This window comes from Haliotis rufescens, unplaced genomic scaffold (assembly GCF_023055435.1).
Source record: "Haliotis rufescens isolate VD_foot unplaced genomic scaffold, xgHalRufe1.0.p SCAF_5, whole genome shotgun sequence".
Classification (NCBI taxonomy): Eukaryota; Metazoa; Mollusca; class Gastropoda; order Lepetellida; family Haliotidae; genus Haliotis; species Haliotis rufescens.
The window spans coordinates 39,065,148-39,302,085 of NW_025964223.1; the positions used below are offsets into that span (position 1 = coordinate 39,065,148).

General features: G+C 41.4%; 1 protein-coding gene across 6 annotated transcripts; it reads left to right on the forward strand.

Moving 5' to 3' along the window:
- Positions 1-27,908: 27,908 nt before the first annotated feature.
- On the forward strand, positions 27,909-154,016 carry LOC124123760. Of its 6 annotated transcripts, none has more exons than XM_048383962.1 (62): positions 27,909-28,395; positions 57,145-57,313; positions 65,720-65,949; positions 66,488-66,689; positions 67,417-67,541; positions 68,311-68,509; positions 68,978-69,115; positions 70,523-70,779; positions 73,292-73,484; positions 73,877-73,992; positions 74,464-74,689; positions 75,482-75,646; positions 76,541-76,806; positions 77,572-77,785; positions 78,520-78,638; positions 79,489-79,699; positions 80,295-80,459; positions 81,411-81,649; positions 82,913-83,189; positions 83,350-83,477; positions 86,373-86,586; positions 89,038-89,184; positions 90,244-90,464; positions 92,612-92,816; positions 93,123-93,247; positions 94,886-95,090; positions 96,309-96,452; positions 98,259-98,534; positions 98,816-98,937; positions 102,300-102,358; positions 102,752-102,897; positions 104,562-104,822; positions 106,126-106,341; positions 107,789-107,923; positions 108,756-108,857; positions 109,852-109,946; positions 111,395-111,574; positions 111,786-111,854; positions 112,323-112,443; positions 113,728-113,862; positions 115,734-115,751; positions 117,960-118,041; positions 118,538-118,670; positions 118,826-118,872; positions 120,011-120,134; positions 121,068-121,171; positions 121,863-121,965; positions 122,849-122,999; positions 124,528-124,597; positions 125,955-126,021; positions 126,761-126,846; positions 127,494-127,620; positions 128,430-128,471; positions 128,741-128,833; positions 129,886-129,943; positions 130,254-130,516; positions 142,318-142,419; positions 143,448-143,543; positions 149,159-149,302; positions 149,644-149,721; positions 150,381-150,515; positions 151,103-154,016. In XM_048383962.1, the coding sequence occupies exons 2-62, from the start codon at positions 57,253-57,255 to the stop codon at positions 151,358-151,360; spliced, it is 9,090 nt and encodes a 3,029-aa protein (XP_048239919.1). In that variant the 5' UTR covers positions 27,909-28,395; positions 57,145-57,252; the 3' UTR covers positions 151,361-154,016. The 6 variants fall into 6 exon arrangements, with proteins under 6 accessions (XP_048239919.1, XP_048239921.1, XP_048239922.1 ...); XM_048383964.1 differs by having other exon boundaries at positions 130,254-130,462; XM_048383965.1 differs by lacking the exon at positions 142,318-142,419 and having other exon boundaries at positions 130,254-130,462.
- Positions 154,017-236,938: the final 82,922 nt, after the last annotated feature.

A 236,938-nucleotide genomic window follows, 5' to 3' on the forward strand; every position in this document is an offset into this window, starting at 1 on the left:
AGGCGCACCACTCCATACCCATTATTCGTTGAGCCGTTAAACGATTTCGTAGGAAGGGGTTCGTCCGGGTTAACCCGGTTACATTGTACATTGACAGATGTATACATAGTAGGGTGAGTGTGTGTGTGTGTGTGGGGGGGGGGGGGGGGGGGGGGGGGGAGGGGGGGGGGGAGGGGGGGGGGAGGGGGGGGTGTAAATTATGGAACAACGGCAGTCGGTATGGATGGATGGGGAACAATAGAGGACATGATATTAAAATAAATACAAACAACTCCAATTTAAGATACTGCATCAATTATTCCGTGTAATGTACACATACAACATACATGTAAAGGATGTCATTTGTTTGAATTTTGTGGAAGTGTATCATAAGTCATTTTCTATTTTATTGTCAAAATGTTTTGCTATTTTGGTTGGATTTCTTTAGGTGGTCTAGAGTTAATATCCAGAACAAACCATATGATGATTATGGGAATATTGTTTTGTATGGTGTCAGTGAAAAAACAATGATTCAATTATTTGTTGTTGTTGACTATGTTTATCATATACAGGGATAAAGTACAGTAAACTACGGTTATAACAAACTCAAAGAGACCACTTATTTTAATTCGTTATAACCGTAGTTCGTTATATGCATATTTACAACATACATACATCAAATGGACGAGGCCAAGAAATAGTTCGTTATATCCGTGAGTTCGTTGTAGGCGTGTTCGTCATAAATGTAGTTTACAGTAACTGGAAATGACTGCCATTTTAATACATTCCGAAAAGATTTGTTATAACGCTACAAATTAAATGAAAAATATCAAATAACCCATTGCATACAAAATACAAGCTGTTCTTGATGTCAATTAATAAATATTATTATTTCACTTACTTTTAACATGGAAATATCCCCTGACAAGCCTGTTCACGTGGTATTGTACACGTTAGAAAAAAACGTGGAATCATTATATATGTAATAAAGAAGAAGCAAAAACCCCGAAACAAATGGTATTAAAAGATGATAAACATTTTTTTAATTATTTTTTTTAAAACTTAATGTATATTTCACATGTACGTATATATTCCCATCCTTCAATCTATATAAGAGACCGGAACGAAAACATCATTGTCGAGTGTTGGTGAGATAGGAGGGTAGTACAGTGAACAGACCGGTGCTTTGTTCTGGTGATCACACTGTCTGCTGACGCGACGTCTCGTTCCCATGGCGGAATTCACGGAAAGTAACAACGCTGATGAATCACGCCGATTTACATAACTGTAGCCGGGTTGGTGTTTTGACGGAACGCGATGGGCATTCTCGATGCCTATGTTATGTGTAGTCTACGATAATCTTATATACACTTTCGGGTCGGTACCGTGTGACTGCAACCTCAAGTTGAGTTATTGAAACTGATCCTTAAAAGAGTTTCCATGATGGGTGGGTGAGTTGGGTTTAACGCCGCTTTTAACAGTATTCCAGTTATATCACGGCGTGTCAGCCTCTCTCTCTCTCTCTCTCTCTCTCTCTCGCTCTCTCTCTCTAAAAATAGATCTATACATGTATCTGTTTGTGCAAGCTAGGGTCACAAGCAGAATATTAATTTCCATCACCATGGCGGGTTGAATGCTGCCAAGGATGTTGACATGGAAATACTGAGATCTTGAAAACAAGCACTTTCCATGTTAGTGATTGGCTCGTGACTTATCGTCATTAATTGGGCTCTTTCCTTCTTTCTTCTGGGTTCGAATCACAAATTTCTTCCGCTATTGGACTCTCATACATCAGCTCCATACTCATAGTCAGAGGTTTCGCCACAGTGGTAAACGTCTGCGATCAGCGTCACTGTGGGCTTCCCTCATACATGAAACTGACACAACCATCTCGATAGGGCTGGAATACTGTTAAAAGGGGGGCGGTGGGGTAGCCTACTGTTAAAGCGTTCGCTCGTCACGCCGAAGACTGGGGTTCGATTCCTCACTCGGGTACAATGTGTGAAGCCCATTTCTGGTGTTCCCCGCCATGGTATAGCTGGAATATTGCTAAAAGCGGCGTAAAACCAAACTCACTGTTAAAAAGGGAGTTAAGCGTACAACCAACTCATTAACTTTAAATGGAGCCGATAAATAGTGCACATGTATGGTTAATATGAAATTTCAATACATTTCGACTCTGTTCAGCAATAGGGCTAGGCCTTTGCAAATTTGCAGCCCAAGAAGTTACTTTCAACTCATAACAGTGCATTTTTCGTTAACTATTGAAGGACCTTCATTGATACCAAACATCTGGAGAAACTTGGGTGACACGTGATCTGACTACGTCACAGAGGTATTCTCCCTCTTCACACGGGACCATTGTTATTTGTTGTTTATAAACACCGCAGACAATGACGTATGGGCAGATAATTCTAAAAATGCCTTTCAGAATTAAGCAGCGATTGAAGTGAGCGTTCTGTGGCTACCTTTAAAATGTTAAATTTTTGGTGGAGTAAAATTTGTTAGAACTGCGAACCAGTCCGAGCTTAGTACCCGAGAATGCCAATTGTTCCGGTCTTATCATATTTACAGTTACCAAGTTACCGAGAGAGAAGAAGCAGCCATGGCCAACCCGGCTCCAACATCACCTTCATCCCACGAAACAAAGAAATCAACATGGCGCTCCCACTTTATGCTCTGGTGCCCTTCTTTAGGTTTATGATGATAGGGACCACTGGCTGTGTTCTGTGGGGACCAGCGTTATCTAGTCCAGCAGATTACAGTGTTCCAAGAATCACACGGGCTACAAGCATGGATTCTAAGACCAGGGCAGGATCTCATTGATCTGCATCAAAGATCCAGGTTCTGGCCTGGGGTGAGAGGACTGGTCAATTTCAGTTATACATCTTCCCGAGACTATACAAAGTTTCCGCCCTTGCCGAACTAGGTTGGAATTCCGGAATTACATTTTGGCTGGACTAACGAATCTATGCATAGCCAATCAAAATCGCGTGACGAACTGGACTTCCGGTTCGTAAGCGACATAGATTTCACCTTGCAGTATACAGTCGACTGCAAAGCATGTGTACCGCGTAACTGGGCGTCGACAGATATTTTGCAAATCTGTTCATGTTTTTTCACACTTTACGAGGTAAGACCCGTTTTAGTACAATAGAGATCACGATTATAGATCAGATCGTCTTGACTGAGCGCCGCCATTTTTTTTTAGCAAATGCAAGTGATGCGAGAGGTGGGAATGGGAGTGGGGGGTGGGGGGGTTGGGTTGGGGTGTATTAGGATAACTTACCTTTGTCCAGGAGCTATAAGTATATCTCCTCAGTGTAGCACATTTGTATGTTATATTTTGGTTCATCTGGGCATTTAGACTAAATAAAATATAATATTCATGTTATGAATAAACTTAAACGTTGCAAACTATTGTTCTGTTGTGTTAATTTACATGACAGATCTGTGGTTGCTATGGTTAATACTTGTTCTTTTCTAAGATCTAATGTACTCATGGGAATTGACACCCGGTTATTTTCTCGAACTGCCCAGGTTGATTGTCGTCCGACGTGTCACACGTTTCAGTTACACGGTCAGCCCCCATACGAGAGGCGAAGGGGTGAGTGAGTATGGTTTTACGCCGCTTTTAGCCATATTCCACGCCGGAACCAGTATCACGCCGGGGGACACCGGAAAATGGGCTTCACGCATTGTACCCATATGGGGAATCGAACACAGTTCTTCCACGTCACGCGCGAACGCTTTAACCACTAGGCTACCCCGACCTCTCCGAGAGGAGAGTCATACAAGTGGCAGACCTTTGCTACTGTTGAAACTCACTAGCATGGCTTTGACAAACCCAAGATCTGTGGATCCTGGCACCGTTAAGGGAAGCAACCCTGCGCAACGCCATGTTACCATCTGTCAGGAGACAATGACCAAACACAGAAGACACGCAAAACCATTTATTGTAATTTAAAACATATTAACAAGACAATATCGGTACTTAATTTGGTGTGACTTTTGATTGTCTACTTAAATGTATTTACATAAGTAACGGCTGTTTCAGGGGATAGAGTTTCGTGAAAAGACATTTATTTTTCAACGTATTGCATTTTGTCTTGCATTCGCCACAGCTGAATGTAAGTCGCTCAGTTTCAAAAGAACACACCCGACCGACCCTAATGAATCATTAAGAAACAAACACATACTATCTACGGTCAGGTCAGTTAGAATGATAAACCGATTCCGGTGTGGACAAACATGTTCCACTAACGCCTGCAACTGAGATTTTACGAACGATTGATGAGATCAGTAATCCTAAACCGGTTTACTCAAAACAGACCCGAGGCAAAGGGTATCGGTAGGCGTGTTTGTATACACGTCGCCGCGCAGATTAACTACAGACTACACTCGAGTTGAAGTGCGAACTGCTTTAATGCCACCAGCTTTTGAAAGGTTTTATGTTGCATTTATTTATACATGTTTTCACTTTATAATGGTGGACCAGAGGCTGGGTTCTGGTTTGTGACATCAGATTGTTTACTTGATTTAGTAACTCTTTAACCGTTCAAAAAATGCGTGAGTTATAAAACCATGACAAGTGCCACGCATGTGAATGAAGAAGTATTACTGTTGAACTCTGTAGACACCGTCACTTGTCAACTTGGAGGAGAACCTAGTTTTTCAGCATTCTCCAATGTTTACAAAAAGAGAATCTATTTCTCTCGTATTCAAACGTGTGGTTTTGTGAACGATAGCTTTATCTCAGACGTTTTATGGCATTTAGGTTTTAAGATATAAACCAAAAATGCCATGAAAGCGACTGAGAACCGCAGCCGGGAATGTCAGCAATTGAATTCTGAAAGAATGACTTCTTCCTGTGATATTAGAGCCATACTGCAAGGGACCATGATGTACTATGATACATATACGAAGTGAGCCGACTTAGGGCTGTACAGTCTATGTAAAACAGAACCTGTTCCGCCTGCATGTCTCCATCACCGCGATGTGACTGTAGTAAAGCTAGGGTAAAGGTAGCCTCCCAGCGATCGCTCCAGTTACGGTATACGTCTAAAACGAGGCATACATATACACATGAGCACTAACTAAGCACCGCCCACTTTTTCGAATATGTACTACAGTGAAAAAATGACTGGAATGATTCATAGTTGGAAACACGACAGCAGGAAATATATCACAATCACACCGTCTGGAACGTGAAGCCGATGTCCGTGACCCCCGCCGTGATATTGCTGGAATATTGCTGAAGTGACGTAAAACCATGATCACTCACTCACTCAATCTTGTGAGCCCAACGACGTGAAGAATAATTTAAATGACTCTCAGCGCGGCGTGGAGAAGTATTTCCCTGCATAGGATACAGGGGACCTATAGTCTATACCCAGTATTCACGGGGTTCGTATTTGTAGGTTGTCTGTGTAACCGTCATGCACACCCTTTAACCACTGATGGTGATACGATGGTTACACCATGGCTCCTTTGTGTTTGTTAAGACTTTATCTGAGGGCACGGACGGCCCGGTCGTCGAAGGCGCTCCACAGAGTTGCGTCCCATGGGCACGCCAGAAACCTATGATTGAACTATAACATATATACACTACAACGCAAAAGTTTGTTATCGTATTCTGCAGTAACATTGCGATCCGCGGATAAGTTGCGAATAGTTCGCGAATAATTTTCGGATTTCTGAGAAAATTATTTCATTGTTTTATGGCACTAATTAGGAGTTTTATTGGACTTTTTCGCCGTCAACGCGTGGCGGGCCATTGCAATAGTCTCCATACATGTACAATGTATACTATGATGCTACACTGTGAATGGATTGCAGGTACATGTAATGTTTGATAAGTACATGTAAACACCAGTTTGTAAAATATTCCTGCTATAATAATGTTGTCATTAAATATTATTTTGATTTATGATAAACTTGCATTGTGTCTCTTGTCTTGTACAAATATGCATGTATACATGCATGTTCTGGCATATACACATATAGTGGTTTCATAAATACCACTTTGATACAGATTTTAGTACAGTTGATATGTCTACATGTAAATTTAGTTTGTTAAGAACACATACTATGTACAAGTATGGAGGGACGTCCTGATTATTGTGGCCACACAGTTTACGTTGATAACAATACGAAATGCATTGCATGTACTCCTACAAAACTGATTATTATAAACGCAATTGCCGCAGACACATATGCTTCAATTTCCTTGTTATTTAAATTAAAACCAATTATTCGCTATGGAACTTTGTCACACTACAACGTTTATAGTAACTTGCGCCTAGCGTGTAAAAGACAGTTAGTACGCTGTCATACGTCGAGCTTTCATCGAAAAAACATAATTTGGGCGTATCCATAGCGTATGCATAACGAGTCCACCGTATATGTAACGCATGTCTAACGTATTAGTAGCGTAACTCTGAGTTATACAAAACGTATGACAGCGTATAAAAGCGTAGTGCCAGCGTTTGTCTTGCGTGTTCAACGTATGGCCAGCGTATGCCCAGCGTATGTGTAACGTAGGACTAGTGCGCTCAGCGTAGGGAAAGGTACCTAAAACGGGCCCCGCGGTAGTATAACTCGTAGTGTACACCCATTCATCAAATTACTTCATTCAAGCAGTTGTCTTCGCTCTGTTAACATCATCAAGATGCCTCCCAAGGAGAAACCTGCCATGGGCCGAGCAAGAGCCAAGAATACCATACCTGCACCTGCTGTAGAGGCTTCTGTGGAGGAAGCTGTAGAAGTTCTTGTGGAGGAAGCTGTAGAAGTTCCTGTGGAGGAAGCTGTAGAAGTTCCTGTGGCGGGAGCTGTAGACGTTCCTGTGGAGGAATCTGTAGAAGTTCCCGTGGAGGGAGCTGTAGACGTTCCCGTGGAGGAAGCTGCAGAAGTCCCCGTGGAGGAAGCTGTAGAAGTTCCTGTGGAGGAAGCTGTAGAAGTTCCTGTGTAGGGAGCTGTAGACGTTCCTGTCGAGGGAGCTGTAGACGTTCCTGTGGAGGGAGCTGTAGAAGTTCCTGTGGAGGGAGCTGTAGAAGTTCCTGTGGAGGAAGCTGTAGAAGTTCCTGTGTAGGGAGCTGTAGACGTTCCTGTGGAGGGAGCTGTAGAAGTTCCTGTGGAGGGAGCTGTAGAAGTTCCTGTGGAGGGAGCTGTAGAAGGTCCTGTGGAGGGAGCTGTAGAAGGTCCTGCGGAGGGAGCCGTCCGCTCGCCCTCACGCCCTCACAGCTCTGCCAAGACAAAGAAGAAGAGAGACAAAAAGACTGTGTATTGCTTGACTATGCCAGAGGAAGAGACCATGTTGGAATGTCAAGATGAATGATTACAGGAGAGTCGACAATAAAGCCAAGCTTTGAATAGGACCAGACCATTCAGATCTGTCCAGATGATTTTGTAATCAGCATCTACAAGCTCCATCAGAATAATGGAGTACAATCCTTTGTAGTTGAAGTAAATGGACCCACTCTGTCGAGGACACCGGCAGGCAATGTGCTTTCCATCAAGTGCTCCAAGTGCATAGGGAAAGTTCCACTTTTCCAAGAACTTGTCAAGCAATTGCACGCCATCCTTCAGGAGTGGTTGGACAATTTATCACCTCGTCCATCTATTCGTCGATGATTGCCTGACAGACCTCTCTGACGACGAACTTCATCGAGGCGCACTTGCTTCCAGAGGCAAGGTGACGCAAAGTCAAGGCAATTTTCAAGCCAGGCTCGAGCGGTTTCTGGAAGCTGGTATGTTGTTTGGTTATCCTGGAACCCACTCTGGCTAGCAGCTCATCGAACATCTCGGGGGCATCCGCATGAAGGTCTCGAAAGATGCCTGGTCCTCGTCACGGAGTTCCACCAGAAGCTGGTCATACAGGCCAAACTGCCGTCGCCTCCCGATCCATGGTCTGACCCAGACCCTCCTCCGTTCACCTCTTCTCAACCTCCTCCAATTTTTTTACGGATCTGGTAAAGTGTCAATTGGAGGATGTCATGCTGATGTTGGAGAATGACTATTTCTTCTTGGTGCAGCCTCTCAGGATCCTTCACCTCCATCTTCTATGATGTCTCCATCAGGAGTGATGAGGAGGTACTGACCGGGACCCAATATAGACAGAAACCCCCCCAAACGCTGGTACTACGGTGCAAATACGCTAGCTGTACGTTAGAAAAACGTTTAATAAGTTATTTAGTCGTCAGACATACGTCTAATACGTCATATACTTTGAATGTATACGTTAGACATACGTTAGAAGTAAGTTATGCATACGTTATCAATACGTCAGGTGTACAGTACATTTTCAGCCAACTTATGTCGACATACATCAGCGTATGGGTAACGTTTATTTGGCGTATGTAAACGTATGTAGAGCTTACCTCCAACGTATGCCTAACGTATAATTCATACGTTTCCATACGCCGAAAATTTTGTGCATGCACAAAAATACTTTTAAGCCTCGGCGTACAACAACGTACACCAGCGTGATTTTAACGTATACAACTTACACCTAACGGATCCACAGCGTGTTTCAGCGTTGCCGGCGTTTTGGCAAAAATTCTCATATGTCACCATACGTTACTGCTATACGTTGTAGTGTGACAGGGCCATCACTCGGACTGCTACAGCTACCATACAATCCTCCCTGTCACAAATGTCGTTTAAGTGTCTTTTTCAACTAGACAAAGAACTGTTTTCTAGAGTGTTCACCTCAGATGATGTTTACTAAGGAAATGTTTGCGGTAGACATCGGACTCGGGGCAAAAGGGAATGTAAGGGGCCATTTGACGAATAGAAAATAGCATTTGTTTTAAATGTAAATTTCAAACGGTTCCATCAGTGTCAGGACACAAATCAAAGCGTCCAAAAACGTAATGAGTGTAACAGATGGAATTTGAAACGGAAAGTTGTTCAATTACCTAATCCACTGTTAACAATAAACATGTATACATGTATCTTGATACAATTATATCTGTTTATATCGGGCATGTGGCATATGTAGGTACATTTACAAGTGGGTATATGTATAGGTGTATGAGTGTGCATGTATCTGTTTGGCAATGCATTTAACAGTTAACAATTTATCAGTCAAATTGATGTTTGTGCTGTATGTATCAGTGTGTGTATATGGTATATAAGTGAACATGTACAAATGTATGTTTCATTGTATCTACGTGGTGTGTGTATCCTGTTTGGTGTCTGTCTGTATATGATACTATATTTCTTTATTTATCTTGGTCTTAGGTATGTATGTATTTACCTTGTTCTTTTGTATGCATTAGTTTAATAATACTCTTACCGTATAGTGACCGCCTCCGTGGTCTCGTGGTAGAGCGTCCGCCCGAAGAACGGAAGGTTCGGTGTTCGATCCCTGGCCGCGTCATACCAAAAATACGTTAAAAGATGGTACTTGTTGTAAACTGCCTGGCGCTCGGCATAAAGAGTCTTAAACAAAGACGGTCCGGCTCGGGGTTAATATATTGTGTCTGAGTGGGGTATTCAAGCAGCCACACACACACGCGCGCGCGTGTGCATATATAAGTGCAATTATCTTGTGCACGACGTTAAACCCATTTCACATCACCTAAACTTGATTACTAAAACTGGTAGTCTCCTAGTAATATGATTGGCAGTTTATTGACAGCTTTGGTTTACATGTAGTCACTGTCTCAATTTAGCTGCTTGTTCGAATTTTCAATTGTCATGTAATAGCACTGTTACTAAAATCTGGCAGTTTTTACATCTGGTATGAATGGTTGATTCGTCTAGTCATACATCATTACCCTATCGAATACTTGGCACCATATACATAAGCAGAGAGTTTATGTATTGTTAATTGTAGTAGATACATAGATCACTTTATCATATAATGGGTAGGTTTCTCGGCAGGATAAAGAAAACGGATAAAAACGATATCCGTTGGGGTCATATGCGGATAGAGATGCAAATATCAAAGGTCAAGTAGGGACTACTTTCACTGTTTATAAACAAACATGGCGTCGCCCTCGTCATTCGGCGATCGAGTCAGAATTAAACATCGGGAATCTGGATAAACTACAGGGATAATTGCTATCATTATCAAAAGAACAGTCATTTATACTGAAAATCAGTGTCTAACTGTGACGCAGCTAAGGCATTTTTTAAGTTTTGGCAGCTTTGGAGATATACATTTCGAAACAATTTTGCGAGGGCACGAGGCCTAGCCAAGCGGGATCAGTAGCCATATCTGTGCTTGTTGACCTCTGTGGCTTGAAACCTTCTCCACAATTAAAATAGTTGGATTTGGCCGAAATATGTTTGAATTGTTACCTTGTTTAGTTTTGTCGCTGTGTGTACATCTGACTACACTTCTTAACGTTATGACAGGACAGACCGACTGTCAACAACGTCTGACCGTGGCCGTGACGTCTCATAGACTAGGGTTAGAGTAGCTTCCCTTTGACAAAGAGCAGTTACTCTAGCGGACAGACCGATGGATTGCCGCGAAAGGCAATTAAAAACATATTGTTGTTTTGCGTATATGTTGCTTCGCCACTGTATAAGAAACAGATTTCAGTAGGAACTATATTGGCTACTGTCGCTGTCCGAGTGACACATCACTTACCCTGTGACGTAATAAATATTAATGCGCGCATTCCAGGAAAACTCGCAATGTTTCGGTAATGTTTGTGAGAGAGGGAAAGCGATTTTCAAGCACAGAATTAAAGAATGACATTAAATGATAAAGAGGTTATCACGCTTGTGTGTTTGGGGATGGTAAATACCCTGTATTAGCCAGGCTCGCTAATTACAATGTTTATTCCTAATGCAGGATATTTACCATCCCCAAACACACTCGCGTGATAACCTCTATGTGTCTCAGAATGCAGAACTGACAACATCCAAACATAGAGAATTGCTACACGGCATTTCCTGTACATTCATGCTTGAACGAAGAGCCTACATGTATGCTGTAGTCGGTACAATGTGTATCCACATGTACAGTCTCAGCTGGCTAACGTCACATTTCCCATCAAGTCAGCTTCACTTCTGAAGTATAATTTAATTTCCAAAGACATTTAGAATGAAAGAAATTAAAAGGAAATTCGTTTTATAATCATATTTAACAAACCTACATGTATTTTACCAAATTAAAAAACTTATACACCCGTTCTACATTTCGGTCCAATGGACCTGGATCGCTCGTGAAGGTCGAAGGTCGTATTCGATCATCTTCCCGAGGCAAGTGAGTTAACTGACTATACAAGTCCAGTTTCCACCCTTGCAGAACTAGACTGGTATTATGTAGTTAATTTTGGCTGGCCTAACGAGTCTATGCATAGTTCAACCAAAATCGCGCATCGAAATCCGGTTCGTAAACTGTCATGCAGATTTCGGTCGACTGCAGGATTTGCAAAGCATGTGCTCCGCTAACTCTTTGTCAAGAGATATGTTTTAAATCTTTTCATGTTGTTAATCGAGGTGCTAACGTGATTTGACGCACTTGGCCATGTAAGAGCCGTTATATTACAATAGAGACCTTGATTATCGATCGGATCGTCTTGACTTGGGCGCAGCCGTTTTGTTTGAAGCAAATCCATGTGATAAGAGAGGTGGAATCTGATTGGTCCACAGGAGAGGCATAACTCATAATAGCCACTGGTGGCGCTATGATCGAGCCCAGGAATTCCAGTCTAGTTCGGCAAGGGTGGAAACTGGACTTTTAAAGTGAGTTAACTCTCTTGCCTCGGGAAGATCTATAAAGTGCATGGGCGGATACAGAGAGGGGGGAGGGGTTTTCGAAAAAAATCTTTATTTCTGTATAAATTACCACCAAAGACAATATATAGATCTTAATTGTGCACCCCCCCCCCCCCCCCCCCCCTTTCAAAAAAGCTGTTTCCGCCCATGAAGTGAATACATTTACAGTGTACAGGTATATGGATAACTTTTAACTGCATAAGATATATTCATGATAATCAATTATTCTCGTTCCTAATTCGAATGAACACAATCTGAGTCTAAATCTGCAAGATGACAGACACAATCTTTTTTTGTGCAATGCACATCATACAAATGTAGCGGCTGATAAAAAAAGACAATAATTGAATAATAATAATTCTGTAGTTCATTATTTGGTCTCGTTCAAACTATTGTACTTAACATTAGAAGTCATTGTAATGTTTTAATGAGTACTTTAATGGTGTGGTATTATGAATGAAATTAGAATATGTATAGGGAAAAACAGTCACCATATGGGATGTGCATGTAGAGCTTGTCTTCCAGCACCACGCTTGTGCCGACGCCCGGGGGTCATAAAACTAATTGGTCCCATAAAAGGGGCAGTTAGTTTCGCAGATACTCCGCAGTACATTATACAAACATTTTGCGTAGTCCAGGCAGAAGTTTTGAGAAATAAAGTAACAGACGTTTGCGTTGTAATGTAACATGCATTCATGAAATGATTTACAAATATATGTAACATATATAATTATATATGACGGCAGGGAGCAATCATGTTTAATAAAACTTTACCCTGTATCACCTGTATTTCCTGATTGATCTTTAGAACTACTAACTGGACAGAACGGCATTCTTATTGAGTGAGTGAGTGAGTGAGTGAGGTAAGCATAACGCCGCTTGATCATTATTTCTGTGATATCGCGTGTCAGTTTGATGAGAGGAAAGCCCGCAGTGTTGCAGGTCTCAGACGTTTACCATTTTGGTGAAACTCATGAGCACGGGTATGGTGCTGACAAACCTAGAGACATTAGGGAGAATCTGATCGCAATTTCAGGCACGCCTAATTAAGGGACGTGCCTCTGCACAACGAAATGCGGTGCCTTTAAAGACTGGCCAACCGTGCCCCTGTGTGTGTGTGAGTGCGTGCGTGCGTGCGTGCGTGCGTGCTTGCGTGCGTGCGTGCGTGCGTGTGTGAATGTGTACCTACATATAGTTCCCTTAACTATTAAATTTGCATATATCTCGTGTGTAATCGACACGTCCAGATATAGGTCTTTCAACAACGTTCACGACTCTCCGATTCACTTTCAGGGCAGTGGGTATCACATCCACCTGGGCACGTTGTACGTCACGCCAGGGGGACTAGTTGTGTGTCCATTAAGCCTGGAATGCTAGGCTGGCAAGTAGGAGAATGAAATAGACACCTGTTATCAACAACCAAGGAGATATATACATGATATTGACAAGATACCGACACGACAGGCACCCGTCAAGTAAACACGAACTGGATTGGATAAAATATGACACCGAATCGTATCTAAGAGTAAATGAAGTTACAGGCCATGAGTTATGAGCACACGAAAGTATACTTCAAGGTTGAAATAACACTTCGGATAGCACTGGAGAATTTGATTTTGAGTTAGCTGACGGTCATTTTGCTCGCCCAAAACGCCACAAGCAAATCTTTCATGGCGAAGTGTCTAGAATAAAACCTCATCATCGGGGTGTTCTCGTGATGTCTTTGTTCATTGTGTGTTGTTTATGTTTCTGTTACTATTTATTTATTTAAATATCCTCGTTATTTGTTTGTTTCTGTGGGTTTAGATGTTGGTTATTTCTATTGTTTATTTCTGTTTGGTTTGTTGTTATTATTGGTTCTGTACTAGTTGTTTGTAGAAGGAGCATTTTTACACCTTCTTCTCATGTTCCTAAATAACTGTAGTGTAAGAACAGTCGAATGACACAATCAATTTGGGCAGTCGTTTGTAACTGAACATAATTATTTCACTATATAAAAATATGTCCTCCTTATATCGTCAGGTGATCGCAGCCCTAGTGCGATATGAATGAAAGCGAGGCCTTTATCTGATATTGATCGGAACGCGATAGGGCTCCGACAACATCGCGAAGGACCCTCATCGCTAGGTGATCGCTCGTCACAATTTACTTGATTAAGGACCGCGATCGAGGGAACGTTACACATGTATTTGAAGTATTTGAACATGCTTCTGCTCCCCAACCATAACTGCCATTTTTTATTTAAAAGTTAATGTAGACACAAACAGATATTCTAAGACATTTACCAATTTGTGAAACCCACGAGCACGGTGGTGGAAATCATCAGGGCTAACCTGGGAATCGGGCCGGCGATGATAGGATCATTATTCGCCCACGGGATTTAACTCTGGGCCATCCGTATCTGAACATATGGTGAACATAAAAAACATCCCATCACATATGTGTAAAAAAATATACCACCCTTGATGTATGAGGATGAGAACAATGGCAACGGTTTCTGGATTATGGCGTCCATGGTCAGCAGACTTTGGCTTAGTTTGGCACACGAATGTTAAGTTTATTGAAACGATGAAATAGTATGCTCTTTTTCTTATAATAAACGCTATCTGTACTTGTATATATTCATGAAAAAGAAACACACAGATGGTATTGTGACACGTATATGAAAGACATTCGTAAACGAACTGCGGAGCATGAACATGATCTCAGTTTGTGGGACATTGACAATACCATTGTTGGAGTCAACAAAACGCAGCAAGGACCGATGCATCACCCAAACGTAACACCACAGGGGTGTTTCACCACGTAAGACAAGGGTGTGCACTTAGGTTCTGACCGTCAAACATACTGCATAGGCCTATATGAAAGTAGGGGCGGTTCAGTTAGCAAAACGTTGTCTGTTGATCTCCCAAGTCATGATTTTACTAACTGAAGCACAACGGGACAATGTCGTCGGACGATTGGGAGCAGGCATATCGCAGTCAGCTGTAACCAGGGCATTTGGCTGTCCCAGAGTACCATCTCTAGGCTATCGGTACCAGTCAATCAGATTTGTTAGACATAAGTTTACACATACATGTAAAGCAATATGCATCTTCCCACGTGGTAACTGGACTATCGTAGCTATCATTAGCATGTAACGTAATTACTGATAACAATTTGTACAGGTGTCGTAGTACTGTCACGTATTGTTATTGAACAGAATTGACATTTTATAGAATTTCAGGTTGGCGTCAAAATATGTTATCAGGTACATGTTTCTTTAATTTCTTTGTTCACCAACAGTATGTGTACGCCAAGTGACCAGCCCAAGAGTACAACGGTTGCCCATTGCCGCTTCATTCGGCTGTGTCATGTGCGGCAAAGGTTTACAATAACTTCCTCTGCAACGGCAGGGATTCAAGGATTGTGAAGGATATCTGACCAGACAATGCGGGACTGCCGTCGTGAGTCAGGCCTCTCAGAGATGTTGTACTGACGCAACATCATCGACATCTTGAAACACAGGGCTACGACTTGTAACTAAACTGTCGTGCAAAAGAAAGTAAACACCCATGATATTGCAGGAGCATTGCTAAAAGCGGCGTAAAATACAACCTTACACTCTTATAATGAGTGAAACAAAAACTGGTTATTCGATTGTGATGTACTTGATACGGGTATCATTGGGTTTTGTTTACCTTAAGTTTCAAATGTTTCGGCGACTGTTTATAATTGTTTGAGCATTTCAATTTTATTTCATTTCGTCCATTGACAGGTGTCTGGCAGAATATAATATCACTACTGGTGGACTCGCGAGATCTTGTGATCTGATAACGTCGTGATGTGACTGGAATACTGTTAAATGCGGCGTTAAACCCAACTCACTCACTCACTCACTTATGATCATTGGTCATTTTCCGTGTAATGTCTTCACAATGGTCCACTGTTGTCCTGTTTGCAATTTGTCACCACTTATCAAGTGTTAACAACTGCAGTATATGCGTGTCATTGCATTTACACAAAATGCCGTTATGCTTTTTTGGAATATGTTTAGAAAAAATGAATAAAAGGCATACAATTTCATTGTTTAATCAGAAATTCAGATTCCTGTGGTCTCGCCTTCAATAACTCAAAATTTATATTTGTTAAGTCTTCCGAATTATCACATGTACTGCTATATCATACATTGCCTGTAATGATATCTATGAACAAAAATTTGTCAAAACATACTTTGCCTGCAAATTAGATTAATACCCTACAATGTTTATTTTGCTAGGATTTTTAATAAAACAAACTAGTTGTCCCCGACACAGCCTATCTGCTTGACAACATGTAAATTTCACTCCTAAATCAAACATTGTTCATATATTAGACTAGGTTGAGTAATCATTGTCGTGATAATATCAGTGGCTGTCCGTTTGTTGACGGGCATGAACTAGAAGTGTTCTTTTAATTGAACAAAAAAAATTAAGAAAACATAAAAGCATGACTTTTGACACATGTGTCCATAAACCACTGCTTGGAACTCGTCACGTGATATAGCTCTGTCAGCGGGCTATATGTCAATCCTGACGGCTGATAAACTCTCCCACGTGCTGCACAATTAGAAGCCACACAACTTGTTCATTTCACATGAAATGGATCACCGACATGTGCATGTCACGGAAACGGGCGTCGTTTTGTCTTTGATACCGTGCCGACTTTCTTGAACAAATTAGCACTTTATGAAGAAAATAGTTTTAGTTACACGTTAAGACCAAAGGGAATTTTTTAATTATTCGTATTTACTTTCATTATATTGAAAAAAATGAATGTAATATAATGTGAACAGTAGTTATGATGAATGGGGATACTTTTATTGGCTCTTTGGTGATAAGAATAAAAATGTGTACACTTCCCAAATGTCAGTTAAATCCGACTTATATGTCATCTCGGTTTCCAAACAAAGCGCTAAATGTCAAAATAAATAGAACTGGAGCCATGTCAGTAAATCGAGTATAATTGCCACTGAAGTAAGAACAGGTCGCGTGGGGCAATACCCGTGAAGATCTGGGTTAGAACTGGTCTTCAGCAACCCATGCTTGTTGTAAGAGGCGACTAACGGGATCGGGTGATCAGGCTCGGTAACTTGGTTGATGCATGGCATCGTAATCCAATTGGATAGATCGATTCTCACTGGATTATCTGGTCCAGCCTCGATTAAATACAGACTACCGTCATAAAGCTGGTATATTGCTGATTGCGGCGTAAAACAACAAACAAAACATAGAGCAGGTGATGAAATGGACAGCCAGGAAAAAGGTTTTACCCATTTTTATATTTTCGGTGGATTTCCGAGGGAGGGAGGTTCCTTCCGGGTTGTTTTACGAGGGAGGGATGGGTGGGCGTCCGTCGCTCTGGAATCAAAGGAATCAGCTTCACGTCTACTCTGACACATGATTTGTCATTTGGTTATATTTGCACACACTGATCACATCAACTAGGGCCCCTTGGGTAGCCTAGTGGTTAAAGCGTTCGCTTGTCACGCCAAAGACACGGATTCGATTCCCCACATGGGTACAATGTCCATTCCTGGCGCACCCCGCCGTGATATTGCTGGAATATTGCTAATAGCGGCGTAAAACTGTACTTACTCACGCACTCACATGAACGAGGCGGCTTTCCGATGGGTTCCCACATGAAACCATTATAGGTAACCTAGGCGACAGAATACCGTTATATCATGTTTACTCCCCACTCCCGAATGTCACCAATAAGAGAGAGGCTGATACGAATCATGTAACGGGACAAAAACACCAAAGTCTTGACTCCATGATGGATGGTGCAGGTGCTCGTCATCCTGACATATTGGAACAACCCGCCACTTCCCGATCAAATAACTCAATTCCGATGTGCATCGTGGCAGAAAGGTGTTATCAACAACGATGTAAATTCCTGCAATTGCCTCGCCCCTCCTCGCCCCTCAATGCATGTGATATGGAGCTGGCGACGATAGGCATGTTGTTATCTCGACCGGTAACGACTCTGTGTTGTGGGTGACCGTCAGGTCCCGGCCAGACCCCCCACCCCTACCCCCGTCCCTACACAGACCTAGTAAATTTAGTTTTATCACATGATGTGACAGATCGGATTCGAGAAACGGTTCTTTAGAAGAAACAACGCTGATAAGTTCATTAACTGTGTGGGGCAAGTGATTCCATGCGACAGATTGTTTCCCCCACGCTACATGCAAGACAACACGTAATCGTTGGATAGATGGAAGGCAATCTAAGTACACACGTCACTGGATAGTGAAAATGACATTTAATGTTTTTCTTGTTATCTATATATCTTCAAATATATCACCATAAACGATTTTTAAAACACCCAGTGACATCTATACCATAAGATTTGGTAGTATTCATTTTCACAAATAATGGGTTATCTTATACTGATAGCATCGATCGTTATCACACGGGTTGTAGACTTAATAAGAAACATACAAATACAGATATTTCACACAGGCGGATCTAAATATATTTGACATTGTATATGGTGCCATTATGTTTGGTGATTGTTTTTCTACAAAGTCACGTTCTTTCTCTACATTCTCCTGATTAATGCTGATGTGTTTGTTCGCGTTAACACGACTGTTGTCCTACTCAGCTAATACTGAGAGTTATGGGGTGTTAATGAAAACAACAATTGTTTGTGTTGTGGACTTAATAAGTATTTTATGGGTTGATATATGTGTGTGTGTGTGTGTGTGTGTGTGTGTTTGTGTGTGTGTGTGTGTGTGTGTTTGTGTGTTTGTGTGTGTATGTGTTCACGCGAGTGTGTGTTTGTGTGTCTGTGTTTGTGCGTGTGCATGTGTGTTTGTCTGTGTGTGTGTATGCGTGAATGTGTTTATGTCTGTTTTGTGTGCTCGCGCGCGCGCGCGCGCGTGTGTGTAGGGTATGAATAGTGACAACATTTGTTATTGGCTGCTGCTAAATAGACAGCTGATAACGTCCCTGCCTGTCTCGATACTCGATATCTGGTTACAATCCGCAACAAAACCTGCTTTGTTGGTTGTGACAGTGGAAGATCCTTGCTCATACAAGCTGGACATAGTGGCGATACCAGGCCTGATGTCTATCTCGTTTGTGCCGCCCTTACTCTGGGGAGACAGCATTCCCGTCGTACTGACGTCATATTGAACGTTGCTTGTTACAATGAAGTAGAGTGGGATATAAGAAACGTGTGTATGTTTAATTATGTATACATTTTTATATTTGACAGTCAAATACAAATACTCTCTACTATCCCGTGGCCATTAACACATAAAAAACATTGCACTTTCTTTCACTCCCTCTTTCTGGTTAAAGCGCCGAAGACCAAGGTTCGATTTCATACATGGGTACAATGTGTGAAGCATATTTTTCGTGCCCCCGACGTGATATTGCAGGATTATTGCTACAAGTGGAGTAAAACCACACCCGCTCTCTCACTCACCATCTTTTTTCTCTTTCTCATCTCATCCCCTCTCGATCTCCCTCTTTCTCTCACTCTCTCTTTCTCTCACTCACTCCCCCGGTTGTCACACTATTCTGCCTCTCAATGTCTGTTCCTTCGTCTTTTTTTGCTCCCGTTGTCCGACTCGTTTCCACAATTCCGCGCGCCATTGATATATGATTTTTTGCGAGCCTGCTCTGATAGTATACATGTGCATATCATACCTGCATGAACAGAACAAACACTACCCAGGTGGTATATCATTCATGTTTTGTAAGTAAAATGATAAATAACCTACGTCGATTCATCCACATCCACATCTCCCACTGTCGCTATAGCAACAGATATTATCTATGTGACGAAGAGATGATCTCGATCGTGATACGGAATATACCCATCTTCCCGTGACGCTCTTTGTATCAGTAATTCTACCAACCGACGTCCCTTTTTTCTTTCACGTTTTCAACAACAATGTTATCAGAATGATGAGACATCATGTTTGACATTGACGGTCAGAGTCTTTCAATCTTTTAACAAAACAGGGCAAACAAACCCCGATAGTAGCCCACATGTTTACAGCGGTGTACAACAGGGAGACGGTTTATGACCAATGTTTTTCTTTGGAATTAACGTCTTTGTTGGACTAGAGACCGGGGGTCTAGAGTTACTTTGATTCAATGTAGCTACATACGGAGACATAGAAATTTGTATATTCGAATAATACGTTTCTTAGCCTGATTGACATGAAAGCAATTTTTGTTAGAAATGTTAACATTTAGCCTGTGAATCAAAATATGAATAGTGTTTAACTCTGCATGATTAATGGTGCAGTTGGTAGTTGGTTAGATTGTAAGGTGCAGATATGACGTATGACTTATATAACCAATGTTATTACTTGTAAACTAGTTTACCTTCGGAGCCGACCCGTGAAAATCCGGGGTAGAACAGGTCTTCAGCAACCAATGCATGCCATAAGGTGACTATGCTTGTCGTAAGAGGCGACTAACGGGATCGGGTGGTCAGGCTCACTGACTTGGTCGATGCATGTCATCGTATCCCAATTGCGTGTATCGATGCTCATGATGTCAATCACTGACTTGTCTGGTCCAGACTCGATTATTTGCAGACCCCGTCATATAGCTGGAATATTGCTGAGTGCGGCGTTAAACAACAAACAAACCTTCGGAGCCAATTTAAGGAATAAAATCTTTGTGTCCCACACGTCAGGGCCACATTTTATTCCCCACACGTTTAAAACCCATTCATGGTGCCCCCCTGCCTGTGACGACACTCTATTCTCTCAATGATCTATTATTGTTCTCCAATGAACAATTGGTTGCCAGTTATTCGTGCCTACATTATCTTGAACCCACATATTAATTTAATGTACACTAGGAATTGACACAACGATTCTATGTTCACACTCAAGTGAATAATTCAGAGCTTGTGAGAAAAACTACTTGTCGCCAACGAGGATCGAACCTGGATCATATCATGTGGACGTGTGACAGTCAACCCCAGCTTCGGTGACGCATGAAATTGCGGTGTGAAATTGATAATTAAGTATTTTTTAAAATATTTGTATACTCCTATAAAGTTTGGGAAATATTGTGTACAATGTTGTGTTACACAGGTTACCTATAACGGTGTTCATGTTAAGGTAGTTTGAAATAAAAAATACAAAAGCGTCAGCTTCAGTTATATGCTACTCAAAAGAAGTTAAGGATCACCTGATTCTTTCATATTACAATAGTTAATCTCTCATGCCATGACAGATTAACATTGCCAATATGAAAGAATCGGGTGATCCTTAACTTCTTTTGAGTAGTATATATCCTTGTTCAGAGCTCTGGATTTCGTCTATTTCCCGCCAGGATAGTTTTAAAACGTGCAAGCGATTGGTAACATACCCGTTTTGGGCCCCACGAAATTGAAAAGAGCCTTGTATCATGCATTGTAAAGATCAACAAGGACGCTTGATGCACGTGCAGCAGGTGCAGAGAATACATTCCATGTGCATCATGCAAAGACGATCCAGTTAGTATATAAACAGACAACACATAGTTCTGGTTATTTTTCAAATATTTTCAACAGAAGAATGTTTTGTCAAAGTGTCAATGCAGGGATGTCTTTTAAGTTTGAGAAAGAAGCAATGTGTTTTTAGTTAGAGCACATTCTCGTGGATATGCAACCCCTCACCACTGCACCAACAGTTACTCGTCCTTAAAGGAACAGCGAAACATGTGGCGCAAAAACTGTTACGCCCCACTGTAGAGCTTCTTCCAGTTCTTCGAATTGTGGGTGAGTGAGTGAGTGAATATTGCTTAACGCCGCATCAGCAATTTTGCAGCTATTCGCGGCGATCGAATTGTGGGTGACCAGTGAGCATGACCTCCACATACGACGGGTATTACCATGTTCACCCAATCCGCGCACAGACCGTGGTCTAGTGGTAGAGTGTCTGCCCTTAGAGCAGAAGGTCGATGGTTTGATCTCTAGAAGCGTCACACCAAAAGACGTTACTTGTTGTTACCCTGCCTTGCGCTCGGCATTAAGGCGCCAAACAAGTACTGGTCGGCTCGGAGTCAGTGTACTGTGTCTGAGTGGGGTATTCATGTTAAACAGCTGCATGGTATCTCTGCGGGCTAGCACTAAGACGGCATTATAGCGCGCACGCACACACACACGTTTTCGCATGCACGTTAAACCCCATTTCACCTCCTCTGGTGGCGTATGCTCGTCATGGTTCGTACACCATATGTTTTTGTTTTCGCTTCTCAAAAACTTTATTATTACTTTTAAATGCTTTAATAATTTTATTTTTTTAATTATTATTATTGTTAGTAGTAGTAGTAGTAGTAGTAGTAGTAGTAGTAGTAACGTATATTTCGTTCAGTGTATGTGAGTGATTGAATGCTGTTTAACGCCGAAGTCAACAACATTTCAGCCACATCACGGCGGTCTGCAAATAATCGAGTCCGAACCAGACAAACAAATGGCGACATTAAGAATAGCATCATACCCTGTTGGGCCACGATGTCCTCTACCAAGTCACCGAGTCTGACCAGCCGATCCATATCATTGCCTCTTCCGACGAGCAATAGATTCAGGTCCCCATGTCGTCACCTATATGTGAACCGATGCAACGATGCACCCAAAGCACGATACACCATCATTCTACAGCAATCAATCTTTATTCCTGGTACTGATGAGGCCAAAGGCCTGTAGTACATTGTCTGGAGCGTGTTACAAATTCATACATTTTCTTAGTTTCATAGCATGATATATGAACATTGATAAATTTCTCATAGCTTCTGTAAAATATCATGTCATTAATTCACAAATTATGTTACCATTTGGGATGTGGTAGAAATAGTTATTTAGATATTTTGCTCTTAAATCATTATACACTGGACATACACACGAAAAGTGATATTCATCTTCAATACAATCAGTTTTACAAATCTTACAAAGTCTCTTGCAACAGCTACATATCTGCCTGTTTCAATAAATAGATCCTGAGCCACAACAAAATCGAGAAAGCTGTTCTAAACGTATTTAAATTTACACTTAATAGATAAGGTCCAGTAATTTGCTTTTCTAGAACTGAACACGAAACCATGCCATTTTATATGTAAATATCCTTTAAGGTTTGTGTCAAACGGGTGAAGAAATGCTGTGACATGATAATTGAAGTAAATATTTTACTGAATGTTCTGAGGAGAGGTATGCCTCTATAATTATTATCGACATGCATCGTTCCACAAGCTGCTTTTGAGACCCGTGAAGATCCGGTGTAGAATAGGTCTTCGGCAACCCATGCTTGCCGTAAAAGGTGAGTATGCTTGTCGTAAGAGGCGACGAGAGGTATTGGGTGGTCAGGCTCGCTGACTTGGTTGATAAATGTCATCGATCCCAATTGCGTGGATCGATGCTCATGATATTAATCACTGGACTGTCTGGTCCAGACTCGATTATTTACAGACCGCCGTCATATAGCTGGACTATTGCTGAGTGCGACGTTAAACCAACCAACAACAAACAGCTTTTGACGTTGAAGGACACATATGATGTGACATATTCCAGTCAGTCTGCGCTTTTGGTATATTTAGCATACTGTGGCAATGGTACAGCAATAACGGTATACGTTTTGGATCAAGGTGTGACATTGTGGTCATTTAACTATTGCAGCAGTATCGCGATAGTTTAAAACATTAGTATCGCGATAGTTTAAAACACTATGCTGATTCTACTGCAATGATCCTCCGATATTATTCTTAACATAATTATAAAATTTTAAAAAATCTATTGCCTATTTTGTCATTTCAGATGATATCAAACCTAACACGTATGCCATTTCCAAAGTTCAATAGATTGCTGGGAACGTTATTAAAGGTAGCTCTCATGAGAATCTGGTGTAAATTGGTGACTGTTCAGTTCAGACTAAAAGGGAATGGTGATGGTAAGTATTAACAGGGCTGGTGATTATAAGGTGTGGTTTAAATATTTTACATCTATCGATATTCACGCATGTTATCGATGTCCACTATCAATATTTCAACTTCAATTGATGTATTGCGATTGACCCACACTGACATTTCGATCAATCAGTATCCCCAAAACCCGTGAAGATCCGTGGTAGAATTGGCCTTCAGCAACCCATGCTTGCCGTAAAAGGCCGCTAACGGGATCGGATGGTCTGGGTGGAATGATGCTGAGTGCGGCGTTAAACAACAAACACACAAATCTCCCCCAATGAAATAATCTCCAAATGGTGAATTTAAAAACAGTTTGGAGACCACAAATAAATGAGGTAACGTTGCGTCCAAGATTATTGCACTTATATAGCGACGTGCACGTACGTGTGTTTGCTTCCACAAGTTCGGACTGATGCCGTTTTATAGTGCTAGCTCACTGAGATACCATGCCACAGTGAAATATGAATACCCCACTCAGACACGGTATACTGACTCCGATCCGACCAGTCCTTGTTTTAGCCCCTTAATGCCGAGCGCCAGACAAGGTAACAATAAGTACCATCTTTTAACGTCTTTAGGTATGACGCGGCCGAGGATCGAACCTCGGACCTTCCGCTCTCCGGGCGGACGCTCTACCACTAGAACATGGAGGCGGTCCACAAAAAATGACACTCCTATACAATATGGATACTGAGATTTGATAATTTAACAGCATTTATATCCTTTATTAAGGCTAATTCAATCATGAATCATGCGTTACTACTTATAAAGTAACCATAGCGACGATACTGTATTGGTAAGGGGGGAGGGGGGGGGGGGGGGGGGGGGGGGGGGTAGCATGGCGGAACACATTTGTTGTTAAGGAAGAGCGTTGTATCAGCCTCAAATAGAATATAATCAGAAAGACATATTGATAAATAATTATATCTTTCCCACACGACTACAAATAAGGAAACGTTTCATTTCAAATCATGGGTGTTCCTTACATAAAAGTGTGAGAAAAAAAACATGTCTATTAAAAGATATTCATTTCAAATAATCAGGCATTTGATATTTGTCCCTGCGCTAGTTTGATAATAAAATCAAGGCGCAGATTCAAAACGCACATTTAAACCTAATATGTTGTTTGATTTAATTGAAAACATTGAAGCAGAACGGTGTTGATTAGATACGTCGAGGATCTAGTGACAAATTAAGGTCATAACTGGAGCTGTAAACTTTACCTCAGCCACAACATTTGCTTTACGTGGATATTAAACACAATGTTACGAGAAGTGGTGCTCTTTTAGATAATGTCATCGATATGGTCATACGCCATTTAGGTCGCGTTTCATTTAAAGAAATTATCTGAGCAGCTTTTAAGACAATTATTGTTGTAATCTAAATTGATATTAACAACAAATTCAATCCGTTTAGGAAATTAATATTTCGGCATCTCAGTTGGCGGAAACATTTATGTAATCGTGAAGAACCCGCCTGTTTACTTTCAACACTTTCTCATGGAGACTATTTTTGTTATTCACACTTTTAATGGCAGTTATTTTATTTTATTTTAATAAAAATGGGAGCGAATATTCATACATTCAAATTTTAAAGATCTGGTTAATGTATTTTGATTATCTGTGTACATGTATATTTCTTTTATAGCTATAACCATGCAACGTTTCAATATATAACAGAATGTATTTGTCTGAGACGTTGTATTGTAGACGTTCTATGGTCTGCAGTAAGGGTGTTCGCTGGCCTCTATGACAGATGTTCTCTTTCTTGTAACAAAGGTGTTCGCTGGTCTGTAATACAGACGTTCTATGGTCTGCAGTAAGGGTGTTCGCTGGCCTCTATGACAGATGTTCTCTTTCTTGTAACAAAGGTGTTCGCTGGTCTGTAATACAGACGTTCTATGGTCTGCAGTAAGGGTGTTCGCTGGCCTCTATGACAGATGTTCTCTTTCTTGTAACAAAGGTGTTCGCTGGTCTGTAATACAGACGTTCTATGGTCTGCAGTAAGGGTGTTCGCTGGCCTCTATGACAGATGTTCTCTTTCTTGTAACAAAGGTGTTCGCTGGTCTGTAATACAGACGTTCTATGGTCTGCAGTAAGGGTGTTCGCTGGCCTCTATGACAGATGTTCTCTTTCTTGTAACAAAGGTGTTCGCTGGTCTGTAATACAGACGTTCTATGGTCTGCAGTAAGGGTGTTCGCTGGCCTCTATGACAGATGTTCTCTTTCTTGTAACAAAGGTGTTCGCTGGTCTGTAATACAGACGTTCTATGGTCTGCAGTAAGGGTGTTCGCTGGCCTCTATGACAGATGTTCTCTTTCTTGTAACAAAGGTGTTCGCTGGTCTGTAATACAGACGTTCTATGGTCTGCAGTAAGGGTGTTCGCTGGCCTCTATGACAGATGTTCTCTTTCTTGTAACAAAGGTGTTCGCTGGTCTGTAATACGGACGTTCTATGGTCTGCAGTAAGGGTGTTCGCTGGCCTCTATGACAGATGTTCTCTTTCTTGTAACAAAGGTGTTCGCTGGTCTGTAATACAGACGTTCTATGGCCTGCAGTAAGGGTGTTCGCTGGCCTGTATGACAGATGTTCTCTTTCTTGTAACAAGTTTGTTAGCTGGTCTGTAATACAGATGTTCTATGGCCTGCAGTAAGGGTGTTCACTGGCCAGTATGACAGATGTTCTCTTTCTTGTAGTGAGAGTGTTCGTTGGTCTGTAATACAGATGTTCTATGGCCTGAAGTAAGGGTGTTCGCTGGCCAGTATGACAGATGTTCTCTTTCTTGTAGTGAGAGTGTTCGTTGGTCTGTAATACAGATGTTCTATGGCCTGAAGTAAGGGTGTTCACTGGCCTGTATGACATATGTTCTCTTTCTTGTAGTGAGAGTGTTCGTTGGTCTGTTATACAGATGTTCTATGGCCTGAAGTAAGGGTGTTCGCTGGTTTGTATGACAGATTATTCTCCGGTCTGAAGTAAGATGTTCTCTGGCCTGTATTACAAATGTTCTCTGGCCTGCAGTAAGGGTGTTCGCTGGTTTGTATGACGGATGATTTGTAATCGAATGTCTACCGGATATGTATTTTGTGTATTATATGTAGGTATGGATTATGTGTTTCGGTTTGTCAGCACAATACCCGTACTCGAGAGTTTACACAAAGATGCTGACGCCCAATACCTGCATCACTTAGAGCCTTCCTCCCACATACCCGTGAAGACCCGGGTTAAAATTGGTCTTCAGCAACCCATGCTTGTCGTAAGGGGCGACTAACGGGATCGGGTGGTCAGGCTCGCTGAATTGGGTGTTGTATAGCTTCGTAACCCAGCTGCGTGGATCGCGATCGATGCTCATATCAATCACTGGATTGTCTTGTCCACTCGACTCGATTATTAACAGGTCATAGCTGGAATATTGCTGTGCGGCGTTACACAACAAACACATAAACAAGCGAGAAGCTGACATTCCGTAATATAAACTGATACATCTAGTTGAAAGGCGCAATAAAACGAACTCACTCACTCTGTAATGTATTCCTGTTATTCAAGTTTTGTTCGGGGTTCGAATCCCGGCCTCGTCATACTCGTCGTACTTGTTGTTACTCTGCCTGGCGCTCGGCATTAAGGGGCTTAAACAAAAACTGGACGGCTCAGAAACGGTAAACTGTTTTTGAGTGGGATATTCCGGATAAACTGCTGCATCATCATCATCATTTATCCCAGTGGTATCCCAGTGTGCTACCACTATAAAATAGGCATCAGTCCGGACTTGTACAAGCAGCCACACACACACACACTTTTACTATAAAACATTGTTTAACTTATCAAATTGCCTGGTGGGTAACCGGATCGGTGACTCTGATACCGCAGAGTTCAGGGGTCGAATCCCGGGGTACAATCAGTATGTGAAGCCCATTCTTGGTGTCACCGTGATATGAATGTACTTGTTGCGAAAACTGCTCTTCTCAAAGAGTGTTGTCTCCCAATTGACGTTCTTACATAATTAGACTGCCCCGCTCAAGACGAAGTTCCTTTTAAGAAGACATCAACCGATCACGCTGACCTGTACTTTACCTTTCAATTCTTTTAAACACAATCCCCAGCATACCAGAAACCCTGTCTTACCCAACGCATTGTCAATCCAGCCTCAATGTCTAACATGCGTAACCTGCAGATACAGTCGTTCCAACCGAACGCACCACCCACATAACGATTTATCACAGCGAGATGCGTCATCTCGGCGCGCTTCAGCGCTACCTCACTGCCCCCGGACGGTTAAGCACAACTAGATTGGGTAGTATTTCGTCTTGAAAGATTCGGTTGTGCGCTGGTCGGACAACGAGCTTCTGAGCGCTTGTCTGTGATAGCCGTAAGTCCTCCTTCATTCAACCCACGGGCTTGGCAGAACAGGTCTGGGTGGGTCTTCTGAGTTTTGGCAAGTTTTCATCCTATATGGAATGTTGAAATACTCTCTCGTGTGGAACACCTTATAACTTCGTGTGTGTCACGGTGGATGGTTTTGTATACACTATCAGTGAAGTGGGGAGGGAAAACCTTGTGTGTAACTTGTTGAGATCACCAGAGATCACCTGTAGTGACTTACCTGTTGAGTTGTCATTCAGTGACGCTGAACTGGCGTTTGTGAACTGAGCTGGTCCGATTGGTGTACAACTTGGTACAGTGGAGGAAACATTTATCGGATAATACTTTACAGTTTTGATTTGGATATTACAAGAGTTCCTTTCCTTAACCGGTGAGTTGTGATATTTCATATTTTGGTTTCGATTATTATTTCATGTCGTATACACGCATAACTCGTGTTTCATATTGTATACATGGATAACTCTTGTTTCATATTGTATACATGCATAAGTCTTGTTTCATATCGTATACATGCACAACTCGTGTTTCATATTGTATACATGCATAAGTCTTGTTTCTTAGTGTAAACATGCATAACTCATGTTCATTAGCAGCCTACGGGGACATTTCGCCGTGAAATAAATCTCATCTATCTTTTTTCAATAAATCAAATGTAATTCAACGAATATTTGAAAGTAGACAGACTTGAGTGTATGTTTATTTCACGACGTACTGTTAAAACAACTGACCTATGCCACTTTAAGTCTTGGGTGTAAGTACTTTGCACTGCCAGTGGGAAGAACAAAATAATTATTTTAGGTCAATTTATAATCATGATTGTCCGTGGTTTATACTTATCTATTATTTTTTCATTCACATACCCTGTCGTTTTCACCGTAGCTGAAAATTTGTTTATTTACATATCATGCATATTGTACATACGTATTGTCAATAAATCAATCAGCAATGACTGACAGACAATCGCCCCCGGCACGATGAACGAAACAACAATCATTTTATTACACCACTCTATGACAAAGACACATTAGCTTCCTAAATATAACCACCGGGCATTTCTTGACCCCTGATATTTTCTCGGTTACGAAAACGGGATTTATTGGCCAAAATACCACTCTGGACATTGGGTCAAGCTGTTATTTTTGACCACGTGGATGGTATGAATACATGAAGACGATTAATAGTGAGTTGCAAATGACATGTTTCGTTTGAAATGTACATGCCCCAGGCGGTACACTTACAATGGCATAGGGAGGCAAACACGACCGGAATTGTTATGTACACGGTAGCTGTTGAAACAGATTTCCACCCTGACATACATAACATCGCCAGTGAAGTCTGAACATTGTTGAAAGGGAATTACGTCTTAGAAATATACAGAGGAATGTGACAGGAGACTGTATTAGGGACGGTAGTTGTCAATGGCTTGGATTAAAACTGCGGTCCTATAATAACTATTCTACTGGTAGGAAATTTCTAGGTCAATAATTATAAGGTTTAAGCTCTCTTTGGGGGACATATCTGGCTTAACTGCTTATAAACATACAGCAATATATATTTTAATGAAGGAAAGATTACAATCTCCGTCTTACACAGCGAGGGAAATGAATCTGGCATGTCTGTATCACAGCAGTAAACTACAACAGTACAGTCTCGGGTAGGTTAGTGGTACGTTCCACCCCGGGTATATTCATCACATGACACAGGATACCACGATGTGGTGCTGTTTTATTATGTTAATTGATCCCCGCCTTGCTGGAGGCGGTGATATTCGATATTCTCCCTCACAGTTATTTGAAATGCTGTTCGTCGTGTGAGTATTCAAATAGAATTACCAGTTAACAATTGGTTTTTTTCACCCATTGATATCAAAGTTATGTTTTTGAATGTTAACTTTCCTGCCCATCAATGATAAGGTTGTCACGTGATGGTATACTCGCAGTTCCATGAATAACATGCACCTCTCTTTGTACCAGCATATCATAAGCACAGCTGATGTGTTTCTGGTAGCTCTTTCTGTCGGAGTTAGCAGGCCCGCCTCGATTTCATTACTGTAAAACATAGTAAACTCCGACGAAGTCAGGTAGTTATAACCGAAGTCCGTTATAAACGTGTAATGTAAGTTTGATGACAGTGGCTGGACGATACATTCGTTATATCCGACTGGTTCTCATATTCGACTTGTGATATCAGGACAGTTTAACACGATATTGCCATATTAACGCTATATTAAGTTGTATTAATAACAACTTAAAGACGAAGACTAGCACTAGACCCCGCTCTAGTTGTGTTGGATATTTAAGTAAATCATTGTCAAATGACTGGGTGGTCTAGTAGTTATGTCATAAATTCAGGTTTGTTTCCCTACAAGGTTTTGGCCCGGTCTTGTATCCGTCCCCTTGACATGGCTGACGTATAGTGGTGACGGTGGAACACAACTCATCTCTCTCAAGTATCTGCCATCATTTAATACGTTACAGGAGAAGCGTTGCACACAACTCAAAGTATAGACTAACCCTAAGTCTATGAAAACCTTTTTTTTTATAATTGTAATTTATTTTTTCTACGCAACCTTTCCTCCTCTGCTTTTTTCACACGTGGAATCAAGGAAACTAGACTTGGTTTAGTTTTATCTAGACTTGCCTAGGCTTTTAGTGTATATATAATTATATACTCCACAGTCACCGCGCAGGACTACTCATAGCAGTGAAAGTGTGGTAGGAAGTGGGTGAGTGAGTGAGTTTTGTTTAACTCCATTTTGTGTCAGCTCGATGTGGGAGGAGAGTACGACGTAACGCAGGCCTTAGACGTTTACCACCTCGATGAAACCCACGAGCACGGGTATGGTTTTCAAAATAAGTCCGGTTAGGTATTGTTACCAAGTATGGAGAAACTTCTCGAGGATATGCATTTAGAAAAGAAGCAGAAAATAATTCATAGTTTAGTGAAAAGACACATCTAAAAACTTACGCTTTTGAAAGTCTCACATTTATTTTCTCAGCGTCATTGAGGGGACACGCAGATAATAAGATATGAAAGTATTCAAAGACTTCCAAGAGTGCACTTCACTTGCATCTGGACTGAATCATTTTACCCCCACACTGACTGTGACTTTACATGTATTGCACGTGCATGGGCTAAACCCATTGTTGCGTTCAGGGGTTTTTTTTGGGTAGCTTTTACGATCACCTTCAGTCTTTGCACTTTTCGTTGTTTTTAATAGTCGTCCATGTTTACAGTTTTATTAAAGTAAGTGAGTGAGTTGGGTTTAACGCCGCTTTTTAACAGTTTTCCAGTTATATCACGGCGTGTCAGCTTAACGTGGGAAGAAAGACCGAACTGATGCAGGTCTCAGACGTTTACCACTTCGGTGAAACCCACGAGCATGGGTATGGTGCTGACAAATCTAGAAACATAATCGCAGTAAACCAGCATTCGAACCCACAATCATAGGTTTCTGACGTGCCCACGGGACGCAACTCTGCATAGAGAATCGCGGCGCCATAGACGACTGGGCCACCCGTGCCCCCGTTTCATGAAAGCATCTGGGTACCCGAGTTATTCGTCCCAGTCCTAATTTTGTCGCTTTTATTTAATAATTTCAACTGTTCAATATATGACATATACCGTGTACATTTTGCCCTGAGTGTGATGGTATCCTAACTTCATCCTACATGAAGTTTCCTCTGCAACACTGTAGTGCTGATATATACGGGATGTGCCAGTGTACGACAACGCCAGTCGCCCGGGGGGATTCCCCTGGATGCTTGTCTTTTTACCGAAGGACATTATACGACGTATGATGTACATGAATACGCATGCCTCAGTGGCAGTACAGTGCGGTATGATTGATGTTACTCCGAAACACGGCATACATTGTGCCAGTTAATACACTCTTGATGACTTGAATTGATAAGGATTCTCAAACATTTGGTTTACATTTTACGAAATCAACATAAATCTTCGTAAGGCATAAAACTATGTAAATCACCGGCGTCATGACATGTTTATACCTTACGAATTCCATTAAGCACAGATACTTTTTTGTCGCAAATGCATTTTTTAAAGTTCACATTTTGTCTTAGAATTGTTTTCAATTAGATAATTTCTTTTAATTTTGAGTCTATATGTCATGATTCATATACAGTAACTACTTATCTTAAAGGGTTATTCTTCGTGTTCACGTGGGGACTGATTGTGAGTGAATGATTGAAATTGTTGTCATACTAGTAGTATTTAATATAATTGCAATCGAACTGACTCATTCTTAGCTTCATGTCTTGGTTTGCTAAAAAATACAAGCTTGGCATCATTCCCTTTCCGAAATGAGTAGTTTGAAAAAATGAGATATTATATGTCCTAGTAACTTCATTAAAATGTGCCGTAACGACTGTTTGTTTATAATGCTACGTTAAAGCCATAATCAAACTAAAACAGGCGCACAACCCCAAACCGTTTAAATATAAAAAGTGACACCATTTAGTTTGAGGTCTGTTAATTCTGAACGCTGTGAGCCAGTCGCAGACAGAGTTGAAATCTGGGTCAATGACGCATTACGGGAATAGAAATATTTGCTTAATCACATTTCAGATCTGTCTACTGACTACAAATATATAGTAACAAATTATCAAAGATTCAATGTGCCTTTGTTATTAGCAATAATGGCACATTGTCTTTAATCTATGGAAGGTTCTGTCGAGAATAGCTAAATCTGAAGATCACATCAAATAGATAGTAATAATACATTAATTTTTCAATTACTGGTGTTCGGTCGGACAACGCTCTTTGGTAAGGCCTGAATATTGCCCGTTTAGATAGCATGAAGTCTGCGCTTGCTTATAGGCCTGACGTGACCCTCGCAGGAAAGGAAAGCGTTGCGAGATCTCTAAATATATCTCTAAATATATAGTAACACTGTTTGTCTTGACATCGTGTGAAATGAATGATTGTTTTGGGGCGCTCTATATGGCCATATGGCAGATAAACTATTTATAGAAGCAATCGTGGGGAGTTTTATGACATATTTCTGTCAGTTTGATGGATGGATGGGTAGTGATGAGTAATTTTAGATTCATCGTCAGACAAGTTAAATACGAATACAAATACACGCCTCATTTCATTGTTATCCAGTATATCATGCTCTATCAAATATGCCGTTTGAGACCTTTCATTGGCAGTAGGATTACACTAATGACAGTAAAAACAAATAATTAAATACATTTATTTTCTCGAAGTGAATATGCAGTGAAAGTAAGGTTTAGTGGTACTTTTCGAACGCCAACCTTGTGTGGGCCATGTTTATGAATTGTTAAGTCTTGGTTCGAGGGTCAATGTTTGTGAACGTCATCAGCCTGGGTCTCTTTGGGCTTTCCCTTCACGCCATGATATAAACTGCTGGGCAAAACAAAGTATACAAGTTGACCACAAAATTACAAACTTTTTCAAAACGTTATTGGGCTGAAAACAGTCGCCGAAACACTGCAAACCCAAGGTCCAAAACGCAACTATGACACCGGTATCAAATACATCACCATCGAATAATCATTTCTTGCTTGTTTCATTTCAGCCGCCATCAAACATGGGTGTATACTTTCTTATACCCGGCAGTTTATTTGAAAAAGCCGTCAATCCACTCACTCACCCACCCATAACCCAGTCTTGAATGACGTCGTATATATCTGACGATGTCAAGCATGTAGTCTTTGATATGATGTCGAAAACATCTATTACAGCACGTGCATACGAAACTCTAAACAGATAAAAGTTAATCACAATCAAAATATATTTCACAAAATTATTTGACCCTTTACCCTATACTGAGGGGGTTATCCATAACCCGCAGAAGTCTGGACTAGCAGGAGTCTGGACTAGCAGGAGTCTGGACTACCTTTATGTAGGTCTCTATTAGACACAAGTTCTATTCAAAATTAAATAGGTCACGAGAAATAGCCCTTTGACGATGTCAAGCACATTAATACTGTACTGACTGACCCGAGTAAACCCGAGTAAACCAGTGAGGCACGGGTCATATCCTATGACCAAGACAGGTATCCCGGCGTTTTATTCCCTGTCTGTGATACTGGTATTAGCTGAATGAGTTTCGATTGTTTGAAATGACTTGCGGTACAATAGCCTGTAGCACGAAAGCCGAACCGACATTCAATGGCTAGTATATATATGCCGAGTGAAATGGTGTGCGAATTATAATGTTCTTGTGATTATATAATTAGAAACTAATAGATGTAAGTTTTGAAAGGGTCAGTGTGTCAGAAAATGGTGTCAGTGGTGGTGGTTGGAATGGAGAAGACCAAAGTAATAATTGTAGTCGTGGTGGTCGTATTGGTGGTGATGGTATTGGCAGTGATTGTGTTGGTCGTGGTCGTGGTCGTGGTCGTGTTGGTTGTGGTTGTGTTGGTCGTGTTGGTCGTGGTCGTGTTGGTCGTGTTTGTGTTGATCGTGGTTGTGTTGATCATGATTGTGTCGGTAGTGATTGTAATGGTCGTGGTTGTGTTGGTAGTCATTTTGTTAGTAGTCATTGTGTTGGTTGTGGTTGTGTTGGTCGTGTTGGTCGTGATTGTGTTAGTCGTGGTTGTGTTAGTCGTAGTTGTGTTGGTCGTGATTGTGATGGTCTACGTTGTGTTGGTCGTGATTGTGTTGGTCTAGGTTGTGTTGGTCGTGATTGTGTTGGTGGTGGTTGTATTGGTCGTGGTTGTGTTTGTCGTGGCTGTGTTGGTCGTGGTTGTGTTGGTCGTGATTGTGATGGTCTACGTTGTGTTGGTCGTGATTGTGTTGGTCTAGGTTGTGTTGGTCGTGATTGTGTTGGTGGTGGTTGTATTGGTCGTGGTTGTGTTTGTCGTGGCTGTGTTGGTCGTGGTTGTGTTGGTCGTGGTTGTGTTGGTCGTGATTGTGTTTGTCGTGGTTGTGTTAGTCGTAGTTGTGTTGGTCTAGGTTGTGTTGGTCGTGGTTGTGTTGGTCGTGATTGTGTTGGTCGTGATTGTATTGATCGTGGTTGTGTTGGTCGTGATTGTGTTCGTCGTGGTTGTGTTAGTCGTAGTTGTGTTGGTCGTGATTGTGATGGTCTACGTTGTGTTGGTCGTGATTGTGTTGGTCTAGGTTGTGTTGGTCGTGATTGTGTTGGTGGTGGTTGTATTGGTCGTGGTTGTGTTTGTCGTGATTGTGTTGGTCTAGGTTGTGTTGGTCGTGGTTGTGTTGGTCGTGGTTGTGTTGGTCGTGATTGTGTTGGTCGTGACTGTATTGGTCGTGGTTGTGTTGGTCGTAGTTGTGTTGGTCGTGATTGTTTTGGTCATGGTTGTATTGGTCGTGACTGTGTTGGTAGTGGTTGTGTTTGTCGTGATTGTGTTGGTAGTGATCGTGTTGGTCGTGGTTGTGTGGGTCGTGGTTGTATAGGTTGGTTGGCTGGTTTGTTGTTTAACGCCACACTCAGCAATATTCCAGCTATATGACGGCGGTCTGTAAATAATCGACTCTGGACCAGACAATCCAGTGATTGATATCATGAGTATCGATGTGTTGGTAGTGATTGTGTTTGTAGTGGTTGTGTTGGTCGTGATTGTGTTAGTCGTGGTTGTGTTGGTCGTAATTGTGTTGTCGTGATTGAGTTGGAAGTGGTTGTGTTGTTAGTGGTGGTGTTGGGAATGGTGGTTTTGGAGATGATGATAGTGTCGATGTTCATCAAACGTCCCGATAGAAAGGAGCTGACTATAAAAGTCCAGTTTCCACCCTTGCCGAACTAGGCTGGAATTTCTGGGCTCGATCGTGGCGCCACCAGTGGCTATTGCAAGTTTATGCCTCTCCTATTGACCAATCAGATTGTACCTCTCAAAACACTTGCATTTGATTCAAACAAAATGGCGGCGCCCAGTTAAAACGATCTCACTAGGATCGTTGACTTAGTTGATTGCGTAGATCGATGATCACTGGATTGTCTGATCCAGACTCGATTATTTACAGGCCTCCGTCATATAGCTGACATATTTCTGAGTGCTGCGTTAAACAACAAACAAACCATCACTACCACCAGCAGTCGCATCTTCCTCACCACGGTCACGCGCCGATGTGTCTTTTATCATATAGACGTCATGTATTCAACATCTTGGTGTACGGGCGTGGCAACTACCACGCTGCCTCGTGGTCGCAGCGCTCTGATTCACGCCATCAATGGTTAATCACAATTGAGAAATATCTGTAAGTTATCAATGACAATCCGAGGGACGATCTGTTTGAAAGAGATAATCTGGCGAGAGGAATCGTTTTTTGGGATAACGCATACCGTCTAATAAATATCCAATGTCCAATATCCAATATCACCCGTTTGTCCTCGGGGCTCGTCAACGTATGTGTAGAATATTGACGATTATAGAATTGTGGGTTAAAGTCCACAAATTGAACACATATGGTGTTTATCCGATATTCTCCTCGAAGTGAAGATGAAAAGGGGATGCTGATGTTTCTTTAAGCTGCATTAGTTTGTGTAAATATATTATCTCTTGATCGATGCTCATGATATCAATCACTGTATTGCTGGTCCAGATTCAATAGTTTATAGACAGCCACCATACAGCTGGAATATTGCTGAGTGCGGCGTTAAACAACAAACAGATAGATAAACAAACAATATTATATTTTGACACGTGTTAATATTTCATAAACTGATGGAATACTGTGATTAGCTATAACCGATGCTGGAGTCAATTTCGTGCCATGAGCCTCTCACTGGCTTCACTGAGATCTTAAACTTCTTCCAAGCAAGCATTTCATTCAGTGTGGTTATATAGGACCCAAACATAGAAACGTGTTCATCAGCAGGAACTACCACAATTAAACAATTATATTTAGGTTTTAGAATGACGGAGATCGTGGACAATGATCAGGATGATAGACTATAAATTACCCGTGCTTGTCGATCACGCCCTGAATTCAACGTGATCCTAATTTGGGGGATACGTCACGCACGACTGTCTTAAATGAATTGCTGAAAGAGATACGTTTGTTGACTAGTTGTAAATAAGTACAAATGTCATTGGGAAAAGAAACTAAAATTTGTCTTTTTATGGAATACGGAGAGTTCTGTTCCGTCGTGCGAGTAGAGGGTTGGGTGGGGTCGGTTGTTTACCACGTGGTATGACCGTTGGCTTGTCAACCTAAAGATCCGGGTTCGACATGGGTACACAGTGAGCCGGTCATTCAGTATTCAGTGATATGCCTGGAATATTGGGATTAGAAGACTAAAACTCCACTCACTCACTCACTCACGTTTACTGGATAAACAACAGTTGCGGAAGAAAAACTGAAAAAGATAATCGGCCAACATACAAACTGTCCCAGATACGAAACATGATCCTGTTTGCTCCAAGAACTTATCACCATTCAGTGAGAACTATCCCACGACAGTTGACGCCGACCACGCTGTGCATTGCCAAAATAAGTCTGTACATACTAATTTTAACGATTTAATAATAATGATTAACCTGTACGTCTCCAACACTCGCTATGACGTTAAACTAGCGACGATCGGTCACGCCTGGTATGCCACAGCTTCAGCTTATCAGTGTTTGTCCGGGTTATTTGGTGTGTAACGCCGCGCTGAGCTATATTCCAGTTATATGACGCAACCTGTAAATAATCGATTCAGTCCAGTGATCGATATTGTGAGCAACGATCCACGTCGACGGGGTACGATGACACGCACTCCACCAAGTCACTGAGCCTGACACCCCCAACCCCAAAGACACTCAAGATCTGTCTCTTCAAGAGATCCTTTGACTAGATCAATCATGGTCTAAGCGCATTTGAGAATTTGTTAATTGGAACTTGCGCTATACAAATGCCTAATGTAATTTAATTTAACAACGATCAACGTCTTCTGTGCACGATCACTCAAAATCACCCATACGTCGGTATCATTTCCAATCATAAAAATTATTTATTTTCAAGTTAAAAAGATGATAAATACGTATTTCATATCCTCTGTCCGTTACGGGATTAACTATTGGCATGCGAGCAATGCTCGCCATTGTGTGACCTCATGTATATATAATATCTGAGTACACAAGGCTGTGACAAAACGCATTGTCGCTATGCTAACATCAGACCGAGACTGCATTACACATGTGATTAGTAGGTTTAGTGTTACCGTCCGACAGTATTTTGTCACTCGGCCCACGTTAAACCTCGGTCATTTCCGTGACCTGAAAGGTTCAAAATTGTCCATCAGATTGTACCCATGCCGCTTCCGGTTACAGAAGTACTGCTTATCTACACCATATATACCTTAACCACCACCGTTTATTTCTTATTTGAGATATCAACCTTTCGTACAGCCACTTTAAGGGTGTTGATAAAATGTGCTAGCTTTAAAAATGGTTACCCTAATTTTAATAATGACTCCCTGAATAGAATCTGACCTCGGCAATGTCGGACAAGTCCATTTTATGAACAGGTGGGTTACGTTTGGCATTTGCCGCATATTCTCACAATCCTCATGTCGATTATCTGTACCTTTTCTCCCAATACCGATTGTCATATCTCTCCCACGTTTGGATGCGATCATTCGGCCACTGCGTTTATCTGCGTACCCCATACGTCTATGGGAAACAACTCACAGGACACTTCCCTCTCAAATATAAGGTCGTCCAAAATATGACGTCATCAAGATGCGAGCGCATGTTCGAATCTCCAGAAATAACATAATTGATATAACAAATTAATGTATTATCGTGAAGTAAACCAAGCTTCGTTCTTCATTGTTCTTTGCGATTTATCGCGTATTTATCTTATATATACGGGTGTAGTACACGCGTGCTTACAGTTTAGCACACTTTAAGTGAAGTTAAAATACAAGAGTCAAATTACATTGCTGTATTACCTTTACATTCAGTGTACCCGGTTACCGATAATTATTCAAAATTGCATAAATACCCGTATGTTTCTCTCCACCACCACCCGACCCCTACTATCCAACATTTTAGGTCTCAGTCAACGTTGAAAGGTCCCCAGGGCCTATGTCTTTCAACGATTACATACAGTGTGATCGTGAACACAGCTTTACATACACAGATAGCATCTCCGACATGGTGGTATCAGCCCCGACATGGGTTAAGCGGCTGTCAGATAGTGCTGCGTGTTACGGTGGATATTAAAACCATTGTGAAGGTGCATTTATGTAGTTGAAATATGCTTGTCTGCAATTTAAGAAGATATATTATTATTTGCATTAAAAGCACCTCCAGATCAAAGGCAAACTCCTGTCACAGCCCAGTGTCGATACGCTGAATTGATTTCGCCTCTCAAACGTAGCTTTGTTAATGTCCAACTCACAAAGACCTTCACATTTTTCATCTCAGGACGATACTCGGGGAAGTGCTCATCACATCAATCATACGTCTTGACTTGTCAAAAGTGAGTTGGTGGATATGGCTTTTTAATCGCCTTTTCTCTAATATTCCGGCACGGCGGTGTTTTTTGTGTCACAAAATGTACACTTGTGGGAAAAGAACCTAGTCCTCGGCTCAGTTTGGTTATCTTGATCATTTTTACTCATCTACACGACCGCCTCCGTGGTCTAGTGGTAGAGCGTCCGCCCGGAGAGCGGAAGGCCGCGTCATACCAAAAGACGTTTAAAGATGGTACTTGTTGTTACCCTGTCTGGCGCTCGGCATTAAGGGGCTAAAACAAGGACCGGTCGACTCGGAGTCAGTATACTGTGTCTGTGTAAATCGGCATCAGTCCGGAATAGTACAAGCAGCCACACAAACACACACACGTACATGCACGTCGCTATATAAGTGCAATAATCTTGGACGCGACGTTAAGCCCAATTTCACCTTTCCTTACTCATCTACAATGTATTGATATATATGGCGAAAATGAACACCATGTGGTGGGACAAGGCACATGATTATGCAATATGTATACATGTACGTGTGTTGTGTGTTGCATGTTTTATGTTTTGGGGTTTTCTCTCTCTGTGTCTCTCTCATCTTCTCTCTCACTCGGTGTGTGTCTCACTCTCTCCTCTTCTCTCACTCTCTCTCACTCTCTTCTCTTCCTCTCACCTCTTCTCTTTCTTCCCTCTTCTCTCTCACTCTGTGTGTCTCACACTCTCCTCTTCTCTCACTCTCTCTCACTCTTCTCCTTCACTGTCTCTCTTCTCTCTCACTCTGTGTGGCTCACACTCTCTTCTCTCACTCTCCTCTTCTCACTGTGTCTCTCCTCTTCTCTCTCACTCTCTCTCTCCTCTTCTCTCTCTCACCCGCTTCTCTTTCTCTCACTGTCTCATCTTTTCTCTCCCAATTTCTCCCTCACTCTGTGTCTCACTCTCCTCCTCTCTCTCGACATTGTCATGCAATTTACTTCGGATGTCCCCAAGATTATTTTACACAGATTAAACCAGGTCTTCGAGCTCCCACGTCCCGCCGTCAATGCTAATGAACGAGGGAGGACATATCCCCATACCATTTATTCTCGTTTTGTGACCCTTTTATGATGGAAGGAGCGGGGAGCGGAGAAACCCATGACATATTGGACAATAGCGCACCTTTGTTGTAGTCATCAAATGTTGACACCTCCAGCTTTATTTTGTGGCTTTGTTTCCTGACCAATAGGTAGTAAATGCACGAGCGTGACCACTGGGTGTATTGGCCGTGCCGCGGATCTTAATGATCAAAAGAATATGGTAGTTGTAATGCTGCTGTGTTGTAAGCATGGTTTTACGCCGCTTTTAGCATTATTCTAGCAATATCACGGCGGGGGACACTAGAAATGGGCTTCACACATTGTACCCATGTTGGGAATCGAACTCGGGTCTTCGGCGCGACGCCACTGGGCTATCCCACCGCCCCTGTTGTGTGGGAAATAACGCGCATTCACACTGACATTGTATCTGATATGCTGAGATTTGTGTTTATATTTTCTGCCCTATCGTAAATAATCCTTTTATTTGACTGTGCATTGATTCAACGTGTGGTTCATGCTTTAAGATCCAGGTGCCTTGATTATACAGTGAAATGACCTGCTACAATGAGTGAGTATACATGTGACCCGTGAAGATCCGGCATAAAATAGGTCTTCAGCAACCTATGCTTGTCGTAAGAGGCGACTAGCGGGATCGGGTGGTCAGGCTCGCTGATTTGGTTGAAACTTTGAAACTTTGAGCCATTTTAGACATTGACTGTAACATGTAAAGGTTTATCACTTATATATTTACAAGATATGTCGAAGGAATATGGTTTCACTCCAGTCTTAGGAAGGGGTATTTCAACAAAACCAAGCGGTAGACATCGTGGTGGGTACACATTATGTACCCTTGTGGGAAATATAATCAGGGGCTTCGACGTGGCGGGGAGCGAACTGTTTGGTCACTAGGCAACGCCATCGCCCTGATTCAGTGGACAACATGACACTTTCCTTCATGGAAGAAATGTTTCAGTAACATTGTATTTGTACATATATATCATAAAGGTGCACCAGGTATGTTTCACCACAGACCTACATAACCAGTTATCTGGGTCCACGGTTTCACACACTGTTTTGTCGTTAAACCGGAAGGAGCACGTTAACACTGTACAGCCTTCTTTTCTCAGAAATTGAGGGAAGGTTGGGTTTTATAGTTCAGCGTATTTTGCATACATTTGTATATCGCAGGTTGTTACTGTTAAACTTATGGGGCTCTGTTTGATGTTAAGATTGTTTGTTTGTTGTTTAACGACGCACTCAGCAATATTCCAGCTATATGACGGCGGTCTGTAAATAGAGTATGGACCAGATAATCCAGTGATTGATATCATAAGCATCCATCTACGCATTGGGATACGATGACATGCATCAACCAATCAGCGAGCCTGACCACCCGATCCCGTTAGTCGCCTTTTACGACAAGCATAGTCCCTTTCACGGCAAACATGGGTTGCTGAAGATCTATTCTTTACCCGGATCTTCACGGTGGTTGTTGTTAAGGGTTTTACAATAGGGTACAACCTTGGATTCGGACCCAATCTTGTTGACCCTTAATTTCATTGGAGAAAGTTGCGAAACTGTAGACCCCTGGGCCGGTGGGCCGGTTTCTCGGGCGAGAGTTGTTAACTTGGCCGGTTTGTGCAGCGAGGTTTATACGTTTGGGCCTCCTGTCACAGGGTAGTGCAGGACCTATACTCAATGGACAATCCGGGCCCTTTGGGCGAATGGGGAGCGGTGCACCTCCCCTGCATTGTGAGGTGTAGACGGAACAGTATTTTCCCGAGCAAATATAAGGTTCCATACCACTCGACAGATACTGAGGGCGCAGTGGGATAGCCTAGTGGTTAAAGCGTTCGTTCGTCACGCCGAAGGCCCTGGTTCGGTTTCCCCCATGGGTACAATGTGTGAAGCTGTCTCCGGTGTCCCCCGCCGTGAAGTTGCTTGAATATTGCCAAACGCAACGTAAAACCATACCCACTCGCTTATTCTATATATTTCATAGTATTTGCTTAATTATAGACGTACTTGTTTTAGATCAATAATTAACATTAACGGTTAGCAAAATATATATTCAAACTGCACAACGTCGAGGAAACGTCACGTTGAAACTTGACCTTGACCTTGACCTGTGGTACTTTCCCAAGCCAATGTAAGCTCCAAATGAAGGCCCACCTCGCCCCCAGCCCATATACTTGCGTAATTAGTGTAATGACAAGCCACTCCACGTATGAAGCTTTGAAGTGGAACCTGTTCCATGTTAATACATCGCACAGGCGGCATGCATTGATGTCCTGGCCTGTTTAATTGCTGGCTACCAGACCAATTTGTCTCCGATGGATAACATGCTGTCTCGGCCGTAGGCTATAGAAGGTCTGGCCAGTGTGACTGATCGCTCGAGCGCAGAATGTGGATTATATAAGTACGGGGCATGTAGGTTCAAGAGGGTAGCGAAAGGTAGATAACGGTACCCAGGCATCTATACAGGGTCATTGACAAAGTATCCATGGGGGATGTATGTACCTATATGTAAGTATGCATACAGATAGTAATCGTTCAGAAGTGAGTCAGTTGGGTTTTACGCCATTTTGAATAATATTTCAGTTATGTCACGCGTGTGACCTTTGTATGGGAGGAAAGCACCTTGTTATGGAGTCTTAGACCACGAATATTGATATAGGTGCTGATAAACTAAGAACCAGGGTGAATCTGAACTTCGAACGTGCAATCCTAGGCTCCTGGCACGCCTAAGGGACGCAACTCTGCACGGTGAATTCCGGCAAATTTGAGGACAGGGCCACAGCTATTCCCCCAATATCTATTTATTTGTTTGTTTGCTTGTGACCTTTGAAATGAACATACACCTGTCTTCGCGTATGACATGTAATTGACGGATGCATTTCGAAAAGGTGTGTGTGTAATTAAAAGAATCAACATATACATTGGGTTGTATGAAACCTAACAGGGATATACGAGGGCTGGACAAAAAGTTATAAGCCTGACTAATTTTTAACATTGGGCCATAACAAAGTGAACTAGTCAATGTAGTACATTGTTTGAGTAGTTCATTGCAAGTGTATTTGGTCTGTTGAGGACGTTTCTATATAAGTTACAGCCAGTTGAACGTGATAGGGCTCCAAATGGACACAGAAATGGAAAAAAACGAGTACCCAGCAGTCATCAAGGTTTTGAAGACTGTTCAAGAAATTCATGACCGCAAGTGTATGGGGATAAGTGCCCTAACTATTCCACTTTTGATCGTTGGGCAGCTATGTTTAAGGCTGGGAGAACAGGCCTTGATGCTGACGCTAGTTCTTGACGTCCCTTAACTTCCATCAATGAAGATTCAATTAAGGAGATAGAAAAACTTATACTGTCAGATAGACGTATTACCATTGGTGAACTTGAGGAAGACACGGGTCAAAGCCATGGGCCCATTGAAATTAATATTGGGTTGGGTGCCAAAGTTTCTAAATTCTAATCTTAAGGGAAAAATGCACTGACAACGCCAGAGACAATTTAGAGCTAATTGAGGATGACGTCGTCAAATTCAAAAAGTGATTAGTAATGGGTCATGAAACACTGGTCTCCACTATGACCCCGAGTCAAAACATCAATCCATGGAATGACTCCATTCCACTTTTCCGTCACCAAAGAAATTGAAGTCTTCAAGATCAATGAAGAAAGTTATGGCCACTGTATTCTGGGATGCATTGGGTGTGATCCTTGTTGATTACTTAGAAAGGCAAAAGACGATTACAGGTGCCCAGTATGATGATTTGCTTCATCGCCTGATACATTCTGTCAAAGAAGAGCGGCGAGGAATGCTGACTGCTGGAGTTATAACAGTTCATGACAATGCCTCTTCTCATACCTCTCCACTTACGACAAGGTTGGTTCGAAGAGCTTCCTCTCCCTCCATACTCGCCAGACCTGGCACCAAGGGATTTCCACCTGTTTCCTAAACTGAAAGAACACCTTCGTGGCAAGCGTTATGACGACAACGATGGCCTAAAAGCTGCCGTGAATGGGTTTTTCAGGGTGGCTTCCGAAAACTCTTCCTGACTGGAATTGAAAAGCTTCACTATATGAGAAGTGTATTGAAAAGCAGGGATATTATGTTGAAAAATAAAATAGCCCTCGTATGTAATATTCAAAGGGATGTGGGGGTGGGGTAGGTTGTTTGTGGTCTTGGGGTCGGGGCTTAAACCTGGGCCCCTCAAACTCCGTCTATATACATGTCTGCAAAGATGAGATACCTCAGACCAGTGCTGAAGATACCCCGTATACGTGACAGTGTCAGATGCATGACGACCCACTCTGCTATTCATCTTCTATATCTGTCTGTGTGAGTTTGTCACCAGCAGTGACTGGTCACGTGTGGGTAGCCATGACAGACCAACCTGTCTGTAGCAAGTAGGGCGGGTATGTGTTGGGTATAGTGTTATGCAAAGCTGGACCCTTGTAAGCATGAATTGACACCGGAATCACTCAACAATGTGCATGCATATTCTAACTGTTCCCTTCCCGTACGTTGTGATTAAATTTCACAAAATATTTTCATATAACAGGATGATGTTTACGAGAGTCACTCTATCTCATGACGATTTCGGCCAAACCTCATTGTTAGAAGGAGGATGTAGGTTTTGTTAGTAGTTGGTATTAATTGTCATGCCATATCAATTAGTCATTGATCATGTTTTAGTCGGTTTCTGTGAAAGGGATCAGTAAATATCAACAGAGAAACAGTTGCGCGGATCCCCACCGGTTACCTCCCTTGAGTCCCTTCGACTGAAGTGAATTCGTTACCCCTCTTTTTATTTATTTGTCGGTGTCGTTTGTGTCACTCGAGCAGGCAAGGTATATGATGTTGTTATTTTATGTCATGTAAGTATAATTGTTGAAGTTCACATTAACGCTGTTAAACTTCACTGGAGCAGATGATGTGCATTGCAGCGTGTATTTTTTTCTGTAAAATAGTTCATTTCAGAGACAAGATGTGAGTCTAACATGCGCGCTGTAACACATGCTAGAGTGATTGTTCAGAAATCGTGATCTTAAGAAAAGATTGTTTAAAACAGTCATACATCTACAGTGATGGCCAAGTGGTCTAAGTAAGAGTGGTCGAAGATCAGAGTTACGTCCCCTGATCGGGCAAGGATCCAGTGTCCTAGGTTCGAATCCATGATTATGATACTGATATGTCAGTATATGTTATCGCCATCGAGGGTCTCGCCGAGTAAACGTCAACAGCCTGCTTTGTCAGTTTCTACTTGGTTCTTACACGAAGTTAGAACAGGCTAATATAGCTGAAATACTATTCAAAGCAGCCTTGAGCCCAATTCAATCTTTCTTACAGAACTTATTCATCGGATCCTTTGTCACTATTTTCATAGTGAAGCAGACTAACGCTCAGTCTATGAAAATATATATTTTTGATAGAAACAGGCAACTACATTTAAATTGAAAAGGAGCACCAGTGAGATGGGAGATTTAGGACCTGAGGAAAATCTAGACTTGCTTCGTCTTGGGCAATAGCATTACAGTAAGGGCTGGAGAAACGGAAATAATATTTTCGGGGATTGTGAGACAGACTAAAGTGGGCGTACTGTGATTATTTTAATTAATTCAAGGCTATTCAACACTGAACTATATTAAAATACATACATTTTGTACATTTCCACCTTGCATTCAAGGTACCCTTCCAGACCTTTCAGACAACCGATGATTCAGATATATTTTTTGTACCCTTTTTTATGAATACCACATTCCTACCCGTCTACAGACACCCGTTTCTATTGATCCCTACCCCCAGCGTCACATTGCTCAAATAAACCAGATAAAAGGTGACCGACTTTAAGTGTATTATGTACGAGGCATGTTTTCGGTAAGTACAGTGGTAGGGTGATCCTTATCCGGAGCCCCTGGGGAGCAGGTCACGTGCGATTAAGTGTTGTATACAGGTTTTTCCGGTGAATGGTTTGATCATGTACCGGTCATTCTGGGCCTTTAGCATAAGGCGTGTCAGGGGTCAGGTTACTGACGCCTGTATTTACTACTGGGGTAGAATAACATCTAATCTCTGAAATGAACTATTTCAGAGAATATACACAGTTGTTAAATTATAGTTATAAAATATAATAAAAAGGAGCCAAGAGACTTTCTTCATTTTCAGACCCGATACAGCAGTAATCTAGACTTGCCAAACATTATATACTTGCATTTTTTGTATTGGATATATTTATTTGAGGATCTGTATGACAGACTACTACAGCAAACTACGGTTATAACGAACTTAAAGGGACCACTAAATTTAGTTAATAATATCCGTAGTTCGTTATAAGCACATATACAGCATAATTACAGCAAATGGACGGGGCCAAAAAAAATTTAGTTATATCCGTCAGTTCGTTATAAGCGTGTTCGTTAAAAACGTACTTTACTGAACTTTAGGTAGGATGTAGTTTTGGAAATGTCATTGTCATCTTTTGTGAAATTAACGAGTCAGGGAGAACACATGTTTGTTTGTTTTCATTTTAGGCGAAATTTTACCATTGTATGCTTTAAGTACATATAAGTAGATTGTAAGTACATTATCTCAGGACTTGCTGCATCATTTCGGGCTGTCCTCTTACAGTAGGCTGCCGTGTGGGGATACAGCTAACTGGAATACTGTTCAAAGCGGCGTTAAACCGCACTCACTCACTCACGAACAGCCTTGAACGAACGACTGCACACAAGGTTCCGATCCCCGGAAGACATGCGTCAACTGTTCAGGCCACGTACTATGAATGTAACAAACGCCTTTCACTGAATGCTATGTTAAAAACACCGTCATGGAATACCACGTATGTTTAGTGTGCACATTAGAGGAAGGGGTAAGACTACCGAGACTGTCTTACAAAGTGATATAGTACGTTAATACTGTCACAAGTCTATCAAAGATAATCTACGAGTGATCCAGTTAGAGTAGCTGGATATATAACATACGATGTACACAATATATTTCTTGTTAATTTTGTTTTCTGACACAGATTTCACATAAGGAATATAACTTGCTAGACTTGCCTCTTTATATCATCACAGTCATGGTGAGGTACGAGTATCAAGTGTGTCAGCTCTGTTTTACTCTGTATATCGGGGGGGGGGGGGGGGGGGGGGGGTGTGTGTTTATGTTCGCCACGGATAATAATCGAACACATGTTGGATTCGAAGCAACGACCAGCGGAACCTGGTGCGGCAAAGGGACAGAACTCTAAAGAGATCGTTTCTAAAGACGTCCTCTCCCGCTCCTCCAATAGAAAACAGCTATATTGCCGAGGCAGCATGAACTTGACCATTTGTCATCGTGACCTCCAACCTTAACACAGTTCGTGTATGTATGACTCACAATAAACGATATGTTAACTCAGAACCTAGAAAACAGTTAGCTGATAAAAACAACTGACATACATGTTCACACACATAATTGGATCTATATAATACGATCAAGTTTGAAATCAATATCCGGTTCCATCCAGGCATGTATAATATGTCTAAACAAAAGACGATTGTTGTTTTTTAGCTGTTTTCACACATAACAACATTGTTACGCAACGGCTACCGCACAATACGCTACATGCAAAGGAGGGATATAAAAAATTGATATTCCGCCCTGTTTAGTGAGATAATCTTTCTATAAACAAACATATCGAGGTGAAAGATTATTTGTGGAGGAGACAGAATATTTCCTATGCAATATCTGCTTCAATAAGTCAGGGGGATGTGTGTATGTTTGACGTTAAAGATACATTTTATTTGCTTTTACAAAGTATGGCTTATAGTTTTCACGGTTCCCAGATCCAAGTTTCCACCGTGGCCGTTATATCTATTTACGCACGTGCAATGACGTCATGGTATAAATGATGTAAATACACAAACCATTGTCAATTTCATCAGCTGGAACTGACCAGCTGTCAACAGTTCCGTGTTTGCTTATGACATTTATCATTCTGTAGTTTCAGTGTTAAAAAACCAGTTTATCTGCATGAGAAAATTAAATTTGCCCTAGAAGCTTTTCAGGTCGCATATGTTCTCTTATCTGATGAAGACATGCGAAAATGTAGGGTTTGAGAAATGTCAAGCGTATATTTAAGTATGTACGCATATTATCTCGCCCGGGGCTTTACTCCCGTACAGAGAACATATTCAATGTAATATTAGAATTTTGTTTTCAAAATTTATTTTCCTTTGGTTTTAAATTCAATTTCGAAGTCAATGAGGCTGAATTGGAGATCCTGTTTCAAGCGGAGTTTAATTGTTTCCTCGAAGTGTGCGAACTCTATGCTTACAGTTTTGAAGGATGCTTGCTACAGTCTTAGAGTCTTGCAGTAACACTTGGGTCTTTCTTACTCCCGGCAATCTTATCGTCATGAGTTTAAATCATTGTTTTTTCGACAATTGACACAGAAATGTGATTCATCCAATTCATGAAAACTACAAAGGGTGTATGTGTGGTTGTCTAACATAGGTTTACGTCGCCTCTTAGTGAAGGGGTGAGTAGTGTTTTACGCCGCGTTGAACAGTATTCCGTTGTGTCATGGCGTGTCAGCTTGAGGGGGAGAATTGGTCTAAGAGGTGCAAGTGTTACACGTTCACCACTGAAGATGTGTATGGTGGTAACAAAACAAGAATCAAAATGCCGTATGGTATTCGTTCACAGTAAGATAATTCAAGACATATCCTCGTTCGAGCATTAATACGCTAAAAAGTCCACCATTAAGACATATCCTGTCAAAAAGGTGTCCTATCAAATGTTGTATCCGAAAATCGAATCCTGTCAAGAGTGTATCCTATCGAGAGTGTATTCTATCAAGCGTGTATTCGATCGAGAGTGTATCCTATCAAGCGTGTTTCCTATCGAGAGTGTATCCAATCAAAAGTGTATTCTATCAAGCGTGTATCCTATCCAGAGTGTATCCTATCCAGAGCGTATCCTATCCAGAGCGTATCCTATCCAGAGTGTGTCCTATCAAGGGTGTATCCTATCGGGAGTGTATCCTATCAAAAGTGTATCCTATCAAGAGTGTATCCTATCGGGAGTGTATAGAATCAAGAGTGTATCCTATCAAAAGTGTATCCTATCAAGAGTGTATCCTATCGGGAGTGTGAAGAATCAAAATTGTATCCTATCAAAAGTGTATCCTGTCAAAAGTGTATCCTATCAGGAGTGTATCCTATCAAAAGTGTATCGAATCATCAAAAGTGTATCCTTTCAGGATTGTATCCTATCAAGAGTGTATCCTATCGGGAGTGTTTCGAATCAAGAGCGTATCCTATCAAGAGTGTATCCTATCAAACGTGTACCCTGTCAAATGTGTATCCTTTCGGATATTTCTAAAAGGCGTACATTAAGTACACACTGTTATGTAGAGAATGCTTGAATAAGACAAAAAGTGAGACAGAGGGTAACACAAACATAAACTGTTATTGGGCGAGCCTGGACAACGTTGTCTGGCTATACACACGCTGCCAGGTTGAAACAAGCTTTACACACAGCCAGTCAGATGTCGACAGTTCGGATACTGTCGTGTTGGGGTAAATTATACATGTCGTTATTGTGTATATAAACAGGTAGTTCAGGTTTGGCATTTCAGCAGAGGAAATATATTGATGGTTAGGAAGTGGACGTTCTTGTAAACACATAATACATTATGTTTTCGGTAAGGCACCGGCGCGACTCTTGTAATACATTCGTTTTGTGGACGTCAGTGGCACAATATTTGTTAGCTCTGAATAATTATCAACAATGCATAATTATTAATATTATCGTATTCATTGACAACTTTCTTACTTGTGTTTAGAAACTAGATACTTGACATCTCTTAGACCTCAGGGTTAGGAAAATGGACATTTGTTAGACATGATCTCAGCTATGTTGTCTCTAGATTTGTTCACAGAAATTCGATCCGAGTTTACACATGGCCGCTATGGACGCGTGTTATATATTGATGTATCACATAAAATCTGACATGTTGAGCGCATTCAAACTAAATTATATGCTACCTTTTTGCGTGTTTGCTTTATTTACTCTGCTATGATTATGGAATATTCATACTGTTTTCCTGAATAGAAGCCTGTGTTAAGTATATTGTGTGTAATTTTGTTTTCCCTTGTGTTATTACATTTAAATCTAATGTTGCAAATAGTCCAGTAAAACGTTTTGTGGCTTATTTCTGTTTCTTTAATGTCGTTTATGTAGGCGAGTACAGCTCCGGTAATACCTTACCATGTACTTTAATGTACGTGTAGTTTGTCTAACCCGAACACGTCTTGGTGATTCTTCTTTCATAGTTCACCCGAACGGCCCTAACCCGATATGTTCTGCTTGTCTCAAACTACGGATAGCACGATGATTGGTCGATACTTACCAAGACTTCGAAGTAACGAGTGTTCATTATTTTTGTTCTTGAAATGATGTGACAATCTATACCGTGTAACATCGGTGTTCCAGTTCACACGTTGTTTTGCCTCATTACATCTTTACTTCTTAACGTCTCCTCACCCAGCAACGGCCATGTACTGCTGATGATGTAGATTGTGTCACGAAGTGGGTAAATCGTCACAAGTATCAGTGACTGTTATCTAAACAAAGTTAGTTCTGTGAAAATCATTTGACATTCTATGCCTAAAGCCAACTATGGACAATCTAATGTCAGCCGTCTCAAGGCCAGTATAATTAAGAACGATAAAATGTTTAAAAGATCCATTAGATGGCATCGAGTCTGACACTGAATAAAAACAAAACGTCGCAACCCACCTTGACTTAAAAACATTTCCAGCAGCGTATTTGATACGGTGCTGATGTTGAGGGAAAGTGTGATATCAGGGCACTTACAGACCTTATCACATTCAGACTGTCAGCGGTGCGACTTCTGATTTTCTTGGTGAAAAAACAGGGCGCCAATAACCTCACCTTAAACTCACTAACGAGTTGATTTCGACTCCTGTTTGTGAAAAACGCACTCAACAAGATAATCAGCGGTATAGTGATAAGTTACTTGTTCAGGTTTTGGCACGTATAGTGTAAGAAGCTGAACAATTGACAAATGTGGGAGACAAAAAATATCACCTTGTTTTACCCCCTTCTTGAAATTGAGTACATTTGATTTTAAATTGATAAATGCTTCCAATATTGACACTTTTTCTGGATCGTGGGAGAATGTAATTTTTGTTAAGGCGGTGCACATTGCTGGACTATTACCACGCTGTTGCCATGTGTACAAGAAGTGATAAAAATGGAAGGAAATGAATGACATCCGTGATGGCGGGCCTGTAAACAGTGTTGATTCGAAAGAAAAACTTAGCTTTTTCCTCTTGCAAGTGACAATGAAGACTCTTGAAATATTAAATTTCACTTTATTTTTCATTTTAGTACAAAGTGACGATATTTCCCTCCTCGACATAAGGAACCTCCCTGTTTAATATTGTTAAGAGCATCATATGCAGATGTAGGTGGACGCACGTGGGGATGCGGGGGGAGCCCACGCACACATCTGTGTGTACCCTGCACCCACTATCACGCGTAAATATGTGATCATAATGCATGATATTTCATAACACTGCACACTGAGGGAGGAAAAGCCATATGGCCTAATTTTGAAATCACTGCGTAGAAGATTTGAATCAGATTGGAAGAACTTGATGATTGTTTCTGCCTAAACCTTAATCTCATCTTGTTGCTAGAGTTCGATGCATGCAGCATTAGTGTGATCTTGTGCATCTGTAGGTGCATCGGTGGTGGTGCTTTCGGTCGTTTTCCAGTGACTGATGCCTATTTATGCTGGATGCTACCTACACGACGCGTCGTACATCTGTTTGGTATCCCGAGTTTAACGAGCTCTACTAATCACACAATAATATTTACCGATTTATAGACACATATACATAGCATAACCAGTGAAAATTGGTTTGGTACAAACCCTGAGGCAACGTTTTTTCTCCCAGTATCTTCTGTTTGTTGTTTGTTGTTGGTTTTTTTGTGTTTTTTTTATGTTGTTGTTTTTGTTTTGTTTTGGTTTTTTGGTTTGGGGCTAGGGAGGGGTGCGCGGGTCGCCCAGTTGTCGAAGACGCCGCAATTAATGTACAGAATTGCCCCCCTTTGGCGTGGGTTCGAATCCATACTCGCCTTGATTATGTTTCTAGGTTGACTTTACATCAATGTTTATTTTTGAATAATGGAGTTTGCATCAAGCAGGTGTTAGTCGTGGTCGGTCTTCCCTTGAATCCCCGTGGGAATAGAACAAGGAGGAGGGTGCCGTTATAAATGGCGAGTTGTCCACTTTAATAATAACATTGCCTTGTTGTTTCCGATTGGAGACGCATTCAACACCAAGATTCTATGATTTCTACAAGCGTTCGTAACTAACGTAAAACATTGGAATTCGACGTCTATCTCATGGCCCATGCATCTTTCTAAATAGTCCTCAGTATAATATGCCTTAACCATGTAACCATACCTCTATGTAGGGCGAGTGGATGAATGTTGTTTTACGCCGGACATCGATGGCCCTGCTTTATTAAGGCGACCTTTAAGAATAGTCTGACTGAGTAGCCACAAACGTAAAGTATGTGAACATCCAAAGTGTTCACAATGAGTCTATGTTCGCAATTTCAAGGTTCGTGAACACAACTGAATAAATACTGAAATTTTCATCAACAAAAACTCGTATTTGAAGCAGCTGTTTACCTGTCAACGTATATCATATATCTGAGTGGGAAGAGGTTTAGTGGGCGGGGGGCAACAAAAGGGAGGAGAGAGGCATGTGTTGTTTTTATACAGGATAGTATTGCTCTTAAGTATTGCTACTAGTGTAACGTAACACGTACGTTTCAACACATGCGTACAAGTTTCAACAACAAACGTCTTAATCGTTCGTACTGTTTCATCCGAGACTTTAATAGCTCAGTGTCAATTTCAGCAGAAAATTTCTGATTGCGCATTTTCTTTTGTTTCAAAACAACGGAAATTCTCTTTTTGTATGTTCAAAACGTGTTCATGGTTTTTAAGGTGAATTCATGACATTTAACTTATTTGATTTGGAACATGTGGTTAAGCTGCGTCACACTGTTGTGCCGACATTTAATGTTTACCCAAGAGGATAACAATATGAAATTTCCTTTTCCTTAGAAATAGCCCAGGTCAATATGACATAACAATGGATGTCTTTCATATAGTTTTTCGGATGTCAAGTTGGACCTGGATTTTACCAGGCCACCACTACCCTTTTCCTGCATATTGTCTACATTAAAGAATTATACACTTTAATCGCACAAGTGGTGCTTCTCTCACAAAGAACCCACGTAAGAAAGTGATTATTTTATTCGACTAATTAAACAGGGATACACCCATTTGTGAGCAAAAACTACCCCAGCAGGTGGCGCTGAGCACATGCGTGGAAGACCGAATTCAGTCATTATGGCCACACAAGCGGTAATCACGTAGATATCATTTTCGACTCAAAGGAGCTGATGTCTTTTTCGTGACAAAAAGACCCAATTCAATTCTTTTGAAAAAAAACAAAAAACGAATTAACATATGCCTGATATTGTTGAATTCAAATGGCGGTGTTGAAAACTTTATTTTACCTTAACCTTTTTGGAATTACAAAATGGTGATTGTGGTTGCATGAAATTGTTCATGTTTTTGAATGTGTAAATGCATGTTGTGGAATACATGGTGCACGTTTCTTTCTTCAGTGGTTTTCCCGGCATTACGAACATATAGCTCATGGTATGTTCTTGTATCTGAAAGTGCATGTCTGTTTCAATTCACGCCAGTGATCACGCCCACATCCGTTACTTTTTAATATCAGCTGTTCTATATTTCCCTCCTGTATATGGGGGCTGAGCCCCGTCGCAAAGTGTGCTGATGTTTGCTGTGGAATTTATATCATACAACAACTCGAATTGGCTCAAATCATAGATTATTTGAAAACCTGTACATGCCTATACCTTCAAATATGTATACCCAGAGTGCGTAAGGTCGGTGGTTCGATCCCCTGGCCTTGACATACCAAAAGACGTTAAGCGATGAAATTTATCTTTAACCCGCTTGGCGCTCGGCGTAAGGGGCTAAAACAAAGACTGGTCGGCTCGGAGTCAGTATACTGTGTCTGAGCGGGGTATTCATGTTAAACTGCGGCATGGTATAAGCTCTGTGAGCTGGCACTATGAAACCGGCATCAGTCAGAACTTGTACAAGCAGATACATACACCTGCAGGCAAGTCGTTTTTAGGTGAAGAAATCTTAAACTCGACGTTAATTCCCGTCTAACCTCACCTCACCTCACCCTATCCAACACAGAAAAAATGACATTGTAATGGAAACCGCGTTTGTTTCCTAAATATATATCTACACGTCAAATCCTAAGAGGAATCAGATTAATGATTTTTCAAAATCGATTTCGTTAATCTCGTATTGAAGGTTGCTATATAAGTGACATAATCTTGAACGCAACGTTAAACCTCATTTCATCTCACATTCAAATTAATACTTAATATACTTTAAATATTCCAGATCGAAAACGGTACCCTTTCCTTTGGGACGCCATCCCTTTTCTGTTGTGGCTATGTCTGTGGCTTAGACTAACGCTTAGACAGTGAAAATATATAGTTTTGATGGAAACAGACAACCCCATTTTAATTGAAAAGGAGCCCCAGTGAAATGGGAGATTCGGAACCTGTGGAAGATCTAGACTTGCTTCGTTTAGAGAAATATCGTTAGAGTAGGGGCTGGGAAATAGGAAATTAATATTTTCGGGGATTGTGAGACTGAATAACAGTGGGAGTACGTGAGGACTAGTTTAATTAATTCAAGGCTATTCAACACTGAACCATAGTAAAAATACATAAATTCTGTACATTTTCGCCTTGCATTAAGGGGAACCGTCCATATATGAACGTAAACGTTTAGATAACCGATGATTCAGAAATTGGAGATTCAGAACCTGTGGGAAATCTAGACTTGCTTCAAGTTGTGCTGAAGCATTACAGAAAAAGCTGGCCAGAAGGGAATATAATACTGATCGGGGTCTGTGAGACAGTCTAGCCGTGGCTGTGTACATCGCGCTGTCAGTGAGATGTCGTTAAATATCTGTAGCTCCTGCCAAAGATAACATCTATACTCATTTATGGTGCAGAAATTCTCTCTGCGGAGTTACGTCCCTTAGTCGTGTCCGGTTCCGCTGTTTGTGGGAGCAGATTCTCAGCCCTCTTGTTCCTGGGTGTGACATGGGTTTCAAGTAGTGAACGCCTTCGACATTCATCACTTTGTCTTTTATAAGTCTGAAAAACAATTTTTATGTAGCGTTAAACCACACTCACTTGTTTTTCGCATATGTTTAGTCCGTATGTCTATTTGCGCGTGTCTGTTTCATGTTCTTCATAATTTACACTATTTCAAACCCAAACCGTTTCATGATAAGAAGTTATCAATAATTGCATGACCATGGCCGCATTAATATGTTTTGATATATCTGATAGGATTTTGTTCTTATTGCGTATTTAATTGCAAAGTTGATGTTTGTATACGTTATAAGAGAATTGTGATTACACACCCCGGCCCCACACGTCTGAAAGAATGACTGTCTTTCATGCTCGTTTACTTTACCGTTATCCTTTCATCGCCTCTCTGTTTACGGCGAGAAGGTGCGCTTTGCACATGACATCCGTGAAAGTAAACGCTTGATATAAACACTATAAGCACATTACACAATATTTTAATACATAGGAATACAGGAGTCTCTGCCTAAACTTCCTCGGCCTCCGCTTAACACATTTAGGTGCAGAATAAACACATATCATTCATCAGGCTAAACACAAGGGCATTCATGCTGTGATCTGTTACAGAAGGTTAGGGAGACAGAATGTTGCTTTCTCAAACACACATGTGTCGGCACTGATTGTCTAAGGACCTGGCTGACATCAGATAGACAAGGTGTATTGTACTGGTTTATCTATGTGTGCAGTTTCTGAGCCATTTTTACGAGTGAGTTAGTTTGGTTCAACGCCGCTTTGAAGAGTATTTCAGTGTTTTTGCCAATGTGTTTAACGTGGGAGGACGAGCCCTGTCGGCATGCTGTCAAAGCGAGTCCCAAGTACCCCATGCTTGGTGTAAGGATCGGGTGGTAGCGCGGATCTTTGCTCATTGTGTCAGTCACTGGTGATGTGTCCAGATTCGATATTAACAGTGCGCCGTGATATTACTTAAATATTGCTGACTGGTGCCTTAAGACATCATTCACTTACCGCTGGAGCAGTTTGAGAATCGGAGACTTTAGATATAGAGATGTATAGAAATATGTAACCCACATTTATAAATTAGGACATAAACTAAAATCTGAATTCAAAGATATGTCTTGGTACATTGCATACCTCGGATGCATACTAGCGGCGTGATATTGCTGGGATATTGTCAAAAGCGGCGTAAAACCATATACACTCACATATAACCACATAGGCCATTTCTCCTCTTGAGACACGGCTCTTGTATGGGCAGGTCTGGAGTTAAACTGACATTAATTTGAATGATTTGGTCTCTGGTTCGTTTTGTTATTGATCACCTTCTGGAATATTTGACCATTGCCTGTATGCTGCTTTGTCTATTTCACAGTTTGACATGGGCCATCACCCGCCGCAGCTCGCGCAGAGATGACTCACACAAGTTACTTCGGCGCCAAATTCAAAACGTAGAAGAGACTAGTCTAGCTTCCCTGCAAAGATGGGGGAATGTGCGGTGCGATGTGTCGTTCTGGCTATACTCATGTGCCACTGTGTGAATGGTAAGTACATAACAAAAATATAGTGTGTGTACGTTTGCTTCATGACGCCTGGAACAGCTAGTATTCCGTTTTATAAGAGATGTGAAGGAAATGGTAGAGTGACGCATGTCGTAGACCTTTACAGCTTTACAGAGCAAGGCTTAATATCGAGCCCAAGCTCGGGTTCGAACCCACGATCAGCGGATCACGGAAACAAAGGCGAGCACGTAGACAACTGGGCCATACACGCTCTCAAATGTTTGTTCGTCTGTTTGTTTGGTTGCTGAACGCCGCACTCGGCAATATTCCAGCTATCTGACGGCGGTCTGTAAATATTCGAGTCTGGACCAGACAATCCAGTGATTGACATCATGAGCATCGATACGATGGGATATTGGGATACGATGACATGCATCAACCACGTAAGAAAGCCTGACCACCCGATCCCGTAAGTCGCCTCTTACGACATAGTCGCCTCTTACGGCAAGCATGGGTTACTGAAGACATATTCTAACCCGGATCTTCTCTAATGAACGAAATCAGTTTTATTTACGGCATAGAATAGTCATGTATAGTCATAGAAAGGTCTGAAAGTGTATATGCATGGGTTCAGACACTATCTGCATGTTATCATAATTTCTGAAGGTCAATTAAACCTACTCAGCTAATTCCCCTTAAAACTCTTATAACAGTGTTGTTGACATGACAAACTCATCAATTTGATAACAAAAGTGTCTTGTTTCTCCTACATCTGTTTACAAGTGCTGTTTCGTGATTTTCTTTTGAAATTGTGTTTATATTAGAATTCTCGGCATAAACTCCAAGCACTTAACTTGACCTATCTCTTTGTAAATCACCAATCACTGTATCCGCTGTTCCGTGCGTCACATTGTAACGAGACCCTCCAACAGTTAGGTTGACTGAGTGTATCTCAGTGAATACACCTGATGATGGATACTGATTGGCAGATACCTGTGGCTCGTCAAGACCCCAGTGCAGGCACACATTTCACAACATGACTCAGATTGCAGGATAACGGCCTTTTGGTGTTGATGTAAGGGACTGATCATTTGATATTCTTCTTTGGGGGGGGGGGGGGGGGGCATTGATTTTGTTTTGTTTGTTCTGTTTCTCTCAGCAATATTCCAGCTATATGACGGCGGTCTGTATATAATCGATTCTGTACCAGACAAATCCAGTGATTGACACCATGAGCATCGATCCACGTAATTGGGATACGATGTCATGCATCAACCAGGCACACAGCCAACCAATCCACAAAGCATACCGTCCAATCCCAATTTCAGTCCGCCATTACGACAAGCACTGGAGACCTATTCTGATCCGAAATCTCCAAAAGAATATTTGACCCGTGAAGATCCGGGTTAGAATATGGTCTTCAGCAATCCATGCTTGCCGTAAGAGGCGACGATGCTTGTCCTAAGAGGCGACTAACGGGATCGGGTGGTCAGGCTCGCTGACTTGGTTGATGCATAGATCGATGCTCTAGATGTCAATCACTGGATTCTCTTGTCCAGACTCGATTATTTACAGATTGCCGTCATATAGCTGGAATATTGCTGAGTACGGCGGTAAACAACGAACAAACAAACAAACAAATAAGAATATTTAATATGATAAATAACCACCTAAGCAGACAACTTTCCAGCTGTGACGTGGCGGTTGTGTGAAAACGAACATAACCATAGAGGGTCGATGCTCCTTCTATCAACCTTCGGTTTGCGCATCCGATCCAAGGGACCCGTTAAATTCTGCCACTTTAGACATTATCAAAGTTTTATAAAACATTTAATCATTGAAAAAAGCGCATTAACGATGTGAATGACAGAATAATACGGAAGTCTTTTAGAGCAATTTGTTTTGTTTTTTAAATTTCTTGAAATTTCAAGATACTAACTTTGAAGTTTCAAGATGTTATGTTGACATTTTAAGATAATAAGTTGAAATTTTAAGATACATACAAAGTTGAAATTTTAAGATAATCATCTTGAAATTTAAAGATAATAACTTGAAATTTCAACTTAGTATCTTAACATTTCAAGTTAGAATCGAAAAAAATAAAAAAACAAATTGCCCTAAAATTTCAAGATAGTATCGAAAAAAAAAATGGCCCTAAAAGGCTTCCGTTGAATAAGGTTGACTCCATCAACATAAAACAGTCACGACGTTCTTCAACGACATCAACAACATATTACTGTGGATGGCTTGTTTTAGACCTCCCGTATCTTAATGCATACAGCCTTTCGTATTTTTCAAGTTCAAATTTCTGAGCAACATAGTCGCATGTTGTATATTTCACGTCTGAAAGCAAAATGTCGTTTATGTCTTCAGCAATATAGGTGGTTGGTTTCAAACACGATAGGTTAAAAGCTTATATCTACATGTGTCAATGGATTGTATATCCCAGGCGACCAGACCAGGATTTATTATCGTGATAACACGGACGGATCAAGTTTAATGCGCCTTAAAAAGGTTACCGAAAACGAATCGAGTTTATCATGATTATCAAAGGTTAAACCGCGAAACGCTCTCAGGACGACAACCAAATTAAATAAATGTTCCGGACAATAAACATATTTTCTAAATTTATGAAGCAACACAAAAGAAACATGATATCTGTCAAGGTCTGTGAGAAATAAGAAAAATATATTCGTATAGAAATTTCATCAATAGTGTAGGTTATGACTAAATATTTATTTTTGTTAGATTACAGAAGCATGACATATTCACAATGACAGAAACATGTCAAACATGACAACTTCAGATCCAAATGCCATTCAGTGTGTCTTTTACAAACGTAATAGTTATTTGGGTACATCTAAATGTTTTCACATTTTCAAATGAATAGCACCAGGCCCAACCTATTGGTGAAATAAACATGTGTCATTTATTCAAAGAATACGGCTATAACACCAGAAAGGGTTTGAAGTGGGTTCAATTGGACACACATGGTAAGATACGATTTCAATTTCTTTTGTGTGTGTGTGTGTGTGTGTGTGTGTGTGTGTGTGTGTGTGCATATTCTGATAGAGATATGTGTCCACGCGTTCCATTTTATAACGTACTTTATGTTCTAATTCACTATGTTCAACCGAACATAAAACATTTACTATGACAACATACTCCACTCATGGGTAATGCCTACCGCTGTTAACAGGCGAGCGGGTTTATTTACAAAATCATACATGTAGACACGCGACTGTCGTGTTATATTCCATTCCAAACACCGACACTCCATATTCTCTAAGGTATTCTTTCTGTAACAAAAACGTACATTTTGATATTTTTGGCACATAAAACCGTTACGAAATACTGCAATATCCTTGTAATATCGCGCTTGAACACTTTATAAATTACTGCGAAATTAACTTTTTGAAAATATAAAGATAACTTATCTGGACGGTGGGTCTTCTTGTGTATACAAATCCATGTCCGGACTCCTGAATCACCTCTCTGTGGGATCACTCACTGAAAGAAAGCAACACCCTTCTCCGTGCTAAACAGCACTCAATGCCCTGCGGCAATTTTTCCCATACGGTTTTACCTGCCATTCGGCAACACTGCAATAACAGGCCGTCCAACACAGACAAGCATTACACTAAAAATCTGATTACCTTTATGTGTATATTTTTAACAAACAAAGAAGACAACAGCTCGCCTGTGTGACGCGAAGGCCTCGAGTGGTGTTTCTTGCCCTCTCCTCTGCACCTTAAGCACGTGACGCCACCGCTTTCACGTGCACAGCCTTCTTCAAATCACATTCGTTACCGTATTTACCCCATAGTAAATACATTTACAACCGTTAGGTGTTATAATATGGCGACAGTAGGTACTATTTCATTGGCGCTAAGCAGCAATCGTGACGCGACAGTTTGTGTGTATTTATGTTTGGATGTACACTGATGGTGGTTCTTGATCAAAAGACCTTTGATTTCATTTGAACTGAGCTGGAATTAAGTTTGATTCTATACATGACACTCTCAACCCCCGGATACACTATCAAAAACTTTGACAAAAAATCTTGGTGAAAAAAAATGCCGATTAAATGTACATGGTCAAAGTTGGGCTGTTTACTGTCATTAAAGTTTTGGCTAGCATTATCTTCCCAAGATTGGAGAGACCGCCTCCGTGGTCTAGTGGTAGAGTGTCCGCCCGGAGAGCGGAACGTCCGGAGTTCGATCCCCGGCCTCGTCATACCAAAAGACGTTAAAAGATGGTACTTCTTGTTACCCTGTCTGGCGCTCGGCATTAAGGGGCTAAAACAAGGACTGGTCGGCTCGGAGACAGTATAATGTGTCTGAATTTGGTATTCATGTTAAACTGCGGCATGGTATCTCAGTGAGCTAGCACTATAAAACCGGCATCAGTCCGGACTAGTACAAGCAGCCACACAAACACACACACGTACGTGCACGTCGCAATATAAGTGCAATAATCTTGGACGCGACGTTAAACCCTATTTCACCTCACCTCCCAAGATTGGTGCTGCTGAGGATGAATGTTTTGCTGTTGTCATGTTGAGAAGGAATATTGAATTATGGCCCCAGGATTGACATCAGCTTAGAGCTTACGATGCTCTTCTCCAAGGGTTGGATAGAGAGGATTCAACTATCTGAGCATGAACAGGGAAACGTTCAGGTTTCTTCTTGAAACAATGAGGCCGTACATTCTGGTTGTCTAAATTATAAGTGTGATGAGAAATGAGACCGGTTTCTGTTCCATCAAAGTCCATCAATTAAAAACTTTGTAACATTTTTTGACGGTATGTTACACTATGAAAACCTTGGTCAAAGCTGGTCAAAATTGACTTTATTATAAAAGATTTTGATAGTGTTAAAACGGTAGCGAGAACTAAGATCTGATATTAATGAGATTGAACAAGGGTTTAATTCATAGTTATTCAAATTTCCCCCATGTAAAACAGATATTTCTGTGATGTATATACTGACGCCATATTCACTGATAATGTATAAAGAAAATATTTACTGTTGTGTTACAAAACACTATTAACTGTTAAACACGCATAGATTTTGATGGAGAGATAGAGGACAGGCATCACGATTTTCACGTGCAGTTTGAAGACGAACTGTCAATTTCAGTGTCGGGCACAAACCAGTCGAGATTACAGCGCACTATTTGCACGTGCACTATATACATCTGTAAACCTGACCATGTGTACAAATTGATCTTGTGTCGGGCGGACGTTTTTTTTCGTTTAAAAAATGTATTTCTTTACAGCTGTAGTGAAAGTACTATAGCATACTAATACGTTTAATAGTACAAGTAGTTCGTTTAAACAGTTTGTACGTTCATTCATGCATGGTTATAGAATAGTGCAGAGGGTGGGGTGAGCCGAGTGTTTTTAAATGAAAAAAGACATCAGGTGAACATATTTAAAGAGAAAACATGTTTGTATACTTAACACGTGTTTACATAGCTTCATTATGAAAGAGCGAGTGAAGCAATGTTGATTTACGCCGCAGTCAGCTGTACTGTGGTCAGACAAACCAGTGGTCGAGAGCATGAACAACGATAGCGCATAAATGAGGTCACACATCTTATCTTTAGTTAGTTCGTCAAACAACTATTGGTTGCTAAGGACCGATCCTCGCCGGTGTTGAAATCTATGAAAGTACGTTTTTCTTTTTAAAAATCCGATAACCCTTGAGCATACTCGGGCGGACGTGGAGGAGTTGTCCGTGTGGATTGGGTACTTCGGTTTACTGCAAACTGTCAGGTCCTGAATTTTGGCCGAGATCTTCTCCGAGTTGAACATTTTGGTAATAAACAGAAATGTGCTGAAACATGGAGGCGAAAGGATAAGTGGAAATGCATGTATGTCAAAGTTGGCAGGTACGCGTTCAGAAAGACGACATCCCGCCGAAATCGACTTGATAACAGCTGGGCACTAGCAGAACAACCGCTTGAAGTCGATAGCTCCGTGCTCAGTCATATCAACAACTGCCATGACTGAGGCTGTCAACCCCTCCTCTCGGTACGCGGGATTCGTGAGTCAATTTAAAGGATATTGAGACTGGGCAGTGATATACGCGGGACGCAATTACCATTGTGTTTATCACGCAGATTCAACATTTTAGAAACAAAAATGGTGTACATAAATGTTTCCTTTTTATTTTATTTTTCAGTAATTAAGCTTAAAATTGCATCATTTTAACAGATTTCTGTTAAGTAGTATTTGGGAGTCAAGGGATGAACCATGAAACTCGAAGTGAAGAAGTTGATGGTATTCGGGATTCAGGGGAGGAGGGAGTGGCACCCTCATGATACTGATGCCAGTTCGTCGTTTCTGTGCGTGTAGCATCCAATGTGTTTATCAAGTCATCCCCACGGAAAGTTCAGCTACCGTTACTACATCTAACTCTACACGAAATACGAACGCCGGGGTCATGTAGACCACAATTTAAAACTATTCACGTTTGCATAATCAGGAATGGACTGGTTGACAAGAGTCAAAAGACGAGTCCTTCAGACTCACTCTTTGATAAAACAAACATTGTCGTACTATTCCAGGTGACCAGCTCCCGACGAATGGTACACTTTATTTTATGTACGCTTCAGCTTGTTGCCCAAACGTTGTTCACCTTGTGTCATAAATATTTTAAGTTTCATAAAAATAAAAATAAAATTATTTCACTTGTCACGATATACCTGTTACACGTATACTGTAGTGGCATTATAACATACGTCATCACACTGGTTATTATGTAATATGGCACTCTAGGAGTACGGTCAAATGTTTACAAGACCCGTGAAGATCCGGGTTAGAATGGGTCTTCAGAAACCCATGCTTGTCGTAAGAGGCGACTAACGGGATCGGGTGGTCAGGCTCGCTGACTTGGTTGATACATGTCATCGTATGCTAAATGCGTTGATCGATGCTCGTGATGACACCCACTGGATTGTCTGATCCAGACTCGATTATTTACAGACCGCCATTATATGCGCCAGCAATGGTACCACCCCCACCCCCCACCCCCCACCCCTCCTCAAAAAGGTGATTGAAATGGGAGTAGTGTGGTCAAGCGGTTTGACTTGGCTCATTCGTCGTCATTTTCTTGCGTGTCATGTCCCGACTATGGGGCGAGGTAGTGAACTTCGCTATTTACTATTATTTATAATTCTTTAAGTAGAATTATTCATTGAATAATAAGTATCGTGCATTTAGCATTATATCTCATACCCGATTTATTTCACTTCCACACCCCATTCCTGATGGTGCTGATTAGGCACTGGTTTGTCTGGGCCAGACGCCTTTAGTTTATGACCGCCGTGATATTGCTGCGATTTTCTAAAGCTTGCTGCAGTAAACACTACTCACTCACTCATTCACTCATTTAAAAACTAACGGTTTTTTTCAGGGAAAGATCCAACGGGGCCGAACCCCTTAATATCACAAACTACCACCGAAATCCTCCCAGCAGGAACGTATAGCGTAGACTTTACTGATGTAGTTTTACTATTATCATAACGATTGCAACTCATGCTTCTTGCCTCGGGTATATGAAGCCCCTACGAGGACAATCTCCCTCGAGAATTAGTGATGCCACCTCTAGTAACAGCCACAGTTCACATGGGTAACCTGGATCAACTATCTTAAAGACAGATAGAAGAACTTTGCTGAAGCAACGTCTTTGACAATGCTTAATGGTGTGGTGCCCATTTTCAGTGCAGCTGTTGACTGCTTATAGGGTGTCATTCGTAAAATTTAGACATTTTTGTTTGTTTAATTAGGTAAATTATAACTGCCAGATTGATAACTAAAATCAATTTGTTTGTTTGTTGTTTTACGCCGCACTCACAAATATTCCAGCAAAATGATGACGGTTTGTAAATAATCAAGTCTGGACCAGACAATCCAGTGATTGATATTGTGAGCAATGGTCCATTCCATCTGGTACGACGACACAATGACACGTAGACAACCAAATCATCGAGTCTGACCAACCGATCCATTCGGGCGCCTCTGAAGACCAGCACTGGGGATGATCCGATCCATTCTCAGGCGGAATCTTCATGGAATCATAAGCAAATTGACTTTGGCAACAAATGTAGATTATATATTATTTAAACAAAATTGTTAGGATTTCCAATAGACCCGATCAAAGTTCCCCTCTATGTATGGATGATTTACTATAATTTTGAGATCGTCTTTTTTCTTAGAGGGTATCTGCAAAGAAATTACACGTGCACGACCCACACAGTTAGTTTTTTGCAAACCGTTTTAAGCCAGAGGGTCATAAAGTTGGTGAATATAGTCATCTGTTCCTCATGAGAAGCAAAGAGGGTGCAATTCTGAAAGGAGAAATGGTCAACTTGTAGTGGCCTTACTGGTGTCACGTTGATTTTATTGTGTAATGATTCTATTTAATCATCGCATGTTTTCAGTGGCCATCACCCAAGGTCCGAAATGTGAACCCCAAGTGAACGTCTCCATGACCCGCACACAGCAATTATCTGGAGACCCAATCTACTGTGTCAACTCAACTACACCAACATGCAACGACAGCACCAACGACCTCAACTACACCATTGCCTCCAGCAACTTCAACATCATGGAACTTGACGGCCCCTGTCTCATGCTTCTGAAGGCAGAATTTACTCAGTCTAGATATTGTGTAAGTACTCGCGATTATAATGTTCTTGGGGAAATAATTTTCACATGGTGATTTGTTTTAAAACATTTTATTATTAATTGGTTGAATTACCATAGCATTCGTTTTAGTTATGATCTATATTGCTAACTAAGGGAACTCTGAGTCTAATTATAAGGTATGGAGAAATGAAATGAATAAGATATCATTACCAGGAACCTTTGCATTTGAAAATTCAAGACACCTCTATCAGTCTTTTCATAGCTACAGTCGACGATATTCTCGCTGTATCATTTCAGCCTGTAAAGGGAAAAAGTGGTCGTGCATAAATAATGGTCCACGCCCTGTTCCCATGATAGGGTCACTCTCAGTACCTTAAACATATCCTAAGGCCCTGTTCTGGCCCTGACATATGTGTTCCTTATTGTAAATTGTGATCTAATGAGTCGGCCTTACATTGGCTTACAAAGCTGAACGGTGAATAAAACTGAATAAAGGCTGTTGTCGTTATCTTACTCTTTATTTCTTACTTATATGAACTAATCTGTCATGTATATTCCAGATTACAATTTTTGCAACACAAATCATTGCGAGGAACCCCCTTCATGACGACTTTGAGATATGTGTGACATTCAACGAAGCTCCAGTGTTTGGGAGTGACCTGATTCCAAATATCATAATCATCCCTCCCTTCACCCAACCAAAGACGATTGACATACCAGTCGACACCAGCCCTGATGGCATTTTAGCAATTCAGTTATCAGGCAAGTTTTAAATATCAGTTAATGAAATATGGCTTCAATTAACATAAATAAAACATGCCATCTGATGTACTGGGTAGTTACTGTACCTCACTTGATTATGTTGGGGATGAAGTGCAAATTTACATCTGAAGATCGGCTGGACTCAGTCTTAAGTTCTGAAGTAATTTAAAATCAGTTAATATGAGTATGTTTTTTCTCAACATGGGTGTTCCAAATTTATGAACATCCTCAATTTCAGGAATTACCAGATATTATTTTGCGTGATTTACAAAGCTGTTGTGTTCATTAGGATATGGTTTCTGCATTGACAGTTTTTGTTATAGAAAACAACTATTTACAGAACAAATTAAAGTCTTCATAACGCCATGCAATTTTCCTTTAACAGTATCTACCGTAGTAGCATGCAGGTGAACAGGCACATGGCCTAATGTACAGTCTTAGCGAATCCGATTTAAGTCGTTTAACACAGTTAGATTGGTAACCTCTCAAAATTAACCACTTCAATACATTTGCAGCTTTAAGTCGTAAACATGCATAGTGTTGAAACGAAAAATCTGATTACTGTGATGTCATCTGACAACTTTCACAGCAAATTCTAAAAGGTTTGATCATTTGTTAAATTATGCTCATTCTGGGCCCAAATAAGGCCTTATCTCACCTTGCCCTTTGCAAGGACATACATTGGCCCAAGACTCGTCTCCTGTAACTCCACCATGTGTTGCTACAGATGTGACTCCACGCACTATGGTCTCGGCCTTCAGCATTGCAGACGACAATTCTGTCATCAACTACACGAGACCTGCAGACCTGACAGGGCTTGTCAATGTTACCAGTGTAGATCTCACTGTCAATGTAAGTATGTCAATGTTACCAGTGTAGATCTCACTGTCAATGTAAGTATGTCAATGTTACCAGTGTAGATCTCACTGTCAATGTTAGTATGTCAATGTTACCAGTGTAGATCTCACTGTCAATGTAAGTATGTCAATGTTACCAGTGTAGATCTCACTGTCAATGTAAGTATGTCAATGTTACCAGTGTAGATCTCACTGTCAATGTAAGTATGTCAATGTTACCAGTGTAGATCTCACTGTCAATGTAAGTATGTCAATGTTACCAGTGTAGATCTCACTGTCAATGTAATTATGTCAATGTTACCAGTGTAGATCTCACTGTCTCGTTTCAACTTTAGAGACAGTAAAAACAAAAGTAATGATAATACGTGTCATGTCAGATTAAAATGTCTAATCGAAATAAGAAGGTGAGGTGAGGGTTATCGCGTTCAAGATAATTACAACGAGTGTGTGTGTGTATGCGTGTGTGTGGCTGTTGGTACTAGTCCGGATTAATGCCGATATATTTTGTGCTAGCCCACTGAGATACCATACCACAGGCTAACATGGATACCCCACTCAGACACAGTATACTGACCCCAAGCGTACCAGTTCTTATTATTATAGCCCCTTAATGTCCAGCGCCAGACAGGGTAACAACAAGTACCATCTTTTAACGCGGCCGGGGATCGAACTCCTAACCTTCTGTTCTCCGACGCTCTACCACTTGACCATTAAGCATCAAATACACAAAGAAATGTAATAAGAAAGTGCTGGTGTTATCCCAGGTGACGGATGACGGGAACCCGCCCCTGTCTGCCCAGAAGGTGTTCACGCTGCTGCTGGTCAATGATGCAGTGACCTGTGATGACCCTCCGAGCATCATTAATGTGGACACTACGGTGCCACTGCCTGCAGTCAAACCCCTGTCATGTACGTCGGCAGCGGGGAACAGCATCTCCTACAAGGTCACAGTTCTATCAGGAGGTGAGTCACCTTGACCCTTGCAAAGGGGACATAACTCAAAGTTTCTATGACAACCATAGTTTCAGATTCTCTCTTGTCTGTGGGATTCAGATTCTGAGGCAGGACAACTTCAGATTTGATGTTTAGTGTGATCGATACAACTGGTTCTATTGAATGTTGACAGACATTCAGATGGAAACATCCAAACTGACACAAACGTAGGAACCTACAGTGATGGTAGAAATGGTCTCTAGCATTACAGTATTGTTTTGGGTTATCATTTTTACTTCATTAGCGTTCTTGGATTGGATTTCAAGTTGTCTAGTATTCCAGTCATTTTTATTCAACTGATTGCAGATCAAGTTTTAATTACAACATTTTTGTAATAAAAAATTGTGATTAAAATCTGAACAAGTTCATGACAACTGTTGAGTTTGTACTTACATAACACCCGATTGCTGTTTTGACAAGATATATTCTCCCTTACAGCCGACATCGCAATGTCTGTGTTAAAGAACGGTTCCATATCCATCAACACATCTTCCCAGGTGGCTGATTTCAATGTCAATGTAGAAGTGTCATCCATCTATGATGTTCAGACATCATTCAACACCACAATAAGTGCAGGTATGTCATAGATCTCCTGTTAGAAGCCAGTGCCTCTCCAACACTCCATGTGGGTATAGTACCTCAGGGGGCACGGGTAATCTCACGTACCCTGTGCTTGATGTAGGACCCAAGTAATATGAGCCTCAGATTGCCATAGTGAAGGATGCATTTCCAGATGCTCTGATACAGCTGGAATATTGTCGACTGTCGACTAAATCAACATGTAGATACTCAGTGTTCCAAGTATTCGGGTAATCCTATCTGAGTCCAACAAGGCCTTCTGAGCAATGTGGCATGGTTGTCCCAAAGGTCTAAGGTCTTGCTGACCCAGCATCACAATTTTCGGGACAGAGTTGCATACCTTTGTTTTACTAAGATCTGCTTCTAATATATCATAGGATCAAATCTTAGGATGATTATGAACCTTAGTTCGTCAGCATTAATCTATTAATCTATTAGCTATGAACTACAAACAAGCTATGATATATGAGAAGTATTTGTTCAAAGCAGTGTTAAAGGCAACTCACATTTATCATCCAAAACTGTATAACACTTGGGTCACATCAAGCGATAGCTCCAAGAAGATAGGGAGTACGAGTGGCCCAGTGGTCTAAGGCACAGCGATTCGCTGGGCAGAGTTGTGTCCCTTGGGCACAGAAACCTATGATTGTGGGTTCGAATCCCAGTTCACCCCAATTATGTTTCTAGGTTTGTCAGCACCATACCCAAGTTCGTGTGTTTCACCGAAGTGGTAAACGTTTGAGACCTGCATCACTTCGGTCTTTCCTCCCACATTAAGCTGACACATGTTGATATAATTTGAATACTGATAAACCCAACTCACTCACTCAATCACTCACTCACTCCAAGATGATATGCTTTACAGATTACTGCGACATGTCACCATGATGGCACAATCAAATTGCATCACTAATCTCTCAGCCACTGATGCTGGGCAGCTGTACTTTTTACTCTCATGACACGGATGTTACTGTTCACAAACTCAAACAGTTGTTTATAAAGCTTTTAGACATGTGGTGATATATTTTAAATAAAAAGCACTCAGGAAATTAATCCACAATATATCCAATGAATTTCATGATGAGTGAGTGCGGGAGTAAATAAGTTGGGTTTAAAGCTGCTTGGAACAGTATGCCAGTTATATCACAGCATGTCAGACTAATGTGGGAGGAAAGCCCGAAGTGATGCAGGTCTTAAACGTTTACCACTTTGGTGAAACCCACGAGCACGTGTATGGTGCTAATCGGGGCGAACCGGGATTCGAACCTATGATCATTGGTTTCTGGCATGCCTAAGGGACGTAACACTGCACAGCAAATTGTGGTACCTTAGACAACTGGGCCAACCCTGCCCACACAGTCATGATGATGATGATGATGATGATGATGAAACCTATTGTTTCAGGTGAGAAGCCCAACTGCACTATGGCCAGCTCCGACCTGAATGTGAGAACCAAGGATGCTGCAGGAAGCATCTACATCAACTTTACCTGTGAGACTGCAGGTTCCAACAAAGACGCCATGGAGTTTGATATTGACAATGACATTGAGAATGATTTCTTTGCTGTGTCTGCAACAAGCAGGGATGTTGGAGGGACGACTGTGGGAAGTGCTGGCATCTCACTGGCTGCAGCATACAATGAAACCACCTTTCCCAGTTCTGTGAGTGTGACGATCTCATTCTCGCCACAGCTAAACAAATATGTGAGGACATCCCATTACGGGTCACGTCAGACCGACCTTGCGCAAACTTTGACTGACCAATGGAATGAGCAATCAGGAGGCAGTTTTCTCGTGCTTTATGGCACCAATTTCAAATTGGCGACTACGCTTTGAAACATATTTTGACAAATTCTCGATTACAAATTTGAAACCTGAACAAAAGAACATTCTGGAATGGCTGATAGATGGTTTAGATTGTATGGATTCAGTCGTTAAACCCGTAACTATCGTTCGGAGTTAAAGATTTCGAGGTTGCATGATTAGAAATCACATTCCGACTGCCACTTTCATAATCTGGTAAGCAATCCTCTGATTGGTCAGATGAAAGGTCGTTCTGACGTGACCCCTAATGGGATGTCCTCAGATCTTTGTTTAGTGGCAGCGAGAACTGAGGTCTGATTTTAATGAGATTGGTGAGTGTGATAAAGTGACTAAATAGCACTGGATTAGGAACACTGTTGCGGATGTTTCCGACCATAACAGGCCTCAAGTTTGTAAATTATCAATTCTTGATCAGTCACACCAGTGGTTGATATTATGAGCAACGTCCTACATCATGTAATTAACTGTCACAAAGACTGACCACCTGATTCATTTCAGTCAACTCTTACAGCAATCATAGGTTACTTGGAACAAATCCACTCATCTTACCTCCATGTCAGAATGATGAGATCTGATTGGTTCACATGATCTTTATAAAATACTGTGTAACCCGCCATGGAGGGTAATAAATTTCTCAGCGGAGGAATAATTTTTGTAAAACCCGCCACAATCACTACAGGCTACACATGCATTTCGGAGCGAAAGAATAAATTCTTTATACACCACTTCAAAGCAAAAGGCTACACGCTTTTTCAGAGCCAATGGATGTCACGTGACATAGTGCAGCTGTTTTCTATCAATTTTCAACTTATTTGAATTTTTTTACAATGTCATATTAAACATTTAGGTAAAATAAATCTGCTTTAGCAGGATCCCGAGGGGTACATGGGGTTTTATGCATCCCTCGTTATACCACTCGCCTTCGGTTCGTTTCTCAGCGGGTGAATAAATCTCTTATACCCTGCCAGGAGCAAGACAGGCGGATTTCTGAGATGCAAAATAAATCACTTAAACTGTGCTTTGAAGCAAAAAGCAAAAAGCCTTGTTCCGAGTCAATGAAAGTCACGTGACATAGCACGAGTTAAATCAATTTTGAATTTGTTTTAATTCTGTTACAATGTAATATTGAAACATGTCAGAAAAATGAATTTGTTGTAGCAGGATAACTGTGGGTACATGGGGTTTTATGTGTCCCTTGTTACGTTTTATTCTCCTCTGGCTCGTGGTATAAAACCTAAGGTGAGACGCATAAAACCCCATGTACCCCTCATACCCCTCGTGTTTCTGAGAGGGAAAAAAATCCCTCATACCTAAAGCAAACAGCTGCACGAAAGTGGCATGACATAGCAAAAGTTAACCACAGCTCAGTCAAATGGCTGTTTTGATAAAAAAAATTAAATGGCAGATTCAAACATGTCAGTAAGTTAGATAAATTCATTGCAGCAGTATCAGTCAGGGTACACTCACTTCAGGCTCATGGTATAAAACCCCACCCGGGATGCATCAACCCTCATGTACCACATGTAAGACTACTGCTACAACTTATATCTTATCTGGAATAATGATGCCAATAAGTGATTTCAGGTTTGCTGCATTTTTCTGATCCGCCACAACCGATAAAACATTTTTTGGAAAATAAGCATCTTCACTATGATCCACAATATTAGATATGTTCTTTAAGATTATGAAAACAATGTCTGGGTGTGTACCAAACCATTTGCATTGCTAGGTGAGCTACAGGACCCATGACTGAAGGGAGAGGTGGCCCAGACTTGATGATTGCATGTCGTCATGCTCTGATGGCGTGGATCATTGCTTATAATATAAACCACTGGCCTCAAATTGTCTGTTCCTGGCTAGATTTTTTACAGTATGCTTAGATAGAGCGTCCGCCTAGAGAGCGAAAGGTCCAGGGTATCATCCCCGGACACGTCATACAAAAAGTCGTTAAAAGATGGTACCTATTGTTACCCTGTCTGGCGCTGGCCATTAAGGGGCTAAAACAAGGAATGGTCGGCTCGGAGTCTGAGTGGGGTATTCATGCTAAACTGCAGCATGGTATCTCAGTGTGCAGCAGTGCTAGTACTATAAATCGGCATAAGTCCTGACTAGTACAAGTAGCCACACACATGTGCATGCAAGTCGCTGTATATAAAGTGCAATAATCTTGGATGCAGCGTTAAACCCTATTTCACCTCGCCTATTCATGTTTCAAAGCCGAAAAGGGTGTGTGCCTGTTTATAGCTGCAGTCAGCAATATTCCACCTAGGTCACTGCAGCTTCAATTGAAAGTAATTCTGGTTTTGGAAAATAGTTTTTATCTCTTGTCAATATCATGTTGTTTTATCAGGTAACGGTGACTGTGACGAATGTGTATGGAGACACGAAGTTGACCTTTAAGGTGGTAATAGTGAACACTCCACCGGTGTTTGTACCATCGGACCTCCCCGTGGTGACAGTGAGCGAGAAGCTAACATCAGGTGGACAAGTTTATAACATCAGCGCGACAGATGAGGAGTCAAGTGTCACCTTCTCTTTACAAGGTAAGAGCAGAGAAATCCCAGTTGTCAAGATGGTACTGTCTGAGAGAAATCTTCCTGATTAAAAAAAATTCTATATTATTGAATTAAAGGTTTATAGTGATGTCTTTACAGCTTCTGTATATGTAGACCTTCTCTGCAGTAACTATAAGGAAGTTGGTGTTTCCCGAATAAATAAATAAATATATAATAAATAAATAAATAAATAAATAAATAAATAAATAAATAAATAAATAAATAAAGTTACTCTGGTTCAGACACACACACTTGATATTGCTGTCTACAGCACAAAATGTATGAGTCTTATTTTCAATTTTCATTTATTTGCTTGAAGTCCTGTGTATGCGTGGACCGTAACTGAGAAAATTATCAAAAATTGTATTTCTGTTTTTCAGATGCAATTAATTCTAGCATTCCAGTACCATTCAGTATTGATCCCAGTTCTGGGCAGATCTCCACCAGCGGAAGTCTGAATGCAACTCTAGTCAAGTCTTACACTGTCACAATTACTGTAAGTACCTTTTTAACTGTAACTTTTCTTCCTGTAAGGCGACATTTCTTGGTTTACGGATTTCAAACTCATTGCAAAAGTGAGGTAGGCCAATTTAAAAAAAAAAAAAAAGCCTAACTTGAATTTTGTCCTAAAAAGTTAGGTAGGTATAAACAAATATTCTGGAGTAACAAAATTGAAACAACTCAATTTTTCAAGAACATTTTATCATATCCCTGGCACTCAGCTTGTGCACAAATGGCAATATAACAATATTCATATCATGGGTGGAAATGCATGAAAGACGCTGCTACCAGAAGATTACTGCTGTGACACCAAGTTCCCAGAGACTCTTGTGTGATATGTGAAGCCAACATTTATCAAGGAAATTAAATATAATACACAAACCCTTCAGTGTTTATTTTTTAGTTTGTTGGTCATGGGCATATGAACAGTTAATCTAATGTAACTCCTGTACCTATGTCCTTGAAGGTGACAGATGCAGGTGGTTTGAGCAGCAGCATCAATATGACTATCAAGGTGGATGATGTCAACGAGCCACCACAGTGTGCCAACAGTGGCGATGTTACACTGAACGTGGATGTCACAGCACCAGTCAATTATTCTGTCATTGTGCTGAACTGCTACGACTGGGATGTCGCCGACAACAACAGCATCCTGACATACACCCTAGAGGGGGTCGAGGCACAACTTGCAGGTAGGCTGCCAGACACTCGGGGCCTTCAAAGGTTTCATTTCACAATATTGGCCTTGTTATATTAGGATGATTTGTACCTGCAAAGGCAAGAAAAGCGTAACACAAAATTTCATATTTAACTTGTGATTGTCTCCATTGGATTCTGTGGAAGACTAAGGCTCACAACCCTACGCTTGTAAGGACAGACTAAAGTGGTGATGATGCTGGCACATTATGTGTGACCTGGCTGATTGGGTATCTTGTACCCAGTGTGGAGCATTGCTCATGCTGTCAACCATTGGTTTCTCTGGTAAAGACCTTTTTACATGCTGATATGGCTGGATTTTTAAAGCCTTTGTGTGTCTTAAAAATATTGAACTACTTGTTTACCCATCCTTGACAGATTGGGTTGTATACCCCTCAGGGAGCTGAGAATGACCGGGTTAATAATGGCATGGACTTGGCACATTATTGTTATTGTTATTATTATTATTATCAACTGGAAAAAGCTACCCTGTCCCACAAAAATGTCCCACCCCTTTACGAAATCCTGGATCCACCTCCATTGACCAATTAGACCATTGGTCATGCTATCAATCACTGGTTGGTCTGACTTCATCATATACTGGCTACTGTGCTCTAGCTGTAATAGCTGACTGGAGATTATAACAACATTCACTCACTAATGCCGGATCTTCCTACATCAGGATCTGTCCTTGGTTAAAGCCTACTGCTGACTGTGATGTTCATCAAATTGTACAGAAAACTTCATTATGGATGACATTGTATGGAGTTGTTCTCTGTCTTTTCCAGGTCATATTGGTTTCAATGACAGTAACAACAGAGAGATTCTGCTGCTGCGGTCGCTGAGTACACTCAATCTGACAGCAACGCCATCAACAACATTCAACATCATCATCGCAGATGGAGGGACTCCTTCACTGAATTTGACTCTGTCCATCACCATCAACTTCTCAGGTATTTATTGATGAACATGATTTTGAAAAAAGTCAAGTCGCGAGGGGTGAGATTATCTGCACTAAATGAATGACGAGTGTCAGACAATCCATCAGATAATCAATCAATCCAGTTTGGATTAGGTTGGTAAATATTATTAGTGTTTAAAATACCCGCCTGCCCGACAGTCGGAGACGGTCTTTTTGCTGACGGACGGCCTGTTATGAAAAGTTCCAGCGCCGATGGTAGCAAGTTAAAGTTACTACAATGACAATCCACAAGTTTATTGTTATTTTCTGAGAACAGTACTTTTCTTATGTTTACCCTCTGTTACTTTTGTTCGTTAGTCGAGAAAATTTTGGACTGGCAACATTTTATATGGTCTGATAACTTTGCAATATTGCCAGTCCGGTTGTCTGGCTGAATTTTTGGGGATTTTTTTACACTGATGTTATATGTTGCATATTACCTATTTTTCATTTTTAGATGAGAAATACAGAAATATGAATGAAAAGTCAACCCATCTGTCCAATAACAAGAGATTATAACTTTGTGACATTAGAGTTATGTCCCTTAGGTGTCTGGATCTGTTAATTGGTTTCAGTGCCAGCTTTGCTCTGATAATGATCCTTGGTTTGTCAGCACTATTCCAGTGTTCATTGGATCCACTAAAGTGGAAAAGCTTCAATTACCTGCATAGGCCACTTCAGGCCTACCATTCACCTTAGTTATAATATGCTGATGCCATGATATAGGCCTAAGTCATAACCTGTTCAGGTCAGCCTTAATCTTATAAAGGAGAAACTTTATATATTATGTCAAGAATGTTAAATCTGCTTCTTGCCCATATTCATTGAGGCTGGAATGTTATTTTAAAAGACACATTGTAAAGTTTTTGTCCCATGTTTTGTTCAGATAAGCGTCCGACATGTTCCGAGCCTAGCCTCCAGCTGTCCGTGTCGGAGCGAAGTGCTGTCTCATCCTGCTTCAACCTGACCCACAGCTGCACCGACCCCACCTCCACTGGCCTCACCTATGTCCTGACCAACACCTCCCTGGGGGGTGGCGACCAGCCCCTGCTTGCATTCTTCTCCCTGGGGACCAACTCCCAGGGATCCCAGCTGCCCTATCTGAGTGTGTGCCTGGAGACAAACATCACAGGGCTGCCTGGACGTTATATGGTAGGACCAACCATTTCACATTCTGGGGCCTGGGAAAGACTAGTTTTCACTCATTGTTGTGGCAGAACATCAAGTACATCCAGTGACATGTTTTCTCATGTGTAGAGAAGTGTAGATTAATCATTCTTGTCATGGCCATGCTAGTTTAATTTGACAGGGTGATGGTCAATAAAGAAATCTTGTATAATATCAGAGGGGGATTCCTGTCTGCTGCTGGGGTCAACTAAGTTGTATTCAGCCAACTAAAAGAAGTCTTCCAAATCAGTTGGTTATGAGAAATGTAGGTGATGTGATATTAAGCGTCGCGTCCAAGATTATTGTACTTATATAGCGATGTGCATGCACGTGTGTGTGTGTGTGTGTGTGTGTGTGTGTGTGTGTGTGTGTGTGTGTGTGTGTGTGTGTGTGTGTGTGTGTGTGTGTGTGTGTGTGTGTGTGTGTGTGTGTGTGTGTGTGTGTGTGTGTGTGGCTGCTTGTACTTGTCCGGACTGATGCCGATTTAATAGTGCTAGCCCACTGAGATACCATGCCCCAGTTTTAACATGAATACCCCACTCAGACACAGTATACTGTCTCTGAGCCGACCAGTCTTTGTTCAGCCCCTTAATGCTGAGTGCCAGGCAGGGTAACAACAAGTGCCATCTTTTAAAGTCTTTTGGTATGACGCGGACAGGGAATTGGAAATCTTGAACATGATGAACCTTGTTACAGATCAGAGACTGTAATATCCGGATGTAACTGCATGTTTTCCATTTATTACTTCAGGGAGGTCTACAAGTTTCCAACAATTTATTTTCCACTAATTTAAATGTGACGGTGGATGTGCTGGATGTCAATGACCTGCCCATCATCCAAGGTCTCCCCATCAACAACACCTACAACATCAGCGAAACAACACCTATAGGATCGCCAGTTGCAACTCTTAACATCTCCGACCCAGATCCAGGGGACAATGGAGTACTGTCCGTCACTTTTGAAGGTAACATGACTATACTTGTTTACTAGATCTGATGCAGAAGTGTCACACACACACTCCCCCCCCCCCCCCCCCCCCCCCCCCCCCCCCCAGCAGGCGTTGCTTGTACAGGTAGAAATCATCCCAAGCAACTTCCACTGATCCCAGAGGCAACTTATTGGACTGGGAGTCAGGCTTCCTGACTTGGTCGATTCCACAGATGACATCCTTACCATCGTCCCGGGCCGCATAGTAGGGTACTGAGGCTTATTTTGCTCAAATATAATATGAACCTGCTAGGCCCCAAGTTGGGCGCCAATGTAGCGGCCCTTAAATTTCCGAGTCCAGTGATGGGATTCGAACCACGGACATTCTGATCTGAGGTCGGACGCCTTGTCCACATGACCAAAGAGGTTAACCCCGTCAGCAAGCTGATAAGGTAAGTATGTCATCTGTGGGATGACTCCACACCCTGCTACATCAGGAACACCATCAACATATTCACTAAAACACCCATTTTCCTTTCATCCTACAAACTCCAATGTTGTGTTTCTGACATCCATGTAGAATACATCCATCCAAACCAAGAATTTGTTTCTTGAGATCAATTCCATACATTTTATAGGGTTAATTGTCATAAGAAAGCATAAATCATATAGAATTTCTGTTATCGGAACATGACGATTAATAAATACCTGATTATTATTGTTATTTGTCATTGCTGTATTGATGTATAACAAAGTTATTTTACAATCCAGCGGCCGACCCTTCGCTGACATATGCTGGAGACTTTGAGTTTAACAATGTGACGGAGGAGATAAAAGTAGCTCAGATGCTGAACGCTACATCGAACACTGACTATTCCTACATACTGACAGTAAGTATTGGCAGAACTTTACCATAGATGATCATGATAATTATGATACCCAAATCTGACTTAAAGAACTAGTATATATATTTTGTCTTATTTGTCATAAAGTGGCTTTGGTTGGTCATTTTATTGGACACAAATAAATGCTATTTCATGTTTAAAGTAACATGTATGTGTGTTTACTTCTGTTAGAGAAGGTGTTATTCTGTTGAAATGTGTTTACAGTGATCACAGACTGTATACAGTGCACTTGATCTGTTATCCTAAAAGTTAGTTCTTTGTACGTGTGAACTTCCAGGCAAAGAAAGTATACACCTATATGTTTGACGGTGGCTAAAAATGAAACAGACAAGAAATGGTTATTTCATTGTGATGTATTTGAAATGGGTATCATACTTTGGACCTAAAGTTTGCAGTGTTTCGGTAACTGTTTTCAGCCTAGTAATGTTTTGATCATGTTTGTTATTTTTTGGTCAGATTCAATTTTCAAGTGTATACTTTCTTTTGCCCATCAGTTTATCGTTCATATCCATCAAAGATGAAACAGTACATTGTGGTTGTGACTCAGTTGGTTGACATAAGCCAGGAATTAAAACATTTACCCCGTTATGTAGTGTCTGTGTACAGGGTACCCTTCTACCACATGTACTGTGTATGTCTGGGGCGGTCGGGTAGCCTAGTGGTTAAAGCGTTGGCTCGTCACGCCGAAGACCCGGGTTCTATTACCAACCTGGGTACAATGTGTGAAGCCCATTTTTCGGTGTCCACTGCCGTAATATTGCTGGAATATTACTAAAAGCGGCGTAAAACCATACTCACTCACTCACTCACTCACTTTGTTTATCTGTTGCTATAGGTAACAGATGGAGGAGGATTGTCCACGTCCGTCAACATCATCATCAATGTTGATGATGTGAACGAAGCTCCTAAATGTGAACAGCCAGGAGACTTCACTGTAAACGCCACTGCGGGTCCGGACTTTGTGATTGGTCAACTCATCTGTTGGGACACTGACGCTAAGACCGAGTTCAAGACTCTTGTGTATGAGGCAAAGCCCAAGGAACCAGGTGGGGGTCACTTGGAGGACAATAGTGTCACATGCATGGAACCATGAATTGTTTGATGAGGGTCATAATGAATGTAATTCTAGGAATTTAACTTCTTGAAAGTCATGTAAAGTTCATCATGTCACTAACTTGTAGGCCTGTGTAAAGAAGGTAATAGTGAAATCCCTGTTTTCATGCCCTAACATTGGTACATTTGGGTAAATCCCTGGACAATTTCAAATTCGGATAAGCAAGAAAATTTAAGCTGACTTCTTGCATAAATAGAAGGGTTAGCCTAGCAGTTAAAGTATTGGCTTGCCTGCTGAAGACATGGTTTTGAAACCCAACATAGCTAAGATTTATTCTATTAATAAAGTTGCATAAAACCTTTCTCAATGACTCCTAGAGTGAAAGAGTATGGTGTTACGCATTTTTTCCCTCAATATCATGGCAGGGGACACCAGAAATGGGCTCCACACATTGTACCAATGTAGGGAACCAAGCCAACGCTTTAACCACCAGGCTACCCTACCGCCCCAATGACTCATAGAACAATGTGAACTAGATTCATGAAGTATAAAATGATGAAATGTTTAACCAACATGTGTCCTTTCAGGTGCCATATCACTGATCAATGTGACATCTGATGGTGTCATCAAACTGTTGGATACCATACCATACCAACATGATCAACTAGTCTACCAGGTTACCGTTAGCAACGGGAGTCCAGGCAACACTATAGCTCCCTCTGTCACCATCCCTGTGACAATTGTGTATAACAGTAAGTTCTTGATGTCTGTTGTCGTCCTGAAGGAGAAATCTGGGGCAACATCTTACAGAATGGTTGAGGGATATTTATTGTCCACTGGAAATGCGAAATGATTGCAAGTTCTGAAGTATAGACAAAATGAGTGAAAAGGTTTCTATTAATTTTATATTTGAGAAAATCCTTACACTGAGCATGTCTTACCACCTCTGTTGTCTAGTGGTAGAACGTCTGCCCGGCTAAAACAAGGATTGGTCGGCTCAGAGTCAGTATACTGTGTCTGAGTGAAGGTGTTCATGTTTACCTGCAGCATGGTATCTCGGTGGGCTAGACCTAGGGCTGGGACGGGTACCTCAGGTACTCGGGGTGGGTGGGTACTGAGTAGGACCAAGGTACCCAAAGGACTACCCAGACCCGTGGTTAGTCATGTGTTATACTGTTTAATGGCCAAAAATATCTAGAACTCTATCGTTACACTATTAGTGACGAATGTTCATATTTCTATCTGACTATGCACACATTCCTTCTGACTTTATATGTTTGCATGAAGATAAAACTTCAGTCAAGTTCAGTCATCTTCAGTGTGTGCATGATCAGATTGTTTTATACGTGTATCTAAATATATTCTGCCAGAAGTATGGTCAAACATTTCCCAATCGGACATTTTGTACCTATCTCTTGAGACCTACGGCGGGTATACGGGTCATCCATATGAACAAAAGTTTTATAAATGCAATTTCTATACAAGTCTTTCCCATTTTTTAAATTATACAGATCCATTGGGGCCAAAATGGCATCAACCAGTTGTCATCCTTTGTTGACCATTTGTGAATTAACACTACAAAACATGTCCTTTCCTTTTGTTCCTCCCCAGGAGAGTCCATTTGCATGATGATCCTCAAATGTTTGACCTTTGTGTGTTGCATACATAAATGGGGTTTAATGTCAGTGTCATGTGTATTTCAGAGGCCTTTCCACCCACCTGCAACACGACCAGTGTGAGTGTGCGTTTCAAGGACACGGACAGCGTGGGGTGTGCGGTCGAGAAGGTCAACTGTACCAACCCCCTGGACAAACTGCCCAGTGTCCAGATGACCAGCCTCCCGGCCAACTTCAAACTGGAGCAGGAAGAGACTGGAGCATCTATTTCCTTCCGAATGTGTGCAAACAACACCAGCTTTAAGGACAGTATTGGCAGCCATGAGGTAATCAATGTTTCACAGAATACTTCTCATGTAAGTCGGCTTCCACTCAGTTGTATTATCAAAATTTACATCAAAAGTCCTCAAGCTGTGTTTATTGCAGAAACATGTTGGGGAGTCAGTTTTCCTTGAAATGTTTGAATAAATTTCTCTAACAAAATGAAGCCCAATATGAATATCCCCATTCTTGGCCAAATGTCCAGAATATTTAATGATTTGGTGTGGTGTGGTGTGGTGTGGTGCGGTGCGGTGCGGTGCGGTGCGGTGCGGTGCGGTGCGGTGCGGTGCGGTGCGGTGCGGTGCGGTGCGGTGCGGTGCGGTATGCTTTGGTGTGGTGTGTTGTGTGGTGTGGTGTGAGTGGTGTGATGTGTGTGTTGTGTGGTCTGGTGTGTGTGGTGTGGTGTGGTGTGGTCTGGTGTGTGTGGTGTGGTGTGGTGTGGTGTGGTGTGGTGTGGTGTGGTGTGGTGTGGTGTGGTGTGGTGTGGTGTGGTGTGTGTGGTGTGGTGTGGTGTGGTGTGGTGTGGTGTGAGTGGTGTGGTGTGGTGTGGTGTGGTGTGGTGTGAGTGGTGTGGTGTGGTGTGGTGTGGTGTGGTGTGGTGTGGTGTGGTGTGTGTGGTGTGGTGTGGTGTGGTGTGGTGTGGTGTGGTGTGGTGTGGTCTGGTGTGTGTGGTGTGGTGTGGTGTGGTGTGTGTGGTGTGGTGTGGTCTGGTGTGTGTGGTGTGGTGTGGTGTGTGTGGTGTGTTGTGGTGTGTTGTGTGTGTGGTGAGTGGTTTGGTGTGGTGTGGTGTGGTGTGGTGTGGTGTGGTGTGGTGTGTGTGGTGTGGTGTGGTGTGGTGTGGTGTGGTGTGGTGTGGTGTGGTGTGGTGTGAGTGGTGTGGTGTGGTGTGGTGTGGTGTGGTCTGGTGTGGTGTGTGTGGTGTGGTGTGGTGTGTGTGGTGTGGTGTGGTCTGGTGTGTGTGGTGTGGTGTGGTGTGGTGTGGTGTGGTGTGGTGTGTGTGGTGTGGTGAGTGGTGTGGTGTGGTGTGGTGTGTGTGGTGTGGTGTGGTGTGGTGTGGTGTGGTGTGGTGTGTGTGGTCTGGTGTGGTGTGGTGTGGCTACTTGCTTGTTATCATCTTATTGTTATCCAAAATAGCTGTTCAAATTTGGTTATGAGATAGAAGGCAATAGAAGCATGACCTTATCAAACATTGACAAAATCATGAAAATGCCATTTATCTCTCAAATGCTTTTGTTGCACATTTCCAAAAAATACTCGATTAATTTCAGGTGAAAGTGATTGTGGAGAATGGACTGGGTAATGTCACCATGACCTGGAACATTGTAGTGGAGGACGTGAATGAAGCGCCACGCTTCCAGGAAGTCAAATACCATGGATCCATTCCAGAGACCACACCCATTGGGAAAATAATTGCCAGGTTGCAAATCAGCAATGGACCTTTCACCGAGAGTGGTCTGAAAGCTGCTGATGGAACGGACATCATCCGTGTCACGGACCCAGACAGACACACAGTGCAGCATCAGATACAGAGAACTGCAGCTCATGGTATGTTGTGTTGTAGAGTACCCTGATGTACAGTGAATAAGATTTGAATAAATTTATTACACAATGACAAGTTACTGAACATCATATCTCTAATTGAGGGAGATTTTGCCATATTAAAGTTGTACATGGAGTACAAACGATTTAGTTATGTTTATTTCAGGGAAGATTGTGTGGAAGAGGAATAACACAGCTGTTGCTGCGGATAACCTCCCCATCGACTACTCCTTTTCCAACTTATCTGTCCGGGGTGACCTGGACGAGTCTCTCCAGTACCAGTTCACCATACAGGTAGAGTTTTACATTGTCCAACTTCTCTGTCCGGGGTGACCTAGACGGGTTTATCCAGTACCAGTTCACCCTACAGGTAGAGTGTTACGTTGTATAACTTCTCTGTCCGGGATGACCTGGACGATTCTCTCCAGTACCAGTTCACCCTACAGGTAGAGTGTTACGTTGTATAACTTCTCTGTCTGGGGTGACCTAGACGAGTTTATCCAGTACCAGTTCACCATACAGGTAGAGTGTTACATTGTATAACTTCTCTGTCCGGGATGACCTGGACGAGTCTCTCCAGTACCAGTTCACCATACAGGTACAGTGTTATGTTGTCCAACTTCTCTGTCCGGGATGACCTGGACGAGTCTCCCCAGTACCAGTTCACCCTACAGGTAGAGTGTTACGTTGTATAACTTCTCTGTCCGGGATGACCTGGACGAGTCTCCCCAGTACCAGTTCACCCTACGGGTAGAGTGTTACGTTGTCCAACTTCTCTGTCCGGGATGACCTGGACGAGTCTCCCCAGTACCAGTTCACCCTACAGGTAGAGTGTTACATTGTCCAACTTCTCTGTCCGGGATGACCTGGACGATTCTCTCCAGTACCAGTTCACCCTACAGGTAGAGTGTTACGTTGTATAACTTCTCTGTCTGGGGTGACCTAGACGAGTTTATCCAGTACCAGTTCACCATACAGGTAGAGTGTTACATTGTATAACTTCTCTGTCCGGGATGACCTGGACGAGTCTCTCCAGTACCAGTTCACCATACAGGTACAGTGTTATGTTGTCCAACTTCTCTGTCCGGGATGACCTGGACGAGTCTCCCCAGTACCAGTTCACCCTACAGGTAGAGTGTTACGTTGTATAACTTCTCTGTCCGGGATGACCTGGACGAGTCTCCCCAGTACCAGTTCACCCTACGGGTAGAGTGTTACGTTGTATAACTTCTCTGTCCGGGATGACCTGGACGAGTCTCCCCAGTACCAGTTCACCCTACGGGTAGAGTGTTACGTTGTATAACTTCTCTGTCTGGGATGACCTGGACCAGTCTCTCCAGTACCAGTTCACCCTACAGGTAGAGTGTTACGTTGTCCTACATTCAACACTTCCGCTGAGATGGCAGTTAAACCACCAAACATGACTTAGAAGATATTACTGAGTAAATACCAATAATAATTGGTTAATAATAACTGACAGTATCTTTATACATTGTGGACAAATAGCATCAATATCAATCAGGCAGCTGAATTGTGGTCATCACCTATTCTTCAAAGTTAAAAAATCAACAAATCATGGCAACTTCTGAATCCTCATTAAGGACGTTTAAACTACATTTGATAAATATTTAACTTCAATGCATGTAGATAGGCATCTTCCCGAGGCAAGAGAGTTAACTGACTATAAAAGTCCAGCTTCCACCCTTGCCGAACTAGGCTGGTATTATGGAGTTACATTTTGGCTGGACTAACCAGTCTATGCATAGTCCAATCATAATCACGCACCAAAAATCGAAACTCATTGTCAGCAGATATTTTCCAAATCTTATCATGTTTTTAATCAAGGTGCTCATGTGATTTGATGCATTTCGCGATGTAAGACCCGTTTTATCACAATATAGATCTTGATTATCGATCAGATCGTCCTGACTGGGCGCCACCATTTTGTGTGAAGCAAACGCAAGTCATACGAGAGGTGATTGGTCCATAGGAGAGGCTTAGAAGGGACATACATGTAGCTGGTAATAGCCACTGGTGGCGCTACGATCGAGCCCAGTAATTACAGCCTAGTTTGGCAAGGGTGGAAACTGGACTTTTAAAGTCAGTTAACTCTCTTGCCTCAGGAAGATGGTAGTTAGGGATTCTCATTGGTAAAGATATGTTGGTCTGTCTCCATAAATAATTCCTTTACATACTGGTTTGATTAATCATATTAACTTTAGAATTTTTGATGTAATACTGAACATTTTCCTCATTCGATGACACCCCAGTTCATGTGACTCCCCCCCCTCCCCCTCCCACCACCCACCAGCACACAAACACAATTCTCTGTTGACCACTATGCTTTCCCTTCCAGGAGCATAGCAAACATGATCTGCACTGCATTCTGCATTTGAGCCCTTCTATCATAAACTAATTTTGTCACATTTATTATTCGTACCAATGTATTCTTTTCAGGAATAATTCAGGAATAACAGCTTGAATTATTATCTAGCTAATTAATATGAACCATGTTGTGATTTGCCTTTACTTCAGGATCAGAGGGTGAGTGAGTGAGGTTTAACGCTGCTGGGAACAATATTCTAGTTAGATCACCGCATGCCAGCTTACTGTGGGAGGAGAGACTTAAGATTAACTGTTATGATGTACAGTTCATTAATGATTATTTTTTTTCCTCACTTGTATAAATTTTACTAACTAATGATGGCGAAAAATACTGTCACAATTAAGAATTTGTCAATTTTTGTTTTCCATGCCATGAATGAGTGTGCACTTACACAACAACAGTTATAATGGGAATTGATGTATATTCTATTGTACAACTGTACCCTCAATTACTTTGTAAACATATACTATAGGTCTATGGCCTTCCCAGTATTAAGACATAAAGATCAATGAGATACATGTTAACCTGTTTTGTGACAACATTGAATATATGGTCTCTATCAGCTTTGACCTGTAGTCAGTTGTTCAAATCCCAGGAACTCATGAGGTTTACTTATACCCACGGGCGGAGGGGTAGCCTTGTGGTTAAAGCGTTCACTCGTCATGCCAAAGACCTAGGTTTGATTCCCCACATGGGTGCAATGTGGGAAGCCCATTTCTGGTGTCCCCAATCGTGATATTGCCGGAATATTGCTAAAGGCGTAAAACCATACCCACTCACTACTTGTACCCACGCTGTTGCAGGTTGTGGATGGAGGGAATCTGTCAGCGTCCGTGGTATACACTGTGGACATCCTGGACGTCAATGAAGCACCAACATGTAGTGTGTCTAGCCTGATCTTCAACATGGGCTTAGTGACCGATGTGGACACCTTGATGGACACCCTGTCATGTTCAGACCCTGACTATGATGCCAACAAGACGAAGACTGTTTACACAACGGAGGGGTCAGACAGGGGTGAGTTATGTTATGTCCAACAGGGAGAGACTATGAGGCAACATGATATTACAGAGAGATGTGGTAACACGGTATTACAGAGAGATGAGGCAACACGGTATTACAGTACTCTTCTACTCTAAACTCTCTGGAGTCCGAGGTTTAGACATTGTAATAAAGTGACAAGACTTTTTCTTTTTGGTTAATGGATTCGCCCAAATGCCAATGCTCATGATGTCAATCACTGGATTGGCTGGTCCAGGCTCAATTATTTACAGACTGCCCTTATGTAGCTGGAATACTGCTGAGGGTGGTGTTAAACAACAAACAAACAAGCAAATAAAACATGATTGAAGGGATCATGCAGAACCAGAGAACAATCACAACATAATCACAACCAAGCCTGTGACCGACGCAGTGACAATGACTATGACCTACATAAGAGAAGTAGCTGAACAACCCAAACTTGCCCAGGAGATCGTAGATTTGTGCAAGCATTGAAGTTAACACAGTAAAAGTATTTAAAGAAATAATTGTTAACTATTTATGTTTAGATTATTAATTTAATTCAGTTAAAGTGAATACAATGATGCTTTAAAACCTAACAAAAAAACTATTTACAGACATACTTTTACATAACTATTAACTTATTACCGGTAAATGGTAATTAATCACATGAACTGTACATTGTCTCTGGCTACAGAACCTCTTCATCTTCCCATGGTAAGCTAGGGAGTTAACTGACTGTAAAAGTCCAGTTTCCACCCTTGCCGAAATAGGCTGGAATTTCTGGGCTTGATCGTAGCGCCACCAGTGGCTTTTACAAGTAATGTCCCTTCTATGTCCCTCCTATTGACCAATCAGATTCCATCACTCATATCACTTGCATTTGCTTCAAACAAAATAGCGGTGCCCAGTCAAGACAATCTGATTGATAATCAAAGTCTATATTGTGATAAAACGGATTTTACTCCCCTTCAACATGAGCTGACTGATACCATCATAGATGTTGCTGGACCTACTTACTGGCCTAAGTACAGTTTTCCTTTTAATGTCATGAAGATGAACGTATCACTGGTAAATACAAACAAATAGATTCTAAAATTTTCACCAAATTGCTGAACCTGATAAATATGCATGGTCGGCATAGTCACATTTGATCAGTCATCGAGTGATGTTTTAGGATCGGGAATAGCCAAATATTTGACAATGATTGAAGATACCCCTGAAACATTAATATATCCAATACAGCCCATGCAAGTCTATAATAGTTGGAACTGCCCCCGTGATCTAGTGTGAGAGTGTCTGCCCGGAGAGCAGAAGGTCCAGGGTTCGATCCCTGGCCGCTTCACACAAAAGACTTTAAAAGTTGGTACTTATTGTTACACTGCCTGGTGCTTGGCATTAAGGGTCTAAAACAAGGACTGGTCAGCTCGGTGGCAGTATACTGTGCCTGAGTGGGGTAGTCATATTAAACTGCCGCATGGTATCTCAGTGGGCTAGCACTATAAAATCAGCATTCATCGAGACTAGTATAAGCAGCCACACACACACACATGCATGCACATCCTTATATAAGTGCAATATTCTTGGACGCGACGTTAAACCCCATTTCACCTCACCTCAACTATAACAGTTGGGATTACTGCTGTTTCAGGAGAAGAGAGTCTCTGGGCTCCTTTCTATTATATTTATTAAGATAATTTAACTGGTTTTTTTCGGTAAAATATGTTCATTTCAGAGACTAGATGTTAGTCTAGATAATGATACCTCCAATCATTCCAGTGTGATGAGTACCACCAAGCAGTATCACGGCTGCTAGAATCCGGGTTAGAATACTGAGGTCTTCAGCAACCCATACTTGCCATAATAGGCGACTATGCCTGTCGTAAGAGGCGACTAACGTGATTGGGTGGTCAGGCTCACTGACTTGGTTGATGCATGTCATCGTATTTCAATTGTGTTGATCGATGCTCATGATGTCAATCACTGGATTGTCTGGTCCAGACTCGATAATTTACAGACCGCCTTCATATAGCTGGAATATTGAGTGCGGCGTTAAACAACAAACAAACAAACAAATGAACAAACAAAGCTATTGGGTCACATTCAGCTTGTGGTCTGCATACCTATTCCCGCCAGCCAATGTGGTCCTCAGTGAACTCAGCATAGCACCTGTTATGCCTCTGTAATATTGCTTCCTAAAGCTGACCTTGTCCCAGGTCAAGATGAATACCAGCGAGGTAGTTTACAATTACTGACCCAGATGCTATCCCAGATATTAAAGGGACAGTGGGGTGGTCTTGTGGTTAAAGTGTTTGCTTCTCATGTGAAAGGCCCAGGTTCAGTTCCCACTTTGGAAAAATGTGATGCCTTCTTTAGCGTGAAGTGGCTCAGATACTGCTTAATGTGGTCCAAACCATACTCACTATGTCTACGGGAACTGTTAATATCATACGTGTTCTTTTCCAGAGTTTTTCAACATCAGCTCAAGCGGTGCCATTACCCTTGGGAAGCGGTTGCCGAGAGACAGAGACACCCTTCAGCTGCAGGCTGTGGCCAGTGATGCGGCCGACAGTAGCTTGAAGCATGTAGTTAACATCACTGTCAATGTTAATCGTATGTATGCTATAAGAACGCACAATATTTGAATCCAGTCAGCAACATACATGAAACATCTTGTACAAGTTATTGTAAATGTTGAATGTTTAGCTGATAATGTTTAAAATGCTTGAGGTGTATACACTTTCTGTTACACCTTCTTTAAGTTATTATTTTTATCAACTTTTCTCTCTCAAAACCTTGGATCCTAGTCAAAATATACAAAGAAATAAATATATAATTGGCCCTTTCAGTTATTTATTTTATAATATTTTATAAAATTTTAGGTTCTTTATTTTTCAGCTGACACTTTCATGAAATATTTATAAGAATGTTTGTGGCATTTACATGAGAATTAACCTCACTGTGTTTGTTCTTTTTTTTGACTGATGAAGTACTTAATGGTATTTTTGTGGCTACTAATTCGCATGCTCTCTTTGAGCCTGTACTTATCAGAATGGGAATATTTTTTTAAGAAGCCTGATTATCAGGCTCAGAGGTAATAAAAAGAGTTTTCACATCGAATATTAATTTTTTCACATTCTTGATATTTAGGGTCAAGTAAAGTAAACCAAAAAATAAAAAGTAAAACACTTCATTTTTCTCTTGAAGTATTCATGCAGCAGCACCAATAGGCTTTGAAGTGGGGTAGAGGAAGGGACACAAATTACTACTACATATATGTCCATATTTGTTTGTAGTAGTTGTATACTACTCAATTTTAGCTTGGGATATCTTTAGTATCGAGTTGGGACAGGATGTGATCGGTTGCTAGGAGATGTTGTTGTACATGTAGTATTTGGTATTGTCAAGATACTTGGACATGTCAAGTAGTATTCAGTATTGTCAAGGTACATGGGCAATATGTCATGTATATTTGATATTCGTAAGGCACTTGGACATGTCCAGAGGTATTCAATATTGTCAAGGTACATGGGTAATATGTCAAGAAGTATTTGATATTGTCAAGGTACATGGTCAATTTGTCAAGTAGTAATTGATACTGTCAAGGTACTTGGACATGTCAAGAGGTATTCAATATTGTCAAGATACTAGAACATGGATCTGATGTTTCAGGTACTGTCAGTGCGAAATGCGAACTTCGTCAGATAAACCCTCCAGTCTGGATCATCAACAGCTGTATATCCTTGAACGTGACCTGTACTGACCCCACAGCTGATGCAACCAGCACGCTGACATACACAGAAAGCGGAACCTACACCGGTGGATTTACGCTTGTTGGGGACGCAGGCTCGTACACCTTGTGTTACACCCTGACAACTAATGGCACATACTATGTGAGTAGACTGCTCACTGGCAAAATGTAGTCTTATTCCATGTACTAACCCGATGGAATTCTAGGCTAAGCAATTGTATATGCAGCTGGCATGCCAAGCATTCCTAGCACTGGTAAGAGATAAAAATAACTTGTTTGATAGTAACAGGCTGCCTGATATATAGCAGGAATGTTACTGTTGCTCACGCTGTCAACCACTGGTTTCCCCAGCCAAGTCACTATGAGTTACAGGCTGCCTGATATATAGCAGGAATGTAAGTGTTGCTCACGCTGTCAACCACTGGTTTCCCCAGCCAAGACACCATGAGTTACAGGCTGCCTGATATATAGCAGGAATGTTACTGTTGCTCACGCTGTCAACCACTGGTTTCCCCAGCCAAGACACCATGAGTTACAGGCTGCCTGATATATAGCAGGAATGTTACTGTTGCTCACGCTGTCAACCACTGGTTTCCCCAGCCAAGACACCATGAGTTACAGGCTGCCTGATATATAGCAGGAATGTTACTGTTGCTCACGCTGTCAACCACTGGTTTCCCCAGCCAAATCACTATGAGTTACAGGCTGCCTGATATATAGCAGGAATGTTACTGTTGCTCACGCTGTCAACCACTGGTTTCCCCTGCCAAGACACCATGAGTTACAGGCTGCCTGATATATAGCAGGAATGTTACTGTTGCTCACGATGTCAACCACTGGTTTCCCCAGCCAAGACACCATGAGTTACAGGCTGCCTGATATATAGCAGGAATGTTACTGTTGCTCACGCTGTCAACCACTGGTTTCCCCAGCCAAATCACTATGAGTTACAGGCTGCCTGATATATAGCAGGAATGTTACTGTTGCTCACGCTGTCAACCACTGGTTTCCCCTGCCAAGACACCATGAGTTACAGGCTGCCTGATATATAGCAGGAATGTTACTGTTGCTCACGATGTCAACCACTGGTTTCCCCAGCCAAGACACCATGAGTTACAGGCTGCCTGATATATAGCAGGAATGTTACTGTTGCTCACGCTGTCAACCACTGGTTTCCCCAGCCAAATCACTATGAGTTACAGGCTGCCTGATATATAGCAGGAATGTTACTGTTGCTCACGCTGTCAACCACTGGTTTCCCCAGCCAAGACACCATGAGTTACAGGCTGCCTGATATATAGCAGGAATGTTACTGTTGCTCACGCTGTCAACCACTGGTTTCCCCAGCCAAGACACCATGAGTTACAGGCTGCCTGATATATAGCAGGAATGTTACTGTTGCTCACGATGTCAACCACTGGTTTCCCCAGCCAAGACACCATGAGTTACAGGCTGCCTGATATATAGCAGGAATGTTACTGTTGCTCACGCTGTCAACCACTGGTTTCCCCAGCCAAATCACTATGAGTTACAGGCTGCCTGATATATAGCAGGAATGTTACTGTTGCTCACGCTGTCAACCACTGGTTTCCCCTGCCAAGACACCATGAGTTACAGGCTGCCTGATATATAGCAGGAATGTTACTGTTGCTCACGCTGTCAACCACTGGTTTCCCCAGCCAAGACACCATGAGTTACAGGCTGCCTGATATATAGCAGGAATGTTACTGTTGCTCACGCTGTCAACCACTGGTTTCCCCAGCCAAGACACCATGAGTTACAGGCTGCCTGATATATAGCAGGAATGTTACTGTTGCTCACGCTGTCAACCACTGGTTTCCCCAGCCAAGTCACTATGAGTTACAGGCTGCCTGATATATAGCAGGAATGTTACTGTTGCTCACGCTGTCAACCACTGGTTTCCCCAGCCAAGACACCATGAGTTACAGGTTGCCTGATATATAGCAGGAATGTTACTGTTGCTCACGCTGTCAACCACTGGTTTCCCCAGCCAAGACACCATGAGTTACAGGCTGCCTGATATATAGCAGGATTGTTACTATTGCTCACGCTGTCAACCACTGGTTTCCCCAGCCAAGACACCATGAGTTACAGGCTGCCTGATATATAGCAGGAATGTTACTGTTGCTCACGCTGTCAACCACTGGTTTCCCCAGCCAAGACACCATGAGTTACAGGCTGCCTGATATATAGCAGGAATGTTACTGTTGCTCACCTTGTCAACCACTGGTTTCCCCAGCCAAGACATCATTATATTTTCTCTTTCAGATTGAGATAACAGTTGACAATGGCTTAAAAAACACAAGCCTACGTTCCGACATTGGAGTGGTCTATCTGCGGTCAACACCCACCTTTAAGAATCAGAAATATGAAGTGAATGTTACAAAGACGGTTGCTGTGGGCGACACCTTCCTGACAGTGAAGGCAGCGACGGGCGGGAACTTTTCTGGCAATATCACGTACCAGATTACAGGTACATTAATGAGTTATCAAGTCTTGTTGTTACTACAGATCTTAGTAAACACAGAAAAAGTCAAACTATCATTTGTCTTGATTTATTAATTATCTGTGCTTTCACCTTAGGATTTAGGAAGGAGGGAGACAGAAAAATAAAATAATTTCTCTTCAAATTAATATATTACTGAGCCCATTCTGTCCATGTCAAATTCTAATCTGTACTTGATCATTTTACTTCTCAAAATTGTTAAATGTAATTTGAATTCACTTTGTATGATTAAAACATGGTTTGAAAGTACAGATGATATGTGATGCTTCTCAGACTACACCCCACCATCTATGAGCTCCTATTTCCAAGTGAAACCTGTGACGGGTGAGCTGCAGGTCCTGAAGGACTTGGAGGAGTTGCTGAGGAACCGGATATTTGATGTCACGTTGACAGTGCAGGTACTGGGTACATAGTCTTACACTGTCTGCAGGTACTGGGTACATAGTGGAACACTGTCTGCAGGTACTGGGTACATAGTGGAACACTGTCTGGAGGTATTGGTTACATAGTCTTACACTGTCTGGAGGTATTGGTTACAAAGTCTTACACTGTCTGCAGGTATTGGTTACATAGTCTTACACTGTCTGGAGGTATTGGTTACATAGTCTTACACTGTCTGGAGGTATTGGTTACATAGTCTTACACTGTCTGGAGGTATTGGTTACATAGTCTTACACTGACAGTGCAGGTACTGGTTACATAGTCTTACACTGACAGTGCAGGTACTGGTTACATAGTCTTACACTGACAGTGCAGGTATTGGTTACATAGTCTTACACTGACAGTGCAGGTACTGGTTACATAGTCTTACACTGACCGTGCAGGTTCTGGGTACATAGTGTTACACTGACAGTGCAGGTACTGGGTACATAGTGTTACTCTGACAGTGCAGGTACTGGTTACATAGTCTTACACTGACAGTGCAGGTACTGGTTACATAGTCTTACACTGTCTGGAGGTATTGGTTACGTAGTCTTACACTGACAGTGCAGGTACTGGTTACATAGTCTTACACTGACCGTGCAGGTTCTGGGTACATAGTGTTACACTGACAGTGCAGGTACTGGTTACATAGTCTTACACTGACAGTGCAGGTACTGGTTACATAGTCTTACACTGTCTGGAGGTATTGGTTACATAGTCTTACACTGACAGTGCAGGTACTGGTTACATAGTCTTACACTGACCGTGCAGGTACTGGTTACATAGTCTTACACTGTCTGGAGGTATTGGTTACATAGTCTTACACTGACAGTGCAGGTACTTGTTACATAGTCTTACACTGACAGTGCAGGTACTGGTTACATAGTCTTACACTGACAGTGCAGGTACTGGTTACATAGTGTTACTCTGACAGTGCAGGTACTGGTTACATAGTCTTACACTGACAGTGCAGGTACTGGTTACATAGTCTTACACTGACCGTGCAGGTACTAGTTACATAGTCTTACACTGACAGTGCAGGTACTGGTTACATAGTCTTACACTGACCGTGCAGGTACTGGTTACATAGTGGATCACTGTCTGGAGGTATTGGTTACGTAGTCTTACACTGTCTGGAGGTATTGGTTACATAGTTGCATGCCCGGAGAGCAGAAGGTCATGGGTTCGATCCTCAGATGGTACTTGTTGTCACCCTGCCTGGCGCTCAGCATTTAGGGACTAAAGGACTGGTCAGCTCGGAGTCAGTATACTGTGTCTGAGTCGGGTATTCATGTTAAACTGCGGCATGGTATCTCAGTGGGCAAGCGCTATAAAATCAGCATTAGTCTTGACTAGTACAAGCAGACACACACACACATGCATGCACAACGCTATATAAGTGCAATAATCTTGAACGCAAAGTTTAACCACATTTGGCCTCATCTCACCTCACCATGTCATGTTGAAACAGTTAGGAGAAAAACATTCTGAAAATTAATCAATGATCAACTACAAGTACACTTTGATATTAAAATTATCCAAATTCTTCATCATTTGTCTTTCATTCATTATAGAAAATGCCTGTTCATCTTAAAATGTTTGTGTGTATCCAGGCAACCGATGACTTGTCTCTCTTGAAGTCGACAGTTGGTATAAAGGTCATCATCCAAGAGGTCAACCTTTTACCTAACTGTGATTCCGTACCAAACCAGCTGAAAGTGGACCTCAGCATTCCTGTTGGTGATGAGATCTACCAGGTGGTTTGCACTGACGCCAACTTCAGGCCAACATTGAACCAAGTCAGCTATACCATGCAAGGTAGCTTATGAGCACCAAAGTACATAAGATACTTATTCCATTCTCAACTTCCTGGGGAGTATTGAAATACCAAATAATGTAGATGTGGTTCCTCCAGAAATGTGCATACCTGAATAAAACCAGTAAATGACGTTCACAAAACAAATACCATCATCAATACTTCACAGTTTTGTACATGGTATGTCCCTCTATCACCTTTGAATACACATTACCGATGAACAAATACTCATAAGAAAGGATCCCCTAAAACGAAGCATCTTCCCTAGACAGGGAGTGGACTGACCATAAAAGTCCAGTTTCCACCCTTGCCAAACTTTCCTGGAATTTCTGTGCTTGATCGTAGCGCAACCAGTGGCTATTACGAGTTATGTCCCTTCTCTGTCCCTCCTATAGAACAATCAGATGCCAACTCTCATATCATTTGCATTTGCTTCAAACAAAATGGTGGCACATTTTAAAGACAATCTGATCGATAATTAAAATCTAAATTGTAATAAAATGGGTCTTCCTTCACAAAGTGCATCTTATCACATGAGCACCTTAATTGAAAACATGAAAAGATTTTGAAAATACCTGTTGACACTGAGTTGGTGGTACACATGCTTTGCAAATCCTGCAATCAATTGAAATCTTCACATCAGTTTCAAACCGGATGTTGATTTTGTTATACAATTTTGAATGAACAATGCAAATACTCGTTTGTCCAGCCAAATTATAACTCCATAATCCCAGCCTAGTTCGGCAAGGGTGGAAACTGGGCTTTTACAGTGAGTTAACTCCCTTGCCTTGGGAAGATTAAGAAGCAAAGAATTTCAGTTTGATTTAAAATCTTCCAAAATCTGTAACTATATTTATTATATTTTCAAATAGTGATGCATTATGGTGATGTTTTTTGCTTCAGAGGCTTTTTCTGTAAAGACACCCTAGAAATTATTAATGCTTAAATGAATCCCTAATACCCTACGCTTGTCATATTGGATTTGACATGTTTAAATGATAAACGGTTGGTTATAATTGTGCCCTGTCTGATGGTGTCATCATACCTAAACAGTATGTGTTCATGCTATCAACCACTGCTTTTTCTGGTCCATGTGGCGATGGTGATAATTAGCTACAGTCTCACTATCTGGGATGTAAAACAATTCTCACTTCCTCTTCTACTCACTCTTACATGAAGACCATTGAATGAGACGGCTCAGTTGTCACACACGTGTCTAGCTTCAGACTACTTTGCCCTGGACTCTGACGGGAGGATCACGGTGAAGCAGTCCCTGTCTCTCACCACGTCCACCTACGCCCTGAGGATAGGAATCACAGACGGACCCAGCAACCAACAAGTCACAGTCGTTATTAGTGTTACATGTACGTTTATATTTCATAAATTATGAACACAAGATGCCATTTAGAAAGTTGTCAAATGTAACAAATGTCATATTTGGGATAACACTCTTAATAAATTAAAAGTACAGATTCTAGTATAACTTGTCAGAGGGGTACACAAAATACATAATCTAGACTACCAGTTGTCAGACTTTCATTTTGTGGAAGCCTCGGTGGCTGAGTGGGTTAGATCGCTGACTAATCTGCTGGTGATAAGGTGCTTTACTCTGGATTGGACTCTACCCAAAAAGGTACCAGAATCTGTACTTTTCTAAGAAAGTGTTGTACCAAATAAAACATTTCTTACATTTCATTAAGAATGGTCTGTTCTCCAGTACCCCATGCTGTTCCCCAGTCCCCTCTACTGGTCCCCAGTAGATATTATAATGATATACCATGGTATAGTTGATCTCCAGTACCCCATGCTGTTCCCCAGTTCCCTCTACTGGTCCCCAGTAGATATACCATGGTATAGTTGATCTCCAGTACCCCATGCTGTTCCCCAGTCCCCTCTTCTGGTCCCCAGTAGATATACCATGGTATAGTTGATCTCCAGTACCTCATGCTGTTCCCAAGTCCCCTCTACTGGTCCCCAGTAGATATACCATGGTATAGTTGATCTCCAGTACCCCATGCTGTTCCCAAGTCCCCTCTACTGGTCCCCAGTAGATATACCATGGTATAGTTGATCTCCAGTACCCCATGCTGTTCCCAAGTCCCCTCTACTGGTCCCCAGTAGATATACCATGGTATAGTTGATCTCCAGTACCCCATGCTGTTCCCAAGTCCCCTCTACTGGTCCCCAATGGGTATACCATGGTATAGTTGATCTCCAGTACCCCATGCTGTTCCCAAGTCCCCTCTACTGGTCCCCAATGGGTATACCATGGTATAGTTGATCTCCAGTACCCCATGCTGTTCCCAAGTCCCCTCTACTGGTCCCCAGTAGATATACCATGGTATAGTTGATCTCCAGTACCCCATGCTGTTCCCAAGTCCCCTCTACTGGTCCCCAATGGGTATACCATGGTATAGTTGATCTCCAGTACCCCATGCTGTTCCCAAGTCCCCTCTACTGGTCCCCAATGGGTATACCATGGTATAGTTGATCTCCAGTACCCCATGCTGTTCCCAAGTCCCCTCTACTGGTCCCCAGTAGATATACCATGGTATAGTTGATCTCCAGTACCCCATGCTGTTCCCAAGTCCCCTCTACTGGTCCCCAATGGGTATACCATGGTACAGTTGATCTCCAGTACTACATGCTTCTTGGAAGACTGTCTTAATGTGGATTGGGTGGCTTCAGAGTCTTCAGGAACATCAGTCACACTGTGCCATGAAACAAAATCAGCCTGTTACGTTTTCGGGGCCGTGGGTTCATGGGACATTGGAAGTGAAGTGACATTTGCTTAGCTTTTCACGATTTATGCTGATATGCATTCTGTGGAACTTGAGCATGTTTCTGTGCCCTAAGACAGATAGAGGGCTTGTGTTAGAACTTGATTGGGTTACATAGATACACTTGTCAGAACAAACGGGTATGTCTCCACCTCCCACTCAGTTCCTTTCTGTCCTGATAATGTCACAAGTCCTCTATTGCATAACGGCAAAATCCTCTTTCATACAGCTATACTGAATAATGCTGCAATGGTTTAAGAACCCATGCACTCACTTTACGATACACATGGCGTACTTCGACTTCCAGATGCCACTTGAACGGTATTGGAGTTTCAAATATGTTTTGAAATAGGACTTTTTTCTGACATATTCTTCCACTTGTGCTTTCAGTGACACAGGATTTCACTGTTGAGCTTGTAAACATTACAACCACGTCCATCCAGATTCAGTGGAGCTTTAAGCGAGCCGACTACGCCCAGATTGTCACTCACTTCATTGTGGAGTTCCAGGGTGGGGACAAGCAGGGCGTTCCCATGAAGCTACAGGGTGACCTGCAGGGGACAGTCCTGACTGGTCTTGCACCTGGCACAACTCATGTCATTGCTGTCAAGGCTGTCACAATATTTGGCACAGCCAGATCAAACACATTGACAACCAAAACGAAAGGTGAGATTATATCATTACGTGTAATGTAGAACCTATGGAGTCAATGAAGACTTTTAAGTTATTTCATTCATTCAATAAATTTTTTAATAAAGTTCAATATCCTTTTTGTGATCATGGATCTTAAAATTCAAGTTTGGAAAGCTCATCTTCATCATTAAGGCGGTCAACTCAACAACCTGGTACATATAAGTATTATTTTTGCCACCAGTTGCAACCTGATGGTGTAGGAAATATAAAATTTATAGAACCAGGTAATGAAACCTTGTTTGTTATTGTGACAGATATTCCTGTGCTGAGTAAGATAATCGTGAGGTACAAGGACAAGAACACACAGTGGACCGCTGGCTATAACGACCCTAACTCCATGGTCTTCAGGAACTATGCAATAACAGCTGAAGCCAGCGTAAGCATGATCCTCAGTTACACTCAACACACACCACCTCAATGCACACACTCACACCACCTCAACACACACATGCTACATCTCAACACACACCACCTCAACACACACACAAGCACCACCTCAACACACACCACCTCAATGCACACACACACCACCTCAACACACACACGCTACATCTCAACACACACCACCTCAACACACACACACAAACACCACCTCAACACACACCACCTCAACACACACACACAGCACGTCAACACACACACACACACACCACCTCAACACACACACACAGCACGTCAACACACACACGCTACATCTCAACACACACCACCTCAACACACACACGCTACATCTCAACACACACCACCTCAACACACACACACAAACACCACCTCAACACACACCACCTCAACACACACACACAGCACGTCAACACACACACGCTACATCTCAACACACACCACCTCAATGCACACACACACACCACCTCAACACACACACACTACATCTCAACACACACCACCTCAATGCAGACACACACACCACCTCAACACACACCATCTCAACACACACACAAACCACCTCAACACACACCACTTCAACACACACCACCTCAATGCACACACACACACCACCTCAACACACACATGCTACCTCTCAACACACACCACCTCAATGCACACACACCACCTCAACACACACCACCTCAACACACGCACACTACATCTCAACATACACCACCTCAATGCACACACACACCACCTCAACACACACACGCTACCTCTCAACACACACCACCTCAATGCACACACACACACCACCTCAACACACACCCGCTACATCTCAACACACACCACCTCAATGCACACACACACACCACCTCAACACACACACACACACACACCACCTCAACACACACCACCTCAACACACACACACAGCACGTTAACACACACCACCTCAACACACACCCGCTACATCTCAACACACACCACCTCAATGCACACACACACACCACCTCAACACACACCACCTCAACACACACACACACACACACCACCTCAACACACACCACCTCAACACACACATGCTACATCTCAACACACACCACCTCAATGCACACACACACACCACCTAAACACACACCTCCTCAACACACACACACACACCACCTAAACACACACCACCTCAACACACACACACACACACCACCTAAACACACACCACCTCCATGCACACACACATACCACCTCAACACACACACGCTACCTCTCAACACACACCACCTCAATGCACACACACATACCACCTCAACACACACACGCTACATCTCAACACACACCACCTCAATGCACACACACACACCACCTCAACACACACCACCTCAACACACACACACACACACACCACCTCAACACACACACACAGCACGTTAACACACACCACCTCAACACACACCACCTCAACACACACCCGCTACGTCTCAACACACACCACCTCAATGCACACACACACACCACCTCAACACACACCACCTCAACACACACACACACACCACCTCAACACACACCACCTCAACACACACATGCTACATCTCAACACACACCACCTCAATGCACACACACACACCACCTAAACACACACCTCCTCAACACACACACACACACCACCTAAACACACACCACCTCAACACACACACACACACACCACCTAAACACACACCACCTCCATGCACACACACATACCACCTCAACACACACACGCTACATCTCAACACACACCACCTCAACACACACCACCTCAACACACACACACACACACACCACCTAAACACACACCACCTCAACACACACACACACACACACACACCACCTAAACACACACCACCTCAATGCACACATACACACCACCTCAACACACACATGCTACATCTCAACACACACCACCTCAATGCACACACACACACCACCTAAACACACACCTCCTCAACACACACACACACACCACCTAAACACACACCACCTCAACACACACACACACACACCACCTAAACACACACCACCTCCATGCACACACACATACCACCTCAACACACACACGCTACCTCTCAACACACACCACCTCAATGCACACACACATACCACCTCAACACACACACGCTACATCTCAACACACACCACCTCAATGCACACACACACACCACCTCAACACACACCACCTCAACACACACACACACACACACCACCTCAACACACACACACAGCACGTTAACACACACCACCTCAACACACACCACCTCAACACACACCCGCTACGTCTCAACACACACCACCTCAATGCACACACACACACCACCTCAACACACACCACCTCAACACACACACACACACCACCTCAACACACACCACCTCAACACACACATGCTACATCTCAACACACACCACCTCAATGCACACACACACACCACCTAAACACACACCTCCTCAACACACACACACACACCACCTAAACACACACCACCTCAACACACACACACACACACCACCTAAACACACACCACCTCCATGCACACACACATACCACCTCAACACACACACGCTACATCTCAACACACACCACCTCAACACACACCACCTCAACACACACACACACACACACCACCTAAACACACACCACCTCAACACACACACACACACACACACACACCACCTAAACACACACCACCTCAATGCACACATACACACCACCTCAACACACACATGCTACATCTCAACACACACCACCTCAACACACACCCGCTACATCTCAACACACACCACCACAATGCACACACACACACCACCTCAACACACACACACACCACCTCAACACACACACACACCGACTCAACACACACACACACACACCACCTAAACACACACCACCTCCATGCACACACACATACCACCTCAACACACACACGCTATATCTCAACACACACCACCTCAATGCACACACACATACCACCTCAACACACACACGCTACATCTCAACACACACCACCTCAATGCACACATACACACCACCTCAACACACACATGCTACATCTCAACACACACCACCTCAACACACACACACACCACCTCAACACACACACGCTACATCTCAACACACACCACCACAATGCACACACACACACCACCTCAACACACACACACACCACCTCAACACACACACACACCACCTCAACACACACATACACCACCTCAATGCACACACACACCACAACACACACACCACCTCAACACACACATACACCACCTCAACACACACACACACACACACAGTAGGTGATACACAGCTTCTGTTCTTCTGTTACAGTTGAAGGAGGGACTCAAGGCTGTTGATGGATTGCATGCAGTGACAGTTATTGGTCTGAGGTACATTGGCAAAGTGTTCCACTTACTATAACTCAAAACTATATCATATTTCATCAACAATATTGTACAGTTAACAATGTATAAAGTCATATGTGGATTCAAAGGGCGGCATGCACAGACACATGCCCCACTTCTTGAATGGATGCTACTTTTGCAGAGTGGGTAGAACATGTGTAAGAGTATAAAAAACACATAACGGTATGATTTGGTGACATGTTTTCAATGAAAGTGAACAAGCATTTGCATGTTGCATGATATTGACAAGTGCACCCTCTGTTTCCCCAAAAGCCATGTCTACTCATGTAGACACAATATTTAGTGATGTTTTTAATGCTACAATATATGAATGGCAACTTTGTAGTTATGAATGAAATGGGTGATTTGTGCATGCAGCTCTGGGAGTGTTATGGTGGATGCTCTTGTGGCCGTCAACCAGTCTGGGAGCATCACACAGGCTAAAAGTGTATTCCAGGCCGTTGTCTACTCCGGGACACTTGGCCCTCATGTCGATGGGGGCTCTGCAGATGTGAAGAATAGAGGTTAGTGAAATTTGTTCCACATTAACAAGGTGGTGCTTTAACCAGTTTGTTGCTGTGAAATTTGTTCCACATTAACAAGGTGGTGCTTTAACCAGTTTGTTGCTGTGAAATTTGTTCCACATTAACAAGGTGGTGCTTTAACCAGTTTGTTGCTGTGAAATTTGTTCCACATTAACAAGGTGGTGCTTTAACCAGTTTGTTGCTGTGAAATTTGTTCCACATTAACAAGGTGGTGCTTTAACCAGTTTGTTGCTGTGAAATTTGTTCCACATTAACAAGGTGGTGCTTTAACCAGTTTGTTGCTGTGAAATTTGTTCCACATTAACAAGGTGGTGCTTTAACCAGTTTGTTGCTGTGAAATTTGTTCCACATTAACAAGGTGGTGCTTTAACCAGTTTGTTGCTGGTTTGATTAGGTTCAAGCTGTAGAGATGCAGCCGAGATGCGACCGTGGTGTAACATAAAACTACATTCACTCACTATCATGTCTTTGATATGCCATGAACACTACCTGTACTCCTCTGTGGAAACTATATATTTGAGGATGATTGTTTCTGTTTCTAGGATTTATGTTTTGTAACACACTAGTGATTGTTTTCTTGTCAACCAAGTAGTGTTCTGTGAAAGCTGTAGCCCCTCGGGGGTAACACTGACTTCAACGACCGAAGGATGGTCAACAACAATTTATTACTTGCCCATGATGAGATCACCGTTCAATAAACATACACCTGTATTATTGTGTAATACCAAAGCGCATGCTTATGTACTGCAGGAACAAGTTTCATGAACAAATATTCTCAAAATCCCTCCGCTTTTTCAACGACTTTGCATGTGGATCTTGCAACAAAATTCCACAAATTATGGCATAGGGTATTGTGACGTGATTATAAACTTTGTGGTGCAGGCCCCATTCCACAAGGCGATCGTATTGTAGCACATTGACACTCGTAAGTCTGTGTTAAAGTATGGGAGTTATGATAACTTTAGCGCTATGATAGCTTCATGGAACGGACCCCTGAATTCTAAAGGTGGGCTGTTGTATATTATTTTATAAGTATCAACTTTTGACGTGTTTGAGGTATTGTTCTGTTAAACTCATATGGAGTAAGCTGTGGATCACATTAATGCCTGTCTATACTCACATGACAGTGAAAGTTTTAAAAAACATTATAAATGGCAAGTAATAAATAAAATACTAAACTCGCTCCCATGTATTAGCAAATATATTTCGCTCATCTGATACTAGAACTATTCACTTGTTTCATAAAATTAGTATTACACGGGAGTTTGTTTAGTATTCTATATATTGTCAGTGTAAGCAATATACATTAGCATGTAGCTTGTATATGTGTTGCTGAAGATACTGGGGCTCAAGAGATCGCATGCACGGGGCGATAAATTTGTTCTCTTCATTTTATGAATGAGAGTCCCCTAAATTTGGCAAACTCCAAGGAAAAAAATAATAATTGCCGTTTTTGATTTATAATGTACTTTTATGTTTTTGTTTTAACATATATTTCAAGAGCTTTCTTGATAGGAAAGTCAACCATGACAGCATTTTCAATTTTAATCTTTTGGCTGTGTACCAGGAAAACCTGTTGAAAAAAAAAAAGGTCTTTTGTGAATGTATGGCATTTTAATTTTATTTGCCTTTCACAATTTCAGACAAGTATGCAGTTATAAACTCCATGACCCTTGGTTCGGGCGTCACGACCGCTGTGAGCGAGGATGGGAATGCATCTGTAAAGTGTGTGTTCAGACTGGTGGGAGCTAGTCTCACCCCCTCAGTCAGATGGACACTGAATGACAAGGCCATATCTGCTACATCCTCCGGCAAATACACAACCAATATCACCAAACTGAATACGGATGTGTTCGGATATGTCGCTAAGCTTGATATTGTCTCTGTTGGAATACAAGATAATGGTATGTACTGAACTGAACACTTGCATTTACTTTGTGAGAATTTGCATTACAAGTTGAAGCTGTGGACTACGGGAATTGTCATTGTTTTTCTGAATATCACAATCTCACTAAAATCAGATCTAAGTACTCGATGCTGCTAAACAAAGATCTGAGGACATCCCTTTACAGGTCATGTCAGAACGACCTTTCGCAAACCTTGACCTCCCACTGAAACGACTGACAAGAAGTCGACATCAGCCAATAAGAAAGCAGCTTTCTCAAGCTTTACGGCACTCATTTCAACCTGGGGACTTCCATTTCAGACTACGCTTGAAAAATATGTTGACACAGTTCTCGATTAAAATTTTGAAAACTGAACAAAAGGACATTCCGGAATGTCCCATATATCATTGCGATTGCATGACAAAGCTTCCCACATACTGTGCAACGCCTCCTCCTTTCAAATGTTTAGCCCACGCAAACGAGAGATAGACGATAATTTTGACGGAATCAGTCATACGGGCCGTAACTGTCGTTCGGAATACCCCGTGTCAGCGTTTTCGAGGTTGCATGATTTGAAAAAACTCATTTTAATGAGATTGGGAATATCATGATTTATTAGTGCAAATACAGTCATAATCTATATACATAGATAAAGACAAAGAAAGACAAATATAGTTGTTCACTGTTGAAATCCAGCGGTTATAAAGTAGATATACTCCTCATTTTTGATAGGGATAATCATACACAGTGATTCCTTGATGTAACACTTCTAGATGTACAGCCAGCCTGGACACAGCAACGAGTAACCCTTAGCTTCCAAACATTCATGAAGATTTAATTCCCATCCACGATACACATGTGTGTATTTGTCAAACAATTACCTTCATGATACATTGTATCTGGCTGCAAAAACATACTGTATACAAATCACAGCAACCAGAAACTTAAGCTGCATTGTTCCATTTAAAAATCATCTCAGCATGTTGTGATTAGTACGATAACTCGTGGAATTTCTTCCAACTTAAAACCGACTGCATGTAGTGCAATAACAACAGCAGAAGCAATGGCTTCCTGTATTTAATTCAGACTTCAGTTACTGTGAGAGGCCAGAAACAAAATATTATGAGAATCAGTTTTGTGTAACGTGGAAATATATGTGGAGTAGTATATAGCAGGAAATGTTCTGGCAGACAAGAGTCTCGACAGAAATCACCAGGAACTCACGCATGAACTCACTCACACATAAACTCGCACATGAACTCACTCACACATAAACTCACGCATGAACTCACATACTCATGAACTGCATTTTTTTTCACAGGCACATACAAGTGTGAGCTGGCATCTGATGACATTCTGGAGCATCGTTCATTACCTGTGTTAGTTTTACAAAAACCTGTAGTTGCCCTTCAACCTCTGACCAACTTTGTGAAAGCCCGGGATGCGGTTGAGCTCAACTGTTCCATGCTGTCTGGGCAAGTGGATGCTGTGGTGTTCACCTGGTACAGAGATAACGAACTCATCTCCAACCCACCAGGTAACCACGACAATAACACTCCCCATCATTGCTTATATTCCATTAGAAATTCTGATGCAGAGGTTTCCGAAACTGCAATATCCTGAACAGACTTGCAGTGTTTGAGTGAGTGAGTGAGTATGGTTTTACGCCGCTTTTAGCAATATTCCAGCAATATCACGGGGGGGGGGACACCAGAAATGGGCTTCACACATTGTACCCATGTCGGGAATCGAACCTGGGTCTTCGGCGTGACGAGCAAACGCTTTAACCACTAGGCTACCCGACCGCCCCCTGCAGTGTTTGAAATAAAAACAATCTCATTAAAATCAGATGTGAGTTCTCGCTACCCCTAAACAAAGGACATCCCATTACGGGTCACGTCAGACCAACCTTGCGCAAACTTTGACCAACCAATGGATTGACCAATCAGAAGGGAGCTTTTTCGTGCTTTACGGCATCAATTTCAAATTGGCGACTACACCTTGAAACATATTTTGACAAATTCTCGATTACAATTTTGAAACCTGAACAAAAGAACATTCTGGAATGGCTAATAGATGGTCTAGATTGAATGGATTCAGTCGTTAAACCCGTAAGTATCGTTCAGAATACCCCGTGTTATGCATTTCGAGGGAGAAATCACATTCTGACTGTCACTTTCATAATCTGGTAGTCGACGCTCTGTTTAGTTGGATGAAAGGTCGTTCTGATCTACCTGCCATGGCACACGGGCAGGTGCTTATTTCAAACACTGCAGAGTTGCCTCCCTTAGTGGGAAGGATCTGTTGGTCATGTGTTTGACCTCCACTTTCATCCCAATAATGTTCCTCATTTTGTAAGTGCCAGACTTCTGCTGATGGGTTTCACCTAAGTGGTCAACTTCAATGACCCTCATCACTTCTGGGGTTCCTCCCTCATAACACTGGCCCACTGTAATGGAGACCCATCTCACTCCATGTGTCCATGTGCCCGGAGTTCCCTTGGTCCTCAATAACTTTGTCCATTGAGAGTCTGTTGTATGTACAAATATCTCGTATAAAATAATCATTTGATAAGCATTTATTTTGGCCTATAAAATTAAAGACAAGCATACAAATATTTGTCAATTCTTTAAAAAAAAAACACAATGACCAATGAGTTTCAAAGAAGTATATCCGTGAAGAGGACCTTGAACCTTCAATGAAAGTATTATGTACTGAGTATCTGTGTTTTCATATTTGTTGCACCCATAAAGATCCAGGTTAGAATAAGTCTTCAGCAACCCATGCTTGACATAAAAGGCGACTAACGGGATTGCGTGGTCAGGCTCGCTGACTGGTCCAAACTCAAGTATTTACAGAACATCGTCATACGGCAGGAATGTTGCTGAGTGCAGCATTAAACAACAAACAAAAAATCATGTTTGTTGCAATGAAATAATTTGCATAGAATAATTATAATTATAATGTATGCCTGTTATTTCCAGTGGTGGACGTTTCGCCTACAAAGCAAACACTGAAGATCCAAAGTGCCCTGTCCAACAGCGCCTTCTCCTGCCAAGTGATGAACACCGGCGGCAGCACCACCAGCCCCACGGCCACCATTAGGATCATTAAGAGTGGTTGGTAGATTCAGCTGTTTTACCTTCACAGGGTGTATTAAATATACCAGTCTGCCTGGTGTATTCATGGGGTGCTAGCTTGCATTCTCATAAAGATCTTTTACTCTGATTTAAGAATAATGACGCTCAGAGTGAACCACCCAATCTAAATAGATTATCCATTGGTTCTTGTACCAGATGTTAGCCTTCTTTAGCAATTCATCTTCATTTCTCTACCACGTTGCGGATACAACAGAGAACCAACACAGAAAACAAACATTCTTTTGCTGGAACTCCAATTTTGTTGTAAGTGCCATGATGCTGAGTGATGACAGGTGTATGAAATATTCACACTCATATTATGTCCCGACCTTAATTATTTACATTCAGAACTTGTCATTTTAAGATTTTTTCAAGATACAGAAATCAGATATGCTGGTCAAAACGTTTTGCTCATTCCTCCTGAGAATTTAGAAGTTGATTGGCTGATTTGAAAGTTCACCTGACGTGATGTCCTATGGAAGTATATTCAGATATTCGTGCAGAGAGTTATCGTGTCAGACTAAAAGATCCGATTTGAATGAGATTGGCTGTCTTGTTGAGGATACCCATTTCCTTGAAACTATTTACATTTCACAAAGTTAGTTTTAGATGTGTACACATTTATTCCCAAATATTTAAGCATTAAATTAATTAATAAGAGAGCTAACGCAGAATTGTTTGTAAACAATTTGCTCATTTCTGAAAATTAGTGCAAGTTTGTAAAAGTTTTAGCTAGTTCAGTATCTGTACCAAAGTTAAGTCCCTTGAACGATGTCAAACTGTGTTTTATTCAAATGTTTTCAATGAACAGATGTGAAAACCTGTAACCAGTCCAGTGATTCACAAGGAACAGTGTGGATGCCTTCTCCTGTTGGTCAGACCATTACCATGAACTGTCCTCCCGGCTATCAAGGTGAGGGACGTGACGTGATGTGTTGTGTTGGTTGGGAATTAATATCACTGTGCAGATTGTGGAAAGATCTGTTACACAAGGCATTTTGTTTGTTGCTTAACGGAGCAGTCAGCAATTTTCCAACTGTGTGACGGAGGCTGCTAATTGATTAAGTCGGGATCAGACAAACAAGTGATGGATATTATGAGCAGCATCCCGTGCTGTCAGTGTAAGATTATATGCAACCAACCAAGCACTGGTTGCTGGAGACCAGTTGTAACCTGGAATCCTCACTGGCTCATGATGAGGTGGCAGTCATCAGTCATCTTCCCGAGGCAAGGGAGTTAACTGACTGTAGAGGTCCAGTTTCCACCCTTGCCAAACTAGGCTGGAATTTCTGGGCTCGTTCATCAGCGCCACCAGTGGCTATTACAAGTTATGTCCCTTCTATGTCCCTCCTATTGACCAATCAGATTCCACCTCTCATATCACTTGCATTTGCTTCAAATAAAATGGTGTCGCCCAGTGCAGACATTTTGATCGACAATCAAAATCTAATATGTAATAAGATGGGCGAACACCTTGATTTAAAAACATGAAAAGATTGTTGATACTAAGTTGACGGTACACATGCTCTGCAAATCCTGCAATCAACCAAAATCTGCACGTCAGTTTACGAACCAGATGTCGATTTTCTTTTGCGATTTTGATTGGATAATGCATAGACTCGTTAGTCCAGCCAAAATATAACTCCATAATTTCAGCCTAGTTAGGCAAGGGTGGAAACTGGACTTTTATTGTCAGTTAACTCCCTTGCCTTGGGAAGATGTCATCCCTGGATGTTATGTTATTGTTTGTAATGTTATGTCAAACAATGAACCTGCAAAACATACATGTCCTCAACAGTTTACATCTGATTATATATTTAAATTTGATAATAGGGCCTTATAGGTCTTTATGGTAATTGGTTATTTTTGGTGATTATTTAAATTCTATGTTGGTAACTTGTTCACAGGCTTGGTCAAGAGAGTGTGTGGCAGTGCTGGTCAATGGCAGAGAGCCAACTACGCTGACTGCAGGCTGGGGACACTGGTGGAACTCCAGGAGCAGGTAGCAACACTGGCAGCATCGGGATTGGGGATGTTTGGTTACCTAGAGGGGGGGTGTCGGTTACCTAGAGGGGGGATGTTTGGTTACCAAGAGGGGTGATTGTTTGGTTACCTAGAGGAGAGATGTTTGGTTACCAAGAGGGGGGATTGTTTGGTTACCTAGAGGGGGGATGTTTGGTTACCAAGAGGGGGAATGTTTGGTTACCAAGAGAGGGATTGTTTGGTTACCTAAAGAGGAGATGTTTGGTTACAAAGAGGGGGGGATTGTTTGGTTACCTAGAGGGGGGATGTTTGGTTACCAAGAGGGGGAATGTTTGGTTACCAAGAGAGGGATTGTTTGGTTACCTAAAGAGGAGATGTTTGGTTACCTAGAGGGGGGATGTTTGGTTACCTAGAGGGGGATTGTTTGGTTACCTAGAGGGGAGATGTTTGGTTACCAAGAGAGGAGATGTTTGGTTACCTAGAGGGGGGATGTTTGGTTACCTAGAGGGGAGATGTTTGGTTACCAAGAGGGGAGATGTTTGGTTACCTAGAGGGGGGATGTTTGGTTCCCAAGAGGGGGGATTGTTTGGTTACCTAGAGGGGGGATGTTTGGTTACCTAGAGGGGGGATGTTTGGTTCCCAAGAGGGAGATGTTTGGTTACCTAGAGTGGGGATGTGTGGTTACCTAGAGGGGGGATGTTTGGTTACCTAGAGGGGGGATGTTTGGTTACCTAGAGGGGGGATATTTGGTTACCTAGAGGGGGGATTGTTTGGTTACCTAGAGGGGGGGTGTCGGTTACCTAGAGGGGGGATTGTTTGGTTACCAAGAGGGGGATTGTTTGGTTACCTAGAGGGGAGATGTTTGGTTACCAAGAGGGAGGATTGTTTGGTTACCTAGAGGGGAGATGTTTGGTTCCCAAGAGGGAGATGTTTGGTTACCTAGAGGGGGGATGTTTGGTAACCTAGAGGGGGGATGTTTGGTTACCTAGAGGGGGGATTGTTTGGTTACCAAGAGGGGGGATTGTTTGGTTACCTAGAGGGGAGATGTTTGGTTACCAAGAGGGGGGATTGTTTGGTTACCTAGAGGGGAGATGTTTGGTTACCTAGAGGGGAGATTGTTTGGTTACCTAGAGGGGAGATGTTTGGTTACCTAGAGGGGGGATTGTTTGGTTACCTAGAGGGGGATGTTTGGTTACCTACAGGGAGGATATTTGGTTACCTAGAGGAGCGATATCTGGTTACCTAGCATTTGGGGAGGAATATGTGAGTATTGGTCACCAGGTTTTCCAAAAGGGGTATATTTGGTTACCTTGAGGTGGGGGGGTATTTGGTTACCTAGAATTTGGGGAGGAATATTTTTGTTATTACTTACATAGAGGTTGGGGGTATTTGGTTCCCTAGAGGGGAAAGGGGTATTTTGGATCACTATGTGAGACTGCAGCAGTATTTGTTTTAACTCCCATGCAGCTGGACACCCTACAGACGGGCTTGGAGATAACGGACACTGAGGCAGTTGTGAGTCAACTGAAGGATGTGACAGGAAGCAACCCGCTGGTGGCCGGTGACGTGGACACCTCCATCAACATCATCAACCAAATTGTCAGCATTTCGGAGAATCAGACGGAAGTCAAGAAGGAACTAGTCAAGGTATCATATCACTCTGCCACCAGCATGCTTCAAGATCTTATTAACAAACAAATATAAACTGGTATTGGATAAAGATTTGCAACATCAAGTTTTTTATATTGTAATAATCCAAACAAGTTTCTTGTTGTAGAATCATATTTTAATGATTAAAATTGAACATTATATTATCCAACTTATTGTTGAGGGTGTGACTGAGTGTGTGTGATTGCAGGACATGGTGGAGAGCGCCAGCAACATGTTACAGGCCGACAAGACTGTGTGGGAGGACCTGGACAAGGAGGTGAGGCTTGCTGCACACCAGATAAACATCATATGCAATAACATACAAATCTGAAACACATAATGTTTATCGACATTGTAAAATACAAAACAGTTATCATGCATTCATTCAAAAGGGTCAGATTGTCCATCAGTTTTACGTATCGATGTTATTTTCCTGAATTTATGGCCATTGTCATCTTGAGAGTGAAAAAAGACAAACCATACTAACAGATTCAGCCAATTTTACATTATTGTGGAACTTTATCAGTTTGTAAATACATGTAGTCATTGAAAATTGATAAAAGGCAAAAGTACAAATATCAGAAGATAGCCTGTCAGGTGATATTGATACACAGGCCTTATGGCTGCAGTCTCATGAAATGAATATTGGAGACAGCATCAAATATCAAATTTATCCAAACTTTTTGGAAGAAGCAGCAGCATTGATCAAGTTTCCCATTGCACAACATGACATGGTGTGTTTCAGAACAAGCAGGGCGTCACATCCTTGTTGAAGACCCTGGACAATGTTGGTCAAGTGGCCAGTCAGAAGTCCAACACCTCAAGCAATGATGAGAGTCTTACCATCATCACCACCAAAAGTATAGGTACTATATATAACAGTGACAGCTCAAGAGAGGGGTCAGGGGGTTGTACACCCTGCCTCCCTCCTCCCAACCACCCCGACCGCCTCCGTGGTCCAGTGGTAGAGCATCCGCCCGGAGAGCGTAAGGTCCGAGGTTTGATCCCAGGCCTTGTCATGAGTGGGGTATTTATGTTAAACTGTGGCATGATATTTCCGTGAGCTAGCACTATAAAATGGCATCAGTCCAGACTAGTACAATCACACACACACACACACACACACACACACACACACACACACACACACACACACACACACACACACACACACACACACACACACACACACACACACCTTGGGACAATATCGGAACTTGTTTGTAATTGATTGACAGATGTCGTCATATGAAGGATGAAGTAGTTTCAGTATGTGACCTAAGGTTGTGCCTTATTGTGTCTTGCTGGCATGAACATAATAACTAGCCATGTTTACCACCAGTACCGGTAGGTAAACTTTGTGAAGTATGTGGAAATGAATTTTCTTATCATATACTTACAGTATCTGAGAAATAAAAAAAAACCATAAGTCTGGTAAGAATTTAAGAAAGTAAGTGAGAAATACACAAAATGTTTGTACAAATTCTTGGAAAAAGTAGGCAAGTATATATTTCTCTTCCTGTACATCTTTTATTTAGCCTTTCATTACTGCAATTTGTACAGATGCTGTGTTGTTAAATGTTAAATGTTATACCACTCTGGTGACAGTTTGGTTTGAATGATTTTGTAACATGCAAGTAGGGCTAGGACGGGTAACTCGGGTACCCAGGTCGGGTGGGTCCTGACTAGGACCCGGGTACCCACAGAACTACCCGGCCCCGTGGTTAGTCACGTGATATATTGTTAAATGACACAAATTCACTACAGCTCAGTAGTTACACTACAAACTGCTAATAATCGCATTTCTTTCTGACGATGCACACATTCTTTTTTACTTATAAATGTTTGAGTAAAGATAGGGCTTCAATCAACTTCAGTGAATGCATGATCTGATTGTTTGATACATGTATCTAAATAGTTTTGGCCATGGCTGGGGTAAAACAATTACCAATCAGACATTTGGTTCCCAACTCTTGAGACCTACAGCAGGTACCTGGGTAGGGACGGGTGATTGGGGGTCGGGTACCCGGGTAGTAAATTTGGACTCGTCCCAGCCCTACATGCAAGGCCATGTAGTACAATGCCTGCCTAATTCACAGGATTAGGATTTCTGGGTTGTATACTGTACAAGGTTGTCTTCACTTCCACAGTCCTGGCTTTTGGCAAGACCAACCCCAAGGACATCACCTTCCCCCAGGCCAACAGTGGTCAGTACCCACCATGGGTCCAGACGTCCAAGACCAAGGTCACTATCAAGGCACAGACGTACTCAGCCTCAGTACCAGGTAAACTGCCTACATATGTACATCAACACTGCTCTTCATTGCATAGGGATATTCCCATCATTTCAGGATACACCAATGTAGTTAGTTATACCATATGTATAGTTTGTGTCGGTATTAGAACAAGTGGTGAAAATACAGGGGAGGGTTTCTCTTTGGAAGACAAGCATGTTGTATCTGTCCGTCATGGTGTGCTGTTGTTGCCTGACTGTCTGGGTTGAAGGTTGTGTCAGGTCATCATGGTGTAATGTTGTTGCCTGACTGTCTGGGTTGAAGGTTGTGTCAGGTCATCATGGTGTAATGTTGTTGCCTGACTGTCTGGGTTGAAGGTTGTGTCAGGTCATCATGGTGTAATGTTGTTGCCTGACTGTCTGGGTTGAAGGTTGTGACAGGTCATCATGGGGTAATGTTGTTGCCTGACTGTCTGGGTTGAAGGTTGTGTCAGGTCATCATGGTGTAATGTTGTTGCCTGACTGTCTGGGTTGAAGGTTGTGTCAGGTCATCATGGTGTAATGTTGTTGCCTGACTGTCTGGGTTGAAGGTTTTGTCAGGTCATCATGGTGTAATGTTGTTGCCTGACTGTCTGGGTTGAAGGTTGTGTCAGGTCATCATGGTGTAATGTTGTTGCCTGACTGTCTGGGTTGAAGGTTGTGTCAGGTCATCATGGTGTGCTGTTGTTGCCTGACTGTCTGGGTTGAAGGTTGTGTCAGGTCATCAGGGTGTAATGTTGTTGCCTGACTGTCTGGGTTGAAGGTTGCGTCAGGTCATCATGGTGTAATGTTGTTGCCTGACTGTCTGGATTGATGGTTGTATCACATCGTCATGGTGTGACGTTGTTCCGTGACTGTGTGGATTGAAAGTTGTATCAAACCATCATGGTGTGACGTTGTTCCGTGACTGTTTGGATTGAAGGTTGTATCACACTGTCATGGTGTGACGATGTTCCGTGACTGTGTGGATTGAAGGTTGTATCACACCGTCATGGTGTGACGATGTTCCGTGACTGTGGATTGAAAGTTGTATCAAACCATCATGGTGTGACGTTGTTCCGTGACTGTGTGGATTGAAGGTTGTATCACACTGTCATGGTGTGACGTTGTTCTGTGACTATGTGGATTGAAGGTTGTATCACAACGTCATGGTGTGACGTTGTTCCGTGACTGTGTGGATTGAAGGTTGTATCACACTGTCATGGTGTGACGTTGTTCCGTGACTATGTGGATTGAAGGTTGTATCACACCGTCATGGTGTGACGTTGTTCCGTGACTGTCTGGATTGATGGTGAGCGATTATAATGCGTGACTTGTCTAAATACTTGACATCATCCAACAGCATAGATGATTGATTGTGCTGATTTATCTGACTGCTGTATTTTGCTGACTGTAATGGAGAACAACGTCCATTCATTTCATTTTACTATTTCATTCTAAGGCCTTATATTTTTTGTTTCACGGGCCCACCCCTACTGAAAAGCAGCCGAGGAAAACATTTATTAAACATAAAACTAAGTATTTTTATTATGTCTCCTGTTCGTAATATAAATCCTCAATAAAAAATGTTATATATAAATTCCATGTGCACATCAGTGATTCAAGAAGACTCCATGGAAGAATGATTTTTATGTAAACAAATAAATAAATGATTGACATAGCTGTTTATTTTATATGTTTATTTCGACTGACCTTGTTAAGAAAAGCTGGAATAAATCTGTGAAACATAAAATGTAAAAACTGTGGCTTATATTGATGGAGTGTGCTGAACCACTATGTAGAACTTTATATTACATTTATCATAAATTCATAATCCCAGTAACATATTTAGGCAAATATGCAGGGAGTGAGTGAGACTTGAATGTTTGTGCATACAATTTTCAGGAAAAGCGGAATTAATCCGTAAGTAGGAGCCCCAAGACTTTGTGTTGTTGCACAAAGTTTATTTCACCATAGTGCATGACAATAATCTTATGTTGTGATCACATACAATGCATGATGACAGCCATAGTTGGCCCCTGTTAGGTTTCCCAGGCTTGTCATAAAAGACGGCTGAGATAAAGATCAGTTGGTTGCAAAATGTGACCTGACTGTTTGCTGCTCATACTTCATGATAGCCAAACAGCACTGAAAACTGCTCCTGCTGTCAACCTTCAGATTGCCTGGTCCAGACCTGATCAATTTCAGGCAGTTGTGGTACAGCTGGGTTTTTGCTGACTGCAGCGTAAAACGACACTCACTCACTCACTCACTCACTCACTCACAGTTTTGTCTTGTGCACTTACATTTGATGAACACATTAACTTCAGCCAAAAAACAATTTCTTTTGTTTCTTGTTTCTCTCAAAACATTTGTCTTTCTCTATGCAAGGGCAGGTAACTCTGAGCACATCACAGTGGCACACTTGGCATGCTCTTCTCCCTTGTAAGCAGGGTGTGGAAAACATTGAATCATTAAATGGCAGAAATAACTTTGCTCAAACAAGAAACAAAAAGATTTGGCCCAATATGCAATATTATCACAGCATGACCGCATCAAGGAAAAATATTAATGACATAACAATGTTTATAACTTTAACAGCACATCATCATAGTATGCACTTTTCTATATTTCTGTGACATACTTGGAAACTGTTTGGGGACAGATATATACACCTGGACAACACCTGATTCTTTTATATTACTATAGGTAATCTGTCAGGGCATGACAGACTGACTATAGTAATATGAAAGAGTTGGTGTTCTTTAACTTCTATTCAGGAGTATATATGAACTAATTCATGAATGCTCAATATGTAATTTCTTTTTTAATTAAGATTATTTGAGGATATATGTTTGCGTTGTATTGTTGTTTTAAATTTGTTATTTCTGTATTTAAAAACATCAACCATCTAAGTGAAACTTAGACATGAAGAATAGGAGTGAATTCTATTTTTGAAATGGGATTCCAGGTTAGACTAATGTCTCTAATAACCTTTGTGATGCTTGTCATACAAGGCGATTATTGGATCAGGTGGTCAGGTCATGATGGTGTGGGACGCTGGTCATAAAATCAGTCACTGGTTTGCCTGGTCCAGACATGATTATATAACAGTCCACTGTCATATAGTTGGAATATTGAAGTCTGCAGCGTAAAACAACATTCACCCACTCCCTCATTTATTTGTGATAAGACCAGTAAGTATAACTTACAGATTCACCCACAGTGTCTACCTGTCTTGTTGAGGAGAAGAGACCACGTTGGGTTCATGTTTAAATGAATCAAGTATTAAGTAAACAGATTTCGAGGTTCACGTTTCAGTGTTTCTTTTGCATTTACACTAACCCCAAACAGTAATAACATATTGAATTTACAACAGCTCTTATAGAGTCTTGACTTGTTAGAAACATGTACATGTGTTAGGCATCATTCGTGGGCAATCAAGACAGCTCCCCTTCAGTGCAACAACCCGCCATGCACCAGTGGAGAGACAGTGTATCAGCTGCATGTGTTTTGTCAAATAGACTGGAAACACAAGGGCGGAAAAGCTTTTCATTACCCAGTGATTGTCATAACTGATTAAAAGGAAGAAATCTTGCAATTCCAATGTGAGATATGGTTGATTGTGTCATCGATCATACCTGATGTTATGGGTGAATGGTCGAGTATTGTTTTACGCCAGCTTTTAGCAATATTCCAGCAATGTCATGGCGGGGGAATCGAACCTGGGTCGTTAGTGTGATGAGCGAACGCTTGAACCACTAGGCTACCCCACCAACCCTCTGATGATATGGGCCGGTGTTCATACTGTCAACCACAGGTTTGCCTAACACCTGTCGCAAGAGATGACTATGAAATGTCGCAACATTCTCTTGCTCTCCCTTTAAAGGGTTCCAACCATATTGGAAATATTAGTGCAAAAAATTACATTATTTTGTCCTCCGTAACCTTGCAATAAAGTGTTCTGTTTAAAAGCAGGAAGTGAAAGTTTTGACCAATTGTTTTCTTACTCCCCCACCTCTCCAAAAAACAAAGCCTGCTTGTTCCAGTTATTCAGAAGTCATTTACATATTTTTCCTTTTGGGTGACTATGATGGCTTCTTGTATGTTAATATGTTTCCACACTTTCAGCAAACAACCTGATGGGATACAGTGGAGTGTTATATAAGGATATTGAAGAGCTGGTTAGCAGAAGGAAGGCAGAGACAGATGGGTAAGGATGCTGTACAGTTTGTTTGACAGGTTGACATTTTATATTCTTTTCCAGAACCACCTTTGATGATCTGCCAATACATTTGGGTGACTGATACATCAGAACCGGGTACTGAACTAAAAACAGTGATTTTTCATTCAACGTGTTAGAGGCCAAGGATTGCCTAGTGGTCTTTAACTCTCTGTGCAGAGTTGTGCCCCTTAGCTGACCTTATCCTCAAGTCATGGGTTCAAATCCCAGGTTTACCCTGATTATTCATTGATATTATTCTTGTCAGTACAGAGTTTCACAAAAATGGTCTGTCATCTGCATCAATGACTCACTTTTGTCATACATTAAGTTGATCTGGTGTGATATCGTCAAATTAGTTTCAAAGCGTTGAACCCACTCATTTAAAATGTGTGAATTTCGAGAACTGAATCACTGTCAAAGTTTCAATAAGTCTTCAAAACCTCTTTGCATACCTGAATGAAATGAAATATTTGTGTTATTCCAGAAGCACCATTCAAGATGTAGGCAGTGTGCCATTGGAGAAGAAAATTAACTCAAGGATACTGTCATTCTCCCTCATCCCAAGCATGACCACCAAACTGAACCCCTCTGTAACGCTGTCATTTGAACATCTTAATGTAAGTTGCTTTCATTTAGTAACAATTCCATATTTTTCCAAAAACTGATAATTGACAGAAAATATTTTTAAAGTTCAGTTATATTTAATTATGATCATTACAGACTGTGAAATTGTTAGATAATTTTAATATCCGTCTTATTTCCATATTTTCAGGGCAACTTCTCAGAACCGGTGTGTGGCTTCCTCAACTATTCAGCCCCGTGAGTCAGTTTATCATAATGCCCAATAGACTTATAGACAGCATGTAATCTCTGGTGTCCCCGTCGTGATATTGCTGGAATATTGCTAAAAGCGGCGTCAAACCAGGCTCACTCACCGCAGACAGCAACTTCTGCAGTTAATCATCTACAGTGACAGTTCAGCGTTATAGCCCTCACAGAAGTATGGTCCATGTACTCCCTGCTTCTCCAGAGAAGAGCCAACTCAAAAGAGGATATATGTAGTTACAATCAATAATTGTTGGCTGATTGTGTGTGTCCCTAAGCATGGATCAATGGCCATGCTTTTCCTACCCTCCCTAGATACTACCAGCCAGTATGTAACTGTAATATTGATTTAACAAATGTTATATTTGGGAAACACTTTCTTAGTACAGTACAAATTCTAGAACTTTGGGGTTTGAATTTGTACTTGACTAAGAAAGTGTTATCTTAAATATAACATTTGTTACATTTGACCACTTTCTTAAAGGCATTGTCTTTTCATGCAATATTGTAGGTTTGTCAGCACCATACCCGTGCTCGTGGGTTTCACCGAAGTGGTAAACATCTGAGACCTGCATCACTTCGGGCTTTCCTCCCACATTAAGCTGACACGCCGTGATGTGACTGGAATACTGTTAAAAGCGGCGTTAAACCCAACTCACTCACTCACTCATGCAATATTGAAGACAGTGCAGTAAAACAACATTCAGTCATTGACTTTACTTGTCTTAACCTGGCCTAAGACTTGCTACAACTCCTTTTAAATTAACCGTTTCCAGAAACTTTAATAGTTGGTCATAGGTACCGCAATTCAATGTTGCAGTAGTTATGGGTAGTTGTGGGTTTGAAACCCAGATTCTCCTTGATTAATATCTAGGTCTAAGCAAGGTGGTAAAGTCAACACCCTGCCTTACTTTGGGCTTTCCTCCAACATTGAGCTGACACACGGGGATATGTCCGATGTACATGGACTGGAGGGGTAGTCAAGTGGTTATAAAGTCTGGCTCATCACAAGGACATGGGTACAATTCTGTACCTGGGTACAATGTGTGAAGCCCTGTCTTGCTGTCCCTCATCATGATGGCTGGAGTACCATGTGGCTGGCTGTTAATATTTATTTGCTTCTTTGCTTCAGATATGAGCAGAATGGCCGCTGGTCATCTGAGGGCTGTAGAGTGGTCAACAATACGGAGAATATGACCGTCTGTGACTGTGACCACCTCACCAACTTCGCCATACTCATGAGTCCTGGGCGCATTGTAAGTATTTATGTATCATACTATAAGAATAAATTAATGAATGACCTACAAGGAATTAAGGTTTATCTTTCCCTCTTCGCACACTTGGGATCAATGACATGAATTCCTGAGAAAAAGATAAACTGTAATTCCGAGCCTCGAGTTGGTTATTTTCTTACTTACCCATAATCAACTTTACTGCAAACATCTCAGATCCCATCCCTAACCACCTTCGAACTTTCCAGCTGCTGTAACTCCAAATAAAAGTATCCCTATGCAACAGTAAACAAGTGACCTTTTCACAACACATCAGATTGCGTAAAATAGTTCCCTATTACAATTCAAATTTTGTATATTGTATCACTTACACTAATACAAAAACAACATACAAAATTAAGAAATATGTTGTTGCATTTAATTCTTTAACTGTTACAAATGCAAGTTTACATCTATTTAAGTCAACCAATTTTAAAGTTTTTTAAACATGAACAAGTTGATGCCGACATGTGTACCAGCACTAGAAGATGGATTGATGTAGAATATTTATCAAGTTGTAGTTATTTATTCTGAATCACAATCCAGAATTATCCGATGTCTCATTCCATATCAGCACATGGATGATAGACTGAAAGAACGAAGAACTGGAAAGTATATATAGTACTGGCGATCAATGAAAAGCCGAGTTATTTATAGAAAAACTGTAATTCCCAAGGGCATTACCATTACGGGACACTTACTCTTCTCTATCTGCCTTCCCTCATGGGTAGGAATTCATCACACACTAGGGTAGCACAGATTTGAGAAAACTCATTCATTTACAGGCTTTCCGGGTATGTTTTATAACCAATAGGTTGTATTTATTATCAGATTTTCCAGGATTTATATATTTTAGAAAAATTCCTACCATATTCCTGTTGAGCTGGAATTCAAGTCTGAAATTTTATGTACTTTCAGACGGAACAAGATGCCAAGATCCTGAGTATCATTTCGGCCGTTGGTTGCGGCATCTCCATCTTCTTCCTCGTCCTCACCATCTGCATCTACTGTGCCCTGTGGAGGTGAGACTCTATAGCATCCATAAGGTTCAGAATAGCTTGTTAATAACAGCCGTATCAAGCACCACATGTAGTTATGATTTCACATGGTCTACAGCAGTGCTGACGCAGTATGTGATGACTCAGTATGTGATGATGTCACGCTCAGGTCATCATCCTTGTAGTCCTGTGAATGCTACATTATTTTGTCAGCTTACATGATTTTGGAAAAATGGTTGAGATGAGATCACAGCCAACAGTGGTTATTACGAGTTATGTCCCTTCTACGTCCCTCCTATAGAACAGCCAGATTCCATCACTTGCAGTTGCTTCAAACAAAATGGCCGCACCTTGTGCAGACAATCTGATCGATAATCAAAATCTATATTGTGATAAAACAGGTCTTACATCAGGTGAGCACCTTCCTTAGAAACATGGATTTGGGAAGTATCTGTTGACACCAATTTGCCAGTACACATGTTTTGCAAATACAGCCTAGAAACTGGACTTTTACAGTCAGTTAATTCCCTTGCCTCGGGAACTGGGGAGTGTACACCATTGAACTTTTTGGTGGATGTGTGATGTTAGGAGGGTCTATGTCTGTCAGGTATAATCCTAACTACAGCATATATTTGTTTACCCCGGTAACAACTTGATGATGACAGCATGCCTTCTCTTCGATACAAGATATGATATTTGTCATCTCTATTCCCAGGTATGTGAAGTCCGACCGTGCCATCATTCTCATCAACCTGTGTTTCGCTCTCATCATTGCCTACTCCATCTTCTTGGGTGGGGTCACACAGACGGAGAACCAGGTAACTTCACTGACCGCACTGTTACAGAGGGCACAGTCATCTTAGAGGAGCCATAACTTGCTGTGCAGAGTTACATCCCTTAGACATACCATCATGTGTTCGAATCTCTGCCTTGCCCTGATTGTGATTGTAGGTTTGTCTGAACCGTACCCATGTGACAAGCTTAACTAACACTGCACACATTACAATATGTTCAGATAACAGTTTTAAGGACATTCTTTTATCTGAAATGTCTTTTTTGATCATATTTTACACCTACCAACCAGGCTTTCTCACACAAAAACATGTAAATATAAAACCATAATACCAGAGAATAACTGGTCTTATCACACCTCCATGTCAGAATGATCAGATCTGATTGGTCCATGTGACCTTGATAAAATACTGTGTAACCTGCCTTGGTGGGTAATAAATTTCTCAGCGGGGGAATAAAATCTCTTATACCATGCCATGAGCGATTAGCTGCACGCTCTTTCCGAGCCAATGGATGTGTCGTGACATAGTGCAAGCTTACCTCAGCAGCTGTTTTCTATCAATTTGGAATTTATTTGAATTACTTTACAATGTCATTTTAAAACATGTCAGTAAGATAAATTCGTTGTAGCAGTTCCACGAGGGGTACATGGGGTTTTATGCGTCCCTCATTAGGTTTTATACCGCTCGCCTCCTGCTTGTGTTCCTGCTACAACTCATTGTGTTTGTCTGCTGAAACAGATTCCGTTGGACATAACAGGCAATATAGCAGTGACAATTATATGAATGGATCACTGAAATCAACAATGACACCAGATTGTGGCTAATAGGGTAAGCATCTCCTGCCCTACCGGTAGCACCCGCCACTCACACAAGCAAGAACTAAGCGTGTGTGTTGTTTCTGCTGCAGGCGGTGTGCACGGCCATCTCGGCGCTGCTCCACCTCTTCTTCCTGGTGGTGTTCTTCCTGATGTTGGCGGAGGGGGTAGAGGTCCTCGTCAGCGTCATCTACGTCTTCAACACCAAGTCCAGGCTCCGCTGGCTGCTGCTGCTGAGCTGGGGTCAGTAGCCTTTGGTCCTCTTGTCCACCATTCCTACATTTACTCTTGTACCTCTCTCATGGAATGATCTTAATACTGTTACAGTCATCAGAGCTCCAGATAACTTTTTGAGCAATTGAGTTTTTACTCCAGGGTTTCTATATTAATTGGGTTATAACATTTTTCATTGGGTAACCAATATTTTTTCCCAAAATGAGTAAACATTTTGAGATTTAAAAGATATGAAATAATGTTTTAGACTCGGGAAGTAAATTAGCTCGTAATAGTATTTTGGAAATTAGCTCCTTTGTATGCATGCTGAAAAAGCTTCATTGGGTATTTACGTGTGCTGTTTTTATGCATTTGAGTTTTTCATTAAATGCATGCGTTTCTGTACTCAAGTTAATTGAAAGTAATTGGGTTTTGAATATTTTTTGGGGTTATTTTACGCAAATACGCAGCTTATCTGTAGCTCTGGTCATCATCTATCAAGACTAAATGTCTGTAACATAACTGCCTGTGAAGAAGTAGCTTCAGTACGGTGGCCCATAAGGGACAGGGAGTCTGTTTTTCCATATTTTGATATTTCATTTACATTTATCGTAACCTTTTGCATTTGTCTTACAAATATGTCATAAATCATGTGTAAAGAAGATATTGAATCGCTGAAAAACGAAACGAAAATGTCAAAAACTAAAATGAAAATGTCAAAAACACAAAACGAAAATGTCAAAAACTAAAATGAAAATGTCAAAAACACAAAACGAAAATGTCAAAAACGAAAATGAAAATACAGAAAACTATTTCCACCGCGGTGTAAATATTATCACCTCGGTGGAAATGGTTTTCACTGCAGTGTAAATATTATCACAGCGGTGTAAATATTCCCACCGCGGTGATAATATTTACACTGTGGTGAAAACTATTTACACCGAGGTGAAAACTATTTCCACCGCGGTGATAATATTTACACCGCGGTGGAAATAGTTTTCTGTGTATTCATTTTAGTTTTTGACATTTTCGTTTTGTGTTTTTGACATTTTCATTTTAGTTTTTGACCTTTTCGTTTTGGTTTTTAAAATTTCCATTTTAGTTTTTGACATTTTCACTTCACATTTCAGCGACTCAAAAGCTACTTAAAAGTACATTTTCTATGTTTTCGGATGTTTTTATACATGATTTATCACATATTATATGGCAGATTGTGTTAATTTGCAAAAGGTTAAGATAAAAGTAAGTTAAACATCAAAATATTGAAAAACAGACTCCATGTCCCTTATGGGCCACCGTACTTCAGTACAATGATACCATCTAACCAATGGAAACATATCCATTTCACGTCATCTAGGAATATGTTTGAAAATGAATTCTTTTCCCAAATATATGCTTGACTTGTCGAATAATAATATGCATCACAACTTCAAAATGGAAGCTGTATGGCCATTGCAAACTTGTACTGAAAGCGCAGAAAAAAATTTAAGCAGGAAACATATATGCTATTTCCCGCTGTAAGACTGGAGCGTGATCATGTCAGTGTGTTGTTGTGCAGGTGCCCCTGTCGTGGTGGTGGGGATCTCCCTAGGGGCCACCCAGCTCAAGGGCTACGGCAGTGAACAGTTGTGAGTATGCACATTCTCTCATCCAAATATTTATTTCATCAAACACCAATAATGTAACCTGTGGTCGAGGCCATTGGCTATAAACTACCACAGCTAGAATGCCTTCTGTTTGAGGGAGACACTGTAGCCCAGTCATCTAAGGAGCTCCTGCTGTGGAGTTGTTCCCCTTTGCTATGTCAGTACCTGCTGATTGTTGGGTTTAATCCCATATTTGCTCCAGTTAGTCACCCATCTTCCCAAGGCAAGGGAGTTAATTGACTATAAAAGTCCAGTTTCCACCCTTGCATAACTAGGCTGGAATTCTGGACTATGCAACTAGTCCAATCTAGACATCCGGTTCACAAGCAGCATGGATTTCAACGTTCAGATTTCAGTCGACTGCTTGATTTGCAAAGCATGTGTTCCGCCAACTGGGCATCAACAGATATTTTGCAAATCTTTTCATGTTTTAATCAAGGTGCTTGAGTGATTTGATGCATTTCGGGTGGTAACACCTGTTTTATTACAATATAGATCTTGATTATCGATCTGGTTGTCTTGACAGGATGCCGCCATTTTGTTTGCAACATATGCAAGTAATACAAGAGATGGAATCTAATTGGTCAATTGGAGGGATATAGAAGGGTCATAACTCATAATAGCCACTGGAGGCGCTACAATTGAGGCTGGAAACTGGACTACTATAGTCAGTTAACACCTTGCCTCGGGAAAATGTTAGGATCATGAAGCATTTTACCCTTGCTTACAGATTTCACCATCATAATATCTAACACCTGTATCACTTGGTCTTTCCTCCACCATCAAGATGATGCTATGATATAACTGACATTCTGTTCAAGACAGCATTGTTACCTCAGTCACCGTGGATGATTGTTAGGATTGATTAGTCAAGTTCGTCATAATGTTGTGCTTCCTGCAATAACGTTGATGTTTTTTTCTGATAAACAAATAGTTATATTTGACACCACAGATCCAAATGAATTAACAACAAGACTTAAAGCTTGTCTTTGTGTAAAATGCTTTATTCATGTTTAAATACATTAGCTTCAGATTGATTTGGTATTTATTTGTCAAGTGATTGAGATAATAGAGACCAACATTCTTCAGAAAAGGAGAATCATGTTTTCAGGCACCAATAACTTATTCCCCTGGCACTGAAGCACTGACTGTATGCTACAAAGTGTAACATTATCTTTGCCTTGTAATAGAAATCCTACTACAAATTGTATACCTTATATATGTGATTCCAAGAAAACCATTACAGTCAAATTTTCTCACTCATTTGTGGTGATTGTTTTCATTGATATGCTTTTAAGAATTTTGAGATATGTTGCCATAATCCTAATTCCTCTTGCAGCTGTTGGCTGTCTCTGGAGAGTGGTCTGTTGTGGGCTTTTGTAGCTCCAGCGCTGGCTGTTATCTTGGTGAGTGCTGACATTATAAGATGTAGAAGTATCATGAGTGGTACATGTGTTTTTATGAGTCCATCATAAGGGTTTATACCACTCGTGATATTGCTACAACAAATTTTTTTACCCACATGTTTAAATATGACATTGAAAAAGAATAAACATAAATTCAACATTGACAGAAAACAGCTGTTTGAGCTGAGGTTAACTTGTGCTGCGTCTTGTGACTTTCATTTACTCGGAAAATGCATGCAGCTTTTTGCTTCAAAGTGGTGTATAAGGAATTTATTCTACCTCTCTGAAATCCATATGCAACCTGTCTTGTTCATGGCGGGGTATAAGGGATTTATTCTCCTGTTGAGAAATTTATTTCCCTCCAAGGCAGGATACATAATATTTTATCAAGATAATATAGACCAATCACATCTCATCATTCTGACCAGAGACTATAAAGTAGAAATCTGTTTTATGGTCTCTCATCTGACATGGAGGTCTGACAAAAACAGTTATTGTGATGTAACTCATTTCATCTGTTGTCATTCATTGAAATATAGATAATCCATCATCTGTAAAGTAAGATAATGATATATTTTCCTATTGATTCTTCACTTCGTTAATTCCATATCTCATTATCTTCCTATACAGAATTAAACATTAGTCAAAACTTCAACTTCACAAACAAATACACTTTGGAAATTTTATCAGCTGTTGTAAATGTCATTAGAATTTAATTATTTGAGAAATATATTTTCAGGCCAACCTCATTATTGTGTTCATCGTCCTGAAGACAATGTTCAGCACAACCGCCATGATGACCAAGTCAGCCATGGAAAAGGGGAGGTAAGTCATGCATTAGAACACATGGCCCTCAGGCCACCAGTGCCTGAAGATTGTTCCAACTCCAATTAATTTATTAGGATACAAAAGGCCTATCAAGTCATAACAAATACAAACATTTGATGATTTCAGTATTATTTTCATAGTTTTGAGTAACATTTTGTCAAATAGTGATAGAATCCAAATTGTCTTAAACTCTTTGAACTTGGTTCTTAGGTCTGGTACCCAGGGGAGGGAAGGATTGCATCAATCATGATTGATAGTTATTAATTGTTAGATATACTATAAAATAGTTTTTTACCTTACATAATTATTGCCTCAAATCCCTGACTGATCTGTGTTGCAAGCACAGAAACAGGTTTTGGGAAAAAGGGTGCAGGTTAACATACAAGTGCTGGAAGAATCCAAATGATTCTCGAAGCAGTCTGAGTTTTGTTGTGTTCAGAAATATATCAATGAATGAGCTAATTGTAGTGTTGAAATACATTAAACTTTTTAAGTATACCCCTTTACCTATTAAAGCCTAAAACATTCTGACACCTGCACCCTTGGCTGGATCTTGGCATGGGTTGTTGAACCCAGCTATTGTGGCTAAGGTCGCACACCATCAGTCATTGGTCTGCTTACACAGCACTGCATCACTGTTACAGAGCTGGCTTGAAGGCCTTGTGTGTCCTGCTGCCGCTGATGGGGGTCACCTGGGTGTTTGGTGTGTTCTCCGTGAACGAGGATCTCAGGGTCTTCCAGTACCTGTTTGCTGTGTTTAACTCCTTACAGGTGAGTCGGTTCTCCTCAGTTTGGTGACTGTTGATGGCCGTTGATGACCGTTGATGAAAGTCAGGACCTTCAGGAACATGGTCATGCATAGAGATTTCAGGGCAGAGTAGGTCCCCAATACCCCATGCTTGTCATAAGACAGGAACAATGATTTGGTGGTCACCCGCGTTGACTTGCCTTTGCATGTGTTTGTGATGAGTGCCTCCGGCAGGACTATATGGTCACCTTTTTGCGAACACCCAGTATCATCACTTTTTGATAGTGATTTATAAACACATGCTCATGATATAGTGGGAATTGTACACTCACCTCGGCTTTCGGCAGATATTTATTATGAATATGGAAAGTGTTTTATAGCTTTGATTTATTGGTTGATTCACTGTGCCTCGATGACATGTATCGTTGCTCATCATAATAGTGAGTGAGTATGGGTTAACGCTGCTTTTAGCAATATTCCAGCAATATCACGGCAGGGGACACCAGAAATGGGTTTCACACATTGTACCCATGTCGGGAATTGAACCCGGGTCTTCGGCATGACAAGCAAATGCTTTGACCACTAGGCTACCCGACCACCCCCCCACCCCCCAACCCCTCATCATAATATAATCTAACCATGTGCTTGGCTGATCCAGATTTCATTGTTTATGTCATTGTGAATACTGCAGAATGTGCATAAAACAACATTCACTCGCTGAAGCTAGTTTTGTTAGCAAGACTCCATGGAAGCACTTTCTTTATCCAGATATAAATAACTCAGTTGTTTATGTGCAAGATTGCTGTGACAGACATGTTGGATTTTATTTCAGGGCTTCTTCATTTTCATATTCCACTGTCTGGTATCCCGACAAGTAAGTGCTCTCCTGGATATGTATTTACTGAATAAAGAAAAAAAGAAGATTTATAATTTTATTATATATGTTGCATTTTGTATATACATTTTCCAGTTTCTATACAATTTAATAAATATATATGAGTAAATAATTATGATTCACTTCATGATACGTTTAAATTGTTTTTCATAAATTATTTTGATAGTTAATTGCACAGTGACAATTGTGTATTGTTTAATTGCATTGCGTATTGTTTAATTGCATTTGGATGATGACTATTCATCCAGGTACAAGATGGTATGAAGAACAGGAGGCGACGTTATCGTGCCAAGAGTTTCAAGACGACCGGAACCGAGTCCTCATCTCAAATGCCGGCATCGGTAAGATAATCATCACATGCTGTAAAACGATTGGTTTTCCAAATGTTGCTGATTATTCCTGTGAGCAGGTGTGCAGATTATATTTATTTCTGAGAGTGAAAAGTATACCATCATTATTTCTCTAAAGTTGCTGAGACAGTTATGGAGAGCCTGTATGTTTAACCTTTAGAATCGGGACTTTGTAGACTAGACCTGTAACAACCAGATACATAAGAGGGTCCTGATGGGTTTTAATGCTTAACGTAAAACACCCTTCAAACACTATCGTAAACGTAAAATTCATCTTTTTTTTATCGTAAATGCTTATCGTAAAATACCAAAAAATAACTGCTTAACGTAAATAAATAATTTACTGCTTATCGTAAAATGATTAAAATGGTAAAAAACAGTCTGTCTTCAAGACCCAAATGCTTCGCCACAGAAAGCAGGCTGCGCAACTGATGCAGGGGACCAGTCTAGAATGTTTAGCGATTTGAGATTTTACCAGGTATTAAAAATATGAATTGTCAGGATGAAACGAAAACAGAATTAAAAGTCCCATGTCTCTCCATGGCCGATTTAGGAATTTTTCGCGACGATTTTATTGAAAAAGAAGAAAAATTACTGCTTAAAGAAAAAGTACCCTAAATTTTACTGTTTACTGCTTATGGGACCCACCCATCAGGACCCTCACATAAGACCATCTCCGTGGTCTAGTGATAGAGCATCTGCCCGGAGTGCAGAAGGTTGGGGGTTTGATCCCCGGTCGCGTCATACTAAAAGACGTTAAAAGATGGTACTTGTTTTTACCCTGGCCGGCACTCAGCATAAAGGGGCTAAAACAAGGACTGATTGGCTCAGAGTCAGTATACTGTGTCTGAATGGAGTATTCATGTTAAACTGTGGCATGGTATCTTAATGGGCTAACACTATAAGATCAGCATTTGTCCAGACTAGTACAAGCATGCACGCACGCACACACGCACGCACACGAACGCACGAGTCTAATGTTGTTCACTTGATGTGTCAGTCATCAGAATGTACATCTCTGTCAATGCTCCGTGTTCTTCCAGAAACTGGTGAGTACCAGCAGTGAGGAGGAGCGGCCCATCAACGACCTGGACAAGAAAGGTATAGTAACTCCCACCAACAGACTACACCTTCCATGAGCCTCCACCATTGTCCTGTACACACATTGCCTTTTAACCAGTGGTTATCATTAGGCTAATGCCAAAACATCATTCTACACCAAACTGACAACAATTGTTTCAGATGCTTCTCAACAAAGGATAAAGCTTCATGCAGTCATTGTGAATGCACAAGTCCAGCTTATCAAGTGTTGTTTCTTATAATTCTTTACAAACAATGAACAGAGCTTATAATGTTGCATAGTGTCATCAATCAGCCGGGCATGTGTGTGACAAGTTTGTGCTTCTTCCAGTTGGGTCCCCATTCATCGAAGCTGACCGCCAAGTGCAGCAGATTGCCAAGAAGCTGTATGCCAACCATGACAACCTGATGGACAACAACAACCCACAGAAGCCATCCAACAAGGTCAACGTGCCAGTGGACCCCGCGGACATCAAGCAGATGAACGGGGACAACACCCTAGACAGCTTCCTGTTCACCAACATAGACAACCACAAACCCGTGAGTCCAGTGCACAGCATAGAGGACAATGATGCTTTGGCAATTAGATCCAGGGTATGTCAGTATATTTGTATCTGGTGGATCTTCAGGCTTCTATCAATGCTTTTGTGTGGTTTGACCTGGAATACATGATTGGCTGTCTTTGGCTTTGCTTGTGTTGCCCTTTGGACTGAGTGTCACCTTTCGGTTGGCTTGTGTAATGATTTGGCTTACCTCAGCATTGGGTGATTGCATTTGTCTTTGAAAATTCTTGCTTCAGCTTAGTTACCTCTTGTCTTTCCTGTCCTTTATGTGTGCTAATAGTTTGCTTGTCCCTGCTGTGTGCTAGTGGTCTGGTGATGTGCAATCTTCTTTTTCTTGGCTAATGGTCAGATCATCCTTGGTAAAACTTAGATTTGTCTTGTCTTTTGCTGATAGTCTTTTTGATAGCACAGGTTTCTTTTCTAATGGTGTGGTAGTCCTTGGTTTGGGTTGTCCACTGTCATCTTGCTGTTTGTGTGGAAGTCTGTGGTCACCTATGGTGTAGGCTGTTAGTCTGGTTGTCTTTGACTTTGGTTGTCACCTGGCCTTGTATGACTGAGAGCCAAGTAGTCATTGACTTTGGATGATTTATCTTTCTCATATTGTTTTATGTGTTGCCACATGCATTGAATACGGAGAAGTAAACTTTGGATTATCCAGATTACACATTGCATACACTTTGCAGGTTATCAAAGGTGGCTGGATGAAAGAGGACATACAAACTCCAGGGAAGGCACCATTGAAGAAGAGTGTTGTCAGTGTTAAAGGGACTCTTCCCACCTTGGTATGTTTGTGTCATGTGTCAGACTTTCCTGCTCTGGTGTGTTCCAGTAATGACAATTCTTCTTGTTATGATGTGCACCTTTCTGGATGACATTTGGGGATGCCTCGTGGCTTGATGTGGGTACATCTATTTCAGTCTCTTGGTTTCTCTTCTTCCCTGTCTGAGTCTATGATACCATGTACTGTATCTTGGGACCATCTCATCTTCTTCTTCTGGATGACATTTGGGGGTGCCTCATTGCTTGATGTGGGTACATTTCTCAACGTCTCTTGCTATCTCTTCTTCCCTGTCTGATTCTATGATACCATGTACTGCATCTTGGGACCATCTCATCTTCTTCTGGATGACATTTGGGGATGCCTCATGGCTTGATGTGGGTACATCTATTTCAGTCTCTTGGTTTCTCTTCTTCCCTGTCTGAGTCTATGATACCATGTACTGTATCTTGGGACAATCTCATCTTCTTCTGGATGACATTTGGGGATGCCTCATGGCTTGACGTGGGTACATCTATTTCAGTCTCTTGGTTTCTCTTCTTCCCTGTCTGATTCTATGATACCATGTACTGTATCTTGGGACCATCTCATCTTCTTCTGGATGACATTTGGGGATGCCTCATGGCTTGATGTGGGTACATTTCTCAACGTCTCTTGCTATCTCTTCTTCCCTGTCTGATTCTATGATACCATGTACTGCATCTTGGGACCATCTCATCTTCTTCTGGATGACATTTGGGGATCCCTCATGGCTTGATGTGCGTACATTTCTCAACGTCTCTTGCTATCTCTTCTTCCCTGTCTGATTCTATGATACCACGTACTGTATCTTGGGACCATCTCATCTTCTTCTTCTGGATGACATTTGGGGATGCCTCATGGCTTGATGTGGGTACATTTCTCAACGTCTCTTGCTATCTCTTCTTCCCTGTCTGATTCTATGATACCATGTACTGTATCTTGGTACTATCTTATCTTCATCTTGACTTTTGGTGAATTTGGGGTCATATCCTCAATGCTTTCATAGTGTTGTCATCATAAGAGTCATCTTGTTGCCACATGGAACTTTTCAGATTGTCAAAGGACCTTTAAGGAGGGTAACCAACAATCCACAGTGCCCAGCTGTGGAACATGATGATAACTCAATAAGAACCCCTCCACCCAGGGTATGTCAGTGTGCTTGGGACTTTACTAGCTATTTGGATGTGGGTTTGTCATTGTACGATTAATGTTTGTTGGTTTAATATGGTTTCATTTATTTGTCATATTTTCAGCTTGTGTCACTGTTCAGTTATCTTGATTGGCATGTATGTATATCCTGTAGAAGATGGTTTGCTTGCTAATTTATTTTCTGCTGGAGAAGACTTTCTAGAAGGTATCTCTCTTGGAGAAGCTTATCAAGACTGTATCTATTTTGGAGAAAACCATCTAGATTGTGTCTCTGTTGGAAAAGACCTTCTAGGTCATGTTTTTGATTATCTTAAAAGATATGTGTATGCTTGTGTGGGAATTATGAGAGTTTTTACTTTTAGCATACTGATCATGGTTTTTGTCTTAATGGAGAACTCCTTTAAGCTGTATCAGTGTTGGAAAATACTTACAAGGTGGTATGTCTGTTGGAGAACTCCTTGTAACTGCATCTGTGTTGGAGAATACTTACAAGGTGGTTTGTCTGTGGGAGAACTCCTTGTAACTGCATCTGTGTTGGAGAATACTTACTAGGTGGTTTGTCTGTGGGAGAACTCCTTGTAACTGCATCTGTGTTGGAGAATACTTACTAGGTGGTTTGTCTGTGGGAGAACTCCTTGTAGCTGCATCTGTGTTGGAGAATACTTACAAGGTGGTTTGTCTGTGTGAGAACTCCTTTTACCTGCATCTGTGTTGGAGAATACTTACAAGGTGGTTTGTCTGTGTGAGAACTCCTTGTAACTGCTTCTGTGTTGGAGAATACTTACAAGGTGGTTTGTCTGTGTGAGAACTCCTTGTAACTGCATCTGTGTTGGAGAATACTTACTAGGTGGTATGTCTGTGGGAGAACTCCTTGTAACTGCATCTGTGTTGGAGAATACTTACAAGGTGGTTTGTCTGTGGGAGAACTCCTTGTAACTGCATCTGTGTTGGAGAATACTTACAAGGTGGTTTGTCTGTGTGAGAACTCCTTGTAGCTGCATCTGTGTTGGAGAATACTTACTAGGTGGTATGTCTGTGTGAGAACTCCTTGTAGCTGTATCAGTGTTGGAGAATACTTACTAGGTGGTTTGTCTGTGGGAGAACTCCTTGTAACTGCATCTGTGTTGGAGAATACTTACAAGGTGGTTTGTCTGTGGGAGAACTCCTTGTAGCTGCATCTGTGTTGGAGAATACTTACAAGGTGGTTTGTCTGTGGGAGAACTCCTTGTAGCTGTATCTGTGTTGGAGAATACTTACAAGGTGGTATGTCTGTGGGAGAACTCCTTGTAACTGCATCTGTGTTGGAGAATACTTACAAGGTGGTTTGTCTGTGGGAGAACTCCTTGTAGCTGTATCAGTGTTGGAGAATACTTACAAGGTGGTTTGTCTGTGGGAGAACTCCTTGTAGCTGTATCTGTGTTGGAGAATACTTACAAGGTGGTTTGTCTGTGGGAGAACTCCTTGTAGCTGCATCTGTGTTGGAGAATACTTACAAGGTGGTTTGTCTGTGGGAGAACTCCTTGTAACTGCATCTGTGTTGGAGAATACTTACAAGGTGGTTTGTCTGTGTGAGAACTCCTTGTGACTGCATCTGTGTTGGAGAATACTTACTAGGTGGTTTGTCTGTGTGAGAACTCCTTGTAGCTGTATCTGTGTTGGAGAATACTTACTAGGTGGTTTGTCTGTGGGAGAACTCCTTGTAGCTGTATCTGTGTTGGAGAATACTTACTAGGTGGTATGTCTGTGTGAGAACTCCTTGTAGCTGTATCAGTGTTGGAGAATACTTACTAGGTGGTTTGTCTGTGTGAGAACTCCTTGTAGCTGTATCTGTGTTGGAGAATACTTACAAGGTGGTTTGTCTGTGGGAGAACTCCTTGTAGCTGTATCAGTGTTGGAGAATACTTACTAGGTGGTTTGTCTGTGTGAGAACTCCTTGTAGCTGTATCAGTGTTGGAGAATACTTACAAGGTGGTTTGTCTGTGGGAGAACTCCTTGTAGCTGTATCTGTGTTGGAGAATACTTACAAGGTGGTTTGTCTGTGGGAGAACTCCTTGTAGCTGCATCTGTGTTGGAGAATACTTACAAGGTGGTTTGTCTGTGGGAGAACTCCTTGTAACTGCATCTGTGTTGGAGAATACTTACAAGGTGGTTTGTCTGTGTGAGAACTCCTTGTAACTGCATCTGTGTTGGAGAATACTTACTAGGTGGTTTGTCTGTGTGAGAACTCCTTGTAGCTGTATCTGTGTTGGAGAATACTTACTAGGTGGTTTGTCTGTGTGAGAACTCCTTGTAGCTGTATCTGTGTTGGAGAATACTTACTAGGTGGTATGTCTGTGTGAGAACTCCTTGTAGCTGTATCAGTGTTGGAGAATACTTACTAGGTGGTTTGTCTGTGTGAGAACTCCTTGTAGCTGTATCTGTGTTGGAGAATACTTACAAGGTGGTTTGTCTGTGGGAGAACTCCTTGTAGCTGCATCTGTGTTGGAGAATACTTACAAGGTGGTTTGTCTGTGGGAGAACTCCTTGTAACTGCATCTGTGTTGGAGAATACTTACAAGGTGGTTTGTCTGTGGGAGAACTCCTTGTGACTGCATCTGTGTTGGAGAATACTTACTAGGTGGTTTGTCTGTGTGAGAACTCCTTGTAGCTGTATCTGTGTTGGAGAATACTTACTAGGTGGTTTGTCTGTGGGAGAACTCCTTGTAGCTGTATCTGTGTTGGAGAATACTTACTAGGTGGTATGTCTGTGTGAGAACTCCTTGTAGCTGTATCAGTGTTGGAGAATACTTACTAGGTGGTTTGTCTGTGTGAGAACTCCTTGTAGCTGTATCTGTGTTGGAGAATACTTACAAGGTGGTTTGTCTGTGGGAGAACTCCTTGTAGCTGTATCAGTGTTGGAGAATACTTACTAGGTGGTTTGTCTGTGTGAGAACTCCTTGTAGCTGTATCAGTGTTGGAGAATACTTACAAGGTGGTTTGTCTGTGGGAGAACTCCTTGTAGCTGTATCTGTGTTGGAGAATACTTACAAGGTGGTTTGTCTGTGGGAGAACTCCTTGTAGCTGCATCTGTGTTGGAGAATACTTACAAGGTGGTTTGTCTGTGGGAGAACTCCTTGTAACTGCATCTGTGTTGGAGAATACTTACAAGGTGGTTTGTCTGTGTGAGAACTCCTTGTAACTGCATCTGTGTTGGAGAATACTTACTAGGTGGTTTGTCTGTGTGAGAACTCCTTGTAGCTGTATCTGTGTTGGAGAATACTTACTAGGTGGTTTGTCTGTGTGAGAACTCCTTGTAGCTGTATCTGTGTTGGAGAATACTTACTAGGTGGTATGTCTGTGTGAGAACTCCTTGTAGCTGTATCAGTGTTGGAGAATACTTACTAGGTGGTTTGTCTGTGTGAGAACTCCTTGTAGCTGTATCTGTGTTGGAGAATACTTACAAGGTGGTTTGTCTGTGGGAGAACTCCTTGTAGCTGCATCTGTGTTGGAGAATACTTACAAGGTGGTTTGTCTGTGGGAGAACTCCTTGTAGCTGTATCTGTGTTGGAGAATACTTACTAGGTGGTTTGTCTGTGTGAGAACTCCTTGTAACTGCATCTGTGTTGGAGAATACTTACTAGGTGGTTTGTCTGTGGGAGAACTCCTTGTAGCTGTATCTGTGTTGGAGAATACTTACTAGGTGGTTTGTCTGTGTGAGAACTCCTTGTAACTGCATCTGTGTTGGAGAATACTTACTAGGTGGTTTGTCTGTGGGAGAACTCCTTGTAGCTGTATCTGTGTTGGAGAATACTTACAAGGTGGTTTGTCTGTGGGAGAACTCCTTGTAACTGCATCTGTGTTGGAGAATACTTACTAGGTGGTTTGTCTGTGGGAGAACTCCTTGTAGCTGTATCTGTGTTGGAGAATACTTACTAGGTGGTTTGTCTGTGGGAGAACTCCTTGTAGCTGTATCTGTGTTGGAGAATACTTACAAGGTGGTATGTCTGTGGGAGAACTCCTTGTAACTGCATCTGTGTTGGAGAATACTTACAAGGTGGTTTGTCTGTGGGAGAACTCCTTGTAGCTGTATCAGTGTTGGAGAATACTTACAAGGTGGTTTGTCTGTGGGAGAACTCCTTGTAGCTGTATCTGTGTTGGAGAATACTTACAAGATGGTTTGTCTGTGGGAGAACTCCTTGTAGCTGTATCAGTGTTGGAGAATACTTACAAGGTGGTTTGTCTGTGGGAGAACTCCTTGTAGCTGTATCTGTGTTGGAGAATACTTACAAGGTGGTATGTCTGTGGGAGAACTCCTTGTAACTGCATCTGTGTTGGAGAATACTTACAAGGTGGTTTGTCTGTGGGAGAACTCCTTGTAGCTGTATCAGTGTTGGAGAATACTTACAAGGTGGTATGTCTGTGGGAGAACTCCTTGTAACTGCATCTGTGTTGGAGAATACTTACAAGGTGGTATGTCTGTGGGAGAACTCCTTGTAGCTGTATCAGTGTTGGAGAATACTTACTAGGTGGTATGTCTGTGGGAGAACTCCTTGTAACTGCATCTGTGTTGGAGAATACTTACTAGGTGGTTTGTCTGTGGGAGAACTCCTTGTAGCTGCATCTGTGTTGGAGAATACTTACTAGGTGGTTTGTCTGTGGGAGAACTCCTTGTAGCTGCATCTGTGTTGGAGAATACTTACAAGGTGGTTTGTCTGTGTGAGAACTCCTTTTACCTGCATCTGTGTTGGAGAATACTTACAAGGTGGTATGTCTGTGGGAGAACTCCTTGTAACTGCATCTGTGTTGGAGAATACTTACAAGGTGGTATGTCTGTGGGAGAACTCCTTGTAGCTGCATCTGTGTTGGAGAATACTTACAAGGTGGTTTGTCTGTGGGAGAACTCCTTGTAGCTGTATCTGTGTTGGAGAATACTTACAAGGTGGTTTGTCTGTGGGAGAACTCCTTGTAACTGCATCTGTGTTGAAGAATACTTACAAGGTGGTATGTCTGTGGGAGAACTCCTTGTAACTGCATCTGTGTTGGAGAATACTTACAAGGTGGTTTGTCTGTGGGAGAACTCCTTGTAACTGCATCTGTGTTGGAGAATACTTACTAGGTGGTTTGTCTGTGGGAGAACTCCTTGTAGCTGTATCTGTGTTGGAGAATACTTACAAGGTGGTATGTCTGTGGGAGAACTCCTTGTAACTGCATCTGTGTTGGAGAATACTTACAAGGTGGTTTGTCTGTGGGAGAACTCCTTGTAACTGCATCTGTGTTGGAGAATACTTACAAGGTGGTTTGTCTGTGGGAGAACTCCTTGTAACTGCATCTGTGTTGGAGAATACTTACAAGGTGGTATGTCTGTAGGAGAACTCCTTGTAGCTGTATCTGTGTTGGAGAATACTTACAAGGTGGTATGTCTGTGGGAGAACTCCTTGTAACTGCATCTGTGTTGGAGAATACTTACTAGGTGGTTTGTCTGTGGGAGAACTCCTTGTAGCTGTATCTGTGTTGGAGAATACTTACTAGGTGGTTTGTCTGTGTGAGAACTCCTTGTAGCTGTATCTGTGTTGGAGAATACTTACAAGGTGGTTTGTCTGTGGGAGAACTCCTTGTAGCTGTATCTGTGTTGGAGAATACTTACTAGGTGGTTTGTCTGTGGGAGAACTCCATGTAACTGCATCTGTGTTGGAGAATACTTACTAGGTGGTTTGTCTGTGGGAGAACTCCTTGTAGCTGTATCTGTGTTGGAGAATACTTACTAGGTGGTTTGTCTGTGTGAGAACTCCTTGTAGCTGTATCTGTGTTGGAGAATACTTACAAGGTGGTTTGTCTGTGGGAGAACTCCTTGTAGCTGTATCTGTGTTGGAGAATACTTACTAGGTGGTTTGTCTGTGGGAGAACTCCTTGTAACTGCATCTGTGTTGGAGAATACTTACTAGGTGGTTTGTCTGTGGGAGAACTCCTTGTAACTGCATCTGTGTTGGAGAATACTTACAAGGTGGTATGTCTGTGGGAGAACTCCTTGTAACTGCATCTGTGTTGGAGAATACTTACAAGGTGGTATGTCTGTGGGAGAACTCCTTGTAGCTGTATCAGTGTTGGAGAATACTTACAAGGTGGTTTGTCTGTTGGAGAAGACCTATGGCACATCTCTGGTGGAGAACATCTATGTCTTATCTTTGATTATATTCAAAGATAAGCATGAGCCTGTGTGGGCATTCTAAAGGTCTTTGCAGGTAGCGTACTGATCAAGGTTGACCTTTCAGATCATCAAAGATGGATGGTTCAAAGATCAAGGCCACATTGTAAGTCAGATTCCATTTAGACAGGAGTCAGAGGCTTCCCCAGGAAGGACTACTCCTGCAAAGGTATGTTATTTGTATGCAACATCTGGTGGTTCTATGGTTTGGATTGATAACCCTTCTACCATGGGGCTTTTCTGAAGGGTATGTCCACTGTGTGGTTCTTTTGTTCGGTCTGTGTGTTGGGTTTTCTACTGAACAGTATGTCTGGATCTATGAAATCTAAAGATGCTCTATTATTTCAACATTCTGAGCCATGTAAAGCCATGACAGATATTTTGTTGTTGCCATAGTTGCTCCACTATGCAGATTTGCACCCCAAAGCTGTCATTATTCTTTTGGTATTTACTAACACAACCATGATTCTTCAACAGACAATCCTTGTGTGTCTTAACTCTTTAAACAAGGGCTTGCCATATTCTTGGTAACTTGCAGAGAGTCACTCTTCTTGGGTGGTCATCATCCTTAGTTGGCAAATAATGCAGTTACCTAATACATAATCCCTTACTCTTACATGTACTGGGGTAGTAGCAACTTAACCATTCGGCCCAGAATCTCCACAAAACTTGTTTGTTTGCACTGACATTGCACTACATAACATTTCAGGCTGTCAAAATTGGCACGGTGAAAAAGGATGTAAAATCTCTTTGCCCGGTACCAATAACAAAGGACAATGACAATCACTCCCCTGACAATGCCCTTCACATGGCCATTATTTGTTATCTTTTGTATATTTCTATTTATTGGGTCAAACCATTTTGGGTGCATTTATACACTATCATCTTGACTGACATCTTCATGGAACTTCCCGTCTGTGGTATGCTGTAATCAGTCTTCTGAATCATTCTGTTACTCACCACTGGCTTATTCCACATCTCTGGATGCCCTTTCCTGACTTATTTCCGACCTGTTGGTGTGAGACAATTGTTGCTGTTGTCCACTGGGAACACTGGCTCCTCCTCCTGCATCACAAGTCAAGCTCTGGATCTGTCAGGCTTCACTTCTTGTCCTATTGTTAAGTATCATGAACCTTTCAGGCTGTCAGTGGTGGCTGGTTTAGACACAGCCTCCAGCCTGTGAGCAAGGAACACATTACTGAAGAAGAGGAGGATGTTGATGAAGAAGATGATGCTTTTATTATGGAATCCACCAGGGTAGGTGAATACTACTTGTGTCTTCTCAACCATTGTATTTCTTCTCTGGTATTTTGATTACCATCCTACACAGTTGATCACAGTGTCTGTGCTGTCAAGGTCATATATTGGATAATTTCAGGTTTTCAGTAGTAGTTGGATGACAGGATCTCTTCTTGAGCACCCTGGTCAGGAGGAAGAACTCCAGGAGAAGTCAGTACCTTCAGTCCCTGGAAGGGTATGTCTCATAGCCTTCTGGTTGGTGCTGGTCATTGTCTCATGTCTCATTGTCAAATGTCACTACAATCCTCTGTGGATCAGATTTCCAGCTCACTTTAACAGTGTCATTTATTGGACTGACTGTTAAGTGATTTTAAAGGATATCACTTTATGTTCAGGACTGTACTGTGTTCAAACTGTTTCCACACTTTGGTGTGCTGTCTTGTCAGAAACATTGCCCTACTAACATATACCGCCCATCTGACAGCTAGCTAGTTCTGTTCCTGACATGTATATCAGAATATCATTTCCAGGTTGTCAATGGTGGTTGGATGAAAGAGGACCACAATTCTGTGAGTGAAAAGCCAGTAATGGAGGACAGTGGTCCTGCCATAGTAAAAACTACACTGGCCAGGGTACGTCAGTATGTCTGTCTATCTGTCTGTGTCCATCCGTCACAAGTTGCTATGACTGGCTACAAGATGCAATAGGTCATCACACAACCCATTGGGCCCAACCATGCCATTTGTGGATATTTCTGGGATTTTCAAACAACCTTAACCATGTTCACGAGAAGGTGGAAATCAGTCACTTGGGAAGGATTAAAAATGAATAAAAACATAACAAGTCTTGAAAGTTTTAAATGTTAATTGACCACAAGTAAAGTCTCCATATAGTCTTCATACAAAACACTGACAACTGACATATTTGAAAGAAAATATTTCGAAAGGCAGGGCGTGTCAGAGCTGTGATGAAAAAGAATTTCAATTCAGCATGACATTAACGTGTACCATTATTTTGTATATAAATTTGGCTTTATGCCTAAATCATATCCTGTTGGCTGTGGACATTTTTCACCATCCTGTATCCTTACAAACAGAAGCAACACTTGTTGCAGGGGCTCAGAGACTCCCAGCATTGGCCCTTTGTACCAAAGAACAGGGTCCAAATTGGGCTCAGTGAGGGAAACCTATGTTTGGTGTCCCCAACCACATGGCTTGAATATTGCTATCATGTGATCATTGTTGCACCCTTGACCTTGATGACTTTACAGGTGTTCAATGGGGGTTGGATGAAAGAGGGCATTAAACTTCCCAGTCAGGGGCCTGTCATAGAGGAGACTGATGTGTTGATAGTTCCTCTAAGGGTATGTTTATTTACTACACTGCCTTTACATGGGAGTCTGAGGTACTTTATAACATAACACATGAGTAATCAGTATCATGGCATAATATCCCTATCAAACTTTGATGAGTATACATCTTGTCCACGTGGTGTATGTATCTCTATCTCTGGACTAACAAGTTATCACGGCTGGGATGTTTCTGTCCAGATGACAACAGGACTTCCATGTGATGGGGCTCAGAGTGATATTGGTCTAAATGGGTTAAACTAACTCACTCACTCAGCATGATGGCTACGTGATCTGCACAATGCCTCTGCTGTCTACTTTTGGTATCACTGCTGTTGATCTTTGTCCTATCAAATCTTGGAGGTATCTATATTTTGGTATCTTGCCAAAAATTCTGGGCCTTTTGATATCCTCTTCTCTCTTTGTTCTTTGGGGGCGGTGGGGTAGACTGGTGGCTAAAGCTTTCACTCGTCATGCTGAAGACCCGTGTTCGATTCCCCACGTGGGTACGATGTGTGAAGCCCATTTCTGCCATCCCCTAGAATGTTGGAATATTGATATGGGTGGCGTAAAACCATACTCACTCACTCCATGTGTTGTCGGTATTGTGTTAAGGCCTATGATATTTCAGTATCATGTGTTGTGCTTGTCTTTTTTATCATTTCTTGGTATTTGACTATACTGTCTTATCCTGGTATGTTATTTCTCATTATAACCCAAATGGGAGAGAGATTGTGGCGAACTAACTTTACGGTAATTTCTCAGTGGGAAGAAATTATATCTTATAGACTGAGCAATGTGATTGGTTGAATGATAATTTGAGTGCTGATGTACGACAAATTATTCTCAAATGTCTGGTTTTGACCTCAATCTAAAATCATGTGATATTTAAATATGCCTGGTCTGCTGCCTTGTCTACCAGAGTCATCAGACACAAGCAGTGTTAAACCGACTAAACAAAAACAAATAACATGAGACACAAGGAACAGCCTAGGTGGCACAGATGTTGGGATGGTAATCATATATATGTCTGTTTTCCTGCTGTGCTAGTGAATGAAGAGATCGCTGTGTTGCATGTCTCTGTTGCATGACTCTGTTGCATGATACAATTTTCAGGCTGTGAGTGGCAAGTCTCTCAAGCAGGATCAGCATCTCACCAGTAAGGATGACATCATAGAGGAAAATGAATCACTCTTCATTGAAACTCATCCTCCAAAGGTATGTGTCTGTGTTGACATTATCAGGATTCTCACAGAGTATCATTGTTTTGTCCACAAGAATGACACGCTTTGATAATTCCTTGAGTTGAAAGGATTTTGTTCACTGTACAATGTCCTTTTATGTCCACCTTCTCCAACCAGTGTTGAGTTTCAGTCCCCTGCTTTGTCTCCCTCCTCAACCAGTGTTGTGCCTCCCTCCTCTGTGATGTCCACCTTCTCACAACCTGTGTTGTGTCCCCCTCCTCTGTGATGTCTACCTTTTCACAACCAGTGTTGTGTCCCCCTCCTCTGTGATGTCTACCTTTTCACAACCAGTGTTGTGTCCCCCTCCTCTGTGATGTCCACCTTCTCACAACCAGTGTTGTGTCCCCCTCCTCTGTGATGTCTACCTTCTGTAACCAGTGTTGAGTTTCAGTCCCCTGCTTTGTCTCCCTCCTCAATCAGTGTTGTGCCTCCCTCCTCTGTAATGTCTACCTTCTCACAATCAGTGTTGTGTCCCCCTCCTCTGTGATGTCTACCTTTTCACAACCAGTGTTGTGTCCCCCTCCTCTGTGATGTCTACCTTCTGTAACCAGTGTTGAGTTTCAGTCCCCTGCTTTGTCTCCCTCCTCAATCAGTGTTGTGCCTCCCTCCTCTGTGATGTCCACCTTCTCACAACCAGTGTTGTGTGCCCCTCCTCTGTGATGTCCACCTTCTCACAACCAGTGTTGTGTCCCCCTCCTCTGTGATGTCTACCTTCTCACAACCAGTGTTGTGCCTCCCTCCTCTGTGATGTCTACCTTCTCACAACCAGTGTTGTGTCCCCCTCCTCTGTGATGTCTACGTTCTCACAACCAGTGTTGTGTCCCCCTTCTCTGTAATGTCTACCTTCTCACAACCAGTGTTGTGCCTCCCTCCTCTGTAATGTCTACCTTCTCACAACCAGTGTTGTGTCCCCCTCCTCTGTGATGTCTACCTTCTCACAACCAGTGTTGTGTCCCCCTCCTCTGTGATGTCTACCTTCTCACAGCCAGTGTTGTGTTTCAGTCCCCCACAGCAATGCCACCATCCCCAATCAAGAAGAACGCCTGGGGCGAGCAGTCGTCACCGCTACACTTCTCCGACTACAAACTTGGAGGAGAGGTAACAAAATGGCGTTCATGATAAGATATGACATAAAGATTTATACCAACGTCTACATGCTGTGGGTATGCTGACAGTAGCTTGGTGTAAACAGTATCTGACAGTAGCTTGGTGTAAACAGTATGCTGACAGTAGCTCGATGTAAACAGTATCTGACAGTAGCTTGGTGTAAACAGTATGCTGACAGTAGCTTGGTGTAAACAGTATCTGACAGTAGCTTGGTGTAAACAGTATCTGACAGTAGCTTGGTGTAAACAGTATCTGACAGTAGCTTGTCGTAAACAGTATCTGAAAGTAGCTTGGTGTAAACAGTATCTGACAGGAGCTTGGTGTAAACAGTATCTGTGAGTAGCTTGGTGTAAACAGTGTCTGACAGTAGCTTGGTGTAAACAGTATCCGACAGTAGCTTGGTGTAAACAGTATCTGACAGTAGCTTGTCGTAAACAGTATCTGACAGAAGCTTGTCGTAAACAGTATCTGACAGTAGCTTGGTGTAAACAGTATCTGTGAGTAGCTTGGTGTAAACAGTATCTGACAGTAGCTTGGTGTAAACAGTATCTGACAGTAGCTTGGTGTAAACAGTATCTGACAGTAGCTTGGTGTAAACAGTATCTGACAGTAGCTTGGCATAAACAGTATCTGACAGTAGCTTGGTGTAAACAGTATCTGACAGTAGCTTGGTGTAAACAGTGTCTGACAGTAGCTTGGTGTAAACAGTATCTGTGAGTAGCTTGGTGTAAACAGTATCTGACAGTAGCTTGGTGTAAACAGTGTCTGACAGTAGCTTGGTGTAAACAGTATCTGACAGTAGCTTGGTGTAAACAGTGTCTGTGAGTAGCTTGGCGTAAACAGTTTCTGCCAGTAGCTTGGTGTAAACAGTATCTGCCAGTAGCTTGGTGTAAACAGTATCTGACAGTAGCTTGGTGTAAACAGTATGCTGACAGTAGCTTGGTGTAAACAGTATCTGACAGTAGCTTGTCGTAAACAGTACCTGACAGTACCTTGTCGTAAACAGTATCTGAAAGTAGCTTGGTGTAAACAGTATCTGACAGTAGCTTGGTGTAAACAGTATCTGACAGTAGCTTGGTGTAAACAGTATCTGACAGTAGCTTGTCGTAAACGGTGTCTGACAGTAGCTTGGTGTAAACAGTGTCTGACAGTAGCTTGGTGTAAACAGTATCTGACAGTAGCTTGGTGTAAACAGTATCTGACAGTAGCTTGGTGTAAACAGTATCTGACAGTAGCTTGTTGTAAACAGTATCTGACAGTAGCTTGGTGTAAACAGTATCTGACAGTAGCTTGGTGTAAACAGTATCTGACAGTAGCTTGGTGTAAACAGTGTCTGACAGTAGCTTGGCGTAAACAGTATCTGACAGTAGCTTGGTGTAAACAGTCACTGTGAGTAGCTTGGTGTAAACAGTATCTGACAGTAGCTTGGTGTAAACAGTATCTGACAGTAGCTTGGTGTAAAGAGTATCTGACAGTAGCTTGGTGTAAACAGTGTCTGTGAGTAGCTTGGCGTAAACAGTATCTGACAGTAGCTTGGTGTAAACAGTATCTGACAGTAGCTTGGTGTAAACAGTATGCTGACAGTAGCTTGGTGTAAACAGTATCTGACAGTAGCTTGTCGTAAACAGTACCTGACAGTAGCTTGTCGTAAACAGTATCTGGAAGTAGCTTGGTGTAAACGGTATCTGACAGTAGCTCGATGTAAACAGTATCTGACAGTAGCTTGGTGTAAACAGTATGCTGACAGTAGCTTGGTGTAAACAGTATCTGACAGTAGCTTGGTGTAAACAGTATCTGACAGTAGCTTGGTGTAAACAGTATCTGACAGTAGCTTGTCGTAAACAGTATCTGAAAGTAGCTTGGTGTAAACAGTATCTGACAGGAGCTTGGTGTAAACAGTATCTGTGAGTAGCTTGGTGTAAACAGTGTCTGACAGTAGCTTGGTGTAAACAGTATCCGACAGTAGCTTGGTGTAAACAGTATCTGACAGTAGCTTGTCGTAAACAGTATCTGACAGAAGCTTGTCGTAAACAGTATCTGACAGTAGCTTGGTGTAAACAGTATCTGACAGTAGCTTGGTGTAAACAGTATCTGACAGTAGCTTGGTGTAAACAGTATCTGACAGTAGCTTGTCGTAAACAGTATCTGACAGTAGCTTGGTGTAAACAGTGTCTGACAGTAGCTTGGTGTAAACAGTATCTGACAGTAGCTTGGTGTAAACAGTATCTGAAAGTAGCTTGGTGTAAACAGTATCTGACAGTAGCTTGTTGTAAACAGTATCTGACAGTAGCTTGGTGTAAACAGTATCTGACAGTAGCTTGGTGTAAACAGTATCTGACAGTAGCTTGGTGTAAACAGTGTCTGACAGTAGCTTGTCGTAAACAGTATCTGACAGTAGCTTGGTGTAAACAGTCACTGTGAGTAGCTTGGTGTAAACAGTATCTGACAGTAGCTTGGTGTAAACAGTATCTGACAGTAGCTTGTTGTAAACAGTATCTGACAGTAGCTTGGTGTAAAGAGTATCTGACAGTAGCTTGGTGTAAACAGTGTCTGTGAGTAGCTTGGCGTAAACAGTATCTGACAGTAGCTTGGTGTAAACAGTGTCTGTGAGTAGCTTGGCGTAAACAGTATCTGACAGTAGCTTGGTGTAAACAGTATCTGACAGTAGCTTGGTGTAAACAGTATGCTGACAGTAGCTTGGTGTAAACAGTATCTGACAGTAGCTTGTCGTAAACAGTACCTGACAGTAGCTTGTCGTAAACAGTATCTGGAAGTAGCTTGGTGTAAACGGTATCTGACAGTAGCTTGGTGTAAACAGTATCTGACAGTAGCTTGGTGTAAACAGTATCTGACAGTAGCTTGGTGTAAACAGTATCTGACAGTAGCTTGGTGTAAACAGTATCTGACAGTAGCTTGGTGTAAACAGTATCTGACAGTAGCTTGGTGTAAACAGTATCTGACAGTAGCTTGGTGTAAACAGTATCTGACAGTAGCTTGTTGTAAACAGTATCTGACAGTAGCTTGTCGTAAACAGTATCTGAAAGTAGCTTGGTGTAAACAGTATCTGACAGTAGCTTGGTGTAAACAGTGTCTGACAGTAGCTTGGTGTAAACAGTATCTGACAGTAGCTTGGTGTAAACAGTATCTGACAGTAGCTTGTCGTAAACAGTATCTGACAGTAGCTTGTTGTAAACAGTATCTGACAGTAGCTTGTTTTCACAGTATCTGAAAGTAGCTTGGTGTAAACAGTATCTGACAGTAGGTTGTCGTAAACAGTATCTGACAGTAGCTTGGTGTAAACAGTATCTGACAGTAGCTTGGTGTAAACAGTATCTGACAGTAGCTTGGTGTAAACAGTATCTGACAGTAGCTTGGTGTAAACAGTATCTGACAGTAGCTTGGTGTAAACAGTGTCTGACAGTAGCTTGTCGTAAACAGTATCTGACAGTAGCTTGATGTAAACAGTAACTGTGAGTAGCTTGGTGTAAACAGTATCTGACAGTAGCTTGGTGTAAACAGTGTCTGACAGTAGCTTGGTGTAAACAGTATCTGACAGTAGCTTGGTGTAAAGAGTATCTGACAGTAGCTTGGTGTAAACAGTGTCTGTGAGTAGCTTGGCGTAAACAGTATCTGCCAGTAGCGTGGTGTAAACAGTATCTGCCAGTAGCTTGGTGTAAACAGTATGCTGACAGTAGCTTGGTGTAAACAGTACCTGACAGTAGCTTGTCGTAAACAGTACCTGACAGTAGCTTGTCGTAAACAGTATCTGAAAGTAGCTTAGTGTAAACGGTATCTGACAGTAGCTTGGTGTAAACAGTATCTGAAAGTAGCTTGTCGTAAACAGTATCTGAAAGTAGCTTAGTGTAAACGGTATCTGACAGTAGCTTGGTGTAAACAGTATCTGAAAGTAGCTTGGTGTAAACAGTATCTGACAGTAGCTTGGTGTAAACAGTATCTGACAGTAGCTTGGTTTAAACAGTATCTGACAGTAGCTTGGTGTAAACAGTATCTGACAGTAGCTTGGTGTAAACAGTATCTGACAGTAGCTTGGTGTAAACAGTATCTGACAGTAGCTTGGTGTAAACAGTATCTGACAGTAGCTTGTCGTAAACAGTATCTGACAGTAGCTTGTTGTAAACAGTATCTGACAGTAGCTTGTCGTAAACAGTATCTGAAAGTAGCTTGGTGTAAACAGTATCTGACAGTAGCTTGTCGTAAACAGTATCTGACAGTAGCTTGGTGTAAACAGTATCTGACAGTAGCTTGGTGTAAACAGTGTCTGACAGTAGCTTGTCGTAAACAGTATCTGACAGTAGCTTGGTGTAAACAGTATCTGATATTATGTTGTAATTTTCAATAACATAACTTTTACACCACTTCATATGAAGCATAGGGGCGGTTGGTTAGTAAAGTGGTTAAGGTGTACACTCGTCACGCCAAAGACCCGGGTTCAATTCCCCACATGGATACAATGTGTGAAGTCCATTTCTGGTGTCCCCCCAGTGATTTTGCTGGAATATTGCTAAAAGCGGCGTAAAACCACACACACTCATATGAAGCTCAGTTATTTTTTCCCGTTACTTTAGATAACGAGATCACAGTTTTCATGTCAAGTCCTGCTACTGCTAGTATACATGTTACCTGCCGTAAAATTCTATTTGCTGCACAACCTTCTGATGCAATGTCACATTGCCCTTTGCATAGTGGATGTTATAAATAATACATTAACCTCTGTGTGGGAAGTTACTTTGACCTAATTGTGTGAGATGTTACATTGACCTGATTGTGTGAGATGTTACATTGACCTGATTGTGTGAGATGTCATTTTGACCTGATTGTGTATGATGTCATATTGACCTGATTGTGTGAGATGTCATATTGACCTGATTGTCTGAGATGTTACATTGACCTCTGCTTGAAATGTTACTTTGACCTCTGTGAGATTTTACACTGACCTCTGTCTGTGATGTTACATTAATTATTGAACGTCAAATTCATATAAGATGTTATTTGACATCTGAGTGGGATGTTACATGGACCTCTGTGTGCGATGCTGCGTTGACCATTGGACATCAAATGAGCCTGTGTGTAAGATGTTAAATTGACCGATAAATGGGATCTTCCCAAGGCAAGGGAGTTAACTGACTGTCAAAGTCCAGTTTCCACCCTTGCCATTTCAGCTGCAATTGTGGAGTAATATTTTGGCTGGACTAACGATTCTATGCATTGTCCAATCAAAGTCGAAATAGACATCAGGTTCATAAACAACATGGATTTCAACATAAAGATGTCGGTTGACTGCACGATTTGCAAAATATGTGTACCATCAAGAGATATTTCCCAAATATTTTCATGTTGCATGTGTCATGAGATGTGGAATCTGATTGGTCAATATGAGGGACATAAAAGGGATATACCTCGTAAAGGACACTGGTGGCGCTATAAACGAGCCCAGAAATTCCAGCCTAGTTTGGCAAGGGTGGAAACTGGACTCTTACAGTCAGTTAACTCCCTTTTTCCAGAAAGATGACTGTTACATTGACATTGGGATGTCAAGTTTTCCTGTGTGTAAGATGTTACTGTGACCTCTGTGTGGGACATTACAGAAGCAGCAAGCGAAGAAGTCAGGTGGTCAGCTGCCCCCAGTGAAGACAAGGTCCAAGCCACTGGGACTCCTGGACCACTATGATGCACCTCCTGCCCACATCCTGGCAGACCCACGGATCCAAGACAGGGACCCAGATCCTGAGGTACCCTTTCACCATCGTTCTATAGGTGTTCAGTAGTTCATACATTAGTGTCACAAATGTCCAAAGATGGGTACGTAGAAAGGCCTATTTTAGAACCAAAAAGGGGGTGAAGGAGTAGCCTAGTGGTTAAAACATTCACTCATCACGTCAAAGGGCTAGGTTCGATTCCCCACATGAGTACAATGTGGGCGCCCATTTCTGGTGTTCCCCCGTGATATTGCTGTAATATTACTGAAAGGGGCGAAAACCATACTCACTGAGATCCAAAAACAGTTTTCAAGATAAGGGCATGCTCCTGTACATTGCTACATTCCTTTTCAATGTGGGTTTACTTGTTTCAGGGGAAACTCCAGGAGAGGAAGAAGAGGCTGGAGCAGGTGTACAGTGTGGAACCAGCCTGGTCTGGTGAGCAGAACAAGGTCAGTGTGGAAATGGTCACTTTGTGACAAATAGGTCATTTACGGGAGATTTGATTTGAACTGAAAGTCAGACTGTTTGCTTGTTGTTTAACGCGGCACTCGGCAATATTCCAACTACATGACCGCAGTCTGTAAATAATCTGTCAGTATATCAGTACCCAGTATCCATAGTAACCACCCACTGCTGCCAGATCCAGAGGGGGTGGGTTGGTTTGTACAGGGGGTGTTGCAGTCAGCTATCATGTCAAGCTGTGTGAGTCTGTGTTATACTTTGTTGACTTTGTGGATTTGGTTGTTTTAAAAAAAACCTTCTTGATCAGTCTCTGGCTGCCAGCATCAAACTGCTATACAAGGATTGGTCATTAGGAGGGACATTAAAGGGACATAACTCATAACAGCCACTGGAAGTGCTACGATCAAGCAAAGAAATTCCAGCCTAGTTCGACAAGGTTTCAAACTGGACTTTTATAGTCAGTGAACTCCCTTGCCTCGGGAAATAACCAGGATTTCACACTCACGAGAATCAGTAAACAAAGACAACAAGCCTTGCACGTAGCACATCCTGCATGACTCCTGCAGCACTTACCGTAGTAATGAGGTACATAAGCAAGGACTTGCTCTGACAATTCACATATAAACTAACACCTACTTTACTCCAGGCCAGGAAGCCAGTTTCGTCTAAGACGTCAGGACAAAGTCAGAAATCCTCCAATAACAGCCAGAGGTCTGGGGATGACCCTCAATCTATGGACCGCGAAGTTGAGACGATACACCTTTATGAATCCAGGGATCTGGTGAGATACACAAAGTGTTTGATAATGTTGTGTTACGGATTACACAGGTGGTAGGCCTACTGACTTGTGTGGAGGGCTTTCCTCATCTTCACTTCCTTCAGAATGAGGGGGCACGGGTGGCCCAGTCGTGTAAGGCGCAGCGATTCGCTGGGCAGTATTGTGTCCCTTGGGCACGCCAGAAACCTATGATTGTGGGTTCGAATCCCGGTTTGCCCCGATTATGTTTCTAGGTTTATCAGCACCATACCCGTGCTCTAGGGTTTCACCATAGTGGAAAACGTCTGAGACCTGCATCACTTCAGGCTTTCCTCCCACATTAAGCTGACACGCAGCAATATAACTGTAATATTGTTAAAAGCGGCATTAAACCCAACTCACTCACACACTCCTTTATAATGGCAAAGTGTGTACTGTACAGACCATTTACGATGATCTTGACGGAAATAGGTATGAAACTGAAATAAGAAATCTGCAGTTGGTCCCAAAGGATTTTTGAATGAGGATGACAACCTCGTCACAGTGTGGCAGGTTGTAAGAATCTACTCCTGGTTGTCGTGGTTTGATGGTGTGTTTTCTCATTTCAACAGCCGCTGTACAGAGGCCGAACCGATGACAACTGGGGGAAAGTGAAAACTGCTGTTGAAAGAAAGAAACGGCAACAGCGAAACAGCGGCGAGTTACCAAGACACTTTGTACATAGTGAAGAGGACTTGTCCCGGTATGGGAGTCGACAACCATTCGGTGGGATACGGACGGCCGATGTGGGTGTGCCCATCATGTCGCGACCCCGTCAACACAGGGAGGTCAGCAGGCACGATCCTAACCGACATTATCGGTACATGTAAACATGTGATGTACGTGAGAGAAGATCTAGAGGGATCACTTCAATGAAAACACTCATGATATAGAAGCTTTTCACTAGATCGGATGAGATGGACATGTGTAAGCTGGATATGTTATTGATAGAGTTTGGGCAGATTTGCTAAGAACCATGGATGACACCTGACTATATGCTATAATCATGTTTTATTGGTAATTCATGACTGATACAGATGGATTTGTTTAACTGATTAGATATATATTGAAAGGACTTTCCCATAAACCCTTTAAACTTTACATCATGGTTTGTTATCAATATTTGCATGATCAAGTCAAGTGACAAATGGTCAAACAATTTTAACACCTTCAAATGCAAAGAAAGCTAAGATCACAACTGTTATTTTTAGCAATAAGACCCAATCTTGATGAAAGTTGAAATGAGTTCGCATGCAAATTTGATCATTGATGGAACATTGATCTTAGTTCCAGCATTAAAAGTCAAGATCATATTACTTCATGATTTTGTTTGCAGTTTCAAGAAAAAAAAGTAAGGTTTACTACACTTTTGTTTCAGTTAAAAATAGTTGTTAATTGAGACGACGCTTTTAGAAGGGCTTGTGCAATTAACTGTAGAGACAACTTGCCATTTAAAAGATTAAACTTGAAAGCACTCTTATATTATTTTAATATTTTTATGGAAGTTTTGAACATGACTTTTCATAATGTATAATAATTATTGTATGACCTACTCTTCAATGAATACCTCAAGCATAATACAGCGGTAATAATATATTGTTCTTGTGTTTCTAAGTCTTTTATTTTTGTTATATTACTTAGATGTATATTTGAATATTAAGAAATCCACCAGTATATCAACATGAATTTTATTATCTCAAAGCATTTACTGCATAGTGTATTTGAAAAAAACTGTTTTGAAAGCATGTTTATTTTTTCTTACATTCAACCCATACACATTAGGTTTTTCAAAACTTCTAAAAGATTTCATTTCAAGATAAAACATATTATATTTTCCATGACAAAATGACATTATTATACCTATGTATCGACAATCATTGCTTCGTTCAAATGTGCTTTAAGTCTGCTGTGATGGGTTGAAGGTACATATGGTTTTAATGTATATAATCTATTTCAAACATGAACACTGATTCAGGTTTATATATCTAAACGGAAAACGTTTACTGATGAACTAAACCATCCCAATGGTCATTTCTTAATTCATATAGAATGTATGGTGGACATCATATCACATCTCGATCATATTAAAAAGAAAAGAAAAATATCATTTTGCCCGCCATACCTATGCACTTCTGAGCGGGAGCAGTTTTTTTCTGTGTTAGAAATACGAAAAATGGTCCTCCCGCACAATTGGTAAAAAAGATGGTCTGATAATAGGTTTGTTTTGGTCCAATAAATACAGCTTGGAATTCTTCATTAAACTCAACCATCCAACTCTAGATCAATGAGAAGTAAACACACACACACACACTGCTCATTGCAAACCCATGTTGACCAACGAACATTTGGCACATGGCAAAATATCCATTGAGAAAAAACCTGCAATCTTAATGTCTTTTCTTCTCCATTGTCCCCCACCTACAGACCATGTATTTTCACAAGGACATCTGCTCATTACGTCTGGCCTAACTTGAGAGTTGTCTCTGTAATACTTCCAATAATTCCATTTGAACGCAGTGCCTTTCCAGGAATACCATTGTCCACCAATCATGACTTGCCAGTCGGAGAATGACTTGGTAATTGTAACAGAGGTCATTTTTATACGTGATCACAAAGTGTTTGGGTTTTGAAGATTTTATTTTAGAGGTGTGTATACTCCTTAAGCATTCTTCACACAGCAACCAGTGCTAATAGTACCGTGATAGCACGACTGGTATCGTGGGACGGGGAAGTGGTGTGGCACTAATGGGTGTGGTTCTCCTAACTGTGTAAGACCTGGGTAAACATCAGTCCTAGGTCCACATAAATATGGTCCTAGGATCTCATAATATGGTACCTGAGTCCTAGCAACTATGTCAATAGTAAAAATGACGAGGTATAGTTTGTGTCCACGTGAAAGCCTTGTTAACTGATGGAAGTTATGTCGGGGAAGCGTTGCAGGGTCGCGGGACCAAGTAGATGAAGCGCTCGTAAAAGGTGGGAATATTATCAGTTTATCAACATTTACAGATTTTCTGTTGAAGAATATTTCTATTGGCAGAGAACAACACTGTTTGGGAAGGAGGTCTCTGTTAGAAATATCATCCTTTAGATTTTCATTGCAAAATTTGTTTTCCAGTTTATTCTGTCATTATTTGTTTTTCGAATTTGGAAAAATATCAAGGGAGTCGATGGAGTTACAAATGGTTTCTTTTAATGAAAAGAAACTGGCACAGACGTTCTGTACCAGAATTCTTGGCAAGAGAATTATATATTTTTGCACAAAATAAACACACTCAAAGTCAAGAGGATTTTGAGGCCGATGCTTGAGATGTTATTTGTGTTTTGTATGTCAATGTATGTCTCTAACGGGCTGTGTCTCCAGTGCTAGCGATGTTATATTGAACAAATGTGTAGCCAGGGATGTAGGTTACATTGCATGGACATGTATCAGCATTTAATCCAAACAAAGTCATTTCATGCAATAAATACCCTTAGTCATCATCATGAATGTGTCTGTTGTTTTCTGTCTGGCCGGAGAGTGGAGGTCGGTGGTTCGATCCCCTGGCCGCGTCACACTAAAAGACTTTAGAAAATGGTGCTTCTTGTTTCCTAGCCTGCACTCTCCGTATATCTCCGTGGGCGTGCACTATACACCCTCTATTACTCTGGACTAGTACAATCAGCTACACACACAACGCACGCACATACCTGGTCGCAATATAAGTGCAATAATCTTGAATGCGACGTTAAACCCCATTAAACCACCTTCCCGTCTTGAGTTGAACCCTGTGGAGAATCCAGATCAGAATAAGTCCCCAACTCTGCTTGTAAGAACGGATGGTCACACTGTGTTTCTTGGCTGACAGTGGCACTGTACCGACGGCTTGAAGTGGTTCGTACTGTAAACCACGGGTTTGCGTGGTCCAGACTCCATTACATACAGACTGAGGTGATATTGTGGACAACTGCGTGGTGAATCAATCGAAATGGAAAACTGTTTCAAACTATAATGCCAAACTACTCCAGAATATTGCCGTTTGTGTTCACCATACTCCTTAAGAAAGTAAATAGACTCATGCATGTACCCTGTGAAAAGAAAAACATGTACTGTGAGCACCATGTAGTTCTGTCAATAATAAGCTGAAAACTAATCGGATTAGAGGCGCAAGAAGGCGGTTGACTCACTCACTCAGAAATTGACTTGTCCTGAATCGATTGTTTTGATTTATTTATAAGCCATCGTGACATACCTGGAATATGTTTGACTGCGACGTAAAAACAAACTCTTTTTTTTTAATTTATCCATCATTTACTCAAAGAAAGCTGCACAATTGAGTTGGATCAGTTCTGTCATGTTTCGGCAGAGAGTTGCGTATGACACACACACCCTCTCTTTCTCTCTCACACACACGTACACATCCTCCCTCTCTGTCTCCTCTCCCCCCCCCCCCCCCCCCCCCACACACACTGTAGTCTATACCCATCCCCGCTACCCCAGCTATAATATAACTCGAATATTTCTAAAAGTGACACATTACTAACAGAACATGCTGAACACGCAAACAAATACGTATGGTTTATTCTCACAGTAATTTCAAATGGCCTATTACCTGTAAATTCGGCATACAACCTGTGAGAAATCACGTAAGTCCCCGAGAACACGCTTAATCTTAAACATATCTCCAAACATAATTTTGACTCACGTTACCGACAGCGTCATGGTGGCTCAGAATAGCCGTGATTGAGGCCCTTTCGGCACAGTTGATGAAAGATTACCTGATTCTATCAGTCTTATACTACCCCAATATCAACAGAGTATTCACAATATTTTAGATTTTTTGGTGCCAACGTCTTTTAGTCTGATGTGTGTAGTCTCAATGTCGGGTGATTGTTTACCTTTTCACACTCTATTTATATGATGAAGCAGATCAAAGAGCGCAATAAACTTTCAACGGCTACTTTGTTCACACTTTGTAATTACCAGTTGATGGAAGTGATAAGTGCATTCCAAAACTATTGGTTGAACCTGTTCTTGAACTAGTCTCAGCTGTGCATGGGCATGTGGGCGGCTTCTGATAACCTAAACTTTGGCCGATAAACCCGACAGTATAGCTTTTACATATTAATTAATTTGGTTCAGAAGCAATCCAAATAGTGGCTCAGAATCAGTCAAAGTAGTTCAACACCGAGTCTTGTTCGGAAACCACTCCCGGGCCATTAATTCTGTTAAAATCCAAATCTGTGTTTACGGGTTTGAATTGATTGATCAATGTGTGTTGAAGTTCTTATTTGGAAGCGAATCCCTTGTCACGTGATTACCCTGTGAGTGAGTGAGTGAGTGAGTGAGTGAGTGAGTGAGTGAGAGGATGGTTGCGTTTTACGCCACTTTTAGCAATATTTCAGCAACATGCACACATTTTATCAAGTGGGGGCATTGAGCTCGGATCTTCCGCGTGAAGAGCGGGCACTTTATACTGGGCTTTCCAACGCCAATTTTGGTCACATGAGCTCTTGGTCTGATCGGGGCGGTGGGGTAGCCTCGTGGTTAAAGCGTTCGGTCGTCACGCCGAAGGCCCGGGTTCCATTCCCCACATGGGTACAATGTGTTAATCGCATTTCTGGTGACCCCGCCGTGATATTGCTGGCATATTGCTTTAAGCGGTGTAAAACCATACTCACCCACTCACTCAAGATGTGATCATCTGTTTATAGACCAATTCAGCTTGTTATCTAAATTGACCCGTGAAGATCCGGGGTAGAAAAGGTCTTCAGCAACCTATGCTTGTCGTAAGAGGCGACTAACCGGGCATACGTAATCACAAATGTTTGAATTTGAAAAACGGAAATAGATTAAAAGAGACGATAAAAACCAACAGGCGAAATCGTACCTCAAACGAAAAATTCCGCCACTGAGGGGAATCCCCTAACTGGGGTAAAAACGTGTTCCCGGTGTATGACTCGGAAACGTTTACCACTTTGGTGAAACAAACACGGATGAGTTGCTGGCATACCAAGGATGATAATCTTGGCAACAATTTCGCATGTACAAATACTCAAATCTGCCAAACTGTTTAAATTTTAAAGAGAGCTTTACAAAACTTACGATTACAAAATGCCATTACACCAAAAGAGGAGTACAGGGTTATTTTTTAGGAATTTGCATACATCTATTCAAATCAGACAAAATCGTGGAATTTGCCCTTTTTGTATCAAGTAATACACTATGTATTTCCCATTATTATCAAGCTTTTCCATCGAATTTTGCACTTAAATAATGCCCAAACATTTAACATGCGATTCAGACATACACAACATGAATCCTAAAAAATGAAATTTATAATAAATAAAACTCACTTTTAAACGTTCTTGTGGTATTATTGCTACTTAAAGATGACATGTTAAACCAAAGCTCAGATTAAAATTTGGAACGAAACAAATGAGTTTGTATTATTGTTTGAGGGGGAAATGGTTATGTGTTAACCACAGACTTTTGGTATTTTTACCGGAGAGTCTTAATAACTGTACCTCAGATATTTTACGTTTTACGTCTTGGTGTACCAGTGGTTGATAGCATGACAACGTGCCACGCCGTTGGGGTGCTATGGCCCACAGTCACCTGTTACGACGGGCTTGAGATACTGGTGACCTATTCTGATCCAGTCTCCCCACATTATGTGTGTTTGTTTGTTTGTTTGTTGTTTAACGCCGCACTCAGCAATATTCCAGCTATATGACGATGGTCTGTAAATAATCGTTTCGACCAGACAATCCAATGATTGACATCATAAGCATCGATCCCCGCAATTGGGATACGATGACATGTATCAACAAAGTCAGCAACCCTGACCACACACGTGGTCGTTGTGCGTGCATGCGTGCGTGTGTGCGTGCGCTCGTGCGTGTGTGTTTTAATCACACACAGGCTTATATATATGCATCACACAGAGGCTATACATTGATAGCCAACTCATTAGATAGCCTTTTGTCACAAGTGTACACTAGAATAAATTAATAATGCAGTTTTTACGCTGAAAAACACCTAGTGTCGATTGACATCAAAAGTAAAGCAATAAATATCGAACTTTCTTGTGAGTGTTGTATATTAATACTGTAACGATTATGAGTTTGAAGCCCTTCGGTGCATGGATGTGAGTTAGATTTAGGGCTAAAAACGTGCCTAAAACATGCTTTATGAACAAAAACTGTCCGAGTTGATGATAGTTAGCCGCGTGAACTATGTACTCCCATGGTTCTTGGAATAATACAATCTGGGTAGTTACTATAAGAATGTTACATTGATTTGAACAGAGGAAAATGAAGGGAAACTGTTCTTCTTGAAGACATTTTAGAACGTCTTATTGGTCCTTGTATTCCTGCATGGCATTTCAACTCCCTTGGTTTGGCCGCGAATAGCTGCAAACCTCCTCATGTGGATGGAATCACATTTTTTAAGGTCCAGCCAGTAAATGGTAGTTTCTACCTACGAACTTCCGGTTTGGCATGCACATCGCTTAACCCCTGTGACAATGTTAAACATCATAATTCCAACACTAGAGCAGGGGCACGGGTGGTCCAGTCGTCTAAGGCACCGCGATTCGCCATGCAGAGTTGCGTCCCTTGGGCACGCCAGAAACCTATGAGTTCGAATCCCGGTTCGCCCCGATTATGTTTCTAGGTTTGTCAGCACCATACCCGTGCTCGTGGGTTTCACCGAAGTGGTAAACGTCTGAGGCCTGCATCACTTCGGGCTTTCCTCCCACATAAAGCTGACACGCGTGATATAACTGGAATAGTGTTACAAGCGGCGTTAAACCCAACTCACTCACTCAACACTGGAGAACATCATAAACACTGGAATGCTGGTACAACAACCATATGCATAAAAGAAACGAAAAACATTACAAAAAGTAACAAACCTGGTTGTTTGCATCGTTTGAAGAAGGATCTCCTCTCTCTGTGTGATGCTGAATGTGTTTGTGCCATCCGTCCCGGCTGTTGAGTTTTACGACCTCTTCGACTAGACGGTTTGTTGTAGCCAGTAATAAGCATGTTAGCACTCTGCAATATTGACGATATTTACTGCCGGGCAGAAAACAATATATACCCAGGTTTGTTTGATGGTTGCTGAACATGAAACAAACAGGAAATGGTTATTCGATGGCGGTGCATTTGAAACGGGTATCATTGAGGATATAATTGCAACTTGGTACCTCACAACAAGTGACTGCCTTCAGCCTAGAAACGTACTTTGTTACTGTTTGGTCAAATCCAATTTTCAAGTCTATGCTGTTTTTTGTGAGTGATTTAATTTGATTTGAAAAGCTACTTTTGAGAAAATATTACCTATAATATCGTGGCGTGACGAGTTTAGTGTAACCAGGAGTACGGGTGTATTGATGACAGTCCAAGTATATGGAACCCAAGAAAGGACATTGTCGCGTTGTTGCATTGTCGCGCTTTGGTTCATTTTGACACCTTTTTCTTCTTTTGTAAGGGCGGCAATGCGACAACGCGACAATGTCCATTCTAGGATTCCATACAAGTATCATACTCGGAGAGAATTAAGATTCGAACTCACGACCAACGGGGAGATCCTATCAGCTTATCGACCATGAGAGCACTCCTTAGATCATCATCATCATCATCATCATCACCTCGTCATACCAGAGTTGCAATAAACACCTGTTTTCATAATATACCCCATCATACAGACGAAAGGTTTCTTAGAGAAAATGTATTGTTTTTCATAACCCGGCCGCACTTAATTGCTTTTATTAATAAAAACAGACTGTTAACATCTACTTTTTCAACTCAATTAGTTTTTATCATTATATTTGTTTTACATTTTTTTCTAATGACGCCATCCATCTTGAGTGTGTCGCAGGGGAGTCTGGCTGTGGTCATCATGACTCGTCTCTTCCAAAAGGGGTCACGTGGGTTGTTTGTTTGTTGTTTAACGCTGCACTCGCTGTAGGATTAGAAAACCCAGTGGTGGACGTCATGATCGTCGATCTACTCCATTGGAATACGATGGCGTACAATCAACCAAGTCACAGAGCCTGACTACCCGACCCATTTTATTATAGTCGCCTTGTACGACAAGCATGAGTTGCTGGGGGCTTGATCCCAAGAATCATCGAGGGTCTGATTGAATTATTAAAACCAGGTTTACTTCCAAAGATTTGTAACCTACTAAAGTAATGTTATAAACAAATATCTTTCCTACGGACCCTATGCAATGAGCTTTGAAAAATATGTTATAAGAAACAAAGCTATTTTCACTTACGTAATACGCCTTTGTTATTAGACTGATAAGCGTCTTTTCATATACATCTACTCGTAATGCCATGCAACAACATGTTATTTCTCAATATTTACTAAGTTAAGGATAAAACATGACTCCGATGTGTTGGTTGAAAAACTGCGAGCGAGGTCGAGGTTTTACATTACAACCAAACCGAGGAGTGTTTTATCCGACTAAACCGTCTAAATGCAAGAAATACCAGAAAAAATAAGAAAACATTGTAACTTTTAACCAATCAAAAATCACAATTCGATTCGTATAAACATGCTAGTTCATAAAATTCAAAAATAAAACGTAGGGCTTACAATATAATTGTGAAACCTGCTAGCAGGATTTACAATTCAAATATAAAACCTCTCAGTAAGACACACTTGAAAGTAAAACCTTACACATTTACAAAGAGAAAGGAAAATACCTACAATACCACAGACAAAAGTAGGTTTAAACTCATCAAACACATCTTGAAACTTCTCAACATATGTTTACATCGTAAAGACAAGCCACTCACCACAGCTAACTTATCGGTAATTCACAACCTAAATGGTCGATAAATGCTACCACATGCCGGCAGCTGAAAATCTTCCTCAATCAGGAAGAGATTTAATGCCCGAATATATACCTGACCCTGGAAGTATCGACATGCAGTAATTACTCCAGTCTCGAGCATCATTACATACCACGGGCACCCGGTGCTTCGATCCTTTGATAAACCCAATAACATATTATAAAGTAGTTGGTGGAATTTCGACAGCTTGTTCCATGTCAGAAGGCACAGGGATCGTGGCGGGGGATGCTGTGTGTTTAATTACATATGTTTAACGTTAACTTTATACATAGATACTTCTAGTCCTTTTGAAAATTTTCATGTTCTCTTTTTATCAAACATCTACTTAACATAAACCGTGTTCCCGTTTAAAGTACAGATAAGTATTCTAATTACTTGAAAGTATGAATATTTGGAGAATTGTTAGCGTGTTTTCAATGACGGGTGCTTTGTATCGGTTCACGTAACCTAAAACGACCATCAGCGTGTGATCATTCCGAGTATTTCTACCACAAAACAGCAACTACATTTTAGAATGTATACATGTTTCTCAAAGCCTTCCGTGATTGGAGAGGGTGGGAGACTGATGTTATATCTCTCTATGACTCTTTGAATGCTAAAGGATGATGAAAGTTAAGGATACATTTTACAGATGAAAATCTAAAAAATGAAGTTTAAGAAAACTTTGAAGTATTGTTAAATTACTGATAACTGCAAGCTTTGAACTTCTGACATTGTCACATAATTATGGTTAAAATAAGTGAAAAAACGAGTTTTAAGCATTTCAAGAGCAAATCTAACTATTAGCTTGTTCGTTACCCAAAATGTCTTTGTCTACTGTCTTCATCTATAACTCTTTAGTAAATCGGTTCGGTTCAAAGACTTGCTCATATTCAAATATTGTTTGTTTGTTTGTTCGTTTGTTGTTTAACGCGACACTCAGCAATATTCTAGCTATATGACGGCGGTCTGCGATTTGACCTGTCTTTACATATGTTACTGCTATTTGACCTGTCTCTACATATGTTACTGACTGATTGGTCTGTCGTTATGTTACTGCTATTTGACCTGTCTCTACATATGTTACTGCTATTTGACCTGTCTCTACATATATTACTGCTATTTGACCAGTCTTTACATATGTTACTGCTATTTGACCTGTATCTACATATGTTACTGCTATTTGACCTGTATCAACATATGTTACTGCTATTTGACCTGTCTCTACATATGTTACTGCTATTTGACCAGTATCTACATATGTTACTGCTATTTGACCTGCCTCTACATATGTCACTGCTATTTGACCTGTATCTACATAGGTTACTGCTATTTGACCTGTCTCTACATATGTTACTGCTATTTGACCTGTCTCTACATATGTTACTGCTATTTGACCTGTCTCTACATATGTTACTGACTGATTGGCCTATCGTTATGTTACAGCTATTTGACCTGTCTCTACATATGTTACAGTAACTGTTATTCGATCTGTCTCTACATATGTTACTGACTGATTGGCCTATCGTTACATATGTTACTGCTATTTGACCTGTCTCTACATATGTTACTGCTATTTGACCTGTCTCTACATATGTTACTGCTATTTGACCTGTATCTACATATGTTACTGCTATTTGACCTGTCTCTACATATGTTACTGCTATTTGACCTGTCTCTACATATGTTACTGCTATGTGACCTGTCTCTACATATGTTACTGCTATTTGACCTGTCTCTACATATGTAAATGCTATTTGACCTGTCTCTACATATGTTATTGCTATTTGACCTGTCTTTACATATGTTACTGCTATTTGACCAGTCTTTACATATGTTACTGCTATTTGACCTGTCTCTACATATGCTCCTGCTATTTGACCAGTATCTACATATGTTACTGCTATTTGATCTGTCTCTACATATGTTACTGCTATTTGACCAGTATGTACATATGTTACTGCTATTTGACCTGTCTCTACATATGTTACTGCTATTTGACCTGTCTCTACATATGTTACTGCTATTTGACCTGTCTCTACATATGTTACTGACTGATTGGCCTATCGTTATGTTACAGCTATTTGACCTGTCTCTACATATGTTACAGTAACTGTTATTCGATCTGTCTCTACATATGTTACTGACTGATTGGCCTATCGTTACATATGTTACTGCTATTTGACCTGTCTCTACATATGTTACTGCTATTTGACCTGTCTCTACATATGTTACTGCTATTTGACCTGTATCTACATATGTTACTGCTATTTGACCTGTCTCTACATATGTTACTGCTATGTGACCTGTCTCTACATATGTTACTGCTATTTGACCTGTCTCTACACATGTTACTGCTATTTGACCTGTCTTTACATATGTTACTGCTATTTGACCTGTCTCTACACATGTTACTGCTATTTGACCTGTCTCTACATATGTTACTGCTATTTGACCTGTCTCTACATATGTTACTGCTATTTGACCTGTCTCTACATATGTTACTGCTATTTGACCTGTCTCTACATATGTTACTGCTATTTGACCTGTCTCTACATATGTTACTGCTATTTGACCTGTCTCTACATATGTTACTGCTATTTGACCTGTATCTACATATGTTGCAGCTATTTGACCAGTCTTTACATATGTTACTGCTATGTGACCTGTATCTACATATGTTACTGCTATTTGACCTGTCTCTACATATGTTACTGCTATTTGACCTGTCTCTACATATGTTACTGCTATTTGACCTGTCTCTACATATGTTACTGCTATTTGACCTGTCTCTACATATGTTACTGCTATTTGACCTGTCTCTACATATGTTACTGCTATTTGACCTGTCTCTACATATGTTACTGCCATTTGACCTGTCTCTACATATGTTACTGCCATTTGACCTGTCTCTACATATGTTACTGCTATTTGACCTGTCTCTACATATGTTACTGCTATTTGACCTGTCTCTACATATGTTACTGCTATTTGACCTGTCTCTACATATGTTACTGCTATTTGACCTGTCTCTACATATGTTACTGCTATTTGACCTGTCTCTACATATGTTACTGCTATTTGACCTGTCTCTACATATGTTACTGCTATTTGACCTGTCTCTACATATGTTACTGCCATTTGACCTGTCTCTACATATGTTACTGCCATTTGACCTGTCTCTACATATGTTACTGCTATTTGACCTGTCTCTACATATGTTACTGCCATTTGACCTGTCTCTACATATGTTACTGCTATTTGACCTGTCTCTACATATGTTACTGCTATTTGACCTGTCTCTACATATGTTACTGCTATTTGACCTGTCTCTACATATGTTACTGCTATTTGACCTGTCTCTACATATGTTACTGCCATTTGACCTGTCTCTACATATGTTACTGCCATTTGACCTGTCTCTACATATGTTACTGCTATTTGACCTGTCTCTACATATGTTACTGCCATTTGACCTGTCTCTACATATGTTACTGCTATTTGACCTGTCTCTACACATGTAACTGTTATTTGACCTGTCTCTACATATGTTACTGCTATTTGACCTGTCTCTACATATGTTACTGCCATTTGACCTGTCTCTACATATGTTACTGCTATTTGACCTGTCTCTACATATGTTACTGCTATTTGACCTGTCTCTACATATGTTACTGCTATTTGACCTGTCTCTACATATGTTACTGCTATTTCACCTGTCTCTACACATGTTACTGTTATTTGACCTGTCTCTACATATGTAACTGTTATTTGACCTGTCTCTACATATGTTACTGCTATTTGACCTGTCTTTACATATGTTACTGCTATTTGACCTGTCTTTACATATGTTACTGCTATTTGACCTGTCTCTACATATGTTACAGCTATTTGACCTGTCTCTACATATGTTACTGCTATTTGACCTGTCTCTACATATGTTACTGCTATTTGACCTGTCTCTACATATGTAACTGTTATTTGACCTGTCTCTACATATGTTACTGTTATTTGACCTGTCTCTACATATGTTACAGCTATTTGACCTGTCTCTACATATGTTACTGCTATTTGACCTGTCTCTACACATGTTACTGCTATTTGACCTGTCTCTACATATGTAACTGTTATTTGACCTGTCTCTACATATGTTACTGCTATTTGACCTGTCTCTACATATGTTACTGCTATTTAACCTTTCTTTACATTTGTTACTGCTATTTTACCTGGCTTTACACACACACACAAAAATTCGAGGTCACCATGTCAGTTGCAGAAATACGAACATTCGAGTTAATCTTACATGTCACGTTATCAAATTTGCAGGAAACAATAAATGACTCATAAATATTCACCAATCCTTATTTCAAGTGTTTTGTTTGAATATCTACGATATACGTAAACACAAGTACCGTGTCATGATGCTAGCAGACGTTCGAACATCAAACATGGCGCGCTTCGCCCGATCTCGGCATAACTTATTGCTTAATATCAACAAAGTTTACACTGTCTTCATGTATATGCCTTGGCGGAAGTTGACGATCTTCTCAATCGAAGATTGTTTCATTTGTCATTTTCCGTTTAATATGACGAGAGAAAAACGAAAATAAAGATCGTAAATTCTGACAGCAATATTTCAGTTTGTGCAAAGGTCACCGGATGTGATGTCACAGACTTGCAAGTTTCTCGGTATCTTTTATTTGAACTTTTGTTGATATATATAAGGATCACCATTCCATGTTACGTTGTTCAGTGGAACGCCAACGGACTCACCTCCCACGCCCATGAACTAAAAACTAAATTTAAACTAAATAAAGGCCCTCACATTGCTTGTATCCAGGAAACCAAATTCTCAAAAAAATCCAAATTCACACTACCTAACTACAACTCAGTTAGAACTGACAGAGCTAAAACGAAAACAAGAAAAGCCGCAGGAGGACTAATCATATTTATCAGGGAAGATATAAATTACGAAGAAATAAAAATAGACACCCCAAACCTAGAAGCCAACGGCATTAAAATCACATTAAATAACCGAAAAATAAACATCATAAATATATACCACTGGGCGGAACAAAAAGTCCAACCTGAGGATCTAAACAAACAACTCCAAATAAGCGATAAAATTACTATATTCCTAGGAGACTTTACGCTCACCATCCTACATGGAGCATAGATGATGAAATAGATAATAACGGCAAATTAATCTCCGAATGGATAGAAACAAACGACCTAGTACTCCTAAATAACAACCAACCCACGAGGTACGATAAGTTAACCAAAAAATGTCGGATATCGACCTAACCATTTGCACCGCAGACCTAGCTCAAAGTACTCAATGGGAAGTGCACGACGTCCCGCTAGGTAGTGACCACTTCCCCATAAACATAACCATAGGAAATACAAACGTATATGTCAAATTTGGAAATGATCTTCACATGTCAGCAATACAGTAAACTACGGTTATAACGAACTCAAATGGACTACTAATTTTAGTTCGTTATAACCGTAGTTCGTTATAAGCATATATACAACATCTACACCACAAATGGCCGGGACCAAAAATTAAGTTAGTAATATTCGTCAGTTCGTTATGAGCGTGTTCGTTATATACGTTTTTTACTGTAATAAGTTTTGAAAGCCTTCAGCTACTTAAGCCTTGAAACAGAAAATATAGATGTGATATATAAGTATCGTTTTGGCCTACGAGCTAAGCAGTTTAAACACCGTTGTGAATTTTTCTTTGAGGATGCTTTAGGTGTGGATTTGGTGCATTATAAATATGCACATTATTTTTTTATTTGAGAGAACTTATGGATGTAAACTTCTTTCTCATAAATATTTCAGCAAGTATTTATCCCAATATTAAGTTAAATATATGTATTAACAGTACAGACATATCGTAAACAATTCCACTAGGGTCATAAGACTCATACATGTTGTGACTTTAACATAATTTTCCCTCGACGTTTGAAATATTGGCCGTTTCACGTATCTTTGCCTTTAATTTTGTTTTCCTCATGTAAAAAGTCTGAAACGTGCAGAGGTTACTTTCTAGTCATATGAACATAGTTTTAGAACAATATGTCAAAAGGACAACAATGGCATTTCTTAACAGGCCAAAAGGTCACGTCTTTTGTCAGTGAAAGCACATTAACTACACAATGCTAATGCATAGCGTATAAGTTCAGTAATCTATGGTTATAACGAACTCAAATTGACTACTACTTTTAGTTCGTTATAACCGTAGTTCGTTATAAGCATATATACAACATCTATACAGCAAATGGCCGTGAATAAAAATTAAGTTCGTAATATCCGTCAGTTCGTTATAAGCGTGTTCGTTATAAACCTATTCTACTTTATAAATACTTAGTGCTGCATGATCTGTGACTTGAAAGAGGTCCTGCTTAATCGATTGATGGGGGAAGATGGAGAGCCATGATGGGAAAGACGACAGAGCAGCGTCACACAGTGGACATAGCACGGCATACATTTTACCAACAAGAATGGACTAAGAATCTCCAAACAATTACAAAACATGTACTTTTCGCAACATTATGCACATGCGACGTGGTTGAAGAGGAAAACAAACTGCAATTTTGATTCAACTGTCGTAAAAATAACTGCCGTGTGGGATCAATTGTTGTAAAGATAAAACTAATTGTACTTTGCATGACTCACAGTGATGAGCGTGTTTGAAGCCAGCGATTACTTAAATTGACATTCCAAAGCAGGTAACTGATGACATTCCAGCGCTGGGAATTACACAGAACACATTTTCAAGTTTAATTGCGCTTTGATGTCTGCGTGTCAAGCAACAGAACCAGTCAATGTATACTACTCAACATTTCTTAAGGACCACATCTTCGACAAAGGAAGACTATATTAGTCCTTAGCAATTGTTGTGTAGTATAGTGTAGATGTATGAATGCTTTTGAAATTAGTTTTACATTCACGACATAGCTTTGTTTCTGGTGCATCCTCGATTATCCAGGGTATTCCATCTCCACCAAGAAGTATGACGTTAACGTTCGGTTCCATACCTTCTGCTTGAATCTGATTCGATTCGAATGACTTCAAACATTATTTCTGCAATATCACTGGGGTGGACTCTTCGCACATTGTGATGAATCCAGTTGGCTACCCCACCTTCACCTCCCCGAATCAATGGATAGTTGGGGACGTATTCTAACCCTGGTTCCCACTGGGTGACAAGCAATAGGTAGTTGGGGGCGAATTCTAACCCAGGTTTCTACTGGGTGACAAGCAATAGATAGCTGGGGGCGTATTCTAACCCAGGTTTCTACTGGATGACAAGCAATAGGTAGCTGGGGGCGTATTCTAACACAGGTTCCTACTGGATGACAAGCAAAAGATAGCTTGGGGCGTATTCTAACCCAGGTTTCTACTGGATGACATGCAATAGATAGCTGGGGACGAATTCTAACCCAGGTTTCTACTGGGTGACATGCAATAGATAGCTGGGGACGTATTCTAACACAGGTTTCTACTGGATGACAAGCAATAGATAGCTGGGGGCGTATTCTAACCCAGGTTTCTACTGGATGACAAGCAATAGGTAGCTGGGGGCGTATTCTAACCCAGGTTTCTACTGGATGACAAGCAATAGGTAGCTGGGGGCGTATTCTAACCCAGGTTTCTACTGGATGACAAGCAAAAGATAGCTGGGGGCGAATTCTAACCCTGGTTTCTACTGGATGACATGCAATAGGTAGCTGGGGGCGAATTCTAACCTGTGTTTCTACTGGATGACAAGCAATAGATAGCTTGGGGCGTATTCTAACCCAGGTTTCTACTGGGTGACATGCAATAGATAGCTGGGGACGTATTCTAACACAGGTTCCTACTGGATGACAAGCAATAGGTAGCTGGGGGCGAATTCTAACCCTGGTTTCTACTGGATGACAAGCAATAGGTAGCTGGGGGCGTATTCTAACACAGGTTCCTACTGGATGACAAGCAATAGGTAGTTGGGGGCGTATTCTAACCCTGGTTCCTACTGGATGACAAGCAATAGGTAGCTGGGGGCGTATTCTAACCCAGGTTTCTACTGGATGACAAGCAATAGATAGCTGGGGGCGTATTCTAACCCAGGTTTCTACTGGATGACAAGCAATAGGTAGCTTGGGGCGAATTCTAACCCTGGTTTCTACTGGATGACAAGCAATAGGTAGCTGGGGGCGTATTCTAACACAGGTTCCTACTGGATGACAAGCAATAGATAGCTTGGGGCGTATTCTAACCCAGGTTTCTACTGGATGACATGCAATAGATAGCTGAGCGAATTCTAACCCAGGTTTCTACTGGGTGACATGCAATAGATAGCTGGTGACGTATTCTAACCCAGGTTTCTACTGGGTGACACGCAATAGATAGCTGGGGACGTATTCTAACCCAGATTTCTACTGGATGACATGCAATAGATAGCTGGGGGCGAATTCTAACCCAGGTTTCTGCTGGGTGACATGCAATAGATAGCTGGGGGCGAATTCTAACCCTGGTTTCTACAGGATGACAAGCAATAGATAGTTGGGGGCGAATTCTAACCCTGGTTCCTACTGGATGACAAGCAATAGATAGTTCGGGGCGAATTCTAACCCAGGTTTCTACTGGGTGACATGCAATAGATAGCTGGGGGCGTATTCTAACCCAGGTTTCTACTGGATGACATGCAATAGATAGATGGGGACGAATTCTAACACAGGTTTCTACTGGGTGACATGCAATAGATAGCTGGGGGCGAATTCTAACCCAGGTTTCTACTGGATGACATGCAATAGATAGCTGGGGACGTATTCTAACACAGGTTTCTACTGGATGACAAGCAATAGATAGCTGGGGGCGTATTCTAACACAGGTTCCTACTGGATGACAAGCAAAAGATAGCTTGGGGCGTATTCTAACCCAGGTTTCTACTGGATGACATGCAATAGATAGCTGGGGACGAATTCTAACCCAGGTTTCTACTGGGTGACATGCAATAGATAGCTGGGGACGTATTCTAACACAGGTTTCTACTGGATGACAAGCAATAGATAGCTGGGGGCGTATTCTAACCCAGGTTTCTACTGGATGACAAGCAATAGGTAGCTGGGGGCGTATTCTAACCCAGGTTTCTACTGGATGACAAGCAATAGGTAGCTGGGGGCGAATTCTTACCCAGGTTTCTACTGGATGACAAGCAATAGATAGCTGGGGGCGTATTCTAACCCAGGTTTCTACTGGATGACAAGCAATAGATAGCTGGGGGCGAATTCTAACCCTGGTTTCTACTGGATGACAAGCAATAGGTAGCTGGGGGCGAATTCTAACCTATGTTTCCACTGGATGACATGCAATAGATAGCTGGGGACGTATTCTAACACAGGTTCCTACTGGATGACAAGCAATAGGTAGCTGGGGGCGAATTCTAACCCTGGTTTCTACTGGATGACAAGCAATAGGTAGCTGGGGGCGTATTCTAACACAGGTTTCTACTGGATGACAAGCAATAGGTAGCTGGGGGCGTATTCTAACCCTGGTTCCTACTGGATGACAAGCAATAGGTAGCTGGGGGCGTATTCTAACCCAGGTTTCTACTGGATGACAAGCAATAGATAGCTGGGGGCGTATTCTAACCCAGGTTTCTACTGGATGACAAGCAATAGGTAGCTTGGGGCGAATTCTAACCCTGGTTTCTACTGGATGACAAGCAATAGGTAGCTTGGGGCGAATTCTAACCCTGGTTTCTACTGGATGACAAGCAATAGATAGCTTGGGGCGTATTCTAACCCAGGTTTCTACTGGATTACATGCAATAGATAGCTGAGCGAATTCTAACCCAGGTTTCTACTGGATGACATGCAATAGATAGCTGGTGACGTATTCTAACCCAGGTTTCTACTGGGTGACACGCAATAGATAGCTGGGGACGTATTCTAACCCAGATTTCTACTGGATGACATGCAATAGATAGCTGGGGACGAATTCTAACACAGGTTTCTACTGGATGACATGCAATAGATAGCTGAGCGAATTCTAACCCAGGTTTCTGCTGGGTGACATGCAATAGATAGCTGGGGGCGAATTCTAACCCTGGTTTCTACTGGATGACAAGCAATAGATAGTTGGGGGCGAATTCTAACCCAGGTTTCTACTGGATGACAAGCAATAGATAGTTCGGGGCGAATTCTAACCCAGGTTTCTACTGGGTGACATGCAATAGATAGCTTGGGGCGTATTCTAACCCAGATTTCTACTGGATGACATGCAATAGATAGATGGGGACGAATTCTAACCCAGGTTTCTACTGGGTGACATGCAATAGATAGCTGGGGGCGAATTCTAACCCAGGTTTCTACTGGGTGACATGCAATAGATAGCTGGGGACGTATTCTAACACAGGTTCCTACTGTATGACAAGCAATAGGTAGCTGGGGGCGAATTCTAACCCTGGTTTCTACCGGATGACAAGCAACAGATAGCTGGGGGCGTATTCTAACCCAGGTTTCTACTGGGTGACATGCAATAGATAGCTGGGGGCGTATTCTAACCAAGGTTTCTACTGGATGACATGCAATAGATAGCTGGGGACGAATTCTAACCAAGGTTTCTACTGGGTGACATGCAATAGATAGCTGGGGACGTATTCTAACACAGGTTCCTACTGGATGACAAGCAATAGGTAGCTGGGGGGCGTATTCCAACACAGGTTTCTACTGGATGACAAGCAATAGGTAGCTGGGGGCGTATTCTAACACAGGTTCCTACTGGATGACAAGCAATAGATAGCTGGGGGCGTATTCTAACACAGGTTCCTACTGGATGACAAGCAATTGATAGTTGGGGGCGTATTCCAACCTTGGTTCCTACTGGATGACAAGCAATAGGTAGCTGGGGGCGTATCCAACCCAGGTTCCTGAACTCACATTTACTTACATGGCACATAGCTTACAACCATAAAGTAACGTAACACGGTTCTTATGTCATATGCCATCAATGTGTCAACATTGAAGAATACCATGGACATATTTATATTATCAGATCGCAAACGCTCTACGCACACCAAATATTTCGATTGAAAAAGTAATGTATTTAGTTATTTGCGTATGAAAACTACTTCAAAGAAGAACGATAACTCTTATTCTACGAGCGTTTTGATGTAAACTGTTGGCGTCAAGATCCGGGTAGAGAATAGGTCTTCAGCAATCCATGCTTGCCGTAAGGGGCGACTATGCTTGTAGTAAGAGGCGACTAACGGGATCGGGTATTCAGACTCGTTGACTTGGTTGATGCATGTCATGTACACAATTTGCGTAGATCGATACTCATGACATCAACCACTGGATTGTCTGGTCCAGAATCGACTGTTTACAGAACACCATCATTAAGCTGGAATATTGCTGAGTACGGCAACAAACAAGCAACTCTTTGACCATTTGGATACTAAGGTACCCTATGCCTGTATTACAACGACTTCCCGATGCAAGAATGTACACTAGCCTATAGCAAAACCTAGTCTCAACCCACGCCATGTCAAGCCTACTGTTCTGGGCAACATGCGAGAGGGCTATTGCACATATCGATAATCCAATCAGAGGAATCAACATCCATTGTTTCAAAAACTAGGTCATTGCTATAACCATAATTAACCATCGCCTATAGAATTTGCGCTGAAAGTATTCTAAAAATTGACCTAAGACAATTTCGAAGTGGTTCAAACTTTTTAATCAACTCGCTCAGGTATGGTGTAAACGTAATGGGTTTTTTAACTCAAACGATTGAATGCTTATAGCAGTGACTGAGATGCAGCGAAGTTTGGGACGATCCCACTCTGAGCTTTTCATATTGCTGCGGTGTGCAGTTTTGTTTAAACTGTCTAGTCTCACTGGTCTGTAGAATCTGATGCACTTCCAGAACGCAGGTCAGATATGGATTAACATAACATAATGGCGGTCACACCTAAATAACAAATACACCGTATTCGAAATGATACACCGATATTCCGATGCATCGCGATACTTGACCCACGATACGACATACGATAAACGTGAGCCCATATATCGATACGCCACGATACGGAACGCAAATCTCAAGTACAGCGTTTCCTCGCTATTGTGCCCTTCAATAAACCGCTAACTTGGTTATAGCGCGCGGTAACGCATGGCTCCCTAAAACGTACTTACTTTTTTTATAAGCTCAGGTTTTACACTGACAGATGTTTTTCCCCATCTCAAAAAACATTATCAGCTGATCACCGCAAGCACATGACACCGGAAATACCAGTCAGCAAAACCGAACTGAAGTACGCAATTCAATACCATTATTATACTATCTTGATATTAAAACGTATTCTTTGTATTTCTGGACATGTGTTTGTAATATATTTTATTAATTTTATTCAAAATTTTATCTAATATTGTTTTCATTCAGTTAGATGAAATCATGTGTGAAGAGATACAGCAACCACGGTCAGATTACCGCTTTTGACGCATTGAAACGAAATTTAGTTGCTAAAGAATGGATACATATATTAAAAATGCCATTCTTTGACTCGTTAAAAGTCATATTTGTGGCAATTTGGCTAATATATGTCTACATAACATTTTCGCAATCGAAATACCTGTCGCGCGGGAAGTCCCTACGGTGACCGGTCAAATTGTTCCATACGTAAAAATATCCTGCAACAGCAATCACCAGTACCAAAATGCTACGCTTGTGTTTTTTTTATAATTTTAAATACATATATCGAGGGTATAGTAAAACCTGCGGATAGAGGTGCAAATATCAAAGGTCAAGTAGGACTACTTTCAGCGTTTATAAACAAACATGGCGTCGCCCTTGTCATTCGGCGATCAAGTCAGAATTAAACATCGGGAATCGCGATAAACTACTGTGATAATTGCTATCATTATCAAAAGAACAGTAATTTATACTGAAAATCAGTGTCTAACTGTGAGATAGCTAAGGTATTTTACAAGTTTTGGCAACTTTGGAGATATAAATTTCGAAACAATTTTGCGAGGGCACGAGGCCTAGCCAAGCAGGATCAGTAGCCATATCTGTGCTTAAAGACCTCTGCGGCTTGAAACCTTTTCCACAAATTATTATAGTTTGATTTGGCCGAAATATGTTTCAATTGTTACCTTGTTTCGTTTTGTCGCTGTGTGTACATCTGACTGCACTTCTTAACGGTATGACAGGACAGGCCGACTGTCAACAACGTCGGGCCGTGGCCGTGGCGTCTCATAGACTTGGGTTAGAGTAGCTTCCCTTTGACAAAGGGCAGCTACTCTAACGGACAGACCGATGGATTACCGCGAAAGGCAAGTAAAAACAATTGTTGTTCTGCGCATTTGTTACTTCGCCACTGTATAAGAGTGAGTGAGTGAGTGAGTATGGTTTTACGCCGCTTTTAGCAATATTCCAGCAATATCACGGCGGGGGACACCAGAAATGGGCTTCACACATTGTACCCATGTCGGGAATCGAACCCGGGTCTTCGGCGTGACGAGCGAATGCTTTAACCACTAGGCTACCCGACCGCCCCCAACTGTATAAGAAACAGATTTCAGTTGGAACTATATTGGCTACTGTCACTGTCCGACTGAAACATCACTTACCCTGTGACGTAATAAATATTAATGCGCGCATTCCAGGGAAACTTGCAATGTTTCGGTAATGTTTGTGAGAGAGGGAAAGCGATTTTCAAGCACAGAATTTTAAGAATGACATTATATGATAAAGAGGTTATCACGCTTGTGTGTTTTGGGATGGTAAATATCCTGTATTAGGAATAAACACTATGTATTTAGCTTGCCAATGCTCGCTAAATACAATGTTTATTCCTAATGCAGGATATTTACCATCCCCAAACACACTCGCGTGATAACCTCTATATATTATTCCTGATAAACAATAATTTCAGATACAATTTCTGCGACCATTGCATAAAAATCCTTTGAAGTTGTATCACTGGTGAAGTACATTAATTATTTTCTGGTGTTTGAACTTTGAATTGTATTGAAGGAAAGTTAGAGAAAGTTCCATTTTCAAGCTTAACAACTTCAGTTGACTTGTTATAAAATAATGTTGACTGTTCCAAAATCATGAAAGGTTCAATCTTGACATGCTTTGAGTCTAGTTTTTGTATCATTGCGTATCGAGATACGTATCGTATCGTGACCAGAATATCGAGATGCGTATCGTATCGTCACCTTCCTGTATCGCTGCAGCCCTAACAAATACGTCATTCCAAATATTGTTATAAAATTATACGTATAGAAACACGAACCTAAGTACTTATTTGTCGTCTTTTTTACTAAAACTGGAAGATGCCATTATTGGGACTGAGGGATTAAGATTGAGAAAAGTGGTGCACTCTACCGTAATAATTGTTGCTTTAGCGGTTCTGCATTTTGGATGTTTTTCGTATCGGGAGGATACTATGGCGGCCCAGAGTGGACTTCGCTCTCTCGCCCTCAATTACGGCCGCGAGAAAACGATAAAGCGATAACACAAGACGAGAAGGCGATATCACGAGACAAGAAAGTGATACCACGAGACGAGAAAGTGATACCACGAGACGAGAAAGCGATAGCACGAGACGAGAAAGCGATAGAGTGAGAAAGCAATAGAGCATTACAGCGAGAATGCGATAAAACTAGACGAGAAAGCGAGAGAACGATACGAGAAAGCGACAGAACGAGAAAGGGATAGGACGAGAAGGCGATAGAGCGAGAAAGCTAGGCGAGAAAGCAATAGAGTAAGATAGTGTGATATTTCCCATAATGCCGTAAATAACGGCGTAAATTAAAAAGGACTTTGCTGATATTCAGTGATCCGTCCCTATACTTTTCACGGTGATATCCTACTTGTCCGGCAGCCGGCAAACAGTTAATCCCCACCATGTGTGTTTAAGACGAGGGGTCGTTTCAAATATAAGTCTGTCAGTGATGGTCCCCAGTAGTCCGGCCTCAGAAGAAAGTGTTTTTGTTCAACATTTTATTTCCATTGATATTGTTTTAAAAATAAAGATTCAAGTATATCCATATACAAATTGTGGAATATCACATAGAATATCACTACGTTTGTATATATTTCAAATTATACTTTTATTAGATAAAAATGCACAAAAAAATACAATACAATCATAGTATATCACCAGTAATGCTTTTCCCATTGTATTACAAAAAGTTTCTTTATTTATTCGATATATAATATGATTTCTGTACATACATTCACAATTCACAAACCATCAAGATGCGACACTGCGTCATGGTATTTGGATTTCCAGACTGCAGCTGCATGATAACAATCTCATTACTGTCCTGCTCAAATTGGATACTTTCAATGAATTTATACAGGTTTGGGTGACTGCGTCCAAGCCTCTTTAGGTTGGAGTGCCAACCTTCAAGATGGTTGGTTGTACGTACTTACTTACTTACTTACTTACTTACTTACTTACTTTGGAGATTTAACGTGCGCTTTCCGACCGATGCGTATTTCGCACACGGGCCCGGCCAGGCCATTTAATGTGTTTCCGAAAGGGCGAAAGTGGTCTGTGCAACCCAAGAGGGGGGTTTTAGGGGTTGCTTATATAGAATTTGGGAATTTTGAGATTTGGAATAGATGCCGATGGGATTGGGGAGGAGAACTAAGGGAGCTAGGTATGGTGGATGTTTGTTTGTTTATGTGATTTTGATCTGGTAGGTTATTGTGTTTTTAGATGCGTTTTATTAGTTCCGTTTTTATTAAGAATACGCCTAAGGCCTTGAAGTTTTCTAGTTTATTTTGTGGGTTTAGTATTGCTTCTAGAGTTAGAGCCTTGTTTAGATTGAGGGTGGTTTGTAATGCGGTTCGATGTGTTAGGTAGTGTGTGCAGTGGATGAGTGCGTGTTCTGGGGTTTCTGGTTGTTTGCAGTGTGGGCAGTTACCTGTAGTGTGTTTTTTTAATTTTTTTAGGTGGTTATTTAGGTTGGTGTGTCCTGTTTGGAGTTTAGTGATTACTCTGTCGATTTTTTTGGATGGATGGAGAATTTTTGGTTTGGTTAGTGGTTTGCTGAGCACTTTTTTGATTTGGCTATTTGAGTTTAGATATAGGTTATGCCATTTTTTGTGATTTTTTGCTTGTTTACACTTTTAATTTCTGATTTTGAGATGGGTAAGTTTAAGCTTATTTCTGTGATTTTGAGGGATAGTTTAGCTGCTTTATCGGCGTTTTCATTACCGTATATTCCTACATGGGCGGGTATCCACAAGAAGGTTATTTGTTTGCCAGCCTTAGTTAGGTCGTTGGAGCTTTTAAGTATTTGATTTATTAATTTAGGTCGGTTTTTGGTATTTTTGTTTTGGAGGGCTTGCAGTCCACTTAGGGAGTCGGTAAGTATTAGGAATTTTTTGTGGTTTTTGGATTCTTGATTATGGAGGGCTGAGGCCATGCCCATTAGTTCTGCCGTGAATATTGATTGGTTGTTTGGGAGTCGGAAGGATTGTGTGGTTTTAGTTGGTTGTGTGGTATGGACTCCGAAACCTGTGTGTTTGGAGGTCGGATCTGAGGATCCGTCCGTGTAAATGTGACACCAATTTGGCCAATTTTCGTGTATGTATGCTAGTGTGGTAGTTTTAGCTATGTTTGGGTAGGTTTGTTTATTTATTTGGCTAGCTAGTGTTGTGTCTATTTTGGGTATTTTAAGTTTAGGGGTGAAGATATTTGATTGTTTGCAGTTTTGTTTAAGATTTTAACCCTGGTTGACAAAGGGCAGCTACTCTAACGGACAGACCGATGGATTACCGCGAAAGGCAAGTAAAAACAATTGTTGTTCTGCGCATTTGTTACTTCGCCACTGTATAAGAGTGAGTGAGTGAGTGAGTATGGTTTTACGCCGCTTTTAGCAATATTCCAGCAATATCACGGCGGGGGACACCAGAAATGGGCTTCACACATTGTACCCATGTCGGGAATCGAACCCGGGTCTTCGGCGTGACGAGCGAATGCTTTAACCACTAGGCTACCCGACCGCCCCCAACTGTATAAGAAACAGATTTCAGTTGGAACTATATTGGCTACTGTCACTGTCCGACTGAAACATCACTTACCCTGTGACGTAATAAATATTAATGCGCGCATTCCAGGGAAACTTGCAATGTTTCGGTAATGTTTGTGAGAGAGGGAAAGCGATTTTCAAGCACAGAATTTTAAGAATGACATTATATGATAAAGAGGTTATCACGCTTGTGTGTTTTGGGATGGTAAATATCCTGTATTAGGAATAAACACTATGTATTTAGCTTGCCAATGCTCGCTAAATACAATGTTTATTCCTAATGCAGGATATTTACCATCCCCAAACACACTCGCGTGATAACCTCTATATATTATTCCTGATAAACAATAATTTCAGATACAATTTCTGCGACCATTGCATAAAAATCCTTTGAAGTTGTATCACTGGTGAAGTACATTAATTATTTTCTGGTGTTTGAACTTTGAATTGTATTGAAGGAAAGTTAGAGAAAGTTCCATTTTCAAGCTTAACAACTTCAGTTGACTTGTTATCATAAAATAATGTTGACTGTTCCAAAATCATGAAAGGTTCAATCTTGACATGCTTTGAGTCTAGTTTTTGTATCATTGCGTATCGAGATACGTATCGTATCGTGACCAGAATATCGAGATGCGTATCGTATCGTCACCTTCCTGTATCGCTGCAGCCCTAACAAATACGTCATTCCAAATATTGTTATAAAATTATACGTATAGAAACACGAACCTAAGTACTTATTTGTCGTCTTTTTTACTAAAACTGGAAGATGCCATTATTGGGACTGAGGGATTAAGATTGAGAAAAGTGGTGCACTCTACCGTAATAATTGTTGCTTTAGCGGTTCTGCATTTTGGATGTTTTTCGTATCGGGAGGATACTATGGCGGCCCAGAGTGGACTTCGCTCTCTCGCCCTCAATTACGGCCGCGAGAAAACGATAAAGCGATAACACAAGACGAGAAGGCGATATCACGAGACAAGAAAGTGATACCACGAGACGAGAAAGTGATACCACGAGACGAGAAAGCGATAGCACGAGACGAGAAAGCGATAGAGCGAGAAAGCAATAGAGCATTACAGCGAGAATGCGATAAAACTAGACGAGAAAGCGAGAGAACGATACGAGAAAGCGACAGAACGAGAAAGGGATAGGACGAGAAGGCGATAGAGCGAGAAAGCTAGGCGAGAAAGCAATAGAGTAAGATAGTGTGATATTTCCCATAATGCCGTAAATAACGGCGTAAATTAAAAAGGACTTTGCTGATATTCAGTGATCCGTCCCTATACTTTTCACGGTGATATCCTACTTGTCCGGCAGCCGGCAAACAGTTAATCCCCACCATGTGTGTTTAAGACGAGGGGTCGTTTCAAATATAAGTCTGTCAGTGATGGTCCCCAGTAGTCCGGCCTCAGAAGAAAGTGTTTTTGTTCAACATTTTATTTCCATTGATATTGTTTTAAAAATAAAGATTCAAGTATATCCATATACAAATTGTGGAATATCACATAGAATATCACTACGTTTGTATATATTTCAAATTATACTTTTATTAGATAAAAATGCACAAAAAAATACAATACAATCATAGTATATCACCAGTAATGCTTTTCCCATTGTATTACAAAAAGTTTCTTTATTTATTCGATATATAATATGATTTCTGTACATACATTCACAATTCACAAACCATCAAGATGCGACACTGCGTCATGGTATTTGGATTTCCAGACTGCAGCTGCATGATAACAATCTCATTACTGTCCTGCTCAAATTGGATACTTTCAATGAATTTATACAGGTTTGGGTGACTGCGTCCAAGCCTCTTTAGGTTGGAGTGCCAACCTTCAAGATGGTTGGTTGTACGTACTTACTTACTTACTTACTTACTTACTTACTTACTTACTTTGGAGATTTAACGTGCGCTTTCCGACCGATGCGTATTTCGCACACGGGCCCGGCCAGGCCATTTAATGTGTTTCCGAAAGGGCGAAAGTGGTCTGTGCAACCCAAGAGGGGGGTTTTAGGGGTTGCTTATATAGAATTTGGGAATTTTGAGATTTGGAATAGATGCCGATGGGATTGGGGAGGAGAACTAAGGGAGCTAGGTATGGTGGATGTTTGTTTGTTTATGTGATTTTGATTTGGTAGGTTATTGTGTTTTTAGATGCGTTTTATTATTTCCGTTTTTATTAAGAATACGCCTAAGGCCTTGAAGTTTTCTAGTTTATTTTGTGGGTTTAGTATTGCTTCTAGAGTTAGAGCCTTGTTTAGATTGAGGGTGGTCTGTAATGCGGTTCGATGTGTTAGGTAGTGTGTGCAGTGGATGAGTGCGTGTTCTGGGGTTTCTGGTTGTTTGCAGTGTGGGCAGTTACCTGTAGTGTGTTTTTTTAATTTTTTTAGGTGGTTATTTAGGTTGGTGTGTCCTGTTTGGAGTTTAGTGATTACTCTGTCGATTTTTTTGGATGGATGGAGAATTTTTGGTTTGGTTAGTGGTTTGCTGAGCACTTTTTTGATTTGGCTATTTGAGTTTAGATATAGGTTATGCCATTTTTTGTGATTTTTTGCTTGTTTACACTTTTAATTTCTGATTTTGAGATGGGTAAGTTTAAGCTTATTTCTGTGATTTTGAGGGATAGTTTAGCTGCTTTATCGGCGTTTTCATTACCGTATATTCCTACATGGGCGGGTATCCACAAGAAGGTTATTTGTTTGCCTGCCTTAGTTAGGTCGTTGGAGCTTTTAAGTATTTGATTTATTAATTTAGGTCGGTTTTTGGTATTTTTGTTTTGGAGGGCTTGCAGTCCACTTAGGGAGTCGGTAAGTATTAGGAATTTTTTGTGGTTTTTGGATTCTTGATTATGGAGGGCTGAGGCCATGCCCATTAGTTCTGCCGTGAATATTGATTGGTTGTTTGGGAGTCGGAAGGATTGTGTGGTTTTAGTTGGTTGTGTGGTATGGACTCCGAAACCTGTGTGTTTGGAGGTCGGATCTGAGGATCCGTCCGTGTAAATGTGACACCAATTTGGCCAATTTTCGTGTATGTATGCTAGTGTGGTAGTTTTAGCTATGTTTGGGTAGGTTTGTTTATTTATTTGGCTAGCTAGTGTTGTGTCTATTTTGGGTATTTTAAGTTTAGGGGTGAAGATATTTGATTGTTTGCAGTTTTGTTTAAGATTTTAACCCTGGTTGACAAAGGGCAGCTACTCTAACGGACAGACCGATGGATTACCGCGAAAGGCAAGTAAAAACAATTGTTGTTCTGCGCATTTGTTACTTCGCCACTGTATAAGAGTGAGTGAGTGAGTGAGTATGGTTTTACGCCGCTTTTAGCAATATTCCAGCAATATCACGGCGGGGGACACCAGAAATGGGCTTCACACATTGTACCCATGTCGGGAATCGAACCCGGGTCTTCGGCGTGACGAGCGAATGCTTTAACCACTAGGCTACCCGACCGCCCCCAACTGTATAAGAAACAGATTTCAGTTGGAACTATATTGGCTACTGTCACTGTCCGACTGAAACATCACTTACCCTGTGACGTAATAAATATTAATGCGCGCATTCCAGGGAAACTTGCAATGTTTCGGTAATGTTTGTGAGAGAGGGAAAGCGATTTTCAAGCACAGAATTTTAAGAATGACATTATATGATAAAGAGGTTATCACGCTTGTGTGTTTTGGGATGGTAAATATCCTGTATTAGGAATAAACACTATGTATTTAGCTTGCCAATGCTCGCTAAATACAATGTTTATTCCTAATGCAGGATATTTACCATCCCCAAACACACTCGCGTGATAACCTCTATATATTATTCCTGATAAACAATAATTTCAGATACAATTTCTGCGACCATTGCATAAAAATCCTTTGAAGTTGTATCACTGGTGAAGTACATTAATTATTTTCTGGTGTTTGAACTTTGAATTGTATTGAAGGAAAGTTAGAGAAAGTTCCATTTTCAAGCTTAACAACTTCAGTTGACTTGTTATCATAAAATAATGTTGACTGTTCCAAAATCATGAAAGGTTCAATCTTGACATGCTTTGAGTCTAGTTTTTGTATCATTGCGTATCGAGATACGTATCGTATCGTGACCAGAATATCGAGATGCGTATCGTATCGTCACCTTCCTGTATCGCTGCAGCCCTAACAAATACGTCATTCCAAATATTGTTATAAAATTATACGTATAGAAACACGAACCTAAGTACTTATTTGTCGTCTTTTTTACTAAAACTGGAAGATGCCATTATTGGGACTGAGGGATTAAGATTGAGAAAAGTGGTGCACTCTACCGTAATAATTGTTGCTTTAGCGGTTCTGCATTTTGGATGTTTTTCGTATCGGGAGGATACTATGGCGGCCCAGAGTGGACTTCGCTCTCTCGCCCTCAATTACGGCCGCGAGAAAACGATAAAGCGATAACACAAGACGAGAAGGCGATATCACGAGACAAGAAAGTGATACCACGAGACGAGAAAGTGATACCACGAGACGAGAAAGCGATAGCACGAGACGAGAAAGCGATAGAGCGAGGAAGCAATAGAGCATTACAGCGAGAATGCGATAAAACTAGACGAGAAAGCGAGAGAACGATACGAGAAAGCGACAGAACGAGAAAGGGATAGGACGAGAAGGCGATAGAGCGAGAAAGCTAGGCGAGAAAGCAATAGAGTAAGATAGTGTGATATTTCCCATAATGCCGTAAATAACGGCGTAAATTAAAAAGGACTTTGCTGATATTCAGTGATCCGTCCCTATACTTTTCACGGTGATATCCTACTTGTCCGGCAGCCGGCAAACAGTTAATCCCCACCATGTGTGTTTAAGACGAGGGGTCGTTTCAAATATAAGTCTGTCAGTGATGGTCCCCAGTAGTCCGGCCTCAGAAGAAAGTGTTTTTGTTCAACATTTTATTTCCATTGATATTGTTTTAAAAATAAAGATTCAAGTATATCCATATACAAATTGTGGAATATCACATAGAATATCACTACGTTTGTATATATTTCAAATTATACTTTTATTAGATAAAAATGCACAAAAAAATACAATACAATCATAGTATATCACCAGTAATGCTTTTCCCATTGTATTACAAAAAGTTTCTTTATTTATTCGATATATAATATGATTTCTGTACATACATTCACAATTCACAAACCATCAAGATGCGACACTGCGTCATGGTATTTGGATTTCCAGACTGCAGCTGCATGATAACAATCTCATTACTGTCCTGCTCAAATTGGATACTTTCAATGAATTTATACAGGTTTGGGTGACTGCGTCCAAGCCTCTTTAGGTTGGAGTGCCAACCTTCAAGATGGTTGGTTGTACGTACTTACTTACTTACTTACTTACTTACTTTGGAGATTTAACGTGCGCTTTCCGACCGATGCGTATTTCGCACACGGGCCCGGCCAGGCCATTTAATGTGTTTCCGAAAGGGCGAAAGTGGTCTGTGCAACCCAAGAGGGGGGTTTTAGGGGTTGCTTATATAGAATTTGGGAATTTTGAGATTTGGAATAGATGCCGATGGGATTGGGGAGGAGAACTAAGGGAGCTAGGTATGGTGGATGTTTGTTTGTTTATGTGATTTTGATTTGGTAGGTTATTGTGTTTTTAGATGCGTTTTATTATTTCCGTTTTTATTAAGAATACGCCTAAGGCCTTGAAGTTTTCTAGTTTATTTTGTGGGTTTAGTATTGCTTCTAGAGTTAGAGCCTTGTTTAGATTGAGGGTGGTCTGTAATGCGGTTCGATGTGTTAGGTAGTGTGTGCAGTGGATGAGTGCGTGTTCTGGGGTTTCTGGTTGTTTGCAGTGTGGGCAGTTACCTGTAGTGTGTTTTTTTAATTTTTTTAGGTGGTTATTTAGGTTGGTGTGTCCTGTTTGGAGTTTAGTGATTACTCTGTCGATTTTTTTGGATGGATGGAGAATTTTTGGTTTGGTTAGTGGTTTGCTGAGCACTTTTTTGATTTGGCTATTTGAGTTTAGATATAGGTTATGCCATTTTTTGTGATTTTTTGCTTGTTTACACTTTTAATTTCTGATTTTGAGATGGGTAAGTTTAAGCTTATTTCTGTGATTTTGAGGGATAGTTTAGCTGCTTTATCGGCGTTTTCATTACCGTATATTCCTACATGGGCGGGTATCCACAAGAAGGTTATTTGTTTGCCTGCCTTAGTTAGGTCGTTGGAGCTTTTAAGTATTTGATTTATTAATTTAGGTCGGTTTTTGGTATTTTTGTTTTGGAGGGCTTGCAGTCCACTTAGGGAGTCGGTAAGTATTAGGAATTTTTTGTGGTTTTTGGATTCTTGATTATGGAGGGCTGGGGCCATGCCCATTAGTTCTGCCGTGAATATTGATTGGTTGTTTGGGAGTCGGAAGGATTGTGTGGTTTTAGTTGATTGTGTGGTATGGACTCCGAAACCTGTGTGTTTGGAGGTCGGATCTGAGGATCCGTCCGTGTAAATGTGACACCAATTTGGCCAATTTTCGTGTATGTATGCTAGTGTGGTAGTTTTAGCTATGTTTGGGTAGGTTTGTTTATTTATTTGGCTAGCTAGTGTTGTGTCTATTTTGGGTATTTTAAGTTTAGGGGTGAAGATATTTGATTGTTTGCAGTTTTGTTTAAGATTTTTAATTTGGTGTTCATTTAGGTAGTTTGTTATTCTTTGGGATATTGGGATAAGTAAGGGGTGTTTACGAGCTAGAGCTTGGTTTTTGGGGCTGATGTTTTGGTTTATTAAGTTTTGGATGAGAGGGTTTGATTGGGACGCGGCCCAGAAATTTAAGCTTAGCTGTTCCCTGCGTAGACTTAGTGGCATTTCTCCTGTTAAGGCCTGAAGTGAGGTGTAGGAGGTTCCATGTTGGGTGCGTGTAATTAGTTTGAGAGCCTGATATTGTATTGAGTCAAGTTTTTTAGATAGAGATTGTACGTAGACCAGTGGTATGGAAGTGATTCCACATAGCACGGTTTGATTAGTGATATGAATTCATCAATTACCAATAACAACTTATCACTAACAGCGTAAAATGTGTCCAACCGCGAATTCATTACAGTGTGAAATTTGTTCACCCCTAGCATAAAATCTTGAGATGCCCCCTAATCCCCCTATTGTTTGACCAATTAGTACGCCTGGGCGATTTTACTACTAAGACAAAAGGTGCCGGATGCCCCCAGGCTTTTTTGCCTTTGATATCTCGTGTTGTTTACATACAATCATGTGTTTACTTTCTTGTATTGTAGAAAATTAGAAAGATTTACATACTACAACGGGAAAGTTGTTTATTTGTACTTCAGTTTGCAAATGCAAAAACTCCACTGAAAGTCCGTGGATTCTTTGCGAGTTAATAAAGGGGGTTATTACTTTTATGCCAAAATATTTGAATGTGAATGTTTGTCGCTGTTCATATTGTCATTTTATTCACAATACTACCCCATTCTTCCTTCAATCTTAAAACTGAAACTTTAAAAGATACATTGAACTGGAACAAAATAATGAATTACGTGTAGATTATACATTGACAAATAATTGGCAGTATTATCAGACAGTGTTTGTAGTGTTTGCACTGTCCTAAGAATTATTTTGTCCGGTTAACAGGTTTGGAGTTGCGGCCGAATACGTGCTCGTCCGATTTAGGAATGACAATTATTTTGATTATGATGCATGTACATTATACATGTACACAGTTATACATGTACACAGTTATGTTTCCCCCACAAAATACAGATATATCAGATATGTCTTTACCATAAGTCACATATACGACTTTTGAGAGCGTCATTAACTCGTAATCTCATTTCGTGGACAATAGAAATGTAATGCGTCGGCAATATTATTTCAGAAAACTAATTTCTTATAATTCCTTTCAATCAAACTGTCTTCGGGAATTCAATTCAATACTTGTAAATTGGGATTGTAAAATCGAGTTTAACTGACTTTAAGTCGGCCTTCCCGCCAAGTGAGACGAGATATCCGACTAAAGTATAGGCTCTTTGTTCAAGCAGGAATATTTATAGTCATGTAACAATTCTCTATCTAGTAAACTGTCTGGTTGTTATCAATTGTGATGCGAGTTATGTACTTATCTACCACATATTACACAGACAGTGAGTCAGAGAGATAGTCATACATACAGACTGACACACATACGCACGCACGCACACACACACACACACATACATGTGAACCATTACGCAAGGAGTTGACAATTGTTTTAGGCGTGCCCGTTTGCGCTAAGACGGAACCCGGTCGCAAAAATGGCAATGCGCTAGTCTGTATCAAAGCCGCTCTTGCCTCGCGAAGATGGGCAAGGGTGGAAACAAGACTTTGATAAAAAGGCTCGTAGACGCTCTAAACTCGGGAAAACGACTATGGTGTGCCTTAACAGTTCATTACCGTTGTCATACATGTATACCTTTTATCGTATAGAAACTCATAACACATAACACCCCTACGGCTGCGAACACGGGATACTGTTTTACCGTAAAGAAGGGATAAAGCGATATAAACGAGACGAGAAAGCAATATACATATCTCTTTCTCGTCTCGCGCAGTCGCTTTCTCGTCTCGTGGTATTGCTTTCTCGCGGCTGTAATTGAGGGCGAGAAACCGATGTTCCCTCTGGGCCACCATAGGATATCGGTCTGTATACACTGCAAATACTCTCTGGTAATCTGTCACCTTCTTTGTCTGTCAGGGATGAAACTTCAAATGTTTTCGTTGTGGGGTCGAATTGGTCGTCTGCTAGTCATCGTTGTGAAGCCATTCGGAATAAGAACAGCGATCTCATTGGATATCGCGTTTTCATCATAAGGGACACAACTCGTGTTCTACATGGGTTGGCGCCGCGATCGAGCCAAGAAAAATAGGCTTGAAATGGCAAGGGTAGAAAGTAGGCTTTGATACAGGCTACTGGACAGGCCTGCTTCGGGAAGATGGTGTAAGAGAGGGGCTGAATGGATCGTGTGGTCAGGCTCCGTAACTTGATATATATTAGTAACTGCTGATAGGAGATTTTATGACGCTCCGTGTGGCATCGTTTGGATAATGAACAAATACACGACTTTTTTAAAAACTTTTTTATTGTGCCCACCTTTTTTGCCAGCTCTACCCATTTATTTTTTATCTTTTTCCTTTAATTTATTATATATTGTATTCAGGGTAAATTCCGTTACTTAAAAATATTTATCACCTCTTAGTACAAATCAAAGTGGATATTAAACTGAAATAATGGGAAACCAAATGGATCGTCAGAGATAAATCTCAATGGAAAAAAACCCCATGTCGCTGTCAGTTGAACCGTTATGGTTTGGTTTTTGACCCTATATGTATTAACAACTACAAGACACAGCACAATTTTGTTATAAATGTACTTTGTAACGTGTCGAAATGACGAATATTATATATTTTTCACGAGTTCTAAAGGACCACATATTGCCATAATTGATTTAAGTACTCTTGGTTAAAGTTATCCAAGTAACCTGGTGGGAAAAGCAACCTTTACTATAGAATATTCCATTGTTACAGCGATGGGAGCGGTGAGGTAACTTAGTGGCTGAAGTGTTCGCTCGTCAAGCCGAAGACCCGGGTTCGATTCCCGACATGGGTACAATGTGTAATGATCACTTCTGGTGTCCCCCGCCGTGATATTGCTGGAATATTGCTGAAAGCGACGTAAACCAAACTCACTCACTCCGAGCTGAACGAAATAACAAATGGATCCTAAACAATTATAATAATAACAATAATAACAACTACAATAATAATAATAATAATAATAATAATAATAATAATAATAATAATAATAATAACAATAATAATAATAATAATAACATCAATAATTATAAAACACATTTTTTTGTATAACAGTGTGTTATAATTGGGAAAAAACCACAAAGATAGTTTTCGAAAGTTTTATTGATTTCAAATCAATACTTTAGTAATCACCCATCAAAGTGTTTGGACCCACCAATACTTTTGGACCCGCCCATGCTTTTCGACCGACCCATGCTTTTGGAACCGCCCGTGCTTTTGGAACCGCTCATGCTTTTGGACCCACCCATACTTTTAGACCCACTCGTGCTTTTAGACCCATCCGTGCTTTCAGACTCACCCATGCCTTTAGACCCACTCATGCTTTTGGACCCACCCGTGCTTTTAGATCCACCCGTGCTTTTGGACCCACCCATGCTTTTGGACCCACTCATGCTTTTGGACCCACCCATGCTTTTGGACCCACTCATGCTTTTGGACCCACCCATACTTTTAGACCCGCCCATGCTTTTGGAACCGCCCGTGCTTTTAGACCCACCCATGCTTTTAGACCCACTCGTGCTTTTTGACCCACCCATACTTTTGGAACCACCCATGCTTTTGGACCCACCCATACTTTTGGACCCACCGATACTTTTAGACCCAGTCGTGCTTTTAGACCCACCCGTGCTTTTAGACCCACCCATACTTTTAGACCCACTCGTGCTTTTAGACCCACCCGTGCTTTTAGACCCACCCATGCTTTTAGACCCACTCATGCTTTTGGACCCGACCGTGCTTTTAGATCCACCCGTGCTTTTAGACCCACCCATACTTTTGGACCCACTCATGCTTTTAGACCCACTCATGCTTTTGGACCCCCCTATGCTTTTGGACCCACTCATACTTTTAGATCCACCCGTGCTTTTAGATCCACCCGTGCTTTTGGACCCACCCATGCTTTTGGACCCACCTATGCTTTTGGACACACTCATGCTTTTGGCCCACCTATGCTTTTGGGCCCCCCCATGCTTTTAGACCCACCCATACTTTTGGACCCACCAATGCTTTTGGACCCACCCGTACTTTTGGACCCACCCATACTTTAAGACCCACTCGTGCCTTTAGACCCACCCATGCTTTCAGACTCACCCATGCTTTTAGACCGACCCGTGCTTTTGGACTCACCCATGCTTTTAGACCCACCCGTGCTATTGGACCCACCCATACTTTTGGATCCATCCGTGTTTTTGGACCCACCCATGCTTTTGGACCCACTCATGCTTTTGGACCCACCCATGCTTTTGGACCCACTCATGCTTTTGGACCCACCCATACTTTTGGACCCGCCCATGCTTTTGGAACCGCCCGTGCTTTTAGACCCACCCATGCTTTTAGACCCACTCGTGCTTTTTGACCCACCCATACTTTTGGAACCACCCATGCTTTTGGACCCACCCATACTTTTGGACCCACCGATACTTTTAGACCCAGTCGTGCTTTTAGACCCACCCATGCTTTTAGACCCACCCATACTTTTAGACCCACTCGTGCTTTTAGACCCACCCGTGCTTTTTGAGCCACCCATGCTTTTAGACCCACTCATGCTTTTGGACCCTCCCGTGCTTTTAGATCCACCCGTGCTTTTGGACCCACCCATACTTTTGGACCCACTCATGCTTTTAGACCCACTCATGCTTTAAGACCCCCCTATGCTTTTGGACCCACTCATGATTTTAGATCCACCCGTGCTTTTAGACCCACTCATGCTTTTGGACCCACCCGTGCTTTTCGACCCACCCGTGCTTTTGGACCCACCCATGCTTTTGGACCCACCCGTGCTTTTAGATCCACCCGTGCTTTTAGACCCACTCATGCTTTTGGACCCACCCATGCTTTTAGATCCACCCATGCTTTTGGACCCACCCATGCTTTTGGACCCACCTATGCTTTTGGACCCACTCATGCTTTTGGACCCACCCATGTTTTTGGACCCCCCCATGCTTTTAGACCCACCAATACTTTTGGACCCACCCATGCTTTTGGACCCACCCATACTTTTGGACCCACCCATACTTTTAGACCCAGTCGTGCTTTTAGACCCACCCGTGCTTTTAGACCCACCCATACTTTTAGACCCACTCGTGCTTTTAGACCCACTGATGCTTTTAGACCCACTCGTGCTTTTAGACCCACTCATGCTTTTGGACCCACCCGTGTTTTAGATCCACCCGTGCTTTTGGACCCACCCATGCTTTTGGACCCACTCATGCTTTTGGACCCACCCATGCTTTTGGACCCTCCCATACTTTTGGACCCACTCATGCTTTTAGACCCACTCATGCTTTAAGACCCCCCTATGCTTTTGGACCCACTCATGATTTTAGATCCACCCGTGCTTTTAGACCCACTCATGCTTTTGGACCCACCCGTGCTTTTCGACCCACCCGTGCTTTTGGACCCACCCATGCTTTTGGACCCACCCGTGCTTTTAGATCCACCCGTGCTTTTAGACCCACTCATGCTTTTGGACCCACCCATGCTTTTAGATCCACCCATGCTTTTGGACCCACCCATGCTTTTGGACCCACCTATGCTTTTGGACCCACTCATGCTTTTGGACCCACCCATGTTTTTGGACCCCCCCATGCTTTTAGACCCACCAATACTTTTGGACCCACCCATGCTTTTGGACCCACCCATACTTTTGGACCCACCCATACTTTTAGACCCAGTCGTGCTTTTAGACCCACCCGTGCTTTTAGACCCACCCATACTTTTAGACCCACTCGTGCTTTTAGACCCACTGATGCTTTTAGACCCACTCGTGCTTTTAGACCCACTCATGCTTTTGGACCCACCCGTGTTTTAGATCCACCCGTGCTTTTGGACCCACCCATGCTTTTGGACCCACTCATGCTTTTGGACCCACCCATGCTTTTGGACCCACTCATGCTTTTGGACCCACCCATACTTTTGGACCCGCCCATGCTTTTGGAACCGCCCGTGCTTTTAGACCCACCCATGCTTTTAGACCCACTCGTTCTTTTTGACCCACCCATACTTTTGGAACCACCCATGCTTTTGGACCCACCCATACTTTTGGACCCACCCATACTTTTAGACCCAGTCGTGCTTTTAGACCCACCCGTGCTTTTAGACCCACCCATACTTTTAGACCCACTCGTGCTTTTAGACCCACTGATGCTTTTAGACCCACTCGTGCTTTTAGACCCACTCATGCTTTTGGACCCACCCGTACTTTTAGATCCACTCGTGCTTTTGGACCCACCCATACTTTTGGACCCACTCATGCTTTTGGACCCACTCATGCTTTTGGACCCACTCATGCTTTTGGACCCCCCTATGCTTTTGGACCCACTCATGCTTTTAGATCCACCCGTGCTTTTGGACCCACTCATGCTTTTGGACCCACCCGTACTTTTGGACCCACCCATACTTTTGGACCCGCCCATGCTTTTGGAACCGCCCGTGCTTTTAGACCCACCCATGCTTTTAGACCCACTCGTGCTTTTTGACCCACCCATACTTTTGGAACCACCCATGCTTTTGGACCCACCCATACTTTTGGACCCACCGATACTTTTAGACCCAGTCGTGCTTTTAGACCCAACCATGCTTTTAGACCCACCCATACTTTTAGACCCACTCGTGCTTTTAGACCCACCCGTGCTTTTTGAGCCACCCATGCTTTTAGACCCACTCATGCTTTTGGACCCTCCCGTGCTTTTAGATCCACCCGTGCTTTTGGACCCACCCATACTTTTGGACCCACTCATGCTTTTAGACCCACTCATGCTTTTGGACCCCCCTATGCTTTTGGACCCACTCATGCTTTTGGAACCACCCATGCTTTTGGACCCAACCATACTTTTGGACCCAGCGATACTTTTAGACCCAGTCGTGCTTTTAGACCCACCCATGCTTTTAGACCCACCCATACTTTTAGACCCACTCGTGCTTTTAGACCCACCCGTGCTTTTTGAGCCACCCATGCTTTTAGACCCACTCATGCTTTTGGACCCTCCCGTGCTTTTAGATCCACCCGTGCTTTTGGACCCACCCATACTTTTGGACCCACTCATGCTTTTAGACCCACTCATGCTTTAAGACCCCCCTATGCTTTTGGACCCACTCATGCTTTTAGATCCACCCGTGCTTTTAGACCCACTCATGCTTTTGGACCCACCCGTGCTTTTCGACCCACCCTTGCTTTTGGACCCACCCATGCTTTTGGACCCACCCGTGCTTTTAGATCCACCCGTGCTTTTAGACCCACTCATGCTTTTGGACCCACCCATGCTTTTAGATCCACCCGTGCTTTTGGAACCGCCCGTGCTTTTAGACCCACTCGTGCTTTTAGACCCACTCATGCTTTTGGACCCACCCGTGCTTTTAGATCCACCCGTGCTTTTGGACCCACCCATGCTTTTGGACCCACTCATGCTTTTGGACCCACCCATGCTTTTGGACCCACTCATGCTTTTGGACCCACCCATACTTTTGGACCCGCCCATGCTTTTGGAACCGCCCGTGCTTTTAGACCCACCCATGCTTTTAGACCCACTCGTTCTTTTTGACCCACCCATACTTTTGGAACCACCCATTCTTTTGGACCCACCCATACTTTTGGACCCACCCATACTTTTAGACCCAGTCGTGCTTTTAGACCCACCCGTGCTTTTAGACCCACCCATACTTTTAGACCCACTCGTGCTTTTAGACCCACTGATGCTTTTAGACCCACTCGTGCTTTTAGACCCACTCATGCTTTTGGACCCACCCGTACTTTTAGATCCACCCATGCTTTTGGACCCACCCATACTTTTGGACCCACTCATGCTTTTGGACCCACTCATGCTTTTGGACCCCCCTATGCTTTTGGACCCACTCATACTTTTAGACCCACTCGTGCTTTTAGACCCACCCGTGCTTTTTGAGCCACCCATGCTTTTAGACCCACTCATGCTTTTGGACCCTCCCGTGCTTTTAGATCCACCCGTGCTTTTGGACCCACCCATACTTTTGGACCCACTCATGCTTTTAGACCCACTCATGCTTTAAGACCCCCCTATGCTTTTGGACCCACTCATGCTTTTAGATCCACCCGTGCTTTTAGACCCACTCATGCTTTTGGACCCACCCGTGCTTTTCGACCCACCCTTGCTTTTGGACCCACCCATGCTTTTGGACCCACCCGTGCTTTTAGATCCACCCGTGCTTTTAGACCCACTCATGCTTTTGGACCCACCCATGCTTTTAGATCCACCCGTGCTTTTGGAACCGCCCGTGCTTTTAGACCCACTCGTGCTTTTAGACCCACTCATGCTTTTGGACCCACCCGTGCTTTTAGATCCACCCGTGCTTTTGGACCCACCCATGCTTTTGGACCCACTCATGCTTTTGGACCCACCCATGCTTTTGGACCCACTCATGCTTTTGGACCCACCCATACTTTTGGACCCGCCCATGCTTTTGGAACCGCCCGTGCTTTTAGACCCACCCATGCTTTTAGACCCACTCGTTCTTTTTGACCCACCCATACTTTTGGAACCACCCATTCTTTTGGACCCACCCATACTTTTGGACCCACCCATACTTTTAGACCCAGTCGTGCTTTTAGACCCACCCGTGCTTTTAGACCCACCCATACTTTTAGACCCACTCGTGCTTTTAGACCCACTGATGCTTTTAGACCCACTCGTGCTTTTAGACCCACTCATGCTTTTGGACCCACCCGTACTTTTAGATCCACCCATGCTTTTGGACCCACCCATACTTTTGGACCCACTCATGCTTTTGGACCCACTCATGCTTTTGGACCCCCCTATGCTTTTGGACCCACTCATGCTTTTAGATCCACCCGTGCTTTTAGACCCACTCATGCTTTTGGACCCACCCGTGCTTTTGGACCCACCCATACTTTTGGACCCGCCCATGCTTTTGGAACCGCCCGTGCTTTTAGACCCACCCATGCTTTTAGACCCACTCGTGCTTTTTGACCCACCCATACTTTTGGAACCACCCATGCTTTTGGACCCACCCATACTTTTGGACCCACCGATACTTTTAGACCCAGTCGTGCTTTTAGACCCAACCATGCTTTTAGACCCACCGATACTTTTAGACCCACTCGTGCTTTTAGACCCACCCGTGCTTTATGAGCCACCCATGCTTTTAGACCCACTCATGCTTTTGGACCCTCCCGTGCTTTTAGATCCACCCGTGCTTTTGGACCCACCCATACTTTTGGACCCACTCATGGTTTTAGACCCACTCATGCTTTTGGACCCCCCTATGCTTTTGGACCCACTCATGCTTTTGGAACCACCCATGCTTTTGGACCCACCCATACTTTTGGACCCACCGATACTTTTAGACCCAGTCGTGCTTTTAGACCCACCCATGCTTTTAGACCCACCCATACTTTTAGACCCACTCGTGCTTTTAGACCCACCCGTGCTTTTTGAGCCACCCATGCTTTTAGACCCACTCATGCTTTTGGACCCTCCCGTGCTTTTAGATCCACCCGTGCTTTTGGACCCACCCATACTTTTGGACCCACTCATGCTTTTAGACCCACTCATGCTTTTAGACCCCCCTATGCTTTTGGACCCACTCATGCTTTTAGATCCACCCGTGCTTTTAGACCCACTCATGCTTTTGGACCCACCCGTGCTTTTCGACCCAACAGTGCTTTTGGACCCACCCATGCTTTTGGACCCACCCGTGCTTTTAGATCCACCCGTGCTTTTAGACCCACTCATGCTTTTGGACCCACCCATGCTTTTAGATCCACCCGTGCTTTTGGACCCACCCATGCTTTTGGACCCACCTATGCTTTTGGACCCACTCATGCTTTTCGACCCACCCATGCTTTTGGACCCCCCCATGCTTTTAGACCCACCAATACTTTTGGAACCACCCATGCTTTTGGACCCACCCATACTTTTGGACCCACCCATACTTTTAGACCCAGTCGTGCTTTTAGACCCACCCGTGCTTTTAGACCCACCCATACTTTTAGACCCACTCGTGCTTTTAGACCCACTGATGCTTTTAGACCCACTCGTGCTTTTAGACCCACTCATGCTTTTGGACCCACCCGTACTTTTAGATCCACCAGTGCTTTTGGACCCACCCATACTTTTGGACCCACTCATGCTTTTGGACCCACTCATGCTTTTGGACCCACTCATGCTTTTGGACCCCCCTATGCTTTTGGACCCACTCATGCTTTTAGATCCACCCGTGCTTTTAGACCCACTCATGCTTTTGGACCCACCCGTGCTTTTGGACCCACCCATACTTTTGGACCCGCCCATGCTTTTGGAACCGCCCGTGCTTTTAGACCCACCCATGCTTTTAGACCCACTCGTGCTTTTTGGCCCACCCATACTTTTGGAACCACCCATGCTTTTGGACCCACCCATACTTTTGGACCCACCGATACTTTTAGACCCAGTCGTGCTTTTAGACCCAACCATGCTTTTAGACCCACCCATACTTTTAGACCCACTCGTGCTTTTAGACCCACCCGTGCTTTTTGAGCCACCCATGCTTTTAGACCCACTCATGCTTTTGGACCCACCCGTGCTTTTAGATCCACCCGTGCTTTTGGACCCACCCATACTTTTGGACCCACTCATGCTTTTAGACCCACTCATGCTTTTAGACCCCCCTATGCTTTTGGACCCACTCATGCTTTTAGATCCACCCGTGCTTTTAGACCCACTCATGCTTTTGGACCCACCCGTGCTTTTCGACCCACCCGTGCTTTTGGACCCACCCATGCTTTTGGACCCACCCGTGCTTTTAGATCCACCCGTGCTTTTAGACCCACTCATGCTTTTGGACCCACCCATGCTTTTAGATCCACCCGTGCTTTTGGACCCATCCATGCTTTTGGATCCACCTATGCTTTTGGACCAACTCATGCTTTTGGACCCACCCATGCTTTTGGACCCCCCCATGCTTTTAGAACCACCAATACTTTTGGACCCACCCATGCTTTTGGACCCACCCATACTTTTGGACCCACCCATACTTTTGGACCCACCCATACTTTTAGACCCAGTCGTGCTTTTAGACCCACCCGTGCTTTTAGACCCACTCGTGCTTTTTGACCCACCCATACTTTTGGAACCACCCATGCTTTTGGAACCGCCCGTGCTTTTAGACCCACCCATGCTTTTAGACCCACTCGTGCTTTTTGGCCCACCCATACTTTTGGAACCACCCATGCTTTTGGACCCACCCATACTTTTGGACCCACCGATACTTTTAGACCCAGTCGTGCTTTTAGACCCAACCATGCTTTTAGACCCACCCATACTTTTAGACCCACTCGTGCTTTTAGACCCACCCGTGCTTTTTGAGCCACCCATGCTTTTAGACCCACTCATGCTTTTGGACCCACCCGTGCTTTTAGATCCACCCGTGCTTTTGGACCCACCCATACTTTTGGACCCACTCATGCTTTTAGACCCACTCATGCTTTTAGACCCCCCTATGCTTTTGGACCCACTCATGCTTTTAGATCCACCCGTGCTTTTAGACCCACTCATGCTTTTGGACCCACCCGTGCTTTTCGACCCACCCGTGCTTTTGGACCCACCCATGCTTTTGGACCCACCCGTGCTTTTAGATCCACCCGTGCTTTTAGACCCACTCATGCTTTTGGACCCACCCATGCTTTTAGATCCACCCGTGCTTTTGGACCCATCCATGCTTTTGGATCCACCTATGCTTTTGGACCAACTCATGCTTTTGGACCCACCCATGCTTTTGGACCCCCCCATGCTTTTAGAACCACCAATACTTTTGGACCCACCCATGCTTTTGGACCCACCCATACTTTTGGACCCACCCATACTTTTGGACCCACCCATACTTTTAGACCCAGTCGTGCTTTTAGACCCACCCGTGCTTTTAGACCCACTCGTGCTTTTTGACCCACCCATACTTTTGGAACCACCCATGCTTTTGGACCCACCCATACTTTTGGACCCACCGATACTTTTAGACCCAGTCGTGCTTTTAGACCCAACCATGCTTTTAGACCCACCCATACTTTTAGACCCACTCGTGCTTTTAGACCCACCCTTGCTTTTTGAGCCACCCATGCTTTTAGACCCACTCATGCTTTTGGACCCTCCCGTGCTTTTAGATCCACCTGTGCTTTTGGACCCACCCATACTTTTGGACCCACTCATGCTTTTAGACCCACTCATGCTTTTGGACCCCCCTATGCTTTTGGACCCACTCATGCTTTTGGACCCACCCATGCTTTTAGATCCACCCGTGCTTTTGGACCCACCCATGCTTTTGGACCCACTCATGCTTTTGGACCCACCCATGCTTTTGGACCCACTCATGCTTTTGGACCCACCCATACTTTTGGACCCGCCCATGCTTTTGGAACCGCCCGTGCTTTTAGACCCACCCATGCTTTTAGACCCACTCGTTCTTTTTGACCCACCCATACTTTTGGAAGCACCCATGCTTTTGGACCCACCCATACTTTTGGACCCACCCATACTTTTAGACCCAGTCGTGCTTTTAGACCCACTCGTGCTTTTAGACCCACCCATACTTTTAGACCCACTCGTGCTTTTAGACCCACTGATGCTTTTAGACCCACTCGTGCTTTTAGACCCACTCATGCTTTTGGACCCACCCGTGCTTTTAGATCCACCCGTGCTTTTGGACCCACCCATACTTTTGGACCCACTCATGCTTTTGGACCCACTCATGCTTTTGGACCCACTCATGCTTTTGGACCCCCCTATGCTTTTGGACCCACTCATGCTTTTAGATCCACCCGTGCTTTTAGACCCACTCATGCTTTTGGACCCACCCGTGCTTTTAGACCCATCCGTGCTTTTGGACCCACCCATGCTTTTGGACCCACTCGTGCTTTTAGATCCACCCATGCTTTTAGACCCACTCATGCTTTTGGACCCACCCATGCTTTTAGATTCACCCGTGCTTTTTGACCCACCCATGCTTTTGGACCCACCTATGCTTTTGGACCCACTCATGCTTTTTGACCCACTCATGCTTTTGGACCCCCCCATGCTTTTAGACCCACTCATGCTTTTGGACCCACCCGTGCTTTTAGATCCACCCGTGCTTTTGGACCCACCCATACTTTTGGACCCACTCATGCTTTTAGACCCACTCATGCTTTTAGACCCCCCTATGCTTTTGGACCCACTCATGCTTTTAGATCCACCCGTGCTTTTAGACCCACTCATGCTTTTGGACCCACCCGTGCTTTTCGACCCACCCGTGCTTTTGGACCCACCCATGCTTTTGGACCCACCCGTGCTTTTAGATCCACCCGTGCTTTTAGACCCACTCATGCTTTTGGACCCACCCATGCTTTTAGATCCACCCGTGCTTTTGGACCCATCCATGCTTTTGGATCCACCTATGCTTTTGGACCCACTCATTCTTTTGGACCCACCCATGCTTTTGGACCCCCCCATGCTTTTAGAACCACCAATACTTTTGGACCCACCCATGCTTTTGGACCCACCCATACTTTTGGACCCACCCATACTTTTGGACCCACCCATACTTTTAGACCCAGTCGTGCTTTTAGACCCACCCGTGCTTTTAGACCCACCCATACTTTTAGACCCAGTCGTGCTTTTAGACCCACTGATGCTTTTAGACCCACTCGTGCTTTTAGACCCACTCATGCTTTTGGACCCTCCCGTGCTTTTAGATCCACCCGTGCTTTTGGACCCACCCATGCTTTTGGACCCACTCATGCTTTTGGACCCACCCATACTTTTGGACCCACTCATGCTTTTGGACCCATCCATACTTTTGGACCCGCCCATGCTTTTGGAACCGCCCGTGCTTTTAGACCCACCCATGCTTTTAGACCCACTCGTGCTTTTTGACCCACCCATACTTTTGGAACCACCCATGCTTTTGGACCCACCCATACTTTTGGACCCACCCATACTTTTAGACCCAGTCGTGCTTTTAGACCCACTCGTGCTTTTAGACCCACCCATACTTTTAGACCCACTCGTGCTTTTAGACCCACTGATGCTTTTAGACCCACTCGTGCTTTTAGACCCACTCATGCTTTTGGACCCACCCGTGCTTTTAGATCCACCCGTGCTTTTGGACCCACCCATACTTTTGGACCCACCCATACTTTTGGACCCACTCATACTTTTGGACCCACTCATGCTTTTGGACCCACCTATGCTTTTGGACCCCCCTATGCTTTTGGACCCACTCATGCTTTTGGACCCACCCGTGCTTTTAGATCCACCCGTGCTTTTGGACCCACCCATACTTTTGGACCCACTCATGCTTTTGGACCCACTCATGCTTTTGGACCCACCCATGCTTTTAGACCCACTCATGCTTTTGGACCCACCCATGCTTTTAGATCCACCAGTGCTTTTGGACCCACCCATGCTTTTGGGCCCACCCATGCTTTTGGACCCACTCATGCTTTTGGACCCACCCATGCTTTTGGACCCACTCATGCTTTTGGACCCACCTATACTTTTGGACCCACTCGTGCTTTTAGATCCACCCGTGCTTTTGGACCCACCCATACTTTTGGACCCACTCATGCTTTTGGACCCACTCATGCTTTTGGACCCACCCGTGCTTTTAGATCCACCCGTGCTTTTGGACCCACCCATACTTTTAGACCCACTCATGCTTTTGGACCCACTCATGCTTTTAGACCCACCCATGCTTTTAGACCCACTCATGCTTTTGGACCCACCCATGCTTTTAGATCCACCAGTGCTTTTGGACCCACCCATGCTTTTGGGCCCACCCATGCTTTTGGACCCACTCATGCTTTTGGACCCACCCATGCTTTTGGACCCACTCATGCTTTTGGACCCACCTATACTTTTGGACCCACTCGTGCTTTTAGATCCACCCGTGCTTTTGGACCCACCCATACTTTTGGACCCACTCATGCTTTTGGACCCACTCATGCTTTTGGACCCACTCATGCTTTTGGACCCACCCATACTTTTGGACCCGCCCATGCTTTTGGAACCGCCCGTGCTTTTAGACCCACCCATGCTTTTAGACCCACTCATGCTTTTGGACCCACCCATGCTTTTAGATCCACCAGTGCTTTTGGACCCACCCATGCTTTTGGGCCCACCCATGCTTTTGGACCCACTCATGCTTTTGGACCCACCCATGCTTTTGGACCCACTCATGCTTTTGGACCCACCTATACTTTTGGACCCACTCGTGCTTTTAGATCCACCCGTGCTTTTGGACCCACCCATACTTTTGGACCCACTCATGCTTTTGGACCCACTCATGCTTTTGGACCCACTCATGCTTTTGGACCCACCCATACTTTTGGACCCGCCCATGCTTTTGGAACCGCCCGTGCTTTTAGACCCACCCATGCTTTTAGACCCACTCGTGCTTGTACTGTCGGACCCGCCTTGACTGTTTGATCCTTCCACACTGCCAGACATGTCCGAGACGCTATAAATATAAAACGCCAGAGAATAATCACTGAATTATCCACCGAAACAGATTCCACTAGGCGTAAAAGGCAAAACTAGTGGTGAAAATTATACTATGTCATTTGAAACAGCCGCCTTCTACTGGACATATATGTTCCAGTTTGTTACAGTCAGACTGTTGCAGTTCTTCTCACCTTGCCTTGATTGACAGGTCTTATGAACCTGTTTTTGATCCTACTCTTCGTTGATTAGGCACTTATATATGTGTATAAATCAAACAATCATCTGATTCATGTCCCGCTATGGTATGTATTCCTACGCTTGAAATGTTTATCAATCTCGCCATTTTTGTCTGCTTAGATTTGAACTGTTTTTGATTAAACTATTGTAGATAACACATGTTTTCGTTGTCGAATTTAATTATAAGGATTGACTGTGTATTTGTTTAAATTCATTGAGGTAAGAATCGAAAAACATATGTTCAAACTTGTGTAGGAATCCTTAAATAAATGTATCACCGAATATCAGTGATGACACCGGGCCGGGTGTTCGAGAAAAAGGTAAGCTTGTAATAAACGAACACGTTTGTAAATGATGCACGTATATGCATTTAGCAGACCCCTGAGAGAAAGTTACTCTCTAATATCTACTTGCGGAAAAAGTAAATATGCTTCATACTAGTGGTGTAAATGTTGTGTCATTGAAAATAACAATATATTATCAATGTTTTATCAAATTTAAAAAATGATGTTTTATCAATGTTTTGACAAATCAATTGACAAAATCCATACCTGTTAACAGGATACAGAGCGCGCGCACTAAAAGTAGGGTGGTAACAGTTCAGCTAACATTGTCAGTATCGGGTGTGACCACCACTTGCTTTGATGCAGGCGAGGGGGATATTGTTTCAAATGTCAGATTGGCCCAACTGAGCCAGCGTTACCGAGTGGTTCTGGTCATGTCGTAGACGTCGGCCCGTCTCATCCCAGACATATTGTGCGGGAGAGGTCTGGGGAAACAGCCGGCCATGTCAGTACAGCAATGTTATGCTTCCCCAGAGAGTCTGTTACAACATGGGTGGGCGGCCATTATCCTGCTGCAAAGTGACGTTACGTCCCTTCATTTGCACAATGGGATAGAACATGATCTCGAACAATGTCGCCCGGGTAGTGTACACCATTCAAATTGCCATTAACAATGATGAGTTGTGTTCTCCGATGAGTTGTGATACCACCCCATACCATTACAGGTGATCATGAGGTGAGGTGATATGGGGTTTAACGTCGCGTCCAAGATTATTGCACTTATATAGCGACGTGCTTGCAAGTGTGTGTGTGTCTGCTTGTACTTGTCCGGACTGATGCCGATTTATAGTGCTGGCTCACTGAGATATCATGCCGCAGTTTAACATGAATACCCCACTCAGACACAGTATACTGACTCCGAGCCGACCAGTCCTTGTTTTAGCCCCTTAATGACGAGCGCCAGACAGGGTAACAACAAGTACCATCTTTTAACGTCTTTTGGTATGACGCGGCCGGGGATCGAACCCCGGACCTTCCGCTCTCCGGGCGGACGCTCTACCGCAAGACCACGGAGGCGCTCCCATACCATTAAACGTCGATCCCCAAACTAACGGCGTTGAGTAACGCAAGCGTCGCTAAAACGTTCTCCTGGACGCCTGTAGACCCTTGCGAGACCATCAGAGCTGGACTCATCTGTGAACAGTAAACTGTTTTATCTTTTCAACCAATCTTGTTTCACCGGCCCGTGGCCATTCATAAGTGTTCCTCTGCCGTAGATTACGTCACCAGAGAGATTACATTGTGTTTCGTTGAATATTAAAATGTCTGGCAACTTCGGTTTGCTATTTGCAGGATACCCACGGCGCGCAGACGCGGATTTTCAGTAAGCCGTTGCATTGCGTGGCGCGGTTTACCGTTATACAAATACGTTTCTATGAACACTTGAACAGTCAGTGTGTGCCATTCACCTAAAAACGACCGCTTCCGTGGTCTTGTGGTAGAGCGTCCGCCCGGAGAGCGGAAGGCCCGGGGTTCAATTCCCAGCCGCGTCACACCAAAAGACGTTAAAATATGGTACTTGTTGTTACCCTGTCTGGCGAATCATGGTGCCAACAAACACGCAAACATCCAAATTGTGCGCCCTGCATTAACATGCACGTGCAATTTGTGAATCACAACCTTAAATTCGATGGGATGTCTTCATGAATACGTATTAAAATATACAATATTTAATTTTAGAATAAATATATAATTTATCGAACTTAATATGAAGCACAGTCACTTTTCCCCGTTAATATTTAATTCTATTTCCCTCATCTAGATCCAATTATTGGTTGAATAACACATCTTATGTATTACTTTTAAATGTTCATGCTATTTAATCGTGTCATCACATCTGTCAATAAATATCCAATTATTACCATATATATTATAATGTTTGAGGGTGTTATGTGTTCTGCGGGCAACACAGCACGCCATTTGTTGTTGTGTTTCACCGTATACATGTACGTACCAGGTTGGTTTAAACTCCAGACTCGGACAGCCCGTTGGTTCGGATGTTGTGTACGTCAGTGTCCCTTCCTCATCACAGGACGTCGAGTTATAAATGACGAGAACCCTGCAAGCGGAAATATGTTTTCATCCTAATAACTGTAATAATAATGATGTTAATAGTCATCCATTCTGTTTTGGTTTGTGTGTGCGTTTTGTGTGTGTGTTTGTTGTTTTTTTGTGTGTGTGTTTTGTGTGCGTGTGCGTGTGAGTGTGCGTGCGCGCGTGCGTGCGTGTGGCTGCTTGTACTAGTCCGGACTAATGCCGATGTTGTTGTGCAAGCCCACTTAGATACCAAGCCACAGTTCAACATGAATACCCCACTCAAGACACAGTATACCGACTCCAAGTACTTGTTGTATCCCTTTAATGCTGGAAGCCAGGCAGGGTAACATAAAAAAACATCTTTAAACGTCTTTTGGTATGACGCGGCCAGGGGATAGAACCACCGAGCTTCCGCTCTCCGGGAAGACGCTCTATACACTACACCACGGAGTGGGTACTTTTGCCATTGTAGTTCCTATACATCATGCTTTGTTGTGAGAGATGACCAAACTGGAAATCATTCGGGCTCACAAGACTTATTCCGCTACCTGCTTAATAGATCGGGCGGCAATGAAGTAATAAATAATCATATATTTGACGGAGTCCGAACCAGAGTGAGTGAGTGAGTATGGTTTAACGCCGCTTTTAGCAATATTACAGCAATATCACGGCGACATCAGAAATGGACTTCACACATTGTACCCATTCGAAGGCCAGAAATCTTCTCGACTGCAATATTCTTGACAAGCATTATATTTAATACAAGCCAAAAGACGTTAACAGATAATACAATGTACTTGTTACCCTGCCTGGCGCGAGGTACTGAGGGGATAAAACAAGGACTTGTCATCTCGGAGTCAGTATACTGACTTTAAAACCAATTCCTTCAGTTGTCGTGGAAGGTTGTGACGTCATCCATCGTATAAAGACGTCATAATCATCCAGACTGTCGGAATGTTTGTATAATAGTTTTTGTAGAACGCGATCATTGAGTGCACAAAGGAAACTCACTGCCACTATATTTTTACAATTACCAAATACTGAATTCTAAAGAAAGGCCTTTGTCATTTCATATCTTACTCGTCATCAGGGTAGGCCACGTAGATAAGCGAGGTACAGCGGTTGATCTTGACATCCCCACATGGCATCGGATCCCCATTATCGTCCTCACGACAGTCCAAGAGCTTGAAACACGTGACGTTCTGATCATGGATCCATAGACCCCCAAATGCATCACAAAACACTATTCTACCTGTGGAGGTAAAACAATAAACTTTGAAATAGTATATATTTATATTATATAAAACAGAATTACCGGGAACATGGTGGAAACTTCAATGTGGCTTAGACGCAAACGAACATGTTCTTAATATGTTCTTAAAACATTCTCAGGTAAGTGATAGAGATGCTTCTTCATAGAAACATGCTAGATTGCTTACTGACGTTGTCGATATTTGACCACACCAAGACGAGCAACTCTGCACAACGAAATGCGTCGCCTAATACGCGACCTCCAGTGACCCCTTCATGTATCCTGCTTGATAATATTGAGTCTTATAGTATTGGCCACACACACACACACACACACACACACACACACACACACACACACACACACACACACACACACACACACACACACACACACAAAAAAAACACAAAACACACACACAAAACACACACGCACACCCATATAAACAAACACACACACACACCAAAACAGACACACACACACAGAACATATACACACACAAAAAACACGGACACACACGTGCAAGTACACTAACGCGACGTTTAAGCCCGTTCCCACGAGTAACAAGGTTTGATTATGTTTCCTAAGACATACCGTCATCAAGGACATCAAAGGAAATAGTCGTCATCGAAAACATCATCTCGATTTGCAAATCTCCACCTGTCTTGTTGACGGATTCGATTGTCTTGCAATTGACGAAATACACTCGCCTGAAACAAACAAAAAATATTGTCATTGCGTCATCAATCTGAACATCAAACCTAGACAGCCAACATGTCCAGTGAACACGTACGTTTTTGTGGAAAACAAATCAAAATATAACTTCCAGCATTTTCGCGAAACATTAATCAATCACCTCCGTCAACTCCATTTATTGTGGAGAGGCTAAGAAATCTCATGATGTGACGTCCTACAAGTGTAATGGCGAACACTGCAGTACCCTCATGCATGCTATGTATGATCGAGGGGCTTGTTGTGTTTGTGACAATATTTCCATCCAAGAAAATAATGTAAACCTTAGCATTATATCTTTGGGTAGAATACATAAACAAAGCTGTTACCAACCCGTTAAACGCTCTGACTGTGCCTGCATTGCAGGAGATATCGACAACATGAAGGACGGAGAACGGGGGTCCTTCTGTACTGACTGACAGAAGACCATCTTGGTGAGGTTCAGGTAAGTCAAAGGCCACGTAAACCAAACCGTCACAATAAGCTATGCCAGTCCCTTCTCCATAAACTGAGGTTAAATCTAGGCGAGAGAGAAAGAAAGAAAACAAATACATATCATGTTAAAAGAAGTAACTTTTAATAGCATGCATAGTATATATACACTGCTATACGGTTGATAGTGGTAGTCCAAACATCACGGGTACGATTCCCGACATAGATACAACGTGCCACGCCCATTTTTGGTGCCACACGCCGTGACAAGGGGATAAAACTGAGGATGATCTGGACACGTGGTCGGATATCTGAAGTTTTAGTTAATCTCTTATTTGTTTGATAATAACAGCAATATGACGTACCGATATCAAGGATAACTCTTGTTTCCCCCCTAGGAAGGAGCAAGCATCTTACGACGAAAGGGTCATTACTAATGTAGCAGATGGTGTAATAGGAGTCATTGGATCCGTAAACTGTAAGAGCTCTGACATCTGCAAGTGTGTCTATACTTGACAGGATAGTCCCAACTGGTTCGACCACAGCAATGACAGAAGAATTGCATCCCGCAACCAGAGCCGCGCATCCTTCAACTGTGAAACATCATTGTAAATATTTTAATAAGACCATATTCATAATTTCTTCTTTCGATAGTTTTTTCCCAATTCAGGATTGATAATACCTGTTTTGGTCATATAGTACTGACAAAAGCAATTGGTTTCGAAGACTATCGGGTTGTGGCAAATCATTCACAGGTGTCAATATATCAGGATTTAATGATTTTGTCTAACCCAATTCTTGATAAGACTCAGTAGACTTTTGAAAACCCCAAATGATTTGAGAGGAGGGTGTTGAATGGGTGAGTGAAGAGATATGTTATATAAATAATTATTACCCATTTGCCAAATAGGGTATGCACATGCGCAGCAGCACCTAACTAGAAACAAAGTTATTTCGACAGAAGGTGAATGGCTTCACCACATGAATTGGAAGTCAAGAAGTCACCTCACAAAGACATATAATGGAAATCCTCTGGTCTCTGCATAAATACAATACAGGTACTACAATAGACAATATTAACATTATGCAGAAAATGTTTTCATATCAGATTGAAAAGGAAAAAAATGAAGTTCGCGCACAGCTGTGAAGCAATACAAGTACATGTGATACAAGTAAAATACGTCATGATGTAAAAGTGATGGATGAGATAATGACAAGACAAGTTACAGGCTGCCATCATACAGATGGAATATTGGTAAGTGCGGCGTTACAGAATATTCACTTTCTCAATGTACTTACGCGCAGGGCAGACAGCTGGTGCAGCATTGATTACATTGATGGACTGGTTGATCAGAGAACATAACGTGCTGTTGACGTCTTCTAGTCTGTTTTCAAAGCATTCCGTATCCCAGTCTGAAAATTGATATATACAGTTGAACTTGTTATTTATATTGCAATTAACCTTACTGTATCATCAAGGTCAACAGGTACTTCAGAGAGCAGCCTTTCATGACAAGTGGGATAACTCACAGTAATCAAACTAATCTCAGCCCTGGCACCATGTTGTAAGCTACTGCTCGAGAATGAACGCGGCCGGGGATCGAACCCCGGACCTTCCGCTCTCCGGGCGGACGCTCTACCACAAGACCACGTTATAAAAACATAAGACCTGCATCAGTGGCATACAGGAATACATTTCAAAACGGCGCTGAACCCAACTCAGTCACTTCGAGCTCAATCATCATACATGCAGCTTTTGTAGGGCTGGCCCACTCGGGATTCATTCCGGGTCATGTGACTTCCGGAATGTATTGTACACGTGGACCCAGTTCCGGTCTAAACCACATTCGTTTTAAGATTAAAGCTTGTTATACGATTTTATTAACAGTTCAGATATATCATTCGCGTGAGGGATACAGCCAGTTAACGGAAGCCGCGCGGCTGGCGTTGTGAACTTCACGACGTTTAATAAGTAGGACGTTATAAAAGAGTCAGTGGTAAAGTTATAAGCAATGCCTTCTTGGTTCTATAATGTTCTTAAAAGTGTGTTTGACAATACCGCCAACGTGTTATTTTCTTGGGTACATACTACGGAATATAAAACGATAAAATTTTCGAAAACTGAGTTATTCATTCATGCAACCCATTGGCCAACTGTCGCCAATGGACCAAGAAATTTTCGTTTGCTTAAATCTGATATCCTTGCATTGTAAAAACACAAAGATGTAGATATAAGGATTATGACACATAATTCAACACAGTTTGCACATAATTAACCGCCTTTCAGCGTTACCAAATGTTTTTTGCTCAAACTTCATTATTTTCATTTTGCAAAATCACTAATAAGTGACAAGAAGTATCTAGACATTAATTCGTAACTTAATTTAACAACTTTTGAGCGTTATTCAACCATTTGGCCCATTGGCAAAAACAGTTTAATCATGTTGTTTAACTCCAATGTATCTTATTTCAGGACAGATGTAATACTTATATTACCTGAAATTAAATATGAAGGAAATGACAAATGTTATACTTTTCCATCGTCAGTTAACGCTCATGGAAACTAGAACACATGAAAGACAAACATAGTCTTCTCTTAAAACAAGCATAGTCTTCTCTTACGACAAGCATAGTCGCCTCTCACGACAAGTATAGTCGCCTCTTACAACAACCATAGTCGCCTCTCATAACAAGCATAGTGTCCTCTTACAACAAGCATAGTCTCCTCTTACAACAACCATAGTCGCCTCTTACAACAAGCATAGTGTCCTCTTACAACAAGCATAGTCTCCTCTTACAACAACCATAGTCTCCTCTTACAACAAGCATAGTCTCCTCTTACAACAAGCATAGTCTCCTCTTACAACAAGCATAGTGTCCTCTTACAACAAGCATAGTCTCCTCTTACAACAACCATAGTCTCCTCTTACAACAAGCATAGTCTCCTCTTACAACAAGCATAGTGTCCTCTTACAACAACCATAGTGTCCTCTTACAACAACCATAGTCGCCTCTCATAACAAGCATAGTGTCCTCTTACAACAAGCATAGTCTCCTCTTACAACAACCATAGTCGCCTCTTACGACAAGCATAGTCGCCTCTCATAACAAGCATAGTGTCCTCTTACAACAAGCATAGTCTCCTCTTACAACAAGCATAGTCTCCTCTTACAACAACCATAGTCTCCTCTTACAACAAGCATAGTCGCCTCTTACGACAAGCATAGTCGCTTCTTACAACAAGCATAGTCGCCTCTTACAACAAGCATAGTCTACTCTTAAAACAAGCATAGTCGCCTCTTACAACAACCATAGTCGCTTCTTACAACAAGCATAGTCGCCTCTTACAACAAGCATAGTCTACTCTTAAAACAAGCATAGTCTCCTCTTACAACAACCATAGTCTCCTCTTACAACAACCATAGTCGCCTCTTACGACAAGCATAGTCGCTTCTTACAACAAGGATAGTCGCCTCTTACAACAAGCATAGTCTACTCTTAAAACAAGCATAGTCGCCTCTTACAACAACCATAGTCGCCTCTTACAACAAGCATAGTCGCCTCTTACGACAAGCATAGTGTCCTCTTACAACAAGCATAGTCGCCTCTTACAACAAGCATAGTATCCTCTTACAACAAGCATAGTCTCCTCTTACGACAAGCATAGTGCCTTTTACGACAAGCATAGTCTCCTCTTACAACAAGCATAGTCGCCTCTTAAGACAAGCATAGTCTCCTCTTAAAACAAGCATAGTCGCCTCTTACGACAAGCATAGTGTCATCTTACGACAAGCATAGTCTCCTCTTACAAGCATAGTCGCCTCTTACGACAAGCATAGTCGCCTCTTACGACAAGCATAGTCTCCTCTTACGACAAGCATAGTCGCATCTTACGACAAGCATAGTCTCCTCTTACAAGCATAGTCGCCCCTTACGACAAGCATAGTCGCCTCTTACAAGTAGTCGCCTCTTACGACAAGCATAGTCTCCTCTTACAAGCATAGTCTACTCTTACGACAAGCATAGTTTCCTCTTACAACAAGCATAGTCTCCTCTTACGACAAGCATAGTCTTCTCTTACAAGCATAGTCGCCTCTTACGATAAGCATAGTCGCCTCTTGTGACAAGCATAGTCTCCTCTTACGACAAGGATAGTCTCCTCTTACGACAAGCATAGTCTCCTCTTACAGGTATAGTCGCCCCTTACGACAAGCATAGTCTCCGCTCACGACAAGCATAGTCTCCTCTTACAAGCATAGTCTCCGCTTACGACAAGCATAGTCTCCGCTTACGACAAGCATAGTCTCCTCTTACAAGCATAGTCGCCCCTTACGAAAAGCATAGTCTCCGCTTACGACAAGCATAGTCTCCTCTTACAAGCATAGTCTCCGCTTACGATAAGCATAGTCTCCGCTTACGACAAGCATTGTCTCCTCTTACAAGCATAGTCGCCCCTTACGACAAGCATAGTCTCCGCTTACGACAAGCATGGGTTGCTGGAGACCAATTCTAATTCGAGACATGTAGGATACATTCGAAACGGAAACAAATATATGGTCAGTGTTCAAAACCTTAATTTCATATTGCATCTCATGATATAAGGTTAGATCACATAAAAGCGACAAAACCCGTTTCATAATCAAAAGAAATCCATTATACAATCCCTTCTGTGTCACATGCAGACGTGTAGGACATGATGATTGAGCTTGGGAAAATGAAAAAAAAGGCTCAGTACGTTGTTGTTCCCATTCGTAAAAGGATGCGTGCAATCGCATCCGTATTAAGGGTCCAACAATTGATGTTAAAACTATAAATAATCTGGAAGAGACACAGAAAGTCGTTCACTGGACATGCTGGACATGTGTGTAATAATAAAGTGTTGTGGACCCAAGCAGATTGCTTAGCTCCTTTTGAATCAAAATACATGTATCCTTTTGACGTGTTGATTTAAAATTAAAACATATTCCGTCACTAACCAAACCACCAGCCCCAACCTAGAACAGTACATGCTCGGTCCCTTAAGTCAACACTGAAACTCCAGCGGCATCCCATGCACCTATCGAATACCTTTATCCTTTGAAAAAATAATCAGTGACTTACATAGGCATTCAAGGTGACCATTCTTGGTTTATCAGCACAAAACCAATTGTAAGTTCGTGAACGTTTTGAACCTTCATCAGTTCGGGCTTTCATACCACATTGAACTGACAAACCCTGATATAAATACTTTTGAAAGTGGTATAAGACGTAACTCAGTCAAGAACATAGTGAGTGAGTGATTATTGCATATCGCCGTATTTGCACCCATGGCCAGATCAACTGGTCATCGGAATAAAACAAAGTTGTTAAAAGCATACAAAGAGCTTCTTATCCCGTCATATCATTGTTTTCCAATTACCAAATACTTGTGATAATCATCACTAACTGCCTTTGACTAATAGTAGAACGAAGCAAATTAATGTTTTTCAAAGTGTGTTTTTTCCAGTTTATTGGCCCAAATAGACACATTGCATCATTCACTATATCATGCTTTATATAAACTTTTGTCGGTTTGTTGTTGGTGTATACTTTCGTGATTAAATCAATTAGTAATTTATATATTTCTCTTGTAATACTTTGTTTCTCATACAACTTTGACGTTAACATTTACTGAGGTTAACGTGCGTGTGTACATGCGCTGCTGAAAACTGCAGAATAAGGCGGTTTTCTAATTACATTGTCTGTCCAATTATTATTAATAGACTTCCCCTATATTGTATTTCACACATACATAATTAGTTTCAAACATGTCCCTTCGAAAAAGTTCTTGACTTACCCAAACATGGGCACTGCTCATTGGTGATTTCAGAGCAAATAGGTAGTAAGGCCTTTGCGTCTTGTAGATCATTCAAAAAAGCCCCTAACTTGTCAGGAAGCTCTTCTGGCCCGGGACAAGATCCAAACGTCGGTTCGATGCCAACTAGGAGAACACAGATGACTTTCAACATCGACATGTTGAATCCAAATGTATGATGGCTTCAGATGCGAAATATTAAATATATTTGAAATTTATGTGGTCCCGTGATTTTATTTTTTTCGATTGGTATCATCCACATGGCAATATACTACTCACATTTTGATAGGGATATATCTTTATATTTTTTATTCATTGCATGTATTATGTTAGTAGTCATAACAAGTAGATGTAATAGTGCAAAGTGTCTCAATATCCTTATCGAATGTTGAGTTGTATAAATACCGTCAGGTTGCGCAATTGAATTTGAGAAACGCTTAATACAACAATACATATAGTTTTTAAACATTAAAACATTAAAACAGATGGTGTGTATTGATTTGGCAAAAGATTATATAATTTTTTTGTTACTTACACAGACCCCGGAGTACATACTAGGCAGTTATGTATATTTATAATATTTGGGATGGTTGATCAAGGACATGCTACGGTTATTGTCAATTGTTATTAAATATGAAAACTATGGGGTTGTTTGCAGATAAGACAGGGTTTTACCCGATCTCTCACTGATGATAATGATTGGACTGCAAGAAGACATCCAATAATGGCTCACATGTTCCATCCACCTTCTTAACAATCAGGGGAAAGATTGTCAAGTAAGACTTGTTATTATTTATGACAAGACTTTCATCATAGTTAAAATGGCAAACATAAATGTACAACTTACACAGCAAAAAAAGTGTAGGTTTCCGTATTCCAGAAACCTTCCGGATACCTTCCCATTTTGGATCCGGCCCGGATACCTTCCGGAAACCTTCAAAAAAAATGTCAAAATTTAAAGGGGTGCATTTTGTTCATTTAAGTGTGGAACACATAAAAAAATTATCCTGAAAATACCAAGAAAATTGAAGGTTGCTGAAGGTATCTGGAAGGTTTCCGGAAGGTATCCGGATGCAAATTTTTTCTTCATGTCTTGTTTCTGGTAATTATTGTTAGCCTGTGGATATCAGATAGCTGTTGTAATATTCTGTGTTACTTTAATTTTTGGAGAAGACAATTGTTCAATTTCATATATTGTTCTTTTCCGATGTTAAGGGTATTTAATGAGCAAACATCAGTTCTCGTATAATGATATCCTTAAATTTCATGTCCAGACTTCGAGTTTTGCTGAGAAAAAGAAAAAGTCATTGACAATGTGCTCATTTGGGGCCTTTGGTCCTAGTGAGATGATAATAAGACTATTTGTAACGGTACATGTACTTGTTATATCCAAAATACTAACTTCATTGAAGTTTGCCTCGCCCTAGTTTTATGGTACAACAGTGAGCTCTTCCTCAGTTACTGTGAATTCTTTTATTGAAAGAGATTGAGAGTTAATTTGACACTGGAGTTGTAACCACTGCTCATATATGTGTATTCAAATAATATAACAACTACGCGCTTAATACTTCACAAATATCTCCAGAAATAGGCATTTTAGTTATAATTGCAGAAATACTTTTTGAATGACCCCTTCACTATTGCCTTGATCTTACACTTCAACCCTTCATGTGTTATCACTTTTGAGTGTGAAATTGACCTTCAATATCAGTGATAAATATTTCAAAAAAATTCAAAGAGCTATCCAGCACATAAACCAAATATGCAGTCCTTTGGTAAAATTCAACATAACATTGACAATAATATGAAAATAATATAACCAGTATATGTATAAGAGTTACTAAGATTTCTGCAGAAAAGGCAAGTTAGGGGAAAATGTAGTATATATAGGTCACGCACGACCTTTTTCCAACTTCGACCCCTGCCCAAAGGAAGAGTTAGACCACAAACAAACTTTTTATCTGGTTGTGACTTTGACCTTTGCCATAACAGATCGATGTGTCATTAGACGTTCTCAGAGCTAAGGAAACATGTGTTATTTATTCCTGAGATGCCCAAGCAATGCATGGTTTCATAAGATAAGTGTGGCCATTAAACTGAGGCAAAATCATGAAACATACCCATTTACACAGCTGGCAAATGAAACATAAGCAACAATCAAATTATCAATTTCTTTTATTCATATGCCTATAGTATATCGCACATTGAACAGTGTTCACATGATGGTTCCTGATGCAGTATGCAATTTCATCCTATTCTTCAATACTCATAACAGAGTGTGATAACTGTTCACTTGACAGTACCTACGGATCATGTTCACCAGTTCAGAAAACTTACTTTCCCTCAATCCTCCTTTTCTGTCTATATTGCCATGCATGAACAGGAACCAGGATGAGGGGATGCCAGTTGGACTCTATCCCTGCTGCATTGTGTTAGTAGAATTGTGAACTTTCCTTTGGTGTTTGGGTCCACATTTAAAGACAATAAGTCCCATTTATCATACCTTTCAAGTGTTTACCACATGGCTCAAGACAAGAATTTCTTGAATGTCCTGAAAGGATCCCACTCCAGCTTGGCATTGGTTGGTCTTCTCACATTAACCAGACCAACCTTTGTGTGTCCCAGTACCATTTGGCATAAAACTTCTTGGTCGGCCTCCATTGAAATAACAGGACCCTCGTCATCGCCGTCTGCAAATCACCTCTGATATCTGAAGGGGTGCACTCTCTGTTAAGGACTCAGACTGTCAACCTGGAGTACTCATCCAGGGATCTCAAGCAGGACTTCAGTTTCTGCAGCATTTTGTACAAAGATTTTAGCAATCAAAAAGAATTGTTGCCACATGTGCTTACAGATAGAAGGCATCAAAATCAATAAAGTTATTATATGTGAGTCTTGTTATATGCCAAACATTTAAGATAATCACATCTCAAATCTCAACCAGACAAACCAGTGATTAATGTTATGAACTCGGTCCAGACAAACCGATGATAACTGTTATGGACAATATCCAACATCATTGAGGTATTATTGCATGCGATCAATGAGCCTACTCGATCTCTACCTGATCTATTAATTTGGCTGGTATGGCAAGCATAGACTGCTGGGAATCTTTTTAAGAGATGTCATTTAGTGACTGTTTCAACTCATCAACATGGAAAAATATATATTTACAATCCTTGTCATATAGCCAAACTATTGCTGGATGCGGTGTTAAATAGTGAGTTGGGTTTAACACTGCTTTGAACAGTATTCCAGATATATCACCGCCTGTTAGCTTGATGTGGGAAGAAAGCCCTAAGTGATGCAGGTCTTTGATGAATCCCACGAGCATATGTATAACGCTGACAAACCTAGCAACATAATCGGGGAGAACCAGGATTTGAACCCATGACTATAGGTTTCTGCTAAGCCCAAGAGATGCAACTATGCACAGCAAATTGTAGTGCCTTAGATAATAGGACATCCGTGCCCACAGCGATAAGGAACAAACTGAAGAAATTAGGGCTGGGACGAGTCCAAATTTACTGTCCGGGTACCCACACCCCTATTACCCGACCCTACCCGGGTACCCGCTGTTGGTGTCAAGAGATAGGTACAAAATGTCCGATTGGGAATAGTTTGACAGTAGCCCTGGCAGAATGTTTTTAGATAAAATGATGTGCACGTGGTAATGCATACACCGCAGTTGACTGAAGTTTCAGCTTTGTTCAAACATAATTAAGTTAGAAGGAACGTGTTCATAGTCATGAAGAAATGCGAACATTAGAGACTTAAAATTGTCGTGTAACCATGTAGTTATATAGTAATTTTTTGTCATTAAACAATAACCCGTCCCAGCCCAAGAAGAAATATTTACAAAATAGCCATATGAACCAAACACAATAATTTCAAAATATTTATCACTCACTGTTGCTCTTCTCTTGTTCCTCATTTCTTCTCTTCTATGGTCTCTCTTTGCATTGATGCTGCACAGATGACCGTCTCTTTTATTCATCCGGACATTATACAAACATAAGTAGCATTCACATCACAGAAATGTCCAAACTGTACATGTTGTACATTTGATTTAAATGAAAAAAACCCAGTTGTGATTCCGACTTAGAATTGCCCTAATTATAATGATTCATGTCAAACATTCAGAGATGACATTCATCATTCCATGAATTATTGCTAAATTTTCTTGAAATGCAGATTAATGCAATGCAGTAGTTACTGTTATTTCTAGGCTATTTGTTTGGCTTTTCCATGGCACTGTTTTGACAGAGATCTAACCTTGATATGACACTTTGTTCAGAAATGATATGAATAAGATAATACTTTATTATTCCAAAGGAAATTTTGGTTACATTGTAAAAGCACAGAGAAACAAGTATAAGATTCATGATTAAAGTTAAATACACTCATACATACACACAAACGCAACGACAAAACAACATCCAAACACTAGTCAACTAATGAATCGGGTGGTCAGACTAGGTTGTCATCATACTCTGAGGGCATGGATCTTTGCTGATAATAACAATCACAAGATTGCCTGGTCCATGTTCAATTGTTTACTGGCCGCATTAACAGAGCTGGACTATTGTGAGTGTGATGTTTCACATTGCATTGAAATATACCAAGATGAATACATGTAGTTTGTAATTATCTCACACAAAAATACTCACTCAATACTTCGTATCCTCCCTGAGGATGTCTGTGAACCTCCCCACAAACCCTGAACATGCTAAAACTGAAAACAACTAACCTGTCTTAATCCTTTCAAAATTTCAGTGTGAATTTGTTAAAGATTGATAAGTATGGTCATCGGTCATACTAAATAACGCCCGGGGGCGTCCGGAAACGTCCGGGAGCGTCCGGGCAATGCCAGGGAGCGTCCAGAAGCGTCCGGGCAATGCCAGGGAGCGTCCGGGAGAATGATACTAAATAATAAAGTGTATGCTCTATAATTGTGTTCTTGTATTAATTATACAAAATAACATATAGCTGGAAAAAAACATTACATACACCCCTATTCTTATTAAATGGTGAATCTGCAAGGCAAATACGATAAAAACTATGATTGATTTTATTCGAACTGACGAGGTATTCGTAACGTGGGCTTTGAAGGATACAATCTAAATTTGCTTATGGAACAAAAATAATGTTCTTTTATAGTTACATACTCTGTATACTATTCCATAACTAAAACTGAAAGACAGACGTTTTCAATAGTTAACGCGTGGCCTACACTGAGTGTAAAACGTCCGGTACTATAGCGTCCGGGCAACGTCGGGGAGCATCTGGTGAGAGCGTCCGGGAGAATGATACTAAATAATAAAGTGTATTCTCTATAATTGTGTTCTTGTATTAATTATACAAAATAACATATAGCTGGAAAAAAAAATTACATACACCCCTATTCTTTTTAAATGGTGAATCTGCAAAGCAAATACGATTTTATTTTATTCGAACTGACGAGGTATTCGTAACGTGGACTTTAAAGAATACAATCTAAATTTGCTTATGGAACAAAAAGAATGTTAGGAATTGTTGTAATAACATTAAGCGGGTCAATTCTCACATCTCATGTCATCTCTACGTTTCTCTAGGAATTGTTAATATAACATTAAGCGGGTCGATTCTCACATCTCAACTCCGTGAGAAACACGTACAACATAAATACTTCTGTTCTACACTTACTGTAGCATTACAATCTGAAATTGCTATCAGAGAGAGAAGTAATTCGCAATCATGGAATTTCGTAGAAACCGAAAACCTCGACAATGGGATTGTTTCGTTGTGGAAGAGAAATCCACTAGGACAATCAGCAACCCTTGCCGGGTGTGCAACCGTGGTTGTCGTAAGGGCGTGTTTTGTGAGCAGTGCAAGGCGTGGCACCACCCTAAGTGCGAGGGACTCACAGATAAGAAGTTCGAAGAATTGTCTGCCAGCACTGGGAAGTATTGCTGTACATCGCGCAGATTCAACTACAGTGCTGTACTGGACAAACTTGAGGAAGCTGCATCCCTCGGTAAGTTAAAACCCCGACTCTTTGCACTTTTTTGTTGTTGATTTAGATAGTTCGTTTTAATTAAACATCTTTGTGCAGAACAATAATAATATATAACACTGTGCAAGATCTACACTCCGATAAACTACTTAGTTTTTAATTTAGATGTTAGTTTTGGAATACAGTTTTACATGGAAAGTATTTTATGACATTGTCGGAGAGAATCAAGCAATACGCAATTCATCAAACGACCAATTTGTTATAATAATATTAATTAATGGTGTCGGTTAATCCAATTACTGCCACTACTCACTACTTAGTATAGAGTATATACTAACCCTTGCGAACACAATCTGCAATCGCCTAAACTTGCGTTTTTTGTTATTTTAAAGGTATTGAGAGTCTCATTACGGAAGTCCAAGCCCTGGTTTCCAATTTGCCTGAACTGACTGTAAATAACAAACCGAACAGCGTGACCACAAGTTCTGTTGATGATATTGCTGCGTCAATTATTCCACAGTACGGTGGTAAGATGCCGGAGAGTCCACGGAAGGTGACAGGAAACGGGAACTGTCTGTTCAACGCTGTCAGTATTGGTGTCTTTGGGTCAGAAATCAGATGAAACCAGAAACGTCTTCTCCGGTATTCAGCGAAACCCCGATTGACATGGAACCAGGATATCAGCCAAATAAAGGTACCATGATCTTACAAATTATTATGTCAAAATGTTGACTAGATAATGAAAAGTACGCCTATTATTGTCTTAATATGAATTAAGTTGCCTCAAAGGCATTAGACAAACCATTGAATGACAAGATTATTCACTTTACAGGACGTGAACTGTTCCGGTACTGCCGCTCCTGCAGATGAAACGATGGACCTTGATCTGACGTCACTCGACGTAAGCATCTCTTTCATCCAGTTTCGATATTATATAAAAAAGTGACGAGTTCTCTCTCTATATATAGAGAGAATTCGTCTCTTTTTGCTTTTCAATACGAGTCTACGATAATGTCTTGGACGAGGTTCATATTTCACGTTCATATTAACACTTGTGACGAATTTTATTCATCATATAACTTTTCTATTTAAATTTGATTCGCACCCGTGAAGATCCGGGTTAGAATAGGTCTTCAGCAACCCATGCTTGCCGTAAAAGGCGACTATGCTTGTCGTAAGATGCGACTAACGGGATCGGGTGGCCAATTTCGCTGACTTTGTTGATGCATGTCATCGATCCCAATTGCATGGATCGATGCTCATGATATTAATCACTGGGTTGTCTGGTCATACGTACGTGTGTCAGGGATATCTCTCTCATGTATATGATGTGATTGTTTCAGCATACAGCCAACGATACATCAGTCGAGATAATAGGGCCTCCTGTGTCCACCATGGAGGATTAATCTGTCACTCCAAGTAATGATGAGCTGTCCCTACAGGATTCATCACCAAGTGTCCGTGGTTCCCTATCCAACAGTGGAAGGTTCATGGACGTCCCGGAGTTGTTTCAGACAATAGTCAATGCAAAAAACATTCAGTCAGAGATTCCTGTAGGAATAAAAGAAAGTTAACGAAACATTTATCTGTGATAACTCTCAGAATATATCCCGCAGATCGATGTCAAGCTGAAACTTAGTCTGGCGAAAATGTCAAGAAATTGGACTACAGGTATACTATTTATTTCATATTTATTTTAGTAAGTAGGAAATAAATAGTAATTTTATAGAAATTTCATATATATATCTCCCCTTTCTGCCAGGAAACAACATCACAAGAATGTCTCTCCAGATAACAGACAACGACAATTAGTAGCCCTTTTTGCTGTTTTCGCCCGAGAAATCAGTGACAATTGCTGAGGTGCAGTTTTAGTCTCACCTATAAGAGATAACTTAATAGGTCGGGTGATCAGATTCGTTGACCTGATTCATGGCATCTGACAGTGACCATATGACAGTGCGGATTGTTGTTCCGTGAAGATTCCGGGGTAGAATAGGTCTTCAGCAACCCATGCTTGCCGTAAAAGGTCACTATGCTTGTCGTAAAAGGCGACTAACGGGATCGGGTGGTCAGGCTCGCCGACTTGGTTGATACATGTCATCGATCCCAATTGCGTGGATCGATGCTCATGATATCAATCACTGGATTGTCTGGTCCAGACTCGATTATTTACAGACCGCCGTCATATAGCTTGAATATTGCTGAGTGCGGCGTTAAACAACAAACCAACCAACCAATGTTGTTTACAATATCAATCACTGGATTGTCTAGAATCTTGGGCCTAGCTTTAGAATATAGTACCACAAACTTTTCAAACAGGTCACAATACCCTGTGATTTATTTTGTAGTATTTTGTTGCCTGACGCCCTGGCAAAACAATGCCTTGTGATGTCAGGGGTCATTGGGTGTGCATATATATGATCTTTTCAGTGGTCTATCATCTCCACACGCTATGTTGTTGCATAAGCCCAGCAATGTTGACAGTTTTAATTATTTGTTTACTAAATAGAAATTAGCCTCTACTCCAACCGATCCTATACGCGACTCAATTTATTGTGATAACATGCTTTGAAGTAAAATATATGGAATTAAACACACATCGTCTCATAAAAACACAAATAGTTGTGAAACGTTAAAACAAAACAAGTTTACCTTATAAATTAACCCCCTACTACAATTTACTCGCCGACGTTGCAGACGCAGCTAACTTATTGTGAATATATTAAGTTTAAAGAACTCAATGTCAAGCTGAAACTGTATTTAAGAATCCTAACATGGTGCTGTCAGATCACAATGGCCTTTTGATGTGTCATTTGAACATGTTGAAAGGTTTTACAAGAGATATTTGTCAGTAATAACTGATGCTATTTCTGCCCTTACATTACAACAAATAAATCAGCCAATAAGGAACTATTTTATTGATATGTGGCAACAAACATACTTCAGGCTGTAAATTTTACAAATGGGTCAATATCTGTGTCATCTTGTTCCTCCTAATGTCTGAGCAGTTGCTCGCTACAATTTCGGAACTTCTTTACAGCTACAGACTAAAAATACCAGAAGAGTTTACTACTACAAATCAAATACTGTATGGGTTTCACTGAAAGAGTCGCCACAACTGAAAACCTTCAAATACCTGTATTTGGCTATAAATTTGACTATGGTTTCTGTCAAATTATCTATTCCTGCCCCAGGTAAGGATGCAGTGATTTATTTACAATGATTTAAGTGCACACATATATCACAGATATACCCCTGAAGTCTATGAATTTACAAGTGATACACTTAAGGACTTAAAGGAGGAAATCTTTTGATGTCAACTTCTTTATTATGAGGATCACAACATTTCGGAGTATATACTTACTCCTTTATTAGGTTGATATTCACGATTCTGACCCAATTTCTTAGACGAATGCCCATATTGTCAATCACTGGATCTCTGGTAAAGACTGGATTATGTACAGATCACTGTCATATGGCTGGAATATTGCTGAGTGTGGCGCTGAACAACAAACACAAAATGTTTCTACTACCTGCCGTTGTGGATACCATTTTGAGGATCCTACACATTACATCTTTTCATGTCATCACTATTCCCATCTTCTTGATAATATGTACTACTACATGCGCTTTGAACAATCTGATTGCCTATCTATATGCTAATCAAATACACAAAAAGTATTAATTACAATAAAGTTCAATACTATCAGTTAAGCAATAATGTAGTTATTAAATTGTAAGTAGATAATTGAAGTATGAAACCATATTGATTAAATCTAACAGATTCTGACATAAATGCATGTATTGATGACTTCTTTCAATGTTTTTCCTGTACATAATTTTCAACATTACCATATAAAGCCATTTTTATATCAAATTCATGTGTATAATACATATTATTTCTAATAATGGCGTAATTTGGACATACAAATATAAAGTAACCCAATACTTGCCGTAACAGGCGACTATGCTTGTCTAAAGAGTTGACTAACGGGATAGGGTGGCGGTCAGGCTTGGTGACTTGGTTGAAGCATGTCATTGATCCCAATTGTGTGGGTCGATGCTCATGATGTCAATCACTGGACTGTCTGGTCCAGACTCGATTATTTACATATAGCCGGAATATCGCTGAGTGCGGCATAAACAACAAACCAAACCAAATCATAAAAAGCGCCACAAGTGCGGGATGGGTCATTTGAAATTAACATGTTTTATGTGAACTTAAATAACTACAACCTGATCTAAGTCGTGAAAAGATATGACTTTGATTCAGTGAAAATTTGCATCATGATAGTTTCAACTGTAAGTACAGTTAATCTAAACAGTTAATCTTTTTTTTGCACAGTTTCTGTTTATTAATTGTTAATGTCTTTGTGTTCAAATAAGCTTTGCCTCTTCACCAACACTATTCCTCTTTTGGAAATAAATAGTGTCTAATTCAAATACCATCACTACTAATCATCTTAGTGAACAAAACAAACAAATGCACATCAAAACTGTCATTATTATATATCTGATATCTGATAACGTAGAAAAAACTGTTATCCAGCAAGATACATTTCCTTGGTCCTCAGAAGCATGTTACATAGTAAACTGACTTGATAAATTGAATAGCAGTCAGCGTGGTTGTTAATGCACAACTGACTAAGCCGTCACTACTCAATTAAGTAATTAACAGACAATTGCAAGTGATAATACCCACCTGACACTCAGACTGTAATTGCCCTGTTAATCCCTAGTCCACAATGATTTGACATTGAGTTCATTTTGCTAATTAGCTGTTTTTAGAGTAGCGAGGTAATAAACATCAAAGGTGGGCCTGGCTTTGATCATGTGTTCTGTAGAAGAGATGATGTCACTTGTTTTATGTTTATTTAGGATTAGCTACATCCCTTGATGCTACCAAGGCAGCTCTTGAGATTATCAGACAGATTGGCTGGACACAAACCGATGTCTCCCTTGTAGCACACTATGTGTCAGACAAGGACTTTGACCCCTCTGTGCAGATGCATATCAATGCATAAAGAACATTGGGTAGATGATTCAATAATGTCACAATGGTCTGTTTTTAGTCAAAGTTGGGTTTCACTGTATTTAGAAACAGACGATGGATCCAAAACTTTATAACAGTAAATACGATTAATTTAAACTTTGCCAGACCAATATTTTTGGCAGATGTGCATGTTATTGTTAATCTTCATAAAGTTAATTTTCCAAAAAGATAGGATAAATGATAAAAATATAAGAATATTGCCATGAATATTTTAATTCAGATCAGAACAAACAGGGAGGGTCACCCAAAAAATGTGGGAGTCTCTAGGGGAGGGTTATGAAAAATGGACAATAAAATATAAAGTGCTTTGCATTTTCTTTCAGGGAGGGTAACGTCAAAAATGAATGAGAACATACCGGTAATACATGACCGGCCCCTTTAATGTAATATACATATTAGTTTTTAGTTGATGGTTCAGGTTGTGCTTTTCAGTTGAATTTCTTATCACTGTCTATGTTGGACTACCAATTAACGGTAGATATTAAATATCCATAATAACTTAGATAAATACTTCTACAGTCTCATCCTAATTTATCAAAATTTGAATTTCAATATAGCTTCCAATAATGAATGAATGAATTTGGTCTGAAATCCTAATGTACTTTCTTTTGTGTTTGGTGTGCTAGGGTAGCCTAATGGGTAAAACGATCTCTGAAACCAGGGTTCGATTCACCACTTGGCTACAATATGTGAAGCCCATAGCTTGAATATTGCAAACAAGCTGCATGAAACTATACCAACTCACTCGCTCATTATGTTGTATTTTGAGATCACTTACATGACCTGTGTGATTGAAAGTTTTGATATCATGAATAGTTCTGTTTTTATGTATAAGAACCTATGAAACTTAGTTTTGCATTGTCTCGTTTACCCTTCCTTATATTTTGATGTAATGCAAACATTCAAGCAAAATTCAGGGGAACCTTGTAGCGCTTAAGGTATTGTTTTAGAAGACCGGATACATTTTTGTATTTTCTTAACACTTTTCTGTTTGCAATGGTTATACATGTTCAAAGATTGGTTAAATATCAGTTGCAAGAAAAATTGTCAATACCTCACTGTTCAAGAAAACAACTTTTTTACATTTGTAAATATGTGTGTGTTTTATAATTTTTGAATAACAAGTTTCTAAAGATGTTATGAATTGTTTCAGGTACCTGGATTTCACAATCTGACAGCAGCTACATTTAAGAAGATCTTGCTCAGACATGTCAGACAAGGGACTCGCCGGATGATGAACAATCCTCCCGATAACAACCAACAGATTCACCTCAGACAGTGATGATTCTGAATGAATAATGCCACATCAGTGTGACTGTAGGTGGTTTTATTATGACACTAATCAAGTCTGGATGAATTTATGCCAAAGCACTGTGACTATGTCCAGGTTGTGTACACCGACGCTGACTATACAAATCTGAATGACTTTTGTGGTTTACTGCAGAAACATAATTGACTTTAGATATTCTTCTTCCATGAAATTCTTCTCAGATTTGACTAATTTGTTTATTTAGAAAATGGCATTGAAGAGTCTGTTCTGTAAGTTCTTGCAAACACCGCTGGTTACTTTATGCTAGTTCCTCTTCTTGCTTGTAGATCAAATTTCAATTTGTGATATGTACCAATGAACTGTCATATAATCAATAAATATGATTTTTTTCCAAAAAACATTATTTGTTTTGCTTCATAAGCATAAAGAAATATAATACTGATCAGCCATAACATAGGTGCTGAACAAATATAAAACATACTAATGGCCTGAATGTTTTCCTACTATAAATACAGCTCTCTTAACAAAAGTTGTAGTTCTACGTTAGTAGACAAATGGCATTGATATTGTTTTCTGTACTTTATTTAGGTGTTTTCTATGGATGCCATTAGTCTTATGCACCAATTTGGGACAATTGTATTCTGTTTCGTACTCCCATGAAACTACACTGTCCAGATATAACAAGTACTGATACCGTTCCAAACTTATCTTTTAATCTCACCAGGGCCAAATGCCAAAGCACATAGCCAATGACTTTCCATTATTTCTGAGTGAGAATGGTGTTATGCCACTTTTAGCAATATTGCAACAATATCACGGTGGGTGACCATTTGTACCCATGTCGCGAATCGAACAATGCATGCCCACAAATCTCAGTTTTAGGAGGATATTTACAACTAAAATAACACAGAAAACTACAACAGCTATCTGATATCCACAGGCTAACATTAATAACCAGAAACAAGACATGAAGAAAATTTGCATCCGGAAACCTTCCGGAAACCTTCCAGATACCTTCAGCACCCTTCACATTTCTTGGTATTTTCAAGATAATTTTTTTATGTGTTTCACTCTTAAATGAACAAAATGCACCCCCCAAATTTTGACTTTTTTTTTTGAAGGTTTCCGGAAGGTATCCGGGCCGGATCCAAAATGGGAAGGTATCCGGAAGGTTTCCGGAATACGGAAACCTACACTTTTTTTGCTGTGTTATGTTTTTAGATATCACACAGTGTGTTTAAAAAAGGTACAGATATACGTAACTAATGTTCATCATTGCCTTACTACGCACGCCGTCTGAAGACGCGTTTACCGTTTTGTCTAAATGCTCTTCTGGAACCTATCAGTCATGGATTGAGTTGCACCATATTGCATAACATGGTATCATAACACATGGTATCAAAACTATTTTTAATGTTTCATAAACACATGTTTATGACATAATAAATATGACCAGGTCGAGTCTACTTTTTTAATCTGAGACAATTTGTTGTGATTGGGAACCCCTGAGTTTCCAATCAGAATCGAGTATTCCTGTATGTTTCTTGCACTGACGTCATGCTGTACACGGTGTCTAGCCGGGAGAGCCACATTTCAGAAATGGCTATTGCCGGGAGAGCCACATTTCAGAAATGGCTATTGCCGGGAGAGCCACATTTTCAGCTGAGTGCATTTCAACTATTCTAGCGGGTAATTAATTAATCCGATTACCGATACCTTTAAATGAGTGTCCCGCATTTACTGCAGACATTGTATTTTGTGATGGTACATTTTATGCCTGTCCCAAGTTGTTTGATCAGATTTATTGTTTACATGCTGAGGTGTTTGGCCATATGTTTCCATTAGTTTACTGTTTGTTGTCCAATCGAACAAAAGAGTGTTCTGTCAACATGTTTCAGTACCTATGCGATTTTGCTAGTAGAGGAGGTCTAGAGTTTGCCCCACTTACAATTCAGTTGGAATTTGAACGTGCAGCTCACAATGCCGTGACTGATGTATTTCCTGGGACATTAGTTAGAGGGTGTTTCTTTCACTTCACCCAATGTATCTGGAGGAGGGTGCAGAAAGAAGGTCTGGTGATGGACTATAAGGAAGATGAGGAGGTGAAGAAGCTGGTGAGAAGAGCTGCTGCCCTCCCTCTAGTACCTCGTGACAAAGTGGATGATGTGTGGCTTGATGCCATTGCTGACTCTCCTGCTGGCCCTAAAGTGACTGCCTTCATGGACTACGTGACAACCAGTTGGGTTCAAGGAGGGGCCTTCATGCCAGAGATTTGAAACCATTTCGAAAACCAAGGCCACCGTACCAACAATCACCTGGAAGGGTGGCACAACAAGATAAAGAAACTTACCAAGAAGTGCCACCCGAACATCTACGAGGTAGTGAAGCTATTTCAGCGGGAGCAGTCACTCAAAGAGGTTGCAGTCCTGAGAGTCTCTCACCAGTGGTCAGAACCTTCACGAAGAAAGAAGTACAAGGCAATCGATGCACGTATTGCGTCCCTCAAGATCCAGCTCCTGAACCAACACCTGAGTGAGATGGAATATGCTGACCACGTTGGCGACCTCCTTCATCTGCAGTAATGACATTAAATCCATTATGATATTCATATGCTATTCATATTCATCAATGTAAAGTTTTGATGAATATGTTATCCTTGTTTTGTTATATACGGTAACCTGTTAGAATCACAAAGCATGTTTTGACAGCATAGCCGCGAGAGCCACATTATACAATCACGCAACCATAACCATTGCCGCGAGAGCCACATCAATTTGGGCTATCTATTTTCGAAATGTGGCTTTGCCGGCCTGTAACCCTGTACACCCACTTTTAGGACCAAAGTGGTCAATGTCTGATACCTACATCACTTCGGGATTTCCTCCCACATCAAACTGACACACGGTGATGTTTCTGTTACCAACATTGCAGTCATCATTGATATTATCACGGCAACCTGGTCCAAGTGAATTAGTACGAGGGGCGTTCAATAAGTTTTGCAACTTCAATATAAGACCAAGTCGCAGAATATCTTTTGCACTTTTATTTTTCAATATAATCCCCATTCACCTCACTACCATTTGTCCTCCAAGCTTTTTATAGAAATCCGCAGATTTTCCCTCCAACCACTCCTCTGTGGCAGACTTTTTGGCCTCGTCATTCTGGAAGCGTCTTCCACGTAGAGCAGATTTCATTTGCCGGAACAGGAAATAGTCACTGGGGGCTAAGTCTAGGTTCGAACAGTTAAATCGCCCACTCTACAGCCCAGACTTAGCCCCCAGTGACTATTTCCTGTTCCTGCGGTTGTCTGGACCAGACAATCCAGTGATTGATATCATGAACATCGAACCACGCAATGGAGACACGATGACATGCATCAACCAAGTCAGCGAGCCTGACCACCCGATCCCGTTAGTCGCCTTTTACGGCAAGCATGGGTTGCTGAAGACCTATTCTATCCCGGGTCTTCACGGGTTTTATGTTTTCAGGAGAACGTTTGTAAATCCCTCAATAAAATTACGTTTGGTAAAATTATGTCTGCCTACGGAAAGGTCGTCTGTTTGGTGTTAGAGGTGGTTGTGTGATATTCATAATGGAATCCTTGTCATTTAGTGAAATGAGGTTGCCACAATCCGAATAAGAGGCGAATGCAATTAATATAATTTAAAGGATTAAAAGGTCGGTATCGATTTTTAATGTATGCAATACTGCTAATACTGCCAGTGATGACTACATTTCTCTTTTGAATATTTCAGACAATGTCAAAGTAATGTGTGATGATTTTATAAGTCATAGTCCATTGTGGGGAGCTTATTAATTGGATGTGGCTGTGGCCATAGAAACATCTTTCTTGATGATGGTTCTGTGACCCGGTGTGACTTGTCCTGGATTTTGACCATTCCTCAGTCCACAGCTGGCTCCACATTGTCACTGGAAAGTGCACTTCCCCGATTCCTTTGGCAGTGATCATAATCCCATATTTACCAACCATAAACTTGAACCAATAGTAGAACTGAGAGAAACAGCTCAGTGGTGGACTTTCTCTACAGCTGACACTGCTTAAACTAGTATGGAGAAAAGTCAAAAAGATTTCTGGGAGGTCATGTTCATGTTCGTGCTAGTCCATCTGTTGGTAAAGTCACACCAGCAACAACAAATATTGTCAAGTGGTCTCGCACAGTCATTTATAAAGGTATCAAGTACATGTAATTCTAATTCAGACTTTCTTGTCTATTAAAAGTTTATTTGGAAATATCAATATACTGGTTGAAACATCTCATTTACAGTTGTGGAAAAGGTCAGGTACTTGTGACACTGTGTTTTTCAACAATCTCTCTATCTTGTACAGAATTGGTGTGTGTATAGGGGCTTTAAGATCTTAGCTTCTAAATCATCTACTATTACTTTTACTTGAAAAAAGACTCCTCATAATTCAAAACTAATCTTCGGTGGAACTCATTTGTAGTTTGTGGACAGAATCAAACTCCTGGGTATCTGGTTTGATAAGAGGTTCACCTGGAACCACAAATGGATTATTGGACTCTAAGTGCAAATTAAGTCCTGAACCGTCTGAGATGTATTTCCAGTACCAGATTGGAAGTGTTTATTATTCTTAAAAAGATCCCTCATCAGATCTCGACCTGATTTCGAGTGTCTAGGCTATGGATCTGCATAGACCACACAAAAGAAACGACTGGATGTTCTTCAGTCAAAAGCCATAAGAATATGTACTGGAGTGTTGAGAACCACCTCTGTTGAGGCTTTACAAGTTGAATCGGGTGAAATACTTTTAGGTATGAACTGTTAGAAGTCAGATATATGTTAACATTGAAATCACTTGGGGTAAAAGAACCTACGTCAACTGTGTTGTGTGATTGTGTTTAGTACTTTCAAGATCCTTGGAAACATGGTATGGGGCCTTATTCGAGAACTGCATTCCATCGTAATGTTGTGACATTGATATAAATGGTAATACTGAGCTCCCTGAAAAACCGCTTCACCTTTGACAACCAGTTAATATTGTCTTGATGTTCTGGATCAAGTTAATCCGAGCCAGCACCACGTGTTAAAGGCAAAGTCGAGGAACATACCCGAAGTATGTGGATAAATGGCATGCAGATTTACACTTGTGTATCTAAGTGCTCATTGTCCGGTAGTGTTGGTGCTGCTCAAAGTGTGTGCTCCTATGCAATTGAGCTAAGCACAAACTTTGGCTAACGTGCACTACATGCCGTTCAGACCCGAGAGGATGCGAGGCAGAATAGGTCTTCAGCAACCCATGTTAGCCGTAAAAGGTGACTGTGCTTGTCGTAAGAGGCGTCTAACGGGATCGGGTGGTCAGGATCGCTGACTTGGTTGATGCATGTCATTGAATCCCAATTGCATGGATCGATGCTCATGATATCAATCACTGGATTGTCTTGTCCAGATTCGAATATTTACAGACCGCCGTCATATAGCTGGAATATGCTGAGTGCAGCGTTAAGCAACAATCAAACAAACAAACAACATGCGGAACATGCATGATGTGAAATGACATTGTGATTAGATGTTGCATTCAGATGCTACGTAAGTGTACACTTCATCGACAGCTACATTCGACTAACAAGGTTCCTTAAGTAGTATAGATAATTAATTGTATCTTCACAAGTGACTTTGATGTACTTTTATTTTCCTGAATAAAATGTTGCTTAAAATATAAGGTGTAGATGTATCTCGAACCAGGTGGGACGATAGTGATTTTTCGGAAATAGCCAGATGGACAGCCAGTCAGATAGATAAAGTAACAGATTGAGTATTATAGATCCATAGAATTTCGATTGCATACACGTTAACTAAAAGTACAACGGACATATGCTATGACTAACCGAGGATGTGATCAATAACAAGTGTGACCAACGTCACAGTGTGTGCAGTGTTTACGTGTCAGATAGGCAACAACTGCGTCGGTTGCACATGGTCCCGGTATTCGCACAAACTTTTTAATATTTCAAACAAACCCCACAAGTTATACACTTACCTTCATAACACGTTCCATTCCAAAGTGTAATTTCTCGACTGTGGGACAAGTACCTTCAAACGAGTGGGTTGCAATGAGGCCTGGTCGTGGCAGGCCTAAAAACGACACCTGGATCCACATGCACAAAGCGACCTTAGGGCTAAGATGATCGTAACTCCCACACATTAACATAGGCTTACAATCGCTTTGTGCAAGTGGGTCCTGGACAAGATCGTCTCATTACATTAATTGCACTACGCAACAGATTCATATATACTCCTGTTATCCATAGAGAATTCCGTACAATAACAGGGAGGCGAATTTCAACATCTACCGTTCAAACCGACTCTATGCAGCCTGCCTGAGGTCACCACTGGCGGCAAAGATTAGGGTGGTTGAAAGTATTCATCATGTCCCTGATGTTTTGTCGGTAGTATACATACATACATACATACATACATACATACATACATATAATTCTGTTACTGCTATTTGACCTGTCTCTGCATATGTTACTGTCATTTGACCTGTCTCTATATATGTTACTGCTATTTGACCTGTCTCTACATATGTTACTGCCATTTGACCTGTCTCTACATATGTTACAGCTATTTGACCTGTCTCTACACATGTTACTGCCATTTGACCTGTCTCTACACATGTTACTGCCATTTGACCTGTCTCTACACATGTTACTGCCATTTGACCCGTCTCTACATATGTTACTGCTATTTCACCTGTCTCTACACATGTTACTGCCATTTGACCTGTCTCTACATATGTTACAGTAACTGTTATTTGACCTGTCTCTACATATGTTACTGCCATTTGAGCTGTCTCTATACATGTTACTGCCATTTGACCCGTCTCTACATATGTTACTGCTATTTGACCTGTCTCTACACATGTTACGGTTATTTGACCTGTCTTTACATATGTTACTGCCATTTGACCTGTCTCTACATATGTTACTGCCATTTGACCTGTCTCTACATATGTTACTGCCATTTGACCTGTCTCTACATATGTTACTGCTATTTGACCTGTCTCTACATATGTTACTGCCATTTGACCTGTCTCTACATATGTTACAGCTATTTGACCTGTCTTTACATATGTTACTGCTATTTGACCTGTCTCTACATATGTTACTGCCATTTGACCTGTCTCTACATATGTTACTCCTATGTGCCCTGTCTTTACATATGTTACTGCTATTTGACCTGTCTTTACATATGTTACTGCAATTTGACCTGTCTCTACATATGTTGCAGCTTTTTTACCTGTCTCTACATATGTTACTGACTAACTGGCCTATCGTTACATCTGCTACTGCCATTTGACCTGTCTCTACATATGTTACTGCTATGTGCCCTGTCTTTACATATGTTACTGCAATTTGACCTGTCTCTACATATGTTACTGCCATTTGACCTGTCTCTACATATGTTACAGTAACTGTTATTTGACCTGTCTCTAGATATGTTACTGCTATTTGACCTGTCTCTACATATGTTACTGCTATGTGACCTGTATCTACATATGTTACTGCTATTTGACCAGTCTCTACACATGTTACTGCTATTTGACCAGTCTCTACACATGTTACTGCCATTTGACCTGTCTCTACACATGTTACTGCCATTTGACCTGTCTCTACATATGTTACTGCTATCTGACCTGTCTCTACATATGTTACTGCAATTTGACCTGTCTCTACATATGTTACTGCCATTTGACCTGTCTCTACATATGTTACTGCTGTTTGACCTGTCTCTACATATGTTACAGTAACTGTTATTTGACCTGTCTCTACATATGTTACAGTAACTGTTATTTGACCTGTCTCTACATATGTTACTGCTATTTGACCTGTCTCTACATATGTTACTGCTATGTGACCTGTATCTACATATGTTACTGCTATTTGACCAGTCTCTACACATGTTACTGCTATTTGACCTGTCTCTACATATGTTACTGCTATTTGACCAGTCTCTACACATGTTACTGCCATTTGACCTGTCTCTACACATGTTACTGCCATTTGACCTGTCTCTACATATGTTACTGCTGTTTGACCTGTCTCTACATATGTTACTGCTATTTGACCATTCTCTACATATGTTACTGCCATTTGACCTGTCTCTACATATGTTACTGCCATTTGAGCTGTCTCTACACATGTTACTGCCATTTGACCCGTCTCTACATATGTTACTGCTATTTGACCTGTCTCTACACATGTTACGGTTATTTGACCTGTCTTTACATATGTTACTGCTATTTGACCTGTCTCTACATATGTTACTGCTATTTGACCTGTCTCTACATATGTTACTGCCATTTGACCTGTCTCTACATATGTTACAGCTATTTGCCCTGTATTTACATATGTTACTGCTATTTGACCTGTATCTACATATGTTACTGCAATTTGACCTGTCTCTACATATGTTACTGCCATTTGACCTGTCTCTACATATGTTACTGCCATTTGAGCTGTCTCTATACATGTTACTGCCATTTGACCTGTCTCTACATATGTTACTGCTATTTGACCTGTCTCTACACATGTTACGGTTATTTGACCTGTCTCTACATATGTTACTGCCATTTGACCTGTCTCTACATATGTTACAGCTATTTCACCTGTCTCTACATATGTTACTGCCATTTGACCTGTCTCTACATATGTTACTGACATTTAACCTGTCTCTACATATGTTACTGACTAACTGGCCTATCGTTACATATGTTACTGCTATTTAACCTCTATCTACATATGCTACACCTATTTGACCTGTATCTACATATCTTACAGCTATTTGACCAGTCTCTACATATGTTACTGCCATTTGACCTGTCTCTACATATGTTACAGCTATTTGACCAGTTTCTACATATGTTACTGCCATTTGACCTGTATCTACATATGTTACTGCCATTTGACCAGTATCTACATATGTTACTGACATTTGACCTGTCTCTACATATGTTATAATTATTTGACCTGTCTCTACATATGTTACTGCCATTTGACCTGTCTCTACATATGTTACAGCTATTTGACCTGTCTCTACATATGTTACTGTCATTTGACCAGTATCTACATATGTTACTGCTATTTGACCTGTCTCTACATATGTTACTGCTATTTGACCTGTCTTTACATATGTTACTGCTATTGGACCTGTCTTTACATATGTTACTGCTATTGGACCTGTCTCTACATATGTTACTGCCATTTGACCTGTCTTTACATATGTTACTGCTATTTGACCTGTCTTTACATATTTTACAGCTATTTGACCTGTCTTTACATATTTTACAGCTATTTGAGCTGTCTCTACATATTTTACAGCTATTTGACCTGTCTTTACATATTTTACAGCTATTTGACCTGTCTCTACATATGTTACTGCCATTTGACCTGTCTCTACACATGTTACTGCCATTTGACCCGTCTCTACATATGTTACTGCCATTTGACCTGTCTCTACACATGTTACTGCCATTTGACCCGTCTCTACACATGTTACTGCTATTTGACCTGTCTCTACATATGTTACTCCTATTTGACCTGTCTCTACCCATGTTACTGCCATTTGACCTGTCTCTACACATGTTACTGCCATTTGACCCGTCTCTACATATGTTACTGCTATTTCACCTGTCTCTACACATGTTACTGCCATTTGACCTGTCTCTACATATGTTACAGTAACTGTTATTTGACCTGTCTCTACATATGTTACTGCCATTTGAGCTGTCTCTATACATGTTACTGCCATTTGACCCGTCTCTACATATGTTACTGCTATTTGACCTGTCTCTACACATGTTACGGTTATTTGACCTGTCTTTACATATGTTACTGCCATTTGACCTGTCTCTACATATGTTACTGCCATTTGACCTGTCTCTACATATGTTACTGCCATTTGACCTGTCTCTACATATGTTACTGCTATTTGACCTGTCTCTACATATGTTACTGCCATTTGACCTGTCTCTACATATGTTACAGCTATTTGACCTGTCTTTACATATGTTACTGCTATTTGACCTGTCTCTACATATGTTACTGCCATTTGACCTGTCTCTACATATGTTACTCCTATGTGCCCTGTCTTTACATATGTTACTGCTATTTGACCTGTCTTTACATATGTTACTGCAATTTGACCTGTCTCTACATATGTTGCAGCTTTTTTACCTGTCTCTACATATGTTACTGACTAACTGGCCTATCGTTACATCTGCTACTGCCATTTGACCTGTCTCTACATATGTTACTGCTATGTGCCCTGTCTTTACATATGTTACTGCAATTTGACCTGTCTCTACATATGTTACTGCCATTTGACCTGTCTCTACATATGTTACAGTAACTGTTATTTGACCTGTCTCTAGATATGTTACTGCTATTTGACCTGTCTCTACATATGTTACTGCTATGTGACCTGTATCTACATATGTTACTGCTATTTGACCAGTCTCTACACATGTTACTGCCATTTGACCTGTCTCTACATATGTTACTGCTATCTGACCTGTCTCTACATATGTTACTGCAATTTGACCTGTCTCTACATATGTTACTGCCATTTGACCTGTCTCTACATATGTTACTGCTGTTTGACCTGTCTCTACATATGTTACAGTAACTGTTATTTGACCTGTCTCTACATATGTTACAGTAACTGTTATTTGACCTGTCTCTACATATGTTACTGCCATTAGACCTGTCTCTACACATGTTACTGCCATTTGACCTGTCTCTACATATGTTACTGCTATCTGACCTGTCTCTACATATGTTACTGCAATTTGACCTGTCTCTACATATGTTACTGCCATTTGACCTGTCTCTACATATGTTACTGCTGTTTGACCTGTCTCTACATATGTTACAGTAACTGTTATTTGACCTGTCTCTACATATGTTACAGTAACTGTTATTTGACCTGTCTCTACATATGTTACTGCTATTTGACCTGTCTCTACATATGTTACTGCTATGTGACCTGTATCTACATATGTTACTGCTATTTGACCAGTCTCTACACATGTTACTGCTATTTGACCTGTCTCTACATATGTTACTGCTATTTGACCAGTCTCTACACATGTTACTGCCATTTGACCTGTCTCTACACATGTTACTGCCATTTGACCTGTCTCTACATATGTTACTGCTGTTTGACCTGTCTCTACATATGTTACTGCTATTTGACCATTCTCTACATATGTTACTGCCATTTGACCTGTCTCTACATATGTTACTGCCATTTGAGCTGTCTCTACACATGTTACTGCCATTTGACCCGTCTCTACATATGTTACTGCTATTTGACCTGTCTCTACACATGTTACGGTTATTTGACCTGTCTTTACATATGTTACTGCTATTTGACCTGTCTCTACATATGTTACTGCTATTTGACCTGTCTCTACATATGTTACTGCCATTTGACCTGTCTCTACATATGTTACAGCTATTTGCCCTGTATTTACATATGTTACTGCTATTTGACCTGTATCTACATATGTTACTGCAATTTGACCTGTCTCTACATATGTTACTGCCATTTGACCTGTCTCTACATATGTTACTGCCATTTGAGCTGTCTCTATACATGTTACTGCCATTTGACCTGTCTCTACATATGTTACTGCTATTTGACCTGTCTCTACACATGTTACGGTTATTTGACCTGTCTCTACATATGTTACTGCCATTTGACCTGTCTCTACATATGTTACAGCTATTTCACCTGTCTCTACATATGTTACTGCCATTTGACCTGTCTCTACATATGTTACTGACATTTAACCTGTCTCTACATATGTTACTGACTAACTGGCCTATCGTTACATATGTTACTGCTATTTAACCTCTATCTACATATGCTACACCTATTTGACCTGTATCTACATATCTTACAGCTATTTGACCAGTCTCTACATATGTTACTGCCATTTGACCTGTCTCTACATATGTTACAGCTATTTGACCAGTTTCTACATATGTTACTGCCATTTGACCTGTATCTACATATGTTACTGCCATTTGACCAGTATCTACATATGTTACTGACATTTGACCTGTCTCTACATATGTTATAATTATTTGACCTGTCTCTACATATGTTACTGCCATTTGACCTGTCTCTACATATGTTACAGCTATTTGACCTGTCTCTACATATGTTACTGTCATTTGACCAGTATCTACATATGTTACTGCTATTTGACCTGTCTCTACATATGTTACTGCTATTTGACCTGTCTTTACATATGTTACTGCTATTGGACCTGTCTTTACATATGTTACTGCTATTGGACCTGTCTCTACATATGTTACTGCCATTTGACCTGTCTTTACATATGTTACTGCTATTTGACCTGTCTTTACATATTTTACAGCTATTTGACCTGTCTTTACATATTTTACAGCTATTTGAGCTGTCTCTACATATTTTACAGCTATTTGACCTGTCTTTACATATTTTACAGCTATTTGACCTGTCTCTACATATGTTACTGCCATTTGACCTGTCTCTACACATGTTACTGCCATTTGACCCGTCTCTACATATGTTACTGCCATTTGACCTGTCTCTACACATGTTACTGCCATTTGACCCGTCTCTACACATGTTACTGCTATTTGACCTGTCTCTACATATGTTACTCCTATTTGACCTGTCTCTACCCATGTTACTGCCATTTGACCTGTCTCTACACATGTTACTGCCATTTGACCCGTCTCTACATATGTTACTACTATTTGACCCGTATCTACATATGTTACTGCTATTTGACCTGTCTCTACATATGTTACTGCCATTTGACCTATCTCTACATATGTTACTGCTATTTGACCTGTCTTTACATATGTTACTGCTATTTGACCTGTCTTTACATATGTTACTGCCATTTGACCTGTCTCTACATATGTTACTGCTATTGGACCTGTCTCTACATATGTTACTGCTATTTGACCTGTCTTTACATATGTTACTGCTATTTAACCTGTATCTACATATGTTACACCTATTTGACCTGTCTCTACACATGTTACTGCCATTTGACCTGTCTCTACATATGTTACTGCCATTTGACCTTTCTCTACATATGTTACTGCTATTGGACCTGTCTTAACATATGTTACTGCTATTTGACCTGTCTTTACATATGTTACTGCCATTTAACCTGTCTCTACATATGTTACTGACTTATTAGCCTATCGTTACATATGTTACTGCTATTTAACCTCTATCTACATATGTTACAGTAACTGTTATTCGACCTGTATCTACATATGTTACTGCTATTTGACCTGTCTTTACATATGTTACAGCTATTTGACCTGTCTTTACATATGTTACTGATATTGGAGCTGTCTTTACATATGTTACTGCTATTTGACCTGTCTTTACATATGTTACTGCTATTTGACTCGTCTTTACATATGTTACTGCTATTTGACCTGTCTTTACATATGTTACTGCTATTTGACCTGTCTTTACATATGTTACTGCTATTTGACCTGTCTTTACATATGTTACTGCTATTTGACCTGTCTTTACATATGTTACTGCTATTTGACCTGTCTTTACATATGTTACTGCTATTTGACCTGTCTTTACATATGTTACTGCTATTTGACCTGTCTTTACATATGTTACTGCTATTTGACCTGTCTCTACATATGTTACTGCCATTTGACCTGTCTCTACACGAGTTACTGATATTTGACCTGTCCGTATATGTGACATAATTGTGAAGGCATTTTAACTGAACCAGTTACTGAAAATGAAAACTTAAACAGTGTTGAAACTGATTTCAATTTTGTTTCAGTGTGTGCCGCATACTCCGCGTTAACAGTATGTTGTTACTTTACCCTAACATCCACACATTTAACACATTGATGTCATGGCTAAACTCTAACATTATTACTAATATATCACAATATTTGTACTATGCACATATAGAAAGAAATGTACGGTTAACGGTTAATTCCGCATGTAACATAACGCTTGTACACAAAGGTCTGGTGTCAAAAA

What these genes read in the sequence shown, in the direction of transcription:
- LOC124123760 (XM_048383962.1), top strand. Translation starts at nt 57,253, where the DNA reads ATGGGGGAATGTGCGGTGCGATGTGTCGTTCTGGCTATACTCATGTGC. An exon ending in TTACTCAGTCTAGATATTGT is followed by an intron (nt 65,950 to 66,487) that starts GTAAGTACTCGC and finishes TGTATATTCCAG; the next exon opens with ATTACAATTTTTGCAACACA. An exon ending in TTTAGCAATTCAGTTATCAG is followed by an intron (nt 66,690 to 67,416) that starts GCAAGTTTTAAA and finishes GTGTTGCTACAG; the next exon opens with ATGTGACTCCACGCACTATG.